A 288,358-nucleotide genomic window follows, 5' to 3' on the forward strand; every position below is an offset into this window, starting at 1 on the left:
TTACATTTGAGAGTAAGAACAACACAAGCATGAATTCAAACAAGATGGGACGTCGTCATTAAGTGTTAGTCAGACCACTTTTGAGTCCAGTTGGACCCAGGTACTGTCGTGTAGTGCTAGTGCAGTGCATATAATTTTTTTTTTTTTAGTCATTTTATTTAAATACAGGATCACGATTTCATCACACAATATCAACTTGGTCATAAGTGCATGATTTCATCAGGCCAAGTGTTATATTGCTATGCTAATGAAGACTGCTCGTCAAATTGCTGTCAGAGGTTTTATAAATATGTGTTTTATTGCATTAATTGAGATTACAAAACACAGCGGATGAGGTTACAAAGGTGTATTCAAAGAAATCCGTGACGAGGGCAATGTAGAATATTCAGGTCCAACTCCCCTTCACCTGTTCCCTCTTCATAATGGCTTGCCCTTTATCGGAGGATGTGCTGGACGAGGAAGCCCGCATCCTCAGAAGAGCATTCAGACGTGAACGAGTCTTCGGGGACAGCTCACATCCCCTGGCCTTTGGAGATGACTATGTCATTGAGAGATACAGATTTTCGGTTACTGGATTTCCAGGTCCAGTTTTCTGAGTGTCCGGCTTTTAATCTCAAGATCCAGCTCCATTCCTTGGAGTTTGCTCTTTTTGAGTCAGCTTTTAACATCTGCCAGCTCTCTCTCTCTCTCCAGGTGCCCTGAATAAAGCGTTCTGACAGTTTGTGAGGTCTGTAAAGGAAATGTCATGTGCAGTAGAATTGCAGTACGTGATGTACCTTGTATGAAGCGGACAGTTTCTGTGGCTGGGACAGAGGCAGTTACTGTCCCTCCCTGGATCCCCTCCATCACTGGCCTCCCTTTATTTAAATGGAGTGCCAGTTCCTCTGCTGGAGTCACATCCTGGCTTGGTGGGCCGCCCCCTGTGCCAGTTTATAGGCCTTTTTTTAACTGCTACAATCATACAGACATTGAACATGTCAGCAGACACCTCATCTATTCACCTCATTTGTTCACGGTTATCTACTTTGGAGTCACTTACCAGTCTGCAAAATATTCTTATATTTAATTTTTACTTGCTGCCAGGTCCTTTTATGGCCAGACAGGTTTGTTCTTTATGAAGGACAGAAAGATAAAATAGATAAAAACGTTACATGAGGAAAACAGATTAAATGACACATTGTGGATAATTGTTTGAACCTAATCATACTCTACATTTCCTGAGTAACATGCACCTGCTTGTCACTCTTAAAGTATACAACAGTTAGTGGATTTCAAAAGTAATCCTTTAATTGTAGCCTAATTATGACAGTTCCAGTGGAGCACTATTTATTAATTGTACAGTTTTTGACTACGCATTGAGCCGGTCGGCAATTGTCTGCCAGGCTCTCTCGCGTTCTTTACTTATGGCATTGGTATTGCCTTTTTTCCTTATAATATCCTTAACTTCGTCAGAGAACTCTGTCAGGAGCTGTTGTTCAGCGGCCGTGAAGTAGGACGCGCAACTTTTATCCATTTCCCCATCGGTGATTCTGTGAGCGATCGCGAGGTCTGCTTCAGTATGCCGTCCACACGGACTTATCCCAACTATCTTCACCTGGCTTAACCTAGCCGCACCTTCTCATCCTGGCTCAGCAAACGTGCAACCAATTAAGCCAGGATAGGCCGCGCAAGCTAGGTCAAGCTGGGCTTGCTTAATTATCCTGGATTTCTTTATTCTGGTTTCGTGCAATACCCCTCAGGAAGGATTTGAATACATGAAATTTTTGTTTTGTTGGAGAAACATGGAGCTTATATGAAGCATTTAATCACTTCTGGATCATTCTACAAGTCCGGCTTCAGTTAAGAATTATTTTCTCTCTGCTGGCTGATAATTGTGTGATGTTTAGAAAATTATAATAAAACAGCTGAATATTTACTTAATTTGATATTATTGGGAAAATTCTTTATTTATAATTGTAGGTATTTCCAAACTAAAGCCATAATTATTTCCTGTAAGAACGACTTTTATTCATCTTCTAAAATAATTGAGATTATAAAAAGTAAATGTGGTCAAGATGAGTTGTTTGAACAAACTTGCCCTTCTTTTTATTTCTTATTTTTATATGCAGAGCAAGTTACTAAATACTATTTGGAACAAATTTAACCATAAGAATGTAGATAAAAGGACTAATATTTATTCAGGATGTTTTCTTGTATTTTATCTTATTTCTGACACAGATGGTTTCTTACTTTGTTCAGTCTGACTTGTTTATAATAATTTGGCTGATGTGAATATGATATGATCGGTTTGGTCCTTGTAAAAGAAAAAAGTTTAACCTTTAATGTGTTTTTTTTTATAGTTAATACAAACTTTTTACAAATCCTTTATTTTATGATTTGATTATGCAATAATTATTATTTGTTAGTTTATTAATTATTTCTTTTTTCATAATTTTCTTTTTGTTTATAATTTCTCTGTTCAATTGAAATAAAACAATTCATTCCAAAAATATCTCCACAGAAAAGTATAAAGAAGATCTGAACAAGTGCAGAACTGTGTGCATGGCTGGAGAGACTGTGGTCAATCACCTTATGTATGCAGAACAAACAAAATGATGTAAAATACAACTCTGCTAAAAGTGTCATCATGATATGTCGCACAAAGGAGGACAGAGCTCTTGTGTTTCCTCATTTCAAATTGTCTGGAAATACTCTCACTGTTGTTAATACAGTAAAATATCTTGGACATATTCTGACTGATTCTTTATCAGACGCAGTGCAGAATGTTGTATGCACAGGTAAATATCTTGTCTCGTAGGTTTGGCTCTTGTTCTGTTGGAGTGAAAGTAACTTTGTTTAGAGCTTATTGTACCCCACTATACACAGCTCATCTGTGGGTGAACTTTAAAAGAATCTAGCCTACAAAGACTGAAAGTTGCCTGTAATGATGCCCTGAGGCTTCTGTTAAAAAAACCCAGATGGACTAGTGCTAGTGAACTGTTTGTGTCTCACAGAGTGAACACACTACAAGCCCTTCTAAGGAATCTAATGTTTAAATTTATGTGTCGTTTGAATGCATCAGAAAATATGATGATTCTGTTGTTAACAAATATTAAATACAGTGCCATCCGCTATTTCTTTGATCTGTGGAGACACTGGTATAATTGCCTTTTAAAAGATTGAGGAACCTTTTATTGGTATTTTTATGCCCATGTTGTACATTGTTATTTGTCTGTCTGTCGTTTCTTTTTACTCTGGACCATGAGTCCGCAATAAAGAAATACTACTACTACTACTACTACTACTACTACTATAAACTGTAAATTGTATTTTTTTTTTCTGGTTAAACAATCAAATGATACATTTGTTTGCCTTCTTGGTTATTTTACATAATTTTAAACTGAATTTAAAAAGTTTATCTTATTCTTATTAATTTAGTAAGAGAGTTACAGGTGGACAGATACCTGGCAGTTCCACAAACTGCAGTTCCACCATCACACAGTAGCATCTATTATAAGCATCTATTTCACACACAAATTTACTCTTTACATTTTTGTTACAATTCATCACCTGATATAAATATAATATCTAGAGTTGTTCACAAACACACACAACTACACTATTTACACACTTAAGAAAAGTCAAAAATACAATTTCCATCATTAATTGAAAGACTTTCATTCAGTGATTGTAAATATTGAACAAAAATGGGTTAACAGCTGGACATTAAAGCAAACTATAGTATTGTTCAGTCTTTTCTAAACTAAACATGTTCTCCCTGCTGTCCTTTAAAACTAAACACAAACAAGAAGACAATCTTCATGTTTTCTGTCATGTACAACTGGAATCCTCCGTTTCCATCTTTTGTCCCACATGCAGACCAAACTATTCCACCTGCTTGCTCTGGCCTCTTGGAGTTGGTGCACCTTCATCCCCAGACACTGCTCATGGTAGCATCTTCCACAGGTATCACACTGTATCTGCACAATAACAGCAGTAAAATAACATGGGATTAATCCTGCATCTACAATGCAAATAAAGAGGTAAATGTGCAGCAGAGAATCATTTCTTGTTACTGTCAGGGCGATGTTTGCTTCAACTTATTATTATTTATTTATTATTTACATGTCATTTCATTGACTTCATGCATGTACATTATATTGTAAATTGTAAAGGAATTGACATCTTAGGGAAATAAAACTGTTTTATTTCTAAATCAGTTAATATTGGTGATTAAATGTAAAACTGGAAACAAAGTGCAAACAGTGAGAAACACTTCCCCAGTCAGTGGTGGGAGGCCCAGATCCTGGAGGCTTTGACACTGAGCACATTGCACAATTGTTTTCCATGTCAAACACTCCAAGAAAAGGATGGAGGACAGAGGAGACGTGGATGCAGCAAAAGTAGAAATGAGAAGAAGATTGTGTTTACCTGCTCTCTACATTTATTCCTCTGCCTGTTTGGGCCACTATCTGCCCTGTGCTGTTTTATGTGTCTACCTACCACCCTGTCTAGAAGCTTCTTTCTTCAATAAAACACATTTAAACTGCTGCCTGTTCAGTCTCCATTCATTTCCTTCACAGCGCTTTCTAGAAATAAATGCTGTCTGTATTGCAGGAGGAAAAACCTGCTTTTTAGAATCTGGACCAGCTCTGGTGATCTGGTTTACCTGATGTAAACAATATTAACAACGACTGTAAACCTGATTCACTGAGGATGGAAAGTGCAAACGTTCTCCTCTCATCAGCATCTTCTTTCTAGATGTGTCAAAGGTCATAGCCGGTGATGCAGGAAAGGCTTCCATCATCGCCCTCGCCATCTACACCAACACACAGTCTGAAAAGTCATCAGTCACACACTTTTCCCAACAAACGTTTCCACTTTGACTTCATGTATTATTTACTTTAAATCTGTATACATAGTAATATTCTTCCTTCTATTTGTCCAGAGGTAATTAATACAACATGTTTAATGTACATTACACACTACATGGGCTTTTTCAGCCAGCAGACAGCCTTCAATACCGTTCACATAAATCCCCCCAAAACTGAAGTATAAATGTAGAATTAGGACCTCACTGCCTGATGTTCTTTTTTACCATCGCTGCCATGTGCTGTCACACCATTAATTCAGGTGTATCGTCTGTTCTGATGTTTGTTTTAGAAGCATGCGCTCAACATAATAAGAACACGGCGTTTTATTGGCTCTCTGGGGACGTATGTATCTAGTAATGTTTGATTCTTTCAGAAAAAGACACTGAAATCAAAGGTGGACAGTTAGTCCCACATGCACACAGTGAACTTTGTACACAGTCATGCAGACAGAAATATACCGTGGTGACTATGAGCCCACAGCTACTGTCATCTTGTTGAACTGGATGCTGGATGGTTGCTCCTCCCCCACTCCTCCTCGCCATAGCAGCTTCTCCTCATCTTCAACTTTTCCCTTTTAAAATATCTGCTGTATTAGTCTCCACTGCATCCTATCAGTATGCAGCTGGAATATCATCTAGGTTATCTTGTTTTCTGGGATATCTCATTTAGTATATGGTATATAGGTACTGATGGTGTGACTGGGAGGTGTAGGAACAAAGAGCTAAAACCAGCCAGCAAACAAAGTGCTTCACTGGTCTGGGTTTGGAAACTTGTGTCAACGATGCTGCATCCATTTTTACTCCAACACAAAACTTTAAATAGAAATCAAACATGTTTAAATGCTTTTATTTTTGGGATATTTACCTCTTTTTAGCCAAATCAATCATCATTTTTACTGAGACGTGATATCTAATGTGTCGACTCTTTTTGCTGCCTCCTCAGATGAATCAGATGCTGGATCCACCAAAAACACTCATCTTATGGCAGGAAATACAGACATGGACAAAATTGTTGGTATCCTTCGGTTAATGAAAGAAAAATTCACAATGGTCACAGAAATAACTTTTATCTAACAAAAGTAATAATAAATAAAAATTCTATGAAATTTAACCAATGAAAGTCAGACATTGCTTTTCAATCATGCTTCAACAGAATTATTTAAAAAAATAAATTCATGAATCAGGCCTGGACAAAAATGATGGTACCCCTAGAAAAGATTGAAAATAATGTGACTAAAGGAACATGTTAACCCAAGGTGTGTCCACTAATAAGCATCACAGGTGTGTACAATCTTGTAATCAGTCAGTGGGCCTATATATAGGACTACAGGTAGTCACTGTGCTGTTTGGTGACATGGTGTGTATCACACTCAACATGGACCAGAGGAAGCAAAGGAAAGAGTTGTCTCCGGAGATTAGAAAGAAAATTATAGACAAGCATGTTAAAGGTAAAGGCTATAAGAACATTTCCAAGCAGCTTAATGTTCCTGAGACTACAGTTGCACATATTATTCAGAAATTTAAGATCCATGGGACTGTAGCCAACCTCCCTGGACGTGGCCGCAGGAGGAAAATTGATGACAAATTAAAGAGACGGATAATAAGAATGGTAACAAAAGAGCCCAGAAAAACTTCTAAAGAGATTAAAGGTGAACTTCAAGCTAAAGGAACATCAGTGTCAGATCGCACCATCCGTCGTTGTTTGGGCCAAAGTGAACTTAATGGGAGACGACCAAGGAGGACACCATTGTTGAAAACAAATCATAAAAAAGCCAAACTACATGTTGACAAGCCACAAAGCTTCTGGGAGAATGTCCTATGGACAGATGAGACAAAAATGGAACTTTTTGCCAAGGCTCATCAGCTCTATGTTTACAGATGGAAAAATGAAGCATATCAAAAAAAGAACACCGTCCTTACTGTGAAACATGGAGGAGGCTCTGTTATGTTCTGGGGCTGCTTTGCTGCATCTGGCACAGGGTGTCTGGAGTCTGTGCCGGTACAATAAAATCTCAAGACTATCAAGGGATTCTAGAGAGAAATGTGCTGGCCAGTGTCAGAAAGCTTGGTCTCTGTTGCAGGTCATAGGTCTTGCAACAGGACAATGACCCAAAACACAGCTAAAACACCCAAGAATGGCTAAGAGGAAAACACTGGACTATTCTAAGGTGGTCTTCTTTAAGCTGTGACCTAAATCCTATTGAGCATCTTTGGAAGGAGCTGAAACATGCAGTTTGGAAAAGGCACCCTTCAAACCTGCGACAACTGGAGCAGTTTGCTTATGAGGAGTGGCCAAAATACCTGCTGAGATGTGTAGAAGTCTCACTGACAGTTACAGGCATCGTTTGATTGCAGTGATTGCCTCAAAAGGTTGTGCAACAAAATATTAAGTTAAAGGTACCATCATTTTTGTCCAGGCCTGTTTCATGAGTTTATTTTTTAAAATATTTCTGTTAAAGTGTGGTTAAAAAGCAATGTCTGACTTTCATTGGTTAAATTTAATAGAATTTTTATTTATTATTGCTTTTGTCAGACCGAAGTTATTTTTGTGAACATTGTGAATTTTTTTTTCATTTATTAAAGGTTACCAACAATTTTATCCACATCTGTATATACTAGAAAAAAGCTTTTATAAAGCACATAATAAGACTCAGAACAACTTTATAAATCATATAAACAGAGTTAATATAAAGTGATGTTTGCAGAAAGTATCAGTGAGCAGCAGCTTCCAGTGGCTCTGTCAGTGTTTACAAAGGACAGAATGGCCTGGTAGTCGTCACAGCTGATCTGGAACAGGAAGAAAAAGAGATTCAAAAGAAATGTAGAATTAAAATCATCTAAAATTACAAGTCAAACATAGAAAAGACAAAGTCCTCTAACAGAAAGTGTGTACATGGAAGTCAGCTGTTTCACTGTCTAAATATTTCCTCCTGTACAAGGTGTGTGGAGGTAAAATGCATGAAAAGCAACTTTACCTTGGAGAGGCCGTGTCCACTGAGCTCAGCGCGTTTCCCACAAAGTTTTCCACCTGCTGTGTAATGATGAAGGATGGAAATGTTCTTTCCAACGCTGGACTGGTTGGCAGAAAGCTGAAAGAGGCTCAATAACCTAAAGCAGAGGATTGAGATCAAGATAGAAAACAACACAGATTAAATGCTGTTTGAGAAACATTCCAGCAATAAGACGCTGGACTAAACTGAGGTATCTGCAGATGTTGAACCTCACTGTGTCTTTGTTTGGGCCTGTTAGCCACTGGTGAGGTCGCAGTGAGCGCAGCTCGCTATGGCGGATCACAGAAATGTTCCCTCTTACATGGAGGGAGTTCAGCAACAACAACGTCTGTGTCCTTCCTTCTCCACAGTGATGTCAGCTGCAAAAGCCAAGCAGCACCTTGTTCACTCATCAATCCATCAATAAATAATCATTAAAAATAAGCTGCACAAAGTTTAAGATAAATGAGAGTAAAATAGATGGAATGAATGTGAGGAAATGCTTTAGAATTACTGCTCTAACAATCACTGCTTTGTCATGGAAAAAAGAGTTTGATCACATTGTGAATATATCATGAAATTCACACCGTTCAGTCCCAACATTCAGAAAAGCTGCACAATTTAATGTCACACAGTATCTCTGCCATGAACAGCACTTTTACTAAGTTATTGTTTCCTCATTTTTCCTTCACACTTCAAAATGTTTCATTTCAGATTCTAGTTGTGATTGAAGCTGCAGTGCATGCTGGTTTGTACTAGAGGACATTTTACTGGAAACTATTCTGCTTTTCTAACATGTTATCACGGCTGAATAAAACACTTTTCAGTATCATCACTTTACATTGTCCACGTGGAACTCCTGCTGTGAGTGAGCAGTGTGGAACATAAAGACACTTCTGAGGATAATTCCTACCTGCTGGTCTTGATGATGACTCATTTTCTTTGTGGCTGTCGTGCTGTTAGTTGACGTAGGTGATAGAAGTTTCTCTCTACATGCTCTTTCTATTTGGTTGAGCGATGGCTTCACAAGGTGAACAGGAAGGTGCTGATTTTTCACTTCTGTCTTGTGGTGCTCGTCTTTCATTGTGGACGCTATTATGTCTGCACACAGTCGCAAGGGGAAGCTGAATCTCCCAGAGCTTCTGGCTGGAACAGCAACAGACTGCAGCTTGTGTTCCTTACTTTGCGTAGGATGCTCCAGATCAGGTTTTTAAATCTTTTCTTGCTTTGGACAACGCTGCTGGAGATGGATGGTGTGTGACACGTGGCCCAACTGCATGAATGACCTTTTTACAAGGTAGATTAGCAGCAGTGGTTACAGCTGCCTCTCCAGTTTTTAATGTCCCATACTTCCGGACATGGAGTTTGCTCTCTGCTTCCATCAGTGGCCTCCAGCTTTGGTCAGAGCTAGAGCAAGGCCGCCATGATGCTGCAGCTTTTCATTGGCAGCATTGACAACACCATCAACAACAAAGCTTGTTCAGTCTGCCTTCCATACACAGGTTTTCCTGCTTTGAGACAGTTCAGCTGACAACTTCTTCACGTTATCTGGCCTCCTTTTTGCTGCTGATGAATCAGGATGTAAACGTCCATCACTTTGTAGCATCAGGGATGGTGCATCGTCTCCTGAAGCCACACTGGACATTCTCACCATGTCAGCTGCATCTGCATCAAACTGTACACATGTTATATATTAGCTTAGACTGAATGTCATGTACTCTAGTAGACTCTCACTATATTACCATTTATGCATCGTCACAGTTGTATCTCCCCTGGATTAATATCGTAAAAATATCATGACTCATCAAACTTTATAAAGTGAACTCAGACTTTCTGTTAAGACACTGACAAATAGCTAAATATAGATTGTACTTTGGTAAACTGCACAGTACATCTTCATGTTTCTTAGACTATGTTTTATTTAGCTGTGATAACTAGTATTACTAAACTCACCGTGATGACACGTGTTCTGGAGAGGGTTTCTGTTCCTGTCCGTCAGTGACCACAGATGTTGGGTAGTTGGGGAAACAAGCTGTGAACATGAAGAATCCCATGAAATGCTGATATCACCCCGTTCTAACTGAAGTACACAGAAACATTGACTCATGTTATTAACACACATGTTGTCGCTGCCGTACCTTGTAGCAGTCATCGCAAACAATGTCTGATAACTGGTCATGTGACTGGTTATCAGCTTTGTAAATCAAACCAGGATTAATAAAGCCCAGTCTATCTACAAGCACGTTCACATAGAAGGGGGTGTTTGCAGCAGACGACCAACACAAACATGAACAAGTCTGATGTCAACAGAGCAGCACGTTTGCTAAAGAACAAGAAAACTAGAACATTTGATAATATGATGGATTGAAACACATAATCCATCTAAAAGCAACATACAGCAGCAGCAGCTGCACAAGCAGGAAGTACAGTTGGACTAAAACATGTGACTGTAGACATACAGTATGTATACATACGTCAATAGTTTTTTAATATCATCGTCCATCATCAGGGTCCAAGAACATCTTTAAATAATTGTATTCCAGCAAATATAAACTATATTGCAATGTGAGCATGGATCCTGTCTCTCGGACTCTGGACAAAAGACACAAGGAAGAAATGAGCTTAATCCACGATCTCTATCCTTGATATGAAACACTGGGAATGCCAAAGGGCTTAAACTATCTCTGAACCACAGCTGTAGTCAGCAACATAAAATAGTTAAAGTGGAAGTTACCACATGGAGCAGAAATCTTCATCTGGAATAACTTCTTTTTTCCATGTAAAGCTAAATACATGTAAGATCAGCTGTGATGTGTCAGACTGTGGGGAAGGCTTGCTGTGGTCATTTCTTGGTTTTCCATGTTCCTCAGACAGGACGTGTGTTGACTGAGATGTGAGGGAAGGCATGTCCTGAATAAACACAACAGCTGGAGACAGAAAAATATTCCAGCAGGAAAAGTTTTAAAAAGCATCAAAAGATCTTCACAATATAACGTTGCTTCTGTGCAGGAATTCTGTGTTTCTAAAAGCAGAATAAAAACTAGTCAGTAGAAAGAAAATGAGCTTTTATTGTCCAGGCTGACAGACTACAACCTTAAACAATAAAGTGAGATGTGGTGTGCTGTGGAAATCATTGTGAAGCTCTCAGTCGTCTTTATGTTCTTCTGTGTGGAGAAACGTGGACAGCGGTAGACTGAGAATCCCTTTTTGTCTGTGATTATATCAGCACATAGCACGTTAATCCCAACACATGCTGATTATTAACATCATGTCACCTTTACCTTCGGCCCTTTGGTCTCCTCAGAAAGAAAAGACTTTGTGATGGATGGAACATGTACACCTCTCCTCCTCTGTGTCTTCTGTTTCCAGCGTTCCACATCCACCCTGTGGGTCTGGATTACAACACACAGAGAGCAGCAGCTAGTTGCTATGAATGGAACATCGGGCATATCCAGCTTTTATCTTTGGATTAGATGATGATCGTTCAACAAAGAACAGTGATGACGCAACAAGGAAACAACACGACGTAAACACTCAGCTTGATATCAGACTCATATCCTGTCCACCAAATAATAAAGATCACATTAAAATATTTTCATCATATTTTTATTTTTATTTCCATCTTTTAGGATTTAATTTCATGATTAAACTTTCTGCTCCTTTATTTATTTCCATTAGTTGCTTCAGACAGTTTTTACTTCATTTATTAGAGAATTTCTTGATGTTTTCAGGCTTTGAGTCTTTAACTTGTGAAATGTGAGATTTAAAAGATCCAGATTTAATGAGATGAAGTCAAACTCAGACCTTCTGCAGCTGCTCCTCTTCATCATTCAGAGCAGGTGGATGGAGCTGGAGGTCTGGACCACAGGGATGGACGGTGACTCACCTCTCTGGGGAACAGGGAAGCATCTGGGCGGTCCTCTGCCTTCAGGTTCAGGTCAGAACTGGACAGAACCGAGGCGCTGCTGGTGCTTCTGGGCCAGTCGGCTACACATCTGTGAAACTGATCCAGAATCAATGACTGTGTCCTCATCAATGAATGTGCTGGACAACAGTTTTCTCCATGAAAGAAGAAGAAGTCCAGTATGACGGATGCTGGTCCTGGTTTTATTATTCTGACTTCAGTAACGGATCCAGACGGGAACAGAGAAGAACAAATTTTGGAGGCGCCTTCATTAAATACAATAAAAGCAGCTTTTTATTGGCCCAACCCACAAACTCATCAGCTGCTCTTTTCTGTCCCTCAAAGTCTCTGATGGATTTCTTCAGGTTCTCCTCTGTCCCCTCAGCCAGACTCTGAGCTGCCAGAACATCCATTCCCTGTGTCTGCAGGTCCTTGGAGAGCAGAGACGTGTCCTCAGAGATGTGAAGGAATGGTTGAGCAGTGGGGCTTTATTTCTATCACACATGTTACACACACTGTAAAATGTTACATTGGCTTTAATTAAATAGATTTAGTGGACAGAACTTCATTTTAATCTGGTTATTAATTCTAATCTGAAATGAGTCGTATGAACTTTGGATTGCAAAAGGTTCAATAAATAAACTTAAGTTGAATCAGTGGAAATAAAATGAGTTCATGAAAAATGGTGATGACTTCTGTTAACAAATTAATTCATTTCATGTAACTTTAGGAGCTTAGTTGAAACCAGCCTGAGTTTTTTAAAGACCTTTATTCTATTTTATTCAGTTTTATTATATTTATTTGGTTGATCAATAATTCAAACGACACAAACAGGTTTCTAATGATTTCAGAGGTAAAAGAAGAGAAATAAACTCTGACGTCATGTCCAGTTTCTCTTCTTTACTTTTCTTTTATCTTCTTGTTTCTGGCTGTTGTGATGAATAAAAAGTGATTTAGGAATAATAACATGTAAATAAATCAATAAATCATCTCATGTCACCCTTGAAGATCTCCTGCTTCAAACGTGAGGAATCCAGACAGGAAAACATGTTCTGGTCTCCATATTGAGCTCATATCAGCAATAATCCACCTTCCAGCTTAGTTTCAGTTTCTAGGAACATGTTGTAGACATAAAAAGACGGTTTAGCTGTTAGAATGATGACTGATGAGGAAAATGAAGGATTTCTAATGAATGCTGGGAGCTGGTGTGACTGCTCTCCAGGTGCTGCTGGGATTAAAACCAGACAGGTAGCTGCTGCAGAGCTCTGTGCTGGTGGAACATGAGTTTAACTCACAGCAAGTTCCTGCTGCAAAGCAACAACTACTTGGACTTCATCAGTTACTCAGATTAAGCTAACTTGGAGTCATCATCTGTGTTCAATAAAACCAGATTTTGTGAAGCTTCTCCTCTAATTTCTGTGGAATCGATCACATGAAGTTTCTTCCACACCCTCATGAACTTCCAGCAAACTCAGATTTATCAGCTTCATTTAACTTCTACAAGCTCACATCATCCCAGTTCATTAAAGTCATTCAAGGTAACAAAAAGTTCCATTTTTTGAGGCAACGAGTTTGTGAGTCACTGTTGATCTTCAGATCATTGATCACTTTGATCAGATCTGTGTCTGTGCTGTGATTGGATCTGATACCTGATGCTACAAATCCTGAACATTGTTCTTTAAAAGCTCTTCATCCAGCTGTTAGAGACAGTTCCTCGTGTTTCACTGGGAATAGAAACTGAATACTGGTCTCCAGTTACTGATTCCAGATGGATGGAGCTGTGATTCCAGCACACCTGAGACATTCATGGACATTAATATGAACACATGACTGTTAGCATCAGTGTGGTTAACATCACTCGTGACTTTCATTCTAATGATGATCCTGAAGTATCTGAACCACTGAAACACTTCATGTCATCTGGGTTCATCAAGCTGACATCATGCAGTTCATCTTCTGACCAGCAGAGGGAGACTGTTAACACAGACAGAGATTGTGCTATCAGGTGTGTCAGGATGAGTCTTTGATTCACTTCTGAACAATGAAAACAGCCAATCAGAGACTCTGAAGTCAACTTCTGTAGCTGGATGGGTCCAGTAGAATAAAGAGAAAGTTCCAGCTGCAGCTCAGCTGATGATCCGCAGAATCTTTCTTCTTCTCTTCTTCTGTGACCGAGTGTTGGCTTTACATGCAAGAATGCTGCACCTCATTTATCTGCTAACAGAGACAAACCCATCTATGAAGAGTCCACTTCAGGAGATCTGAGGTCCATTAGAGCTTCAGCAGCCTGAAAATCAAACATTTAAACAGCAGCAGAGTTTGTGTGTTTCCACTGAGTCATGAGATGATTCATGTCTGCAGACGTCAGCATGTCAGACCAGTCAAACCAGTCAGACCACATGTTATCACAGTGAGGAGATGAAGGTGTGGCTGCACACACTGATGAAAGTAAACAAAAAGTTCAATCAACTTGATGAAAATGACTTTTGAACCAAAAAACAACCATTTCTTTGTGCTCTAGCAGAAAGACACATGATTTCTTCTTCTTTTCTTTTTCTGGGGAAACTTTTTCATTTCTTCATAAATGTCTGAGTTCAATCTTTCATGCTTTGATCTTTTTATTTATTTATTTACATGTATTTCATTAATAATCAGGAGGCTGCATGGTGGTGTTGTGTCTAACTCTGTTGCCTCAGCAAGAAGGTTCCTGGTTGGAGTTTGCATGTTCTCCTCGTGTATGCGTGGCTTCTCTCCAGTTACTACAGCCCCTTCCCACAGTCCAAAGACATGCAGGTTATGTAAACTGCTCACTCTAAATTCTCCCTGGGAGTGAGTGTGAGCGGTTGTTTGTCTCTCTGTGTTGGTCCTGCAGGGGACTGGAGACCTGTCCAGGTGTACCTGCCTCTCACCTGGTAGAAATGCAGGGATTGATGATCTGAGCTTGTCAGACGAGTAAAGTTACATTTGAAATGTTGGACTTTTACCATCAGAGTCCCTCCTACCTGTCCTCCCTCCTACCTGTCCTGTTTCCATCTCAGGTAGAGTCTGGTTCATTCCAGTCAGCAGCTCACCTGTGTGGGTGGAGAGTCTTCGTCTTCATCTCTGAAGAAACTGTAAGTCTGAACTTTCCTCTTTGTTTCTGGAATGTTTGGAGAACATGTTCACTTCTGATTTCAGCTCCAGCTTTGATCACTCTGCTGTTTGAAGAAAAATCTACATGATGATCAGATTATTGATTAACTGGAATCAAACTACATGGTGATCAGTTGATGTTTATTGATAAGTTAAAGCTTCTTCATGATCAGCTGATCATTATTGATGTTTATGTTAATGATGATTTTTAACTGGATCAGCTGATGTTTTTGTTTCCTTCACAAACTGCTTCATGTTTTTATTTCCTGGAATCAAACTGTCGTCTCCACCTTAAAGTCAGACTCAGCAGCTTCCTGCTGCTTCCTGTTCCACCTTTCAAAATAAACTCTAAATATGATGAAAGTCAGTTAAACTGTCTGATTGTAGTCGGTGATGAAGCTGTGTGCAGGTTTGATGGAGCCGATAATCCACTGTACAGCTTGATGATGATGAAGATGAGCAGGGACTTCCTCATTTGTGCTGCAGGGAGCAGTTTAACGGATCAGAACCTACAGTGTGTGATTCTGCTGCTCCTTCAGTCAGACTTTCCATCCAGACTAGAATCACTTCATTTTTCCTTCTTTAACATCATCCTTTAGTTTCTGTTTGCTGACAGAAAATGTCCAACATTTCGTCCTGTTTCCTGATTTCAAACCTTCCATCTGATTTAGTTTCAGTCTCTTTTTCATGGTAATAAAAGGAAAAGAAAAATTTCCACTTTTCATCTGCTTTATTAAAGGCCTCCCAGCAGCTGAGATCTAACATGGTGCTGCTGGTATTTCCTGGTAAAAAGGAAGAAAGTTTTTAGTCTGAAAACTAAACAGGAAGAATTCTTCTGATCTTTTTAACACTGAAGATGATCTGCTGCATCATGAATCAGCTGAAATGATTCAAGTGTTCAGCTGACTGAAACTTCCAGTCAAAGTCAGGGAATAAAAATGTTGTTACTTCGTCATCATGGTTTGGAAACATCAAGGTGTTTCCAAACCAGAAACCATGGTGTGACAGCACAATGCGGTTTCTGCTCAAAGCAGCCGACAGGTCAGGTGACAGGCTGGCCTACAGCAGGACCCGGTCAGAACTGAAGAAGGGCATCCAGCAGGCCAAACATAGGTACAGACAGCGCATTGAGGAGCATTTCACTGACAACAACCCACGTGAAATGTGGAGAGGCATCAAAACCTTAACAGACTACAGGAATAGCAACCAGCAGATCAGCCATGACCCCACCCTACCTGACACCTTAAACAGTTCCTTTGCACGCTTCGACACACCTGGCAGCAGAGAGACTGTTTATCTTCCACAGCGTGAGGAGCAGCCTCTCGTCCTGCAGCAACACCAGGTTAGCTCCACCCTGAGGAGGGTCAGCACTAGCAAAGCAGCAGGACCAGACAAGGTATCAGGTCGGGTTCTGAAGCTGTGTGCACAACAGCTGGCTGGAGTTTTTCTGGACATTTTCAACCTGTCCTTGCAGCTTGCTTCAGTTCCTGTGTGCATCAAATCCTCTATCATTGTGCCTGTGCCGAAAAAATCTGCTGTCACCTGCCTCAATGACTACCGCCCGGTCGCTCTCACACCAGTAATCATGAAGTGCTTTGAGAGGATCGTCTTAAGTCACATCAAGGACGTCATTCCTGCTACTCTGGACAGATATCAGTTTGCCTACAGGGAGAAGCGATCGACAGAGGATGCAGTCTCACTGGCACTGCACACGGCTCTCACTCACCTGGAGCATCCTAACACCTACGTCAGGATGTTATTTGTGGACTTCAGTTCGGCTTTCAACACAGTGATCCCTGACAAGCTGACACTGAAACGCCACAACCTCGGACTGTCCAACCCCCTATGCTTCTGGATCAGGGACTTCCTCACAAATAGGCCTCAGGTGGTGAGGATTGGGGACTGCACATCATCCACACGGTTCCTGAGCACAGGCACACCACAGGGATGTGTGCTTAGCCCGGCCCTCTTCACCCTATTCACACATGACTGTTTTGCTATTCATCCCAGAAACATGGTTCTGAAGTTTGCAGATGACACCACCGTGGTGGGTCTCATATCGGACAACAATGAGACCCTCTACAGAGCGGAGATCCAGCACCTGACAGGATGGTGTTCAGACAACAACCTTGTTCTGAACACCAGCAAGACCAAGGAGGTCATTGTGGACTTTAGGAGATCCAGGAAGATGGAACACACCCCTGTCCTCATCCATGGGGAGGAGGTGGAGCGGGTGGACAACATCAAGTTCCTGGGCATCCACATTACATCTGACCTCACTTGGTCCGCACACACATCGCACCTGGTGAAGAGGGTCAAACAAAGGCTCTTCTTCCTCAGGAAGCTCAAAAGGACTGGACTCTCCTCTCAGCTTCTGACAAACTTCTACAGAGCCACCATAGAGAGCATTCTCTGTCTGAGTGCAACAGTGTGGTACGGGAGCTGCACTGCACACGACAGGAAGGTCTTGGCCCGGGTGGTGAAAACAGCACAGGGGATTGTAGGGAGTCCTCTCCCACTCCTGGACTCAATATACGACAGCCGGGTCCAGAGAAGGGCCAGTCGTATAGCTGCAGACCCCACCCACCCAGGACACGAACTGTTTGTACCTCTTCCCTCTGGAAAGAGATACAGAAACATCAAAGCCCACACCAACAGACTGAAACACAGCTTCTTCCCCAGAGCTGTGAAATCCATCACCCCATCTCCCCCCACCCCCCATCCATAGACTGAACACTAAACTCCTGCAGACAGGCAGACACTCAGACTGCACTGCACTTTGGGACAATATGCTGCAATATGTGGATCACTTCCATGCCAGTCACTTTAAACACTTTAAATACTTGTTTGATTTGCACTGTTATTCCATTTTATTCCTTTTACTCTTTTATATATATATATATATATATATATATTTATCTAAAGATATATTGCCTTTTGCCTTTCCATACTCTTATCTTCGTGTGTTACAGTGTGCCTTTTAAGCCGAGAACTTCTGAAACAAAATTTCGTTGTGCCTTGCACAATGACAATAAAGACTCTTGATTCTTGATTCTTGATCATCGTCATTGTTGTGTGTGCTGGTCTGCAGCTCCATCCCTCCATCTAGTGTCCTGATAGAAGTCCAGCAGCTGAAGGCAGCTTCCTCTTCCTCACTGCTGTCTGACTGCATCCATCTGACACTGATATGAAACACAAACTCAGAGCCAATCAGAGGAGGAGCAGCTGATCTTCCTACAGCAGATGATGGAAAGGAGGATTTCACTTGATGTTCAGATGAATGATGTGTGTTTCCTCTGCAGGTGAAGGTAGAAAGTGTGTGTGAGCTGATGTGAATCCAGCATCATGGATCAGTGTGAGGACAGAGAGGAGGGAGTCCCTCCCTCTAAAAGCACTCAGAGGTGAGATGTCCGTCTCTAACTGTCCATGACTCTTCTCCATGTCACAGCTCAGAACTCACACCAAACATCTGGATTCACAGGAACAAACCTGGACCTGAAACCAGCCCTGAATCAGGACCTGAGCCCAGCTGTGTGTCCATGAAGAGTGACCGGTCGATGGATCAGATTATTGAGTTCAAAGCTGGAGTTTCCTTAGACCAACAGTCAGTATCTGTCACTGTTCAGTGGAGGTTGGATCATATTTCAGATGAAAACCAGTTTCAGTTGAATCAGTTCTTGACGTCTCTGCTGAGACTAGTTTCTGCATCGTGGTTGGAATTTAGTTTCTGATTTGTCTTCCAGATTCTTATTTTAATAAAATGTTGTTGAACAATTTCAGAATTCAGCAGTGAAATAATTAAACCATCTTTATTCACAGGAATCAGCCTGAACCAGAACCAGAACCAGAACCCAGCTGTGTGTCCTTTAAGAGTGACCGGTCAATGAATCATCCTCCTGAGTTCAGCTCAGAGGAACAGAGGTGAGCTGGGTGTAAATGTTGTATCAGAGTCAGATTGAACAGTTTTTATTCCAACATGTGTTTCAGCTCTTTTTCACGTTTCTATGCTCAGACTTGAAACTGATTTAATGTTCAGTTCTTTACTAAATGAGCTGAAACATCCAGATAAAAGCTTCAATAATAAAACAGTGTGATAAACATGTGAGTTTTTCCCACAGAGGAAAGTTTTCAGGAGGATTTCTCAGCAGTTTCAGATTTACTGTGTCTGAGTTCAGGGAGCTGCAGAAAGTGGGAGCTCTCCTTTAAAAAAAATACTTTTCTGGTGAGCTGAAAATAATCAGCAGGACTCAGTCTCAGTGTCTGTGCTGATCAGCTGTCGGGGGCCTAACCAGGATTTTCAACACCTCCCTGAAACAGGCCCCCGTCCCAACCTGCCTGAAAGCAGCCACCATTGTCCCTGTTCCTAAGAAAAGCACCATAAGCAGCCTAAATGACAACAGACCGGTGGCCCTGACCTCAGTATTTATGCTCTCAGAGACTTGTCCTCCACCAGCTTAAAGGGGTAGTGCACCCAAAAATATGTTTGTTTGTTTTTTAGCTGTAAACAACACAGAATTACTTAATAGTGATGAAAATCATGTATACTGTTGATAAAATTAGCATTTTTTAAAATTTATTTTGAAAACAAAAAAATTTAAAATGTTGTGGGTAAAAAATGTCTCATAATGCCCCCTACAGGGTAAAACCAGGTTGTGTTTTTTGTGACATAAAAAGCTTATCTTCCTCCAGATGCAGGTTGGCAGGTCTTCGCCTTGCAGGCATAGAAAACCACACACACCAACGCATATGAAGGGATTTTAACTTATCTTGTTTAGATCTGCTAGTTTCAAACTTCTATTCTTTCACAGAGTTTCTGATGAGATATTCCTGCAATGGGACAGATTTTGCTTTTGAGGGATGGAAAAGTAACTCCGGACTTTATTCGTTATCTGCTAACCCTCAGCAGCTCAAATCGTAGGAGCAGCACTTCCTGCAGCTGCCACAACCTGCTGCGATTCTCCACAGCTTTCCAGAGCTGCTGGCGCTGCTGGCGGGCCAGCATAACAGCGCTAAGGGCTCAGACTGATACGGTTCAGGACCACCTGGTTCATGTATAGCTGAGGATACCTCCACTCCAAAGACCACACCTTGGCGTAGGTGCTTTGTGAATCTCGCTTTCCATTTCGCTAATGAGCTGAGCTGCTGTCTGTCAATAATTCTGCGTATGTATCCCGACCCACCCACTCTCCACTCCCTGATCACTCCAAACATCCCAACCCCAACTCTTGCAGCTTTAAGCAGTTTTCAAATTCGGCAGTAGGTGGAGTTACACAGAAAAATAGGTGGTGGAGTTACACTTTAAGTCCTGTCTCCCTCAGAACTTTTTTTGTTTTTTTTAACTTGTCCTGTCCAGCATCATAGAAAGCAAAATGATAATCTGGTTGCTGTATCGTGCTGAACAAATTTGCTCTGCCAAGGGGAGGCCTATGGATAAGGCTCCTCTTGATAATGTGATTAATTTATTTATTTATTTACTTTGAATCACGGAATCTATGTAATCTTGCTGGACCTGACCAGAGGGGAGAAAAAGATGGAAAATAGCAAAAAGAGCAAAAGGGAAAGAAGAAAGGAGACAAAAAGATCACACACAGAAGGCAACAACCCTTCAGTCCACACCATCACCAGACAAAAAACTGTTACACCTGTACATGAACACACCAGAAAATTTCCTACAACTTTTACAAAAGCAGAAACACACACACAGAAAAAACAGGGCTGCTAGTCATTAAGAGTTTTTAAATAATAACCAAATCAAAAAGACATAACAGCAACCAGATATTAACTCACAGAAAAATAAAAAAAATTAAAAAAATAATTATCGCTTAGTATAAGCAGCAGACCCGGAGCACCAACCCAAGCCACCCCACCACAAAGACGACTCCAGCCCCACCCGAAGGGCGGCAGAGGAGAGCCCCAGATAGAGCCCCCCCACGGTCCCGGGGCACAGGTCCCAGTGGGCCAAGATCAGCAGCCGCCGGCCCAGCCAGGGACCGGCCACCCAGGGCAGCCCAAGCGAAGGGTCCAGTACCCCAGGAGCCCAGAGGCGGCCGCCCCACCCCCCAAGGCAGAGAGCCCGCAACATGCCTAGGAGGACCAGGCCCCCCCAGACAGCCACCCGGCGTAGGCCAGCACACACCCCGATGTCCCAGCTACAAACCCCAGGAACTAGGGTGCTATCGGCCCCTCCCCCCACTCCCCACCTACTCCAATCTGCACCCCATATAACCCCACACTCACACCCTCCCCTGCGCCGCACCCACAAGTACTCACCACAACACAGTCACGCAACCCACCCACCATGCCCCGTGGGGGACACCCCAGGCGGACCAGAGGACAGCGAGCCCCAAGCAAGCGCAGCCACCCCAGGACCTGGCCACCTACGTGTGTGTGTGTGTGTGTGTGTGTGAGACAGAGAGAGCGGGAAGTAAGAGGGGTCCGGGAATGTAAGCAAACTTCCCTCTGGATGATGAGCCTCTAGTGGCATTAGGCACCCCCGCTCCCCAGGAGGCCCCCCAGGGCAAGACAGACCAGGAGAGGCCGCCCCCCACGACCGGGCCATTCAGGGACCACAGCCAGTGAGCCGTCACCAACCCCAGAAAAATAGGCCCGCCCTGGCCCCCCCACAAGTGCACTTAACTCATATATGCCCTCTTAGCTCCACCCACACAATATAAACACTCACACAGCATCCAACCCTCCCACGCTCACTCCCAAGACACACCCCCACTCATCCTAACACATACATACGCACACACACAAACATACCCCCACATCCACACAAACATCATCCAAAGTATAGACACACACACACAACATACAAGCATCCCTGTCTCACACCCCAGCACCTCCCCCTATAATCCCCCGAATTCCACTCAGCCCTACTTTAAACCCCTACACCCCCCCTGCCCCTGGGCCATATCCTGGGTCCCAGGGCGTCAACCAGACACCAGGGCATGTAAGGCAAGGCAAGGCAAGGCAGTTTATTTGTACAGCACATTCATGTACAGGACAATTCAAAGTGCTTTACATAAAACAAAGACAATACAGATATTTAGAACAGTAAAAGGCATCAACACATAATCAACACATAATCACAATAAAATAATAAATTACATTAAAATGATTAAAAGCAAGATAAATAAAAAAAAAAATGTACCAACCCACACCACGGCAGCACATTCGGGCAGGCCCAGACCCCCGGCACATACGGACCCCACCACCCCGGAGGGAGGAGGACCACCCCCGGGCACCAGAGCCCAGAACCCCCGCCCAGCCCGCCCCGGAATAGCCCGGCCACCCGGCCCAGGACCAACGCCCACCAACCCAGGCGCCACCAGTGGCCTCACCCCCCGCCACAAGGCGACTCCAACCGCTGGCCCCCACAGCCCCTGACGGGGCCAGACCCAGAGCCACCCCCATAGCAGAGCAGCCCGGTCCCGCACCATGGGCAACCACAAAGAACCCGCAACCACCAGTCACTCCCGGCCATTTCCCAAATCCCCATAGCAACGAGGTCACAGTCTTCCACCTACACTAAGTGATGGAACTAAGCACAGGGGACCAGAGGGAATGAGATTCAGCTAAATAGTTCTTTGAGGAGGCAGACTTTGTCTCACTACTGATGTGGTCAACTAAGAGATTCCTAAACTGCTGAATACACAGATTATTTTTGTTTTTCCTAGTTCACAAGGATAGTTTTCTTTGCAATGCATAATGCTGTGCGTATCATGTGTGAAGAGTTAATTGCCATATTAATGTTACCCAAGTCACCTAGTAGACATAGTGCGGGGATTGTAGGAATATTACATTAAACCATGTTGACATGTCCACACATACCTGAAGCCAGAACCTGCGGATGAAGCCAGAACCTGCGGATGAAACCAGAACCTGCGGATGAAGCCAGAACTTTGACCAACACCAGTACACTTATGAAGCAAACAGGTCACTAGCTGATGCCATCACCACTGCCCTCCTCACTGCTGCGAGCCTCTGAGAAGCAGGGAAATTATGTCAGGATGCTGTTCCTGGATCAGTGCACCATCATACTGAACATCCTCATCAGGGAGCTCACTGACCTGGACTTCCCACCCCTCATCTGTGACTGGATCCACCATTTTTTAATAGACTGTCCACAAACAGTGAAGATGGGCCTCACACGTTGTCCACTCTGGCACTAAGCACGGGCACCCCCCAGGGCTGCGTGCTAGGCCCCTTCCTGTATTCACTGTACACACACGACTGAATCCCATCCATCACTCATACTGCATCATGGAATTGTCAGATGACAGAACAGTGGTGAGTCTTATGTCTGGTGATGATGAGAGCATACAAGGAGGAGGTCCAGAGGCTTGTGGCCTGGTGTACAGCCAACAACCTCCTTCTGAACACTGGAAACCAAGGAGATGGTTGATGGACTAGAGGAGGAAGAGAGAAGACCCTTCTCCACTGTGGATTAACAGCAAGTGTGTGGAAAGTGTCTCCTTTAAATTCCTGGGGGTGCACCTGTCTGACTACCTCACATGGTCCACCAATACAACAGCGATGGTCAGCAAAACTCAGCAGAGGCTCCACTTCCTGAGGCTGCTGAGGAAATGCTGGCTGGAGACAAAGCTGCTACAAACCTTTTATTGTACCACAATAGAAAGTGTGATAGAATGCTGCATCATGGTGTGGTATGCTGGCTGCACAGCTAAGGATAAAAAGCCCTGAAAAGGGGTCATTAAGACTTCCTGCCTTCCCTGGAAGACATTGTAAAATGTAGAGGCCTGAATATGGCAAAGAAAATCCTGGCTGACCCATCACACCCCGGTCGGGGCTTCTTTGACCTCCTGTCCTCTGGAAGGAGGTTCAGAATCATCAGCAGGCAGGCAAACTGTCTCAGAAACTGTTTTTACCCCTGGACAACCAGGCTTCTTAATGCCTAACCCCCACATGCTCCGTCGCCATCACTGCTACATCAACCACACACTTATTGTATGTTCTTATGTTGTTTATAGTATTATTTATAACATACCATGTCCATTAGTGTGTGTGGAGGAGTTTTTATGTTTGTTTTATGTGCTCCCAGTAGCCCACACTGCCATGACTAAAAAACTAATAGTGTAAACATATGGGCAATACCTATAACTGTGCAATAATAGCTTTTATATAGACTTTATTAAATAGATTTTGTTCTGTACAGTTTGTTGTTTTACCTCTGTAATGCTGTGTTTTTACACTGGTTTTACACTATCACCTTTGCTGCGGTAGCACTGCAAGTTCCCCACTGTGGGACTATTAAAAGATTATCTTATCTTATCTTATCTTATTTGATCCTTTATTCTTAGTTCTAGATTTTCTACTGTTGGTATTTACAACAAACACACTAAAGTTAAAGAATGGCATTTTATTATTTCTCTTTATTTTACCAGGAAGTCACACTGAGGTCAAATAAGTATTTTGCCAGAGAGACTTTACCCGTGGACGTCTGGTGGGATGGTGGGAGCCTTAGACTGCAGTACTGAGCCAGTATACAGTAGGTGGCAGGAACGTACCTGCACAACCTGCCAGGAAATAGAAAAAAAGATGTGCTAACACAGCAACTCATTAAATGAGCTTTGACATGCTGGTACCAGAGGAACAGATGATCCAGTAAACCATCACCTTTAGTATAATGGTTACCAGTCACTCAGTGCAAACAGCCTTGCAGTGGGAGCAGAGGGAGGATCTGATCCAGAGGGTCACTAGCCGAGGCATGCTAGTTGTTAACCTGATCATAATCCACACTGGGAGCTGCCCAGTCCAACCAGTCTGATACAACCACAGACTGGCTGTGGCTGCCTTGCTCCAGGGCACTTCAGCAGGAAGTAAAGCTTCATGAAGGTGTTGGTGAGAGCTGTTGGGACTCATCCAAACTGAGCTGAAATCTCCAAGCAGCTGCAGACTGAGCTGCTGGTTGTCAGTAAAGCTTTCCCACTACAGGGAGTCTCTGATTCACTGTTCACATCCTCACATCCCTTCATGGACCTTTACCTTGTGTTTGTCTCTGTGTGGACAAACTGAATATCAGCTGATTCTTCCTGATTCCTCCACAGAGTGGACCAGCAGAGCTCAGAGCTTCCCACTGGTCAGTCTGCCCAGCAGCATCAAACACAGCTGGACTCCATATTTATGGTCTGTACATGTACAACAACTACTTTTCCATCTCTTTTGTCCACATCGTCTCCATGCTGACCTTTGTAGACCAGTGGATTGTCAGTGTGTCCAACATGGATCTGATGTTTGGCTCCATGATTTCAGTCTGATTGTGTCCTTCATATCGTTTCTCTTCCAGCTGCTGGAGGACAACATGATCACTTTTGTGAAGAAGGAGCTGAAGAAGATCCAGAAGCTTCTGAGCCCGGATTACCCAGAATGCTCAGTGTTGGAGGGTGAGGACGAGGAGCAGAGGAAGAGCAGCAGAGAGGCGTTAGTGAAGATCACAGTGGACTTCCTGAGGAGGATGAAGCAGGAGGAGCTGGCTGAGCATCTGCAGAGCAGTAAGAGGATTTCTCTAAAGATTGAAGCTGCTGGATAAATGACACATTTACTGATGTCTCTACACATGAACATCACATATTCACATCCTCATTCCTCAGAGGCTTCAAGTCTTTACTGACTCTTCTTATTTCTTCTTCTCTTTCAGAACTTCTGGCTTCAGTTTGTGGCCGTAAACTAAAATCTGGTCTGAAGAAGAGGTTCCAGTGTGTGTTTGAGGGGATTGTTAAAGCAGGAAACCCAACCCTTCTGAACCAGATCTACACAGAGCTCTACATCACAGAGGGAGGGACTGCAGAGGTCAATGATGAACATGAGGTCAGACAGATTGAAACAGCATCCAGGAAACCACACAGACCAGAAACAACCATCAGACATGAAGACATCTTTAAAGTCCCACCTGGAAGAGATGAACCAATCAGAACAGTGATGACGAAGGGAGTGGCTGGCATTGGGAAAACTGTCTTAACACAGAAGTTCACTCTTGACTGGGCTGAAGACAAAGCCAACCAGGACATCCAGTTTACATTTCCACTGACTTTCAGAGAGCTGAATGTGCTGAAAGAGAAAAAGTTCAGCTTGGTGGAACTTGTTCATCACTTCTTTACTGAAACCAAAGAAGCAGGAATCTGCAGCTTTGAAGAGTTCCAGGTTGTCTTCATCTTGGACGGTCTGGATGAGAATCGACTTCCTCTGGACTTCCACAACAATGAGACCATGACTGATGTTACAGAGTCCACCTCAGTGGATGTGCTGCTGACTAACCTCATCAGGGGAAAACTGCTTCCCTCTGCTCGCCTCTGGATAACCACACGACCTGCAGCAGCCAATCAGATCCCTCCTGACTATGTTGGCATGGTGACAGAGGTCAGAGGGTTCACTGGCCCACAGAAGGAGGAGTACTTCAGGAAGAGGTTCAGAGATAAGGAGCAGGCCAGCAGGATCATCTCCCATATAAAGACATCACGAAGCCTCCACATCATGTACCACATCCCAGTCTTCTGCTGGATCACTGCTACAGTTCTGGAGGATGTGCTGGAAACCAGTGAGGGAGGAGAGCTGCCCAAGACCCTGACTGACATGTACATCCACTTCCTGGTGGTCCAGACCAAAGTCAAGACGGTCAAGTATGATGGAGGAGCTGAGACAGATTCACACTGGACTCCAGAGAGCAGGAAGATGATTGAGTCTCTGGGAAAACTGGCTTTTGATCAGCTGCAGAAAGGAAACCTGATCTTCTATGAATCAGACCTGACAGAGTGTGGCATCGATATCACAGCAGCCTCAGTTTACTCAGGAGTGTTCACACAGATCTTTAAAGAGGAGAGAGGACTGTACCAGGAGAAGCTGTTCAGCTTCGTCCATCTGAGTGTTCAGGAGTTTCTGGCTGCTCTTCATGTCCGTCTGACCTTCATCAAGTCTGGAGTCAACCTGCTGAAACAAGAACAAACAGTTTCTTTTTGGTCTAAGTTATTAAATGAACCAGATCTACAACGTCTCCATCAGACAGCTGTGGATCAGGCCTTACAGAGTCCAAATGGACACCTGGACTTGTTCCTCCGCTTCCTCCTGGGTCTTTCACTGCAGACCAATCAGAGACTCCTACGAGGCCTGCTGACACAGACAGGAAGTAGCTCACTGACCAATCAGGAAACAGTTCAGTACATCAAGAAGAAGATCAGTGAGAATGTGTCTGCAGAGAGAAGCATCAATCTGTTCCACTGTCTGAATGAACTGAATGATGGTTCTCTAGTGGAGGAGGTCCAACAGTCCCTGAGATCAGGACGTCTCTCCACAGATAAACTGTCTCCTGCTCAGTGGTCGGCTCTGGCCTTCATCTTAGTGTCATCAGAAGAAGATCTGGAGGTGTTTGACCTGCAGAAATACTCTCCTTCAGAGGAGGTTCTTCTGAGGCTGCTGCCAGTGGTCAAAGCCTCCAACAAAGCTCTGTAAGTACATATAAAGCAGGATGTGGAGAAATATACTGCTGCTGTTTTATAGGACAGAATGTGACAGAGAACTACTTGTCTCATTATTTCCTCTTCAGACTGAGCAGCTGTTCCCTCTCAGATGAAGGATGTTCAGCTCTGTCCTCAGCTCTCAGCTCCCAGTCCTCCAGGCTGACAGAACTGGACCTGAGTATCTCCGACTCAGGAGTGAAGCAGTTGTCTGATGGACTGAAGAGTCCACACTGTAAACTGGAAACTCTCAGGTCAGTTTTGTCTGCTGATCTCACAGGTTTAAGAACATGAAACAGAGAACTAAACCATTCTGTACATTACTCAGTTTATTAGCTGTCCAACAGAAGAAAAGATGATATTTTGGTTTCACTGAGGAAATGTGAATAAATTTTTCAATGATTCTCTCTGACTTTAAGTTAAATTGTACATGTGACTAAATATGAAAACAAACATTCTTCATTTTCTTCAATATCTTCTCTTCAGACTGAGTGTCTGTGGCCTCTCAGAGGGAAACGTTGCAGCTGTGTCCTCATTTCTCAGCTCCCAGTCCTTCAGGCTGACAGAACTGGACCTGAGTATCTCCGACTCAGGAGTGGAGCAGCTGTCTGATGGACTGAAGAGTCGACACTGTAAACTAGAAACTCTCAGGTCAGATTTCTCTGCTGCTCTCACATATTTTTTCTACTTTTTATGCCTGTTTGCATGATAACAGTTCCACACAAAACACAAAACTATTTTCTTTGCATATTTAAAAAAGAAAAGGATTTCTACAGCAGCGGAATGAAAACTATCTCCGTTCAGGGAAAACACATATTGGGTAGAAACCATGTAGTGTTCATGCCAGGCTTCTAGTGGGCAGTGAAACTTGCCAACGACCCACCCAGGTGTGCACCACATCCTCATAAGACCCGAAAACACAACAACAGAATCACCTCGAACTCTGTTACCGTGGAAACCAGAGGCCAGAAGGCAACAAAACGTTTCTATTGTACTGTCTCAGCATTGTGGTGTAAACAGGAGCTCATTTTCCTACCGTCTCTGTGATGCAATAATCTCAAACATTTTCAGAAATATATTTAAATAAATGAAATGAAACATCCCCAGATCTCCATCACTTCATTCTGATCACTGCTGCTCAGATACTTTTGGCTCATTTCATTTGGTTCGGAAGATATGTGTGCAGATCAGTTCCAGTCCAGTACTGAGTTTTGTTCAGGTTTATCCAGTTGTACTGACTGTGATTGGTGTGGATAAATGGGAGGACAGTGGAGTAAGAGGATCTGTGACAGCAACATGTTTCAGTCTTCTGACTTTTTCTTTCCTTTAACCAACAATCTTGATGATGGAGTCATGTTTGATATGTGAACATACTAATATGATGTATAATTTAACTGGAACCCTGTGATCAGATGGTTTTAGATGAAGTATCTGAAGCTCTTTGTGGAGAATATGTATTGATCTTGTGTCGGCTCAGAACTGCAGACCAGCATCATAGCCAGGTCTCAGTGTGGTCCAGTTCTCATCAGAGACCGTCATCTTTCCCTTAGACCTGCTGAATGTCTCCCATTACCTTTTCTTAAACCTGGGACATTTTACAATGAGGTCCAGGAAAAGAGTTTATGAAAAGATGATTGGAGGTCTTTTTCTACTTTTACCAGACCCCTGCTGTCTCATACTTTATATCATAAATAAAAGAAGCACATTTGTGAAAGCAAGATTTTTATGACTGACAGGTGACTTTTAAAGATGTCTAATGTGGATTCCAAAGATCAAATAAGAATAAACATGAAACAGAGAACTAAACCATTCTGTACTTCACTCAGTTTATTAACTGTCCAACAGAAGAAAAGATGATATTTTGGTTTCACTGAGGAAATGTGAATAATTTTTCAATGATTCTCTGACTTTAAGTTAAATTGTACACGTGACTAAATCTGAAAACAAACCATCTTCATTTTCTTCAATATCTTCTCTTCAGACTGAGTGTCTGTGGCCTCTCACAGAGAAACGTTGCAGCTGTGTCCTCATTTCTCAGCTCCCAGTCCTCCAGGCTGACAGAACTGGACCTGAGTATCTCTGACTCAGGAGTGAAGCAGCTGTCTGATGGACTGAAGAGTCCACACTGTAAACTGGAAACTCTCAGGTCAGATTTCTCTGCTGCTCTAACCTGTAAGCCATAATGATCAAAATGATAACAAATAAATGCTTCAAATGTCTCACTTTGCATATAATGAATCTATATATCAGTTTCACCTTTTCAGCTGAATTACTGAAGTAAATCATGTTTTGCACAAAATTCACCGACATATCACTCAGTTTATTAACTGTCCAACAGAAGAAGAGATGATATTTTGGGTTCACTGAGGAAATGTGAATGAATTTTTTGATTCTGTCTGACTTTAAGTTAAATTGTACATGTGACTAAATCTGAAAACAAACATTCTTCATTTTCTTCAATATCTTCTCTTCAGACTGAGTGTCTGTGGCCTCTCAGAGGGAAACGTTGCAGCTGTGTCCTCATTTCTCAGCTCCCAGTCCTTCAGGCTGAAAAAGCTGCAGCTGAGTAGCAGCAACCTGCAGGATTCAGGAGTGAAGCTGCTGTCAAGTCTGCAGAGTCCACACAGTCAGCTGGAAACTCTCAGGTGAGCTTGTTTTCATACCGAGCAAAGTGGGATGAGATTGTCATCAGACATCAGACGTCCTCAGATAAAATAAAAGGGACGAAAAAGGACTCATGCTAAACACTAAGGGAGCATTCACACCTGAATATTCCAGGGGGCTCAGTTTCCATTGAAACATTTCACACCTTCCTTTGGTTCAGTTTGCTTTCACACTGCCCTTCACTTTAGCACAGTGTTGCCAACTTGGCGACTTTCTCGCTAAATCTGGCGACTTTTCAAACCCTCTTGGCGACTTTTTTTGTCGAAAGCGACTAGCGACAAATCTAGCAACTTTTACTGTAGTTATTGGAGACTTTCTGGTGTTTTAGAGACTCTTTGAAGGCACATATTGTTCTGCAGTTACTGTCGTGAACGAGCAGCGTGTGCTGCAGGAGCCCCTCCCCGTCCCAAAGCACTCACACAGTTGTTCAGTCTCACAGCAGCTCGGGCAGAGGCTGCAGTCAGAGCAGCAAAAAGGAGACCCACACCGCTCCGATTACACACTGAAAATGAATTGTGCATTGCCAAAGGCGCCGCTGATCCCTCCCTGGCTTACAGAGCAGGATGTAAATGTAAATGTTTTTTTCGCTGTCACACTAAAATAAATAATTGTAGTGAATAAGTCCAGTGAACACTGTTACATGGCTAAAGTTTTATACTCCATTTACAATGATCCTCAAAACATCTTGTATCTTACTTTTTGGAAGTCAGTGCTTGGTGAGGTACAGTTGGCCATGAAGACCTTTGAGGGTGAGCAGGTAGATCCTCTTTAACTTCTTGACAGCTTGGTTAACCTGATAAAGTCTGTGAGTAGCAGGGTGCTGAATCCAATGGCAAATACTGATGTGCTCAAAGAGCTAATTGATGGATACGTCAGTCCCAAGCCGTACCTTGGTTACCTTTTTGAGTCAAAGGCAGCTGAGCTCCACCTTGCACCTGAGGAGAACAATGTTCAAAAGCGGTGTGTAACCGCTCCCTCACTAACGAGTTGAGGGTGAGACTGCCGGACAACATCAAAGCATTGCAGTACATGTCAGTTTTCAATGTAGAAGAAACTCTAAAGCACAATAATAGCCTGGGACAAATAGAAAAAATAGCCAATCTCATTGGCTACTCTCCTGTAGAGATAGACAAGATTGTCCAGCAATGGCATGCCATCCATCTCAGTAAGAGGAATGAAACAAAAAACACACTGAGCTGCTTACTCATTCAAGACCTCCCTCAGAACCTGGCATAGAAAGCCTTGACCAAAATGAAGATAACCTACTCTTTCTGTGAGCCAGCACAGCAGGGGGGTCTGAAAACTGTCTATCCCAAAAATAGTTAAGAATGAAAAAATGATCATGTTTTACTGTGACTCGTTGTAGACTTCTAATTGGAGCATAAGGTTAGAAACTAAACTAAAAGTAAGATAAGTAAAGAAAAAAAGCTAAAAAAAAAAAAAAAAAAAAAAAAAACTTAGTAACTCTGCTAAAGTGTCTCTTTTGTATTACTTTACCGGCCCCAAGCCCGGATAATGGAGGAGGGTTAGACACAGAGCTAGCAATTCCACGCAACTTAACATTCCTTTGGTTAAATTTGATATTCTAACATTTAACAATAAAGGACAAAATTGATTTATGCAATGTGGATCTTGACAAACGTTATCAAAGCTTATTTTTAAAAGTGATGGCCAATTTCAATGACAAAAACAAAGAAACAAACCAAGAATCAACAGAAAAAACTATTTGTAGTTCTAAACACATGTAGGGTGTTTTTGACTGTACTTTTGTCTCTCCACGATGTCATTTCTTTCTCCTACAATGGCCATTACATTACATGCAAATGGACAATTATGCAAATTAGGCGATGACGTCGTCTAGCGACTTCTAGCAACTTTCAGGACAGCCAATAGCTACTTTTCTTACTGAGGAGTTGGGAACAGTGCTTTAGCCAGCAACCTGCCTGGAGAACATCATGCAGTTCAAGCAACTACTCGCTAGGGCTGAAATTCTCCAAAACGACCACTGAGCAAGAAAAAAAGCAGGAATACACTTCCTGTCTTTGGTTGACTGGATAGTCCATCTGCTTTCACACTGCAAACGAACTACACAAGAGTTCACGCCTGGTTTTCAGCGGACCAGAGTTCTCTTCTTTGCTCTGCAGCAGAATGTGAATGAGTGTTTACTTCAGATGAACCTTACTATCCATGGAAGTGGGCCAGGGTTCGTTTAAAGTGGACCAAATAGTGGCGGTGTGAATGTGTCCTCAGATTAAAGCGTCTGATGGCAGATGGGACAAAGGAGCCTCTAAACCTCTGTTATGTAGCTCAGAGTAATGAGACGTTCACTGCAGCTGCTCTTTAGACCAGCTAAGATGTCGTGGAGAGGGTGGTCTTTGTTGTCCAGCACTGCTTCCATCTTCTCCATTGATTTATTTTTTACCTTTATTTATACACATTTAACTCATTGAGACACGAGGTCTCATTTCCCAGAATGACCTGTCCACAAATACATCTAATACAAGTAGTTCCAAACATACATTTCTCCACCACAGTGCTCAGTGAGTCCAGCCTTAGTTCCATCACTGAAGAAGCCTTTTCCAGCAGTTTCTCCAGCCTCCTCTTGTCCTTCTCTTTAATGCTGCCTCCCCAGCAGACATCAGCATAAAACAATGTGCTCGCCACCACAGATTGATAGAACATGTGGAGCATCTTCTGCAGACATTGAAGGACCTTAACCTCCTGAGTAAATACAAACAGCTCTTTCCTTTCTCGTACAGAACATTGGTATTCCTGGACCAGTCTAGATGGTGGTCTATGTGGACCAGGAGGTCTACAAGGTGTTCAGGATCAGACAATTCTTATAAAATTATCAATCAGCTGACTGTGCTCATCTTTCTACCCATCCCTGGTACATGCCACTATTGCTGATCTTCCAAACGTGGAAAGTCTTGGAGTTTTACACAACAGCAATGCCTATGAAATAAAAAGCATCATGATGAAAACAGTAGAAGAAGATATTTTCATTTTTAGCTAAAAAACTTATTCAGGAACTTCACTGATGGAAATGAACAAATACTAAACCACTAAAGAAAAGAACTTATATGAATGGATCCATTCATTGGTTTTCTTCCACTTCCCTGAAGTCGGATCAAAGAGTTAACGGATCAGGAGGGATTCCTACACACCCCTCCTCAGAGACACTCTCCAGCTCCTCCTCACCTGAAATCCTCACCTGTCTTATTCACATGTTCAGACTGTCTCTGATAAACTACATTTCCAAGCTGAAAGTTCTCAGCCACCACGTTGAATCTTTGTTTCACTCATGATCTATGTGAGCATTAAAATCCACCACATGGACGTGATAACGAGGTTATAAAGCTGATTTTCCTCCACAGATGATCTTTCAGTCTACATCCAATATGAGGATTGATTTAGTTTGATCACATATATTTTTATTTTTGTATTTTTCTCTAACTGTCTCTTCAGGCTGTATATGTGTGGTCTCTCAGAGAGAAGCTGTGAAGCTCTGTCCTCAGTTCTCAGCTCCCAGTCCTCCAGTCTGACAGAACTGGACCTGAGTAACAACGACCTGCAGGACTCAGGAGTGAAGCAGCTGTCTGCTGGACTGAAGAGTCCAAACTGCAAACTGGAAACTCTCAGGTCAGGATTAATCACACTGAGTGTTTAAATGAATTTTTATTAATGAACAACAGGAAACACATGTAGAAGGTGTTTGTATGACTGTCAGTCTGTATGACTTACACCGTCTTACACCACAGAAACTGACCTGAACCTGTAACCTGTCCTGAATCCTGAAGGTGAAAGAATGTATAAAGTCATCTAATTCTGTTTTATATTCACTGTTTTACAAAACACAAACTTGTAGATTCCCTTAAAAACAACAGGAATTAATAAAACATAGGACAGATATTGGGGGGACGGGGTCTGGAGAAGGTCCAGACTATTTGGTCTGTTTTTCCCAAACTTGCTGATCAAGTCTCGTTCATCACATGCATGGAATCAAAGTTCCAGTAAAATTCATGTTTGATTTTCTGTAGGGCTGGGCGACATGGCCTAAAAATAAAAACTTCTAATTCTTTTAAATCAAATCCAATTTCTGATTGTAATTGCTTCTTTTTTCTCCCCTTCCGTTAAAGAAAAAAACATTCTTTTTCAAAAATGCTTGTATTGTAATCAACCCTTCTGGGAGTTGACCTGGATTTAAAGTGCAACTATACGAGCTGTGAAACAAGCTTGTAAAATGAGATGGAGGCGCTGCCACTGTAAACAATGAACATATAACACACAACATGTTTGTACTTCGTGGTATTCCACAATGAGCTAGTTTTTAAGGTTTGAGCATACATCTAAGAACAGGCCTCACTTCACTTGTGTAACTTTAATCCAAAAAAAAAAATGAATACATTAATAAATAAAAGTGCCTCCTCCTGGAAGAAAATAGTCACTCTTTTAGAGTATTTTGACAATAAACAAATAAACAATTTCCCATTTTGGGAATGAAATAATGCAAATCGAAATTTCATTACACTTAACATGTGTTTTAAGAAAACGTACCTCTTGTATACAAAACACTATTTTAAGAAATCACTGAACATGTTAACAAAATTAAAGTCATATTTCAAACATACATTCATTAGAACATTCTTGTTGTCTTTGTTTTTTTAAACTACACATTTTTGGGAAGGAAGACAAGCCTGTCTACTGCATCTGGCTTCAGGCATGCCCTGCAGCATGTAACAATGTTACAACACTTGTTGCAGGGACAGAGAGATATTTCTTGGCCAGTTTACTGTGTGGGTGGAGCCTGTTCTTCTCTGCACAGCTGGACCAGAAGCTGTCGGTGTAAACTTGTTTCAGCAGGCAGAGACATCAGTTCAGTGAGAGCTTTTTTTTATGTGTTCCACCCTGTCTGGATCAATGTATGTTGTCCAGAACCTGGAGTCCATCAGTGAAACCATGTCCAAGAGTTCATCCTTCACAAGGTCGCTGTATTTATCATTGAGGTACCGCTGTATGTTTTTTATTGTTTTAGTGAGCTCACTGTCTTCCTCCTCTGGCTGTAGGAGACTAGTTTTGATCAAATGGAGTACCGGTTTAATATAGGTAACACTGACGTAAGCCTCACCAGACAGGGCATCAGTAAAGTCTTGGAGTGGTCTAACAGCCTTACTTACAGACTCTAAAACGTCTATGTCTTGCCAAGTGGGCACAAGATGCCGGCTTTTCTTGTCTGAACCCAGAACACGAGCTGCAGCCTTTTCCTGTTCCAGAAATCTGTATAGTTTTTTGGCTTAAACCCCATCTAATCAGGGACTCTTACATTAGTTGATGAGACTGTAGCGATTTAGAGTCATTAAACATTAAAGATGTTTAATAAAATTATTACTTTTAATAATTTCATAAAATTACGAATTATTAGTCAAAATATTGAATATACCTCGGGTACCACCGCAGAGATAGCTTTATACTAATCTAACGGCTGTGCAGACACCATTGGAGTACTAGATTAATCAGTTTAATAAATTAATTCAAGCTTGTCAAATCAGTCAGTTATCAATCGATCAGTTTTACATTTTTCAATGTAATGTGTCAGAATGAATGAAATGTATGTAAGGAACAAAAGTTAATTAACCTGCTGTGTTAATTAAACTCAGGTTTAGGACTGAAACAGGATCTCTGAATCCTAAAAGAAAAAGAGGGAAAACTGAATCTCATCTGTTTAAAGCTGGAAGTTTAACTAAGATGTAGAACTGCTAAGGTCACTGTCAGACAACCAACCATTCCTTGAGCAGATGTTGCCCCTCTGGCATTACCGTCAGAAGGCAACAAAGGTTTTGTTGTCTTAACGTGTCTAGCTGTGGTGAAGAATAGAGGAGATACACACGTTGAGCTGGCGTTACTTTCATACCGGAAGGTTTATTCTTCACAGAAATCAGGTATTAACAATTTGACAGATGACCATCATTTTCAGTCCCATTTATAACCTGGCTATTTAGGACAATCTTACTTTTCTAACATTCCATCAACTGAACATATTTCCAGCAAGTTTACTTGAACACAATAGCATTTACAAATGAATTTTGCCACTTATTTTAACTTGTTCTTAATTGTTGTTTTTAACTGTCTATTTAAAACAATCAACACATTTTCTTTAGCTTTAAGATAATTACTCTTATTCAAGATTTTAAACACAAGCACTGAAAACCATTTTACTGCCTGCTTTGAGTGTATATAATAGTATATAAAAAATTTACACATTTAACTAACAGCAAACAAGAAAATGCACTTTCCCTTTAATGGTTCCTTTCTCTGTTTTTCTCATGCAACCATATACTCACTCAATCACCTACAATATAACATTTCTGGTTTGGTATCAACCAAGAAGACGCTTAACTTTGACATCAGCAAATATCATACTGCATGAACAACTTTCATAAGGTGCTAAGTGAATTAAGTTTAAAAGTGAGTCCACTAGTTTCTCAGTTGTTATGGGATAGCTAATCACACACACACTACTCCACATTGTTCAAATCCGCTAGCATTAGCATTAGCTAGCAGACGATCTTAATTGTTGTTTCCTTATACATGTCTTATCAAACCGCTTCGTCTGCAACAGGTACAAACTACTCAAAAACAACCATTTTAACTAGTAAAGTCTGCCATATACACTTGTTTAAATAAACATTAACCGACCTGTGGTGAAGAATAGAGGAGATACACACGTTGAGCTGGTGTTACTTTCATACCGGAAGGTTTATTCTTCCTCTGTGACCTAATCTACTCTTCACCACCAGCGCAATAGGCGCCCCCTAGTGGCTGGATGTAGAATAGCGCTGCAGTAACTGAGATTGCAGTAATATAATGCATAACAAATAAAAGAAAACTTAATGAAATTAGAATAGGGGTGTCCATTTTTATCCCCTTATCTATTTGACCCTTTACACAGACAAGCAGAGAATTGATCCAAGCAGGACTCGTCCAGTTCTGTTTGGATCGAGCCGACTTACAATCATTGTGGTGACTCTCCCGGGCAAATGAAGAAGTTGGCACAGGATGTTTGGATCCCAAACGACTCCCAAGAAGGCCAGAAGATGCGTCACATGGTGGTCTGAAGGTTTGGATCAGGCAGCTCTGCTGAACTCTGCGGCTCGGCTGGTGGTGTCAGTGAAGATAAAAAGTCCAGCTTTGGATCAGTCCAAAAAAAAAAAAAAAAACTCTGTAGAACTGGTTCTGAAGCTTCGGTCTGCCTGCGTTAACCAGTTATCCAAATAAAATAATCCAAGTCTAGGATCAATATTAAAAGTCCAAAAGATGCAAACATAACTAAAGAAAAGAGAAGTATCAGCTGAAAAAGAACAAACTAAACGGAGTTAATCAGTCCAGAAAAACTAAATCAATCTTGCATCTTGAATGCAGGCACAAACTTAGCATCTCTAGTGATGTTCTTCACATCATGGCAAACTTAATTTTCCGGCATCATCTCTCTCTCTCTCTCTCTCTCTCTCTCTCTCTCTCTCTCTCTTGTGTTCAGACTAAGTGTCCTTGGAAATCCATGTTTCTAGGACCTCTGAGAGAAATCTAAGTGACTCTGGAAAAGAGTCATGTCTGATGAGGATGTACAACTCCAGGGGAGGTTGAAGACAAACCGACTAAAACTCTTTCTTCTGAGTTCCAAAAGTGTTAGTTTGATGACACGCCCCACAAAAGCATGTGGGGCCATTATCTTGACTTGTGGGCTGGTTTTGGGTCAGATAACAGGGCTGCTCTGATCATTTTGTAAAGAGTATCAAATGAAACATTTTGTGAATATATCTGCATGTCCAAGTTATTAAAGCCTTAAATGAAACATCATTAAAATCATTAGAGAATCATTGAAAAGACAATAAAATAGTAAGAAGGTTATATCTCAAACAAACACATGTTGATAAAGTTTCAGATCACAAATTAATCAAGCTTGTTGATTAAACTTGTACAAAAATGATTGTATGCATTTGCATGGTATCAAGATAAAACAAATATATATATATATATATATAAGTGCTGGGCAACGATTAAAATTTTTAATCGTGAATAATTGCATGACATGCTGCGATTAATCGCAATTAATCGCATCTTTGGGCGCAAAATGTCTCTTTCCTTTAAAAGAAGGTTTACAGCTATGTAAAGAAAATGCAGTCAATTTTTGTTTACAAACATGACATCAGGGGTCTCCAACCTGCGACTCTGGAGCTGCAAGTGGCTTTCTGAACCTTCCACAATGCCTCTAAATACGTGACTAAAATACTTTTTTAAAATCTATCTTTCTTGTCATTAGGTTGGAAACCAGGGACTTTTTTTCTTTTACTTTACATCATTTTCCACAAATATCTACAGCCCTTAGAAGAAAGTCTGTCTATCCTCTTTTTATAAAGATTTTATATTTTTCCTTTATTTTAAAACCTTAAAAATTGAAATAAAAATGTGGTTCTTCAAAAATAACAAATATTCTATGGTGGCTCTTCATTAAAAATAAATATTAAGTTGCCTTTTGGAAAAGTCTCATAACATTTGCGTCTCTAAAGGAGTTTTATTTAGCTGGCTGAGGGAAAAATGGGTCTTTGGATTGGAAAGGCTGCAGACCCCTGAACTAAACACATAAACAGATTTAGCAGCAGTTTTCTCTAAACAGCAACAGTTAAAATATTTCTTCATATATATTTATAAAATCACATATTTATGAGAAAGAAGGATGAAATGTTCAGGATTTACTAACTAAAAGGTAAAAAGTCAGCAGGATGAATTTAAAGCTGTGAAGCTGCTTCCTTCTAAACACAGAAGGAACAATATGTGATGAATATCAGCATCAGGTGAACAGACAGAAAGCAGGATGAGAATCTCACAGCTTCTAGATGGTGAGGAGAGAGAAATATTCACAATATGCACAATAACTTCCATCCATGCACCTTCACTGCTTCATTATCCAGATTTCTGGCCTATAAATTCTCTAAACTTTATTTTTTTGAATGCACCTGCAGCCTCCGCTACTGGGAGTTAAGGGGTTAACATCTCGTTTCAGGGTGTAGCGTCAGTTCTGTAGATGTAAATGTAAACATGTGTGGTATCTGCAGAAAGTCCAGAATTTCAACAGCTCAGCAAAGTCATTTCTATCACCAACAAACACAGTTAAGACAACAAATAATTTAAAGAGCAGCTGCACAAAGTCCGAAAAATATGTAAACACAAATGATGTCTCCCCGTGTGCACCCGATAGCATGAACATGAACAAACGACTCCTCTACTGAAAACTCACATGTCACAGATTCCACAGCTGGAAGTTTTATCTTGCTACGACCAAGATTCGCTAAACCAGAGGTAGAAGAAGACCCGATTTATGCTTCACGTTTGTAAAAGTCAGAAAGCACGTCTTACCTTTGCTGTCTTGCATAAATTAAAACCGTATTTATTAAAAATAAATTTCTTCTTTCTTAAGTTCCAGACAGAAAATGTCTCATTTTAATAAACCCGCTCTCTCCTGATTACATCAGACACACCGCTGCAGCAGGGAAGGGAGACATGGACGCCATGTTTCTGTTATCAAAGCCAGCGGCCAGCAAAAAAACAAATAAAAAAAAAAAATTAAAGTGCGATTAAAAAAATTAACGGCGTTAATTAAGCATTGCGTTAACGCGTGATTAACACGTTAACGTGCTGAGCACTAACATATATATATATATATATATATATATATATATATATGTATCTCTTTAAATGAACATTTTAAAATAATAAAGTGTAATCTTTTACTCTTCATACAAATTCTTTGTCTTGTGCTGGGACACAGAGAAACATTTTACATGCTTTTATTACCCCGTTGGTATGTAAGATAAACATTTCTTGGCTGTTTCCAGATGTCCTGTTTCATTAGAGCTGAAAGCTGCAGGAAGGCCTTATCAGTTGAAGAAAAACACAAGTTTAGAGAGGAACAGCTTCAAAGCGGACGTTTTGAATGAGGAGTTGCATCTGGGATCCATACACATTTTTAGCTCGTTAATTAAAAAAGCAGATTTGTGTTGCAGAAGATTAAAGTTAAGAAATTTCCTAGATCTTTGATATAACTTAAACAAAGTACTCCTGAGTCCAGGTTTGGAGGGTTGACCTTCTTGACATGTGGAGCTGAAAACCAAGTAATAAATTTGAGTCAGACCACCACTTTGGGAGTGAGAGAGACTGTTTGTAAGTAGAAAAATCCTCAAAGATGTTTAATTCAGTCAGGATTAAACAAAAGTTCCACTCTTTATTTTCTGAGGCCGAATCTGCTACAAGACAAAGCTCAGCCTGTACTTCACTTATCTCTCTTCTTTTTTCCAACTATAGGAAAATGCAGCAACCGCCTTTTTACACACCCAATGGCACGTTCAGTCCGTGGCTCCTTCACACCATTCTGTGTATAATAATGACAACACAGATGCATCAGTTTTACTGTTATAACAAATTATGTTAAACATAAAGATCAATATGTCAAAACATTTTCTTCAAATTACAACATTTTACTGACATAGCCACGCGCACACACTCAGGCACACACACACTCACATGGCACATTTACCATTATAAGTCACACATGTATATCTTGCATAAATATGTATTAGGTGTATTAGAGTAAAATACAAGAATTGCTTCACGGATTAACTGTTCATGTCAATGTTCTTTGTGGGAAAATTGGCATAAACGCACATACGAAATAATTTGAAAGGTTACATATGAAACGTCCATCACATACAAAATAAGTATACTACATACAGATTAGACTCTTACTTATGGCATTTGTGTAGTTTATGTCCAAAGTACTGCAGATTTGGCCACCAGATGACTTTCAGAGCTTTGATAATGTTGGTGCTGCTGTCTGTTGTCATACAGATGAGTTGTTCTTCAGTAACGTTCCAGGAGCTCAGAGCATCTTTTAACCCCTCAGCAATTTCCTCACTTTTGTGATCATCGGGAAAGTAGGCTGTTTGCAGGCAGAAACTTCTTAGAGCCCAGTTATCATCGACAAAATAAACTCATATATGGCTCCATTGTTCGTCTAGACCACAGGTCTGTTGTGGCAGAATAAAAACGCACACCATTCAGCTCTCTTGCGATCCTTTCATGTGTCCAGTTGTACAGGTGAGGCAACGCAACTTCTGCAAAGTATTTCCCGCTAGGTAGCACATACCTGGGGTCTAATGTTTTTAGCAGGTTAATAAAGCCGCGTTTTTCCACCGTATAAATAGGCATCATGTCTTTGGCAATATACAACGCGACCACATCCGTGATCGCTTTCCATCAGGCCTCTGTCTAATCATAGGGGACACAGTGTGAAAATAACTCCCCTACCATCGATTGTCTCTTGGTGGGGTTTTGTAGGCTGTTGTTGCTTTGAGGATGTCGTAGACTGCAGGATTTCTCCCACTCCATGGAGTGCCTCTGTTTCAGGTGTTGAAGTAAATTCGTTGTGCTCCCGCCTTTGGTAGCAACAGCCTTTAAACAGATTTTGCAACGTGCCTTTGTTGCTCCAAATCTGAGGTTGCAAAAGGAAACCAGCTCCAAATAATTGAGGAGATGTTCCTGTAGTGTCTCTGCTGGAACCTGAAAATGGGACATTTGTCACAAACTGAGTCATGAAGCCATAAACTTGGAGAACATGAAGACACAAAGCCAGTAATGTCAGACAGGTCCAGTTTCTCTGAGCATCTGATGACATTCAGCTCTAGTTTCACAGCAGTTCTCTCAGAGTTTCTTCATGTGTGTTGTTTTCTGCAGCCTGTCAGGATGTCTGATCACAGAGGAAGGCTGTGCTTCTCTGGCCTCAGCTCTGACCTCCAACCCCTCCCATCTGAGAGAGCTGGACCTGAGCTACAACCATCCAGGAGAGTCAGGAGTGAAGCTGCTGATGGCTGCACTGAAGGATCCACACAGACTCAGGTATGGAGAAGCTGCTGCAGCCACACAATGTCTGATAGAGGAGGAAGATCTGCAGACATTTTCTCTGTCGTTCATTCAGCTCTGTCTCTTTGCTTCATGCTGGATATGATGTAATATGAGCAATCACACATGTAGGAGCCTTTTTCCTTTGCTCACAGCTGAAACAGCAGATATTGTGGAGGGAGTCTCCAAGGAGAACACCTGCAGGAACAACAGTGATAACTGTCTGTTGGACAAAGATTCTTTAGTTTGGACACATCTCTACAGGTTAAAGCCTCCTACAGAGTTTAGCTGTGTTTAGTCAGAGCCGAGCAAAGCAAAGTCCAGACAGAAGCAGAGGTGATCAGTTATTACTGACACACAGCAAAAACAAGCTAACTCTGCATCCAGCTGTCATCCTGGTTTTTATCTCCAATCTGGTTTTTGTTCTTATTTTCAGTCTGATCACACATTTTATCTCTGTTTCCTCATTTCCTCTGATAGTGTTGCCTTGTTGTTGTTGTTTATTCATACTGACAGCAGTGTGCTGTTATCTAGTTGCTGGTGTGTGACATGGTTCTGCAGAGCAAACCAGTGTGTCATGTCAGACTGGAAACCAAAGTTAGAAGCTGCAGAATCTTCCTGGTTCTTCAGCTCAGGAATCTGCAGATCAGATGTTGGTGTTCTTCAAAATGAGTCTGAATTTCAGAGTTTTCAGGGTCACAAACATCTGTAGTGTTGCTTTAAAGGAACATTCTGTCATTACTAGAAACATCCTTTCTGTCCTCTGACTCTGGATCAGAGCTGGTCCAGGACATGTTAGCCTAGCTTAGCATAAATGTTTCTAAACATGATGTAAAGATGGTCTTTTCTTGGCCTGTGGGACTCCAGAGGCAGCTGATGGGTATCGGCGGGCTAAGCGGAGCGCAGTTTCAGCGGTCGCTAATGCAAAATCTCGGGCATGGGAGGTGTTTGGAGAGGCCATGGAGAATGACTTCCGGACGGCTTCGAGGAGATTCTGGTCCACCATCCAGCGGCTCAGGAGGGGAAAGCGGTGCTCCGTCAACACTGTGTACAGTTGGGATGGGGGGCTGCTGACCTCAACTCGGGATGTTGTGAGGCGGTGGAGGGAATACTTTGAAGACCTTCTCAATCCCACCAACACGTCTTCCGATTAGGAAGCAGAGTCTGGGGTAGCTGGTGCTGGTTCTCCTATCTCTGGGGCTGAGGTCGCTGAGGTCGCTGAGGTGGTTAAAAAGCTCCTCGGTGGCAAGGCCCTGGGGGTGGATGAGGTCCGCCCAGAGTTCCTTAGGGCTCTAGATGCTGTAGGGCTGTCTTGGCTGACACGCCTCTGCAGCATCGCATAGACATCGGGGACAGTCCCCACTGGACTGGCAGACTGGGGTGGTGGTCCCCCTCTTCAAAAAGGGGAACCGGAGGGTGTGCTCCAACTACAGGGGGATCACACTCCTCAGCCTCCCTGGTAAGGTCTATTCAGGGGTGCTGGAGAGGAGGGTCCGTCGGATAGTCGAACCTCGGATTGAGGAGGAGCAGTGTGGTTTTCGTCCCGGTCGTGGAACAGTGGACCAGCTCTACACCCTCTTCAGGGTCTTTGAGGGGGCATGGGAGTTTACCCAACCAATCTACATGTGCTTTGTGGACTTGGAGAAGGCATTCGACCGTGTCCCCTGGGGACTCTTGTGGGGGGTACTCCGGGAGTGTGGAGTGCCGGACCCGCTTGTACGAGCTGTCCGATCCCTGTATGCCCAGTGTCAGAGCTTGGTCCGCATTGCCGGCAGTAAATCAGAATCGTTTCCAGTGCGGGTTGGACTCTGCCAAGGCTGTCCTCTGTCACCAATTCTGGACAGAATTTCTAGGCGCAGCCGAGGTGTTGAGGGGATCTGGTTCAGTGGCCTCTGGATTGGGTCTCTGCTCTTTGCGGATGATGTGGTTCTGTTGGCTTCGTCTGGCCGTGATCTTCTGGTGGGATGAGAATCAGCACCTCCAAGTCCGAGACCATGGTCCTCAGCCAGAAAAGGGTGGAGTGCTTTCTCCAGGTCTGTAATAGGATCCTGCCTCAAGTGGAGGAGTTCACGTATCTTGGGGTCTTGTTCACGAGTGAAGGAAGGATGGAGCGGAAGATCACCAGACAGATCGGTGCGGCGTCTGCAGTGATGTGGACTTTGCATTGGTCTGTTGTGGTGAAAAAGGAGCTGATCCAAAAGGCAAAGCTCTCGATTTACCAGTCGATCTACGTTCCTACCCTCACCTATGGTCACGAGCTGTGGGTAGTGACCAAAAGAACAAGATCGCGAATACAAGCGACCGAAATAAGTTTTCTCCACAGGGTGGCCGGGGTCTCCTTTAGAGTTAGAGTGAGAAGCTCGTGATCTGGGAGGGGCTCAGAGCAGAGCTGCTACTCCTCCACATCGAGAGGGCATCTGGTTAGGATGCCTCCTAGAGGCCTCCCTGCTGAAGTGTTCTGGGCCCTGGGAAAGACCCAGGACACTCTGGACGATTACATCTCTCGGCTGGCCTGGGAATGCCTCGGGATCCCTCCGGATAAGCTGGTGAACGTGGCCAGGGAGAGGGAAGTCTGGGTTTCCCTGCTTAGGCAGCTACCTCCGTGACCCGACTCTGGATAAGCGGCAGAAAAAGGATGGATGGATGGTTATAATCACATTGCTCACAGGAGAGCCGTGAAAGCCTCCGGTGGTGTCGGTATTTTTTTTAAGAACTCTGTTTTTGACTAGTATGATGTAACCATAGCAGAGAAACCATTTGATGGAATCCTTTGTGTATGTGGTGAGCATCAGTTGTCACATTATACTTTGTTATTATTTCACCGTGGTAACGTTAGTTTTCAGTTTGATATTCAACAGATATTTGGACACCCAGTCATGTTTTGCTGACCCCATGCTGTTTTATTGTGGGGTTGTGACCCCAGTTTCACCGCCACGTTTTCACTACTGGCGGATAGTTAGGGGCCGTCAGCAAATTACAGGTAGCAGTTTTCAAAGAACAATATCTCCTCAGCCACATGAGCTGTAAATGTCAAAATGATTCTAAACTATTCAACATGTGTCCATGAATGTTGCACCTCCTTTATTTTGCCCATTTTCATCTCATGCTATTTTATATAAATTTTTCAATGTTTCAAAGTTCAATAACTTTTTAGTCACATGACTTACACACCTCAAATCACTACCTGATTGCTCATCCTGCCACATGTTGCACAGCCTTTGTTTGAGAAAAAAAGTTTTCATTGAGAAATATGTGTATCCTTTTCTGAACATAGTGACAAAAGGCCTCCTGTATGAAAAACAAACAAACAAAAAAGAAAAAGAAAACACAAGCAGCAGATAGACACAACAACAAACAGTGGAACCAGCACATCACACATGCAGGGGTGATAGGAATCCGGTACCATACCGGAATTCCAGCGTGGAGAATTGGGTGATGGGATAAAAAAAAAAATGCAGGATACATGCTTGCAAAAGAACCAAATACAAAAAAAAAAAAAAAAAAAAAATGCTGACTGCTGACTGCTGAATGGAGACCTGTTGCTCTCAGCCATATCCATCATTTAACCATTAATGTTTCTCCAAACGTTTTCCCCCCCGTTGTTCTTAATGATACTTCTGTACTTTTCTGCAACCAGTTTACGCTTTGCAGCTGCAAGTGATTTTACTTTAAAGTCAGCTTCAGATTAGTCGGGAGCTGGTGCAGACATTAAGAGAACCGGATACCTGTTTCTGCACATTATGCTTTCAAAAATTGATATACGCCACAAGCTGAAAAAAGTTTTGTTACGGCATGAGTCAGACACCGTTAATAAAGCAGCTGTGCGAGGTGTTTTGACACCCACATTTTTCATGAGCAAACTCGACATTTTTTTTTACTTTAGCGCAAACATTGCTGCACCAGTTGCTCCTGCACGACCTCCTCTCCTCCTCCCTCTCCTGTTGCTCCTGACTATGACAGGACTGTCGGTGATTAGCTGATCGTGTTGCCTTGTTGTTTGTTTATCATTCAGCTCGTGCTGAGGAAGAGGAAACTAGCAGGATGTTGACGCAAAACGGTAGTCTGTTTTAATTAGCCAGGTTTACTGCCGACAAAGCTGTAAAATCTGTTGGTTATAATACAGCCAGATGGATCAGGATCAGATATCTAGCGAGTGTCAAGATTAAGTCTTCTCTAAATCGTTGGTACTGTACAGATGTTGGATAGGCAGGTTTGAATGTGGTGAAGGGAAATTATGAACAGGTTCTGAAATACAAGTCAGAGTAGAACCCTTCTCTAACCAGGTGGTTGACAGGTAAAATAAAGGATTTATATGCAGGGGCGGGTCTAGAAAGGTTTGATGAGGGGGCCAGGCAGGGGCACCAACTAGGGAAATGTGGGCACAAATGAGAATGTTTTTAAAAAAAATCTTTTTTAAGGCCTGGATTTTAGTAAATAATTAGCTGATTATTACAACTTAAGTTCTCATCCGATGTTAAATTTGGAAAAACAAACAGCATGATATTTTTCAGTGTTGATCAATCAATCAATCAATCAATCTTTATTTATATAGCACTTTTCATACAAGAATGCAGCACAAAGTGCTTTCCATGGTTAAAACAACCCCCCTCCCCCACCCCCACAGATAACCCCCTCCCTCCCCGCTTGTGTACAAGCAAGCATACACATACACATACACACACACATACTTGCACATATTAAAAGACTAATGTGAGGTTGAGCACAGATGAGCCTGGTAAGGAAACACTATCACAGGGAGCCGTCTGCACCGGGAGCCGCCCACCGACCACGACCGCCATGACACCGACCCAGGGGACACGGCCAATTGAGAGGCAGAGGAGCCACCCAACTAGACCGAAAGAACCCGCAGGACAGAGCCGCAGCAGCCACAGCCGATGAAAAGCCCCAGGTGCAGAGAGCCCCCTCCGAGGAAACACTGGGGAAATAACCTAAAAATAATATAAACAGAATAAAAGCATAAAATAAATAAAAATGTGTTAACATAGAAAAATAAATAGGCTAGGGGAATAAAATAAATAAAAATAAAATGAATAAATATTAAGTAAAAGCTAAATTAAAAAGGTGGGTCTTGAGCCTGCTCTTAAAAACATTAACATTCTCTGCAGCCCTGAGCTCCTCCGGCAGGCTGTTCCATAGACGAGGGCCATACCACTGGAAAGCTGCCTCTCCATGAGTATGTGTCCTGACTTTAGGTACAGTCAAGAGGCCAGTACCGGAAGACCTCAGGGGCCGCGAGGGTTCATAAGGTAAAAGCAAATCTAAAAGATAAGAAGGCCCAAGACCATTAAGACATTTAAAAACCAATAAGAGAACCTTAAAATTGATCCTGAAACACACGGGGAGCCAATGCAGTGATTCTAAAACCGGTGTAATGTGGGCCCGCCCTCTGGTCTTCGTCAGCACACGAGCAGCTGAGTTCTGTAGGAGTTGTAGAGGTGCAGTACTCTTTTTGGGAAGACCAGAGAGCAGGGCATTACAGTAGTCAATACGACTGGTGATAAAAGCATGCATCAGCATCTCCGTGTTGGCCCGAGAGAGAATGGGACGGACTCTGGCTATGTTTTTTAGGTGATAAAATCCTATTTTAGTAATATGTTTAATATGTGGAATAAAACCAAGCTCAGAGTCAAAGATAACGCCCAGGTTTTTTACTTGTGATGATGGGTTTAATGCGGATGCCTGTAATTTAGCTAAGAGTTTCTCTCTCTGAGCCTCAGGACCAATGATTAAAACTTCAGTTTTGTCCTGGTTAAGCTGTAAAAAGTTTTCTGCCATCCAGGATTTGATGTCTAAAATACAGTTGAAAAGGGCATCCATTGGTCTCGTGTCATCAGGAGACATGGAGATGTACAGCTGAGTATCATCAGCATAACTGTGGAAGTTTACTCCATGCCTCCTGATGACGCTGCCAAGAGGGAGCATATACAAATTAAAAAGAACAGGGCCTAAAACTGATGTAGAAGAACATGTAGAAGTGCATCACTGCTGCTACAGTCAGGGTGTAGATGTAGAATTCTGTAAATGAGTGATGGTTAAACTTAATTGTCAGACACGTCACAATTCCAGCCTTTGTCAGACTTGATAGAAATCAAATTGATGTATTGATCAGCGATGGATGTGACATCAGCTTGTATCTGTTGCTGGCTTGACTGTGCTGAGTCATCCCAGTACAGAACAGCTACTGTTTGCTGAATATTTAACCAAATTACTTTCATCTATATTTGTGAGTCTAGATTTAGACTGAACTGTTAAAGTGTTAAACCATGCAGCCATACCGTACCTGATGATGCTACCAAGAACAGCTTCATAGAAAATGAGCATGATCTCAGGTCAGACCCCAAACAGCCTGAATCTGTGTAAGAAATTAAGCCTTTTCTCTAGTCTGCAGCACAGATAATTAACATGGGCACTCCAGCACAGGGTATAGTAGTATATTCACTTTGTAAATGACTATTTATGAACTTTATTTTTGGATATTAAAAGCATTACATATGTGAGGACAACATTATAGTCACATGGAGTTATACTAGTACTATGATTTTTATATATTGCTTTACCATAACCACAAATCCGGTTCTGTCTAAGGACATTTTTGCTTGTAACCAATTTAGAAAAAGAAACTGAAATAGAAAAAGTCCTGAATTCAACAGGACGTTATTGTGGGAAAAGGTGTAATGTGTTCTGTGTGATAATATTGTGCTGAAATTTAGCAGTGTACATTGAGGAACGCCTAAAAAATGTTCAGGCTCAGGATTTTTTGAAAGATAGATTTATCACCATTTTACATTTTTACAGGGAATATTTTATGGTATGTGTCTCAGTTGTCTAAAGTAAAACATTGTACTGTGTTTTTTAAAAATAAAATATATTTTTGAGACTTACAAATGTACATCAGCAACAGAGAAAGCAGTTCCATCTTCCTTTCTTAAACCGTTTGAGGAGTGTTGTAGTCATGCCAAGGCACAGTTGGTGGAACCATCGTTTTCACGAGTCTGAATCTAAAATGTAATTAACAAACAATAAGAGCAACTAAATCTTACACATACACTTACTCACCTTAGTTCAGATAATCTCATGTGATATTATTAATTCTTTAGTCATTATCTGATAAAACAGGAATCACATTGTTCATTGCAGATGGGACGTGGTACATCTAGGTCAGTTTAAACTTCACATTCAAGACCATTTTACTCATCTGGCAACTTTTGACATATAAAATATGTACAAAATATACAAAAACTGATAATGTATAGATTTGTTTAGATCATGCTGATTGCATTGAGAGTCTTTTAGGAAGTGATGTTGTGGTAATCACCTTCTACACCAGTGTTGTATAAAACAAAATAACTGACCCACACTGTCTTTGGCGCCTCCAGGGGGTTTGTCTGTTGCACACATTGAACAGTTTCTGTCTTCATAAAAAACTGCAACAAAAGCCTGTACAGCATATTTCACTATAAAAGTTACAGTTTAATTAAACTGATTTTATTTTTTATTTAACTTTTTCTTGCATCTACACACCTGAGCTCTCCAGAATGTCAACTGCCATCTCCCATCGCTTGGATGACGTTGATTCTTTTCATGTGTCAATGTTCATGTCTTCGGGGACATAAGGGTGGTTTTCCACCACCTTCATGTCCATCTGGGCCATCATACAAAACATGTTGGGATTTTCATAAAACATGTTTTATGCACTGAAGTGAAAGATCATGTGTTGTCAGACTGTTGTAATACAAACAATAAACACCTTACAGTATGAACTCACCTGCATCACCAGTACACCACAGCTGAATGTGTCCTGTTGTATGATAGGGTTTATCACCCCACCTGTCCACTTTTTTTGTGGCATGTCCTTCACATCTTGAAGTATTCTCTCATTAACAAAAGATATGTTTGCCCCAGATTAGTTTATGTTTGTATCAGCAATTTGCTTTAACCTAATATGTTGTATAGAGGAAATAAACAGTTAGTGTTCTGCTGCATCATCATGGTCCGAATGAAAACATTTTAATTGGAAATCTGACCTCCTACATAACATAAACACCCAGGATAATAATATACACCTTGCATATGACTATGTAAATACCACACCATGAGCGAGTAAACCACACTAATGAAGGGACATTAACCTCTGACTCGGTACAGCCAAAAGGCAAGAACAGCTACAGACAACCACAACTTCATCATTATTGAGGTGACACATAAACACCACTGACTTATTTCCTGTCACATGCATAAGCTACACACTTAAATGGACATGTAACATTATTAAAGACATAAATCAACAAGTCTGTTTGCTGGTACCTTTGATTGTTTTGGATGTAATATATTTTCAGTAACGATAAATTGTGTGACACTTGTATTCCTGTCCCTCAATCTAACAAACCTTGGCACGTAATTTGTGGATTACAGTCAGCTGCAGCATGTGCAGAACTAAGAATGATCATATATGAATTTGGGATAAAAACATCTCTCCCTGTAGTTCTGTTGGGGTTATACTAACACAATGACAGCTAGAAACTTTATAGCATTAAAAGCCTGTTATTATTTTTAATCATATTTGACACATCAGGCATTTCTGGTCATTTATCAACAACAATATTTCTTTTAGAAACAAAAACAAATGGTGTCCACTGCATTTACCACATTTGTAACATTTCTTTTGGTTTGGTAACAGTAACAGTAAATTATATTATATTATATTATATTATATTATATTATATTATATTATATTATATTATATTATATTATATTATATTGTGGTAGGAATTGATGGGCCCTGTACCTGAATTTCCTCTCAGAACTGAAGTAGAAGAAACTTCCACATTATAACAGCCAATTAATGTTTTGTGTGAAAACTGATGAGTCATGTCAATAATTAGCAGGGAAGTCATTGTAACATCCAAGTGATCAGAGCAGGTTGTATAAACCTAAAACATAAACACACTAAATGTATATTAATGATGACATTTCAGTCTTTAATTGGCTTAGTAAAATAATCAAAACAGTTTATTTGGTGTTTTAGTGTCTAATTATTTATGTAGGTAGTATAATTAGATTTAGATATAAGAACAAATTTAGGCATAAGGAAATGTTTCTGTGAGTATCACATGGATCTAGCAAACACAACAACCTTCAGTAGTAGAAAGTATCACTTGAACTCAGCAAAGACAATTATCCATTAACCACAGGAAACACTCCGTAAGTTTAGGTTAGCCTCAGAGGAGGTGTCAGAGGTGAACTCAGGAATGTCTTTGTTTGTTAACACTAGAATTACCAGGATTTTCAGTTTCTCCTGCAGTCCCCCCTCCCTCTACCATAGTTAATCACCACACTTACTGACCCATTGTTTTTCAAATTATGTCGACTGCGTGTTGCCCCCCCCCACCCAGATTACAAGTGCAAGCTGCACCAAACTTCCCTTCAGTTCAGATCCATAGAGATGATAGAATCTTTTTTCTGTTTACATTAGATAAATGTTTTACTGCACTATACCATGCAGGTTTGTGCCATTATGACTTGTTTTTGTGAGGTTTTTATTCTAACATGCCTTTTAGTTTTTTATTTATGTAGCTGCAGCACACGAATTTCCCTCTGGATTAATAATGTATATATCTATCTACCTATCTGTTTAGTTTTAATGCCACTGTTACAATAACTGTAAAGATCCTGTGTAAAGAGAAGTTACTGTCATTTTCACTTTTTATATATTTTTTTATATTTTTCATCACAACTGAAACATATCTGAATAAAACATTGAGTAAATTAATTGTTATTTCTTTTATTTGACAGTGGTCGTGGATTACAGTTTGTAATTTTGAGTGAGTTTAGATTGTACACAAAGTCTCAAACAAGAGAGCATGAGTTCTCTGATGATAGTGGTAGAGTCCAGGTGTTCGGCTGTGTGGTTCCTAGATGAAGCGGTTGAGTCAGCAGCAGGGTGGATCAGTAGGTGAGCAGGCAGAATAAAAAAAACATTCCCTACAGCATTGCCACGTTCAACAGCTCAGTTAAAATTGTCCAGTTCAGCAGTCTACACAAACCCATAGTTTATCTTTCCTACATTTGTGGCATGTGTATGTATCACATTGTGAACACTTTTCAGTTCTGTGGTTCCTGTTGCTCTTCTTCAGCACCTGACTCTGCTTTTTTCTGAGGAAATGTCCTTGGGTTTGTTGAAGCTGCAACTTTTTTTCAACTTCAGGGCCTTCTCTTGCAGAAACCTCTTCCATAATTCCTCTGCAAGGTGAACCAAGAAAAGTTGCCTTTTTTCAGTGGACCCTGTACATGCTTTGTACAACACGTGTGTGTTCATCGCTGCCAGATCGAGCATGTTGTAAAACACAGCGATGGACCACCTCCATGTTCCTGCACGCACTGTGTAGGCATGTACTTTCTGGTCATAACACCACACTTCAGGTGGTTGTAGTCGGTAACAGTGTTGGGTTTTCTTTTGCGTGTTTCTTCAATCTCCTCTTTCTAGTGCATGGTGCTGAGAATACAGACAGATTTGTTCTTTTTGGGTGCAAACACCGTCAGCAAAGCACTGTCAGATGTGAACCCCTGTGTGGAGAATTCTTCGCATCGTGAAGCATCTTTGGCTGGGGGTGGAACTTCCCATCTTTTCTTGATCATGGTGCCAAGAAGAGTTGTGTTTCTTTGCAGGAGCCTGTTAGCCTGTTTTTCTAAGTATGGAACGGCACTGTACATGAATTTGGTCTCCAAATCTGCTGCGATCCAAAATTTGATTCCAAATTTGTCAGTCTTGGATGCAGTGTATTGGATAAAAGGACAGTGGACCTTTGTTGGGAAAAGCTGTTCGTCGTCGGTAATGTGTCGTCCTGGCTTGTAAGACAACATGTAGTTCCTGATGAAATGTTGCCAGATGTCAGAGATAGCAGCAAACTTATCCTTTTTCACACTCCCCTTGCAGGTGTCTTTGTCATCAAACCACAGGTGTTTCATGATCGCTTGAAATCTGTTTGGAGGCATTGTTTCTTTTATGGCTGGCACAAGGAAATGCTCCGACCAAGCATCACTCACCGCTCTCACTTTGGATGTTGCTGCTCTGGTAAACAAAACTGAAATGAAGGCCATCAGCTCATAAACAGCCAAGCTGCAACTTGGGTCAGCCCTGCGGTCTTGCTCGGTTGTGCACTGAGTGATGGAGAGCAACATGATGATGTCGATCAAACTCAAGAAACTCTGGAGACGGCTAGTGATTTTATGCTTGACGTACTCTGTAGGCTCTCCTCTGTCTTTCAATGCTGGTTCTTTTGATCCACATGTAGTAAGATGCTTAACTTCTTACTGGATCCAAAGCTTCACTTTACAAAAGATTGCACAACCATAAGGATGAAAAGTTGGTTTTGTGCCCATCCTAACAATGGATGACATGCAAATATATCTGTGACTTTGTCCTCTTTGTCTTGGTATATTCACACATTATCGTCTGTATAAAGCTTGATGACATTGCAAAGTGTTGCACATTATGCATTGAGATTGCGAATTGCTTCTCCACTCTAACTAGAAAGACTCATACCTCACCTCTATGAAGTTTCTACAGTTTCTGTGTGTAGGCCACTTTGAAGAAGTGAAACATACAAATCAGGGAATTTAGCATGTAATCATGTGTGTAAGATAAATCTAAAGGAATATCAGGTTTTCTACTTTTCACCGGAACTTGGGGTGAAGAAAATGCTCATAATATCATAAATGTGTATGTCCAGGGTGTAGTATTGCACTTCAGAAAATTCTCAGAAATAAAGCCACAGTTACCAAAGTAAAGATGTTGTTGCTCTTCGCGTTTTTTGAGCAATTGATTCCACAGTTAGCACTTTATCTGTGCGATGCATAACCCTAAGTAGATCAGAAAGTATTAGCTGTTGGGAAACGTTTGCAGTCTAAAACCATTCCTTTTAATTATGTAATTATTGATGAAAATAACCAAACAACAAGCTTACAGTGTGTTGCTATATGTTGAACTTATAGATTTGCTATTTTTTTGGGGCGTTTCTGTATGATGAAGTATCAGTTCATCATGAAATCATCAATTCATGAAAAAAGATCAAATATAGAAATAAAAGGTTTCTGCCCAACAGCAGTTAAGTAAAGCACGGCAGCATTGCATCCCTGTTGTTGGGAAAGTCTTGGCTAAAGTTATCAGTCTGGTAAAGGATCTGGTTATTATGTAAAAGCATTAAGGTTAACTTGTTTTATGAATTGCAATACTTATTGTAACCTGTCAACCTTGATTCCACTTTTTATGTATCACTGACATAAAATAATTTTTCTTAAAATACTAATATATATATATATGTATATATATATATATATATCCATCCATCCATCCATCCATTTTCTTCTGCTTATCTGGAGTCAGGTCGCGGGGGAAGCTGCCTAAGCAAGGAAACCCAGACTTCCCTCTCCCCAGCCACATTCACCAGCTCATCCGGAGGGATCCCGAGGCGTTCCCAGGCCAGCCGAGAGATGTAGTCCGTCCAGCGTGTCCTGGGTCGGCCCCAGGGCCTCTTTCCAACGGGACGTGCCCGGAACACCTCACCAGGGAGGCGTCCAGGAGGCATCCTAACCAGATGCCCGAGCCACCTCATCTGGTTCCTCTCGATGTGGAGGAGCAGCGGCTCTACTCTGAGCCCCTCCCGGATCACCGAGCTTCTCACCCTGTCTCTAAGGGAGAGCCCGGCCACCCTGAGGAGAAAACTAATTTCAGCCGCTTGTATTCGCAATCTCGTTCTTTTGGTTTTTACCCATAGCTCATGACCATAGGTGAGGGTAGGAACGTAGATCGACTGGTAAATCGAGAGCTTTGCCTTTTGGCTCAGCTCCCTCTTCACCACGACAGACTGATGCAGAATCTGCATCACTGTGGATGCCGCACCGATCCGCCTGTCGATCTCCCGCTCCATCCTTCTCTCACTCGTGAATCTATCGCAGACCCGGAGAGAGCACTCCAGCCTTTTCCGGCTGACGACCATGATCTCGGACTTGGAGGTGCTGATTCTCATCCCAGCTGCTTCACACTTGGCTGCGAATCGCTCCAGTGAGAGCTGAAGATCACGGCCCGATGAAGCCAACAGAACTACGTCATCCGCAAAGAGCAAAGACCCAATCCTGAGGCCACCGAACCGGATCCCCTCGACACCTCGGCTGCGCATACAAATTCTGTCCATAAAAGTTATGAACAGAATCGGTGACAGAGGACAGCCTTGGCGGAGTCCAACCCACACTGGAAACGATTCTGATTTACTGCCGGCAATGCGGACCAAGCTCTGACACCGGTCGTACAGGGATCGGACAGCTCGTACAAGCGAGTCCGGCACTCCATACTCTCAGAGTAACCCCCACAGGAGTCCCCGGGGAACACGGTTGAATGCCTTCTCCAAATCCACAAAACACATGTAGATTGGTTGGGCAAACTCCCATGCCCCCTCAAAGACCCCATAGAGGGTGTAGGGCTGGTCCACTGTTCCACGACCGGGACGAAAACCACACTGCTCCTCCTCAATTCGAGGTTCGACTATCTGACGGACCCTCCTCTGCAGCACCCCTGAATAGACCTTACCGGGGAGGCTGAGGAGTGTGATCCCCCTGTAGTTGGAGTACACCCTCCGGTTCCCCTTTTTGAAGAGGGGGACCACCACCCCAGTCTGCCAGTCCAGTGGGGACTGTCCCAGATGTCTATGCAATGCTGCAGAGGCGTGTCAGCCAAGACAGCCCTACAGCATCTAGAGCCCTAAGGAACTCTGGGCCTTTTTAACCACCTCAGCGACCTCAGCCCCAGAGATAGGAGAGCCAGCACCAGCTACCCCAGACTCTGCTTCCTCATCAGAAGACGTGTTGGTGGGATTGAGGAGGTCTTCGAAGTATTCCCTCCACCGCCTCACAACATCCCGAGTCGAGGTCAGCAGCCCCCCATCCCCACAGTACACAGTGTTGACGGAGCACCGCTTTCCCCTCCTGAGCCGCTGGATGGTGGACCAGAATCTCCTCGAAGCCGTCCGGAAGTCATTCTCCATGGCCTCTCCAAACTCCTCCAATGCCCAAGCTTTTGCCTTAGCGACCGCAGAAGCTGCGCTCCGCTTAGCTCGCCAATACCTATCAGCTGCCTCTGGAGCCCCACAGGCCAAAATCTGTCTGCCAGGCCTGACAAGGCATCCTCCCCCACCATCTGAGCCAACTCACCACCAGGTGGTGATCAGTTGACAGCTCCGCCCCTCTCTTCACCCGAGTGTCCAGAACATACGGCCGCAAGTCCGACGACACGACTACAAAGTCCATCATCGAACTGCGGTCTAGAGTGTCCTGGTGCCAAGTGCACATGTGGACACTCTTATGTCTGAACAAGGTGTTGGTTATGGACAGTCCATGACGAGCACAGAAGTCCAACAACAAAGCACCACTCGGATTTAGATTAGGGGGGCCGTTCCTCCCAATCAAACCCCTACAGGTCTCGCTGTCATTGCCCACGTGAGCATTGAAATCCCCCAGCAGAACGAGGGAGTCCCCGGAAGGAGTTAGAGATGTGGCGGTCATGAACAAATCGATTCCTTTGAACAACTCTTTTAAATGACCCAACCAACTTCATCAACCTTCGTCCCATATCTAATCTCCCCTTCATTTCCAAAATTTTAGAAAAATCTGTTGCCTCTCAACTTCATAATCATCTGCTGTCCAACAATATTTATGAGCAGTTTCAATCTGGCTTCCGTCCCCTCCACAGCACCGAGACTGCACTTATCAAAATTTCTGATGACCTACTCATGGCTTCCGACTCTGGACTGCTTTCCATCCTCATTCTCCTGGACCTCACAGCAGCCTTTGATACCATTTCTCACGCTACTCTTCTAAGTCGACTCTCATTTCTTGGCATCACTCACACCCCAATAGCCTGGTTTACTTCATATCTCTCTGATCGAACACAGTTCATACAACTCAAATCTCATAAATCTATTTCCTACCCCGTTTCCGCTGGAGTGCCCCAAGGTTCTGTACTGGGCCCCCTCCTTTTTATCATCTACATACTCCCACTCGGCCACATCCTTCGTAAATATAATATCAATTTCCACTGCTACGCGGACGACACCCAGCTCTACCTCTCAACTCAACCATCTGCCTCGCTCCCGCCCATCTTGCAACAACTCCACTGGCTCCCCATCAAACAAAGGATCATCTACAAAATACTGATCATCACTTTTAAGGCACTCCATAACTTGGCTCCATCTTACATCTCTGATCTCCTTCATCCACACACCCCTTCCCGCACACTGCGTTCCTCCCATACCCATCAGCTTTCCGTTCCCCCGGCACGTCTGGCAACAATGGGGAGCAGGGCGTTTAGTCGCTCGGCTCCTCATCTCTGGAATTCCCTCCCTCCTGATCTCCGTACAGTGGACTCCTTCCTTCTCTTCAAATCCAGACTCAAAACTCATCTGTTCAGACAGTCTTATCCCCCCTAAGTCCATATACATCTTTCCACAGTGTTTCCTTCCTCTATCACTTATTCTGTTTTGTGCTTTTAATGTTTTGCTTACTTTTAGTGTCTTATGTTTGTACAGTGTCCTTGGGTGCTTTGATAAGGCGCTTTTTTAAAATAAAATGTATTATTATTATTATTATTATTAAATGAACGATGGGAACCGATTCACAGCTGTGAGCCGTTCATTTGTGAGACTTTTTATATACAAATTTTTGACACTGCCTTCATCAAATCAAACTTTATTTATAAAGTTCTTTTCATGCCATAGGACACACAAAGCTCTTTACATGATTAAAAACGTAAGAATAAAAACACTCAATGAAATCTTTCACACAGTCACACGCACACACGTATACACACACACCAAGCCCCCCCCCCCCCACAGCTAAAAATGGCTGAATAAATAAATAAATGAATAAATAAGTAAATAAGAAGAAGTAGTACAGCTGTACAGTTGATTAAAATGAAAATAAAATAACGTGTGAAATCACAGAAGTCCAATTCATATGAAGCATCTATGGGCAGAGTGTATTGTTTGGAAACAAATACTGTGAGTTCTATCCAAAACATTTACTAGAATTTGCACTGACTTCTCAGGTTTATCCTTTTTTATCTATATTTTTCCTATAATTATTTAATCTTGTATAGCAGATTTTATATATTTATTTTGATTTTGTTTGTCATTCTTATATATTGTGAAATTTTGTAAGATATTGTGAGAAAGAGCCAGTCTTTTGAATGGCTCTTTGAAAGGAACGGCTCCTCAAGATCCGGCTCCCTTCAAAGAGCCATAAATCCCATCTCTAGAAGGAGTGCTCTCCAACACCCCCCTCAAGGACTCCAAAAAGGGTGGGTACTCTGAGCTGCTATTTGGTGCATAAGCACAAACAACAGTCAAGACCCGTCCCCCCACCCGAAGGGAGGCTACCCTTTCATCCACCGGGGTATACCCCAACGTACAGGTTGGGGGGCAATGAGCATGTCCATACCTGCTCGGCGCCTCTCACCGGGAGCAACTCCAGAATGGAAGAGGGTCCAGCCCCTCTCGAAGGCAGTGGTTCCAGAGCCCAAGCCGTGCGTCGAGGTGAGTCCAACTATATCTAGTCGGAGCCGCTCAACCTCGCGCACCAGCTCAGCTTCCTTCCCCGCCTTCCTTCCCTAGAGCTAGCTTTTGCAGCCGAGGATCAGACCACCAGGGTCCCCGCCTCTGGCAGCCGCCCAGCTCACACTGCACCCGACCCCTATGGCCCCTCCTGCAGGTGGTGAGCATATATATATATATATATATATATATATATATATATATATATATATATATATATATATATGTATGTATATAATAATTATCTTATATATATTAATCACACTAAAAGCTAAGAAAAACTCAGCAGAACCTCGCTGGCAGAACAACAACCCTCAAACAATAACTTGAACAACAAGCACGCTGTTCATTTTAAGTTTACAAGGTGAAATCCAGCACAATGAAGAAATTAAAGCTAGACACAACACAATAATTGTATCCCCTGATGCGGGAGCCGACACCTGATCCAGCCGGAAACATGTTCTGGGACCGTGTTAGGTTTTGAGGCTCCCACCATACGGATTCTCAATCCTTTAAAGAGATTGAACACCGACTTCCTCCGGAGTAATTCCAGCAAAGACGAACAGAACACACTTCAACTCCAGTCTTCACTGAGCTCAGGATTTTTACTTCACAGATCTCCAGTTACAATAAGCCGTATACACCTACGTTCTCTGACCGACCCTCACAAGGCCAACCACCTACATATTTACATAGTGCATAAAAACCTACAGTCAGCCCCATTACCATACAGAAACGGGTGTATATACAATTGTAACTCCCAAAACACTACCACAGATTAACATACACCATTTCCCACCAAATACACCATTACAACCCCCTTTAACCCAAATGCTTAACTTAACACAATTACATAAATCAATAAAGCAAATACAAAAAATAAACACTATCATCCCATCCTCCCCCCTTTCTCTGGCCACTTGGTGCGTGCCAAATCAGCCAATTCAGCACACCAGGCCCTGGTTAACACCCTCATGGGCGCGCCTCCATGAAGGTGCTGTTCCCCAAACCACCTCAGAGGGAGAGAGAGAGATTAGCAACAAAAACACATACTGAAAATAATCCAAACCCAATGTATTACCCAACCTAATAGGATCCAATGTTAGTGGATAAATACATTAACAAAAACTAAAGAAACACAAATAAAAGGATATCAAAGTGTATGCAGGGCATGTAGGTGTGTGGTCTCATACTGAGCACCTACTTAGTGAGGAAATGTATGCAGCTTCCTCACAGACCGCCATAGTTGGATCCGGAACGTATTTCATTGGCTCCCCCACCTGCTGTGTTACTACAAAAAATCACCTAAATAATAATGTAGATAAATAAATGTTTGTTTCGTGTTTAGAATAGTTTTCTGTTTTGTTACTGTATATTCTCCATTGAGATTACACAAAAAATCTTGTGTTTGCATAATTTAGAGGTATTCTAAGGCGAATTTTAGGTTGCGGAAACGGAGGGAGGGAGAGGATCACGTTACGCAGGCGTGCAATGATTTTGAGATTGCAGTTAGTTTTCACTCAGATGGAAAAAGTGTAAAAAATACAAGTAAGTCTGCTGAAGTTTTTCAAAGTAGCTGGCCAGTCGGATCCTAAACAAGCCAAAATCGTATCAGTGGATCAACAGTGCGGAGACCCCGGTGGACACAGCAGCATGGATGCTGTATGGGCCGTTTTGGATAAATAGACTAAAAGTGACGTAGGAAGACATCACAATTATTCTCTGCTGTTTCTGTTGCCGCTGATTATTAGATATTTGCAGTATACTAAGCAAGAAAAGAAACGCCAGTTAGTTAATGTAGGCTACTATCATGGTTCCTCAAAGTGACCGTAAAACAGATGGTTTGGTGTTTCTTGAAGGATTGAAAATGTTGTGTGCTGAATGGCAGATTAAATCTGGAAAATGAAAACTTTCCTTCTGTTTCTGTCAGGGGAAAGGCTGTAGTGGATTATATTGTGACACCCATGTTAATATTAACACGTGTACTGAACTGAAGGTTTACTCTGGATCTTGTAGAGAGGGTTGGACATGATGCTCTCAGGTTGATCTCAAACATCTCATCTCAAACGGGGAATTTTATAGGGTTCTAAACAGTAGATGAAATGATTTCCTAGAGTCTCCAGGTATGATGGTGGAAGAACAAAATGGCTTCAGGGAAAACAGGGCATGCATGGTTTGTCTTCCGTTGTGAGAGCAAGGTTACAGGAGGGTAAAGAGACTTTGTTTTGTAGACTTTAAAAAATCTTTTGATTGGATAAAGAGAGATCTTTTGGAATATAAATTGATCTCTTCTGGTATTGGAGGTGAATTCTATGGTACTATTAAATCCCTGTACAACGTTCCCGTTGCTTGTATTCAGGTAAATAATCTTAGAACTGATTGGTTTCCTGCTCTGTTTGGAGTTAAACAAGGAGATGTTCTTTCCCAACTTTATTTACTTTCTATGTAAATGACTTGGCCCACGAAATCAAACAGGCTAAGCTTGGTTTAGATATAGAAGACGCTACACTTAGGGAGAGGTCAGAGGTCATTGTGTGCACAATGAAGATCTGGTACGTTGCCCCTAGCGACTGAAGTGAGTGGGTATAAGGGTGTACCTGAAGAACAGTGTATATGTGTTTTGTGTGATCTTGAAGTTGTTGGAGATAAACTTAATTTCTTGTTCCAATGTCCGCTGTATGATGAACTGAGGAAATCTCTGTCTGAAAACGTACAAAGGAAGAAAGCAGATTTGTTTTGGATGTCTGAGTATGATATGTTGAGTTGGTTCTTCAAGGAGGAGATTCATGCTTTAGCTAGATTTATTGACACAGGATGGACATTAAGACAGAAAACATTGTTTCCTACATAAGAACACAATCCTTTCATTTGTATATTTTGATTTATCTTGTTGTTGTTGTATAAGTTGATGGATACACGAGACTTGTTCTTGGTTTTCTGGTTTTTCTTTTTCTGTTTGCCATCTTTGAATTGTCTAGATTTATATTGTATAGTGTCTTGTAAGCCCATGTGGACATGACACTGGAATTAACAAATCAATCAATCTAAAAGAGAAGAATGTTCACATGGCTTCATAAATCTGAACCTTTCTCAGTGTAGAACAAAGTGTGTATGAGAGCCATGTAATGTCCATGTTAGCATGACGGTGCTGCTCTGACCCCCCTCCTCCTTTCAGGGTGGAGCCTGCTGGAGAACCATGGTTGAAACCAGGAGGTGTGAGGAAGTGTAAGTGTGTTTTTTATTGATTTCATCACATTCAACCATCTTCACACTGTCCCATCACTCATTCATCAGTCAGCATCAAAGTGTCAATAGATCAATAACTGCAGCTGGATTGTGTTTGTTCTCTCCATCAGATTCCTGTCCACTCACTATCGACATGAACACAGTGGACAGAAAACTTAAACTGTCTGACAACAACAGGAAGGTGACACGTGTGAAGGAGATTCAGTCATATCCTGATCATCCAGACAGATTTTACAGGCCTCAGCTGCTGTGTGGAAATGTTCTGACTGGTCGCTGCTACTGGGAGGTCGAGTGGAGAGGAGATGTTGATATATCAGTGTGTTATAAAGAAATCAGGAGGAGAGGAGACATCAGAGACTGCTGGTTTGGATTCAATGATCAGTCCTGGAATCTAAAATGTTCTGATGATGAAGGTTACTCTGTCTGGCACAATAACAGAAAAGCACCCATCTCCTCCTCCTCCTCCTCCTCCTCCTCCTCCTCCTCTGTCTCTAACAGAGTAGCAGTGTATGTGGACTGTCCTGCTGGCTCTCTGTCCTTCTACAGAGTCTCCTCTGACTCACTGATCCACCTCCACACCTTCATCACCACATTCACTCATCCTCTCTATGCTGGTTTTGGGTTCTGGTCCTTGTCTGGTTCCTGGATGTCTCTGTGTTGAGTGTAAAGAGTTTGATCGTGTCAGAGAAACTCTGACTGGTGAACAGATAGTTCAGTCTGTACATGTCTGTCTCTTTCACTCAGAAACATCTTTTCAGATTCAACCAGTTTCTGTGTGAAACTCTTCTAAATGATTCCTTGGAAACTTCTTCCTCTTCCAGTCCTTTAAAGATGGAAGCTGTGCTTCTTCCAGGATCCACATTTTGTTTCCAGTCAAAGCTTCACACTGAATATCAGGATGTTGTGTTCACTTCATGTCAGCTGCAGTTAGTTTCACTTCATGATGCTGGAAATGAAAATCCTCCCAGTGTTTCACTCTTAGTTTGTTTGCTTCATTCTGTCTTTATTTGGACTTTCTGACATTTTCACATGTTGAATTATTGATTTTTCACTTTTTGCCTCTTTATTCACCACAATCTTCATTTTTCATTCTGTCTCCAAATGTCTGACTTTATATGTGAAATGTAGACTCTTCATGTACTTTTAAAACTGACACCTTGATGACCTGCGACTGTTGTACTAAGTACGGTACAACCCACACCATCCAGTAAGCGGACGACACACCAGTGGTGGGTCTCATCCAGGACGGTGAGGAGAGGCTCTGCAGGGAGGAGGTGAGACTTTTTGTGGACTGGTGCAGTAACAACAACGTGATCCTGAATGTGGAAAAAACCAAAGATCTGGTGATGGACGGCCTGTTCACGCTGCTGTGGAGATCCTCCCACACATTAAGTTCCTGGGAGGTGACGTAGCCGACAACCTCACCTGGTCCCTGCTCACCTCCTCCTCTGTAAAAAAGCCCACCAGCGCCTGCACTTCCTGCAGAGGTGAAAGGTCCATCCTCAGCAGTTTCTGCAGAGGCACCATGGAGAGAGAGCTGACCAGCAGCATCTCTCTGTAGCACGAGAGCAGCAGCAGCTCAAAGTCTCTGAGGAGGGTGGTGAGGGCTGCCCAGAGGATCCCTGGAGTCACATTGCCCCCATTGAGGAGCTAGCAACGCAGCGCTGCCTGTCCAGGGTGGTGGAAATCATCATGGACCCCACTCACCCCTGTTTTCTGTCCTGCTTCGGGCAGAAGGAACCGCAGTCTGACATCAGAACTGGACGGTTTTTATCCAACAACCATCAGGCTGCTACAGTTTAAACAGACGGTAACAGCCGTACAGCAATATGAGGCAGTAGCAGGTTCTGGTACTTCCATTCACTATCTGCAGAAATCCTCTTCTAGTTTCATGTTATTCATATTTTTACAGCTATTTTTTAGCTGGTTATGTTTTTCTGACTTTATTCAGGATGTTTTCTTGTATTTTATCTTATTTCTGACACAGATGGTTTCTTACTTTGCTCAATCTGACTTGTTTATAATAATTTGGCTGATGTGAATATAATATGATCGGTTTGGTCCTTGTAAAAGAAAAAGTTTAATCTTTAATGTGTTTTTTTTATAGTTAATACAAACTTTTTCTAACTTCTTTATTTTATTATTTGATCGTGCAATAATCATTATTTTTATTACATGAATTATTTCTTTTTTATATCATTTTCTTTTTGTATATAATTTCTATGTTTGTTCAATTAAAATAAAATAATTCATTCCAAAAATATCTACACGGAAAATAAAGAATAAACATTTCAATAAAACTTTAAGTTGTAAATTTATTTTCTTAAACATTCTAATAATACATTTGTTTGCCTTCCTTATTATTTTACATAATTTTAAACTGAATTTAAAACATTTCAATCATTTTCTTTCTTTCATTCTGTACCACTTAGTCCATTACGGGTCGCAGGTAAGCTGGAGCCTATCCCAGCATTTTGACAGTTGAGAGGCAGGACCAACACAGATAGAGACAAACAATCATTTACTCACACACACACACACACACACACACACACACACACACACACACACACACACACACACACACACACACACACACACACACACACACACACACACACTCACTTTATTTAGAGTCACCAATTAACCTAACATGCATGTGTTTGACAAAAAAAGATTATAATAATTTTATTGTTATTATTATTATTATTATTATTAGTAGTAGTAGTAGTAGTAGTAGTAGTAATAGAAGTAGTAGTAGTAGTAACAGAAGTAGTAGTAGTAGTAGTAGTTGCACCGATAAGAATCAAGAGCAACTTGAGCAAACAGAAAACACCATGGAGAAACAATACTGTGGTTACCAGCCTAAAAAGAGAATGCAGAAAAACTGAGCGGAAATGGCGGAAAAATAAACTTCAAATTTACTATGAGCTGTACAAACAAAGTCTACGTAACTATAACAATGAGCTGTGCAAGGCCAGAGAGCTGCATTTATCTGAAATGATTAACAGGAATGTCAACAATTCTCGCACTCTGTTTGCTATGATTGAAAAACTTACAAATCCTCCTAAACAGATAAGCCCAGAGCTCCTTTCCACTGAGAAATGCAACCAATTTGCAAACTTTTTTAGCCAAAAAATTAAAACAATTAGGCAAAATATTAATTCCACACAGTCAAACAAGAAAATTAGTCTGTGTCCAAAACCCGGAAATAATTCTGATGTCATGTCACAATTTAAAATGGTGAATTTAAAAGTCCTACAAGAAACAGTTTGGCATTTGAAATCAACAACATGCACTCTGGACATGATACCATCCGACTTTTTAAAAACAGTTTTTACCTCAGTAGAAAGTGATCTACTACTGATAGTTAACAGCTCGCTGGCATCAGGCATTTTTCCCAAGTCACTAAAGATAGCTGCTATTAAGCCACTCCTAAAGAAAAGGACTCTAGACGCCTCAATAATGAACAACTATAGACCTGTCTCTAACCTCTCTTTTATTTCCAAGATTATTGAAAAAGTTGTATTTCACCAGCTTCATGACTTTTTAAATGAAAGTGGAAATCTTGATAAATTTCAGTCCGGCTTCCGACCTCATCACAGCACTGAAACAGCTCTGGTCAAAGTGTTAAATGACATTAGGTTGAATACCGATTCTGGTCAAGTATCAGTCCTGGTTCTGTTGGATCTCAGTGCTGCGTTTGATACTGTAGATCACAGAATCCTGTTGCACAGGCTGGAAAACTGGGTTGGACTTTCTGGAGCGGTTCTTAACTGGTTCAGGTCCTATTTAGAAGGCCGGAGTTATTTTGTTACGATCGGCAGCTATGAATCCGAGCGAGTGGCCATGGCTTGTGGAGTCCCCCAGGGGTCAGTCCTTGGACCTCTTCTGTTCAACTTGTATATGCTCCCTTTGGGTAAAATATTACAAAACTATAGCATTAGTTATCAAAGTTATGCAGATGATACACAACTTTATGTGTCTCTGTCACCAGATGACTGCAGTCCAATAGACTTAATGTGTCAGTGTCTGGAGCAAATAAACACCTGGATGAGGGAGAATTTCCTACAATTAAATGAAGACAAAACTGAGATTATTCTGTTTGGTAGCAAAGAGAAGAGGGTCAGCATTGGCAAACACCTGGAGACTCGGGCTCTTAAAATTACCAACCAAGTTCGTAACCTGGGAGTGTTGATAGACTCAGATCTGACTTTCAGCAGCCATAACAAAGCTGTCACTAAGACAGCTTTTTACCAGCTCAGAAACATCAACAGAATTAAAAGTTTAGTCTCCCAGAAAGACCAGGAGAAACTCATCCATGCATTCATCTCCAGTAGGCTGGATTACTGTAATGGTCTTTTAACAGGACTTCCTAAAAAGAGCATTAAACATCTGCAGCTCATCCAGAACGCTGCTGCTAGAGTTTTAACCAGGACTAAGAGATCTGAACACATCACACCAGTTTTAAAATCTTTACACTGGCTTCCAGTCAGTCACAGAATAGATTTTAAAACCCTTCTGATCATTTACAAATCCCAGAATGGTTTAGGCCCAGAATACATCTGTGATATGTTCAGAGAATATAAACCTAGCAGAGCTCTTAGATCCAAAGACTCTGGTCAACTAGTCCAGACCAGAGTCCAGACTAAACATGGAGAAGCAGCATTTAGCTGTTATGCTGCAAACAAATGGAACAAACTGCCAGTGGAGATTAAACTTTCCCCAAATGTAGACATTTTTAAATCCAGGTTAAAAACTTTTCTTTTCTCATGCGCCTATGCATGAAATCTGCACGGTAACTTTTTTTTTAACTTATCTTGCTTTTAATCATTTTAATGTAATTTATTATTTTATTGTGATTATGTGTTGATTATGTGTTGATGCCTTTTACTATTCTAAATATCTGTAATGTCTTTGTTTTATGTAAAGCACTTTGAATTGTCCTGTACATGAAATGTGCTGTACAAATAAACTGCCTTGCCTTGCCTTGCCTTGCCTAGTAAGAGAATTTCAGGTGGACAGATACCTGGTAGTTCCACGAACTGCAGTTCCACCATCAGCCAGCAGAGGGCAGTAACTAACCAACTTCAGTCCCACCATCACACAGTAGCATCTATTATAAGCATCTATTTCACACACAAATTTACTCTTTACATTTGTGTTACAATTTCTAATATGATAATAGTACTAACATAATAATAACCTGATAAAAATATAATATCTATAGTTGTAAATATTTAAATATGAACACATTCAAAATTGTTAGACATGAAAACATGTAAATATATTCACACACACACAACTACACTATTTTCATTCTTAAGAAAAGTAAAAAATACAGTTTCCATCATTAAATGAAAGACTTTCATTCAGTGATTGTAAATATGGAACAAAAATGGGTTAACAGCTGGACATTAAAGCAAACTATAGAATTGTTCAGTCTTTTCTAAACTAAACATGTTCTCCCTGCTGTCCTTTAAAACTAAACACAAACAAGAAGACAATCTTCATGTTTTCTGTCATGTACAACTGGAATCCTCCGTTTCCATCTTTTGTCCCACATGCAGACCAAACTATTCCACCTGCTTGCTCTGGCCTCTTGGAGTTGGTGCAGCTTCATCCCCAAACACTGCTCATGGTAGCATCTTCCACAGGTATCACACTGTATCTGCACAATAACAGCAGTAAAATAACATGGGATTAATCCTGCATCTACAATGCAAATAAAGAGGTAAATGTGCAGCAGAGAATCATTTCTTGTTACTGTCAGGACGATGTTTGCTTCAACTTATTATTATTTATTTATTGTGTGAATGCTGGAAGCATTTATGGTTTTACGGTTTATGATTATGGCAGTTTAAAAAACCATAACTTTTACAATCTTCACCAAAGTCTCTCATGCTCTGGCACACTGTAACTTTTCAGCCTGTCCCGCTACTCCAAACAAATTCTCATAACTCCTACAATTTTCATCGTAGAGACATAAAGTATACATCAAAACGGAGGAATTTAAGTTGGCTTCGAGCAGAACCAAGAATGACAGAGCTGGGACTTATAGATTTGGAGCTAGGCCTCTCCAAGTGAGCAAAAGTCTACTTTTGCTCCCATTGACTTCCATTCAAATCAGAGGCAGTATTCTGGTTCAAAGCGCTTTTTTCATGTGTTTTAAACTCGCCACCATTTAAATTCTGTTCCACGTAGGGACAAATAAATTACATCCCTGTGTTCCTCAGACCCTCCTGCCGCTCACGGTGAAAGAATTATTTCCATATGTGTTATAGTTTCCGGACAGGAGCAAGGAGTTCGGGAGGTGCGCAGAGTGATTTGGCAGTTCAGCTCTCCCTCGTCTCAGTCTGCCTGCTAAGTCAGGGGCAGTTGTCATGACAACTCACTCACTGCTGCAGCTTTCAGCAGGCAGATGACCTTTTACCTAATTCATTCAGTCCTATTGATACAGATTATGGACTTTTCACCTGGATTGGTCCTCCTAATAAGTCCAGGTATGTCTCTCTGTCCCCCTCTCCTTTCTCCTCCTTGTCCTACTCATTACTACAGGCCACATGTCCTCCTCTGTCTCTCCTCCTCTGTCCTGTCATCATGTCCTTTGCTGCTCACTTACATGGACTGTGGTTATGCTGCCAATTCTACTCTGTTTCAGCTCTTTCTGCCTTTTACAATCATTTGTTCTACATTCAACCAGTTCAGCACCTTTAATTATGGGTGCCAATGCTGAAGGCATTGGCAACATATTACTATTGCTATTATCATTATGGGTGGTCTCAGCTGCTGTCTCAGCAAAGAGCCAATGTTTAACCCTTTCATACCTCTCATTCTGCAATCATGCTGAGATTAACCTTTTTTTTTCTCTGTCACTTTTCATCTAGATGTCCAGGTGTTGTCAACACCACAGCCCCCCCCCCCCCCCCCCCCCCCCTCCCCCCCCCCACCCACACACACACACACACACACACACACACACACACACACACACACACACACACACACACACACATACAAAAACAGCAAGTGACTCTAATTATGGACTGGGTTGAGCAAAGATCTTGAAACTTACCAGTTTTATTGAAAGTCCCCATGTAAACATTTTTGCACATTAAGCATGACTAGACCGCCATCTAGTGGCCATTCTGCACATTTTCCAATCATGTTGAGAATTGCTGAAACTCTGTTTCAGATCTTTCTGCCTTTTACAGTGATTTGGGCTACATTCATCCTGTTCAGCACCTTTAATATTCAGTTTCAGCTTTAAATACTTTAACTATTGACTTCAGCTTCATGATTACTGTTAGAGTAAGCAAAGTTGACAGTTTAAAGTTAACAGTTTAAACTTTCTCCCTTAAGGATGGGCAATGATTTGTGGTCTCACCCATCCTGCAGAGGACAGGATGTGGTGGTCACAGCTCTGTGTGATAAGGGTCATAAAGTGTTGTATGCTAATGTGCTTCCCTGTTTGAAGTTTGCGAGAACTTTGCTTGCTCTACTGAAGTGTGATAGCTGCTCAATAAAAAGGGTGTACTGGGGTTGAGACTTCGGAGTTGACACCAGACACTCTCTGAGTGCTGAACCACAGTCTCTCCCCATCGCGATGAAGCTGACTTCACTCTGAGTTCTTTGTGTCTTATTCTATGATGGAAAAATACCCATCATTTTTGGTGCCGTGACCCGGATCCCAACATACCCATTCGTTGACAGGAGGAGGCCTGAACACCGAAACCCGCGCGGGCAGCCATCATCAGGACGGCTGAGAGGAAAGACCTGACGACTGAATTGTCCAACAGGCCGGTGATTTACTTCATGCTCATCCTGCCAGCGGTGGATTGACGGGATCCGTGACTGAAGAGGACACCGAACTCGGAGTGAGTATAAGCAAGAGAGTGACGCTAGGGAAAGAAATAATAGACGCCAGGTTAAACCTGGGAGCAGTCTTTGTTATAACACGCCAGATTAAATCTGGGGCAGTGTTGGTAAAACACGCCAAGTGGTTCCTGGGAGCAGTGCTATAGACGCCAAGTTTTTTCTTGGGAGCAGTCACTTAGTGCGCCAGACCAAGTCTGGGAGCAGCACTATAGAACACGCCAGAAATTTTCTGGGAGCAGTGTAAAAACGCACGCCAGAGAACCCTTGGGAGCAGTGTTAAAGGTAAAGCGTCTGAAAGAAGTCACAGGGACCGAGCCTAGGCAGAAGTGTGTGTGAGTGAGTGACTGTGAGAGTGAGTGCTCGAAGTAGATTTGACTGAAGCATCGCACTGGTGGAAACCTGACGGTGATAACACAAGCCAGTGGTCTGGTGAAGTAGGTCAATTTACCTCTCGAGATTAAGGTCATAAGTTCATAACACAACGCAGACCCAATATGGGAAACAGTGAATCTTCAGTCGCCTTAGAGGGCGATGTGAAGTACATGAATCAGAGGAATCCGGATAACGTCAAGTTTCTGGAAAAATGGGTCCCCAAATATGGGGTGACAGGGAAGTTGAAGGTAGATGAGTGGCAGACAGTAGTAGATAAGCTGGAAGCAAGTGTAAGTGGTAAGACTGGTAAGAAGGCAGATAAGAAAAAGAAGGAGCTGGAGTGTGCGCACAGGTGGTTAGAGGAGTCTAAGATTCGCAGGGATAATATTAGAAAGTCTAAAGAAAGAAAGAAGGGCGAAGAGGCTGCTATGGCAGCTTTTGTAAGACCTGGTGATAACGAGACCGGTGCCGTCTACCCAAGGAGACGGGACCAACCTGTTCAGCCCGCACCAGGCCCCTCGGGTGGAGCTGCTTCGGCCACCCAGGGTACTCCCAGAAGAGGCAGCCTACCACCTACTCTGACCCCGACCTCGTCCCCGCTTGCATCTCTTACTGCTCCACCAGTAACAGATTCACTTAAACCAGGCCCGGAAGCCCCGTTATATCCGGTGCTGCCACCTGCATATGACTTAAGACCTTCAGATAGTGTGCGCCCACCAGCCAGATACACAGAGACTTTCCCCATGATTCAGGTTGCTAATCCTAATCCTGAGACAGCTGACAGACACATGTATGTGTTCAGACCATGGACTCTTGAAGAAGCTGCCAAAGCAGTAGCAGGTGTGACTCCTCCTCGTGAGAATCCTGATGACTGGGTCCAGGACATAACTGACATTATACATTCCTACAGACTGAATGCTCACGAGGCAGGAGAAGCTATGATGTCCTCTTTGGGGAAAGACTGGGGCAGAGTGAGAGGAGATTATACAGGCAGAGATGCGGTAGGAGCAGTTAGCCCCTACCCAGCAGATGGTGACATAACTGGAGCCTATAAAACTCAGTTAGATGCACTTTTTGACCGTGTGCGTGTTGCCTTTAAGAAAATGGCTTATTACAGCCACCTTGCAGCTGTAAAACAGAAGCCAAATGAAGAAGTGGATGATTTCCGCATACAGTTTGAGAAAGAATTTAAAATACACAGAGGCATTCTCTATCAAATCAAATCAAATCAAACTTTATTTATATAGCACCTTTCATACATAAAAATAGCAACTCAATGTGCTTTACAGATGGTAAAATCCCCCAGAACCCCAACCCAATAGCAGCAAGCCCCAACCCCCCTTCCCATCAAACACACACACACATCACAGAGGGTAAAAGCAAGTTAAAAGGACCAAGGAAAGCCTGTCGTAAATTCTGGGGTCTAGTGGTGTGGGGAAACACTGAGATAAAACACTGTAAAACCAAATCTAAAACAATCTAAAAACCAACCTGGGTATAAAAGTAATAGTAATATTGCTAAGACCCATAAAATAAGAGAACCCGTGAAATAAGAGAATTAATAATATAAATAGAAGCTGAATACAGCCTGTGTGTTAAGAATAAAGAAATGAATAAATACAATAGTAATAATAAAAGTAATGATTAAAATGCTTAACTAAAAAGGTGGGTCTTGAGTCTGTTTTTAAAAATATCCACACTAGGTGCTCCCCTCACGTCCTCAGGCAGACAATTCCACATACTAGGGCCGTAGAAATAAAAGGAGGACTCGCCATGGGTTTTTGTTTTTTGATATGATACTGACGAAAAAGGCCCGTATCAGCAACAGCTTAAAACAGCCCTGTTGGACAAGATGACGTGTCAACAGGAAACAGGTTTGCAGATGCAACTGCGAAGCAAGCAGCAGCAAGGCAATTTGGGGTCAATGATCTCTACTCTGCTAAGGAGCAGCAGGGGGTCTTTATTGACCACACGGTGCTGGGTGACATGCAGGAAGCAGAGTCTAAGACAGAGAAACAACTCTGGCTTACTAAAGGAGCAGCTACAAGTCAGAGAACACGACTTTATGAACTTAATGGTAAACCTGTTCTCCCAAAATCTTTATTTAAAGCAGCAGCATTGGTGACACATGGTGTATGTCATGTGTCAACAGGGGGGATGAGTGACATTATAGAGAAGCAGTTCACAGCCTTTGGATTAAAATCTTACTTAAAAAACTTCTGTAAATCCTGCGTGATCTGTATTAAACATAACCCACAAGGCAACATGAGACCACAGAGGGGCAGGTTCCCTGAACCAAAATATCCTTTTCAGACACTCCACATGGACTTTATTGAACTAAACCAGAGCGGACCACATAAATACTGTCTGGTAATGATTGATGCTTATTCTAAATGGGTTGAAATAGTCCCAGCTAAACATGCTGATGCACTGACTGTGGCAAAAGCAATTTGTAAACACATTATACCTAACCATGGTATTCCAGAAATAATCTATAGTGACAATGGACCACACTTTGTGAACAAACTAATCTCAGATATGGCAGAACACCTCAAAATGACTTTGAAAAATCACTGCGCATACCATCCTCAAAGTGCCGGATTAATAGAACGGACAAACGGGACAGTTAAATCCAGACTGAAAAAGTGTATGGAAGAAACTAAAAAGCCCTGGCCAGAATGTTTGGATTTAGTAAAGCTATACATGAGAATAACCCCTTCTGACAAAGGATTAACTCCTTTTGAGATCATTCATGGCAGACCTTACAGACTACCAGTGTTTTCTAAAGACTTACAGCATGCTAATGATGAAAACACTTTAGCAGACTACATGAGGAAAGTTCTGCAGCAAAAAGATGTAATCAATGCAAGTTTATTGCCCTCCGATTATATTTCCCTACAGGACGTTCCTGAGCTGGTGAAACCAGGAGACTGGGTCTTCATTAAAGTCATCAAGCGCAAAACCTGGTCCAGCCCACGGTGGGAGGGGCCCTACCAAGTGCTGCTGACAACGCCTACAGCAGTCAAGATAGCGGAAAGACCCAGCTGGATACATCTCAGTCACTGCAAACTTCTGAGTGCAAAGTAAGGCTGCTGTGAGTGGGGGAAGGAGGGCTGTGATTAAAACCCACAGCCTCTGGCTACAAATGGGGATTATCTTTTAGTGATAATTCGTATCAACGCCAGTGAAGAAACCAACGGATCCCATTTCACCTTAAGCAGCACCTTTAACTCAGAAACCAGCACAAATGGAGGATCTGGAGCAGAGACGTAGACCAAGGCGTCACTGCTGCTGGACCTACGCGTGCGCTGTGACTGTAGCATGTCTCACCACCTTGTCCTTTGCATTATTCTTGCTGTGGCCAACAATCTACAGATGGTTCTACCCTGCACCGCTACCAGAAACAATGATCAAGAGGTATGTGCACCATCCTGCACACCTGTGGAAAGACCATAACCCCTTGGAGCTACAGGACGTCAACCTCTGGTATGCGTGTGCCAAAATGTTGGCCGCCTTGAAGAACCAGACCGACTGCTATGTTTGCTCAGTCATACCAAAGTCATCCAGCCAACCTGACCTTTATGCACGAGCCATGACCTACTGTGGTGCCATATGTTTTGCTTATCTCACAAGCAGAGGGTACAACCCGTACCGTTTCGGGGGATGTGACTGCCGCAAAACACAGTTTAACATCTCTCACCTCAATATCTTTATGGCCCGCAGAGGCCGCCTTCCTCAGGGTGACCTACCACCTGTTGTACCTATATTCCTGATGAAGTTAATGGAGATGTGGCGCAGGCAATGGCTGGCCTGCAGAATCTCAGGGACAGTATGGCTGCAGATCGTGCGCCACCCCCTGAGTGGGGTTTCTGGTCATGGCTTACTAGTGGACCATGGTGGACTGTGATATTAAGAGTGTGTGCTCCATTCCTATCAGTATTGATTCTGTTTTGCATTCTGATTTCTTGTGTGATTCCATGTCTTAAATCCATGATTTCTCGAGCAATTTCACATGCTTATGCGCAACAACTTATGTTGTCACGGGAGTATGCTCCACTCCCAGTTGATGCTACAGACATAGGTCTGTAATGTTCACTGTTATGATGCCTCTGTCAGGGGGTGGTGTATGGAGCCAAGGAGTGAAGCGAATGGAGAATGATAAAGAACAGTTTATTGAATGTGCTGAAGAGATGCAGGGTTCGCTGGACGGACGGACTGGAGCGGGCAGACTGGACTTTCCGGGATGCAGGTGAAGTGCGGACAGGTTCTTGGGAGAGAGATGTCAACAGGTTAGTCTCAGTTTTACACAACAGAATCAGACAACGTACACGACTGGTTACCACGATGAGTAGTATAATCCAGCGATGACTGGATGTCTGTGTGGTGGTTATATGGAGGTGAGGTGATGATCTGATGTCTTCCAGCTGCGCCGTCCTAATCGCGGTGACAATAGGCAGTCCAAATATGGGCAACAGGAAGCACTGATTGCAGATTCGCACGGGCCGTGACAGTGCCCCCCCCTGTATTGAAAATGTGAAGACAAGTGATACAGTCTGATGCTTTGAAAAGTGGACTTCGTTTTATATTTGCATTTCTTCACATATTTTTGATTTATGTTTTGATTTATGTTTAGTTTATGCTTGGAATTGATAACTTTAAATGTCAAACAGGAGGGAAATGTTAGAGTAAGCAAAGTTGACAGTTTAAAGTTAACAGTTTAAACTTTCTCCCTTAAGGATGGGTAATGATTTGTGGTCTCACCCATCCTGCAGAGGACAGGATGTGGTGGTCACAGCTCTGTGTGATAAGGGTCATAAAGTGTTGTATGCTAATGTGTTTCCCTGTTTGAAGTTTGCGAGAACTTTGCTTGCTCTACTGAAGTGTGATAGCTGCTCAATAAAAAGGGTGTACTGGGGTTGAGACTTCGGAGTTGACACCAGACACTCTCTGAGTGCTGAACCACAGTCTCTCCCCATCGCGATGAAGCTGACTTCACTCTGAGTTCTTGGTGTCTTATTCTATGATGGAAAAATACCCATCAATTACTTCAGCTGACGCTTCTGCAAGCAGACTTCAGCCATTTTCAGCCATGTTGAACTATCTTAAGCACATTTCAGTTCAACTTTACACCATTTTAACTACATTTAAACACCAATTTGAGCTTTAAATCCTTCCAACTATTGACTTGGGCTTCATATATACTTCTTCAACAACCATATTTCAGCCCTTTTCAGCCATCTTCAGCAATCTTAAGCACATTTCAGTTCACCTTTTCCGCCTTTCAGCAGGTTTTCACTCCAGTTTGAGCTTTAAGTTCTTCGACTTTTCACTTCAGCTTAATAAATACTTCTTCAAAAAAGACATTTCAGCCTTTTTTGACCTTCTTTGACCATCTTTGAGCGTTTCGGTCCGATCATTCAGCGTGGCAGCATTCACACTTGCTGTTATGCTAATAACAGCCTTTTCTAGTTACATGTCATTTCATTGACTTCATGCATGTACATTATATTGTAAATTGTAAAGGAACTGACATCTTAGGGAAATAAAACTGTTTTATTTCTAAATCAGTTAATATTGGTGATTAAATGTAAAACTGGAAACAAAGTGCAAACAGTGAGAAACACTTCCCCAGTCAGTGGTGGGAGGCCCAGATCCTGGAGGCTTTGACGCTGAGCACATTGCACAATTGTTTTCCATGTCAAACACTCCAAGAAAAGGATGGAGGACAGAGGAGACGTGGATGCAGCAAAAGTAGAAATGAGAAGAAGATTGTATTTACCTGCTCTCTACATTTATTCCTCTGCCTGTTTGGGCCACTATCTGCCCTGTGCTGTTTTATGTGTCTACCTACCACCCTGTCTAGAAGCTTCTTTCTTCAATAAAACACATTTAAACTGCTGCCTGTTCAGTCTCCATTCATTTCCTTCACAGCGCTTTCTAGAAATAAATGCTGTCTGTATTGCAGGAGGAAAAACCTGCTTTTTAGAATCTGGACCAGCTCTGGTGATCTGGTTTACCTGATGTAAACAATATTAACAACGACTGTAAACCTGATTCACTGAGGATGGAAAGTGCAAACGTTCTCCTCTCATCAGCATCTTCTTTCTAGATGTGTCAAAGGTCATAGCCGGTGATGCAGGAAAGGCTTCCATCATCGCCCTCGCCATCTACACCAACACACAGTCTGAAAAGTCATCAGTCACACACTTTTCCCAACAAACGTTTCCACTTTGACTTCATGTATTATTTACTTTAAATCTGTATACATAGTATTATTCTTCCTTCTATTTGTCCAGAGGTAATTAATACAATATGTTTAATGTACATTACACACTACATGGGCTTTTTCAGCCAGCAGACAGCCTTCAGTACCGTTCACATAAATCCCCCCAAAACTGAAGTATAAATGTAGAATTAGGACCTCACTGCCTGATGTTCTTTTTTACCATCGCTGCCATGTGCTGTCACACCATTAATTCAGGTGTATCGTCTGTTCTGATGTTTGTTTTAGAAGCATGCGCTCAACATAATAAGAACACGGCGTTTTATTGGCTCTCTGGGGACGTATGTATCTAGTAATATTTGATTCTTTCAGAAAAAGACACTGAAATCAAAGGTGGACAGTTAGTCCCACATGCACACAGTGAACTTTGTACACAGTCATGCAGACAGAAATATACCGTGGTGACTATGAGCCCACAGCTACTGTCATCTTGTTGAACTGGATGCTGGATGGTTGCTCCTCCCCCACTCCTCCTCGCCATAGCAGCTTCTCCTCATCTTCAACTTTTCCCTTTTAAAATATCTGCTGTATTAGTCTCCACTGCATCCTATCAGTATGCAGCTGGAATATCATCTAAGTCAGGGTTATTCAATTAAAAGTCACTGAGGTCCAGTTATTAAAATTTCTGCCAACTAAAAGGTCCGAACTGATGTCCTGCTTGTGTCTAATAGCCCTCCCCTATGTCCACATTTTCATATGGTTTCAACAATTTTTATCATCAATTTACAATGCAGGAAATATTTAATTGAGTGCATAGCTCTTTTTACCATAAATAAAAGTAGTCCAAGGCAAATAAATTTAAGGCCTTTATTTCAGATGAAAGAAAAGAGAAACCTCAGAATAAAATAAAAATTAATAATAAAAAACAGAGCTGAGTAACCCTTTTTGCTCTTAAATTAAATAGGTTTTAACAACTGAAGCCCTACACTTCAATTAAAAAATCTTTAGAAAACAATAAATAAAAAGTGGCTCTTTTAGGGAAAAAACAAGTGCAACAGACCATTAACTATACATTTTCTCTTCTTTTTTCAAAGATTTCCCAGCCTAAAAACAAAAAAGTGAAGGCCTTCTTTTCAAGTAAAAGTCAACATCTTCAGCAAACAATAAATAAAAAGTGGAGAAAAAATGCAAACAGAGCTTTGAACACTACACAGCTCTTTTTTTTTTTATTTTTTTTTTTTTACTTTTCTTAATGAGAGAAATGGGCATGTGACTGCCCTGCCAGTAATTTAAATCTTGGCTGGAATGGAGTCAGTGCCATTCTCATGCAGACATGTAGGTGTTCATTGGTGAGTCTAGAACGGTACTTGTTTTTGATAATGTTCATAGTGGAAAAAGCTGACTCACAGCTGTAAGTCTATCCAAACATAGTCAAGGTGTGCAGTGCTACTTTGGTTAGACTGGGAAATGCACTCTCAGACAGTCTGCAGCCAGAAAGAGACAGGGTCAGTTGCCTCAAAATGCTCTCTTAATGCAACATTTCCTTGCAGATCAATGAGCTCAAGCTGTAGAGGTCCTGCATGTGCCCACTTGAATGTCTGTGTCACCTCCTTTGAAAATCCTCTGACTTCTCTGATGAGGAAAGGCTTCTGGATTAGCAGAAGGAGCTGTTGCCCAAGGCAGAGGCTGTTGAATCGTTTACTGAAGTTTTCAATCAACTTGTTTATGAAGTCAACATAGGGAGAAACATCTCTCTCATTCTGAATCTGTTCATGCAGTTTTGGGAAGTGTTCACACTCTCCTTCCAGATCTTCTTTGAAAATGTCCAACTTCCTCTGGAAAGAGCGAACTGCAGTCATCAAATCAGCAACTGAATTGTTCTGGCCCTGCAGCTTTAAATTGAGTTCATTAAGATGTGATGTAATGTCAACCAAAAAAGCAACCATATCCATCTTGTGCTCATCTTGCAGAAAAAGCAAAAACTGTGTTGCTCTCTGACTCTTGACCTGCTCTAAGAAAGCTGTAATTTCTTTTCGAACAGACCAGAAATGTCCCAGTGCATTGCCTTTACTCAGCCACCTCACATTGTTGTGCACTAGTAGGTCATTGGCATTTGCCTCAACATCTTCCAGGAATTCTCTCAGGAGGCGATGCTGAAGAGATGAGGATGCCCTAAGGAAGTTGATGAGTTTCATCACTCTATTCATTACTTCAGCAAAATGTTCTGAAAGAGTAGCACACAGAACAGTCTGATGGATGAGACAGTGGTAAGCAATAAGATCTGGATTGTCCTCTTTCATCCGGGACACAGCCCCCCTCTCTTTTCCCACCATGGCAGGGTGGGAATCTGTGGTTACAGAGACAACCCGCTTCAGATCTATGCCCCTCTTACTCAGCATCTCTTTTATTGCTGCATAGATGTCCTCTCCTCTTGTGTGTGTTAATAGTAGCATTACACCCAACAGGTCCTCACAGAGCTCCTTCCTATCTTTGTGAAAAAATCTTACATACACCAAAAGCTGGGCATTATCAGCAACATCTGTAGACTCATCAATAGCCAAAGACAAGGTGCACTCTGAATAGCCACATCGAGCTGTGCCAGTACATCATCTGCTAATATTTCTGATTTTCTGGTTACTGTTGAAGCTGACATCGGGATTTGTTTGATTTTTTCACATATTTCATCTTTTTGTTTTCCGTCAACTAATGTGTCAACAACCACGTTTAAGCACTCCTTGACAACTGTCCCATCACTAAACGTTTCTTTATGTTGTCCCAAAATCCACCTTACCTTTAGAGAGCAAACGTTTGCACGTTGCTGGGCTGTAATTGGATGGGTGATAAGTCTCGTGGATCGGTCATACTGGGCCTGCAGTTCAGTTATTTTGCGTGCTCTCGGACTTCAGGGGATAACTTTGCTCAAAGGAGCTGTGTTTTATGCCACGTTTTGGGAGCATATGAGGCGCACTGGGTTTGAACTGCTGGGTGGAAGAATGAACATATACTTCTCCGTCCATTCATCTTTAAAAGAACGGTTTTCTCCATCAACCTTCCATCTTTTGGAGCAAGCCATGCTGTCATCCCCTCTTCGTCTCTCTCTTTCTGATTCTCCCGACGCGCAGCGTAGACAAACGATTTGATTGGTTCAACTGAGTGAAGCTATTGTCGTAATAACAGCAGTACCAGCGCATGTTGTGTGTCTCTGCGACCGTCAGAAAAAAAGTGCACCATGAAAATGACCTATGGTTGTAAATTTATCAGAGATTGTTCACGGGTCCGGACAGATCCATGATCGGTCCGGATCTGGACCGAGGTCCACCATTTGGTGATGCCTGATCTAGTTTATCTTGTTTTCTGGGATATCTCATTTAGTATATGGTATATAGGTACTGATGGTGTGACTGGGAGGTGTAGGAACAAAGAGCTAAAACCAGCCAGCAAACAAAGTGCTTCACTGGTCTGGGTTTGGAAACTTGTCTGCATCCATTTTTCCTCCAACACAAAGCTTTAAATACAAATCAGACATGTTTAAATGCTTTTATTTTTGGGATATTTACCTCTTTTTAGCCAAATCAATCATCATTTTTACTGAGACGTGATATCTAATGTGTCGACTCTTTTTGCTGCCTCCTCAGATGAATCAGATGCTGGATCCACCAAAAACACTCATCTTATGGCAGGAAATATATACTAGAAAAAACCTTTTATAAAGCACATAATAAGATTCAGAACAACTTTATAAATCATATAAACAGAGTTAATATAAAGTGATGTTTGCAGAAAGTATCAGTGAGCAGCAGCTTCCAGTGGCTCTGTCAGTGTTTACAAAGGACAGAATGGCCTGGTAGTCGTCACAGCTGATCTGGAACAGGAAGAAAAAGAGATTCAAAAGAAATGTAGAATTAAAATCCTCTAAAATTACAAGTGAAACATAGAAAAGACAAAGTCCTCTAACAGAAAGTGTGTACATGGAAGTCAGCCGTTTCACTGTCTAAATATTTTCTCCTGTACAAGGTGTGTGGAGGTAAAATGCATGAAAAGCAACTTTACCTTGGAGAGGCCGTGTCCACTGAGCTCAGCGCGTTTCACCCAAAGTTTTCCACCTGCTGTGTAATGATGAAGGATGGAAATGTTCTTTCCAACGCTGGACTGGTTGGCAGAAAGCTGAAAGAGGCTCAATAACCTGAAGCAGAGGATTGAGATCAAGATAGAAAACAACACAGATTAAATGCTGTTTGAGAAACATTCCAGCAATAAGACGCTGGACTAAACTGAGGTATCTGCAGATGTTGAACCTCACTGTGTCTTTGTTTGGGCCTGTTAGCCACTGGTGAGGTCGCAGTGAGCGCAGCTCGCTATGGCGGATCACAGAAATGTTCCCTCTTACATGGAGGGAGCTCAGCAACAACAACGTCTGTGTCCTTCCTTCTCCACAGTGATGTCAGCTGCAAAAGCCAAGCAGCACCTTGTTCACTCATCAATCCATCAATAAATAATCATTAAAAATAAGCTGCACAAAGTTTAAGATAAATGAGAGTAAAATAGATGGAATGAATGTGTGGAAATGCTTTAGAATTACTGCTCTAACAATCACTGCTTTGTCATGGAAAAAAGAGTTTGATCACATTGTGAATATATCATGAAATTCACACCGTTCAGTCCCAACATTCAGAAAAGCTGCACAATTTAATGTCACACAGTATCTCTGCCATGAACAGCACTTTTACTAAGTTATTGTTTCCTCATTTTTCCTTCACACTTCAAAATGTTTCATTTCAGATTCTAGTTGTGATTGAAGCTGCAGTGCATGCTGGTTTGTACTAGAGGACATTTTACTGGAAACTATTCTGCTTTTCTAACATGTTATCACGGCTGAATAAAACACTTTTCAGTATCATCACTTTACATTGTCCAAGTGGAACTCCTGCTGTGAGTGAGCAGTGTGGAACATAAAGACACTTCTGAGGATAATTCCTACCTGCTGGTCTTGATGATGACTCATTTTCTTTGTGGCTGTCGTGCTGTTAGTTGACGTAGGTGATAGAAGTTTCTCTCTACATGCTCTTTCTATTTGGTTGAGCGATGGCTTCACAAGGTGAACAGGAAGGTGCTGATTTTTCACTTCTGTCTTGTGGTGCTCGTCTTTCACTGTGGACGCTATTATGTCTGCACACAGTCGCAAGGGGAAGCTGAATCTCCCAGAGCTTCTGGCTGGAACAGCAACAGACTGCAGCTTGTGTTCCTTACTTTGCGTAGGATGCTCCAGATCAGGTTTTTAAATCTTTTCTTGCTTTGGACAACGCTGCTGGAGATGGATGGTTTTGTGACACGTGGCCCAACTGCATGAATGATCTTTTTACAAGGTAGATTAGCAGCAGTGGTTACAGCTGCCTCTCCAGTTTTTAATGTCCCATACTTCCGGACATGGAGTTTGCTCTCTGCTTCCATCAGTGGCCTCCAGCTTTGGTCAGAGCTAGAGCAAGGCCGCCATGATGCTGCAGCTTTTCATTGGCAGCATTGACAACACCATCAACAACAAAGCTTGTTCAGTCTGCCTTCCATACACAGGTTTTCCTGCTTTGAGACAGTTCAGCTGACAACTTCTTCACGTTATCTGGCCTCCTTTTTGCTGCTGATGAATCAGGATGTAAACGTCCATCACTTTGTAGCATCAGGGATGGTGCAACGTCTCCTGAAGCCACACTGGACATTCTCACCATGTCAGCTGCATCTGCATCAAACTGTACACATGTTATATATTAGCTTAGACTGAATGTCATGTACTCTAGTAGACTCTCACTATATTACCATTTATGCATCGTCACAGTTGTGTCTCCCCTGGATTAATATCGTAAAAATATCATGACTCATCAAACTTTATAAAGTGAACTCAGGCTTTCTGTTAAGACACTGACAAATAGCTAAATATAGATTGTACTTTGGTAAACTGCACAGTACATCTTCATGTTCCTTAGACTATGTTTTATTTAGCTGTGATAACTAGTATTACTAAACTCACCGTGATGACACGTGTTCTGGAGAGGGTTTCTGTTCCTGTCCGTCAGTGACCACAGATGTTGGGTAGTTGGGGAAACAAGCTGTGAACATGAAGAATCCCATGAAATGCTGATATCACCCCGTTCTAACTGAAGTACACAGAAACATTGACTCATGTTATTAACACACATGTTGTCGCTGCCGTACCTTGTAGCAGTCATCGCAAACAACGTCTGATAACTGGTCATGTGACTGGTTATCAGCTTTGTAAATCAAACCAGGATTAATAAAGCCCAGTCTATCTACAAGCACGTTCACATAGAAGGGGGTGTTTGCAGCAGACGACCAACACAAACATGAACAAGTCTGATGTCAACAGAGCAGCACGTTTGCTAAAGAACAAGAAAACTAGAACATCTGATAATATGATGGATTGAAACACATAATCCATCTAAAAGCAACATACAGCAGCAGCAGCTGCACAAGCAGGAAGTACAGTTGGACTAAAACATGTGACTGTAGACATACAGTATGTATACATACGTCAATAGTTTTATAATATCATCGTCCATCATCAGGGTCCAAGAACATCTTTAAATAATTGTATTCCAGCAAATATAAACTATATTGCAACGTGAGCATGGATCCTGTCTCTGGGACTCTGGACAAAAGACACAAGGAAGAAATGAGCTTAATCCACGATCTCTATCCTTGATATGAAACACTGGGAAAGCCAAAGGGCTTAAACTATCTCTGAACCACAGCTGTAGTCAGCAACATAAAATAGTTAAAGCAGAAGTTACCACATGGAGCAGAAATCTTCATCTGGAATAACTTCTTTTTTCCATGTAAAGCAAAATACATGTAAGATCAGCTGTGATGTGTCAGACTGTGGGGAAGGCTTGCTGTGGCCATTTCTTGGTTTTCCATGTTCCTCAGACAGGACGTGTGTTGACTGAGATGTGAGGGAAGGCATGTCCTGAATAAACACAACAGCTGGAGACAGAAAAATATTCCAGCAGGAAAAGTTTTAAAAAGCATCAAAAGATCTTCACAATATAACGTTGCTTCTGTGCAGGAATTCTGTGTTTCTAAAAGCAGAATAAAAACTAGTCAGTAGAAAGAAAATGAGCTTTTATTGTCCAGGCTGACAGACTACAACCTTAAACAATAAAGTGAGATGTGGTGTGCTGTGGAAATCATTGTGAAGCTCTCAGTCGTCTTTATGTTCTTCTGTGTGGAGAAACGTGGACAGCGGTAGACTGAGAATCCCTTTTTGTCTGTGATTATATCAGCACATAGCACGTTAATCCCAACACATGCTGATTATTAACATCATGTCACCTTTACCTTCGGCCCTTTGGTCTCCTCAGAAAGAAAAGGCTTTGTGATGGATGGAACATGTACACCTCTCCTCCTCTGTGTCTTCTGTTTCCAGCGTTCCACATCCACCCTGTGGGTCTGGATTACAACACACAGAGAGCAGCAGCTAGTTGCTATGAATGGAACATCGGGCATATCCAGCTTTTATCTTTGGATTAGATGATGATCGTTCAACAAAGAACAGTGATGACACAACAAGGAAATAACACGACGTAAACACTCAGCTTGATATCAGACTCATATCCTGTCCACCAAATAATAAAGATCACATTAAAATATTTTCATCATATTTTTATTTTTATTTCCATCTTTGAGGATTTAATTTTATGATTAAACTTTCTGCTCCTTTATTTATTTCCATTAGTTGCTTCAGACAGTTTTTACTTCATTTATTAGAGAATTTCTTGATGTTTTCAGGCTTTGAGTCTTTAACTTGTGAAATGTGAGATTTAAAAGATCCAGATTTAATGAGATGAAGTCAAACTCAGACCTTCTGCAGCTGCTCCTCTTCATCATTCAGAGCAGGTGGATGGAGCTGGAGGTCTGGACCACAGGGATGGATGGGGACTCACCTCTCTGGGGAACAGGGAAGCATCTGGGCGGTCCTCTGCCTTCAGGTTCAGGTCAGAACTGGACAGAACCGAGGCGCTGCTGGTGCTTCTGGGCCAGCCGGCTACACATCTGTGAAACTGATCCAGAATCAATGACTGTGTCCTCATCAATGAATGTGCTGGACAACAGTTTTCTCCATGAAAGAAGAAGAAGTCCAGTATGACGGATGCTGGTCCTGGTTTCATTATTCTGACTTCAGTAACAAGTTTTGGAGGCGACTTCATTAAATACAATAAAACACATTGACAGTGAAAACTAACAGGATTAAAGAAGAAACCAGTTCAAACTGGTGTAAAAGTGGCATTAAAAGGTGAAATGATGAGCGGTGGTGGCTGCTGGACTTGTTCAGGATGGGTCCTGCAGAGCCAATGAAAGATTGTTTGTAGATGTTCTTACGGGCCAGAGGAGCTTTCTAGCGTGGGCCTGATGGCAGCAGCTGGAAGGAGGGATGAAGAGGGTGTGATGGTCCTCTGTGATCTGGGAGGTTTTCCTGATCACAGAGAGCTGCTGCAGCTCAGAAAGAGCTGTTTGTGCTGAGCATCATTTTGCTGGCCTGACTGAGGAAAGCAGAGAGTTTGCTTTTGTGTTTGATGGACAGGAAGCCGTAGCAGGATGAAATATTGAAGATTTCCTCAGCAGGTGGAGCCTTTTTCTGCTTTCTTCCAATCAGAGTCTGCGTGGTGACTAAAAGACCGGCAGGAGTCCGTCTCTGTTCCCACATATTTAAAAATGCCTCCCTGTTCAGTGGCTTGACTCTGGATACTAAGGAGGGTAAAAACCTCTCTCTGCCCCCACAGCACAACTCCTTGGTCTTTGTAGGATTTAGCTCCAGGAAATCTTGGCTGAAAGTCTGAAGCAAATCACTGCCTGCCTGCTGAGAGCTGGTCAGTGCAGTCTGGTCTGTCAGCTGAGCCACCAGGACCACGTCATCAGCTGATTTACAAAGAGTCCTTCCTCCTCCGTCAAAGCTGATGTTATCTGTGTCCACAGGGAGCAGGATGGGAGATGTTTCTCAGGAAGAGTGGTCTGCATCAGCAGCTTTCTATCCAGTCCTGCAGCTTTTTATTGGCCCAACACACAAACTCATCAGCTGCTGTTTTCTGTCCCTCAAAGTCTCTGATGGATTTCTTCAGGTTCTCCTCTGTTACCTCAGCCAGACTCTGTGCTGCCAGAACATCCATTCCCTGTGTCTGCAGGTCCTTGGAGAGCAGAGACGTGTCCTCAGAGATGTGAAGGAATGGTTGAGCAGTGGGGCTTTATTTCTATCACACATGTTACACACACTGTAAAATGTTACATTGGCTTTAATTAAATAGATTTAGTGGACAGAACTTCATTTTAATCTGGTTATTAATTCTAATCTGAAATGAGTCGTATGAACTTTGGATTGAAAAAGGTTCAATAAATGAACTTAAGTTGAATCAGTGGAAATAAGATGAGTTCATGAAAAATGGTGATGACTTCTGTTAACAAATGAATTCATTTCATGTAACTTTAGGAACTTAGTTGAAACCAGCCTGAGTTTTTTAAAGACCTTTATTCTATTTTATTCAGTTTTATTATATTTATTTGGTTGATCAATAATTCAAACGACACAAACAGGTTTCTAATGATTTCAGAGGTAAAAGAAGAGAAATAAACTCTGACGTCATGTCCAGTTTCTCTTCTTTACTTTTCTTTTATCTTCTTGTTTCTGGCTGTTGTGATGAATAAAAAGTGATTTAGGAATAATAACATGTAAATAAATCAATAAATCATCTCATGTCACCCTTGATGATCTCCTGCTTCAAACGTGAGGAATCCAGACAGGAAAACATGTTCTGGTCTCCATATTGAGCTCATTTCAGCAATAATCCACCTTCCAGCTTAGTTTCAGTTTCTAGAAACATGTTGTAGACATAAAAAGACGGTTTAGCTGTTAGAATGATGACTGATGAGGAAAATGAAGGATTTCTAATGAATGCTGGGAGCTGGTGTGACTGCTCTCCAGGTGCTGCTGGGATTAAAACCAGACAGGTAGCTGCTGCAGAGCTCTGTGCTGGTGGAACATGAGTTTAACTCACAGCAAGTTCCTGCTGCAAAGCAACAACTACTTGGACTTCATCAGTTACTCTGATTAAGCTAACTTGGAGTCATCATCTGTGTTCAATAAAACCAGATTTTGTGAAGCTTCTCTTCTAATTTCGGTGGAATTGATCACATGAAGTTTCTTCCACACCCTCATGAACTTCCAGCAAACTCAGATTTATCAGCTTCATTTAACTTCTACAAGCTCACATCATCCCAGTTCATTAAAGTCATTCAAGGTAACAAAAAGTTCCATTTTTTGAGGCAACGAGTTTGTGAGTCACTGTTGATCTTCAGATCATTGATCACTTTGATCAGATCTGTGTCTGTGCTGTGATTGGATCTGAAACCTGATGCTACAAATCCTGAACTCTGTTCTTTAAAAGATCTTCATCCAGCTGTTAGAGACAGTTCCTCGTGTTTCACTGGGAATAGAGACTGAATACTGGTCTCCAGTTACTGATTCCAGATGGATGGAGCTGTGATTCCAGCACACCTGAGACATTCATGGACATTAATATGAACACATGACTGTTAGCATCAGTGTGGTTAACATCACTCATGACTTTCATTCTAATGATGATCCTGAAGTATCTGAACCACTGAAACACTTCATGTCATCTGGGTTCATCAAGCTGACATCATGCAGTTCATCTTCTGACCAGCAGAGGGAGACTATTAACACAGAATTAATGAGTCACCTGAGATGTTGGACTTTTACCTTTTAGAGTTTGAACTTTTGTTAGAAAATGAATCTACTGCTGCTCTTCCTACCTGTCCTGTCTCCATCTCAGGAAGAGTCTGGTTCATTCCAGGTAGCAGCTCACCTGTGTGTGTGGAGAGTCTTCGTCTTCATCTCTGAACAAACTGTAAGTCTGAACTTTCCTCTTTGTTTCTGGAATGTTTGGAGAACATGTTCACTTCTGATTTCAGCTCCAGCTTTGATCACTCTGCTGTTTGAAGACAAATCTACATGATGATCAGATTATTGATTAACTGGAATCAAACTACATGGTGATCAGTTGATGTTTATTGATAAGTTAAAGCTTCTTCATGATCAGCTGATCATTATTGATGTTTATGTTAATGATGATTTTTAACTGGATCAGCTGATGTTTTTGTTTCCTTCACAAACTGCATCATGTTTTTATTTTCTGGAATCAAACTGTCGTCTCCACCTTAAAGTCAGACTCAGCAGCTTCCTGCTGCTTCCTGTTCCACCTTTCAAAATAAACTCTAAAATATGATGAAAGTCAGTTAAACTGTCTGATTGTAGTCGGTGATGAAGCTGTGTGCAGGTTTAATGGAGCCGATAATCCACTGCTTTGACTAAATTTTAGAGGAGATATTTGACCTTTTTCTGCTGCACTTTGACTTCTAGTTTATTAATATATATTGTTATTATATCACTTCACTTTATTAATTAGTCCCTGGAGAGGTTAATCTGGTTTGAAGCAGACATGAACAATCATCCGTCACATTTTTAAACATCAGACATAAAAAGATAAAACATGAGAATTTATAAATTATGAGCAGCAAATTCAAACAGATGCACTAAGTGCTCAATCCACTCATCTAAAAACAAGGTAGATAATAAAAATAAGCAATAAATAAAGATGCAGAGTATCGGCAGCACAGAGCAGCTACCTCTTCGTCTCCGTGGTGTTTAGAACCCGGATGGAGAGGCACAGAGGAAAACCTGGATCTGTTTTAGTAGCTGGAGGAGCAGACAGGTGGAGACCAGAAGGAAGTAGCTGGTATTCATGGTTCAGAGGATGAGTTCAGTCTTCACTTTCTTCATCACCCTGATGTTTAAAACGTCATCCAGGCTGATGAATTTCACCCCATACTGTAGATGCTGTGTGCACAATTCTCCCCAGGGAGTCCTTTTCCTTGATGGAAGGTTTCCATAGCAACAAATGACTGAAAAGGAAATGACAGATTCAATATAAGCTCTATAAAACATTTTCATCAGGCTCCGATCTATCTGGAATTCAGCAAGTTTCCTCCAACAAAAAGAGGCGTAGCTGGTCTTTCTAGCAAAGCTTCACAGTTCATATCAAACTTAACTTATTATCAGTAATAGTGCCGAGATGTTTGTAGCTGGTCACCAGCTCAACTAGCTGGTTATTAATAACACTACACTGGGGAACTGGAGATGCTCGTCTAAAATCAGAGCAAACCTCCTTTGTTTTTGAGACATTGATGAGGAGGAAGGCTTCTTCACACCAGCATATAAAATCCTCCAGAACCTGGCCGTGGCCGTCTTCATCATCAGCATTCAGCAGGCGAACTAGACCTGAAACGTCTGCGTATTTTATAATGAAGCCGTCTGTGTGCTGCTAACACAATCAAAGTCACACTCAGCAGCTTCCTGCTGCTTCCTGCTCCACCTTTGAACATCGTTTCTGTTTGCTGACAGAAAATGTCCAACATTTCGTCCTGTTTCCTGATTTCAAATCTTCCATCTGATTTAGTTTCAGTCTCTTTTTCATGGTAACAAAAGGAGAAGAAATATTTCCACTTTTCATCTGCTTTATTAAAGGCCTCCCAGCAGCTGAGATCTAACATGGTGCTGCTGGTATTTCCTGGTAAAAAGGAAGAAAGTTTTTAGTCTGAAAACTAAACAGGAAGAATTCTTCTGATCTTTTTAACACTGAAGATGATCTGCTGCATCATGAATCAGCTGAAATGATTCAAATGTTCAGCTGACTGAAACTTCCAGTCAAAGTCAGGGAATAAAAATGTTGTTACTTCATCATCATCGTCATCGTTGTGTGTGCTGGTCTGCAGCTCCATCCCTCCATCTAGTGTCCTGATAGAAGTCCAGCAGCTGAAGGCAGCTTCCTCTTCCTCACTGCTGTCTGACTGCATCCATCTGACACTGATATGAAACAGAAACTCAGAGCCAATCAGAGGAGGAGCAGCTGATCTTCCTACAGCAGATGATGGAAAGGAGGATTTCACTTGATGTTCAGATGAATGATGTGTGTTTCCTCTGCAGGTGAAGGTAGAAAGTGTGTGTGAGCTGATGTGAATCCAGCATCATGGATCAGTGTGAGGACAGAATAGAATAGAATAGAATAGAATGCCTTTTATTGTCATTATACATATGTACAACGAGATTAAGCCATCCCCAGTGTCAGTGCAAAGAGAGCAGTATAGAAATAAATAATAAATAAAAGATCTAAGGTATAAAATATTTACAGAAATAAAACAGATGTGCACACTCTAGTTATTTGCAGATATAAGTATGATGTCTATGTCTTAAAAAAAAAAAAAAAAAAAAAAAAAAAAGAGAGGAGGGAGTCCCTCCCTCTAAAAGCACTCAGAGGTGAGATGTCCATCTCTAACTGTCCATGACTCTTCTCCATGTCACAGCTCAGAACTCACACCAAACATCTGGATTCACAGGAACAAACCTGGACCTGAAACCAGCCCTGAATCAGGACCTGAGCCCAGCTGTGTGTCCATGAAGAGTGACCGGTCATTGGATCGGTTTATTATGTTCAAAGCTGGAGTTTCCTCAGACCAACAGTCAGTATCTGTCAGCGTTCAGTGGAGGTTGGATCATATTTCAGATGAAAACCAGTTTCAGTTGAATCAGTTCTTGACGTCTCTGCTGAGACTAGTTTCTGCATCATGGTTGGAATTTAGTTTCTGATTTGTCTTCCAGATTCTTATTTTAATAAAATGTTGTTGAACAATTTCAGAATTCAGCAGTGAAATCATTAAACCATCTTTATTCACAGGAATCAGCCTGAACCAGAACCAGAACCAGGACCAGGACCAAAACCCAGCTGTGTGTCTTTGAAGAGCGACTGGTCGAAGGATGAGCCTCCTTATTTCAGCTTAGAGGAACAGAGGTGAGCTGGGTGTAAATGTTGTATCAGAGTCAGATTGAACAGTTTTTATTCCAACATGTGTTTCAGCTCTTTTTCACGTTTCTATGCTCAGATGTGAAACTGATTTAATGTTCAGTTCTTTACTAAATGAGCTGAAACATCCAGATAAAAGCTCCAATAATAAAACAGTGTGATAAACATGTGAGTTTTTCCCACAGAGGAAAGTTTTCAGGAGGATTTCTCAGCAGTTTCAGATTTACTGTGTCTGAGTTCAGAGAGCTGCAGAAAGTGGGAGCTCTCCTTTAAAAAGTCACTTTTCTGGTGAGCTGAGAATAATCAGCAGGACTCAGTCTCAGTGCTGGACAGGAAACATAGCAGCTCCATAGTTCACCTTTTTAACACACTTAAACAGGTTCTGGTGCCATTAGAGGGAAAATAGGAATAAAGACCCAGTTTTACTGTGATGATCACAAGATCCAAACTTCATGTTTCAGTCACTCTGTGAGTGTATGAAGAGAAAATGAGAAACAGCTGTTCTACCCCTATACCATCCACATTACCAGATAATATTTCAATAAATCAGCCGTTCACACAACATTCATTCTTCATTAAGGGCTGATTATGTTAACAAAAAGGCAGAAGGACGACGTTCTACAAATGTTACATCAGATTAATCAAATGACATAAAAACTAAATCTTTATTGATCCCAGAAGGAAATCATAAAACCAGCTTATAAACTAATTCATGTATTTTAACTATTAATCTGGACATTTTCTCAGTTATCATGGATGAAATGTTGTGTAGCCTACAAATGAATAGAAATCAGTCAAATTCAATATCAAATGCTGACGCCTCCCTGGTGGAGGAGTTAAATTACTTTTTCACCCGCTTTGAGGTGGAGAGATCCCACCCTGCTCCACCACCCTCTCAGCCCCCCAGTACCCACCTGCTCCAGCTGCAAGAACACCAGGTGACAAAGGTTCTGAGCTGTAGATCCACACAAAGCAGCGGGACCGGATGGAGTACTGAGCAAAGTGCTAAAGGCCTGTGCTGATCAGCTGTTGGGGTCCTAACCAGGATTTTCAACACCTCCCTGAAACAGGCCCCCGTCCCAACCTGCCTGAAAGCAGCCACCATTGTCCCTGTTCCTAAGAAAAGCACCATAAGCAGCCTAAATGACTACAGACCGGTGGCCCTGACCTCAGTAGTTATGAAGAGCTTTGAGAGACTTGTCCTCCACCACCTTAAGTCCTGTCTCCCTCAGAACTTTGACCAACACCAGTACGCTTATAAAGCAAACAGGTCACCAGCTGATGCCATCACCACTGTCCTCCACACTGCTGCGAGCCTCTGAGAAGCAGGGAAATTATGTCAGGATGATCTTCCTGGATTTTTGTTCAGTGTTAAATACCATCGTACTGAACATCCTCATCAGGAAGTTCACTGACCTGGACTTCCCACCCCTCATCTGTGACTGGATCTAGAGTTTTTTAACAGAGCGTCCACAAACAGTGAGGATGGGGCTCCACACATCATCCACCCTGGCACTAAGCATGGGCACCCCCCAGGGCTGCATGCTAGGCCCCTTCCTGTATGCACTGTACACACACGACTGCATCCCATCCATCACTCAAACTGCATCATGAAACTTGCAGATGAAAGGACAGTGGTGGGTCTTGGGGGTGCATGTATCTGACGACCTCACATGGTCCACCAATACAACAGCGATGGTCAGCAAAGCTCAGCAGAGGCTCCACTTCCTGAGGCTGCTGAGGAAATGCTGGCTGGAGACAAAGCTGCTACAAACCTTTTATCGTACCACAATAGAAAGTGTGGTAGCATGCTGCATCATGGTGTGGTATGCTGGCTGCACAGCTAAGGATAAAAAGCCCTGCAAGGGGTCATTAAAACTGCACAGAAAATCATTGGCTGCCCCCCACCCTCCTTGGAGGACATTGCAAAATGTAGAAGCCTAAGTACGGCAAAGAAAATTCTAGCTGACCCATCACACCCCGGTCGGGGCCTCGTTGACCTCCTATCCTCTGGCAGGAGGTTCAGAATCATTAACAGCTGGACAAACTGTCTCAAAAACTGTTTTTACCCCTGGACAACCAGGCTTCTTAATGCCTAACCCCCACATGCACCATCACCATCACTGCTACATCAACCACACACTTATTGTATGTTCTTATGTTGTTTATAGTATTATTTATAACATACCTCATCCAGGATTTTACAATGTGAATTAGTGTGTGTGTTCGTGTGTGTGGAGGAGTTTTTATGTTTGTTATAGTTTCTCACTCATGTATGTTCGCAGGCAGGGGGACTCCTAGAGATTTTGGGTCCTGTGAAAAGAAACTGAAGTGACCATCAAAATAGCATTAAAAGAAATTAAATTAATAGAAATGAAAAGAAAAACATGACAGGTTACTTTGCAGGGGAAGCACTAAAAATACAATAAAGTTAATTTAGATTCAGTTATTTGCTGCAAGACGGATGCTTGTTTAAAAACATCTGTTTTTTTTTTAAATACTCAAACAATTAATTATCTCATGATAATTACAAAAAAATTACAAATACTAAACTTAAATAAAAAATAACCTCTTCCATGAAAATGAAATGCATTTATAACCTGTGGAAAAACAAATCAAATTTCAGCTAAAACACCATCAAAAACAAAATGGCCCTTCATTTTTTATGATTTATTGTATTGTGAGCATTATCATCATTAAATCAGATGCAAATGGTAAAATAAATTAGGTAGGCTCAGAAACAAAAAATAACAGGACCTCACATGGTTTATTGTATTATATGAACTGAATGTAAAACGGTCACAAGCAAACCACTGTGGAGATTTACAGTCAAACATTGTTTGGGAGTCAAAATAAATAATCACATTTTAAAAGGTAGAACTTTGTGTAATAAGATATCAAGGAGAGGTAAAGGTACACTATTGCTGAGTTAAGTTCTTGCAGTTTCATTCACAATCACTGTCCTTGCTCAGCGTTTTTCACCAAGAGCCCAACGTAGAGTTTTCTCCCAAGTCCTTGAAGTCCAGCTTTCTATTCTATCCAGCTGTTCTATTATTAGTATCTCCAACATGTAATGTCATGTGTAATAGCATCACAATCATTATGTCAGGCGGCCTCCCACTATTTTATTTTACTTAAAGGTGCTTTCTGTGATTTCACCAACAATGTCAAGGGAAATTGATTTGACTACCAATACTCCACATCATCGTCTCTCTCATGTAGGGGTCTGGCAGGCATCTGCTTCGGCTGCTCTCGTGTCTGTTTGGATCATGCATGATTGTTCTTTTAGCAGAGCAGCTTGCCGATCATTTGCCTGCGTTGATTATTTGACTAAAACAACAGTGAAATGAATCAAATCCAGAGTTCTGATATATGAGCTAATATGGGAGCAAAGTGAGCTAGCTTATATGGACAAAGTTTAGAAGAGACAAGAAGCTGATGTTCCACAACTTTCAATCAGACAAACTAACCGACCCACCTCGCCTCTGAAAGAACTGGATGACGTACTGTCGAACCCTCTGTTCTCTCTCCAGTCTCAGCTTTTGTCTTTTCTTTTTAAACTTCCCGATTTTTGAGGCATCCTGCCATCTTACTATCCACTCTCTGTCTGTCTGGAGCAGTTAGACTGAACCATTTAAGCCATTTTTTTGCGTGATTATAAGTTTATCTCTGAGTAGTACATAATTTTGTTAGTATTACAGTTGGATTGAGGGCCTTCTGGGCCCCTGTCAGTCATCGGCCCCAAGAATCCTTCCCATTTACCCCCCCTTTTCGGTGCCCCAGCTCGCACGATTGTTATTTGGTTTTATTTCTTCTTTCTTTAAAAAAAAAAAACTTGATAAATGTATTTATATGCTATGTTTTTTTTGCCAATGTGGAATAAATACCCACCCAGTTTCATTGCAACAACTGTCGGAATGACAATAAAGTGATTCTATTATTCTATTCTATTCTATTCTATTCTATTCTATTCTATTCTATTCTATTCTATTCTACTCTGTTCTGTTCTATTATATTCTATCAAGGCAATCATTGATAATCCAAAACGGAGAAGAAAATTAGTCGACTTCTTAGTTCTAGATTTTCTGCTGTTGCTATTTACAAGAAAAACATTAAAGTTAAAAAACAACATTTTATTATTTTCTTTATTTTACCAGGAAGTCACACTGAGGTCAAATATGTGTTTTTCCAGAGAGACTTTACCCGTGGACGTCTGGTGGGATGATGGGAGCCTTAGACTGCAGTAATGAGCCAGTATACAGTAGGTGGCAGAACGTATCTGCACAACCTGCCAGGAAATAGAAAAGAAGATGTGCTAACACAGCAACTCATTAAATGAGCTTTGACATGCTGGTACCAGAGGAACAGATGATCCAGTAAACCATCACCTTTAGTATAATGGTTACCAGTCACTCAGTGCAAACAGCCTTGCAGTGGGAGCAGAGGGAGGATCTGATCCAGAGGGTCACTAGCCGAGGCATGCTAGTTGTTAACCTGATGATGATCCACACTGGGAGCTGCCCAGTCCAACCAGTCTGATCCAACTACAGACTGGCTGTGGCTGCCTTGCTCCAGGGCACTTCAGCAGGAAGTAAAGCTTCATGAAGGTGTTGGTGAGAGCTGTTGGGACTCATCCAAACTGAGCTGAAATCTCCAAGCAGCTGCAGACTGAGCTGCTGGTTGTCAGTAAAGCTTTCCCACTACAGGGAGTCTCTGATTCACTGTTCACATCCTCACATCCCTTCATGGACCTTTACCTTGTGTTTGTCTCTGTGTGGACAGACAGAATATCAGCTGATTCTTCCTGATTCCTCCACAGAGTGGACCAGCAGAGCTCAGAGCTTCCCACTGGTCAGTCTGCCCAGCAGCATCAAACACAGCTGGACTCCATATTTATGGTCTGTACATGTACAACAACTACTTTTCCATCTCTTCTGTCCACATCGTCTCCATGCTGACCTTTGTAGACCAGTGGATTGTCAATGTGTCCAACATGGATCTGATGTTTGGCTCCATGATTTCAGTCTGATTGTGTCCTTCATATCGTTTCTCTTCCAGCTGCTGGAGGACAACATGATCACTTTTGTGAAGAAGGAGCTGAAGAAGATCCAGAAGCTTCTGAGTCCAGATTACCCAGAATGCTCAGTGTTGGAGGGTGAGGATGAGGAGCAGAGGAAGAGCAGCAGAGAGGCGTTAGTGAAGATCACAGTGGACTTCCTGAGGAGGATGAAGCAGGAGGAGCTGGCTGAGCGTCTGCAGAGCAGTAAGAGGATTTCTCTAAAGATTGAAGCTGCTGGATAAATGACACATTTACTGATGTCTCAACACATGAAACATCACATATTCACATCCTCATTCCTCAGAGGCTTCAAGTCTTTACTGACCCTTCTAATTTCTTCTTTTCATTCAGAACTTCTGGCTTCAGTTTGTGGCCGTAAACTAAAATCTGGTCTGAAGAAGAAGTTCCAGTGTGTGTTTGAGGGGATTGCTAAAGCAGGAAACCCAACCCTTCTGAACCAGATCTACACAGAGCTCTACATTACAGAGGGAGGGACTGCAGAGGTCAATGATGAACATGAGGTCAGACAGATTGAAACAGCATCCAGGAAACCACACAGACCAGAAACAACCATCAGACAAGAAGACATCTTTAAAGTCCCACCTGGAAGAGATGAACCAATCAGAACAGTGATGACGAAGGGAGTGGCTGGCATTGGGAAAACTGTCTTAACACAGAAGTTCACTCTGGACTGGGCTGAAAACAAAGCCAACCAGGACATCCAGTTTACATTTCCACTGACTTTCAGAGCGCTGAATGTGCTGAAAGAGAAAAAGTTCAGCTTGGTGGAACTTGTTCATCACTTCTTTACTGAAACTAAAGAAGCAGGAATCTGCAGCTTTGAAGAGATCCAGGTTGTCTTCATCTTGGACGGTCTGGATGAGAGTCGACTTCCTCTGGACTTCCACAACAATGAGACCCTGACTGATATTACAGAGTCCACCTCAGTGGATGTGCTGCTGACTAACCTCATCAGGGGGAAACTGCTTCCCTCTGCTCGTCTCTGGATAACCACACGACCTGCAGCAGCCAATCAGATCCCTCCTGACTGTGTTGGCATGGTGACAGAGGTCAGAGGGTTCACTGACCCACAGAAGGAGGAGTACTTCAGGAAGAGGTTCAGAGATGAGGAGCAGGCCAGCAGGATCATCTCCCACATGAAGACATCACGAAGCCTCCACATCATGTGCCACATCCCAGTCTTCTGCTGGATCACTGCTACAGTTCTGGAGGATGTGCTGAAAACCAGAGAGGGAGGAGAGCTGCCCAAGACCCTGACTGAGATGTACATCCACTTCCTGGTGGTCCAGACCAAAGTCAAGAAGGTCAAGTATGATGGAGGAGCTGAGACAGATCCACACTGGAGTCCAAACAACAGGAAGATGATTGAGTCTCTGGGAAAACTGGCTTTTGATCAGCTGCAGAAAGGAAACCTGATCTTCTATGAATCAGACCTGACAGAGTGTGGCATTGATATCACAGCAGCCTCAGTTTACTCAGGAGTGTTCACACAGATCTTTAAAGAGGAGAGAGGACTGTACCAGGAGAAGCTGTTCAGCTTCGTCCATCTGAGTGTTCAGGAGTTTCTGGCTGCTCTTCATGTCCGTCTGACCTTCATCAGGTCTGGAATCAACCTGCTGAAACAAGAACAAACTGTTTCTGTTTGGTCTAAGTTATTAAATAAACCAGATCGACAACGTCTCCATCAGACAGCTGTGGATCAGGCCTTACAGAGTCCAAATGGACACCTGGACTTGTTCCTCCGATTCCTCCTGGGTCTTTCACTGCAGACCAATCAGAGACTCCTACGAGGCCTGATGACACAGACAGGAAGTAGCTCGCTGACCAATCGGGAAACAGTTCAGTACATCAAGAAGAAGATCAGTGAGAATGTGTCTGCAGAGAGAAGCATCAATCTGTTCCACTGTCTGAATGAACTGAATGATGGTTCTCTAGTGGAGGAGGTCCAACAGTCCCTGAGATCAGGACGTCTCTCCACAGATAAACTGTCTCCTGCTCAGTGGTCGGCTCTGGCCTTCATCTTACTGTCATCAGAAGAAGATCTGGAGGTGTTTGACCTGCAGAAATACTCTCCTTCAGAGGAGGTTCTTCTGAGGCTGCTGCCAGTGGTCAAAGCCTCCAACAAAGCTCTGTAAGTACATATATAGCAGGATGTGGAGAAATATACTGCTGCTGTTTTATAGGACAGAATGTGACAGAGAACTACTTGTCTCATTATTTCCTCTTCAGACTGAGCAGCTGTTCCCTCTCAGATGAAGGATGTTCAGCTCTGTCCTCAGTTCTCAGCTCCCAGTCCTCCAGGCTGACAGAACTGGACCTGAGGATCTCTGACTCAGGAGTGAAGCAGCTGTCTGATGGACTGAAGAGTCCACACTGTAAACTAGAAACTCTCAGGTCAGATTTCTCTGCTGCTCTCACATATTTTTCTACTTTTTTATGCCTGTTTGCACGATAACATTTCCACACAAAATGTAAAACTTAATTCTTAGTGTATTTAAAAAGAAAAGGATTTCTACAGCAGTGGGATGAAAACTATCTCCGTGCAGGGAAAACACATATTGGGTAGAAACCATGTAGTGTTCATGTCAGGCTTCTAGTGGGCAGTGAAACTTGGCAACGATACATCCAGTTGTGCACCACATCCTCATAAGAACCGAAAACAGGCAACAAAATGTTTCCATTTTACGGTCTCAGCATTGTGGTGTAAACAGGAGCTCATTTTCCTACCGTCTCTGTGATGCAATAATCTCAAACATTTTCAGAAATATGTTTAAATAAATGAAATGAAACATCCCCAGATCTCCATCACTTCATTCTGATCACTGCTGCTCAGATACTTTTGGCTCATTTCATTTGGTTTGGAAGATATGTGTGCAGATCAGGTCCAGTCCAGTTCTGAGTTTTGTTCAGGTTTATCCAGTTGTACTGACTGTGATTGGTGTGGATAAATGGGAGGACAGTGGAGTAAGAGGATCTGTGACAGCAACATGTTTCAGTCTTCTGACTTTTTCTTTCCTTTAACCAACAATCTTGATGATGGAGTCATGTTTGATATGTGAACATACTAATATGATGTATAATTTAACTGGAACCCTGTGATCAGATGGCTTTAGATGAAGTATCTGAAGCTCTTTGTGGAGAATATGTATTGATCTTGTGTCGGCTCAGAACTGCAGACCAGCATCATAGCCAGGTCTCAGTGTGGTCCAGTTCTCATCAGAGACCGTCATCTTCCCCTTAGACCTGCTGAATGTCTCCCATTACCTTTTCTTAAACCTGGGACATTTTACAATGAGGTCCAGGAAAAGAGTTTATGAAAAGATGATTGGAGGTCTTTTTCTACTTTTACCAGACCCCTGCTGTCTCATACTTTATATCATAAATAAAAGAAGCACGTTTGTATGGGGGTATTTTTCTATCTTTCTTGTAAACTCAACTAATCCAGGATTAGAGTGCAAGTAATTTCACTTCTTTATTTTTTCATTTAATTAATTTAATCTGGTAGGCTAGATATTATTAGCAGCCTGCAGACTGCCAGTTGCCAAACAATGCTTTATCTGCTTTGACTTCGTGAAAATTAAAGCTTATTAGAAATTTTTGTGGAAACCCGTTGCCTTAAACCATACCAGTTTTTACAAATGCTGAAACATGTCAAGTTATATCAACATGACCAACCATTAGAATTAAACACCCATTAGTTAACTTATCTAAATTTCTTTAAAGCCTCCAGTAGTTGTAACTGAATTCTCTAACATTAGATTTACACATGCTGTTCAGTATTTTCACTGAACTTTGACACACATAAACAATAACTTGTAGATGCTTATTCTCACTTACTCATCCAAAACCACAACAAGTGGAACTTTGAATTTAACCATGTCATGTCTTACTAATTATACTTTATTTTTATCAGTACACTGTGTTTAAAAATGGATGCTAGCGGTGGTTTCTTTTCCTGAACCGTCCTTTGCATTCATGGTGCCACATTAAAAATTCAGAGGGCAGAACTTTATGACATTGTCTACTTGTTAACATGACACATGAATTGAAGCAGAAAACTCAAATTTATAGTACAACAATTAAGAAAAAGGTTAAATTTCAGCTGAATCTGTATCTCCCATGAGCCTTTGCGGTCGGGATATGTTGAGTTTTGAAAATAGCCCCGCCCCCTGTCACAGAAACGTAACATGTTGAGTTTTCTTTGCTAATCATTATTATTACACTGCACAATGTAGAAAACTATTAGAAACAACTTATTTGTTTTATTAATGAGACACTGTTATATAAAACATAAAATGATAATTAGTCACTACTAAATAGTTTATATTCAAACAAAATGTGGGCTAAGTATGGAAGCCCATTTCCGTCACTCTGATGAAAAAAAAAAAACATAGTATCTCATAATTATGACTTAAGTATCTCATAATAATGAGATACTATCTCATTATTATGAGATAGTATCTCAAAATAATGAGATACTTAAGTCATAATTATGAGATACTATCTCATTATTATGAGATAGTATCTCATAATTATGAGATACTAAGTCATAATTATGAGATAGTATCTCATAATAATGAAATACTATCTCATAATAATGAGATAGTATCTCATTATTATGAGATACTTAAGTCATAATTATGAGATACTATGTTTTTTTTTTTTTCATCAGAGTGACGGAAATGGGCTTCCATAGCTAAGAGTGTGGAGTCACTGTGTCAAGTAAAACATGCGCACCCTGTAGAAGGTGAGGACGATCTGCTCGAATTAGCTCGTATTCTATTGGCTGGAGGAGGTTTGACAGACAGCTCTTTCTGTAACCCAAGAGACAGGAAAAAATATCCAAGAGCAGAAGTTTTTAGTGCGCAGAGAAAGTGTCTGAGTGTGAGGGAAAGAGACCAAGTCTGAGCGCAGAGTTTTGAAAGGAAGAACGATTTATTTGAAAGCAAGAGGGACTTTCTGAGTGTGACAGCAGAGTTTTGAGAGAGAGCAGGATGATATTTGAGCGTGAAAACCAGAAATCTTGTTCTCAAAGCAAACAACTGCGCAAACAACTGCGCTCTTGATTAAAGATAGAAAAATACTCCCGTGCGTTTGTGAAAGCAAGATATTTATGACTGACAGGTGACTTTTAAAGATGTCTAATGTGGATTCCAAAGGTCAAATAAGAATAAACATGAAACAGAGAACTAAACCATTCTGTACATCACTCAGTTTATTAACTGTCCAACAGAAGAAAAGATGATATTTTGGTTTCACTGAAGAAATGTGAATAAATTTTTTCAATGATTCTCTGACTTTAAGTTAAATTGTACATGTGACTAAATCTGAAAACAAACCTTCTTCATTTTTTTTCAATATCTTCTCTTCAGACTGAGTGTCTGTGGCCTCTCAGAGAGAAACGTTGCAGTTGTGTCCTCAGTTCTCAGCTCCCAGTCCTTCAGGCTGACAGAACTGGACCTGAGAATCTCCAACTCAGGAGTGAAGCAGCTGTCTGATGGACTGAAGAGTCCACACTGTAAACTGGAAACTCTCAGGTCAGATTTCTCTGCTGCTCTAACCTGTAAGCCATAATGATCAAAATGATAACAAATAAATGCTTGAAATGTCTCACTTTGCATATAATGAATCTATATATCAGTTTCACCTTTTCAGCTGAATTACTGAAGTAAATTATGTTTTGCACAAAATTCAAATTTTTTGAGTTTCACCTGCATATTACTGAGTTTATTAACTGTCCAATAAAAAAAAGATGATTTTTTGGTTTCACTGAGGAAATGTGAATGAATTTTTCAATGATTTTCTCTGACTTTAAGTTAAATTGTACATGTGACTAAATCTGAAAACAAACCTTCTTCATTTTCTTCAATATCTTCTCTTCAGACTGAGTGTCTGTGGCCTCTCAGAGGGAAACGTTGCAGCTGTGTCCTCATTTCTCAGCTCCCAGTCCTTCAGGCTGAAAAAGCTGCAGCTGAGTAGCAGCAACCTGCAGGATTCAGGAGTGAAGCTGCTGTCGAGTCTGCAGAGTCCACACAGTCAGCTGGAAACTCTCAGGTGAGCTTGTTTTCATACCGAGCAAAGTGGGATGAGTTTTTATCATCAAACATCAGACGTCCTTCATTAATCTCCAGAGGGAAAGTCAGTTGTCCAGCATTTCACATTTAAAGGCACAACAACAGTCCGAAAGTTAAATTAGTAAATGGAGACTTTAATGCAGTGTGATCAGAAATAAAACATCAATAGAAGTACATCAACAAGTCAGATAAAGTAAAGGGATGAAAAAGGACTGATGCTAATCACTAAAGGAGCATTCGCACAAGAATTTTCTGGGGGGCTCGGTTTCCATTGAAACATTTCACACCTTCCTTTGGTTCGGTTTGTTTTCACACTGATCTTCACTTTAGTGAACAAACTGCCTGGAGAACATCATGCAGTTCCAACAGCTACTCGCTAGGGCTGATATTCCCCAAAAACACCACTAAGCAAGAAAGAAAGCAGGAATAAGAAGAAAACCAGCTCATGGATTGGCCAGGACCTTCTCTGCAAGTAAACCATGGAGCAATAACAAGTTTCTGCACAACTTGTTTACTTCCAAGTGAACTGAGACCACCAGTTTTCAGCGGACCAGAGTTTTCTTCTTTGGTCTGCAGCAGAATGTGAATGAGTGTTTACTTCAGATGAACCTTACTATCCATGGAAGTGGGCCAGGGTTCGTTTAAAGTGGGCCAAATAGTGGCGGTGTGAATGTGTCTTCAGATTAAAGCGTCTGATAGCAGACGGGACAAAGGAGCCTCTAAACCTCTGTTATGTAGCTCAGAGTAATGAGATGTTCACTGCAGCTGCTCTTTAGACCAGCTAAGATGTCGTGGAGAGGGTGGTCTTTGTTATTCAGAACTGCTTCCACCTTCTCCATTGTTTTATTTTTACCTTTATTTATACACGTGTAGCCCTAAGGCTATTCTTGTCATTCATTCCTTCTCAAATTAAAATGTTTGTGTAATAAACAGTAGTTCATGAAGTGTAAACATGTTGGAAATGTGGATTATACAATGTTAAAAACAGTCATGTTACATACAGTTAGAAGTCAGAGTTAAAAGAGGTTTAGTTGTAAAATGCATTCATATTGGGTTGTTGGCACAAATGACATAAGACCACGTTTATTGTGGGGTAGTGAAGCATCCCTTTATTCTCTCAGCTTTGTATGTGTATTCTTAACCAATCCTGTCCGCAGTTTATTTCGGTAGGAGTAGTGTGCCTCTAGAGAGAGAGTGGCGCCACCAGAAGCTCAAAACGCTTGCCGATCACGTGGTCCATGTAGCCTCCAAAAGTTCCAGGAAGTGCTTGGCGGCCAATACAAAATAATAGGAAAACTACGATAATCTGTAAATAATGATAAATGAAGGCTTTGCTTTGCAATATTTTTATAGTTGTGTTCATTGATATGAATCATCAAAGTTTTACTAAACCTGTTTGACATCAACAGCAATGTAAATCATAATATTTTCTGTTTTTTTAACTTTATCTTTCAGACTGAGGCATACAAACAGGTGACGACAATGGTTTACCAAGTGACTACACAATAAATCTAGGCTCACAGCATAATGATAATTGTTCTTACAGGAAATCTATATCCAATAAATAAAATTTAGATCCCCAATTCATTTCAAATAAATGGGTTATCTATTCTTACTTATTAGTATCTACTTGTGTGAATTGCTTTTAAGTCTTAAGACTTATTTTGACTGGGGCAGACTGACTCACAATATAATGTGTTCTTACAGAAAATCCATGGCAAATAAATAAAATTTTGATTTCAATTAATGATAAATACATGGCTTTCTATCACTATTTGTTAACTATCCCAAGACTTACTCCCTACATATACATAATAAATCAGACAAACACCCTTTGTTTTCCAAATGCATTTAATACCTAAAAGAATTCCTTTACAATAAAACTCGACTAGATCAGCATGTCTAGCCATTTCTTTTCTCTGCTATCCTTGAATACAGTCTTCACCATGGTATGCTGTGCTGCATGGGGATGCTCCAATTGCTCAGAGAACGGCGTGCGTATGTATGGCTTCCCCAAAGACAGGGACAGAAGGAAAATATGGATGGCCAAAGTCAGCAGGATACATCTGACCACCATCAGGGACTGTGAAAACAAAAAAATATGTGAGGCAATCATGTTAAAACAATGCATTTACACATTTTCAAAGACCATATCATTGGGAAGTTTATTTTTAAATTAAACACATCACAGGGAGATTTATATGGTTGAGGTTGCAGAATATAGAAAAAAAGACAGGAAACTGTCCAAAGAGACAGACAACACTTAAAAGTGGCCAAACCAGGAAGGTGAAGAAGAACAGTATCCCAGTTAACGTCAGGCAACCCCAGAACTGATAATACAACATAATTAATATATAATAGTATAATATATAGTGAATATATATGACTGAACTTTTCACCCTGCAATATCAAATGACAGCCCTAATATTGTATAATTGTATGGGCTGTACTATTCCACAAAACAGCTCACTTTCTAGTTATTATGTAAAATGAACGGTGTAATTATTGGCCTGGCCTATAGTGTTAAATGTGTGAAATGCGGTGGTCACACATTATAACCCACATACAGAATCATCTTCATATCTTTGTCCATAATTCCACAGCCTTATAAATACATTAAAATTAAATAAAAATGTAACTACAATCGCTCTCCCTACACATTAACCTCGCTATCAACGGTGTTGGATCAATTTATATTGACGAACAGAATTTACATTCATCAGCCTGTGGCATCTGTTGCTATCAGTGTGCTAGCATAAACTTTTATCGGTTTGTAATCTCTAAATATATTAATCTAGACGGTGACAATCCGCCAACATATTTAATTACTCATGTCAAGTTGATTTAGATGCACAACTGATATGGAAATATGACTATTAAAACATCTTACCTTGAAGAAGTGTAACTCCGACAATCTGCTCCATTGAAATACATTGACCGTCGCTTAGCTTTTGCTAACTTCCGGGAACTTTTGAGGGGCTCCATACGCCGCCATTGTTGTGAAAAAACTGAACCATTGCAGTGAACGGAGATGGCGCCACTCTCTCTCTAGAGGCACACTAGGTAGGAGGGACTTAGCGTCACCTACGTTGACAACACGTTGGTAATAGCAGAGGCTGTTTTATAGGTGTCCGAGAAGGACTGCTGTAAGCTGTAAACGCATTCTGAAAGAATTCCTAACTTCCCAGACTGACAAAGAGTCGTCCTGTGGTCTATGTGTGTGAACTCTGTGAAGCTGCCAGAGGACCGGACATTGGCCATACGAGGGAGAGAGTAAGGACCGGGAGAGCCCTGGACCGTGGGAAAGGCTATAGCTGCTGTACTTGACTGTGGTTCGTTGCCACGTGTGGCTGTGCACTTCACCCCCTTGCCGCTGAAACTACAACCTGCCATTTGCCCTTTCCCCCCTTCTCCATCTATGACTGTACCGATTTGTGAGTACTCTTAACGCTTTGCACGTGCCTTTTGTTTATGCTGATTCAAGACAGCGAACCGGCCATTTGTTTCTGGCCTCCACGCTCACAAGCATCGTCCGGGCCTACAACGTTTATTATTTTAGCCCAGAATGAATGAGTGTGTGAGTGTGGGCTGTGGGATTCTGAATTCACTGGTCATTTGATCTATCATTTTCATGCAAGTTATCAGGGATTATTTGTGAGCTGTACTTACCAGTTAGAGTTTGGAGTGATCTGTGTAACTTAAAGGTCAACAGTGAACACAGTTAATATTTTCCAGATCCAGTTCAAAATTGTAAAATAAATTAGTATTCTTGTCTTACTAAATCCTGTGTATCATTGCCAATGGTCTAACTTCAGGATAAAGTGAAAACAAGTTTCAGTGAACTTTTATTTTAATGGGAAGTACTAACTCTTGTGTACTTCTTAGAACATAATTGGAGGCACCGGCAAATTATTTTATATTATCATAGGTTGCGCCAGACGAACTCAGGCCCTGTCCCACTGTACTACAACACAACTACGTTTTGGCCGTCTAAATTCATTAGCTACATGGGACTGGGGTTACACACGTTTAACTCATTGAGACACAAGGTCTCATTTCCCAGAGTGACCTGTCCACAAATACATCTAATACAAGTAGATCCAAACATACATTTCTCCACCACAGTGCTCAGTGAGTCCAGCCTTAGTTCCATCACTGAAGAAGCCTTTTCCAGCAGTTTCTCCAGCCTCCTCTTGTCCTTCTCTTTAATGCTGCCTCCCCAGCAGACATCAGCATAAAACAATGTGCTCGCCACCACAGATTGATAGAACATGTGGAGCATCTTCTGCAGATATTGAAGGACTTTAACCTCCTGAGTAAATACAAACAGCTCTTTCCTTTCTCATACATAACATTGGTATTCCTGGACCAGTCTAGATGGTGGTCTATGTGGACCAGAAGGTCTACATGGTGTTCAGGATCAGATAGTTCTAGATGAAATTATCAATCAGCTGTCTGTACTCATCGTTCTGCCCATCCCTGGTACATGACACTATTGCTGGTCTTCCAAACGTGGAAAGTCTTGGAGTTTTACACAACAGCAATGCCTATGAAATAAAAAGCATCATGATAAAAACAGTACAAGAACATATTTCAATTTTTAGCTAAAAATATTATTCTGGAACATCACTGATGGAAATGAACAAATACTAAACCACTAAAGAAAAGAACTTATATAAATGGATCCATTCATTGGTTTTCTTCCACTTCCCTGAAGTCGGATCAAAGAGTTAACGGATCAGGAGGGAATCCTACACACCCCTCCTCAGAGACACTCTCCAGCTCCTCCTCACCTGAAATCCTCACCTGTCTTATTCAGATGTTCAGACTGTCTCTGATAAACTACATTTCCAAGCTGAAAGTTCTCAGCCACCACGTTGAATCTTTGTTTCACTCATGATCTATGTGAGCATTAAAATCCACCACATGGACGTGATAACGAGGTTATAAAGCTGATTTTCCTCCACAGATGATCTTTCAGTCTACATCCAATATGAGGATTGATTCATTTTGATCACATATATTTTTATTTTAGTATTTTCCTCTAACTGTCTCTTCAGGCTGTGTATGTGTGGTCTCTCAGAGAGAAGCTGTGAAGCTCTGTCCTCAGTTCTCAGCTCCCAGTCCTCCAGTCTGACAGAACTGGACCTGAGTAACAACGACCTGCAGGACTCAGGAGTGAAGCAGCTGTCTGCTGGACTGAAGAGTCCAAACTGCAAACTGGAAACTCTCAGGTCAGGATTCATCACACTGAGTGTTTAAATGAGTTTTTATTAATGAACAACAGAACACCTGTAGAAGGTGTTTGTATGACTGTCAGTCTGTATGACTTACACCGTCTTACACCACAGAAACTGACCTGAACCTGTAACCTGTCCTGCATCCTGAAGGTGAAACAATGTGTTAAGTTTTCTAAATCTGTTTTATTTTTACTGTTTTACAAAACACAAACTTGTAGATCCACTTAAAAACAACAGGAATTAATAAAACATTGGACAGATATTGGGGGGACGGGGTCTGGAGAAGGTCCAGAATATTTGGTCTGTTTTACCCAAAGTTGCTGATCAAGTCTCGTTCATCACATGCATGGAATCAAAGTTCCAGTAAAATTCATGTTTGATTTTCTGTAGGGCTGGGCGACATGGCCTAAAAATAAAAACTCCTAATTCTTTTAAACCAAATCCAATTTCTGATTGTAATTGCTTCTTTTTTCTCCCCTTCCATTAATAATAATAATAATAAAAATTACAACCAGTAAAACATTCTTTTTCAAAAATGATTGTATTGTAATCAACCCTTCTGGGAGTTGGCCTGGATTTAAAGTGCAACTATACGAGCTGTGAAACAAGCTTGTAAAATGAGATGGAGGCGCTGCCACTGTAAACAATGTACATATTACACACAACATGTTTGTACTTCGTGGTATTCCACAATGAGCTAGTTTTTAAAGTTTGAGCATACATTTAAGAACAGGCCTCATTTCATTTGTGTAACTTTAATCTAATAAAAAAAAGAATACATTAATAAATAAAAGTGCCTCCTCTTGGAAGAAAATAGTCACTGTTTTAGAGTATTTAGACAATAAACAAAGAAACAATTTCCTCTTTTGGGAATGAAATAATGCAAATCAAAGTTTCATTACACTTAACGTGTAAACATACCTCTTCTATACAAAACACTATTTTAAGAAATCCCTGAACATGTTAACAAAATTAAAGTCATATTTTAAACATACATTCATTAGAACATTCTTGATGTTTTTTTTTTAAACTACACATTTTTGGGAAGGAAGACAAGCCTGTCTACTGCATCTGGCTTCAGGCATGCCCTGCAGCATGTAACAATGCCCCCTCCCACACTGAAAACCCTCTCTGATGGGGCACTTGTTGCAGGGACAGAGAGATATTTCTTGGCCAGTTTACTGAGCCTTGGAAAGTTCGGTTTGTGGTGCTTCCACCATTGAAGTGGATCGGTGTCTGGGTCTGTCTCAGGTGTCAACAGGTAGGTTGCCAGCTCTGTCTCGATTTTCACAGCCTCCGATTGTTGAGGAGATGGCACTGGCACACTTTTTATGAAGAAGTGTGCCAATAAGTAATTTTCTTATTGGGTGGAGCCTGTTCTTCTCCGCACAGCTGGATCAGGAAGCTCTCGGGCTGAACTTGTTTCAGCAGGCAGAGACATCAGTTCAGTGAGAGCTTTTTTTATGTGTTCCACCCTGTTTGGATCAATGTATGTTGTCCAGAACCTGGGGTCCATCAGTGAGACCATGTCCAAGAGTTCATCCTTCACAAGGTCGCTGTATTTATCATTAAGGTACTGCTGTATGTTTTTTTTATTGTTTTAGTGAGTTCACTGTCTTCCTCCGCTGGCTGTAGGAGACTAGTTTTGATCAAATGGAGTACCGGTTTAATATAGGAAACACTGACGTAAGCCTCAACAGACAGGGCATCAGTAAAGTCTTGGAGTGGTCTAACAGCCTTATTTACAGACTCTAAAACATCTATGTCTTGCCAAGTGGGCATAAGATGCCGGCTTTTCTTGTCTGAACCCAGAACACGAGCTGCAGCCTTTTCCTGTTCCAGAAATCTGTATAGTTTTTTGGCTTGAACCCCATCTAATCGGGGACTCTTATAATATTTGATGAGGGGGTAGACTGTAGCGATTTAGAGTCATTAAACATTAGGGCTGCAACGATTAGTCAACGTTGTTGACAATAGTCGACAACGAATTTAGCCGTCGACTATTGTCTGCAAAAAGAAAAAAAAAAAACTACAGAGTGAGACATCGTCTTCTAATCCTATCTCTGCTGAGAGTTGCACAATGCACATGCACAAAGAGGGGAAAATAATACAGAGTGAGACATCGTCTTCTTTTTTAATCTCTGCTGAGAGTTGCACAAGCGCAGTAAAGTCCGCCAGGGGAAAAATATGGTGGTGGACTCGGGAAGAAAACGGCGGCGGGGAACGTTAAAAGTCTGTGGTAACTTCACGTTAAACTTACAAAATAAATTAAATACATATGAGATTTGTAAAGTGGACCTTGTGTACCACGGAAGTACGTCTGCAACGCTCGAACATCTAAAGAGGGGGCACGTCGAACTTAACAACCGTATGCAAAATTTCAAAGCTGAAAGTGAAATAAGATCCATTTAATAATTATGATACATAATCTGATTGGTCGACTAGTCGTTTTAATAGTCGGTGACTAATCAACCATCAGAATAGTCATTAGTTGCAGCCCTATTAAACATTAAAGATGTTTAATAAAATTATTACTTTTAATAATTTCATAGAATTATTAATTATTCGTCAAAATATTGAACATACCTCCGGCACCACAATAACCAGACCAGTTTAGGATAAATATGAAATATTTATTACTAGTCTAATCCTGCATAAATGAAAAGGAAATATTTACATAGGACTTCGCATGGAAAAATGAATCAAACATTGTAAAATGCAGAATATGGAGTTCAAACCAGAATCTTATTTCAATGTAATGTGTCAGAATGAAGGAAATGTATGTAAGGAATGAAACAAGTTAATTAACCTGCAGTGTTAATTAAACTAAGGTTTAGGACTGAAACAGGATCTCTGAATCCTAAAAGAAAACGAGGCAAAACTGAATCTCATCTGTTTAAAGCTGGAAGTTTAACTAAGATGTAGAACTACTAAGGTCACTTTCAGACAACCAACCATTCCTTGAGCAGACAAGCAGAGAATTGATCCGAGCAGGACTCGTCCGGTTCTGTTTGGATCGAGCCGACTTACAACCGTTGTGGTGACTCTCCCGGGCAAATGAGGAAGTTGGCACAGGTGGTTTGGAACCCGAACGACTACCAAGAAGGCCAGAAGATGCGTCACGTGGTGGTCCAAAGGTTTGGATCAGGCAGCTCTGCTGATGCGGACTCTCCCACGGCTCGGCTGGTGGTGTCAGTGAAGATAAAAAGTCCAGCTTTGGATCAGTCCAAAAAAAAAAAAAAAAAAACTCTGTAGAACTGGTTCTGAAGCTTCGGTCAGCCTGCTTTAACCAGTTATCCAAATAAAATAATCTAAGTCTAGGATCAATATTAAAAGTCCAAAAGATGCAAACATAACTAAAGAAAAGAGAAGTATCAGCTGAAAAAGAATAAACTAAAAGGAGTTAGTCAGTCCAGAAAAACTAAATCAATCTTGCATCTTGAATGCAGGCACAAACTTAGCATCTGTAGTGATGGTCTTCACATCATGGCAAACTTCATTTTTCGGCATCATCTCTCTCTCTCTCTCTTCTCTTCTCTTTCTAAGAGTCCTTAGAAATCCATGTCTCTAGGACCTCTGAGAGAAATCTAAGTGACTCTGGAAAAGAGCCATGTCTGACGAGGATGTACAACTCCAGGGGAGGTTGAAGATAGACCCACTGACCAACTAAAACTCTTTGTTCTGAGTTCCAAAAGTGTTAGTTGATGACACGCCCCACAAAAGGATGTGGGACCATTATCTTGACCAATAAACAGTCTTGTGGGCTGGTTTTGGGTCAGATAACAGGGCTGCTCTGATCATTTTGTAAAGAGTATCAAATTAAACATTTTGTAAATATATCTGCATGTCCAAGTTATTAAAGCCTTAAATGAAACATCATTAAAATCATCAGTGAATCATTGAAAAGACAATAAAATAATAAGAAGGTTATATCTTAAACAAACACATGTTGATAAAGTTTCAGATCACAATTTAATCAAGCTTGTTGATTAAACTTGTACAAAAATGATTGTATGCATTTGCATGGTATCAAGATGAAACAAACATACATATATATATACACACACATTATATATATATATACACATATATATATACACACACATTATATATATATACACATATATATATACACACACATTATATATATATACACATATATACACACACATTATATATATATACACATATATACACACACATTATATATATATACATATATATATACACACACATTATATATATATACATATATATATATATACACACACATTATATATATATATACATATATATATACACACACACATTATATATATATACATATATATACACACACACATTATATATATATACATATATATATACACACACACATTATATATATATATACATATATATATACACACATTATATATATATACATATATATATACACACACACATTAAATATATATACATATATATATACACACACACATTAAATATATATACATATATATATACACACACACATTATATATATATACATATATATATACACACACACATTATATATATATACATATATATACGCACACACATTATATATATATACACACACACACTATATATATATACATATATATACACACACACACATATACACACACACACACACACACACACACCTATACACACACACGCACACACACACACACACACACACACACACACACACACACACACACACACACACACACACACACACACACCAAGTAGCCTTCCCTCCCCATTCTATGAAAACATGATTCTTTTATTTCTGTCTCGAACTGAATGTTATTAAAAATACTAAAAGTGATAAGCATCTGGCCTGATGCTGCTGTGAGGAAACAATATTGGTGTCATGGGGATCCATCCACACCAGGGGCCAGTCCACCCATGTCAAACAGTGGCAACCACCCCCATCAGAACAGACAGGGGCCCACACCACAGCCAAAAGGCCACAGTGCAGGGCCCCAGCCACCCCGATAGGTGCAATCACCTGACAGCAGCCCCCAGACCAAGCAGGCAAAGCCCCCCGGCGTGGAGGATCCCAACGAGGAAAACACTGGAGTTAAAATTAAAATTAAACAACCTTAAGAAACAATAAGAACAGCTTAAGAATAAATAAATAAATAAGTAAATGAATGAATGAATAAATAAGTAAATAAATAAATAGTACAGTTGAATAAAATGAAAATAAAATAACATGAAAATAAAATAATCTAAAATAAATTAAGATCAAATAAATTTAGTTAAAAGCCAAGCTAAAAAGGTAGGTCTTAAGCCTCTTTTTAAAAACGTCAACGGTCTCTGCAGCCCTGAGGCCCTCTGGCAGACTGTTCCACAAACGAGGGCCGTAACAATGGAAAGAGGCCTCGCCGTATGTCTTGGTCCTCACCCTTGGAACAACTAAAAGGCCAGTACCAGAGGACCTCAGGGTCAGCGAGGGTTCATAATTTAAAAGCGAGTCGGATAAATAAGAGGGCAGAAGACCATTAAGACATTTATAAACTACTAAAAGGACCTTAAAATCAATCCTGAAGCGCACAGGGAGCCAATGCAGCAATTTTAAAACTGGTGTGATGTGTTCCCGCCCTCTGGTCCTCGTCAGAACACATGCCGCTGAGTTCTGAAGAAGTTGTAAGTTTAAGGTGGACTTTTTAGGAAGACCAGAGAGCAGGGCATTACAGTAATCTAATCTACTTGAAATAAAGGCATGCATCCTCACCTCCATGCTGGCAAGGGAGCAAAATGGGCAGACTCTGGCGATGTTTTTAAGATGATAAAATTCTGTCTTTGTGACATTTCTGATGTGTGGAATAAAATCAAGCTCAGAGTCGAAAAGAACACCTAGGTTTCTCACACACTGAGAGGGATTAAAATGATGTAATTTTGATAAAATGATCTCTCTCTTGCCCTCAGGACCGATAATTAAAACTTCAGTTTTGTCCTGATTGAGCTGTAAGAAGTTCTCTGCCATCCATGACTTAATATCTAAAATACAGTTTAAAAGGACGTTAACTGGCTCCAGGTCATCAGGAGACACGGCAATGTAAAGCTGTGTATCATCAGCATAGCTGTGAAAATCAATGTCGTGTCTCCTGATGACATCCCCAAGAGGTAACATGTACAAATTAAAAAGTATTGGGCCTAAAATTGATCCTTGGGGAACCCCACACTTGACTTTATGGATCCTTGAGGAGCATGTATCCATACTTACATAAAACTGGCGATCTGTGAGATAGGAGTAAAACCATTTAAGAACAGTACCTGAGAGGCCCACCAGACTTCTGAGTCTATCTAGTAAAATCTGGTGATCAACTGTATCGAAGGCGACACTAAGATCCAGTAAAACCAGGACAGAAAGTTTCTGTGAGTCTAAATTAAGTCTAAGGTCATTAACAATTTTTAAAAGGGCCGTCTCGGTACTGTGGTTTGTCCTAAAACCAGACTGATATTTTTCTAAAATCTTGTGTTCATTCAAAAACTCATGCAATTAAATAAAAACAGTTCTTTCTGTCAGTTTACTTAAAAACGGTAAGTTGGATACAGGTCGGTAGTTATTAGGAATGTTTGGATCTAAATGACTCTTCTTCAGAAGGGGCCTCACCACTGCTGTGTTAAAGGCTGCAGGGAAGACACCTGTCTGAAGAGAGCAATTTACTATGTTTAAAAGCTCAGGCTCAAAGAAACCATAAAATGTTTTTAAAAGTGATGTGGGAATTGGGTCTAAGAGGACCTAATTACCTGTTAGCATCAGTGTGGTTAACATCACTCGTGACTTTCATTCTAATGATGATCCTGAAGTATCTGAACCACTGAAACACTTCATGTCATCTGGGTTCATTAAGCTGACATCATGCAGTTCATCCTCTGACCAGCAGAGAGAGACTGTTAACACAGACAGAGATTGTACTGTCAGCTGTGTCAGGGTGAGTCTTTGATTCACTTCTGAACAATGAAAACAGCCAATCAGAGACTCTGAAGTCAACTTCTGTAGCTGGATGGGTCCAGTAGAATAAAGAGAAAGTTCCAGCTGCAGCTCAGCTGATGATCCGCAGAATCTTTCTTCTTCTCTTCTTCTGTGACTGAGCATGTCAGCCCCAGTCAGACCAGTCAGACCAGTCAGACCACATGTTATCACAGCGAGGAGATGAAGGTGTGGCTGCACACACTGATGAAGGACAACAAAAAGTGCATTAACTTGATGAAAATGACTTTTGAACCAAAGTGCAATAATTCCTTTGTGCTCCAGCAGAAAGACACATGATTTCTTCTTCTTTTCTTTTTCTGGGGAAACTTTTTCATTTCTTCATAAATGTCTGAGTTCAATCTTTCATACTTTGATCTTTTTATTTATTTATTTACATGTATTTCTTTAATAATCAGGATGGCTGCATGGTGGTGTAGTGTCTAACACTGTTGCCTCAGCAAGATGGTTCCTGGTTGGAGTTTGAATGTTCTCCTCGTGTATGCGTGGCTTCTCTCCAGGTACTACGGACTCTTCCCACAGTCCAAAGACATGCAGGTTATGTTAACTGCTCACTCTAAATTCTCCCTGGGAGTAAGTGTGAGCGGTTGTTTGTCTCTCTGTGTTGGTCCTGCAGGGGACTGGAGACATGTCCAGGTGTACCTGCCTCACCTGGTAGAAATGCAGGGAATGATAATCTGAGCTTGTCAGACGAGTAAAGTTACATTTGAAATGTTAAACTTTTACCATCAGAGTCCCTCCTACCTGTCCTGTCTCCCTCTCAGGTAGAGTCTGGCTCATTCCAGGTAGCAGCTCACCTGTGTGGGTGGAGAGTCTTCGTCTTCATCTCTGAACAAACTGTAAGTCTGAACTTTCCTCTTTGTTTCTGGAATGTTTGGAGAACATGTTCACTTCTGATTTCAGCTCCAGCTTTGATCATTCTGCTGTTTGAAGACAAATCTACATGATGATCAGATTATTGATTAACTGGAATCAAACTACATGGTGATCAGTTGATGTTTATTGATAAGTTAAAGCTTCTTCATGATCAGCTGATCATTATTGATGTTTATGTTAATGATGATTTTTAACTGGATCAGCTGATGTTTTTGTTTCCTTCACAAACTGCGTCATGTTTTTATTTCCTGGAATCAAACTGTCGTCTCCACCTTAAAGTCAGACTCAGCAGCTTCCTGCTGCTTCCTGTTCCACCTTTCAAAATAAACTCTAAAATATGATGAAAGTCAGTTAAACTGTCTGATTGTAGTCGGTGATGAAGCTGTGTGCAGGTTTGATGGAGCAGATAATCCACTGCTTTGACTTCATTTCAGAGGAGATATTTGACCTTTTTCTACTGTACTTTGACTTCTAGCTTATTAATATATCTTGTTATTATATTACTTCACTTCATTAATTTGTCCCTGGAAAGTTTAATCTGGTTTGCAGCAGACATGAACAATCATCCGTCACATTTTTAAACATCAGACATTCTATTCTATTCTATTCTATTATATTCTATTCTATTCTATTCTAGTCTATTCTAAATAAAACATAAAACATGAGAATATATAAATTATGAGCAGCAAATTCAAACAGATGCATCAAGTGCTCCATCCACTCATCTAAAAACAAGGTAAATAATAAAAATAAGCAATAAATGGAGGTGCAGAGTATCTGCAGCACAGAGCAGCTACCTCTTCGTCTCTGTGGTGTTTAGAGCCCGGATGGAGAGGCACAGAGGACAACCTGGATCTGTTTTAGTAGCTGGAGGAGCAGACAGGCGGAGACCAGAAGGAAGGAGCTGGTATTCATGGTTCAGAGGATGAGTTCTGTCTTCACTTTCTTCATCATCCTGATGTTAAATACGTCATCCAAGTCAGTTTTAACTGTCTGATTGTAGTCGGTGATGAAGCTGTGTGCAGGTTTGATGGAGCCGATAATCCACTGTACAGCTTGATGACGATGATGAAGATGAGCAGGGACTTCCTCCTTTGTGCTGCAGGGAGCAGTTTAACGGATCAGAACCTACAGTGTGATTCTGCTGCTCCTTCAGTCAGACTTTCCATCCAGACTAGAATCACTTCATTTTTCCTTCTTTAACATCATCCTTTAGTTTCTGTTTGCTGACAGAAAATGTCTAACATTTCGTCCTGTTTCCTGATTTCAAATCTTCCATCTGATTTAGTTTCAGTCTCTTTTTCATGGTAATAAAAGGAGAAGAAATATTTCCACTTTTCATCTGCTTTATTAAAGGCCTCCCAGCAGCTGAGATCTAACATGGTGCTGCTGGTATTTCCTGGTAAAAAGGAAGAAAGTTTTTAGTCTGAAAACTAAACAGGAAGAATTCTTCTGATCTTTTTAACACTGAAGATGATCTGCTGCATCATGAATCAGCTGAAATGATTCAAATGTTCAGCTGACTGAAACTTCCAGTGAAAGTGTGTGTGTGCTGGTCTGCAGCTCCATCCCTCCATCTAGTGTCCTGATAGAAGTCCAGCAGCTGAAGGCAGCTTCCTCTTCCTCACTGCTGTCTGACTGCATCCATCTGACACTGATATGAAACAGAAACTCAGAGCCAATCAGAGGAGGAGCAGCTGATCTTCCTACAGCAGATGATGGAAAGGAGGATTTCACTTGATGTTCAGATGAATGATGTGTGTTTCCTCTGCAGGTGAAGGTAGAAAGTGTGTGTGAGCTGATGTGAATCCAGCATCATGGATCAGTGTGAGGACAGAGAGGAGGGAGTCCCTCCCTCTAAAAGCACTCAGAGGTGAGATGTCCATCTCTAACTGTCCATGACTCTTCTCCATGTCACAGCTCAGAACTCACACCAAACATCTGGATTCACAGGAACAAACCTGGACCTGAAACCAGCCCTGAATCAGGACCTGAGCCCAGCTGTGCGTCCATGAAAAGTGACCGGTCGATGGGTCGAAGTATTAAGTTCAAAGCTGGAGTTTCCTCAGACCAACAGTCAGTATCTGTCAGTGTTCAGTGGAGGTTGGATCATATTTCAGATGAAAACCAGTTTCAGTTGAATCAGTTCTTGACGTCTCTGCTGAGACTAGTTTCTGTATCATGGTTGGAATTTAGATTCTGATTTGTCTTCCAGATTTTTATTTTAATAAAATGTTGTTGAACAATTTCAGAATTCAGCAGTGAAATCATTAAACCATCTTTATTCACAGTAATAAACCTGAACCAGAACCAGAACCAGGACCTGAACCAGATCCAGGACCAGAACCAGGACCAGGACCAGAACCAGGACCAGGACCCAGCTGTGTGTCCTTTAAGAGCGACTGGTCGAAGGATGAGCCTCCTTTCTTCAGTACAGAGGAACAGAGGTGAGCTGGGTGTAAATGTTGTATCAGAGTCAGATTGAACAGTTTTTATTCCAACATGTGTTTCAGCTCTTTTTCACGTTTCTATGCTCAGATGTGAAACTGATTTAATGTTCAGTTCTTTACTAAATGAGCTGAAACATCCAGATAAAAGCTCCAATAATAAAACAGTGTGATAAACATGTGAGTTTTTCCCACAGAGGAAAGTTTTCAGGAGGATTTCTCAGCAGTTTCAGATTTACTGTGTCTGAGTTCAGAGAGCTGCAGAAAGTGGGAGCTCTCCTTTAAAAAGCCACTTTTCTGGTGAGCTGAGAATAATCAGCAGGACTCAGTCTCAGTGCTGGACAGGAAACATAGCAGCTCCATAATTCACCTTTTTAACACACTTAAACAGGTTCTGGTGCCATTAGAGGGAAAATAGGAATAAAGGCCCAGTTTTACTGTGATGATCACAAGATCCAAACTTCATGTTTCAGTCACTCTGTGAGTGTATGAAGAGAAAATGAGAAACAGCTGTTCTACCCCTATACCATCCACATTACCAGATAATATTTCAATAAATCAGCCGTTCACACAACATTCATTCTTCATTAAGGGCTGATTATGTTAACAAAAAGGCAGAAGGACAACGTTCTACAAATGTTACATCAGATTAATCAAATGACATAAAAACTAAATCTTTATTGATCCCAGAAGGAAATCATAAAACCAGCTTATAAACTAATTCATGTATTTTAACTATTAATCTGGACATTTTCTCAGTTATCATGGATGAAATGTTGTGTAGCCTACAAATGAATAGAAATCAATAGAATTCAATATCAAATGCTGACACCTCCCTGGTGGAGGAGTTAAATTACTTTTTCACCCTCTTTGAGGTGAAGAGATCCCACCCTGCTCCACCACCCTCTCAGCCCCCCAGTACCCACCTGCTCCAGCTGCAAGAACACCAGGTGACAAAGGTTCTGAGCTGTAGACCCACACAAAGCAGCGGGACCGGATGGAGTACTGAGCAAAGTGCTAAAGGCCTGTGCTGATCAGCTGTCGGGGTCCTAACCAGGATTTTCAACACCTCCCTGAAACAGGCCCCCGTCCCAACCTGCCTGAAAGCAGCCACCATTGTCCCTGTTCCTAAGAAAAGCACCATAAGCAGCCTAAATGACTACAGACCGGTGGCCCTGACCTCAGTAGTTATGAAGAGCCTTGAGAGACTTGTCCTCCACCACCTTAAGTCCTGTCTCCCTCAGAACTTTGACCAACACCAGTACGCTTATAAAGCAAACAGGTCACCAGCTGATGCCATCACCACTGTCCTCCACACTGCCTCTGAGAAGCAGGGAAATTATGTCAGGATGCTCTTCCTGGATTTTAGTTCGGCATTTAATACCATCATGCTGAACATCCTCCAATACAACAGCGATGGTCAGCAAAGCCCAGCAGAGGCTCTGCTTCCTGAGGCTGCTGAGGAAATGCTGGCTGGAGACAAAGCTGCTACAGACCTTTGATCGTACCACAATAGAAAGTGTGGTAGCATGCTGCATCATGGCGTGGTATGCTGGCTGCACAGCTAAGGATAAAAAAGCCTGCAAGGGGTCATTAAAACTGCAAAGAAAATCATTGGCTGCCCCCCGCCCTCTCTGGAGGAAGTTGCAAAATGTGGTGGCCTAAATACGGCGTAGAAAATCCTGGCTGACCCATCACACCCCGGATGGGGGCTTCTTTGACCTCCTGTCCTCTGGCAGGAGGTTCAGAATCATTAACAGCTGGACAAACTGTCTCAGAAACTGTTTTTACCCCTGAACAACCAGGCTTCTTAATGCCTAACCCCCACATGCACCATCACCATCACTGCTACATCAACCACACACGTATATGTTCTTTATTGTATTATTTATAACATACCCGTCCAGTATTTTACAATGTACATTAATGTGTGTGTTCGTGTGTGTGGAGTTTTTATGTTTGTTATAGTTTCTCATTCATGTATGTTCGCACGGTTGTTATTTGGTTTTATTTGTTCTCTTTTTTAAAAAGAAAAACTTGGTGAATGTATTTATATTCCATGTTTTCTATGACACTGTGGAATAAATGCCCACCCAGTTTCATTGCAACAGTCACAATGACAATAAAGTCATTCTATTCTTTTGTATGAAGGACACTCACATTGAGGATCCAGAAACTAAGAAAAATAGTCGACTCCTTAGTTCTAGATTTTCTGCTGTTGGTATTTACGAGAAAAAGACTAAAGTTAAAGAATGACATTTTATTATTTTACCAGGAAGTCACACTGAGGTCAAATATGTGTTTTGCCAGAGAGACTTTACCCGTGGACGTCTGGTGGGATGGTGGGGGCCTTAGACTGCAGTAATGAGCCAGTATACAGTAGGTGGCAGAACGTACCTGCACAACCTGCCAGGAAATAGAAAAGAAGATGTGCTAACACAGCAACTCATTAAATGAGCTTTGACATGCTGGTACCAGAGGAACACATGATCCAGTAAACCATCACCTTTAGTATAATGGTTACCAGTCACTCAGTGCAAACGGCCTTGCAGTGGGAGCAGAGGGAGGAGCTGATCCAGAGGGTCACTAGCCGAGGCATGTTAGTTGTTAACCTGATGATGATCCACACTGGGAGCTGTCCAGTCCTGTCATATTGGAAGCTGTGAGTTCCCAAGAGCAGACGAGAAGCCTTGAAATCACAAAAGTGTTTTATTGGCAAAGAGTAATATGCTGGCGTCGGGGCAGGCTGGCAGGCAGAGACAGCGAACTGGCAGGAGAACTTCTGAATAGAGTGGAACAAAAATTATTTCACACAGGTCATGAACAAAAACCACCAGAAAGGTGCAAAAGTCAAATCTTTACCACGCAAATGCAAGCAACAATCCAGCAGAGGTGTGTGAACAGAGCAGAGCATAAATGTTGTTTGAGTAATGAAGTGATTATCCACAGCTGTGAGTGAAACCTGCTGCCAGAGACAGACACACCACCTGCAAAGAAGGCACGCCCACATCCATATGCACCCGCACACACATACACACAGAGTACTGCCAGGATAAGCAGAGTCATGACAAGTCCAGCCAGTCTGATCCAACCACAGACTGGCTGTGGCTGCCTTGCTCCAGGACACTTCAGCAGGAAGTAAAGCTTCTTGAAGGTGTTGGTGAGAGCTGTTGGGACTCATCCAAACTGAGCTGAAATCTCCAAGCAGCTGCAGACTGAGCTGCTGGTTGTCAGTAAAGCTTTCCCACTACAGGGAGTCTCTGATTCACTGTTCACATCCTCACATCACTTCATGGACCTTTACCTTGTGTTTGTCTCTGTGTGGACAGACAGAATATCAGCTGATTCTTCCTGATTCCTCCACAGAGTGGACCAGCAGAGCTCAGAGCTTCCCAGTGGTCAGTCTGCCCAGCAGCATCAAACACAGCTGGACTCCATATTTATGGTCTGTACATGTACAACAACTACTTTTCCATCTCTTCTGTCCACATCGTCTCCATGCTGACCTTTGTAGACCAGTGGATTGTCAGTGTGTCCAACATGGATCTGATGTTTGGCTCCATGATTTCAGTCTGATTGTGTCCTTCATATCGTTTCTCTTCCAGCTGCTGGAGGACAACATGATCACTTTTGTGAAGAAGGAGCTGAAGAAGATCCAGAAGCTTCTGAGTCCAGATTACCCAGAATGCTCAGTGTTGGAGGGTGAGGATGAGGAGCAGAGGAAGAGCAGCAGAGAGGCGTTAGTGAAGATCACAGTGGACTTCCTGAGGAGGATGAAGCAGGAGGAGCTGGCTGAGCGTCTGCAGAGCAGTAAGAGGATTTCTCTAAAGATTGAAGCTGCTGGATAAATGACACATTTACTGATGTCTCAACACATGAAACATCACATATTCACATCCTCGTTCCTCAGAGGCTTAAAATCTTTCTTTATATTTTCACATTTTATTATTAAAGTTTGACCAACTCATTCAATTCTTTATAATTAACATGGGGTCAAAGAACCCAGGGTATTTTGATGTTATAAATTCTCTCTCTTTCTCTCTCTCTCTCTCTCTCTCTCTCTCTCTAGCAACGCTTTATTAACGCCGTTAATTTTTTTAATCGTGCAATACTACACATGTTTAGAGCTACATCTACAGACGCTACACCCGGAAACAAGCTGTTAACCCCTTAACTCCCGGCAGCGGAGGCTGCAAGTGCAGTCAACCTAAAATTTAAAGTTTAGACAATTTATAGGTCAGAAATCTGGATAATGAAACACTGAAGGTGCATGGATGGAAGTTATTGTGCATATTGTGAATATTTATCTCTCCTCACCATCTAGAAACTGTGAGATTCTCATCCTGCTTTCTGTCTGTTCACCTGATGCTGATATTCATCACATATTGTTCCTTCTGTGTTTAGAAGGAAGCAGCTTCACAGCTTTAAATTCATCCTGCTGACTTTTTACCTTTTAGTTAGTTAGTCCTTAACATTTCATCCTTCTTTGTCATAAATATTTGATTTTATAAATAAATATATATATATATATATATATATATATATATATATTTATATATATATATGTATGTATGTTATATATATATATATATATATATATATATATATATATATATATATATATATATATATATATATATATATATATATATATATATATATATATATATATATATATGTAAAGGAGGTCTGTAGTTGCACACCATAACGCTGTCTGGTTGAGTGCTACAGGTTAGTCATCCAAAACCTGGTTAGAGTTGACATAAGAGAGAAAGGGACCCCAAGTTTTATGAAAGAGATCACAGTGCTCTCTCATAGTGTTTTATTTTTTTCTAACTATAGAAAAACATTAGGTCTTTCAACCAAGAATTAGAAGAGGTGGTTTTGAGTCTTTCCAATGAAGTAAAATGCAAAAGCAATGATATTATTTTCTCTTTTAGTGAAATGTCCAGAACACTGAAAATTGTCATAGACTGGGAGGGAATCAGAGGGCAGTTGAGAGCTTTTGACAATGTGTCATAAAAAGAGGACCAAAAAAACCCAGTTTTGCTCAAGAGAAAAACATGTGTGTATGATTAGCCAAGGAAACAGAGCACTTATCACACTTATCACTTGTGCTGAAGAATTTTTGAGTCTAACTTTAGAGAGATGTGTATGAACAACCTTAAATTGTATTAGTGTCAGACTGGCACAAGCGGAAGTGGTGTTGATCCTTTCTAAGACTTTTTCCCACCAGTCAGTTTTGAAGGTGATGCCCAATTTATGTTCCCAAACATCTTTAACTGTGAGGGGAGGTGAGAAGGATGACGCAGATCTCATAAGAACAGAAATTATTTTGCAATCTGTAGGAAAGGACAAGAACGTCTCGGTGAGCGAGTCAGGAGGCAAAAGGGGGAAGTTTGTGAAATTTTGGCACTCAAAGTTACAAACTTGAAAATATCTAAATAAATAAGATTTTGGAGATTAAATTTCATTTAAGAGTCGTGGAGCTACATTCATTTTTATTGTGTTAATTCTTCCTATAAGGGACAAGGGTTTTTTTTTTTTACAAATAGAAAAAAATTATCTAAGATATTAACACCTAAATAGTGGAAAGAGGAGGGTGTCAAGTGGAAAGGTAGCATTTGGGCTGAGATCTGTTTTGCGGTGTCGTTGAGAAGGAAACATTCTCTCTCACTGATATTAAACTTATATCCTGAGAAGGATCCAAATGTTTGTAAAATCTGTAAGACCTCGTTCATGACCTTGAGTTAGTCAAAATGGCTTTAAAAATGGGTGTAGTTGGTAATAATGCATGCTGTGGGGTTATTATATAACAGCCGAATCCATGAAATATATCTATGACCAAAGCCAAATTTGTTCAGGACAGAAAATAAATATTCCCACTCCACTCGGTCAAAGACCTTCTCTGCATCCATTAAAATAACCATTTCTGGTTCTGTTGTGTTAGGCCTGGAGAATATTATGTTGAATGTTTGAAAAAAGCCTCCTGCCTTTTATAAAAACAAGTGTGATCATCAGAAATAATTTTGGGAAGGCAAGGGTCAAAGCGGCTGGCAAGAATTTTAGCTAATTAATTGACATCAGAATTGAGCAAACTAATCGGCCTCCAGCTGCTACACTCTTTTAAATTTTTATTGGGTTTGGGAATCAGTGAAATTGAGGCCTGAGTTAAAAATGGAGGAAGGGTCCCTTTTTCTAAAGAATCGTTGAACATGTCTAGCATTAATAGGGCAAGTTGGTCAGAGAATTTCTTTAGAAATTCAACAGGAAAACTGTCAGGTCCGGGTGCCTTACTGCTCTGCTTTGATTTAAGGCAGTTTAAGAGTTCATTTAGAGAGAGTGGAACCTCAAGTTGACAAGTGGTGGTATCATCAATTACAGGGAAGTTTAATTTATCTAGAAGGTTTTGCATTACGGTTGTGTCAGATGGAGCCTCTGATCTGTATAGAGTTATGTAAAACTGAGAGAATACCTCATTAGTTTCTTTTTCTTCTGAGACATGGATAGAAGGGGTTTTGTGAATCTGGATAATGGATCGGGAAGTGGCTTGGTGTTTCAGTTGCATAGCGAATAGTTTACTGGACCAGTCTCCATGTTCATAGTGTGTGCTCCTGGTACATCTTAAGAGAAACTCTGCCTTATTTACAGAGATTATAAATTCTGTTTGGAGCTTGAGCCTTTCAGTTCTTAGATTATTATTAGAGGTTAGTGAGTGCTGATGGTGAATGCGCTGAATAGCCTCAAGCAACTCACATTGTTGTTGTTTTCTCTGCTTACTAATTCTAGCATTATAAGAAATAATCTCACTTCGCAATACTGCTTTCAAAGTCTCCCACAAGAGGGAGGCGAAGGTTGATTCAGATTTATTGGTTTGGATGAAAAAAGAGATTTTCTCTGATATAAATTTACAGAATTCATCTGAAGATAACAGCTCCGGGTTAAGTCGCCTTGAGGATGCTTCAGTTTAGGACACAGATCCATCAGAATAGGGACGTTATGCAAAATTACTATGGTTGAGTATTTGGATGATTTCACTGAAGGTACTAGAATGTTGTCTACAAAGTAATAATCAATATGAGAGTGTGTGTGGTGGACTGAGGAATAACATGAAAACTCCTTGGATAAAGGGTAATAAAAGCACCATGCATCTACACAGCTAATCTGATCCATGAGTGAAGTAAGATCCTTCACCATATTGAACTGAAACAAGAGTTTTGGATTAGATTTGTCAAGAGTAGGGTTTATAATCAAATTAAGGCCTCCTCCAAGAATTAAATCACTCAAATTTAGACACATATTTGAGAAAATAGGGCAGTCATAAGGTTTGGGCAGTCCCAGTTTGGAGTGTAAACAGAGGCCAGAATAACTGGAAATTTAAGCAACGTTCCCACTATTGTGTATAAGTATAGCTGTGCCTCTTGAATGACTATTAAAAATTGAGTGAAAAACTTGACCAATCTAGGGTTTCCACAGTCTAGTGTGGTCACTGATACATGAGTTTTTCTGGAGATAGAATACTTCCGATTTTAAGCTCTTTAAATAAGAAAACACTCTCGTCCTCTTAATAGGATTGTAAACCTAATGGAACCCAGCCCTGCTATATGGTTTGAGGTAACATCTATAATTAATTTGAATTGGGCCATTTAGGATGACAGGTAGACAGTGTGCAAGAAGGAAAAAAAAAAAAAAAAAAAAACATCGCCCTGCGAATCCGGACAAGAACAGAAGCCATAACTGGCTTCAACAAATTTGGAAAAATCTAATCATAACACAAATGTCCTAAACTCATCCCGCGACACAGGGGAGTAAGCAGGAGATATTACACCTCACTGGATTCCTGGGGTTGCATCCCTTAAACGTAACATGTGTGCACCAGAAAATTCAGATTCAGATTCCACATCAGTCACTTACACACAGCACATGCTCCTTATGAGTTTATTTGTGGAAACGGATGATAAAGGGTTGGGAACCTTCAGATGATTTCGGAGCCACGCTGTGGTGTGCACAATTCAAATCCAAATCTTGCAATGCTTCGCTGGTCATCTCCTTCAGCAGCTCAGTCATAAAGAGTCGGGCATCATTCCCCTCAGCCCCATCTGGAATGCTGATAATACGGACATTCTTACATTTGGAGTGAGAAATCAGATCCTTTACTGTCAGCTGTAGTGTTTTGTTCGCCTGCATTGTGGATTCAAGTAAGGACACCTCATTTTCCAGAATGGATATTCTGTCGGAGCAAGCAGAGAGAGTCCATTCCATTCCATCCATTCCATTTCGGAAATGGTGCTGGTGTAAGACGCCACTGTGTCGGTTCACTTTTAAATCCAGGTTAAAAACATTTCTTTTCTCATGTGCCAATGCATGAATTCTGCACAGTAACTTTTTAATTTATTTTGCTTTTTAATCAGTTTAATGTAATTTATGATTTTATTGTGATTCTTGCTATTTGTTGCTGCCGTTTATGTTTTCCTAATATCTGTAAAGCTTTTGTTTTATGTTTCTTGAGTTAGCATTTTGAGAGTTAGCGGTTCTGTGCTGGTTGATTTTGCTCTGAGAGTAGCTGCGCTAGCATCTTGGCTCTGTGAGCTAAAGTGTTGAGTAAGCTGAGGTTGGTTTTTACCGCGATCGTGGAGGGATTTACTCATTTTGTCAATCTGGAATGGTAGATAAGACTTTTAGTGGTTGGGAGGAGCAAAAAGCAGGCCAAGGACTTGGTGCTAATTAGACAAAAGTTTTAGTTATTGGGAGGCAAACTCACATGTCTGTTCACAATGCCTCCATCTTGGGATCTAAGGCTTCAAGTCTTTACTGACTCATCTAATTTCTCCTTTTCATTCAGAACTTTTGGCTGCAGCTTGTGGCCGTAAACTAAAATCTGGTCTGAAGAAGAAGTTCCAGTGTGTGTTTGAGGGAATTGCTAAAGCAGGAAACCCAACCCTTCTGAACCAGATCTACACAGAGCTCTACATCACAGAGGGAGGGAGTGCAGAGGTCAATGATGAACATGAGGTCAGACAGATTGAAACAGCATCCAGGAAACCACACAGACCAGAAACAACCATCAGACAAGAAGACATCTTTAAAGTCCCACCTGGAAGAGATGAACCAATCAGAACAGTGATGACGAAGGGAGTGGCTGGCATTGGGAAAACTGTCTTAACACAGAAGTTCACTCTGGACTGGGCTGAAGACAAAGCCAACCAGGACATCCAGTTTACATTTCCACTGACTTTCAGAGAGCTGAATGTGCTGAAAGAGGAAAAGTTCAGCTTGGTGGAACTTGTTCATCACTTCTTTACAGAAACCAAAGAAGCAGGAATCTGCAGCTTTGAAGAGTTCCAGGTTGTCTTCATCTTGGACGGTCTGGATGAGAGTCGACTTCCTCTGGACTTCCACAACAATGAGACCCTGACTGATGTTACAGAGTCCACCTCAGTGGATGTGCTGCTGACTAACCTCATCAGGGGGAAACTGCTTCCCTCTGCTCGCCTCTGGATAACCACACGACCTGCAGCAGCCAATCAGATCCCTCCTGACTGTGTTGGCATGGTGACAGAGGTCAGAGGGTTCACTGACCCACAGAAGGAGGAGTACTTCAGGAAGAGGTTCAGAGATGAGGAGCAGGCCAGCAGGATCATCTCCCACATGAAGACATCACGAAGCCTCCACATCATGTGCCACATCCCAGTCTTCTGCTGGATCACTGCTACAGTTCTGGAGGATGTGCTGAAAACCAGAGAGGGAGGAGAGCTGCCCAAGACCCTGACTGAGATGTACATCCACTTCCTGGTGGTCCAGACCAAAGTCAAGAAGGTCAAGTATGATGGAGGAGCTGAAACAGATCCACACTGGAGTCCAGAGAGCAGGAAGATGATTGAGTCTCTGGGAAAACTGGCTTTTGATCATCTGCAGAAAGGAAACCTGATCTTCTATGAATCAGACCTGACAGAGTGTGGCATTGATATCACAGCAGCCTCAGTTTACTCAGGAGTGTTCACACAGATCTTTAAAGAGGAGAGAGGACTGTACCAGGAGAAGCTGTTCAGCTTCGTCCATCTGAGTGTTCAGGAGTTTCTGGCTGCTCTTCATGTCCGTCTGACTTTCATAAAGTCTGGAGTCAACCTGCTGAAACACGAACAAACAGTTTCATTTTGGTCTAAGTTATTAAATGAACCAGATCTACAACATCTCCATCAGACAGCTGTGGATCAGGCCTTACAGAGTCCAAATGGACACCTAGATTTGTTCCTCCGCTTCCTCCTGGGTCTTTCAATGCAGACCAATCAGAGTCTCCTACGAGACCTGCTGACACAGGCAGGAAGTAGCTCACTGACCAATCAGGAAACAGTTCAGTACATCAAGACGAAGATCAGTGAGAATGTGTCTGAAGAGAGAAGCATCAATCTGTTCCACTGTCTGAATGAACTGAATGATGGTTCTCTAGTGGAGGAGGTCCAACAGTCCCTGAGATCAGGACGTCTCTCCACAGATAAACTGTCTCCTGCTCAGTGGTCGGCTCTGATCTTCATCTTACTGTCATCAGAAGAAGATCTGGAGGTGTTTGATCTGCGGAAATACTCTCCTTCAGAGAAGGTTCTTCTGAGGCTGCTGCCAGTGGTCAAAGCCTCCAACAAAGCTCTGTAAGTACATATAAAGCAGGATGTGGAGAAATATACTGCTGCTGTTTTATAGGACAGAATGTGACAGAGAACTACTTGTCTCATTATTTCCTCTTCAGACTGAGCAGCTGTTCCCTCTCAGATGAAGGATGTTCAGCTCTGTCCTCAGTTCTCAGCTCCCAGTCCTCCAGGCTGACAGAACTGGACCTGAGTATCTCCGACTCAGGAGTGAAGCAGCTGTCTGATGGACTGAAGAGTCCACACTGTAAACTGGAAACTCTCAGGTCAGATTCCTCTGCTGCTCTCACATGTTTTTCTACTTTTTTACGTCCTGTTTGCATGAAACGTTTCCACACAAAATGTAAAACTTTTTTCTTTGCATATTTAAATAGAAAAGGATTTCTATAGCAGCGGGATGAAAACTATCTTTTTCCCAAATCACTATAGATAGCTGCTATTAAGCCACTCCTAAAGAAAAGGACTCTAGACGCCTCTAGAATGAACAACTATAGACCTGTGTCTAACCTCTCTTTTATTTATTATTTTATTTAAGATTATTGAGAAAGTTGTATTTCACCAGCTTAATGACTTTTTAAATGAAAGTGGAAATCTTGATAAATTTCAGTCCGGCTTCCGACCTTAGCACAGCACTGAAACAGCTCTGGTCAAAGTGTTAAATGACATTAGGTTTAATACTGATTCTGGTCAAGTATCAGTCCTGGTTCTGTTGGATCTCAGTGCTGTGTTTGATACTGTAGATCACAGAATCCTGTTGCACAAGCTGGAAAACTGGGTTGGACTTTCTGGAGCGGTTCTGAACTGGTTCAGGTCCTATTTAGAAGGCCGGAGTTATTTTGTTCCAATTGGCAGCTATGAATCTGAGCGAGTGGCCATGACTTGTGGAGTCCCTCAGGGGTCAGTCCTTGGACCTCTTCTGTTCAACTTGTATATGCTCCCTTTGGGTCAAATATCACAGAACTATAGCATTAATTATCAAAGTTATGCAGATGATACACAACTTTATGTGTCTCCATCACCAGCATTGCTATTGCAGACCAATAGATTTATTGTGTCAGTGTCTGGAGCAAATGAACTCCTGGATGAGGGAGAATTTCCTACAATTAAATGAAGACAAAACTGAGATTATTCTGTTTGGTAGCAAAGAGAAGAGGGTCAGCATTGGTAAACACCTGGAGACTCGCTCTTAAAATCACCAGCCAAGTTCGTAACTTTGGAGTGTTGATAGATTCAGATCTGACTTTCAGCAGCCACATCAAAGCTTCACTAAGAAGCTTTTTACCAGCTCAGAAACATCAACAGAATTAAAAGTTTAGTCACTCTACTGAAACTGCTCTCCTGTCAGTTACTGATTCCCTACGGCTTGCCAGATCCACTGGTCAATCCTCAGTCCTTATACTGCTGGACCTGTCGGCTGCCTTTGACACTGTCAACCATCATATACTGTTCTCCAAACTCTTAGAGCTTGGCATCTCAGGATCTGTCCTCTCGTGGTTTACATCCTACCTCACAGGGAGATCATTCAAAGTATCTTGGCGAGGGGGCGTGTCCAGATCACATGGGCTGACAACAGGGGTGCCTCAGGGCTCGGTGCTCGGCCCCCTTCTCTTTTCCCTATACACCTCCTCACTCGGTGCAGTCATTAGCTCTCATGGTTTCTCCTACCACTGCTATGCAGATGACACTCAGCTTTTCCTTTCTTTCCCACCTGATGACACAACCGTCTCAATGCGAATATCAGCATGCCTTGCTGATATCTCTGCATGGATGAAGGATCGCCACCTTCAGCTAAATCTGTCCAAGACTGAGCTTATTGTCTTCCCAGCCAGTCCTTCTTTACCACCACAGATAAGTGTGCAGCTTGACTCAATCACACTAGTGCCTACATCTTCTACCAGGAATCTTGGTGTCATGGTAGACAACCAGCTGACCTTTAAGGACCATGTTGCCTCGGTTTCCCGGTCTTGCCGATTTGCTCTCTACAACATCAGGAGGATCAGACCCTACCTGACTGAACACACGACCCAGCTCCTGGTCCAGGCTCTGGTCATTTCACGCATTGACTACTGCAACTCCTTACTGGCTGGCCTGCCTGCATGCTCAGTTAAACCTTTGCAGATGATCCAGAACGCAGCAGCACGTCTGGTCTTCAACCAGCCCAAAAGAGCTCATGTCACTCCACTGCTAATTGCTCTTCACTGGCTTCCAGTTGCAGCACGCATCAAATTCAAAGCTCTGCTTCTGGCTTACAAAACAATAACCCAAACGGCTCCGGGCTACCTTCACTCCTTAATCCAGAGCTACACTCCCTCTCGAAACTTACGCTCTACCAGTGAAAGACGCCTAGTGCTCCCACCACAACGTGGCGCAAAATCAGTAGCTAGACTCTTCTCCTCTGTTGTTCCCCGGTGGTGGAACGATCTACCAAACTCCGTCCGATCCGCAGAGTCCGTATCCACTTTTAAGACCAAGCTAAAGACTCAGTTGTTTAAGGAGCATTTCCACATTTAGCTTAACTAAATGAGTCAGAAAGATTTGTCCAGCTTTTTGGCTCAACCAAGTACTGAAGAAGCTGTGTGCACTTATGCCCAAGATGATATTGTGTGATGATATCATGCACTTATGCCCAAGATGATATTGTGTGATGATATCATGCACTTATGCCCAAGTTGATATTATGTGATGAAATCATGCACTTATGACCTAGTTGATATTGTGTGATGAAATCGTGATCCTGTATTTAAATAAAATGACTAAAAAAAAAAAAAAAGAAAAAAAAAAGAAAAAAAATTATAGGCACTGCACTAGCACTACATGACAGCACCTGGGTCCAACTGGACTCAAAAGCGGTCTGACTATCACTTAATTATGACGTCCCATCTTGTTTGAATTCATGCTTGTGTTGTTCTTCCTCTCAAATGTAAGTCGCTTTGGATAAAAGCGTCTGCTAAATGACTGTAGAATAGAATAGAATAGAATAGTCTCCCGGAAAGACCAGGAGAAACTCATCCATGCATTCATCTCCAGTAGGCTGGATTACTGTAATGGTCTTTTAACAGGACTTCCTAAAAAGAGCATTAAACATCTGCAGCTCATCCAGAACGCTAGAGTTTTAACCAGGACTAAGAGATCTGAACACATCACACCAGTTTTAAAATCTTTACACTGGCTTCTAGTCAGTCACAGAATAGATTTTAAAACCCTTCTGCTTGTTTACAAATCCCAGAATGGTTTAGGCCCAGAATACATCTGTGATATGTTCAGAGAATAGAAACCTAGCAGAGCTCTTAGGTCCAAAGACTCTGGTCAACTAGTCCAGACAGGAGTCCAGACTAAATATGGAGAAGCAGCATTTAGCTGTTATGCTGCAAACAAATGGAACAAACTGCCAGTGGAGATTAAACTTTCCCCAAATGTAGACATTTTTAAATCCAGGTTAAAAACATTTCTTTTCTCATGCGCCTATGCATGAAATCTGCACGGAAACTTTTTAACTTATCTTGCTTTTAATCATTTTAATGTAAGTTATTATTTTATTGTGATTATGTGTTGATACCTTTTACTGTTTCTAAATGTCTGTAATGTCTTTGTTTGATGTAAAGCAATTTGAATTGTCCTGTACATGAAATGTGCTATACAAATAAACTGCCTTGTGCTTTAGAAAAATTACCAAGAGTCTGAAAGAGTAAAAGTAATTAGAAGATCACGAATTTTGGACATAGGAGGTTTTTTCTCGACAGCAACGATGTTTAAAAAAGAAAAGGATTTCTACAGCAGCAGGATGGAAACTATCTCCGTGCAGGGAAAACACATATTGGGTAGAAACCATGTAGTTTTCATGCCAGGGTTCTGGGCAATGAAACTTGACAAAGACACATCCAGGTGTGCACCACATCCTCATAAGACCCAAAAACACAACAACAGAACCACCCAAAACTCTGTTACCATGAAAACCAGAGGCCATACAAACGTTTCCATTTTACTGTCTCAGCATTGTGGTGTAAACAGGAGCTCATTTTCCTACCGTCTCTGTGATGCAATAATCTCAAACATTTTCAGAAATCTGTTTAAATAAATATAATGAAAAATCCCCAGACCTCCATCACTTCATTCTGATCACTGCTGCACAGATATTTAAGAAGATATGTGTGCAGATCAGGTCCAGTCCAGTACTGAGTTTTGTTCAGGTTTATCCAGTTGTCCTGACTGTGATTGGTGTGGATAAATTGTACCTGTGACTAAATCTGAAGACAAATCTTCTTCATTTTCTTCTGTATCTTCTCTTCAGACTGAGCAGCTGTTCCCTCTCAGATGAAGGATGCTCAGCTCTGTCCTCAGTTCTCAGCTCCCAGTCCTCCAGGCTGACAGAACTGGACCTGAGTATCTCCCACTCAGGAGTGAAGCAGCTGTCTGATGGACTGAAGAGTCCACACTGTAAACTGGAAACTCTCAGGTCAGATTTCTCTGCTGCTCTCACATATTTTTCTACTTTTTTATGCCTGTTTGCACAATGATATTTTTACACAAAACACAAAACCTTTTTCCTTTTTATATTTAAAAAAAGAAAAGGATTTCTACAGCAGCGGGATGAAAACTATCTCTGTTCAAGGAAAACACATATTGGGCAGAAGCCATGTGATGTTCATGCCAGGCTTCTAAACCTGGGACATTTTACAAAGAGGTCCAGGAAAAGAGTTTATAAAATGATGACTGGAGGTCTTTTTCTACTTTTACCAAAGGACAAATAAGAATAAACATGAAACAGAGAACTAACCCATACTGTTCAGGTGAAACTAAATAAATGAGAATATCACACAATACTTAATTTATTTCAGTAATTTAACCTAAATATGTAAATATATTATATAGAGTCAATATATGCAACGTGAGAGATTTCAAGCATTGTTATATGATGATTGTGGCTTACACATTATTAAAACCCACAAATCAACATCTTAGAAAATTAGAATAGTGTGAAAAGGTTCAGTGTTGTAGCCTCTAAGTGCCACATTTTAACCAGCTAATTCATCCAAAACACCTGCAAACGACTCCTGAGCTTTTAAATAGTCTCTCAGTCTATTTTAGTACAATCCTGCATCAAAGCACATCGATAAAATGTTGAGTGGAAGGAAAAGGTGGAACAACCAGCAGGGATGAAGCAGCCTGGAGAGGATCATCAGGAAAAGGCCGTTCAGAAATGTGGGGCAGCTTCACAAGGAGTGGACTGAGGCTGGAGTTAGTGCTTCCAGAGCCAACACACACAGACGGATCCTGGACTTCACATGTTGTAGAAGGCTGCACAGATTTCTGAATCCTATGTACCTAAATGGTATTGTCTGTTTAAGATGGAAACATAAATGGAAAAGCAAATTATTTCACTACGACCAATTCTGTAAGACGACCAACCATACTTCTTAACAGCCGAGCAGAGATGTTACTGGTAGGACTCGTCTGGTTTCGTATGGATCGAGTCGACCCACTTACAATTATTATCATATTTTCCTTTTTAGCTAAAAATGTTATTCAGGAACATCACTGATGGAAATGAACAAATACTAAACCACTAAAGAAAAGAACTTATATAAATGGATCCATTCATTGGTTTTCTTCCACTTCCCTGAAGTCGGGTCAAAGAGTTAACGGATCAGGAGGGAATCCTACACACCCCTCCTCAGAGACACTCTCCAGCTCCTCCTCACCTGAAATCCTCACCTGTCTTATTCAGATGTTCAGACTGTCTCTGATAAACTACATTTCCAAGCTGAAAGTTCTCAGCCACCACGTTGAATCTTTGTTTCACTCATGATCTATGTGAACATTAAAATCCACCACATGGACGTGATAACGAGGTTATAAAGCTGATTTTCCTCCACAGATGATCTTTCAGTCTACATCTAATATGAGGATTGATTCATTTTGATCACATATGTTTTTATTTTTGTATTTTTCTCTAACTATCTCTTCAGGCTGTGTATGTGTGGTCTCTCAGAGAGAAGCTGTGAAGCTCTGTCCTCAGTTCTCAGCTCCCAGTCCTCCAGTCTGACAGAACTGGACCTGAGTAACAACGACCTGCAGGACTCAGGAGTGAAGCAGCTGTCTGCTGGACTGAAGAGTCCAAACTGCAAACTGGAAACTCTCAGGTCAGGATTCATCACACTGAGTGTTTAAATGAGTTTTTATTAATGAGCAACAGAACACCTGTAGAAGGTGTTTGTATGACTGTCAGTCTGTATGACTTACACCGTCTTACACCACAGAAACTGACCTGAACCTGTAACCTGTCCTGCATCCTGAAGGTGAAACAATGTGTAAAGTCTTCTCGCTCTGTTTATTTTTCACTGTTTTACAAAACACAAACTTGTTGATCCACTTAAACCAACATCAATTAATAAAACACTGGACAGATATTGGGGGGACGAGGTCTGGAGAAGGTCCAGACTATTTGGTCTGTTTTTCCCCAAAGTTGCTCTTCAAGTCTCGTACATCACATGCATGGAATCAAAGTTCCAGTTAAATTCATCTTTCATTTTCTGTAATCTGAACCAATAAATGAACATCTGCAGCGTAACCATGGCAACTACTTGATGATTTCAGTCTAACTTGTTCCAAATCAGAAAAGATGGCTAATTATCCATGGGGAAATGATGGAAAAAGCAGTGTATACTTAGTTTGACTAAAGCACCATAAAAACACCATATAAGCGGAGATCAGGTTTATAAAGTTTCACCAGGACTGAGATCCATAAATGAGAAGCATAGAAACATTTCTGTCTTTGTTAAGTCCTGAATCTACACACAGTTTTCTGCATCTGACACCTGAAGTTACAGATGCTTCGGTTCCTGTAGTGTCTCTGCTGGAACCTGAAAATGGGACATTTGTCACAAACTGAGTCATGAAGTCATAAACTTGGAGAACATGAAGACACAAAGCCAGTAATGTCAGACAGGTCCAGTTTCTCTGAGCATCTGATGACATTCCGCTCTAGTTTCACAGCAGTTCTCTCAGAGTTTCTTCATGTGTGTTGTTTTCTGCAGCCTGTCAGGATGTCTGATCACAGAGGAAGGCTGTGCTTCTCTGGCCTCAGCTCTGACCTCCAACCCCTCCCATCTGAGAGAGCTGGACCTGAGATACAACCATCCAGGAGAGTCAGGAGTGAAGCTGCTGATGGCTGCACTGAAGGATCCACACAGACTCAGGTATGGAGAGGCTGCTGCAGCCACACAATGTCTGATAGAGGAGGAAGATCTGCAGACATTTCCTCTGTCCTTCATTCAGCTCTGTCTCTCTGCTTCATGCTGGATATGATGTAATATGAGCGATCACACATGTAGGAGCCTTTTTCCTTTGCTCACAGCTGAAACAGCAGATATTGTGGAGGGAGTCTCCAAGGAGAACACCTGCAGGAACAACAGTGATAACTGTCTGTTGGACAAAGATTCTTTAGTTTGGACACGTCTCTACAGGTTAAAGTCTCCTACAGAGTTTAGCTGTGTTTAGTCAGAGCCGAGCAAAGCAAAGTCCAGACAGAAGCAGAGCTGATCAGTTATTACTGACACACAGCAACAACAAGCTAACTCTGCATCCGGCCGTCATCCTGGTTTTTATCTCCAATCTGGTCTTTGTTCTGGTTTTCAGTCTGATCACATACTTTGGCTCTGTTTCCTCATTTCCTCCGATATTGTTGTCTTCTCCTTGTTGTTTATTCATACTGACAGCAGCGTGCTGTTATCTACTTGCTGGTGTGTGACGTGGTTCTGCAGAGCAAACCAGTGTGTCATGTCAGACTGGAAACCAAAGTTAGAAGCTACAGAATTATCGGCTCAGGAATCTGCAGATCAGATGTTGGTGTTCTTCAAAATGAGTCTGAATTTCAGAGTTTTAAGGGTCACAAACATCTGTAGTGTTCCTTTAAAGGAACATTCTGTCATTACTAGAAGCAGCAGCAACTCTGCTGTAATGAATGAACTGAAAGTACTCAATATGAAGATGGACCGTATGCAGCGCGTTAGAGAAGCAGGTGAACAGTAAAACTGACAGCCTGCTGGTGTGCTGGAAAACTTAAACTCAGAGAACCAAGATGCAATGAAAAGGGAATTGGAAAAAACTGTCTAAGAAATGAAACGTGATTTGGATCTGGAAGTGGGGATCCTGAGCTCAAGAATGGAAGCAACTGAGTTGAAAATTGAAGACAAAGTTCTACACAAAGGTCTTTTTGCTCCAGATGTCTCATTAATCATAGTGGGGTTACCACACGTGGAAAATGAAGATCTGATGGTGAAGGTGAAAGATCTTTTTTGTGAAGGACTTCAGTGTGACTCAGTACCCGACCAGGTCTCAGTGCAGCGTATCCGCACCGGAGGCCACCAGTCAGGGCTGGTAAAACTTGAGCTTAGTGCAAGAGAAAGTGGTGCTCAGGAGGAAATCAAAGTTGAAGAGCCACAATCATTACCAGAAAGTCTATGTTCCATCTGCCAAATCGCATACAGAACAATTGTTGGATTCTAACTCCAGGATCCTCCTCAGAGAGACACCAGCTGGGAAGGACTTTTATGTGGCAAGAAATGGTGGATTGGTGAAGCAGGTGCCTACGAAAAACTTAGCCAGAGCAGAGCCGCTATGAGGTGAATATACCCAACCTGTCAATGAACAGTTTGGTTTTGTTAACTGGAATGTAAATGGATGGACCGTAAATAATTGTGAACTCATAAAAGTTCTGCTTCACTTGAACCTGATTTCATCTGTTTGAATGAGACTCATTTATCGAGCTCTGTACCTGAACTGGATGGATTTGGTGGTTTGGTTATAATCGCACTGCTCACAGGAGGAGCCGTGAAAGCCTCCGGTGGTGTCAGTATTTTTGTTAAGAACTCTATTTTTGACCAGTATAATGTAACCATAGCAGATAAACCATTTGATGGAATCCTTTGTTTATGTGGTGAGCATCGGTTCTCACATTACTCTTTTGTTACTATTTCACCGTGGTAACGTTAGTTTTCAGTTTGATATTCAACAGATATTTGGACACCCAGTCATGTTTTGCTGACCCTATGCTGCTTTGTTGTGGAGTTGTGACCCCAGTTTCACCGCCGCGTTTTCACTAGTGGCGGATAGTTAGGGACAGTCAACAAATTACAGGTAGCAGTGTTCAAACAACAATATCTCCTCAGCCACATGAGCTATAAATGTCAAAACAATTCTAAACTATTCAGCATGTGTCCATGAATGTTGCACATCCTTTATTTTGACAATTTTCATCTCATTCTATTTTATATAAAATTTTCAATGTCTTAAAGTTCAGTAAATTTTTTGTCACGCAACCTACACACCTCAAATCACTACCTGATTGCTCCCCCTGCCACATGTTGCACAACCTTTGTGTGTTTGAGAAAAAAGTTTTTATTGAAAAGTATGTGTATCCTTTTCTGAACATAAAGACAAAAGGACTCCTGTATGAAAAAATAAAGAAAAGAAAAAGAAAACACAAGCAGCAGATAGACACAACAACAAACAAAGGTACCGGCACATCACACATCTAGGGGTGATGAGAATCCTGCACCATGCTGGAATTCCAGCGTGGAGCATTGGGTGATGGGATAAACAAATGCAGGATACATGCATGCAAAAACAATATAAAAAAAAAAACAACGCTGAATGGAGACCTGTTACTCTCAGCCATAGCCATCATTTAACTGTTAATGTTTCTCCCAACGTTTTCCCTCCATTGTTCTTAATGATATTTCTGTGCTTTTCTGCAACCAGTTTGCGCTTTGCAGCTAAAAGTGATGAAACTTTAACGTCAGCATCAGATTAGTCGGGAGCTGGTGCAGACATTAAGAGAACTGGATACCTGTTTCTGCACATTATGCTTTCAAAAATTGATATACGCCACAAGCTGAAAAAAGTTTTGTTACGGCATGAGTCGGACACCGTTCATAAAGCAGCTGTGCAAGGTGTTTTGACACCCACATTTTTCATGAGCAAACTCAAAATTTTTTTTTTTACTTTTCTGCAAACATTGCTGCACCAGTCCTCTCCTGTTGCTCCTGACTATGACAAGACTGTCGGTGATCCGATCGTGTTACCTTGTTCTTTGTTTATCATTCAGCTCGTGCTGAGGAAGAGGAAACTAGCAGGATGTTGACACAAAGCTGTAGCCTGTTTTAATTAGCCAGGTTTGCTGGCGACACAGCTGTAAAATCTGCTGGTTATAATACAGCCAGATGGATCAGGATCAGATATCTAGCGAGTGTCAAGATTAAGTCTTCTCTAAATCAATGGTTCTGTGCAGATGTTGGATTGGCAGGTTTACCATGAATGTGGTGAAGGGGAATTATGAACAGGTTCTGAAATACAAATCAGAGTAAAACCCTTCTCTAACCAGGTGGTTGACAGGTAAAATAAAGGGTTTATATGCAGGGGCGGGTCTAGAAAGGTTTTATGAGGGGGCCAGGCAGGGGCACCGACTAGGGAAATGTGGGCACAAATGAGAATTTAAAAAAAAAAAAAATCTTTTTAAGGCCTGGATTTTACTAAGCAATTAGCTGATTATTACAACTTAAGCTCTGATCAGATCATCAGTTAAATATGGAAAAAAAACAAACAAGTGATGATATTTTTCAGTGTTGATGTAGAAGAACATGTAGAAGTGCATCACTGCTGCTACAGTCAGGCTGTAGATGTAGAATTCTGTATATGAGTGATGGTTAAACTTAACTGTCAGACACGTCACAATTCCAGCCTTTGTCAGACTTCTATTATATTATATTATTAGTGCTGGGCAGCGATTCAAATTTTTAATTGCGATTAATCACATCGTCATGTGCAAAATGTCTCTTTCCTTTAAAAAAAGACCTAGAGCTATAAAAAGAAAATGCAGTATGTTTTGGTTTACTAACACTACATCAGGGGTCTCCAATCTGCAACTCTGGAGCTGCAAGTGTCTCTCTGGACCTTCCACAATGCCTCTAAATATGTGGCTAAAATATTTTTTTAAATCTATCTTTATTGTCATTAGGTTGGAAACCATGGACTTTTTTTTCCCTTTCTTTTATATCATTTTCCACAAATATATAAATTTTCTACATTCCTAAGCAGAAAGTCTGTCTATCCTCTTGTCTTCTTTTTATAAAGGTTTCATGTTTTTCTTTATTTTAAAACCTTAAAAATGGAAATAAAAATGTGGTTCTTCAAAAATAACAAACATCCTATGGTGGCTCTTCATTAAAAATATATATTAAGTTGCCTTTTTGAAAAGTCTCATAACATTTGCGTCTCTAAAGTAGTTTTATTTAGCTGGCTGAGGGAAAAATGGCTCTTTGGATTGGAAAGGCTGCAGACCCCTGAACTAAACACATAAACATGTTTAGCAGCAATTTTCAGATAAAATATTTCTTCATATATATTTATGAAATCAAATATTTATGACAAAGAAGGATGAAATGTTCAGGATTTACTAACTAAAAGGTAAAAAGTCAGCAGGATGAATTTAAAGCTGTGAAGCTGCTTCCTTCTAAACACAGAAGGAACAATATGTGATGAATATCAGCATCAGGTGAACAGACAGAAAGCAGGATTAGAATCTCACAGTTTCTAGGTGGTGAGGAGAGAGAAATATTCACAATATGCACAATAACTTCCATCCATGCAGCTTCACTGCTTCATTACCCAGGTTTCTGGATATAATTTCTCTAAACTTTTATTTTCAGCCTCCGCTAAAAAATTAAAAAAATTAAAAAAATTAACAACGTTAATTAAGCGTTGCGTTAACGCGCGATTAACGTGCCCAGGACTATATATTATATTATATTATATTATATTATATTATATTATATTATATTATATTATATTATATTATATTTATTATATTATATTATATTATATTATATTATATTATATTATATTATATTATATTATATTATGGTAGGAAGTGATGGGCCCTGTACCTGAATTTCCGCTCAGAACTGAAGATGATAACTTCCACATTATAACAGCCAATTAATATTTGTGTATAAACTGATGAGTCATGTCAATAATTAGCAGGGACGTCGTTGCAACATCCAAGTGATCAGAGCAGGTTGTATAAACCTAAAACCTAAACACACTAAATGTATATTAATGATGACATTTCAGTCTTTAATTGGTTTAATTAAATAATCAAAACAGTTTATTTGGTATTTTAGTGTCTAATTATTTATGTAGGTAGTATAATTAGATTTAAATATAAGATCAAATGTAGGCATAAGGATATGTTTCTATGAGTATCACATGGATCTAGCAAACACAACAACCTTCAGTAGTAGAAAGTATCACTTGAACTCAGCAAAGACAATTATCCATTAACCACAGGAAACACTCCGTAAGTTTAGGTTAGCCTCAGAGGAGGTGTCAGAGGTGAACTCAGGAATGTCTTTGTTTGTTAACACTAGAATTACCAGGATTTTCAGTTTCTCCTGCAGTCCCCCCTCCCTCTACCATAGTTAATCACACTTACTGACCCATTGTTTTTCAAATTATGTCGACTGCATGTTGCCCCCCCCACCCAGATTACAAGTGCAAGCTGCACCGAACTTTCCCTTCAGTTCAGATCCATAGAGATGATAGAATCTTTTTTCTGTTTACATTAGATAAATGTTTTACTGCACTATACCATGCAGGTTTGTGTCAATATGACTTGTTTTTGTGAGGTTTTTATTCTAACATGTCTTTTAGTTTTTTATTTATGTAGCTGCTGACTTTTCCTCTGGATTAATAATGTATATATCTATCTACCTATCTGTTTAGTTTTAATGCCACTGTTACAATAACTGTAAAGATCCTGTGTAAAGAGAAGTTACTGTCATTTTCACTTTTTATATATTTTTTATATCTTTCATCACAACTGAAACATATCTGAATAAAACATTGAGTAAATGAGTTGTTATTTTTTTTATTTGACAGTGGTCGTGGATTACAATTTGTAATTTTGAGTGAGTTTAGATTGTACACAAAGTCTCAAACAAGAGAGGATGAGTTCTCTGATGATAGTGGTAGAGTCCAGGTGTTCGGCTGTGTGGTTCCTAGATGAAGCGGTTGAGTCAGCAGCAGGGTGGATCAGTAGGTGAGCAGGCAGAATAAAAAAAACATTCCCTACAGCATTGCCACGTTCAACAGCTCAGTTAAAATTGTCCAGTTCAGCAGTCTACACAAACCCATGGTTTATCTTTCCTACATTTGTGGCATGTGTATTTATCACATTGTGAACACTTTTCAGTTCTGTGGTTCCTGTTGCTCTTCTTCAGCACCTGACTCTGCTTTTTTCTGAGGAAATGTTCTGGGGTTTGTTGAAGCTGCAACTTTTTTTAAACTTCAGGGCCTTCTCTTGCAGAAACCTCTTCCATAATTCCTCTGCAAGGTGAACCAAGAAACGTTGCCTTTTTTCAGTGGACCCTGTACATGCTTTGTACAACACATGCGTGTTCATCGCTGCCAGATCGAGCATGTTGTAAAACACAGCGATGGGCCACCTCCGTGTTCCTGCACTCACTGTGTAGGCATGTACTTTCTGGTCATAATGTCAACACCACACTTCGGGTGTTTGTAGTTGGTAACAGTGTTGGGTTTTCTTTTGCGTGTTTCTTCAATCTCCTCTTTCTAGTGCATGGTGCTGAGAATACAGACAGATTTGTTCTTTTTGGGTGCAAACACCATCAGCAAAGCACTGTCAGATGTGAACCCCTGTGTGGAGAATTCTTTGCATCGTGAAGCATCTTTGGCTGGGGGTGGAACTTCCCGTCTTATCTTGTTCATGGTGCCAAGAAGAGTTGTGTTTCTTTGCAGGAGCCTGTTAGCCAGAGACAGCGATGTAAAAAAATTGCCAGTTGTAAGAGTCCTGCCCACATCCATAAATGGCTCCATTAGTTTTATGACCACGTTCTCTGATAGTCGCTCTCCTGTGGGACGAATGGGGTCTTTTTCTAAGTATGGAATGGCACTGCACATGAATTTGGTTTCCAAATCTGCTGCGATCCAAAATTTGGTTCCAAATTTGTCGGCCTTGGATGCAGTGTATTGGATAAAAGGACAGCGGACCTTTGTTGGGAAAAGCTGTTCGTCGTCGGTAATGTGTCGTCCTGGCTTGTAAGACAACATGCAGTTCCTGATGAAACGTTGCCAGATGTCAGAGATAGCAGCAAACTTATCCTTTTTCACACTCTCCTCACGGGTTTCTTTGTCATCAGACCGCAGGTGTTTCATGATCACTTGAAATCTGTTTGGAGGCATTGTTTCTTTTATGGCTGGCACAAGGAAATGCTCCAACCAAGCATCACTCACCGCTCTGACTTTGGATGTTGCTGCTCTGCTAAACAAAACTGAAATGAAGACCATCAGTTCATAAACAGCCAAGCTGCAACTTGGGTCAGCCCTGCGGTCTTGCTCGGTTGTGCACTGAGTGATGGAGAGCAACATGATGATGTCGATCAAGCACAAGAAACTCTGGAGACGGCTTGTGATTTTATGCTTGACGTACTCTGTAGGCTCTCCTCTGTCATTAAACGCTGGTTCTTTTGATCCACATGTAGTAAGATGCTCAACTTCTTGCTGGATCCACAGCAATTACACACATTCATTCTTACACAAAGCGTTGATGTGCATAGCTTCACAACTTCACTTCACAAAAGATTGCACAACCATAAGGATGAAAAGTTGGTTTTGTGCCATATTAGTATATTTGCATATTTATGAGGTTGCACAGGTGACATGCAGCATCGGCATCTGGGTGGTGGGTGTGTTGCTGTGGGCGTGTGTGTGTCACGAAGTTTGAAATGTATCAACTCACAGGTGTTTTGGATGAATGGATGAGCAAGTGGGGTGAGCTCGGTGGTGGTCATATTTTCTGTTGACTGTGTAATCGCATAATTTATAGTATAAGTCTGTTTCAGTTAGAATATCATTTACTCGTCGTCTGGATTTGTTTTGGAACCATGCATGGAAAGAATAAACATATCGCTGCTGATACAGAAGTGCTTGGGAATACTTTGGAACTTGCATCTGGCAGATAACCCACAGCGGCCCTCATATAACTTATCGTTTTGCCGCAACAGTGTCCATCCTAACAATGGATGGTTTGTGACATGCAAATATATCTGTGACTTTGTCCTCTTTGTCTTGGTATATTCACACATAATCATCTGAATAAAGTTTGATGACATTTCAAAGTGTTGCACATTATGCGTTGACATTGTGAATTGCTTCTCCGCTCTAACTAGAAAGACTCATACCTCACCTCTATGAAGTTTCTACAGTTTCTGTGTGTAGGCTACTTTCAAGAAGTGAAACATACAAACCAGGGAATGTAGCATGTAATCATGTGTGTAAGATAAAGCTAAAGGAATATCTTGTTTTCTACTTTTCACCAGAACTTGGGGTGAAGAAAATGCTCATAATATCATAAATGTGTGTGTTCATGGTGTAGTATTGCACTTCAGAAAATTCTCAGAAATAAAGCCACAGTTACCAAAGTAAAGATGTTGTTGCTCTTTGGTTTTTTGGAGTAATTGATTCCACAGTTAGCACTTTATCTGTGTGATGCATAACCCTAAGTAGATCAGAAAGTATTTGCTGTTGGTTGGGAAACCTTCGAAGTCTAAAACCATTCCTTTTAATTTTGTAATTATTGATGAAAATAACCAAACAAGCTCACAATGTGTTGCTATATGTTGAACTTATAGATCTGCTATTTTCTTGTGTGACATGTTTGTATGATGAAGTAGGGCATCAATTCATGAAAAAAGATAAAATATAGAAATAAAAGGTTTCTGCCCAACAGCAGTTAAGTAGCACGGCAGCATTGAATCTCTGTTGATGGGAAAGTCTCGGCTAAAACTATCAGTCTGGTAAAGGATCTGGTTATTATGTAAAAGCATTAAGTTTAACTTGTTTTATGAATTACAATGCTTGTTATAACCTGTCAACCTTGATTCCACTTTTTAATACGTATTATTGACCTAAATTAATTTGTTCAACTACGAATCTTTTTTTATTTGACTATAACTATCAAACTTAGACATGAATAAAATGTGACTAAAACTAATAATTTTCATTCTGAAGACTAAAACTAAGATTAAAACTGGGATCAGGGCTTAAATTGAGCCGGTGTCATGGCAAGACAGTTATCCCTGCCAGAAATTGTATCCCCTGACGTGGGAGCGCGCACTCGTTGTGTCTAGCGTTAGTTTCTTCATTGTGCTGAATTTCACCTTCTAAACTTAAAATGAACAGCGTGCTTGTTGCTCAAGTTATTGTTTGAGGGTTTTTGTTCTGCCAGCGAAGTTCTGCTGAGTTTTTTTTTAGCTTTTCTCTTTTTTTTTTCACGCAACATTCATTTTAAAGACTTGACAACACCCACATAAACCACTAAAACAGTGGTCTTGTAACCTAAAGCCTTCCCAACATCACACTGTACAATGTTTGGCTAATATTGAAAAGCCCTTCCATTAATTGTACGTATAAGGTACCAGGAAGTGGCCTGCATCTTAATGAAAGGACAGTCTGTCTTTTCCTCTCTATTTAAAGATCAAACTTTGGGTGTTTTATTCTGCATGCAGGGTTGATAATGAAATCAGAACTTTTTTCCATCCATAACATTCAATAAATGTGTAGTTTCACATTTTTATTCAGCATAAATTAAGATAGAGTTTTTGTTCTTTTGTTATTAAAGTATCTTCTATGTTTTCTTTTTACAAAACATAAAACGGGCAATTTGTTTAATGTTTTTATTGCTTAAAAAATAAAATCCAGGTTCTATTAACACCACTTTGTATTTTGAAAACAGTTTGTTTGTATTTAATTTATTCACATGTATCACATGATTTTTCAACACTGTAAAATCTGCTGAACATTAATCCATCTTTTCCGCAGTCCACCAGGATCTGTGTCCCCAGCCAGTAACACCTATATCCTACGTGTATGTGTTTGCATCTATATATTCCTTTTATAAAGCCTGATTAATGCAGCATACATGAGGAATTTATGTTTGCAATTACAAAAGTTAGACAGAGGATATAAATTCTGGCAGCACCATTATTCAGCCTGCCAGAATCTGTATCCCCCACCTTAATAGGATATTGTATATTTATTCACCAGGTGATTTTAACTATTCACACTTTAGATCTTACCTAATATCTGCAGTAAACATGAGGAAGTTTGGCCTTTATTTACAAAAGGGGATACAAATGATGGCAGCCAGTCTTTCTCAGTCTCATCTTTTTTATTCAAAGTTGTGGAAGGTCTTAAATCTAGCAGACTTTATTCGTTGTCTGACAGAATTTGTTTACCTCATCTGCAGTTCACAGAGATGGTTTGTATCCTCTTATTTTGTTCATTTCACAGGACAGTGTTCAATCTTTTAACAAATCTTCAATCTACGTACTGTTTCTTCAAACATCTTCAAACTATATACACACATGTAAACATCTTTGGAAACAAATGCAAGAAATAAATAAAAAAATACTTTAGAGACATGTAACTTAACATGCTATGCTTGCTAAACACTCCAACACACATCTGGTGAAACCACCTCAGACAAATATCACACTGAATCTGGAAAAGATAGAATTGTTTTCAAATTACACACTGTTACAACCTTCAAAATCTTTTATCACAGATTAACATTAAAATAATATTCAAACAGGCACCTTTTCATCCATGTAAAATAGTTTATACCAACATGACTAATTATAAAACTATAAGAAAATCATATTTCATTTCCTATTTAAGATGAAAGATTACTTAATTTTCTTACCCAGTTTAAATCTTTCTCGTGCTCCTTTTCCCCACAATACAAGCACAAGTCTGTAAGGTCATCTGTTTAAAAAAAAGAAAAAACAAAGAAAGAAATCATGAATGTTTATTCTATAACAGTGTGGTAGTAGCTATACAGCCTAACCTTTGTTGATAGATGATATTTGACCTTTATCTTATTTAAGTCACTCAGCTGGGTGGGGGGAAAGAGATCTGTTTATAATGCGCTTCAAGAATCAACCCAAACACCACTGTCCATGTTGGGTGAAGTTCCCGTTTATTTTCAATTATCTCTTATTGTATGCGTTGATGACAGGTCACATTTACAATCAAAATAAAAGGTGTCAATAACAAAAATGTGATAGCAGTAAAAACTGTGTCATTCTCCCACACCCAATCTAATTAGAATGCCCACATCACCTGTGGCTGTGGGCAAATGCAAGTGACACAAAAAACAACAAATGGCTCCAACGTTTGTCACAAAAGTAACATGGCTGGTTACATAATATGTTCAGAGACAGACAGTGTGAGGTGTTTTCTATGCCTCTAAACTCCATTCTCAGGCCTGACAAGAAAAAAATGTGTTTGTTATCAAAAGGGACCTTGTTAGTATTTGGTGGGTGTTCATTATATTATGGGGGATCAGTGTATTTTGGTCGTGTACAATGGGATAGTTTTATGGTTTTGTACAGCACTTTAACCTGCAACAATAAATCTTTAATTAACACCTGGTGGGATTTAATATAAATGAGTTTAGTTGAGTCTTAATTTCAAGCAAAAAGTGTTAAATTTTTAGGTTTTGGAATGAAGATGGCTAAAATAATTAAAACATCAAACTGTGTGATTTCATATTTTTATCCAAGTGGTCAAACCAGACCTGTTCAGTTATATGTCGTATGCTTATAGCACATAATTTACCCGTCTGTAGGATGAGTGCGACTGAAATTTCCATCCTGTGTCTGTTGATGGCCAGTGGGGCAGCATTGAAATCTACCGTTTCCTTTTTCACAAGTTTTTCTGCAAACTGACATTCCAAGAGAAAATTTAAAAAGTTAAAATATGGACACAGAGTATAAATAAAAAAAGCAAATTTAACTGTGTGTGTAGGTGTGTGTGTGTGTGTGTAGGGTGGATAATGATGTAACGATTTGAGGGAGGAAGCACATACTTTCAATGCAAACACATCATTAATATAATGTGTGTGTCCTTACCTTGTTCTTTCCAGACATTGTTTTAAGTCTTGTCTTGATTCCCCCAGTGGATCCAGGAGCAGGTTTTTTTTTCATGTGTGTAGATTGCCTAAATATTATGTTCATAAAAATTAAAATACAGTAAAGAATGCTCATTCAGTTTTTTGTGTCTTACAGATTTTACCGCTAAGGTCCAGTGGTGATGTTCATTTATAATTCCCAACAGAACCTGATAGTCCATGGGTTTAATCTGTAAAGCATAAAATAAAGAAAGAAAATATTTTAGAAGATGGGCTGGTCATAATACAAAAATCCAAATATGAGAATAAATACAACAAATGAATTCTATATAAATATTTGCTTAAAATACTTTTTTCTAAAGTTTTTAATTACAAGATGTATTTGTATTTATTTAAAAACCCAAATAATCAAATATTCATTATTACATGATGATGTTTTAAAAGTACATTCTGTAATTATTCTGGATTTGACAGTACATTCAAGAGAGTGATGATACTGATACACACCTTAAGTCTTGGGGATTTTCCAGACCACATTGCAGTCATTGCATAGGAGTCTATGAAAGCAGCTTTTTCTGTGTTGTGGAAATTGTGATCAAGCACCAGGATCGACATATAGGCATTAATACTCTGTGAAGGAATTTATAAACAAAAGGTTAGTGTAAGGTTTAGCTCCAGCCAAAACCTTTAAAAATGCAGAATGGCGACGTCCACTGAGTTGCACATCCAAAAATAGACCACATGGGACTCCAGAGTTGACAGAGCTCTGTTTCTTTTTAATCCTTTCTTTGGTGCATTTACATAGTGCATACATTCATCCTCTCCTCGACTCACATTTCTCACAAGGTATATAAAGTCTATGGCCACCACCAAGACTCAACAAGCAGAGGTGTATTTACATGGGTGGCCCATTAAAACATTCAATACAAAACTAATGCTAAACACCATCCAAAAAAGGCTAAATTACATTACACCATAACCATTACTTAAATTAACCTAATAACTAAAGCTAGTAAAGTAAAGAAAAACTAACTACTCCTTCCCCAACTTCCCCCTCCTCTCCTCAGGCCACTTGGAGTGTGCCAATCAAGCACACCAGGTTCTTGTCAGCTACACTCATGGGCGCGCCTCCATGACTGTGCTGAACTCCAAAATCACCTCAGAGAGATAGAGAGAGGTTAGAAATAAATCAAAACATACTGAAAATAAGCCCAAATCAATGCATCAATACACCAAATAGGATCCATCTTTAGTGAACTGAGACATCAACAAAAACAACAAATAAATGGTATCAAGGTGTACGTATTACCATAAAGCACCTGCTTAGTGAGGGAGTGTCCGGACCTCCCTCACAGTTAGAAAAAATATGTAGATAGAATCGAGTAGATAAAATAATCACCCATTACGTATATGTACTGATTTCCAGTAATTGATGTCGTTAATTTGCCAGTAAGGCCCATTCCTACCAACTCAAATGGCTCCGAAACCTGGAAAAAGAGCAAAAGATTTTAAATTTAACGAACCTTTTTCAAACTCCAATTATCATATATATAAAATTAAGTTTCTCAAATGGTTTTCAAAGTTTAAAAGAAAAGATATTTTCTTTAGGTGATGAAGCGTTAATTAACTTTTATTGGGGTAAACTCTGGTTGCTTTTTAATTGACGGACCACTGGCCTGGCAGGTTAAGCACTGTGAGACCTGTAAATAAATAATAAAGTTTTTATTAAAAGTAATGTAAATACTAGACAAACGTTCTTACATATCCCTTTAAAAATTTTAAAATTTTTTAAAACATTTGTTAATGAAATACAAAGTATTATCATATTTATTCCGGAATAATTATGTTTTGTGTGCTTACACACCCAGTTGTTGATGTCTACTGACATGTCTGGCCAGTAGAATCGCTTTGATTTTGCGTCTCTTGTCTTTGTTTGGCCACAGTGAGCACCGGTAGCACTGGCATGAAAGTCCATAAAAATGTTGTTGGCCTCCTCAGCACCACAGACCACTTTTGTCTTAACTGTTTTTGAAGTTCCCTTGTGACGCCAATAATACAACTCTTCTCCTAAATAAAGGCAGATGGATAAATTAAAAATTGGACTTAAATACAGTTTGATACTACTATAGCAGTACTACAGTCATCCAGTGTTAATGGAACATGTTCATATAAATATGTCTCTCTATTTATGTATTAAACCGCAGTTATCCGTTGTGCAAGCCTTAAACTACACACACACACACACACACACACAAACATATATATACATACAAACATACATAATATCAAGTGGTTTTCCTCCATTACAAACACCAATGTGTTAAAATAAAAATAAACTGGATTTAAACACAACAGCTTAATAACAGAAGTCCTGTGGACTGCAACAGATGTTGTTAGGCCCTATTCATGACTTAATCTCAGTATAGGGACACGGTACGTCATATATCACTATCAATCTTAAATAATTTAATATGAAAATTCTTGACAGTAATCACACAAAAAAGAGAAGTTTTTTTCCAATTGGAAATACTGGTGTCAAACTAATTCTAACATTAAGAAAAGACGTTTGGTGGGTCTTACCTTCGATGTTGTAAAGAGCCGCTTTACGTCTTAGCAGAAATTTCTCTCTTGTGTTGTAACAAACTTTTAAATTCTTTCAGTATCAAACATGTTTTAAAAAAATCTTTTGAATATAATTTCACAAAGACAAGACAACAGCATAACTAATTACATAAATGGAATAACATAGTCTTATAAAGACTGGAATACATAACCTTTGATATTGTAAACAACACTCAACAACATAACAGTGCAACGACCTGTTAGAATTCAATTTCATTCCACTCAAAAAGAAATGAGAACCTCATATTAACAGAACATATTTACGCGAAGTTCAAAAACATAAACGTTGGGTTGACTGCTAACTGAAAATTAACAGCACCGGTAAGAATAAGTACACATGTAGTTCTTTGATTGTGTGTGTGATGGATGGGGAACCTGACCAGGGTGTAGCCCCCTTTTGTCTGACAGGAGCTGGGTTCAGCTGCAGCAGCACCAACTCTGTAAAGGGTAAGGAAAATGAATATATACTCTGTGTACAAGACTCTACACCAATTTAAAATTAAACGATTCATCAAATACTTCTTGTCAAGATCTGAACAAACCTAAAAATTGGCCATTAGTTGCCACCAACATGTTAATATAATAATAACAAGATCATCTTCTGAACTTGCTTTATTTAGATGTCCTCAATAATTCTGCATCCAATGTATATATTGAGTATAACCTAATGTGAAGTGTCTCACCTAATCCAAGTTCTTCCACTCAAAGTCTGTTAGCTGGTGGAGAAAGGACAGCACCCTGCTCTTCATTGTGGTTGTCTTCCTCTTGACTAACTCTCCGGTCTTCCCACTCACTCCAGTCCTTGCAGTGCATTTAGTTCCATGTTCTGGATTTATTCTCAAGAAAAATCTTCAAGCAAGAGAAAAAATAATGTAAATAAAAAAAAAAAAACTTTTTAAATGTATTATCAATGAAGAATCCATGTAGTTTGAAACAATTCTAAATCAAATTGTGGGATAATTACACATGATCTGTTCCACTGATAGAGAAATCATAACTTTACAGGCTATTGTTTAAAACAAGTAAGAGACAACAAAATTATTCAAATTTCAAACTACAAACACCATACAACTGTGTTGTAATTTGAAATCAAACCCCCAAAACAATATGGATATCACTTGCAGGGGGTAAGGCTAACCACATGGCAGCAACATGGTGTATAATATATTGTGTGGGCTTCACTGACCTGCTGCTGCATGTGTATACAATCACCACCAGTCTGTCTAAAGATTTAATAGGGTATGTATCAATAACTCCAGTGCAAGAGGGGTCACTATACTGAAGGTTTTAGATGTTTCCCTGCTGTAACACATCTGACTCAAATTAAATTATTCACCATTAACTTGTCAAGTTCTGCACAAGTGTGGCAATGGCCCAGGACTTTGTTTTGCAGCAGAGAAATCTCAAATCTTCAGGACAGTGGCCCTCAGCGACCAGAGTTGCTGATCCCGTTGATAAGACTTCCCAGAACCTTTTAAAAAAAAGATACTTACTGTTGAATGAATTCTAGCGTTGCACATGCTGGCTCCTGGTATTCAATGTTGAAAGCATAGAAACATCCAAAAAACATAGACAATGAGCCAAGGTGCTCATCCAAAGTGTAGGCCACCCTTCCCTCGATGCTCACCATCAATTTTGTGGCATCAAGGTGGTCCCTAAAAGACAAAAACACTAGACACTTTAAAAAGGCACACTTCAAATCGGACATACTTATTTTGGAACAATTTGTACATCTTCTCTTACCCAGCATTATCAGTCTTGGTGATGATGGCAATGTCATGTCTCTCTCAATGGATGCTTTTGTTGAAGTAGTCTTAAATACAAGAAAGCAAACATTTTTAAGCCCAATAATAACTCACAGTTAACAATACAGCACATTGCTGTTTGGACTATTTGCCAACTTACATCTGCCAAAATGAAGATAGACTCCTCCTTTTCCACAAAGTGTTTCATCAGGAGTAATACTGCTGCAATGCCCTTCCGGCATTTCTGCATTGTTGTTGTGTTACTGTCGAGATCCTGGAGAAGGCATTGAATGTCTTTTTTCTGATATTGCCTTTGGAAGAAGTCCAGAATTATCTTTTCCTTAGTCTGAAGAGCCTCTCCAAGTCGATCACAAATGTCAGTCTCAGTCAGGATTCTGAAGTGGTCACAGAGTCCTCGTTTTGTAAAGAGAAATGCCCACTGCTGTTCAATCTCATTGATACTAGGAGGAGGGCAGCAATTAATCATATGACGCTGATATATTTATATCAGATTCATTGAATTATCAATTACCAGCCGATTGAAAAGTGGCAACCATGTGTTTTCTTCTCTCCTCTACAGACTGAGCTGTTTCTCCCTCTGGGAGACATTTTGGCTGCCAGTTTACGCAGCCATAGCTGTCCACTTTATACAGTGATTTTTTGATTGTAGTACTAGAATTGCTAGTCTGTGTTATTGTCCTCCGTATCCTCTCACTTGTATTAGTTTGATTAACATGTTCCACTCTTGTCTTCAGCTGGTTAATGAGGGAATAGTACCCTATTCCCATCTGTTCACCTTCTTCAGTCATGTCTGAAAAGGTCAAAGGATATTCAGAAACAATCATCATTGCAATTTCAATGCATGCAGTCCTGTTGGGGTTTGGACAGTGCTCCTGCATAGCAGACACTACAGCTCGCACCATTGCTCTCCTGTCTGCTGGGCTTGCCCTCTGCCCTCTTAACATTGCCTGGGACAGTGAAGCAGACATCTGTTCCCATGGACTTTGGAACAAGCTGATCCAAGAGTTTTGTGTTTTTATGAGGGTGGATCCAGGAAAATATGATTGTGTCTGAGGAAGTGTGAGGTAGGACCGTCCATTTTATTTCTCTGTATCCAAAGATGAGAGGGGCACCGTCTCTCCACATGGCACAGAGCTGACTTCAGTGTTCACTTAGTCTTTCAGTTCTTTTAAGAGAGTAAACACATTAACAGATTTTTACAAGTTTAAGTCATTTACATTATAATCACTTTACATATAAAAGGGCATAACATTTATTTAATAGTAACTATCACAATTATGGCAATTCCACAGTGGTCATTTTTCAGACAGATCACCCATGAGTGGTTTTACAACTTCAGTGTATGCTCATACAATTTATAATAACTTTTTTTTGTCAGTTCAGAGAAAACCTAAAGGCAGTGGTTTAAAATATTGTATTAACTATCAATTCCAGCCATAAAAACAGCTTGAACTTTGTCTTAAGCTTTATTTTGATGCATCTTTGTGCGCTAATGAAAACTAGCTAAAATCCGTTTTACTGCGCCACACAGTGGTTACAATATTCACTTCTGACTACAGTTCCTCACCAAAGTCTGTTTATCTTTATGTTGACTAAAAGCTTTAATCTTTTTTAATATAGCTCCGTTATTGTTTAATCACTATAATTATTATTTTCAAGAAAGAAAGACCCCGATACGTCTCTGTGAAATAAAACCAAATCTCACCAAAGTTAACTGCTGGATGTTGACAAGAAAGAAAGTAAAAAAAGAAATTACCAGGGCATGTGAAAAGCTTAAATATTTACCTGAAAAGCTTGCTGGACGACCTTTCTCAAGGAGAAATAAATTTTCGGACACAGCTGTGTTTATTGGTTCATTACAGGTGAAATTCACTCCGGTATAATCCAGCGTCCTTCTTCAACACTCCTTCAGTGGTAAAATCTGCTGAGTTTATTCAGTGGAAGCGCGAAAATCTCCAAAGAAAAGGCGGATTTATACGTCTTAAATTATATTTTTGAAAAAGAATCGGAGCCAAGTGATCGTTAATCACAGTGATTTACAGTAATTTTAAAAACTACAGTAGTAAACAGTAAATGTATCACGCGACTTAAAACTCCCATGATGCAATGGAAGTTACAGTTACTGTAAAAATGCTTTTACAGCTTTGCACAGTCGGATGTGTGGTAAATTACTGTAAAAATTACAGCAATGTCTAACATTTTATTCACTATAGTGAATGAAACCTCTGATTATATGAAAAAACAGTATGATTTAAAGACTGTAAACAGTAAAACACCTGATGATTACATGTAATCTGTGTGTTTACAGGTGACACAGATTCCGGCAGACTGAGAAATGGTGTCTTCCAGAATTTGTATCCCTTGTCTAACTTTTGTAAATAAAGGCCAAACTTCCTCATGTTTACTGCAGATATTAGGTAAGTTCTAAAGTGTCAATAGTTAAAATCACCTGGTGAATAAATATACAATATCCTATTAAGGTGGGGGATACAGATTCTGGCAGGCTGAGTAATGGTGCTGCCAGAATTTGTATCCCCTGTCTAACTTTTGTAATTGAAAATGGGGCAGCGCGGTTTCCACAACTAGTCACACAGTCAGGAACCACGCCTCCCCCTCTCTGTTAAGTTCTTACTAAGAATACCACAGGCCAGAGACGTGTCAAATAAAACAATACGGCTTTATTAAACAATGCAATACTAACTAAAGTTTAAAACAATCCAATGAAGCGGTAGCACTGTGGAAAAGAAAAGGAATCCACTGTCAGGGCTAACCCAACCCGCGGCAGCTCCAACCCAGGTGGTTGTAGCCAGACTGGCAATGCCACATAGAGGCCAGGAGGAAAACACCCTCCTGCCACACAAACATAAATTCCTCATGTATGCTGCATTAATCAGGCTTTATAAAAGGAATATATAGATGCAAACACATACACGTAGGATATAGGTGCTACTGGCTGGGGACACAGATCCTGGTGGACTGCGGAACAGATGGATTAATCTTCAACAGATTTTACAGTGTAGAAAAATCTTAAATAAACTAAATTAAATTAAAAATTTTAATTAAAAAATTAAATAAATTAAACAAACTGTTATACAAATACAAAGTGGTGTTAACAGAACCTGGATTTTATTTCTTAAGCAATAAAAACAGAAAACAAATTTCCCTTTTTATGTTTTGTAAAAAGAAAACATAGAAGATACTTTAATAACAAAAGAACAAAGACTCTATCTTAATATATGCTGAATAAAAATGTGAAACTACACATTTATTGAATGTTATGGATGGAAAAAAGTTCTGATTTCATTATCAACCCTGCATGCAGAATAAAACACCCAAAGTTTGATCTTTAAATAGAGAGGAAAAGACAGACTGTCCTTTCATTAAGATGCAGGCCACTTCCTGGTACCTTATACGTACAATTAATGGAAGGGCTTTTCAATATTAGCCAAACATTGTACAGTGTGATGTTGGGAAGGCTTTAGGTTACAAGACTACTGTTTTAGTGTTTTATGTGGGTGTTGTCAAGTCTTTAAAATGAATGTTGCGACGCGAAACGCAAAAAATAAATAAATAAATAAATAAATAAAATAAACATATCGCACTAAAAGCTAAGAAAAACTCAGCAGAACTTTGCTGGCAGAACAAAAAGCCTCAAACAATAACTTGAGCAACAAGCACGCTGTTCATTTTAAGTTCACAAGGTGAAATCCAGCACAATGAAGAAATTAACGCTAGACACGAGTGCACGCTCCCGCGTCAGGGGATACAATTTCTGGTGGGGATAACTGTCTTGGCAAGACACCTGATCCAGCCGGAACGCGTTCCGGGACCTCCGACGTTGGATCCGGAACCTGCTGTGTTACTACAAAAACATCCCCTAAATAAAAATGTACATAAAGAAATGTTTGTTTCGTGTTTAGAATAGTTTCTGTTTTGTTACTGTATATTCCCCATTGAGGTTACACAAAAAAATCTTGTGTTTGCATAATTTAGAGGTTTTCTAAGGTGAATTTTAGGCTACAGAAACGGAGGGAGAGAGAGGATCACGTTACACAGGCGCGCAATGATTTTGAGATTGCAGTTAGTTTTCACTCAGATGGAAAAAATGTCAAAAATACAAGTAAGTTTGCTGAAGTTTTTCAAAGTATCTGGCCAGTTGGATCCTAAACAAGCCAAAATCGTATCGGAGGATCAACAGTGCGGAGACCCTGGTGGACACAGCAGCATGGATGCTGTATGGGCCGTTTAGGATAAATAGACTAAAATGACGGTAGGAAGACATCACAATTATTCTCTGCTGTTTCTGTTACTGTTGATTATTAGATCTTTGTAGTATACTAAGCAAGAAAAGAAACGCCAGTTAGTTAATGTAGGCTACTCTCATGGTTCCTCAAAGTGACAGTAAAACAGATGGTTTGATGTTTCTTGAAGGATTGAAAATGTTGGTGCTGAACGGCAGATTAAATGTGGAAAATCAAAACTTTACTTCTGTTTCTGTCAGGGGAAAGGCTGTAGTGGATTATATTGTGACACCCCATGTTAATATTAACACGTGTACTGAACTGAAGGTTTACTCTGGATCTTGTAGAGAGGGTTGGACATGATGCTCTCTGGTTGATTGATGAGTGTTGTAGATTTCCAGACCACTCAATATTGTGTTTGACATTTCAAACGGGGAATCTTATTAATCCTCAAAGGGTATAAACTGAACTTAAGGGTAAAAGAAAAAAGAAGAATTTCCCTGTTCATTTTTTATCTTCTGAAATTTGCCATAAAGCTTCTAGAGATTCTTCATGAGCTGGAAAATGGCCAGAATAAGCAAAGCAATGTTGACCAGTGTTAAGTGGGAAAATGAATCAAACATTGGTAAATGCAGAATATGGAGTTCAACCCAGAATCTTATTTCAATGTGTCAGAATGAATGAAATGTGTGCAAGAAATGAACAAAAGTTAATTAACCTGCAGTGTTAATTAAACTAAGGTTCAGGACTGAAAAAGCATCTCTGGATTCTAAAAGAAAAAGAGGGAAAACTGAATCTCGTCTGTTTAAACTGTAAGTTTAACTAAGATGTAGAACTACCAGGTCACTGTCAGACAACCAACCATTCTTGAGCAGATAGGCAGAGAATTGATCCGAGCAGGACTCGTCCGGTTCTGTTTGGATCGAGCCGACTTACGACCGTTGTGGTGACTCTGATGGCAAGTGAGGAAGTTGGCGCAGGTGGTTTGGATCCCGATCGACTTCCAGAAGGCCAGAAGATGTGTCACGTGGTGGTCCGAAGGTTTGGATCAGGCAGCTCTGCGGTTTGGACTCTCCCGCGGCTCGGCTGGGATAATGGACAGTGAATGACTTGCGGTGATATGGCAAGAGATGAAAAATGTCCAGCTTTAGGTCAGTCCTAAAAGAGAAACTCTGTAGCACTGGTTCTGAAGCTTTGGTCAGCCTGCGTTAACCAGTTATCCAAAGGAAAGATCAAAATTTAGGATCAATATTAAAAGTCCAAAAGATAAAAAAACACAACTAAAGAAAAGCGAAGTATTAGCCGGAAAAAGGAATGAACTACAGAGTTAATCAGTCCAAAAAGAAAACTAAATTGTCAATCTTGCATCTTGAATGCAGGCACAAACTTTAGTATCGGTAGTGATGTTCTTCACATCACTGCAAACTTAATTCTCTGGCAGCATCTCTCTCTCTTGCGTTCAGGCGAAGTCCTAACTCTGAAAAAGAGCCATGTCTGGAGAGGATGGGTTGAAGAGAACTTGAAGTCCACTTAAGGAAGAGAGCCAAAAGAGGAAGAGAGAACTAAACTCTTTGTTCTGAGTTCAAAAAGTGTTAGTTTGAAAACCCGCCCCATGGAAAGGATGGGACCATTATCTTGACCAATAACAGTCTTGTGGGCTGGTTTTGGGGTCAGATAGCAGATCCAGAGGGGCTGGTCTGATCATTTTGTAAAGAGTTATCAAATTAAACATTTTTGTGAATATATCTATATATATATAGATATATATATATCCAAGTTATTGAAGCCTTAAATGAAACATCATTAAACTCCAGTGAATCATTGAAAAGACAAGAAAATAATAAAGAAAAAAGTTATATCTCACACAAACACAGTAATAAAGTTTCAGGTCACCAATTAATCAAGCTTGTTGATTAAACCTTGTACACAATGATAATGATTATATGCATGGGCAGGGTCTCAAGATAAAACACATATGTATATATGTATCTATTTAAATGAACATTTTAGACTAGTAAAGTATAATCTTTTACTATTCATCAAAAGTCTTGGTCTTCTCTGTGCTGGGACACAGAGAAACATTAAGACACTTTAGTACCCTCTGGAATGTGAAGATAAACATTCCTCGGTGTGTCCAGATGTCCTAGAAAAGGGGGTTTTCTTTTATCAGTTGAAGAAAGACACCAGTTAAGAAAGAGACTGTTTCAAAAGTGGACATTTTGGATGAAGAGTTGCATCTGGGACCTTTTGGTTGTTAACTAAAAAGCAAATTTATGTTGCAGAAGATTAAAGTTCAGAAATTTCCCAGGTCCGTAAATAACCTAATGAAGTCCTTTCCAGTCCATGTTGGGGGAGAGTCGACCTTTGTTGACCTGTGGAGCTGGAAACCAAGTCATAAATTTGAGTCAGACCCCCACTTTGGGAGTGAGACCGTTAGTCTGTAAGGAGAGAAAATCCTCAAAGATGTTTAATTCAGTCACGATTAAACAAAAGTTCCAATCTTTATTTTGAAGACGCTGGAATCTGCTACACTCAGCAATTCTGGAAGGTTAGAAATAATCTTGGTCCTCAAAGGACTTTTTACTTCTTGAATAATGTTTGTAGATTAAAGTGTGAGTTGGAGAATATCATGAACAATGCTGGGCTTTACTTTGATCATATATTGGATATGGACATCTCTCTAGAGGAGCTGCAGAAGGTTGTTAATAAAGCCAAATTAAATAAAGTTGTAGGAGTTGATGATATCCCTAATGAGGCTTTAAAAGCGCCCAGCATGTTAAAGATCTTACATGGTTTGTTTCTAAAGTGTTTCCAGGATGGTTTTGTCCCTTCAGTGTGGAACAAATCAATAATTAAACCCATTCCTAAATCTGCCAAAGCAGACCCACGAGTTCCTTTAAACTACAGAGGTATCAGTCTTCTTAGTACCGCTTATAAATTCTACTCAGGGTTCTAAACAGTAGATGAAATGATTTCCTAGAGTCTCCAGGTGTGATGGTGGAAGAACAAAATGGCTTCAGGGAAAACAGGACATGCATGGTTTGTCTTCCGTTGTGAGAGCAAGGTTACAGGAGGGTAAAGAGACTTTCTTTTGTCGACTTTAAAAAAGCTTTTGATTGGATAAATAGAGACCTTTTGGAATATAAATTGATCTCTTCTGGTATTGGAGGTAAGTTCTATGGTGCTATTAAATCCCTGTACAACGTTCCTGTTGCTTGTATTCAGGTAAATAATCTTAGAACTGATTGGTTTCCTGCTCCGTTTGGAGTTAAACAAGGAGATGTTCTTTCCCAACTTTATTTACTTTCTATGTAAATGACTTGGCCCAAGAAATCAAACAGGCTACGCTTGGTTTAGATATAGAAGACGCTACACTTAGGGAGAGGTCAGAGGTCATTGTGTGCACAATGAAGAGCTGGTACGTTGCCCCTAGCGACTGAAGTGGGCGGGTATAAGGGTGTACCTGAAGAACAGTGTATATGTGTTTTATGTGATCTTGAAGTTGTTGGAGATGAACTTCATTTCTTGTTCCAATGTCCGCTGTATGATGAACTGAGGAAATCTCTGTCTGAAAACGTACAAAGGAAGAAAGCAGATTTGTTTTGGATGTCTGAGTATGATATGTTGAGTTGGTTCTTCAAGGAGGAGATTCATGCTTTAGCTAGATTTATTGAAACAGGATGGACATTAAGACAGAAAACATTGTTTCCTACATAAGAACACAATCCTTTCATTTGTATATTTTGATTTATCTTGTTGTTGTTGTATAAGTTGATGGATACACAAGACTTGTTCTTGGTTTTCTGGTTTTTCTTTTTCTGTTTGCCATCTTTGAATTGTCTAGATTTATATTGTATAGTGTCTTGTAAGCCCATGTGGACATGACACTGAAATTAACAAATCAATCAATCTAAAAGAGAAGAATGTTCACAAGGCTTCATAAATCTGAACCTTTCTCAGTGTAGAACAAAGTGTGTATGAGAGCCATGTAATGTCCATGTTAGCATGACGGTGCTGCTCTGACCCCCCTCCTCCTTTCAGGGTGGAGCCTGCTGGAGAACCATGGTTGAGACCAGGAGGTGTGAGGAAGTGTAAGTGTGTTTTTCATTGGATTCTTCACATTCAACCATCTTCACACTGTCCCATCACTCATTCATCAGTCAGCATCAAAGTGTCAATAGATCAATAACTGCAGCTGGATTGTGTTTGTTCTCTCCATCAGATTCCTGTCCACTCACTATCGACACAAACACAGTGAACATAAAACTCAAACTGTCTGACAACAACAGGAAGGTGACATGTGTGGAGGAGTTTCAGTCATATCCTGATCATCCAGACAGATTTAACTGTCTTCAGCTGCTTTGTGGAAATGTTCTGACTGGTCGCTGCTACTGGGAGGTCGAGTGGAGAGGAGACGTTGATATATCAGTGTGTTACAGAGAAATCAGGAGGAGTGGAAACTTCAGAGACTGTTGGTTTGGATTCAATGATCAGTCCTGGAGTCTGAGATGTTCTGATATTGAAGGTTACTCTGTCTGGCACAATGACAGAAGAACACCCTCCTCCTCCTCCTCCTCCTCCTCCTCCTCCTCTGTCTCTAACAGAGTAGCAGTGTATGTGGACTGTCCTGCTGGCTCTCTGTCCTTCTACAGAGTCTCCTCTGACTCACTGATCCACCTCCACACCTTCATCACCACATTCACTCATCCTCTCTATGCTGGATTTGGGTTCTGGTCCTGGTCACCTGGTTCCTGGGTATCTCATTGTTGAGTGTAAAGAGTTTGATCATGTCAGAGAAACTCTGACTGGTGAACAGATAGTTCAGTCTGTACATGTCTGTCTCTTTCACTCAGAAACATCTTTTCGGATTCATTCAGTTTCTGTGTGAAACTCTTCTAAATGATTCCTTGGAAACTTCTTCCTCTTCCAGTCCTTTAATGGAGGCTTGATGCAGCATAATTTCATTCTGCATCTGTGGTCTAATGATCTTCAATAACAATAAAATAATCATACTAGAGACGCCACGATTACGTCATTTCACTATTAATCACAGTTTTAAACCTCATGATTAATTAATCATAAAGATTCCTCAATATCACGACTTTCCATGAAAGATCATGTCTGAACCACGAACACGGAACAAAATCAGAGTTCTGTGATAAATCAGACGAGTCGTCCTGCAGCATCCTCTACATGTACGGCTGGAAAAGCGTCTGAATCTGCAGGAATAAGGAGGATAAAGTGGTTTCAGGTGGATTCTGTTCACCGCTGTAACAAGTCACCTACATGCCCAAAAGCAGCTTCTCTGGCTGAGATAAAGCCACGTTCTGGTCTTTAACACGGCAGGAGTAGAACTTTGTTGATGCGGACAACAAACAGAATAAAATCCAGGTGTTCATTCCACAGTTTCATCTCTTTGCATTAACATGTTCATTCTGACAGCATGTGAGTTCACACATTTATAGATGGAAATGAATTAACACAGAATAATCAGAGAAACAGGATTATTTGTTTGACAGTAATCGTAGCAAAGAAAATCTGTAAGGTGACGTCTCTATCCAGGACTGATGGAGATCCCAAACTGTCCTCAACGTTCAGCTGCAGAAAGGCAACGAGGAGCCACGACTTCCTCTCAGAGTCCTTTACAAGCCAAACAAAAACCTCCAACACTGAAACACCAGGAAGGATTTGAATACATGAAATTTTGTGTTTTGTTGGAGAAACATGGAGCTTATATGAAGCATTTAATCACTTCTGGATCATTCTACAAGGCCGGCTTCAGTTAAGAAGAATTATTTTCTCTCTGCTGGCTGATAATTGTGTGATGTTTAGAAAATTATAATAAAACAGCTGAATATTTACTTAATTTGATATTATTGGGAAAAATCTTTATTTATAATTGTAGGTATTTCCAAACTAAAGCCATAATTATTTCCTGTAAGAACGACTTTTATTCATCTTCTAAAATAATTGAGATTATAAAAAGTAAATGTGGTCAAGATGAGTTGTTTGAACAAACTTTACCTTCTTTTTATTTCTTATTTTTATATGCAGAGCAAGTTACTAAATACTATTTGGAACAAATTTACCCATAAGAATGTAGATAAAATGACTAATATTTATTCAGGATGTTTTCTTGTATTTTATCTTATTTCTGACACAAATGGTTTCTTACTTTGTTCAATCTGACTTGTTTATAATAATTAGGCTGATGTGAATATAATATGATCGGTTTGGTCCTTGTAAAAGAAAAAGTTTAACCTTTAAAGTGTTTTTTTATAGTTAATACAAACTTTTTATAACTTCTTTTTTATGATTTGATCATGCAATAATAATTACTTTTTATTACATTATTTTTTTTAATGATTTTCCTGTATATATTTTCTCTGTTCAAATGAAATAAAATAATTCATTACAAAAATATCTACATTGAAAAGTATAAACTTTGAGTTGTAATATTTATTTCCTTAAACCAGTGGTTCAAGTCCGGTCCTCGAGATCTACCATCCTGCAACTTTTACATGCCACCCTTCTCCAACACACTTGAATCAGATGTCATCTGCATGTCATTCCGCTCTGCAGAAGCCTGGTAATGAGCCAGTCATTTGATTCAGGTGTGTTGGAGAAGGGTTGCATCTAAAAGTTGCAGGATGGTAGATCTCTAGGACCGAACTTGGGCACCTCTGCCTTAAATATTCTAATGCATCTGTTTGCCTTCTTGGTAATTTTACATAATTTTAATCTGAATTTAAAAATGTTTTAATCATTCTTTCTTTCATTCTTTACCGCTTAGTCCATTACAGGTCGCAGGTAAGCTGGAGTCTATCCCAGCATTTTGGCAGGTGAGAGGCAGGTACACCTGGACAGGTAACCAGTCCATTGCAGGGCCAACACAGATAGAGAAAAACGATCATCTACACACACACACTGATGGGTATTTTTCCATCATAGAATAAGACACAAAGAACTCAGAGTGAAGTCAGCTTCATCGCGATGGGGAGAGACGGTGGTTCAGCACTCAGAGAGCGTCTGGTGTCAACTCCGAAGTCTCAACCCCAGTGCAGCCTCTTTATTGAGCAGCTATCACACTTCAGTAGAGCAAGCAAAGTTCTCGCAAACTTCAAACAGGGAAACACATCAGCATGCAACACTTTATGACCCTTATCACACAGAGTTAGATTAGATTAGATTAGATTAGATTAGACTTTATTATCTCACAGTGGAGAAATTCACTTGTTACAGCAGCTCTTGTTATAGAATAAAGTACAGAGAGGCAAAATAAGGTGAACATGCATCACAGCAAGAAAGTGCAATAGAAATTATTTACAAGTCTAAGAAAAGCAAAAATATGTACCGTTATAATATAAAGATATATATATATATATACATACATATATATACATACATACACACATACATACATACACACATACATTATATATATATATATATATATATATATATATATATACATATATATATATATATATATATATATATATATATATATATATATATATATTGTGACCATCACATCCTGTCCTCTGCAGGGTGAGTGAGACAACAAATCATTACCCATCCTTAAGGGAGAAACTTTAAACTGTTAACTTTAAACTGTCAACTGCTTTCTCTAAGACACACACTTAGAATTTAGAGTCAGCAATTAACCTAACATGCATGTCTTTGGACAAAAAAAGTTTCTAATAATTTTATTTTTGTTATTATTATTATTATTATTATTATTATTATTAGTAGTAGTAGTAGTAGTAATAGTAGTAGTAATAGTAGTTGTTACTGTCCCTCACACACACATAGCTCTAGCCCGTATATTTTGCTTTCATTCCCTCAAAGTGACAAAGAGGACGGAACGATTTTTTATTATGTAGGTTCTGCCCGACCCGTTTATTTTGTTTACACACCTATAGAAGACCGCATTGTGAAGGCAACTCATGCATGCTGTTGTGTACCTTAAGAAGAGAAAATTGTAACATAAATAAGATAAGACATAAGAAAAGGAAGAACGAAGACAAGTCGGAGTTCTAAGGATATTTAGCCCCTCATGGATATCAGCTCACGAGGTTTGTCTTGTTTATTTGACTTAATTTTATTAATCGCTAATTTCATATTGTAACGTATCCTCTGTATTTCTTTGTGACCAGTTCTCACGGGTTGTCAAGGCAATAAACCCTGTTTTTTAAACTTCCTCGTGCCTGTGATCGATCCTGAGGGCGCTACAGTAGTAGTAGTAGTAGTAATAGTAGTGGTAGTAGTAGTAGTAGTAAGAGAGTTACAGGTGGACAGATATCTGGCAGTTCCACAAACTGCAGTTCCACCATCAGCCAGCAGAGGGCAGTAACTAACCAACTTCAGTCCCACCATCACACAGTAGCATCTATTATAAGCATCTATTTCACACACAAATTTACTCTTTACATTTTTGTTACAATTACAATTTCTAATATGATAATAGAACTAAAATAATAATAACCTGATATAAATATAATATCTAGAGTTGTTCACAAACACACAACTACACTATTTACATACTTAAGAAAAGTCAAAAATACAATTTCCATCATTAAATGAAAGACTTTCATTCAGTGATTGTAAATATGGAACAAAAATGGGTTAACAGCTGGACATTAAAGCAAACTATAGTATTGTTCAGTCTTTTCTAAACTAAACATGTTCTCCCTGCTGTCCTTTAAAACTAAACACAAACAAGAAGACAATCTTCATGTTTTCTGTCATGTACAACTGGAATCCTCCGTTTCCATCTTTTGTCCCACATGCAGACCAAACTATTCCACCTGCTTGCTCTGGCCTCTTGGAGTTGGTGCAGCTTCATCCCCAGACACTGCTCATGGTAGCATCTTCCACAGGTATCACACTGTATCTGCACAATAACAGCAGTAAAATAACATGGGATTAATCCTGCATCTACAATGCAAATAAAGAGGTAAATGTGCAGCAGAGAATCATTTCTTGTTACTGTCAGGGCGATGTTTGCTTCAACTTATTATTATTTATTATTTACATGTCATTTCATTGACTTCATGCATGTACATTATATTGTAAATTGTAAAGGAATTGACATCTTAGGGAAATAAAACTTTTATTTCTAAATCAGTTAATATTGGTGATTAAATGTAAAACTGGAAACAAAGTGCAAACAGTGAGAAACACTTCCCCAGTCAGTGGTGGGAGGCCCAGATCCTGGAGGCTTTGACGCTGAGCACATTGCACAATTGTTTTCCATGTCAAACACTCCAAGAAAAGGATGGAGGACAGAGGAGACGTGGATGCAGCAAAAGTAGAAATGAGAAGAAGATTGTGTTTACCTGCTCTCTACATTTATTCCTCTGCCTGTTTGGGCCACTATCTGCCCTGTGCTGTTTTATGTGTCTACCTACCACCCTGTCTAGAAGCTTCTTTCTTCAATAAAACACATTTAAACTGCTGCCTGTTCAGTCTCCATTCATTTCCTTCACAGCGCTTTCTAGAAATAAATGCTGTCTGTATTGCAGGAGGAAAAACCTGCTTTTTAGAATCTGGACCAGCTCTGGTGATCTGGTTTACCTGATGTAAACAATATTAACAACGACTGTAAACCTGATTCACTGAGGATGGAAAGTGCAAACGTTCTCCTCTCATCAGCATCTTCTTTCTAGATGTGTCAAAGGTCATAGCCGGTGATGCAGGAAAGGCTTCCATCATCGCCCTCGCCATCTACACCAACACACAGTCTGAAAAGTCATCAGTCACACACTTTTCCCAACAAACGTTTCCACTTTGACTTCATGTATTATTTACTTTAAATCTGTACATAGTAATATTCTTCCTTCTATTTGTCCAGAGGTAATTAATACAACATGTTTAATGTACATTACACACTACATGGGCTTTTTCAGCCAGCAGACAGCCTTCAATACCGTTCACATAAATCCCCCCAAAACTGAAGTATAAATGTAGAATTAGGACCTCACTGCCTGATGTTGTTTTTTACCATCGCTGCCATGTGCTGTCACACCATTAATTCAGGTGTATCGTCTGTTCTGATGTTTGTTTTAGAAGCATGCGCTCAGCATAATAAGAACACGGCGTTTTATTGGCTCTCTGGGGACGTGTGTATCTAGTAATATTTGATTCTTTCAGAAAAAGACACTGAAATCAAAGGTGGACAGTTAGTCCCACATGCACACAGTGAACTTTGTACACAGTCATGCAGACAGAAATATACCGTGGTGACTATGAGCCCACAGCTACTGTCATCTTGTTGAACTGGATGCTGGATGGTTGCTCCTCCCCCACTCCTCCTCGCCATAGCAGCTTCTCCTCATCTTCAACTTTTCCCTTTTAAAATATCTGCTGTATTAGTCTCCACTGCATCCTATCAGTATGCAGCTGGAATATCATCTAGGTTATCTTGTTTTCTGGGACATCTCATTTAGTATATGGTATATAGGTACTGATGGTGTGACTGGGAGGTGTAGGAACAAAGAGCTAAAACCAGCCAGCAAACAAAGTGCTTCACTGGTCTGGGTTTGGAAACTTGTGTCAACGATGCTGCATCCATTTTTACTCCAACACAAAGCTTTAAATAGAAACCAAACACGTTTAAATGCTTTTATTTTTGGGATATTTACCTCTTTAGCCAAATCAATCATCATTTTTACTGAGACGTGATATCTAATGTGTCGACTCTTTTTGCTGCCTCCTCAGATGAATCAGATGCTGGATCCACCAAAAACACTCATCTTATGGCAGGAAATATATACTAGAAAAAAGCTTTTATAAAGCACATAATAAGACTCAGAACAACTTTATAAATCGTATAAACAGAGTTAATATAAAGTGATGTTTGCAGAAAGTATCAGTGAGCAGCAGCTTCCAGTGGCTCTGTCAGTGTTTACAAAGGACAGAATGGCCTGGTAGTCGTCACAGCTGATCTGGAACAGGAAGAAAAAGAGATTCAAAAGAAATGTAGAATTAAAATCATCTAAAATACAAGTGAAACATAGAAAAGACAAAGTCCTCTAACAGAAAGTGTGTACATGGAAGTCAGCCGTTTCACTGTCTAAATATTTTCTCCTGTACAAGGTGTGTGGAGGTAAAATGCATGAAAAGCAACTTTACCTTGGAGAGGCCGTGTCCACTGAGCTCAGCGCGTTTCCCACAAAGTTTTCCACCTGCTGTGTAATGATGAAGGATGGAAATGTTCTTTCCAACGCTGGACTGGTTGGCAGAAAGCTGAAAGAGGCTCAATAACCTAAAGCAGAGGATTGAGATCAAGATAGAAAACAACACAGATTAAATGCTGTTTGGGAAACATTCCAGCAATAAGACGCTGGACTAAACTGAGGTATCTGCAGATGTTGAACCTCACTGTGTCTTTGTTTGGGCCTGTTAGCCACTGGTGAGGTCGCAGTGAGCGCAGCTCGCTATGGCGGATCACAGAAATGTTCCCTCTTACATGGAGGGAGCTCAGCAACAACAACGTCTGTGTCCTTCCTTCTCCACAGTGATGTCAGCTGCAAAAGCCAAGCAGCACCTTGTTCACTCATCAATCCATCAATAAATAATCATTAAAAATAAGCTGCACAAAGTTTAAGATAAATGAGAGTAAAATAGATGGAATGAATGTGTGGAAATGCTTTAGAATTACTGCTCTAACAATCACTGCTTTGTCATGGAAAAAAGAGTTTGATCACATTGTGAATATATCATGAAATTCACACCGTTCAGTCCCAACATTCAGAAAAGCTGCACAATTTAATGTCACACAGTATCTCTGCCATGAACAGCACTTTTACTAAGTTATTGTTTCCTCATTTTTCCTTCACACTTCAAAATGTTTCATTTCAGATTCTAGTTGTGATTGAAGCTGCAGTGCATGCTGGTTTGTACTAGAGGACATTTTACTGGAAACTATTCTGCTTTTCTAACATGTTATCACGGCTGAATAAAACACTTTTCAGTATCATCACTTTACATTGTCCAAGTGGAACTCCTGCTGTGAGTGAGCAGTGTGGAACATAAAGACACTTCTGAGGATAATTCCTACCTGCTGGTCTTGATGACGACTCATTTTCTTTGTGGCTGTCGTGCTGTTAGTTGACGTAGGTGATAGAAGTTTCTCTCTACATGCTCTTTCTATTTGGTTGAGCGATGGCTTCACAAGGTGAACAGGAAGGTGCTGATTTTTCACTTCTGTCTTGTGGTGCTCGTCTTTCACTGTGGACGCTATTATGTCTGCACACAGTCGCAAGGGGAAGCTGAATCTCCCAGAGCTTCTGGCTGGAACAGCAACAGACTGCAGCTTGTGTTCCTTACTTTGTGTAGGATGCTCCAGATCAGGTTTTTAAATCTTTTCTTGCTTTGGACAACGCTGCTGGAGATGGATGGTGTGTGACACGTGGCCCAACTGCATGAATGACCTTTTTACAAGGTAGATTAGCAGCAGTGGTTACAGCTGCCTCTCCAGTTTTTAATGTCCCGTACTTCCGGACATGGAGTTTGCTCTCTGCTTCCATCAGTGGCCTCCAGCTTTGGTCAGAGCTAGAGCAAGGCCGCCATGATGCTGCAGCTTTTCATTGGCAGCATTGACAACACCATCAACAACAAAGCTTGTTCAGTCTGCCTTCCATACACAGGTTTTCCTGCTTTGAGACAGTTCAGCTGACAACTTCTTCACGTTATCTGGCCTCCTTTTTGCTGCTGATGAATCAGGATGTAAACGTCCATCACTTTGTAGCATCAGGGATGGTGCATCGTCTCCTGAAGCCACACTGGACATTCTCACCATGTCAGCTGCATCTGCATCAAACTGTACACATGTTATATATTAGCTTAGACTGAATGTCATGTACTCTAGTAGACTCTCACTATATTACCATTTATGCATCGTCACAGTTGTGTCTCCCCTGGATTAATATCGTAAAAATATCATGACTCATCAAACTTTATAAAGTGAACTCAGGCTTTCTGTTAAGACACTGACAAATAGCTAAATATAGATTGTACTTTGGTAAACTGCACAGTACATCTTCATGTTTCTTAGACTATGTTTTATTTAGCTGTGATAACTAGTATTACTAAACTCACCGTGATGACACGTGTTCTGGAGAGGGTTTCTGTTCCTGTCCGTCAGTGACCACAGATGTTGGGTAGTTGGGGAAACAAGCTGTGAACATGAAGAATCCCATGAAATGCTGATATCACCCCGTTCTAACTGAAGTACACAGAAACATTGACTCATGTTATTAACACACATGTTGTCGCTGCCGTACCTTGTAGCAGTCATCGCAAACAATGTCTGATAACTGGTCATGTGACTGGTTATCAGCTTTGTAAATCAAGCCAGGATTAATAAAGCCCAGTCTATCTACAAGCACGTTCACATAGAAGGGGGTGTTTGCAGCAGACGACCAACACAAACATGAACAAGTCTGATGTCAACAGAGCAGCACGTTTGCTAAAGAACAAGAAAACTAACATTTGATAATATGATGGATTGAAACACATAATCCATCTAAAAGCAACATACAGCAGCAGCAGCTGCACAAGCAGGAAGTACAGTTGAACTAAAACATGTGACTGTAGACATACAGTATGTATACATACGTCAATAGTTTTATAATATCATCGTCCATCATCAGGGTCCAAGAACATCTTTAAATAATTGTATTCCAGCAAATATAAACTATATTTCAACGTGAGCATGGATCCTGTCTCTGGGACTCTGGACAAAAGACACAAGGAAGAAATGAGCTTAATCCACGATCTCTATCCTTGATATGAAACACTGGGAATGTCAAAGGGCTTAAACTATCTCTGAACCACAGCTGTAGTCAGCAACATAAAATAGTTAAAGCAGAAGTTACCACGTGGAGCAGAAATCTTCATCTGGAATAACTTCTTTTTTCCATGTAAAGCTAAATACATGTAAGATCAGCTGTGATGTGTCAGACTGTGGGGAAGGCTTGCTGTGGCCATTTCTTGGTTTTCCATGTTCCTCAGACAGGACGTGTGTTGACTGAGATGTGAGGGAAGGCATGTCCTGAATAAACACAACAGCTGGAGACAGAAAAATATTCCAGCAGGAAAAGTTTTAAAAAGCATCAAAAGATCTTCACAATATAACGTTGCTTCTGTGCAGGAATTCTGTGTTTCTAAAAGCAGAATAAAAACTAGTCAGTAGAAAGAAAATGAGCTTTTATTGTCCAGGCTGACAGACTACAACCTTAAACAATAAAGTGAGATGTGGTGTGCTGTGGAAATCATTGTGAAGCTCTCAGTCGTCTTTATGTTCTTCTGTGTGGAGAAACGTGGACAGCGGTAGACTGAGAATCCCTTTTTGTCTGTGATTATATCAGCACATAGCACGTTAATCCCAACACATGCTGATTATTAACATCATGTCACCTTTACCTTCGGCCCTTTGGTCTCCTCAGAAAGAAAAGGCTTTGTGATGGATGGAACATGTACACCTCTCCTCCTCTGTGTCTTCTGTTTCCAGCGTTCCACATCCACCCTGTGGGTCTGGATTACAACACACAGAGAGCAGCAGCTAGTTGCTATGAATGGAACATCGGGCATATCCAGCTTTTATCTTTGGATTAGATGATGATCGTTCAACAAAGAACAGTGATGACACAACAAGGAAATAACACGACGTAAACACTCAGCTTGATATCAGACTCATATCCTGTCCACCAAATAATAAAGATCACATTAAAATATTTTCATCATATTTTTATTTTTATTTCCATCTTTGAGGATTTAATTTCATGATTAAACTTTCTGCTCCTTTATTTATTTCCATTAGTTGCTTCAGACAGTTTTTACTTCATTTATTAGAGAATTTCTTGATGTTTTCAGGCTTTGAGTCTTTAACTTGTGAAATGTGAGATTTAAAAGATCCAGATTTAATGAGATGAAGTCAAACTCAGACCTTCTGCAGCTGTTCCTCTTCATCATTCAGAGCAGGTGGATGGAGCTGGAGGTCTGGACCACAGGGATGGACGAGGACTCACCTCTCTGGGGAACAGGGAAGCATCTGGGCGGTCCTCTGCCTTCAGGTTCAGGTCAGAACTGGACAGAACCGAAGCGCTGCTGGTGCTTCTGGGCCAGCCGGCTACACGTCTATGAAACTGATCCAGAATCAATGACTGTGTCCTCATCAATGAATGTGCTGGACAACAGTTTTCTCCATGAAAGAAGAAGAAGTCCAGTATGACGGATGCTGGTCCTGGTTTTATTATTCTGACTTCAGTAACAAGTTTTGGAGGCGACTTCATTAAATACAATAAAACACACTGACAGTGAAAACTAACAGGATTAAAGAAGAAACCAGTTCAAACTGGTGTAAAAGTGGCATTAAAAGGTGAAATGATGAGCGGTGGTGGCTGCTGGACTTGTTCAGGATGGGTTCTGCAGAGCCAATGAAAGATTGTTTGTAGATGTTCTTACGGGCCAGAGGAGCTTTCTAGCGTGGGCCTGATGGCAGCAGCTGGAAGGAGGGATGAAGAGGGTGTGATGGTCCTCCGTGATCTGGGAGGTTTTCCTGATCACAGAGAGCTGCTGCAGCTCAGAAAGAGCTGTTTGTGCTGAGCATCATTTTGCTGGCCTGACTGAGGAAAGCAGAGAGTTTGCTTTTGTGTTTGATGGATAGGAAGCTGTAGCAGGATGAAATATTGAAGATTTCCTCAGCAGGTGGAGCCTTTTTCTGCTTTCTTCCAATCAGAGTCTGCGTGGTGACTAAAAGACCAGCAGGAGTCCGTCTCTGTTCCCACATATTTAAAAACGCCTCCCTGTTCAGTGGCTTGACTCTGGATACTAAGGGGGGTAAAAACCTCTCTCTGCCCCCACAGCACAACTCCTTGGTCTTTGTAGGATTTAGCTCCAGGAAATCTTGGCTGAAAGTCTGAAGCAAATCACTGCCTGCCTGCTGAGAGCTGGTCAGTGCAGTCTGGTCTGTCAGCTGAGCCACCAGGACCACGTCATCAGCTGATTTACAAAGAGTCCTTCCTCCTCCGTCACAGCTGATGTTATCTGTGTCCACAGGCAGCAGGATGGGAGATGTTTCTCAGGAAGAGTGGTCTGCATCAGCAGCTTTCTATCCAGTCCTGCAGCTTTTTATTGGCCCAACCCACAAACTCATCAGCTGACTTACAAAGAGTCCTTCCTCCTCCGTCAGGAATCCAGACAGGAAAACATGTTCTGGTCTCCATATTGAGCTCATATCAGCAATAATCCACCTTCCAGCTTAGTTTCAGTTTCTAGAAACATGTTGTAGACATAAAAAGACGGTTTAGCTGTTAGAATGATGACTGATGAGGAAAATGAAGGATTTCTAATGAATGCTGGGAGCTGGTGTGACTGCTCTCCGGGTGCTGCTGGGATTAAAACCAGACAGGTAGCTGCTGCAGAGCTCTGTGCTGGTGGAACATGAGTTTAACTCACAGCAAGTTCCTGCTGCAAAGCAACAACTACTTGGACTTCATCAGTTACTCAGATTAAGCTAACTTGGAGTCATCATCTGTGTTCAATAAAACCAGATTTTGTGAAGCTTCTCTTCTAACTTCTGTGGAATTGATCACATGACGTTTCTTCCACACCCTCATGAACTTCCAGCAAACTCAGATTTATCAGCTTTATTTAACTTCTACAAGCTCACATCATCCCAGTTCATTAAAGTCATTCAAGGTAACAAAAAGTTCCATTTTTTGAGGCAACGAGTTTGTGAGTCACTGTTGATCTTCAGATCATTGATCACTTTGATCAGATCTGTGTCTGTGCTGTGATTGGATCTGAAACCTGATGCTACAAATCCTGAACTCTGTTCTTTAAAAGATCTTCATCCAGCTGTTAGAGACAGTTCCTCCTGTTTCACTGGGAATAGAGAGACTGAATACTGGTCTCCAATTACTGATTCCAGATGGATGGAGCTGTGATTCCAGCACACCTGAGACAATCATGGACATTAATATGAACACATGACTGTTAGCATCAGTGTGGTTAACATCACTCATGACTTTCATTCTAATGATGATCCTGAAGTATCTGAACCACTGAAACACTTCATGTCATCTGGGTTCATCAAGCTGACATCATGCAGTTCATCTTCTGACCAGCAGAGGGAGACTGTTAACACAGAATTAATGAGTCACCTGAGATGTTGGACTTTTACCTTTTAGAGTTTGAACTTTTGTTGGAAAATGAATCTACTGCTGCTCTTCCTACCTGTCCTGTCTCTACCTGTCCTGTCTCCATCTCAGGTAGAGTCTGGTTCATTCCAGGTAGCAGCTCACCTGTGTGGGTGGAGAGTCTTCGTCTTCATCTCTGAACAAACTGTAAGTCTGAACTTTCCTCTTTGTTTCTGGAATGTTTGGAGAACATGTTCACTTCTGATTTCAGCTCCAGCTTTGATCACTCTGCTGTTTGAAGACAAATCTACATGATGATCAGATTATTGATTAACTGGAATCAGACTACATGGTGATCAGTTGATGTTTATTGATAAGTTAAAGCTTCTTCATGATCAGCTGATCATTATTGATGTTTATGTTAATGATGATTTTTAACTGGATCAGCTGATGTTTTTGTTTCCTTCACAAACTGCGTCATGTTTTTATTTCCTGGAATCAAACTGTCGTCTCCACCTTAAAGTCAGACTCAGCAGCTTCCTGCTGCTTCCTGTTCCACCTTTCAAAATAAACTCTAAATATGATGAAAGTCAGTTAAACTGTCTGATTGTAGTCGGTGATGAAGCTGTGTGCAGGTTTGATGGAGCCGATAATCCACTACTTTGACCTCATTTCAGAGGAGATATTTGACCTTTTTCTGCTGCACTTTGACTTCTAGCTTATTGTTATATCTTGTTATTATTTTACTTCACTTCATTAATTTGTCCCTGGAGAGGTTAATCTGGTTTGCAGCAGACATGAACAATCATCCATCACATTTTTAAACATCAGACATTCTATTCTATTCTATTCTAAATAAAACATAAAACATGAAATTATATAAATTATGAGCAGCAAATTCAAACAGTTGCACTAAGTGCTCAGTCCACTCATCTAAAAACAAGGTAGATAATAAAAATAAGTTATAAATAGAGTATCTGCAGCACAGAGCAGCTACCTCTTCGTCTCTGTGGCGTTTAGAGCCCGGATGGAGAGGCACAGAGGAAAACCTGGATCTGTTTTAGTAGCTGGAGGAGCAGACAGGCGGAGACCAGAAGGAAGTAGCTGGTATTCATGGTTCAGAGGATGAGTTCTGTCTTCACTTTCTTCATCACCCTGATGTTAAATACGTCATCCAGGCTGATGAATTTCACCCCAGCTACTGTAGATGCTGTGTGCACAATTCTCCCCAGGGAGTCCTTTTCCTTGATGGAAGGTTTCCATAGCAACAAATGATTGAAAAGGAAATGACAGATTCAATATAAGCTTTATAAAACAGTTTCATCAGGCTCCGATCTATCTGGAATTTAGCAAGTTTCCTCCAACAAAAAGAGGCGTAGCTGGTCTTTCTAGCAAAGCTTCACAGTTCATATCAAACTTAACTTATTATCAGTAATAGTGCCGAGATGTTTGTAGCTGGTCACCAGCTCAACTAGCTGGTTATTAATAACACTACACTGGGGAACTGGAGATGCTCGTCTAAAATCAGAGCAAACCTCCTTTGTTTTTGAGACATTGATGTGGAGGAAGACTTCTTCACACCAGCATATAAATCCTCCAGAACCTGGCCGTGGCCGTCTTCATCATCAGCCCTCTTATAATACATCCGGACCAGACAGGTTTTATAAAAGGTCGACATTCATCTACTAACACGCGTAGACTAATTAACCTCATAGATTACTCTACTTTACATAATCTAGAATCCACAATCATTTCTCTAGATGCAGAAAAAGCCTTCGACAGGGTAAACTGGAAGTTTCTATTTGCAACACTAGACAAATTTGGGTTTGGACCTGCTTTCATAGAGTGGATTAAAATATTATATAATAACCCAAATGCATGTGTGAAAACCAACGATCAAACTTCTCCAAGCTTTCGCTTACAGAGAGGCACCAGACAGGGCTGTCCACTCTCCCCCTCACTTTTTGCCATTTTCATAGAGCCGTTAGCAGCTGCTATTAGACAAAATATAGAAATTAAAGGAATCCAGGGCAAAAACATAGAACATAAAATAAGTCTTTATGCAGATGATATATTACTTTTCCTTCAGAACTCACAAACATCACTCTCTGAGACAATCACAGTTATTAATAAGTTCTCATCAATATCTGATTATTCTATTAACTGGTCTAAGACTACAGCCATGTCCATCAACTGTGACCTACAAAACATCCCTAATATCAAAATACAGACAGGAAACATTAGATATTTAGGTATAAATATTTCCCCCAGATTATCAGATTTAACAAAATTAAACTATGTTCAGCTACTAAAAACAATAGAAGATGATCTCTTACGGTGGAGGCACTTACCCATCTCACTAATGGGGAGAGTTGCCACCATTAAGATGATGATTCTACCTAAAGTTAATTATTTATTTTCAATGATACCCACTAAACCCTCCACCAGTTGGTTTAAATCTCTGGACTCTTTCATATCCAAGTTTCTTTGGAAAAACAAGCCGTCACGTATCAGTCTTAAAACCTTACAGCAGACTAAAGATAGAGGAGGACTGGATCTACCAAACTTTAATCACTACTTTATAGCTAACAGGCTGCAGTACATCTCAATGTGGCTCAAACCCAGTTATCTGGATGAGCCGTGGCTAGATGGGGAGCAGGCTTTGTGTGAGGACTTAGTCATCTCTGACCTGCCGTTCATCAGCTCAACCATTAAACCATATAAGTGCTTTAAAAGCCTTAACATCCGTTTTTCCTTAATGGCTTGGTGGGAATTCTGTAAGATAACCAGATCTTCCCTCTTTCCATGTAGACTTACACCCATCTGGAACAATCCTGACATCCTGCAGAACAAAAAGATGATAAACTTCACTCAATGGAAGACTAAAGGAATACAACAGTTAGGACAGATAATAGAAAATGGAAACTTTGTATCTTTCAACACAATTGTCTCACAGTATGGAATCAACAGCAATAAATTCTTAGAGTACCACCAACTAAAATCAATTATATGTAAGAAGTATACCCCTGTACAGTTAGACTTGCAGCTTCCTGTCAGAATAGCAGAATTCTTGAATCTTAATACTCCAAAATTATTATCAAAAATATATAGATTACTTGCAAAGCTAGAAGACAGGATATCTCTCCCAACTTCAAAATGGGAAGATGATTTATCCAATAACTTTGATCAGAAAAGATGGTCACAAATATGTTTAAACACGTTTAAAATGACTCAGAATTCAAATATACAACTAATACAATTCAAAATTCTCCATGGAACTCATTATACAGGACACAGGATGTTCAGGATGGGCCTTTCACCATCAGATATCTGCCCACACTGCTCTGAGAACACTTCTGATAGCTACATCCATGCGCTGTGGTCCTGCACACCTGTCCAAAGATTCTGGATTAAGGTGTGTGAAGATCTCTCAAAATGGTTTAAAACCAGTTTTTCTGCAAACCCCACACTTTGCCTACTGGGCGACCTGGGTGACACTAACATAGGAATACACTCCATAAACTTGGTCCTCGCAGTCTTATGCATCGCAAAGAAAACTATCCTTGTGAACTGGAAAGATAAGAATAATTTGTCTATCCAGCAGTTTAGAAATCTCCTGTTAGATCACATCAGCATTGAGACAATGTCTGCCTCCTCCAGGAACCAATCAGATGACTTTCATTCCCTCTGGTCCCCTGTGACTGGCTACATCACCTAATGTAGGTGGAGGATTGCGGCTTCGCTGGGATGGGGGTGGATATGGGTGGGGGGTCCCTGGTGGCTTCGGGTCTCCGGTTGTCTCCTGGGTGGGGATCTCGGCTGCTCCGCTGCTGGGTCGGCTGGGGGTTCCGGTCTGGGCGGGCGGCATTGGGTGGGCCCCGGGGTGGGACTGCCTCGTGGCGGTGGGGGGTGGCTGCCGGGGTGCCTGGGTCGGTGTCCGTCGGCCCCTGGCCGGGTGGCCGGTCGGGCCCGGGGTGGGCCGGGTGGGGGCCCCGGGCTCTGGGGTGTCGGGTCTCCCCCCTCTCCTGGGGGTGGGGGGTCTGCCGCTGCTGGGGGGGGCTGGGCCCGTCCGGATGTGCCGTGCCGGGGGTTGGTCCGTGCCCTGGTGCTTGGTCGCAGCCCCGGAGCCTGGGTGGGGGTATGTTTGTATATAGGTGGGTGTGTGTGTGTGTGTGTGTGTGTGTCTGTAGGTATGCGGGTGTGTGGGTGGGTGTAGAGGGATGTGTGTGCTGTATGTGTGTGTGGGTGTGTATGAAGGTCTAGGTGTGTGCGTGTATGTGTGTGTGAGTGGTGTGCGGGTGTGTGTGTGGAGGTCTATGTGGGATGTGTGTGTGGGTGTGTGTGAAGGTGTGTATATATGAGTGTGTGCACGTGGAGGTCGAGGTGTGTGTGGAGGAGTGAAGGAGTGGGTGGAGGCGTGAGTATGTATGGAGGTGCTTGTGTGTATTTGCAGGTATGTATGTGAGTGCGTGTGTAGTGGTGTATGTGTATGGAGGGGTATGAGAGTGTGTGTGTATGTGGGCACCGGTGTGTGTGTTTATAGGTATGTGCGTGAAGTGTGTGTGTGGAGGTATGTGCACGTATTGAGGTGTTGGTGTATAGAGGTGTGTGAGAGGGTGTGTGAGTGGCTGGGGTAAAAAAAAAAAAAAAAAAAAAAAGTGTGTGCGTTTGCAGGGGGTTAGGACGTGTCCTCTGGGGGGGCGCCCTGGCCGGGTGTTGGGGGCGTGGGCCTGGGGTTCCCTTCCTTTGCCTCGCCCCCCTCCCACTCAGAAAGAGGAAAGTGGCCCCTTGGGCTGGTGGCTGGCCCCTGGGGGGGTTCGTGGCGTGCCTGGGTTGGGGTGCCTGCTCCGGGCCTGTGACGCCCTTCGGGGCCGGCGGGGGACGGGGGCGCCCTAAGCCACTGGCGGGTCGTCTTCCAGGGGGGAGGCTTACTCCCCTCTGGACCTACATCTCCTGACCCCTCCCCTCCCCCACTCTTCACTACATACACAGGTAGGGCTGTGGGAGGTGTGCTTGTTGCGCTGGGCGGGGCAGGGGGGTCATCATAGTGGCCCTGTTGCTTCGCCGAGCGGCAGCATGCCTCCCAGCTTTTAATTCCACTTAGTCACTGAGCACAAATAACATTTGCAACATACAAACACGTTTTGGGGGGTGGAACATGCGAGGTCAGGTGGGTGGGACTGCTCAGGTGGCCCCACCCCCTCCTCAATGCAGTTACTGCCCCCCAATTTTAACCCTCTTTTTTTTAATTGCAAACAGCACATAATATATTCCATCACTAGTGGGGGAGGGAGGGGGGATGGGGTCTTCAAGCGCCCCTGTCTCCATGGATGGCCCGGGGGCGGGGCGGGCCGGGTGGCCTGTCGCGTTGGCCCGGGGCGTAGGCGGGCTGTCCCGGGGGGTTTTGGCTGCTGGCCCTGGGGGGAAGGTGCTGTTTTGGGGGTGGGGAGTGGGGGGCGGGGTGGGGGGTTGGGGGCCTGGCTCGTGTCTCCTCGCCTCCTGGCTGGGGCTGTCCCCCCGTGGCGTGGGGTGGCGGGAGGATGGTGGTGGGGGGATGGTGTTTGTGTGTGTGTGTTGGGGGGGGGGGGGGGGGGTGGTGTGTGGGTGGGAGAGTGGTGTGGGTGTGGGGGGATGGGTGGTGGAGGGATGGTGTGTGGGAGGGTGGGGTGTGTGGAGGTGGATGCGTGGTGTGTGGGAGGGGGGGTGGTGTGGGTGTGGGAGGATGAATGGTGGAGGGATGATGTATGTGTGGGAGGATGGGGTATGTGTGGGAGAATGTATGGTGCAGGGATGGGGGAGTGTGTGGGAGGATGGATGGTGGAAGGATGGTGTGTGTGCGGGAGGATGGATGGTGTATGGGAGGGAGGATGGTGTGTGTGTGGGGGAGTGGTGTATGTTTGGGAGAGTGGGTGATGGAGGGGTGGTGTGTGTGTGTGGGAGGATGGGGTACGTGAAGGTGGATGTTTGGTGTAGGAGAATGATGTATGTGTGGGAGGATGGGTAGTGGAAGGAAGGTGTGTGTGTGTGTGTGTGTATGGGAGGTGTGAAGGTGGATGAATGGTGTGTGAGAGGGAGGATGGTGTATGTGTGGGAGGATGAGTGGTGGAGGGATGATGTGTGTGTGGGAGGATGGGATAGGTGTGGGAGAGTGTATGGTGGAAGGATGGTGAGTGTGTGGGAGGAAGGATGGTGTGTGTGTGGAAGGATGGATGGTGGAAGGATGGTGTGTGTGTGTGGGAGGACAGAGTATGTGAGGGTTGAATGGTGTATGCGTGGGAGGATAAATGGAGGAGTGGAAGGAGAGTGTGTGTGTTTGTGTGTGTGTGTGTGTGTTGGTCTGGGGGGGGGCAGGACTGGTTCTCGGGGTGTGCGGCTGGGCGCTGGGGTGTGGGGCTGGCCTCTGGTGGTGGCCGTCTGGGCGGGCCGGGTCCCCCCAGGTGGCGTGCTGGCCCTCGGCCTGTGGGGGAGGGGGGTGTCCCTGCGCTCCTGGGCCCGGGCCCTCTGCCCCGTCTGTCCCGGGCGGCCGGTGCCCGGGGGGGTCGGGGACTGCTGGCCTCGGCCCGCCGGGGCCGGTGCCCTGGGTCCGCGGGGCGGCTCCTGCTGGGGTCTCCTGCTGCTGCCTTCCTGGGCGGGCGAGTGGTCGTCTCTGTGGACCGGTCGGGATCTGTTGCCTGCGGGGGGGCTGGTGGCCTGGGTCTCGGGACCGCTGGCCTGACTCTGGCCTCTGTTCAAGTGAGGTGGCATCTGCATGATCACTCTGCATGGTCACTCCTTCCTGAACGTCTCCACACAGTCTTTGCGTCGCCGTGTGGCCGAGTTCTCCAACACATCCACACAGGTTTCTCTGCGCGTGTTCTTGAATACAGCAGTTTCACTTATATCTATTATCATATTTTGTTTCTTTTTTTAATTATTTCTGTTCTTATTATTATTATTACTCTTACTCTTATTATTATTATTGTTACTATTATCAACTAGTTGTGTAATGACCTACTGGCTAGGATGATCGTAGCTATATATGTTGTAAGTAGTATGGATTACATGGTCTTCTGTATGATGTTTCAAGTCCCCACCCGCACTCCCCACACCCTTTCTGTCCCTCTCTCTCCCCTCCCTCTTCTCTCTACTTTCTTTTCTCTCTCTCTCTCTCTGTCCCCTCCGGTCGAGTCCAGCATTAAGAGTCTGATTTAATAAAGTTTTTCATCAAGAGGGACCTTATACATGTAGTATAAATCCCTGCTTGAGTAAAATTGCCCAGCACCAGACAGCAGCCAGACAATCATTCTGTTTGCAACGATGCTGGACAAGACAGGTTTAAAAAAAAAAAAAAAAAAAAAAAAAAAAAAAAAAAAAAGGAAAAGGAAATGACAGATTCAATATAAGCTTTATAAAACAGTTTCATCAGGCTCCGATCTACCTGGAATTTAGCAAGTTTCCTCCAACAAAAAGAGGCGTAGCTGGTCTTTCTAGCAAAGCTTCACAGTTCATATCAAACTTAACTTATTATCAGTAATAGTGCCGAGATGTTTGTAGCTGGTCACCAGCTCAACTAGCTGGTTATTAATAACCAGTGATGCCACAGATTACTTGAAAAAGTAATCTGACCACTGATTACTGATTACTTCTTTAAAAAGTAATCTAGTTACTTTACTGATTACTAAGGTTTAGAAGTAACTAAGTTAGATTACTAGTTACTTTATTAGTTAAAACCCCCCAAACAAAAAAATGACAATCGATTTTTTTTCGCATATACTTTACTGAAAGTGCATTAGTTACGAATGGTGACTTTACAATGTTTTGCAACTTGTAACTTTTAATTGTTTTTCACCTTCTATGAACATAGTCAGTCTCTTATTAACTTTGTAAATCATTCAGTGCTTCTTCCCTACCATCATATACATTAATTCAAATGAATAACAATAAAATAAAGCAACATCTCTCGTTAAGCATAAGACAAATCTGCATTATGTTTTACTTTTACACATGAGAAAATAATGAAATAGTAACGGACTTATTAAAAAAAAAAAAATCAATTCGGTTTGGAATAGGTTCTGATGAGGGAAGTGGAGAGGCGGACCTCCCATCATGCACCAGGGTAATAAGTTTCTATATCATATTTTTTTCTAAAGTCATGTGCAGTGAATGATTTGTGTTTGTCGATTTAAAAAAGGTCAAGTTTCAGCGAAGAAAGGTAGCTGCATGCTTACGAGTACATAAAATTTCTGTACCACCGTTAATGAGAAGGTGTGTTGAGTTAGATAAATACACTTTCGTCCACGGCGCTTGATTTCAAATCATATGTGAAAGGAGTGGGGAGTGCCGAAGTAACGCAGGACGAATATGAAGAGTAACGGTAATTTGATTACATTGTAGGACATCCTAACGCGTTAGATTATATTTTGTTAAAATATGTAGTCAGATTACAGTAACGCGTTACTTTGTAACGCGTTACTGGCATCTCTGTTAATAACACTACACTGGGGAACTGGAGATGCTCGTCTAAAATCAGAGCAAACCTCCTTTGTTTTTGAGACATTGATGTGGAGGAAGACTTCTTCACACCAACATATAAATCCTCCAGAACCTGGCCGTGGCCGTCTTCATCATCAGCCTTCAGCAGGAGAACTAGACCTGAATCGTCTTCGTATTTTATAATGAAGCCGTCTGTGTGCTGCTAACACAATCAAAGTCACACTCAGCAGCTTCCTGCTGCTTCCTGCTCCACCTTTGAACATCAGGTGTGATGAAAGTCAGTTAAACTGTCTGATTGTAGTCGGTGATGAAGCTGTGTGCAGGTTTGATGGAGCCGATAATCCACTGTACAGCTTGATGATGATGATGAAGATGAGCAGGGACTTCCTCCTTTGTGCTGCAGGGAGCAGTTTAACGGATCAGAACCTACAGTGTGTGATTCTGCTGCTCCTTCAGTCAGACTTTCCATCCAGACTAGAATCACTTCATTTTTCCTTCTTTAACATCATCCTTTAGTTTCTGTTTGCTGACAGAAAATGTCCAACATTTCGTCCTGTTTCCTGATTTCAAACCTTCCATCTGATTTAGTTTCAGTCTCTTTTTCATGGTAATAAAAGGAGAAGAAATATTTCCACTTTTCATCTGCTTTATTAAAGGCCTCCCAGCAGCTGAGATCTAACATGGTGCTGCTGGTATTTCCTGGTAAAAAGGAAGAAAGTTTTTAGTCTGAAAACTAAACAGGAAGAATTCTTCTGATCTTTTTAACACTGAAGATGATCTGCTGCATCATGAATCAGCTGAAATGATTCAAATGTTCATCTGACTGAAACTTCCAGTCAAAGTCAGGGAATAAAAATGTTGTTACTTCATCATCATCGTCATCGTTGTGTGTGCTGGTCTGCAGCTCCATCCCTCCATCTTGTGTCCTGATAGAAGTCCAGCAGCTGAAGGCAGCTTCCTCTTCCTCACTGCTGTCTGACTGCATCCATCTGACACTGATATGAAACAGAAACTCAGAGCCAATCAGAGGAGGAGCAGCTGATCTTCCTACAGCAGATGATGGAAAGGAGGATTTCACTTGATGTTCAGATGAATGATGTGTGTTTCCTCTGCAGGTGAAGGTAGAAAGTGTGTGTGAGCTGATGTGAATCCAGCATCATGGATCAGTGTGAGGACAGAGAGGAGGGAGTCCCTCCCTCTAAAAGCACTCAGAGGTGAGATGTCCATCTCTAACTGTCCATGACTCTTCTCCATGTCACAGCTCAGAACTCACACCAAACATCTGGATTCACAGGAACAAACCTGGACCTGAAACCAGACCTGAATCAGGACCTGAGCCCAGCTGTGTGTCCATGAAGAGTGACCGGTCGATGGATCGGTTTTTTAGGTTCAAAGCTGGAGTTTCCTCAGACCAACAGTCAGTATCTGTCAGTGTTCAGTGGAGGTTGGATCATATTTCAGATGAAAACCAGTTTCAGTTGAATCAGTTCTTGACGTCTCTGCTGAGACTAGTTTCTGCATCATGGTTGGAATTTAGTTTCTGATTTGTCTTCCAGATTCTAATTTTAATAAAATGTTGTTGAACAATTTCAGAATTCAGCAGTGAAATCATTAAACCATCTTTATTCACAGGAATCAGCCTGAACCAGAACCAGGACCAGGACCGGGACCAGGACCAGGACCAGGACCCAGCTGTGTGTCCTTTAAGAGCGACTGGTCGATGGATCGTCCTCCTCTCTTCAGTTCAGAGGAACAGAGGTGAGCTGGGTGTAAATGTTGTATCAGAGTCAGACTGAACAGCTTTTATTCCAACATGTGTTTCGGCTCTTTTTCACGTTTCTATGCTCAGATGTGAAACTGATTTAATGTTCAGTTCTTTACTAAATGAGCTGAAACATCCAGATAAAAGCTCCAATAATAAAACAGTGTGATAAACATGTGAGTTTTTCCCACAGAGGAAAGTTTTCAGGAGGATTTCTCAGCAGTTTCAGATTTACTGTGTCTGAGTTCAGAGAGATCAAAATATGACAGACTACTTCTCTCAGTTAACTAATTTATTAATTACAATTGATATGAGAAATGTGCAAATACAGAATTCTGGATTCGTATTGTCTGTCCTCTGGACTAATACAATACGGAGTCTGCTGCTGTTACAGTCAGAACTCCCTCTAACTGATCCTGGAATCCTTATATAGGGGTCTGACTATACACAGTTTTGCTGACTAATGCTGGAGTTGCAGAAGTTGGGCCACATGCAGTCACAGGTCATGCAGATGTCTACCCCCCTCCTTGTGACATCCATCCATTTGATGGCTTCTTGTGTTCTGGAAAACAAGGACAAAGAAACCATACACAGACAAACAAGGGATCTCCTCTGAACTCCGGGTTAACTTAGAAATTTCCATTAAGTGTAACATCTCACATGTTGTTTTACTGGCAACACAGCGTTAGTCAGCCTCTCACATGTTCTTCTTACTCACCCCATATGAAGAGTCTCATTGTTGCTTAAGCACACTGTTAGTAAGTATATGAGCTTAAAGATAAGAGATATTCAAAAGAATTATAAGAGTAAGAATATAAATGAAAATAAGTAGCACACTTAAGTAATTCCTTGATGAGTATCCCTATAAGTTTATTTACAGTCCTAACCAGGATTTTCAACACCTCCCTGAAACAGGCCCCCATGAAAGCAGCCACCATTGTCCCTGTTCCTAAGAAAAGCACCATAAGCAGCCTAAATGACTACAGACCGGTGGCCCTGACCTCAGTAGTTATGAAGAGCTTTGAGAGACCTGTCCTCCACACTTTACGTCCTATCTCCCTCAGAACTTTGACCAACACCAGTACGCTTATAAAGCAAACAGGTCACCAGCTGATGCCATCACCACTGTCCTCCACACTGCTGCGAGCCTCTGAGAAGCAGGGAAATTATGTCAGGATGAATTTCCTGGATTTTAGTTCAGCATTCAATACCATCGTGCTGAACATCCTCATTTGGAAGTTCCCTGACCTGGATTTCCCACCCCTCATCTGTGACTGGATCTACAGTTTTTAAACAGAGTGTCCACAAACAGTGAGGATGGGGCTCCACACATCACCCACCCTGGTACTAAACACGGGCACCCCCCAGGGCTGCGTGCTAGGCCCCTTCCTATATGCACTGTACACACACGACTGCATCCCATCCATCACTCAAACTGCATCATGAAATTGTCAGATGACAGGACAGTGGTGGGTCTTATCTCTGGTGATGATGAGAACATACAGGGAGGAGGTCCAGAGGCTCATGGCCTGGTGTTCAGCCAACAACCTCCTGCTGAACACTAGAAACCAAGGAGATGGTGATGGCGTAGAGGAGGAAGACAGAAGACCCTTCTCCATTGTGGATGAGTGTGTGGAAAGAGTCTCCTCCTTTAAAGTCCTGGGGGTGAACGTGTCTGACGACCTCACATGGTCCACCAGTACAACAGCGATGGTCAGCAAAGCTCAGCAGAGGCTCCACTTCCTGAGGCTGCTGAGGAAATGCTGGCTGGAGACAAAGCTGCTACAGACCTTTTATCGTACCACAATAAAAAAGTGTGGTAGCATGCTGCATCATGGTGTGGTATGCTGGCTGCACAGCTAAGGATAAAAAGCCCTGCAAGGGGTCATTAATGCTGCACAGAAAATCATTGGCTGCCCCCCGCCCTCCCTGGAGGACATTGCAAAATGTAGTGGCCTAAATATGGCAAAGAAAATCCTGGCTGACCCATCACACCCCGGTAGGGGTTTCTTTGACTTCCTGTCCTCTGGAAGGAGGTTCAGAGTCATCAGCAGCTGGACAAATAGTCTCAGAAACTGTTTTTACCCCTGAACAACCAGGCTTCTTAATACCTAACCCCCACATGCACTGTCACTATGGCAAGCCGTTTTGACATTTATTAGGTAAACGGGATATGTATTTCAGATATCTGTATTTCAATTCTTCCTAGTCAAAATGAACATTTCAGATATCTAAAATGACATTCTTACTAGGACAAATGACGTCACATTCTCTTATTCTTACTAGGAAAAACGTGAATTTCTGATATCCAGAATCCAATAGTTTCTAGTCATAATTTTCATTTCAGATATCAGAAATGAAAAACACATTTCAGATAGCTATAAAATCATTTCAAACATCTACAATATTTTTTAAATAGTAACAATGTCATTACAGATGTCAACTACTGCTAATATGACTTGTTAAAATTACATTTCAGCTATCTACAATTATAATCTGTCTAGAAATAATGCAGTTACAGATACCTACAAACATATTTTAGTTGTCTTGAGACAGAATGGTGGGGCACCATTTTGACATAAAAAAGACTAACTGACTCTCCACATTTCTATTTTAGGTAGCATTAAAGCATTCTTCCCAGTTAGAATAATTTTCTTGCTCGTCTGAACTGCTTGTTTCCTGTTCAGAATTACAGTGTTCCTAGTGACAATTGTGATTAAAGACATTCTATGGCAAGCAGTTTTGACATTTATAAGCTTACTGGGATATGTATTTCAGATATCTGTATTTCAATTCTTCCTAGTTAAAATGAACATTTCAGATATCTAAAACGACATTCTTACTAGGACAAATGAACATTTCAGATATCTAAAATGACATTCTTACTAGGACAAATGAACATTTCAGATATCTAAAATGACATTCTTACTAGGACAAATGAACATTTCAGATATAACATTCTTACTAGGACAAATGAACATTTCAGATATCTAAAATGGTATTCTTACTAGGACAAATGACGTCACATTCTCCATTCATGTGTATTGCGTTTTTACTTCCAGCTATCCTAAATGACATTCCTCCTATCTAAAATAAACATTCTGGATATCTGAAACAGAATTCTTACTAGGAAAAACATGAGTTTCTGATATCCAGAATCCAATAGTTTCTAGTCATAATTTTCATTTCAGGTATCAAAAATCATTACTAAAACAAACTAATGTAATCACCCGCGTGTTACCCATAATGCTTAGAGGCTCACATTCCGTATTTAACACATTCAGCTTCGTTAACTCCGTTTTCTCCATGAGTTGTAATGGCATTAGCGGTCATTGACAAGAACAACCTAATTTAAAATCTGCCCTGTTTTTGGATTTTGGTAATTCCTTTTTTTTATCTTTCCTTCTGGATGGGCTTTATGCGCAGTCTCTTCCTGGTCACGATAAGCCAGCCCAACTACTTCCGGTTGACAGCTGCCAAAGCGGTTAATATGGTGTTTTTTACCCGTTGTCTTCAAGACTTGCCTCGCTTCAACGTGGACGATGTCCACAGGATTTTCCAGAAGCATACGGCGACGTCCGCAAGCAAGCGGTTTAAAGGCTTTAAGTTGTATATCACCAACTTTATACACGATTATGAAGGTAAGTGTTTCGCTAACAGTGGTAGCTCGAAGGTAGCATCATAAGAAGACAGGCAGCTAGTCAACGTGTTAATGTGATTAGGACACCGTGTAGTAAGAACAGTAAATATTAAGCTCACATTTTACACAGAAATATATTTGGTCTGTTTTTGACATATAGTAATGCTTTGCTACTTATATTGTGTGTTCTTCGGTTAGCACCATTTGCTAATAAGTCACTACTGCTTCTCTTCCTCAGTTTCCGACAAGAGTGAGACAGAAGTGACAGTGAGGGCAAAGTGCTTCAGATCCATGAAAAAGAGCCAGAAGCCGCATTCATTGAGTGTAGGGAAATGGGAGCAGCGGAAAGAATTTACTTATTAAATATGACCTCAAACGGCAGTTAGTTGCAGTCCTGGGTTTTCATGCTGCTGTAATTTTTGCTATTAATGTCTGTCGTTCAGAGGCATTTTCTACTCTGGTTTATTAATGTGATGGGAACTATGTAGCGCTCTACATTTATTGTCAGGAGTTTTTTTTTTTTTTCTTTTTTTTTTTTAATAATAAGGGGAAACGATGCATATTAATGAACATTCAGTCAAATGTAAATATAGCTGAAGGCTAATTTCATCTGTAGACCCCCTGGCAGGTTAATGGTACTACAGAAATGCACACTAGACAAAAATAATTCAGTATTTTATATCTATTCAGTATTTTAATATATAAGAATATTTGGCTAAAACATATAACAAGTTTAACAACTTTAGTTGCTGTGTTTTTATAAGTCATACCAGTTTTAGGGCTATCATTCACTGCATGGATATAAAAACACTTCACATGGTACTGTTTCTATCAACTTCTTTTACAGGTGGTTCTCAAAGACACTAAACCTGTTGAGCTGCTGACGTACCAGTGTTCATGTGTTGCTGGGCTTGCCCTGTGCAATCATGTTGCAGCCTTGCTGTATCAGTCTGCTGATTACAGCCAGAAGGGACTTACAGCTGTACCCCCAACACAAAGCTGCACAGATTCTGAACAGCAGTGGCACAAACCTCGTACTCAGGTGAAAAATCCAAATCTTTTAACATAATGTTGTTAGATACACACATACAAAAACATCATCTTTAACTTTTACATTTCTTTACAGGGCTTCAAACCTGGTCCGACCAATCAGATGGTGATAGTATCAGCAAGACCCAAAGAAAGAAGACTGGCTGAAGGAATCCGGTAATACATTACACATAGAATAGTTAATTTATTTTCCTTTGTCTGTTTCATTGAATTTCCCTTTATAAGCATCCACACATGCACACTCTTCTTCTTAAAGCACACAGCTTGTTAACAGTGAGGCACAAGAGAAGGCATAGATGCAGTGAGTACATAGTACATGATAGATGTTACCAAACCAACAAGCAGCGTGAACAACTTATTAAGAATAAAGTCTACTCCAAAGTTTGGCAGGTCAGAAGGTTATACTGAATTGATCTCATAAAATATTTGATTAATAATAGTATAGTGTTTATATATATATATATATTATACTGTTTAATTATATACTGTTTATCCATGTGATGTGCTTCAGAGAAGTTTGTCATGTGAGAGGACAGTCATCGGCAGAAAGCTTGGCCGTTCGAATCTCCCGGTCAGGCTACAAAACTGCCTACATGAAGAGAGGCCTCGAGCTGGAGCCTAAGGCAATAGAGGAGTATTGTCTGGCGAGGGACGTCAACCACTACCCATGTGGCGTCATCATTCATCCCGATGCGCCGTGGCTTGGAGCTTCACCAGATGGTCTGATCTACGACCCAAAAGCTGAACCTGCATTTGGACTGGTAGAGGTGAAGTGTCCTAATGTCAGAAGCTATGTCGACTGCACTTACCTCAGGGTCTCTGATGACATACTTCAGTTAAAAAAATCACATGCCTACTACTGGCAGGTGCAGGGGCAACTTTTATTAAGTGGATTTGAATGGTGTGACTTTGTAGTCTACACTGAGGATGACCTGTTCATTCAGAGGATTTACAGGGATGATGAAGTTCTACAAGCTAAAAAAGAGAAAACTGATTACTTTTATCTGCCCATGCTTTTGGCATGAAAGTTATGATGCTTGCACTGCTTGTAAACAGAGGTGGGTAGTAATGTGGTACATTTACTCCATTACATTAACTTGGGTAAGTTTTTACAAAAAATGTACTTTTTATAGTAGTTTTAAAATGGTGTGCTTTTTACTTTCACTCAATTATACTTATAAATTAACACTACTTTTACTCCATTACAATTGCATGCATTCCACTTGTTGCTTCTATTTTTTGGCCATTTATTAATATGAATCAGTTTTGTTACGACTTCCACATGACCATCTCAGAAAACAAACATACTGTGCTGGTGGCTACGTCAGTTTTATGAAGACTGTTTTAATGTGATGGATGTTTTATTCATGTTCATTTTTCATCACTTTCAGTTATTGATTTTTAGTTAAAAAGAATATATCTGATGTTGTTCAGAGAGCACTCAGTATTTTAGTAGTTTTTTTCAATAAGTACTTTTTAGTCTAACTAGAGTAATTATTTGGATAACTAGCTTTGATTTTTACTTGAGTCATATTTTTCTCATGTAACAGTACTATTATTTCAGAATTTTTGGCTTCTCTACCCACCTCTGCTTGTAAATAACAAATACAAAACAATAAAAATTCCACCGTTTGTGTCCCAAAGGAAGGCTGTGAGATCGCCTTTTATTGCATCAAAATGTTTAAAACAGCAATAACAATATCACATTCAATGACTAACTATTCTACAATAATCACTTGCAATGTCAGATTTGATTGTTCTACTTTGCCCAAGCCTTAACCAAGGGGCCATTTTCGTAGTTCAGCAGGAGACATGCAACAACGTACAGTTGATTAATGTTACCAAACATATTCAAAGGAATGACTGAATCAAATAACTTGTCTTCTTTCAATCTTCGAATCACACGCTCCACATGCACTCTGAGGTGTGCGATTGCCTGCGTTTCCCTGACCTCACTCTCAGGCATTTGATGTCTTCCTGAAAGAAATGCAGGTCTGTACATCTTACAGGGCACACAGTTGTCCATCAGGAAGCCTCTGTCCACCATGATCGCTGAGTCTGGACGGAGAAGCTTGCAAAGACCTGATTCCACAAACAGCTGCTTGTCGCTGATCGAACCAGCATAGAGGGGAGAAACAAAGGTCACTGGACCATGTGGTGCAATACCAGTCATTCCTTTCAGGGTGCAGTGGGACTTGTAGTTTGAGTAGACCTCACTCTGTAGCAAGGGAGAAGAAGGGGTTTGGCACCTCAGCTCAGTGTGGTCCAGAATCACAGTGGTGTCAGCATAGTCTCTGAACTCTACAGGTAGATACTCCCGGATCCTCTCTTGTGTCATCCAGATTCTCTGTGCACCCAGGACAGAAAGCAAAAAATTGCTCCATGTGAGAATTATTCTGCTCACAGTAGATTGGTGGATTTGATAGCGGTCAGCCAGGTCCCTCTGCTTCAGTCCAAGGGCCAGGTAGTTCAGGAACAGGAACATCTCATCTATTGGGTGTAGAGCCTGTCCCTATGAAACACACAAGATAAGAAATAAATGGTTGGCTGTACTACTTTATTGTGCTCTAGTTGGAAAGTCACATAATTACAAATAAGGCCTACCGTGGGAGCACTCAGTCGTCCAGTATCATCAGCAGTTAAGCTGGTCGCTCGGACCATGTATTTCAGTGATGGTTGAATGACCTGCCAAAACCGCATCAGGTGGTCATAAGATGCAAACCTGGAAACAGATGGAGACCTAACTTCACCTGAGGGACATTCCATTTTGTTTTATTATTTTGAAAATTACGATAAGCAGGATAAATGTTAACCAAACTACATTAGTCAGATATTCAGTCATTTTTTCCCCACATGCTGTGTAAATTTTTTTTAGATAGACATTTATTTATGCCTCAGTGGGGTAATTCATAGTGCTGTAGACAGCTGTACAATTTCAAAGTAAACAAGTAAAGAAAATATGAATAGATAAACAAGTTGTGTATACAAATATATATATACACAACTACAATAAAAATACATCAACACTGTTGTGAACAGGCCTAATTGTGGAGTCTGACAGCAGAGGGGGGGAAGGACCTGCAGTATCTCTCCATTGCATGATGCTTTTGGTGTTCTTGACCTTCATCTGCGATCTGAAGTAAACCTTCCTGCTACAAGCAACCACCTGTTAGACCGGGGTCTTATTAATTTGTATTTCAGAATACATTTTTAATTTCCATGTTCATGGAGTCTAACAAGTAAACCAGTCTATCCAAATATAAGAAGACAACCCCTCATTTCCCCTTGATGTTTCACTCTCAGCAGATATCTGCATCTGATCCATCCACCTGGCTGCTTACTACCTGCAGATTTTACAGGTGAAGCTCCTGCAAACTTCAGTTATACTGAGGGGTTACCTTATGAAATAAATGCTTAACATTTTCACAGTACAGGGCAGCCCCTTTCACCCTGCTTCTGTCAGACCTTACAATCAGACCTGCTCACAGTCGACAACATGTAAGCTAGATGTTTACAGTAAGCAATAAGCAGAAAGCAATATACCATCTCCTGTGCTATAACTCAGCTCTTTCATTTTCGCCAATATAAAAAATAAAATAATGGAGCTCCTCTTGTGACATTGTATTTTTTTGTATTAATATAGTATATTAATTATATAATAATTAATTACATTAATTATAACAATTACAATTTAATAATATTAATAATAATAATTTGTTTTTGTATTGTGCGTTTTTACTGGCGTGTCGTGAACCGGAAGTTAAAAAAACAGCACCGTACATAAAGCCCATTCAGAAGGAAAAATAAAAAAAAAGGATTTACCAAAATCCAAATACAGGGCTGATTTTAAATTAGGTTGTTCTTGTCAATGACCGCTAATGCCATTACAACTCATGGAGAAAATGGAGTTAACGAAGCTGAATGTGTTAAATACGGAATGTGAGCCTCTAAGCATTATGGGTAACACGCGGGTGATTACATTAGTTTGTTTTAGTAATGATTTTTGATACCTGAAATGAAAATTATGACTAGAAACAATTGGATTCTGGATATCACAAACTCTCGATTTCCTAGTAAGAATTCTGTTTCAGATATCCAGAATGTTTATTTTAGATAGGAGGAATGTCATTTAGGATAGCTGGAAGTAAAAACGCAATACACAGGAATGGAGAATGTGACGTCATTTGTCCTAGTAAGAATGTCATTTTAGATATCTGAAATGTTCATTTGTCCTAGTAAGAATGTCATTTTAGATATCTGAAATGTTCATTTGTCCTAGTAAGAATGTTATATCTGAAATGTTCATTTGTCCTAGTAAGAATGTCGTTTTAGATATCTGAAATGTTCATTTGTCCTAGTGTAGCGTTAAGCGTCATTAAACATCGAAGATGTTTAATAAAATTATTAATTTGAATAATTTCTTGGAATTATTTATTTATTTACTCGTGGGGCACCACCACACAGATAGCTTTATCCTAATCTAATGGCTGTGTGGACACCATTAGAGAACTAAATTAATTAATTTTATAAATTAATTAATTCAAGCTAGAAATCAATCAGTTATCAATCAATCAGTCTCAGGACGCTACTAACGTGAATTCTTACGTCGAAGGGACCCATAACATGGTTCAAAGGAGAAGTTCACAATAACCAGACCAGTTTAGGATAAATATGGAATATTTATTACTAAACTAATAATGCATAAATGAAAAGGAAATATTTACAAAGGACTTCGCATGGAGAAATGAATCAAACATTGGTAAATGCAGAATATGGAGTTCAAACCAAAATCTTATTTCAATGTGTCAGAATGAATGAAATGTATGCCAGAAATGAACAAAAGTTAATTAACCTGCGGTGTTAATTAAACTAAGGTTCAGGACTGAAAAAGATCGCTAAATCCTAAAAGGAAAAAGGGAAACTTGACTCTCATCTGTTAAACTGGAGGTTTAACTAAGATGTAGAACTACTAGATCACTGTCAGACACCCAACCATTCTTGAGCAGATAAGCAGAGAATTGATCCGAGCAGGACTCGTCCGGTTCTGTTTGGATCGAGCCGACTTACAACCGTTGTGGTGACTCTGATGGCAAGTGAGGAAGTTGGCGCAGGTGGTTTGGATCCCGAGCGACTTCCAGAAGGCCAGAAGATGTGTCACGTGGTGGTCCGAAGGTTTGGATCAGGCAGCTCTGCGGATGCGGACTTTCCCGCAGCTCGGCTGGTGGTATCGATGATGGACAGTGGATGACTTGCGGTGATATGGCAAAGATGAAAATGTCCAGCTTTAGGTCAGTCCAAAAAAAGAAACTCTGTAGGATCTATTTAGGATCTATATTAAAAATCCAAAAGATAAAAACATAACTCAAGAAAAGCGAAGTATTAGCTGGAAAAAGGGAATGAACGTCGGAGTCCAAAAAGAGCCAAAAATTGATCAATCATGCATCTTGTATGCAGGCACCAACTTAGAATCGGGTGATGTTCTTCACATCACTGCAAACTTAATCCTCTGGCAGCATCTCTCTCTTTCTCTCTGGCGTTCAGACCAAGTGTCCTAACTCTGGAAGAAGGCCATGTCTGGAGAGGATGGGTTGAAGGGAACTGGAAGTCCACTTCAGGCAGAGAGCAACGGAGGGAGGCCAAGAAGGAAGGGCCGAAAGAAGAAGAAGAGCAAGAGACAACTAAACTCTTTGTTCTGGGTTTAAAAGTGTTAGTTTTGAAGACCCACCCCATGGAGGGATGTGTGACCATTATCTTGACCAATAACAGTCTTGTGGGCTGGTTTTGGGTCAGATAGCAGATCCAGAGGGGCTGGTCTGGTCATTTTGTAAAGACTTATCAAATTAAACATTTTGTGAATATATCCATATGTCCAAGTTATTAAAGCCTTAAATGAGACATCATTAAAATCCATCAGTGAATCATCGAAAAAACAAGAAAAATAGTAAAAAGGTTATATCTCACACAAACACAGTAATAAAGTTTCAGGTCACCAATTAATCAAGTTTGTTGATCAAACCTTGTACAAATTGATAATGATTATATGCATGCGCATGGTATCAAGATAAAACACACATATATATATATGTATCTATTTAAATGAACATTGTTGACTAGTAAAAGTATGATCTTTTACTCTTCACACAAAGTCTTTGTCTCCTCTTGTGCTGGGGCACAGAAAAACATTAAGACACTTTATTACCCTCTGGAATGTTAAGATAAACGTTTCTTGGTGTGTCCAGGTGTTCTGTTAAAGGGGGTTTCCGCTTATCAGTTGAAGAAAAACACAAGTTTAGTAAGAAACAGTTTCAAAGTGGACATTGGGATGAAGAGTTGCATCTGGGATCCTTTGGTCGTTAACTAAAAAGCAAATTTATGTTGCAGAGGATTAAAGTTCAGAAATTTCCCAGGTCTCGTAAATAACCTAATGAAGTCCTCCCAGTCCAGGTTGGGGAGAGTTGACCTTTGTTGACCTGTGGAGCTGGAAACCAAGTCATAAATTTGAGTCAGACCCCCACTTTGGGAGTGAGACTGTTAGTCTGTAAGGAGAGAAAATCCTCAGAGATTGTTTAATTCAGTCACAATTAAACAAAGGTTCCAATCTTTATTTTGAAGACGAGGGAATCCGCTACAAATCCCCCACTAATTCAGATTTTAATTGTAGATTATGATCTGAATTACTCGATGACGGATTCCAGGGCAGAGAAAAGTTGTTCCTTTCAGTCCATTCTGCTTTGGAGGGAATGGTTGGTGTCAAATAAACAAATAAACAAAAAAGCTATCTACTACTTAGATAAAACAGTGTCTATAACTCTGGGTTAAATGTATCAAGTACATTAGTAATAGTAGATCAATATGTGACTGTTTACTCTAGGCCTAAGGTCTGAGTTGGCAAACAGTAAAGGAAGGAAAAGGAGCAGAAAAAAAAATATGTGCTAGTCTCACAACAACTAAATAAAGAAATCTTAAAGTTAGTGTTGACTTACTTAGCTTTAAGTAAAGTTTAGGACACTAAACTAAAAGTTTAACAAAGAGGCAGAAAGTGTGAGATCTTAACTTCTAAAGATGTGGTAAAAGGAATGTGGGTCTTCTGGCAGGCCAGGTCATAAATCAGCACGTGTGTGTGGAGCTTGATTACCTACTGAATGTGAGCAGAGTTAAACTGTGGGATAACTTTTGCTTTTACTTACAGTGGATTTTAGCTCAAATTGTGTCCCCCACTTTGCAGCGATCAGGGGAGCGACTAAGAAGACAAAAGAAGCACATATTTATAAGATGAAATAAACAGAGTTGAGGTTGAATTTTAACTAGGGAGAAAATTGTTGCTTAATTTTCTTTGAGGCCAAGTTCACTCTGATTAGCTGAGATGGTTAGCTTTAAGAAGATCTGTAGCTGTCTCAGGCTGTGTGTTCATCTGGTGGATAAGGTTGTTTCTTACCAAACCGATGAAACTTTAAATCACCATGTTTCTGGTGAGGGAGGTGAGTCAGATCTGTAAGAGACAGCATAAGAGTTTTGATGGTTCAGCTTGTTAGATGACGGTTCATCAGCCAGGGCAAACACAGTGTCCGGTCCACGGTGTTTAGTCTGCAGATGTTTCTGAAAACCTAAGTTAGCCCATTCACGCAGTTGCTGGATGGTGCAAGTGTGTGGATTTGCCAGGATACCTAAATGTCGACTGACAACAGGGTGTAAGTTCTGGACAAAGAGCGTTTTGAAATTCACATCTTCTTCCATGTCGGGGTAGTTGTTTTGACCAAAGTAGGCTGTAAAGAGTCGATGGTAGTAAACCTGAGATGACTCCTTGCGTCCTTGCTTGGTTGTCAAAGCAATGGTTAAGCCAGACTGAGATGAGTCATGTAAGAATTCCTTCTCCAAAGTTTGACAGAGGAGAAAGTAATTATTTTGGACATCATCTGTTTGACGTTCAATAAACTTAATGACATCACGGCTTGCTGTTAGTCTAATCAGACAGATTTTGTCATCAACAGAAGCATATGGGTACCTTTCCAGGTAGAAGTTGATGTCATTCAGGTAGGCTCGGATGTCATGTGAGCTGCCAGGTGTAGGGTCAAATCTTGCTATGTTGCGAGCAAGTTTGAACAGGTCGTTATCAGTGGGCACTTGCTGAGAGTGGGTGCCTGAAGGGTCGCCAGTATGGTCTGTCCCACCAGGATCAGGGGTCTGGGGACACCTCTGGGGACCTGAGGAAAGACTTTGGGGAGCAGAAGACAAAGGTGAACATGGATAATTCTCATGAGATTTCCTGTCACTGAAAAGATCCTTTTTACATCCCCTGACAATGTCATGGATCTCTGTTTTCTGTCCAGTCTGAAGGAGCTGGAGCAGCTCCGTTCTGCCGCTCATCAGCGTCTCTGATAAGTCTTCCTTTTCTCTGGAAACTAAATCTAGTTTACCTGTGGTCTCAGTCAGTTGTTTCTGTAACAAACTGATTTGTTCCTGCTTTGAATTCAGATGTCTTTCACAAGCAGAAATATCACATTTCAGGTCCTGCAGTTTACACCGAGCTTCTGAAAGAGAGTGAACTGATTCGCTACGAATCTGTTCTTCCTTTTTCAGTTTAGCTTGTGTGGTTGAAAGTTCCAGGCTGCAGTCCTGAAGTGACTGTTCAAGGTTCTGGTTCTTCTGTGTGAGTTCAAGATTTTCTTTCTTGGTGTCATTAAGCTGATCTGTCAGTCCAGTGATGCGGGCATCGTTCTGACTGACAGCTTTGCTCAGGACCTCAAATTTGTGCTGGAGAGACTCGTTATCTCCCTGGAGCTGTGCGATTTTCTGCACCTTAGCTTTGAGACTAAGAGCTTTTTTCTCCAGTGTTTGGTGTGCGTGTTTGAAACGCGAGAAGAACACAACAGACAAGCATCCTAAAGTTTTGGTCAGAGCAGTGTCTTTGGGTCTTTTCTGATCAGCCTCAGTGATCAGGTCAGACATGACAGGCTCCAGATCTTTGGGTTTAGTCGCTAGGATTTTATCAGCATAACCAGGTAATATCTTTCCTGTTAAATCAGTAAGAGTGTTCTCTACTGATTCAAAACAATCTCCACAGCTGGATGTTTCAGATTTGGTAGGGGAAGCCATGTTGTTCTACACAACAGTGGTTTTAAAAGTAGTTTGGTTAATTAGCTTGAGAGTGACTGATGGTCTGTATCTATTTTTCCTAAATAGATAATAAAAGAAAGCTACAAAAGTTCACAAATTTATCTCTGAGGAGAGGTGGTAATGCGCGGCTTGCTGCAAACCACTTCCAAAAGATGGGTAAAATTTGGGAAAATGAGCAGAAGAATTTTGTTTGTCTGATTAAGTCTTAGCTTTGGTTTAGTTTAATTAATTCATGTATATCGTACCTGATGATCAGTTCCTGTTAAGGATGACTGACTGGTAGTTACAGAATTTCAAATTAAATCTAAACAACGTTTCTCAGATGTTAAGACTACAGTCTTACCAGTACAACTTAATGAAAATTGGTCACTCTAAAATCAGATCTGCTTCAAAACAATTATTCAGGGAAGAACAATGTCATAATGATCAGTGTCATTACTAGTAAACCTTTAACTGGTATACAGACTTCCAAAATAACATTTCACTTCTCAATGCAATCAACCAAACAGCGAGCAGATAACAGTTACACAGCGGGGGGAAAGCAGGCCCACAATCCCAAAGGTGGCTGAGTCTTTTTGTTAAGGGGGGAAGGTGAAGGACCCCCACTGAGGTGAGCCTGCAGCACGCGGAGAATCGCGCTCTTTGCTGCGGTTGTACCAGAGATTAACTTCTGTACAAGCAAAAGTAACTGAAATCACAGGACGTCGGGAGAAGCGCGGCGGCTTTCTCCGGAAATGTTAACAAAGCACACAATCCGTCTGATGCTCACAGACGCCAACAGAGCAACATGAAAACTTCTTTCGAAGTTTAAGCCAAAATCTCCTCTCCGTTGTGGAGGACAGAGAAACAACACAATGATCCTCCTGGATCAAACTCACGTTCTTGCAGTGAGAATAAATTGCAAACAACAAACAAGCAGGCGTTTCTTTCTGGCTACGTGAAACGCGGCAGAGATCAAAGCAGTTGTAATAGTTTGATCAGCTCGGCACTTCTGAAGTGCAGAAATCTGAGTTAGCTTCAACAGTTCTTACAGTCAACAATCTCAGATTTAAATTAATCCTCCTAAATGCTTCAGTATCTCAGGAATTAAACAAAGTAGCAGTTCGTTTAACTTTGTGAGAATCCGCTGCAGGGATACGCTGCAGAGATTATAATTACCTCTAACTCGTCCGGTCCTGAGTGTCGGCGAGTCTGTGGCCAGGGCTAGTTAGCTACTCTAGTCCTGCGCACAAGAGGGTCCGGTTTTAAAATTAACTCCCTGGAGTTCGCAGGTAAAGTTCCTTAAAACACGGCGCGGATCAACGGTGTTGGAGTACGCAACAGCGCTGTCCACGAAGGCCTTAATATAAAAGTAATCTCTATTTTTGCATGCAATAATCAAACAAACATTAAGCAGCAGAAGAAACTTAGTTTCATTCTATTGTCTATGAGAGAAGAGTGAGCGTCCGCTTAGAGCGAGAGGCCGCCCCCACTAGGCCGGAGGTAACCGTGCGTCCACAGTTTTCCTTCCGCCTTGGAAAGTGCAAAACTCCGTGTTCATTTATGAAAATTATGCAAAAGTGAATCTCCTTTGGCTCATGAAAAGGTTTTGCGAGGCCTCACACGGGCAGCGCCATAAAAATAATATGTAGCGTTAAGCGTCATTAAACATCGAAGATGTTTAATAAAATTATTAATTTTAATAATTTCTTGGAATTATTTATTTATTTACTCGTGGGGCACCACCACACAGATAGCTTTATCCTAATCTAATGGCTGTGTGGACACCATTAGAGAACTAAATTAATTAATTTTATAAATTAATTAATTCAAGCTAGAAATCAATCAGTTATCAATCAATCAGTCTCAGGACGCTACTAACGTGAATTCTTACGTCGAAGGGACCCATAACATGGTTCAAAGGAGAAGTTCACAATAACCAGACCAGTTTAGGATAAATATGGAATATTTATTACTAAACTAATAATGCATAAATGAAAAGGAAATATTTACATAGGACTTCGCATGGAGAAATGAATCAAACATTGGTAAATGCAGAATATGGAGTTCAAACCAAAATCTTATTTCAATGTGTCAGAATGAATGAAATGTATGCCAGAAATGAACAAAAGTTAATTAACCTGCGGTGTTAATTAAACTAAGGTTCAGGACTGAAAAAGATCGCTAAATCCTAAAAGGAAAAAGGGAAACTTGACTCTCATCTGTTAAACTGGAGGTTTAACTAAGATGTAGAACTACTAGATCACTGTCAGACACCCAACCATTCTTGAGCAGATAAGCAGAGAATTGATCCGAGCAGGACTCGTCCGGTTCTGTTTGGATCGAGCCGACTTACGACCGTTGTGGTGACTCTGATGGCAAGTGAGGAAGTTGGCGCAGGTGGTTTGGATCCCGAGCGACTTCCAGAAGGCCAGAAGATGTGTCACGTGGTGGTCCGAAGGTTTGGATCAGGCAGCTCTGCGGATGCGGACTTTCCCGCGGCTCGGCTGGTGGTATCGATGATGGACAGTGGATGACTTGCGGTGATATGGCAAAGATGAAAATGTCCAGCTTTAGGTCAGTCCAACAAAAGAAGAAACTCTGTAGGATCTATTTAGGATCTATATTAAAAGTCCAAAAGATAAAAACATAACTCAAGAAAAGCGAAGTATTAGCTGGAAAAAGGGAATGAACGTCGGAGTCCAAAAAGAGCCAAAAATTGATCAATCATGCATCTTGTATGCAGGCACCAACTTAGAATCGGGTGATGTTCTTCACATCACTGCAAACTTAATCCTCTGGCAGCATCTCTCTCTTTCTCTCTGGCGTTCAGACCAAGTGTCCTAACTCTGGAAGAAGGCCATGTCTGGAGAGGATGGGTTGAAGGGAACTGGAAGTCCACTTCAGGCAGAGAGCAACGGAGGGAGGCCAAGAAGGAAGGGCCGAAAGAAGAAGAAGAGGAAGAGACAACTAACTCTTTGTTCTGGGTTTAAAAGTGTTAGTTTTGAAGACCCACCCCATGGAGGGATGTGTGACCATTATCTTGACCAATAACAGTCTTGTGGGCTGGTTTTGGGTCAGATAGCAGATCCAGAGGGGCTGGTCTGGTCATTTTGTAAAGACTTATCAAATTAAACATTTTGTGAATATATCCATATGTCCAAGTTATTAAAGCCTTAAATGAGACATCATTAAAATCCATCAGTGAATCATCGAAAAGACAAGAAAAATAGTAAAAAGGTTATATCTCACACAAAAACAGTAATAAAGTTTCAGGTCACCAATTAATCAAGTTTGTTGATCAAACCTTGTACAAATTGATAATGATTATATGCATGCGCATGGTATCAAGATAAAACACACATATATATATATGTATCTATTTAAATGAACATTGTTGACTAGTAAAAGTATGATCTTTTACTCTTCACACAAAGTCTTTGTCTCCTCTTGTGCTGGGGCACAGAAAAACATTAAGACACTTTATTACCCTCTGGAATGTTAAGATAAACGTTTCTTGGTGTGTCCAGGTGTCCTGTTAAAGGGGGTTTCCGCTTATCAGTTGAAGAAAAACACAAGTTTAGTAAGAAACAGTTTCAAAGTGGACATTGGGATGAAGAGTTGCATCTGGGATCCTTTGGTTGTTAACTAAAAAGCAAATTTATGTTGCAGAGGATTAAAGTTCAGAAATTTCCCAGGTCTCGTAAATAACCTAATGAAGTCCTCCCAGTCCAGGTTGGGGAGAGTTGACCTTTTTTGACCTGTGGAGCTGGAAACCAAGTCATAAATTTGAGTCAGACCCCCACTTTGGGAGTGAGACTGTTAGTCTGTAAGGAGAGAAAATCCTCAGAGATTGTTTAATTCAGTCACAATTAAACAAAGGTTCCAATCTTTATTTTGAAGACGAGGGAATCCGCTACACTAGTAAGAATGTTATATCTGAAATGTTCATTTGTCCTAGTAAGAATGTCATTTTCGATATCTGAAATGTTCATTTGTCCTAGTAAGAATGTCGTTTTAGATATCTGAAATGTTCATTTGTCCTAGTAAGAATGTTATATCTGAAATGTTCATTTGTCCTAGTAAGAATGTTATATCTGAAATGTTCATTTGTCCTAGTAAGAATGTCATTTTAGATATCTGAAATGTTCATTTGTCCTAGTAAGAATGTTATATCTGAAATGTTCATTTGTCCTAGTAAGAATGCCATTTTAGATATCTGAAATGTTCATTTGTCCTAGTAAGAATGTCATTTTAGATATCTGAAATGTTCATTTGTCCTAGTTAGAATGGTATATCTGAAATGTTCATTTGTCCTAGTAAGAATGTCGTTTCAGATATCTGAAATGTTCATTTGTCCTAGTAAGAATGTCATTTCAGATATCTGAAATGTTCATTTGTCCTAGTAAGAATGTTGTTTTAGATATCTGAAATGTTCATTTGTCCTAGTAAGAATGTCATTTCAGATATCTGAAATGTTCATTTGTCCTAGTAAGAATGTCGTTTCAGATATCTGAAATGTTCATTTGTCCTAGTAAGAATGTCGTTTTAGATATCTGAAATGTTCATTTGTCCTAGTAAGAATGTTATATCTGAAATGTTCATTTGTCCTAGTAAGAATGTTATATCTGAAATGTTCATTTGTCCTAGTAAGAATGTTATATCTGAAATGTTCATTTGTCCTAGTAAGAATGTCGTTTCAGATATCTGAAATGTTCATTTGTCCTAGTAAGAATGTCATTTTAGATATCTGAAATGTTCATTTGTCCTAGTAAGAATGTTATATCTGAAATGTTCATTTGTCCTAGTAAGAATGCCATTTTAGATATCTGAAATGTTCGTTTGTCCTAGTAAGAATGTTATATCTGAAATGTGCATTTGTCCTAGTAAGAATGTCATTTTAGATATCTGAAATGTTCATTTGTCCTAGTTAGAATGTTATATCTGAAATGTTCATTTGTCCTAGTAAGAATGTCGTTTCAGATATCTGAAATGTTCATTTGTCCTAGTAAGAATGTCATTTCAGATATCTGAAATGTTCATTTGTCCTAGTAAGAATGTCGTTTTAGATATCTGAAATGTTCATTTGTCCTAGTAAGAATGTCATTTCAGATATCTGAAATGTTCATTTGTCCTAGTAAGAATGTCATTTCAGATATCTGAAATGTTCATTTGTCCTAGTAAGAATGTCGTTTTAGATATCTGAAATGTTCATTTGTCCTAGTAAGAATGTCATTTCAGATATCTGAAATGTTCATTTGTCCTAGTAAGAATGTCGTTTCAGATATCTGAAATGTTCATTTGTCCTAGTAAGAATGTCGTTTTAGATATCTGAAATGTTCATTTGTCCTAGTAAGAATGTTATATCTGAAATGTTCATTTGTCCTAGTAAGAATGTCATTTTAGATATCTGAAATGTTCATTTGTCCTAGTAAGAATGTTATATCTGAAATGTTCATTTGTCCTAGTAAGAATGTCGTTTCAGATATCTGAAATGTTCATTTGTCCTAGTAAGAATGTCATTTTAGATATCTGAAATGTTCATTTGTCCTAGTAAGAATGTTATATCTGAAATGTTCATTTGTCCTAGTAAGAATGCCATTTTAGATATCTGAAATGTTCATTTGTCCTAGTAAGAATGTTATATCTGAAATGTTCATTTGTCCTAGTAAGAATGTCATTTTAGATATCTGAAATGTTCATTTGTCCTAGTTAGAATGTTATATCTGAAATGTTCATTTGTCCTAGTAAGAATGTCATTTCAGATATCTGAAATGTTCATTTGTCCTAGTAAGAATGTCGTTTTAGATATCTGAAATGTTCATTTGTCCTAGTAAGAATGTCATTTCAGATATCTGAAATGTTCATTTGTCCTAGTAAGAATGTCGTTTCAGATATCTGAAATGTTCATTTGTCCTAGTAAGAATGTTATATCTGAAATGTTCATTTGTCCTAGTAAGAATGTTATATCTGAAATGTTCATTTGTCCTAGTAAGAATGTTATATCTGAAATGTTCATTTGTCCTAGTAAGAATGTCGTTTCAGATATCTGAAATGTTCATTTGTCCTAGTAAGAATGTCGTTTTAGATATCTGAAATGTTCATTTGTCCTAGTAAGAATGTTATATCTGAAATGTTCATTTGTCCTAGTAAGAATGTTATATCTGAAATGTTCATTTGTCCTAGTAAGAATGTCGTTTCAGATATCTGAAATGTTCATTTGTCCTAGTAAGAATGTCGTTTTAGATATCTGAAATGTTCATTTGTCCTAGTAAGAATGTTATATCTGAAATGTTCATTTGTCCTAGTAAGAATGTCGTTTTAGATATCTGAAATGTTCATTTGTCTTAGTAAGAATGTTATATCTGAAATGTTCATTTGTCCTAGTAAGAATGTTATATCTGAAATGTTCATTTGTCCTAGTAAGAATGTCATTTCAGATATCAGAAATGTTCATTTGTCCTAGTAAGAATGTCATTTCAGATATCTGAAATGTTCATTTTGACTAGGAGGAATAGAATTACAGATGTCTGCCTAGCTATTAAATGTTAAAAAAGGCTTGTCATAACTGATGGGAAAAAATGCAGTTATGGATATCCACAACTTCATTGTTACTAGTAGAAATCCCATTGTGGATATCTATAATGACATTGTTACTAGTCAAAATATATTTGTGATGATAGAAATGATTTTGTAGCTATCTGAAATGTTTTTTAATTTCTGATATCTGAAATGAAAATTATGACTAGAAACAATTGGATTCTGGATATCAGAAATTCACGTTTTTCCTAGTAAGAATACTGTTTCAGATATCCAGAATGTTTATTTTAGATAGGAGGAATGTCATGTAGGATAGCTGGAAGTAAAAACGCAATACACATGAATGGAGAATGTGACGTCATTTGTCCTAGTAAGAATGTCATTTTAGATATCTGAAATGTTCATTTGTCCTAGTAAGAATGTCATTTTAGATATCTGAAATGTTGATTTTGAATAGGAATAATTGAATATATTTCTGAAATACATATCCAGTCAAGCTAATATATGTGCTAACTAAAATTTGTGAAGATTTGTGCATATCTGAAATTTGGTTCTTACTAGTACATTTGTAATTAAAATTATCTTAAAATTCAGTTTCTGCAAGCAAAAATGTGATTGAAGATATTTTTAATTAGAATTCTGACTAGTAAGAATGTAATTTTGACTAGGAAGAATGTAATGTAGACATCTACCAAAGGAAACAAAGAGAGGAGTGCGCTTTGAATAAATGTTAAAACGGCTTGCCATACTGTCACCATCACTGCTACATCAACCACACACTTATTGTATGTTCTTATGTTGTCTAAAGTATTATTTATAACATAGCTCATCCAGTATTTTACAATGTGCATTTGTGTGTGTGTTCGTGTGTGTGGAGGAGTTTTTATGTTTGTTATAGTTTCTCATTCATGTATGCTCTCACGGTTATTATTTAGTTTTATTTGATCTTTCTTTTTGTTGTTGGTGAATGTACTTATATCCTATGTTTTTTTTGGTTTTTTTTGGCACTGTGGAAGAAATTTGCACCCACTTTCATTGCAATAACAGTCACAATGACAATAAAGTGATTCTATAATTCTATTCTATTCTATTCTATTTTATCAAGGACACTCATTGATAATTCAAAACTGAGAAGAAAAAAAGTTGACTCCTTAGTTCTAGATTTTCTGCTGTTGGTATTTACAAGAAAAACACTAAAGTTAAAAAATGATATTTTATTATTTTATTTATTTTACCAGGAAGTCACACTGAGGTCAAATATGTGTTTTTTCAGAGAGACTTTACCCGTGGACGTCTGGTGGGATGGTGGGAGCCTTAGACTGCAGTAATGAGCCAGTATACAGTAGGTTGCAGGAACGTACCTGCACAACCTGCCAGGAAATAGAAAAGAAGATGTGCTGACACAGCAACTCATTAAATGAGCTTTGACATGCTGGTACCAGAGGAACAGATGATCCAGTAAACCATCACCTTTAGTATAATGGTTACCAGTCACTCAGTGCAAACGGCCTTGCAGTGGGAGCAGAGGGAGGATCTGATCCAGAGGGTCACTAGCCGAGACATGCTAGTTGTTAACCTGATGATGATCCACACTGGGAGCTGCCCAGTCCAACCAGTCTGATCCAACCACAGATTGGCTGTGGCTGCCTTGCTCCAGGGCACTTCAGCAGGAAGTAAAGCTTCATGAAGGTGTTGGTTAGAGCTGTTGGGACTCATCCAAACTAAGCTGAAATCTCCAAGCAGCTGCAGACTAAGCTGCTGGTTGTCAGTAAAGCTTTCCCACTACAGGGAGTCTCTGATTCACTGTTCACATCCTCACATCCCTTCATGGACCTTTACCTTGTGTTTGTCTCTGTGTGGACAGACAGAATATCAGCTGATTCTTCCTGATTCCTCCACAGAGTGGACCAGCAGAGCTCAGAGCTTCCCAGTGGTCAGTCTGCCCAGCAGCATCAAACACAGCTGGACTCCATATTTATGGTCTGTACATGTACAACAACTACTTTTCCATCTCTTCTGTCCACATCGTCTCCATGCTGACCTTTGTAGACCAGTGGATTGTCAGTGTGTCCAACATGGATCTGATGTTTGGCTCCATGATTTCAGTCTGATTGTATCCTTCATATTGTTTCTCTTCCAGCTGCTGGAGTACAACATGATCACTTTTGTGAAGAAGGAGCTGAAGAAGATCCAGACGCTTCTGAGTCCAGATTACTCAGAATGCTCAGTGTTGGAGGGTGAGGATGAGGAGCAGAGGAAGAGCAGCAGAGAGGCGTTAGTGAAGATCACAGTGGACTTCCTGAGGAGGATGAAGCAGGAGAAGCTGGCTGAGCTTCTGCAGAGCAGTAAGAGGATTTCTCTAAAGACTGAAGCTGCTGGAAAAATGACACATTTACTGGTGTCTTAACACATGAAACATCACATATTCACATCCTCATTCCTCAGAGGTTTCAAGTCTTTACTGACTCTTCTTATTTCTTCTTCTCTTTCAGAACTTCTGGCTTCAGTTTGTGGCCGTAAACTAAAATGTGGTCTGAAGAAGAAGTTCCAGTGTGTGTTTGAGGGGATTGCTAAAGCAGGAAACCCAACCCTTCTGAACCAGATCTACACAGAGCTCTACATCACAGAGGGAGGGACTGCAGAGGTCAATGATGAACATGAGGTCAGACAGATTGAAACAGCATCCAGGAAACCACACAGACCAGAAACAACCATCAGACAAGAAGACATCTTTAAAGTCCCAACTGGAAGAGATGAACCAATTAGAACAGTGATGACGAAGGGAGTGGCTGGCATTGGGAAAACTGTCTTAACACAGAAGTTCACTCTGGACTGGGCTGAAGACAAAGCCAACCAGGACATCCAGTTGACATTTCCACTGACTTTCAGAGAGCTGAATGTGCTGAAAGAGAAAAAGTTCAGCTTGGTGGAACTTGTTCATCACTTCTTTACTGAAACCAAAGAAGCAGGAATCTGCAGCTTTGAAGAGATCCAGGTTGTCTTCATCTTGGACGGTCTGGATGAGAGTCGACTTCCTCTGGACTTCCACAACAATGAGACCCTGACTGATGTTACAGAGTCCACCTCAGTGGATGTGCTGCTGACTAACCTCATCAGGGGGAAACTGCTTCCCTCTGCTCGCCTCTGGATAACCACACGACCTGCAGCAGCCAATCAGATCCCTCCTGACTGTGTTGGCATGGTGACAGAGGTCAGAGGGTTTACTAACCCACAGAAGGAGGAGTACTTCAGGAAGAGGTTTAGAGATGAGGAGCAGGCCAGCAGGATCATCTCCCACATGAAGACATCACGAAGCCTCCACATCATGTGCCACATCCCAGTCTTCTGCTGGATCACTGCTACAGTTCTGGAGGATGTGCTGAAAACCAGAGAGGGAGGAGAGCTGCCCAAGACCCTGACTGAGATGTACATCCACTTCCTGGTGGTCCAGACCAAAGTCAAGAAGGTCAAGTATGATGGAGGAGCTGAGACAGATTCACACTGGAGTCCAGAGAACAGGAAGATGATTGAGTCTCTGGGAAAACTGGCTTTTGATCAGCTGCAGAAAGGAAACCTGATCTTCTATGAATCAGACCTGACAGAGTGTGGCATCGATATCACAGCAGCCTCAGTTTACTCAGGAGTGTTCACACAGATCTTTAAAGAGGAGAGAGGACTGTACCAGGAGAAGCTGTTCAGCTTCGTCCATCTGAGTGTTCAGGAGTTTCTGGCTGCTCTTCATGTCCGTCTGACCTTCATCAAGTCTGGAGTCAACCTGCTGAAACAAGAACAAACAGTTTCTTTTTGGTCTTTTTGGTTTTTAAACAAACCAGATCTACAACGTCTCCATCAGACAGCTGTGGATCAGGCCTTACAGAGTCCAAATGGACACCTGGACTTGTTCCTTCGCTTCCTCCTGGGTCTTTCACTGCAGACCAATCAGAGTCTCCTACGAGGCCTGCTGACACAGACAGGAAGTAGCTCACTGACCAATCAGGAAACAGTTCAGTACATCAAGGAGAAGATCAGTGAGAATGTGTCTGCAGAGAGAAGCATCAATCTGTTCCACTGTCTGAATGAACTGAATGATGGTTCTCTAGTGGAGGAGGTCCAACAGTCCCTGAGATCAGGACGTCTCTCCACAGATAAACTGTCTCCTGCTCAGTGGTCGGCTCTGATCTTCATCTTAGTGGCATCAGAAGAAGATCTGGAGGTGTTTGACCTGCAGAAATACTCTCCTTCAGAGGAGGTTCTTCTGAGGCTGCTGCCAGTGGTCAAAGCCTCCAACAAAGCTGTGTAAGTACATATATAGCAGGATGTGGAGAAATATACTGCTGCTGTTTTATAGGACAGAATGTGACAGAGAACTACTTTTCTCATTATTTCCTCTTCAGACTGAGCAGCTGTTCCCTCTCAGATGAAGGATGTTCAGCTCTGTCCTCAGTTCTCAGCTCCCAGTCCTCCAGGCTGATAGAACTGGACCTGACGATCTTCGACTCAGGAGTGAAGCAGCTGTCTGATGGACTGAAGAGTCCACACTGTAAACTGGAAACTCTCAGGTCAGATTTCTCTGCTGCTCTCACATGTTTTTCAACATTTTCACACCCTGTTTGCACAATGACATTTCCACACAAAATGTAAAACTTATTTCTTTACGCATTTAAAAAAGAAAAGGATTTCTACAGCAGTGGGATGAAAACTATCTCCATGCAGGGAAAACACATATTGGGTAGAAACCATGTAGTGTTCATGCCAGGCTTCTAGTGGGCAGTGAAACTTGACAACGACACACCCAGGTGTTCATCACATCCTCATAAAACCCAAAAACACAACAACAAAACAACCCCAAACTCTGTTACCATGGAAACCAGAGACCAGAAGGCAACAAAACGTTTCCATTTTACTGTCTCAGCATTTTGGTGTAAACAGGAGCTCATTTTCCTACCGTCTCTGTGATGCAATAATCTCAAACATTTTCAGAAATATGTTTAAATAAATGAAATGAAACATCCCCAGATCTCCATCACTTCATTCTGATCACTGCTGCTCAGATACTTTTGGCTCATTTCATTTGGTTCGGAAGATATGTGTGCAGATCAGGTCCAGTCCAGTACTGAGTTTTGTTCAGGTTTATCCAGTTGTACTGACTGTGATTGGTGTGGATAAATGGGAGGACAGTGGAGTAAGAGGATCTGTGACAGCAACATGTTTCAGTCTTCTGACTTTTTCTTTCCTTTAACCAACAATCTTGATGATGGAGTCATGTTTGATATGTGAACATACTAATATGATGTATAATTTAACTGGAACCCTGTGATCAGATGGCTTTAGATGAAGTATCTGAAGCTCTTTGTGGAGAATATGTATTGATCTTGTGTCGGCTCAGAACTGCAGACCAGCATCATAGCCAGGTCTCAGTGTGGTCCAGTTCTCATCAGAGACCGTCATCTTTCCCTTAGACCTGCTGAATGTCTCCCATTACCTTTTCTTAAACCTGGGACATTTTACAATGAGGTCCAGGAAAAGAGTTTATGAAAAGATGATTGGAGGTCTTTTTCTACTTTTACCAGACCCCTTCTGTCTCATACTTTATATCATAAATAAAAGAAGCACGTTTGTGAAAGCAAGATATTTATGACTGACAGGTGACTTTTAAAGATGTCTAATGTGGATTCCAAAGATCAAATAAGTATAAACATGAAACAGAGAACTAAACCATTCTGTACATCACTCAGTTTATTAACTGTCCAACAGAAGAAAAGATGATATGTTGGTTTCACTGAGGAAATGTAAATAAATTTTTCAATGATTCTCTCTGACTTTAAGTTAAATTGTACATGCGACTAAATCTGAAAACAAACCTTCATTTTCTTCAATATCTTCTCTTTAGACTGAGTGTCTGTGGCCTCTCAGAGGGAAACTTTGCAGTTGTGTCCTCATTTCTCAGCTCCCAGTCCTTCAGGCTGACAGAACTGGACCTGAGTATCTCCGACTCAGGAGTGAAGCAGCTGGCTGATGGACTGAAGAGTCCACACTGTAAACTGGAAACTCTCAGGTCAGATTTCTCTGCTGCTCTCACATGTTTTTCTACTTTTTATGCCAGTTTGCATGATAACATTTCCACACAAAAGGTAAAACTTATTTCTTTGCACATTTAAAAAAGAAAAGGATTTCTACAGCAGTGGGATGAAAACTATCTCCGTGCAGGGAAAACACATATTGGGTAGAAACCATGTAGTGTTCATGCCAGGCTTCTACTGGGCAGTGAAACTCGGCAACGACACACCCAGGTGTGCACCACATCCTCATAATACCCGAAAACACAACAACAGAACCATCCAAAACTCTGTTACCGTGGAAACCAGAGACCAGAAGGCAACAAAACGTTTCCATTTTACTGTGTCAGCATTGTGGTGTAAACAGGAGCTCATTTTCCTACCGTCTCTGTGATGCAATAATCTCAAACATTTTCAGAAATATGTTTAAATAAATGAAATGAAACATCCCCAGATCTCCATCACTTCATTCTGATCACTGCTGCTCAGATACTTTTGGCTCATTTCATTTGGTTCAGAAGATATTTGTGCAGATCAGGTCCAGTCCAGTACTGAGTTTTGTTCAGGTTTATCCAGTTGTACTGACTGATTGGTGTGGATAAATGGGAGGACAGTGGAGTAAGAGGATCTGTGACAGCAACATGTTTCAGTCTTCTGACTTTTTCTTTCCTTTAACCAACAATCTTGATGATGGAGTCATGTTTGATATGTAAACATACTAACATGATGTATAATTTAACTGGAACCCTGTGATCAGATGGCTTTAGATGAAGTATCTGAAGCTCTTTGTGGAGAATAAGTATTGATCTTGTGTCGGCTCAGAACTGCAGACCAGCATCATAGCCAGGTCTCAGTGTGGTCCAGTTCTTATCAGAGACCGTCATCTTTCCCTTAGACCTGCTGAATGTCTCCCATTACCTTTTCTTAAACCTGGGACATTTTACAATGAGGTCCAGGAAAAGAGTTTATGAAAAGATGATTGGAGGTCTTTTTCTACTTTTACCAGACCCCTGCTGTCTCATACTTTATATCATAAATAAAAGAAGCACATTTGTGAAAGTAAGATATTTATGACTGACAGGTGACTTTTAAAGATGTCTAATGTGGATTCCAAAGATCCAATAAGAATAAACATGAAACAGAGAACTAAACCATTCTGTACATCACTCAGTTTATTAACTGTCCAACAGAAGAAAAGATGATATTTTGGTTTCACTGAGGAAATGTGAATAAATTTTTCCATGATTCTCTGACTTTAAGTTAAATTGTACATGTGACTAAATCTGAAAACAAATCTTCATTTTCTTCAATATCTTCTCTTCAGACTGAGTGTCTGTGGCCTCTCAGAGGGAAACGTTGCAGTTGTGTCCTCATTTCTCAGCTCCCAGTCCTTCAGGCTGACAGAACTGGACCTGAGTATCTCCGACTCAGGAGTGAAGCAGCTGTCTGATGGACTGAAGAGTCCACACTGTAAACTGGAAACTCTCAGGTCAGATTTCTCTGCTGCTCTCAAATGTTTTTCTATATTTTTACACCCTGGTTGCACAATGACATTTCCACATAGAATGTAAAACTTATTTCTTTGCATATTTAATAAAAGAAAAAGATTTCTACAGCAGTGGGATGAAAACTATCTCCGTGCAGGGAAAACACATATTGGGTAGAAACCATGTAGTGTTCATGCCAGGCTTCTAGTGGGCAATGAAACTTGGCAAAAACACACCCAGGTGTGCACCACATCCTCATAAGATCCGAAAACAGAACAACAGAAGCACCCCGAACTCTGTTACCACAGAAACCAGAGACCAGCAGGCAACAAAACGTTTCCATTTTACTGTCTCAGCATTGTGGTGTAAACAGGAGCTCATTTTCCTACCGTCTCTGTGATGCAATAATCTCAAACATTTTCAGAAATATGTTTAAATAAATGAAATGACCATTCTGTACATCACTCACTTTATTAACTGTCCAACAGAAGAAAAGATGATATTTTGGTTTCATTGAGGAAATGTGAATAAATTTTTCAATGATTCTCTCTGACTTTAAGTTAAATTGTACATGTGACTAAATCTGAAAACAAACCTTCTTCATTTTCTTCAATATCTTCTCTTCAGACTGAGTGTCTGTGGCCTCTCAGAGGGAAACGTTGCAGCTGTGTCCTTATTTCTCAGCTCCCGGTCCTTCAAGCTGAAAAAGCTGCAGCTGATTAGCAGCAACCTGCAGGATTCAGGAGTGAAGCTGCTGTCGAGTCTGCAGAGTCCACACAGTCAGCTGGAAACTCTCAGGTGAGCTTGTTTTCATACCGAGCAAAGTGGGATGAGATTTTATCATCAGACATCAGACGTCCTTCATTATTCCCCATAGGGAAAGTCAGTTGTCCAGCATTTCAAATTTAAAGGCACAACAACAGTCAGAAAGTTAAATTAGTAAATTGAGACTTAAATTGATGCTTCAATAGAAGTACATCAACAAGTCAGATAAAATAAAGGGATGAAAAAGGACTGATGCTAAACACTAAGGGAGCATTCCCACAAGAATATTCCGGGGGGTTCAGTTTCCATTGAAACATTTCACACCTTCCTTTGGTTCAGTTTGCTTTCACACTGCTCTTCACTTTAGCCAGCAAACTGCCTGGAGAACATCATGCAGTTCCAACAGCTACTCGCTAGGGCTGATATTCCCCAAAACGACCACTAAGCAAGAAAAAAAGCAGGAATAAGAAGAAAACCCAGTTCATGGATTGGCCAGGAACTTCACTGCTAATAAACAATGGAGCAATAACAAGTTTCTGCAATCATGGGGTTTCTGTTTTTACTCTGGTATCAGACCAGATCCAGTTTTCATTAGAAGCTGCCCAGTATGAGCAGCTGGAGAGGCAGTGGACTATCTAACATGTTGTGCTGTGTTGTTCTCTACATCACTTCCTGTCTTTGGTTGACTGGATAATCCGTCTGCTTTCACTCTGCAAATGAACTACACAAGAGTTCACTTCCAAGCAAACTGAAACCCCCAGTTTTCAGCAGACCAGAGTTCTCTTCTTTGGTCTGCAGCAGGATGTGAATGAGTGTTTACTTCAGATGAACCTCACTATCCATGGAAGTGGGCCAAGATTCGTTTAAAGTGGACCAAATAGTGGCGGTGTGAATGTGTCCTCAGATTAAAGCGTCTGATGGCAGACGGGACAAAGGAGCCTCTAAACCTCTGTTGTGTAGCTCAGAGTAATGAGACGTTCACTGCAGCTGCTCTTTAGACCAGCTAAGATGTCGTGGAGAGGGTGGTCTTTGTTGTCCAGCACTGTTTCCATCTTCTCCATAGTTTTATTTTTACCTTTATTTATACAAATTTAACTCATTGAGACACAAGGTCTCATTTCCCAGAATGACCTGTCCACAAATACATCTAATACAAGTAGCTCCAAACATACATTTCTCCACCGCAGTGCTCAGTGAGTCCAGCCTTAGTTCCATCACTGAAGAAGCCTTTTCCAGCAGTTTCTCCAGCCTCCTCTTGTCCTTCTCTTTAATGCTGCCTCCCCAGCAGACATCAGCATAAAACAATGTGCTCGCCACCACAGATTGATAGAACATGTGGAGCATCTTCTGCAGACATTGAAGGACTTTAACCTCCTGAGTAAATACAAACAGCTCTTTCCTTTCTCATACAGAACATTGGTATTCCTGGACCAGTCTAGATGGTGGTCTATGTGGACCACGACGTCTACATGGTGTTCAGGATCAGACAGTTCTTATAAAACCATCAGTCAGCTGTTTGTACTCATCTTTCTGCCCATCCCTGGTACATGCCACTATTGCTGATCTTCCAAATGTGGCAAGTCTTGGAGTTTTACACAACAGCAATGCCTTTGAAATAAAAAGCATCATGATAAAAACAGTAGAAGAAGATATTTTAATTTTTAGCTAAATATGTTATTCAGGAACATCACTGATGGAAATGAACAAATTCTAAACGAATAAAGAAAAGAACTTATATAAATGGATCCATTCATTGGTTTTCTTCTACTTCCCTGAAGTCGGGTCAAAGAGTTAACGGATCAGGAGGGAATCCTACACACCCCTCCTCAGAGACTCTCTCCAGTTCCTCCTCACCAGAAATCCTCACCTGTCTTATTCAGATGTTCAGACTGTCTCTGATAAACTACATTTCCAAGCTGAAAGTTCTCAGCCACCACGTTGAATCTTTGTTTCACTCATGATCTATGTGAGCATTAAAATCCACCACATGGACGTGATAACGAGGTTATAAAGCTGACTTTCCTCCACAGGTGATCTTTCAGTCTACATTCAATATGAGGATTGATTCATTTTGATCACATATAGTTTTATTTTTGTATTTTTCTGTCTCTAACTGTCTCTTCAGGCTGTGTATGTGTGGTCTCTCAGAGAGAAGCTGTGAAGCTCTGTCCTCAGTTCTCAGCTCCCAGTCCTCCAGTCTGACAGAACTGGACCTGAGTAACAACGACCTGCAGGACTCAGGAGTGAAGCAGCTGTCTGCTGGACTGAAGAGTCCAAAATGCAAACTGGAAACTCTCAGGTCAGGATTCATCACACTGAGTGTTTAAATGAGTTTTTATTAATGAACAACAGAACATCTGTAGAAGGCGTTTGTGTGACTTTGTCATGGTTGCAGAGCTGCTCTGCAGCTCTGCAATCAGGATGATCTCCTACACCTGCCCTGATTGTGATTCCCCTCACCTGCTCCCTGTCCTACTTATACACTCTTCACTCTCTGCTTCCCTGCCAGATGGTCAACAGTACTAACCTTGTTGAGATCCAGCTAATATTTGTTTCAGACTTTCTTGTCATTGACCCTGTTACGTCCGTGGAGATTCTCTTGCCTGACCCCTGCTGGATCCCTTCAAGTGCCCACCTGGATATTGACCCTTGCCCGTATGACCACAGAGATTGCCTGTCCCTCTGGATAAGTACTGCACTGAGCCTCACTGTGAATGAACATTGCCTGCCCTGACTACGTCTTTTGGATTTGTGGACTTATATTCCTGTCTGAAGTTCATTTCAGGAGTCCTCACTCACAGACCTGGGATTGCCTGACTCCTCCAGCTAACCACAACTGGTTTCACTCCCTCCATCCCCTGGCCCTAAATAAACCTTATGCTGTTCAAACCATCTGTTTTACGTGTGGCTGAATTTCCGGGGCTTCAGGAGCAAACCTAACAGACTGTCAGTCTGTATTACCTACACCATCTTACACCACAGAAACCGACCTGAACATGTTACCTGTCCTGCGCCCTGAAGGTGGAAGAATGTGTAAACTCTTCTCACTCTGTTTGTGTTTTGTAAACCAGTAAAAATAACCTTGTCGATCCATTTAAAACCAATAGGAATTAATACAACATTGAACAGATATTGGGGGGGATGGGGTCTGCAGAAGGTCCAGACTATTTGTTTTTTTTTTTTTTTTTTTTTTGTTTTCTTTTGTTTTAACCCAAACCTGCTGCTCAAGTCTCATACATCACATGGATGGAATCAAAGATCCAGTGAAATTCATGTTCTATTCTCTGTAATCTGGACCAATGAATAGACATCTGCAGTGTAACCATGGCAACTACTTGATGATTTCAGTCTGACTCGCTCCAAATCAGAAAAGACGGCTAATTATCTATGGGAAAATGATGGAAAAAGCAGTGTATACTTAGCTTGACTAAAGCACCATAAAAACACCATATAAGCAGAGATCAGGTTTCACCAGGACTGAGATCCATAAAACAGAAGCATAGAAACATTTCTGTCTTTGTTTTAGTCCTGGATCTACACACAGGTTTCTGCATCTGACACCTGAAGTTACAGATGCTTCAGTTCCTGTAGTTTCTCTACTGCAACCTGAAAATGGGACATTTGTCACAAACTGAGTCATGAAGTCATAAACTTGGAGAACATGAAGACAGAAAGCCAGTAATGTCAGACAGGTCCAGTTTCTCTGAGAATCTGATGACATTCAGCTGTAGTTTCACAGCAGTTCTCTCAGAGTTTCTTCATGTGTGTTGTTTTCTGCAGCCTATCAGGATGTCTGATCACAGAGGAAGGCTGTGCTTCTCTGGCCTCAGCTCTGACCTCCAACCCCTCCCATCTGAGAGAGCTGGACCTGACATACAACCATCCAGGAGAGTCAGGAGTGAAGCTGCTGATGGCTGCACTGAAGGATCCACACAGACTCAGGTATGGAGAAGCTGCTGCAGCCACACAATGTCTGATAGAGGAGGAAGATCTGCAGACATTTTCTCTGTCCTTCATTCAGCTCTGTCTCTCTGCTTCATGCTGGATATGATGTAATATGAGCAATCACACATGTAGGAGCCTTTTTCCATTGCTCACAGCTGAAACAGCAGATATTGTGGAGGGAGTCTCCAAGGAGAACACCTGCAGGAACAACAGTGATAACTGTCTGTTGGACAAAGATTCTTTAGTTTGGACACATCTCTACAGGTTAAAGCCTCCTACAGAGTTTAGCTGTGTTTAGTCAGAGCCGAGCAAAGCAAAGTCCAGACAGAAGCAGAGCTGATCAGTTATTACTGACACACAGCAACAACAAGCTAACTCTGCATCCGGCTGTCATTCTGGTTTTTATCTCCAGTCTGGTCTTTGTTCTGGTTTTCAGTCTGACCACACACATTAGCTCTTTTTCCTCGTTTCCTCTGATAGTGTTGTCTTGTTGTTGTTGTTTATTGATACTGACAGCAGTGTGCTGTTATCTAGTTGCTGGTGTGTGACGTGGTTCTGCAGAGTAAACCAGTGTGTCATGTCAGACTGGAAACCAAAGTTAGAAACTGCAGCATCTTCACAGTTCTTAAGCTCAGGAATCTGCAGATCAGATGTTGGTGTTCTTCAAAATGAGTTTGAATTTCAGAGTTTTAAGGGTCACAAACATCTGTAGTGTTGCTTTAAAGAAAAAATCTGTCATTACTAGGCAGGGCAAGGCAGTTTATTTGTATAGCACATTTCACGTACAGGACAATTCAAAGTGCTTTACATAAAACAAAGACATTACAGATATTTAGAAATAGTAAAAGGCATCAACACATGATCACAATAAAATAATAAATTACACAAAAATTATTAAAAGCAAGATAAGATAAAAAGTTTCCATGCAAATTTCATGCATAGGCGCATGAGAAAAGAAATGTTTTTAACCTGGATTTAAAAATGTCTACATTTGGTGAAAGTTTAATCTCCCCCCGCAGATTGTCCCACTTGTTTGCAGCATAACAGCTAAATGCTGCTTCTCCTTGTTTAGTCTGGACTCTGGTCTGAACTAGTTGACCAGAGTCTTTGGATCTAAGAGCTCTGCTAGGTTTATATTCTCTGAACATTTCACAAATGTATTCTGGGCCTAAACCATTCTGGGATTTGTAAACAATCAGAAGGGGTTTAAAATCTATTCTGTGACTGACTGGAAGCCAGTGTAAAGATTTCAAAACTGGTGTGATGTGTTCAGATCTCTTAGTCCTGGTTAAAACTCTAGCAGCAGCGTTCTTTCTGGATGAGCTGCAGATGTTTAATGCTCTTTTTAGGAAGTCCTGTTAAAAGACCATTACAGTAATCCAGCCTACTGGAAATGAATGCATGGATGAGTTTCTCTTGGTCTTTCTGGGAGACTAAACTTTTAATTCTGTTGATGTTTCTGAGCTGGTAAAAAGCTTCTTAGTGAAGCCTTGATGTGGCTGCTGAAAGTCAGATCTGAATCTATCAACACTCCAAAGTTACGAACTTGGCTGGTGATTTTAAGAGCGAGTCTCCAGGTGTTTGCCAATGCTGACCCTCTTCTCTTTGCTACCAAACAGAATAATCTCAGTTTGTCTTCATTTAATTGTAGAAAATTCTCCTTCATCCAGGTGTTTATTTGCTCCAGACACTGACACATTAAGTCTATTAGACTGCAGTCATCTGGTGACAGAGACACATAAAGTTGTGTATCATCTGCATAACTTTGATAATTAATGCTAAAGTTCTGTAATATTTGACCCAAAGGGAGCATATACAAGTTGAACAGAAGAGGTCCAAGGACTGATCCCTGGTGGACTCCACAAGTCATGGCCACTCGCTCAGATTCATAGCTGCCGATCGTAACAAAATAACTCCGGCCTTCAAAATCGGACCGGAACCAGTTAAGAACCGCTCCAGAAAGTCCAACCCAGTTTTCCAGCCTGTGCAACAGGATTCTGTGATCTACAGTATCAAACGCAGCACTGAGATCCAATAGAACCAGGACTGATACTTGACCAGAATCAGTATTCAACCTAATGTCATTTAACACTTTGACCAGAGCTGTTTCAGTGCTGTGATGAGGTCGGAAGCCGGACTGAAATTTATCAAGATTTCCACTTTCATTTAAAAAGTGTAGAGGCAAAAAAAGTTACTCTGTCAAGGATGAGGAGTCTGGTTCTGAAGTGAAAAGTGATTGCATGTTTATTGAACACAGAATTAGAATACAGAGAATCGAATTCGCGACACTGTTCAGAGGTCTGACAGCACCGAGATCTGAAGAGAATCTGTTAAGAAACACACATGCAGCATCTTTTAAGCAGAATGATCACGTCACAGCACATCATATATCTTGTGAATTAAAAACAAAGAGATTGTCTGTTCCTCACACAGGATTAGACACTTCAGCAAACCTAATGAGCTTTTGCATTTTATTGACGCACATAAACAACCCCAGTGACATTAAGGCAGGATGCCCTGCTGGGTCATCCTGAGGCATCTGGCTAGTATCAGATAAGTCACACAGGTCAGAGTGAACTGCTCTAAAGAATGCATCCACTTTTACGATAGCAACAGGTTACTCAGTATTAAACTCAATTACCAAGAACTTAAACAATCTGTTTACCCTGAGAGGGATCAGTAGACACAATATAGTAAAGGGAATAATATGAAATTTCCACAACAATTCCCCTCTTTTGATCATAATGAAACCCATTTCATATTGATCACACCAGAAAAGAAAATTTCATGAGAGTAAAGCATTAAAGAAAACAAACAAAATGCATCAAACAAGGATAACCACTGAGGTAGAGATGTACAGTGGATAAAAATGAGAACACCACAATCAACTAGTGAACCCAAAACTCTTACGGTGTTATCAAACTGCTAATGAACTCATCAAAACAAAGAAAAAGGCAAATGAAACAAAAAATAAAAATAATGAAAAGACAAATGAAACAAAAAAAACAAAAACACAGAAAACCCATAAAAGATAAATGTAATAAATGTAATGTAATTGTAGTAAGAAACCCTTAATGATTACATTCAACAATCAAATCACCATTCCCAATATACATTCAGATAAAACATCAGAAGTTGCAATTCACGAGGATTCGAGGAACTCCATCATAACTCTGAATGGGGAAATAAACATCAAAATCAATCCAACACATGTGATTACCAGCAAAAAAAAAAGACATATCAGAATACATATGAATGAGAATAAGAGCAAACTAAGATGACTAAACAGAAAGCTACTCACACAACCTAAACTTAATCATCACTAGAAAAATCAAGCGGGAGACCAGTATCATCATAACAGATCCGTGGAGTGTAAGCGGGAGGAGAAGCCAGGAAATCTAACGGGGTGTTAGAAAAATCGCCTTGAGCACTAACAAACATCTGGAGGGAATGACCAGGAAAGGCAGATGTTATCAGAACCTTGAGGCACCGGGGGAGGAAAGTCACCACAAGCCAGCAGGCAATCAGAACAGCAAAAATAGGGCCTAAGACTGCGAGCAAGGTATCCCACCAGCCACCTGACTGAGACCAAGACCAAAACTCAGAAGAAAATCCAGAGCTATCCCAAGCCTCCATCCCAGATAACAGATCTCTAAGGTGATCCTGAACAGAAAACAGATTAGTAGACATATCAGGAATGAATGTACAACACTCATCCCCTATAACCTCGCATGTCCCCCCTCTTTCAGCTAAGAGAAAATCCAGAGCCATCCTATTCTGCAGGGTCATGACCCGGAGGGCCTTTAACTCAGGTGTTAATGTGTCAAACCCCTTAGTAACCGGAGAAGTGAGATTTTCTAAATCTACAGCTAATGCATCAATCTGCAAAGCATTGTTAACTGTACCATAGTGTGGAAAAATACCTCCAAGCACTGAGTTAGCACTGATTTCTGTGTTTCCAGAGTGCTGCAAAATCATGAGTCACCCCAAAAGCGTACCGCGAATCCATGAAGACTGTGAGTCTCCACCCTGCCCCAAAACGGCAGGCCTCTGTCAGCGCCACAAGCTCAGCTGTTTGTGGAGAGAAATGGCTTGGCAGAGAAGCAGAAACAACAGTAGAATGGTCAGTGCAGACAGCAAAACCCACCTTGTTCACCCCAGTCCTGGGGTCACGTCGTTCTGATCCATCGACGTACAAGACAAGATCAGGATTCTGAAGTGGGGTGTCCTTAAGATCTAGCCTGGGCGTGCACGTCTGTTCCAATGCAGCCACACAGCAGTGCAGTTCTCCGTCATCCTCAGTAGGGAGCAGGGTAGCAGGATTCAAGACAGTACACCGCTTAACCGTGATGTTGGGCATGTCCAACAGGATGGAAGTGTACCTGAGATGTCTCGCAGCAGAGAGATGAGAAGTTTTCTGCTCCAGCAGGATCATAGAAACAGCATGAGGGACCAAAAGGGTTAAATCAGAATAACCCACAATGTCACAAGAAGCCAGCACAGCTTTTCGGAGGCGGCCACGGCTTGCAAACAGGAAGGAAGACCCCGAGCCACAGGGTCCAGTTTAGCTGAGAGATAAGCAACAGGACGTAACTTACCTCCATGAGTCTGGAGCAGGACTGAAGTCATCAAGCCATTCCTCTCATCCACTGCCAGAACGAATGGTTTCTCAGGATCTGGCAGGCCCAGAGTGGGGGCAGTTTGTAGTGCAAGCTTCAGATCAACAAATGCACGTTCTGCATCCTCATTCCAGGAGATGGCATCAGCTGGTCTCAGTCCCTTACCATGACTGAGTGCTGACAATGGTGCTTCCAAGATAGATTAATTAGGAATGAAATTCCTGCAATAGAAAGTTGTCCCCAGAAAAGACATGAGCTGTTTTTTAGTGCGAGGTCGAGGAATGTTCTGGATAGCAGACACACTCTTTGAAGAGATGGCACGGCTACCAGCGGAGATCACATGACCCAAAAATGTCACTGTTTGCTGCACAAATTGCAGCTTTTTCAGACTAGCTTTGTGACCCTGTTCAGCTAGATCAGGGGTCACCAACCTTTTTGAAACCAAGAGCTACTTCATGGGTACCGAGTCATGTGAAGTGCTACCAGTTTGACACCCTCCTCTAAAATAAAGTGTGTATATATATATATATATATATATATATATATATATATATATATATATATATATGTATATATGATCAGCAGCTAATTATCAATAACTTAGAGTGGGAAACATATCAATATTCAACACTTTATTTTCATTAATCTCAGCAATTGTTAGATGATCACTTCTACATTTCATTGAAAAAAAACTCCAGTTTACCAGTCACTGACAAACCCTTTTAACAATTTATGAACTATGTTATGAAAAGTTATGTAATATTTAAGAACAATCAACTTTCATATTAAATATATCTTATCACACTTTTAACTGAACAAATCAACTTTTCTGTGACACTACCATGTTGCCACTGCATCTGGTATCTGTTCCTTTTTTAGTGAGAAGACTGGCATTGCATGCTGTTTACCAGGGTATTGTAATCAGGTGTGTAACTTGACACTGTAACTCTGAGTGAATCTAGCAGATGTGCATCAGTGAGGCGTGTTCTGTGTTTATTCTTGATGAAGTTCATGTCAGAAAATGCTGATTCACAGAGATAGGTTGAACCAAACAGGCTAGTAATCTTCATAGCTGCTGTGCATATGCCACTGTACTTTCCTGTGTCAACAAGGCACCAAAAGTTTGGTGCAGCCTGGTAGGCTTTGAGGTGGAGGTCATTTTGCAATGTTACAATTTCAATCTCCACCTGTTCAGCATCCAAGTTGAAAGTTGCACTTAGTTGCTCAGCAATGCATGTTGTATCCACGTTCATAAAAGGATTGTAAATGAATGACACACATGGCTCAAGCTGATCAAGGTCACAAAACCTGTTATCAAACTCTTGTAGAAGTCTGCTTATGACTTCACAGTACTTTTCTGCAACTCTGTGAAATGTCTCAGATGCAGAAGCATTGTCTTTTAGCACCAGCTGCAGAGATGGAAAGTGCTGCACCTTTTTTTTTCTGTAAATGCATACAGAAAATGTTCATCTTGGCTTTAAATGCATTTAAACTACTTAACATTTCAGCAACAGTCTTACCTTTGCCTTGCAGCTCACACTTGAAGTGGTTTAGTTTCCCAGTAATGTCTGTAAAAATGCAAGGTCAAGTATCCACTCCGTGTCCTCTAGCAGCGATACATCTTTTCCTTTGGGCTGCATGAACTCTTTGATTTCACCCAAAAGTGAGAAAAAAACTAAGTAAAACTTGTCCTCTGCTGATCCATCGGATTTCTGTGTGCAGCAGCAGGTCGCCATACTCAGCTGACATCTCCTCCAGTAGCACCTTGAATGACCTGTGCTTTGGAGCAGATGCTGTTTACAATTTTCACAACGGGTGTCATAACATGCTCGAAGCCAATCACTTTTGCACATAACTCCTGCTGGTGAATGATGCAGTGGTAATGTAGAAATGTTGGGAAGTCTGGGTCACCTTTACAGTGAGCGATGAAACCTGTATGTCGGCCGATCATAGCAGGAGCCCCGTCTGTAGTCACCGCTACCAGCTTTTCCAATGGTACCTTTTTCTGCACGAAAAACTCTTTCAGAGCGTTGTAAATGTCAACTCCCCTTGTAGTCGTCTTGAGGGGCAATAGTGTCAGGAGTTCTTCTTTTGAGAAATCTTCAAACGCCATCCGGATGAAGACCAACAGCTGCGCTGTACTACTGTTGTCCACAGACTCGTCACACTGGATGCTAAACCACCTGCACTTATCCAGATCCCGGTCCAGCTGATCGGCCAAGTTACTGGACATAGCTGAAAGTCGTCTAGCCATCGTAGACGCTCCCAGTTGGACATCAGAGAGAGTGGAGATTAGATCGGTTCCTTTTTTCTCATCTTTGAGTACAGTGTTAGCAACTATCATCATTGCTTCTTTGAAAACTTCTCCATCTGAAAATACCTTCTTTTTCTTTACCAGAAAATGTGTAGCTCTAAATGAGGCTTCGGTTGCCTTTTGGGATTTTTTCGCCGGTGTCATAAAAAAAGACTGCTGCTTATTCAAAGCTGCCTTTAGCTCACGGACCTTTGCTGCCCGTAGAGCGCTTCCCGTTGGGTAGTTAGCATGGTAGCTTTCATGACGTGTAGTGAAGTGTCGCTCCACATTGTGCTGTTTTGCTGTCACCACAGTCGCCCCGCAAATGAAACATACGCAGCTTCCTTTCACAGTAGTAAAAAAAAACTCTTCCTCCCATTCACTGTGAAAATGATATGTTTTCTTTCTTTTTCCTGCCATGTTTTTGGGGTAAGAAGCTGCATTCCGCTCACCATCTTCACTGCCCGCCAGCTTACACTCCACAAGGGCGAAGGTTTTGTCAGGTGCACAATACTGACCTTTGAAGTAGGTCAGAGTTCACCTAAACTTCACGTATAATAAATATTTTTAATTCTGTTATTTTTAATACATTATCATTTTCAAATCTCTAAAAACACTAGTGTGGTTAAAAAAAATAGCGATAAAAATTTTTTTTATTTTAGAGCAGCCAGTTATGCTGTTTTTAGAAGTGGCCTGCGGGGGACTAATGTGGTCCTTGCGGGCGACTTCATGCTCGCGGGCATCGTGTTGGTGACCCCTGAGCTAGATGTTTCAACAGTGCAATAGTGGCTTCCTCACACTCCTCACGTGTTTTAGAAGCAATCAAAAGATCATCCATGTACTGACATAGAGTGGTATCAGGAAGAAGGACCAAACCAGACAAACTTTCCCTCATGGCGGCGTTGAAAATGGTGGGGCTCTCGCAGAACCCCTGGCACAAACAACTGAAAGTCCAGGTTTGACCTAGGAACTCAAAAGCAAACCGGAACTGGCTGTCTTCATGTATCCTGATTGAGAAGAAAGCATTACTCAAATCACAGACACTATACCAAGAAGAATCCTGTGGAATCTGAGACAGTACCGTACGAGGGTTTGGAAACGATGGTGCACGTGGTTGAACCGCAGAGTTGACTCTTTGAAGGTCCTGACAAAATCTCCACTCCTCTGGCTGACCCGCATCCCTGACCCTTTTCACCGGAAACATGGGGGAGCGGCAAGGAGAATAAGCACAGGGTTTGATTATTCCTGCCTGTCGAAGAGCAGAAAACACAGGCATGATACCACGCACAGCTTCAGGTTTCAAAGGATATTGCTTCTGATGAGGGCGATAATCAGAACGTGGAGTGATAACAACAGGAGGACAGTTCTTAATTAGCCCTACATCGTAGTTAGAGGTAGCCCACAGAGATTCAGGACCAGCCTTCAGGGCTGGAATGTTTTCCAGTTCAGATTCTGACAAGCATGTGTGGTTAAGATCTTCCTCAGAAAACATGTTGGCTGAAATCAGTTGGACTGTTCTCTGACAGCTGACCTCCAACTGGACATCCATTCTGTAAGCTTTCGCTGTGGGAGAATACATGACTGCAGGTTCCAGAGTGAAAGAACTCCAGTCTTCGGCCTTCTCACACACACTCAACAACACACTGACATCATCAGTCACACAACCATCACCCTGCAGACACACAGACTCAGAGTCACACACATTTGCACCAGCTGGCTCACATTCATGCATTACCCCTGTTTCACTGAGCTCACAGCTCTTCTGTCTGTCTGCTCCACTCACGTAGCTGGAGAGAGGAGCATCCGGGATGGAATGCGGAAGCAGGAAGCATTCCTTCTGTTCTTCTGTCAGACAGAGCACGGCTGCAGCCACATGCTCATTCCACATTACAGATGACACCTTTAAAGTTTCTGGAGAATGATTAAACCAATGTGTTTCAAATCTCTCATCGGGCTCCCGTGAGATGTTAGCAATGCACACACAGTTCTGAGCAGGGCTGGAGACAGAGGGGGAAAGATTTTACCTCAGTCAGCTGCTGCAGAAAAAATTTGGCTCGGGAACTCCCAACAATAGCACACAGGATTTCCCAGGGGGTGTGTCCATGCTGTGATGACGGAGTCAGGGTTGACCATAACTTTCACTCCATCAGGAGAAGATGTGAGACAAATGTTTAACCGACACATCAAATCTCGACCCAAAAGGTTAACTGGACAAACTTCAGACAGCAGAAATGAATGTTTAAATTTACACCCCGAAAGTAAATTACACCCAAGGGGTGCGGTCAACCATTCTTTCACGGTGGTCCCAGACGCAGAGATTGAATGCACAAAATTACCAGACATCTTAAGCAGCACAGGAAACTCAGATGCCCTCAAAACTGATCTAGTTGCACCAGAGTCTACCATGAATTCAATGGTCTTACCCGACACCTCGACTTGTAGGGTAGGAAAAATCTTGTAGGCGTCAGACGTCAGATGCGTATACAGTACGTCCCAGTCTTTGTCGGTGTGCATCTGCTTTCGAGCACAGAGATGGCATGGTTAATTTTGTCAAAATCAGAGGAAACAGCAAGCGTTTCTTCATTGCAACAGAGAGAGGGAAGCTGCAGGTGTTCATCAGTGTTGTGACCTTCAGCTGGTGTGTGTGGTGTGTGTGTGGGAGCTGGGTGTGTGTGCTGTGTTATCTGTAGATTGTTCACATTGGGTGTCTGTGTGCCAGCAGCAGAGCAGGAGGAAAAGGAGAGAGAGCTTTCATTTACTGGGTCAAAACTTTGCGTGTGTGTATAAGTTACGTCACCCAGAGATGTGGAGCGTCTCCCTGATCCATCCTTGGCTGCATTCCCACACAGTCAATCTGAAGGGGCAAGTTGCCGGCCCCCGTTTTGCTGGCGACGAGGACACTCAGCCTTCCAGTGTCCCAGCTGTCCGCAGAAATGACATGCGTCGTGATGGCGGCCCCGTTCTCGAGAACCACGCCCACGTCCACGTGGAAAGTCTGGCCCCTGGACAAAAGTCATTAAGCTGGTGAAATACAACTTTCTCAATAATCTTGGAAATAAAAGAGAGGTTAGAGACAGGTCTATAGTTGTTCATTATAGAGGCATCTAGAGTCCTTTTCTTTAGGAGTGGCTTAATAGCAGCTATGTTTAATGACTTGGGAAAAATGCCTGATGCCAGTGAGCTGTTAACTATCAGTAGGAGATCACTTTCTACTGAGGTAAAAACAGTTTTTAAAAAGTTGGATGGTATCATGTCCAGAGTGCATGTTGTTGATTTCAAATGCCAAACTGTTTCTTGTAGGATTTTTAAATCAACCATTTTAAATTGTGACATAACATCAGAATTATTTCTGGGTTTTAGACACAGACTAATTTCCTTGTTTGACTGTGTGGAATTAATATTTTGCCTAATTGTTTTAATTTTTTGGCTTAAAAAAGTTGGCAAATTGGTTGCATTTCTCAGTGGAAATGAGCTCTGGGCTTATCTGTATAGGAGGATTAGTAAGTTTTTCAATCATAGCAAACAGAGAATTGTTGACATTCCTGTTAATCATTTAAGATAAATGCAGCTCTCTGGCCTTGCACAGCTTATTGTTATAGTTATGCAGGCTTTGTTTGTACAGCTCATAGTGAATTTGAAGTTTATTTTCCGCCATTTCCGCTCAGTTTTTCTGCATTCTCTTTTTAGGCTGTTAACCACAGTGGTGTTTCTCCATGTGTTTTCTGTTTGATCAAAGTGCTCTTGATTCTTATCGGTGCAACAGCATCCATTACATTCAAGACTTTCAGATTGAAATGATCGAGGAGTCCATCAACTGACTCTGCACTGGTTGTTGGTAACATAGCTATGGCCTCAACAAACTTAGCACTTGTTCTTTCATTAATGTACCTCTTCCTAAGTGAGGAGCAGGTTGGTTGGACATTCTGAGTGATCAGTAAATCAAACAAAATACAAAAATGGTCAGACAAGGCCAAGTCAGTGACCGCAACAGAAGAAATACCAACACACTTTGAAATAACCAGGTCCAGAATGTGACCTCGAATGTGGGTCGGTTCTTTTACATGTTGCCACAAACCAAACATGTCCAATATGGAAGAAAAGTCTTTGACATTACCATCCGTCATGTTATCTATGTAAATGTTAAAATCCCCAGTTAAGATGAAATGGTTAAAATCAGTAGAGATAACCGACAGAAAATTCATCAATAAAATTTACACAGTGTCCTGGACGTCTGTAGATGATTAGAAATAGGATTTTAGGAATGCCCCTTAAAATAAAACTAAGATATTCAAAAGAAGTAAAATCAGCTAATGAAATCTCTTTACACTGGAATGAATCTTTAAATAAGGCAGCTTCTCCTCCCCCTTTCCTCCCGTTTTGACATTTATTCATAAAACTAAAATGAGTGGGTGCTGTTTCATTAAGAATTGTAGCACTTGTGTCTTCTGTTAACCATGTTTCTGTCAGAAAAGAAAATCTAAACTGTGAGAAATGATGAAGTCATTAACTAACAGTGACTTGTTGGACAGAGATCTAACATTTAGTACAGCAGCTTTATGAAGTTTACACTGGTCTCTGTTGTATTCTGAGTTATACAAGGTACAGTTAACAGATTAGATCGATTCACCCCACAAACTGACCGTGTTTGATTCCTTATTTCACTAACTAACACAGGAATCCTACTGGGTCCAGGCTTGATCTCAGAACAACTGTCAGTAGTAGCAAAACTACAGCAAGGACCCTGAACGCATCATGGCATGTTATCTTTGTTGTGAATTCTGCTGCTCTGTGAACCTCCTGCACATCCTCCCGTGCCCTGCTCTGCCAGGACTGATGATCTAAGAGGAGGATGAGGAGGGGGAGCCCTGTATTTCTTGGTAGATGGTGGTCGCTGGGGTTCAGACCAGGATAGAGACATCCTTTGAAGACCATGAGTGATGTGAAGAAGAGGGTCTGGTGAGGGGGGGAGAGCTGAGAGTTGATCGCCTCTCTGCTGTGTCCTTCGCTGTTATCTGTACACAAATGTTTGGGTTTGCCGTCCCAACCGCATGACGCAAGTGTGCACCAAGTAATCTGCATCCAGTTAGATTTGGATGCACACCATCAGGTCTGAATCGCTCCTTACAGTTCCAAAAGATATTGAAGTTATCAATGAACTTTATCCCATGGGTGATACATGCGTTTGATAACCATGTGTTCAGGCCAAGAAGTCTACTGAAAAGTTCAATTCCTTTACCCGCTGTAGGAATGGGTCCTGAAATGTAAACACGGTGTGCTCCCAATTGACAAAGTCTCTCCAACAGCAGAGAAAAGTCTTTCTTCAGGATCTCGGAGCCAATTTTCCTCCTCAGAATATCAAAAGACCCTGTGTGGACAATAATCTTCATACCATCTGGATGTGAAGACAGAATGGTCGGCAAGATCTCTGTCAGTTCCCCAATCAGTCCCCAATAGAGTCCCCAATCAGAATTGTGTCTATTTGTTTTTGTGTGGAGGCACCGAGAGCTTCTCTAGTCCTCCTGTTTGTGGAATTTTGGCCTCTCCTCCTGCCCTGGGCTGAGTTTTAGGGCTATTCCTTGAGTTTTTATAGATCCTTGCATTACATTCATTACAACACATCATATTTATATTGCAGTGAGACTTCAGGTGGTGGAGTGAGTGCTGGAGCTTTAAATTTCCTGCTGGATTTACCTCTGCGACGAACAACATCAGACCAGGTTCTGGCCGGGGTTGATGACTTTGGTCTTGCACCAACACTGTTCCAGTAGGAGAGATCAGTCTAATGGTCCAGTTTGGGATTTTCCCCAGCTATTCCAGTGTCATTTGAACACATCCAAGGAAGTATATCAGCCAGGTCTGTAGCGGCAGGCTCCACATACAACTTGCCTTCGCGTATGAAGATTTGACTCAATCCATTTGACAACTCAGTAGCTTGTACAGAAGCTACAACAGAGTCAATAAATTCTTAACTAAATTTATCAAAAAGTATATTTGATGGGTATTTTTCCATCATAGAATAAGACACAAAGAACTCAGAGTGAAGTCAGCTTCATCGCGATGGGGAGAGACGGTGGTTCAGCACTCAGAGAGTGTCTGGTGTCAACTCCGAAGTCTCAACCCCAGTGCAGCCTCTTTATTGAGCAGCTATCACACTTCAGTAGAGCAAGCAAAGTTCTCGCAAACTTCAAACAGGGAAACACATCAGCATACAACACTTTATGACCCTTATCACAGAGTTGTGACCACCACATCCTGTCCTCTGCAGGGTGGGTGAGACCGCAAATAATTACCCATCCTTAAGGGAGAAACTTTAAACTGTCAACTTCTGTTTCCTCTAACATTTCCCTCCTGTTTGACATTTAAAGTTATCAATTCCAAGCATAAACCAAACATAAATCAAAAACATAAAACAAAAATATGTGAAGAAATGCAAATATAAAACGAAGTCCACTTTTCAAAGCATCAGACTGTATCACTTGTCTTCACATTTTCAATACAGGCATCATAACAGTGAACATTACAGACCTATGTCTGTAGCATCAACTGGGAGTGGAGCATACTCCCGTGACAACATAAGTTGTTGCGCATAAGCATGTGAAATTGCTCGAGAAATCATGGATTTAAGACATGGAATCACACAAGAAATCAGAATGCAAAACAGAATCAATACTGATAGGAATGGAGCACACACCCTTAATATCACAGTCCGCCATGGTCCACTAGTAAGTCATGACCAGAAACCCTACTCAGGGGGTGGCGCACGATCTGCAGCCATACTGTCCCTGAGATTCTGCAGGCCAGCCATTGCCTGCGCCACATCTCCATTAACTTCATCAGGAATGTAGATACAGCAGATGGTATTTCACCCTGAGGAAGGCAGCCTCTGCCGGCCACAAAAATATTGAGGTGAGAGATGTTAAACTGTGTCTTGCTGCAGTCACATCCCCCGAAACGGTACGGGTTGTACCCTCTGCTTGTGAGATAAGCAAAACATATGGCATCACAGTAGGTCATGGCTCGTGCATAAAGGTCAGGTTGGCTGGATGACTTTGGTATGACTGAGCAAACATAGCAGTCGGTCTGGTTCTTCAAGGCGGCCAACATTTTGGCATACGCATACCAGAGGTTGACGTCCTGTAGCTCCAAGGGGTTATGGTCTTTCCACAGGTGTGCATGATGGTGCACATACCTCTTGATCATTGTTTCCGGTAGCGGTGCAGGGTAGAACCATCTGTAAATTGTTGGCCACAGCAAGAATAATGCAAAGGACAAGGTGGTGAGACATGCTACAGTCACAGCGCACGCGTAGGTCCAGCAGCAGTGACGCCTTGGTCTACGTTTCTGCTCCAGATCCTCCATTTGTGCTGGTTTCTGAGTTAAAGGTGCTGCTTAAGGTGAAATGGGATCCGTTGGTTTCTTCACTGGCGTTGATACGAATTATCACTAAAAGATAATCCCCATTTGTAGCCAGAGGCTGTGGGTTTTAATCACAGCCCTCCTTCCCCCACTCACAGCAGCCTTACTTTGCACTCAGAAGTTTGCAGTGACTGAGATGTATCCAGCTGGGTCTTTCCGCTATCTTGACTGCCGTAGGCGTTGTCAGCAGCACTTGGTAAGGCCCCTCCCACCGTGGGCTGGACCAGGTTTTGCGCTTGATGACTTTAATGAAGACCCAGTCTCCTGGTTTCACCAGCTCAGGAAGGTCCTGTAAGGGAATAAAATCGGAGGGCAATAAACTTGCACTGATTACATGTTTTTGCTGCAGAACTTTCCTCATGTAGTCTGCTAAAGTGTTTTCATCATTAGCATGCTGTAAGTCTTTAGAAACCACTGGTAGTCTGTAAGGTCTGCCATGAATGAGATTAGTTTGTTCACAAAGTGTGGTCCATTGTCACTATAGATTATTTCTGGAATACCATGGTTAGGTATAATGTGTTTACAAATAGCTTTTGCCACAGTCAGTGCATCAGCATGTTTAGCTGGGACTATTTCAACCCATTTAGAATAAGCATCAATCATTACCAGACAGTATTTATGTGGACCACTCTGGTTTAGTTCTTTTCTGTACATGCCTGTCTGTTTGCTGTAAGACCAACCGTCTTCATCAGGAGGGCTATAATCAGTAGCCTCTGTGGTCTCATGTTGCCTTGTGGGTTATGTTTAATACAGATCACGCAGGATTTACAAAAGTTTTTTAAGTAAGATTTTAATCCAAAGGCTGTGAACTGCTTCTCTATAATATCACTCATCCCCCCTGTTGACACATGACATACACCATGTGTCACCAATGCAGCTGCTTTAAATAAAGATTTTGGGAGAACAGGTTTACCATTCAGTTCATAAAGTCCTGTTATCTGACTTGTAGCTGCTCCTTTAGTAAGCCAGAGTTGTTTCTCTGTCTTAGACGCTGCTTCCTGCATGTCACCCAGCACCGTGTGGTCAATAAAGACCCCCTGCTGCTGCTTAGCAGAGTAGAGATCATTGACCCCAAAATGCCCTGCTGCTGCTTGCTTCGCGGTTGCATCTGCAAACCTGTTTCCTGTTGATACGTCATCTTGTCCAACAGGGCTGTTTTAAGCTGTTGCTGATACGGGTCTTTTTCTTCAGTATCATATCAAAAAACAAAAACCCACGGCGAGTCCTCCTTTTATTTCTACGGCCCTAGTATGTGGAACAGTCTGCCTGAGGACGTGAGGGGAGCACCTAGTGTGGATATTTTTAAAAACAGACTCAAGACCCACCTTTTTAGTTTAGCATTTTAATCATTACTTTTATTATTACTATTGTATTTATTCATTTCTTTATTCTTAACACACAGGCTGTATTCAGCTTCTATTTATATTATTAATTTTCTTATTTCACGGGTTCTCTTATTTTATGGGTCTTAGCAATATTACTATTACTTTTATACCCAGGTTAGTTTTTAGATTGTTTTAGATTTGGTTTTACAGTGTTTTATCTCAGTGTTTCCCCACACCACTAGACCCCAGAATTTACGACAGCGTTTCCTTGGTCCTTTTAACTTGCTTTTATCCTCTGTGATGTGTGTGTGTGTTTGATGGGAAGGGGGGGGCTTGCTGCTATTGGGTTGGGGTTCTGGGGGATTTTACTATCTGTAAAGCACCTTGAGTTGCTATTTTTATGTATGAAAGGTGCTATATAAATAAAGTTTGATTTGATTTGATTTGATAGAGAATGCCTCTGTGTATTTTAAATTCTTTCTCAAACCGTATGCAGAAATCATCCACTTCTTCATTTGGCTTCTGTTTTACAGCTGCAAGGTGGCTGTAATTAGCCATTTTCTTAAAGACAACACGCACACGGTCAAAAAGTGCATCTAGCTGAGTTTTATAGGTTCCAGTTATGTCACCATCTGCTGGGTAGGGGCTAACTGCTCCTACCGCATCTCTGCCTGTATAATCTCCTCTCACTCTGCCCCAGTCTTTCCCCAAAGAGGACATCATAACTTCTCCTGCCTCGTGAGCATTCAGTCTGTAGGAATGTATAATGTCAGTTATGTCCTGGACCCAGTCATCAGGATTCTCAGGAGAAGGAGTCACACCTGCTACTGCTTTGGCAGCTTCCTCAAGAGTCCATGGTCTGAACACATACATGTATCTGTCAGCTGCCTCAGGGTTAGAATTAGCAACCTGAATCATGGGGAAAGTCTCTGTGTATCTGGCTGGTGGGTGCACACTATCTGACGGTCTTAAGTCATATGCAGGTGGCAGCAGCGGACATAACGGGGCTGTCGGGCCTGGTTTAGGTGAATCTGTTACTGGTGGAGCAGTAAGAGATGCAAGCGGGGACGAGGTCGGGGTCAGAGTAGGTGGTAGTCTGCCTCTTCTGGGAGTACCCTGGGTGGCCGAAGCTCCACCCGAGGGGCCTGGTGCGGGCTGAACAGGTTGGTCCCGTCTCCTTGGGTAGACGGGACCGGTCTCGTTATCACCAGGTCTTACAAAAGCTGCCATAGCAGCCTCTTCGCCCTTCTTTCTTTCTTTAGACTTTCTAATATTATCCCTGCGAATCTTAGACTCCTCTAACCACCTGTGCTCACACTCCAGCTCCTTCTTTTTTTTATCTGCCTTCTTACCAGTCTTACCACTTACACTTGCTTCCAGCTTATCTACTACTGTCTGCCACTCATCTACCTTCAACTTCCCTGTCACCCCATATTTGGGGACCCATTTTTCCAGAAACTTGACGTTATCCGGATTCCTCTGATTCATGTACTTCACATCGCCCTCTAAGGCGACTGAAGATTCACTGTTTCCCATATTGGGTCTGCGTTGTGTTATGAAATTATGACCTTAATCTCGAGAGGTAAATTGACCTACTTCACCAGACCACTGGCTTGTGTTATCACCGTCAGGTTTCCACCAGTGCGATGCTTCAGTCAAATCTACTTCGAGCACTCACTCTCACAGTCACTCACTCACACACACTTCTGCCTAGGCTCTGTCCCTGCGCCTTCTTTCAGACGCTTTACCTTTAACACTGCTCCCAAGGGTTCTCTAGCGTGCGTTTTTACACTGCTCCCAGAAAATTTCTGGCTTGTTCTATAGTGCTGCTCCCAGACTTAGTCTGGCGCACTAAGTGACTGCTCCCAAGAAGAAACTTGGCGTCTATAACACTGCTCCCAGGAACCACTTGGCGTGTTTTACCAACACTGCCCCAGATTTAATCTGGCGTGTTATAACAAAGACTGCTCCCAGGTTTAACCTGGCGTCTGTTATTTCTTTCCCTAGCGTCACTCTCTTGCTTATACTCACTCCGGGTTCGGTGTCCTCCTCAGTCACGGATCCCGTCAATCCACCGCTGGCAGGATGAGCATGAAGTAAATCACCGGCCTGTTGGATAATTCAGTCGTCAGGTCTTTCCTCTCAGCCATCCTGATGATGGCTGCCCGCGCGGGTTTCGGTGTTCAGGCCTCCTCCTGTCAGCGAATAGGTATGTTGGGATCCGGGTCACGGCACCAAAAATGATGGGTATTTTTCCGTCATAGAATAAGACACAAAGAACTCAGAGTGAAGTCAGCTTCATCGCGATGGGGAGAGACGGTGGTTCAGCACTCAGAGAGTGTCTGGTGTCAACTCCGAAGTCTCAACCCCAGTGCAGCCTCTTTATTGAGCAGCTATCACACTTCAGTAGAGCAAGCAAAGTTCTCGCAAACTTCAAACAGGGAAACACATCAGCATACAACACTTTATGACCCTTATCACACAGAGTTGTGACCACCACATCCTGTCCTCTGCAGGGTGGGTGAGACCGCAAATCATTACCCATCCTTAAGGGAGAAACTTTAAACTGTTAACTTTAAACTGTCAACTTCTGTTTCCTCTAACAATATTCGTTCCAGTGATTTATAAGTGACCAGGAGTCCTTGTTCCTAAATTTCTTGCCAGTAAAGATAAGAAAAAAGAAGAAAAAAAAGAAGACAATGCAAGCAGAAAGGAGAGCAAAGCAGGAAGTGTCTGCACACCAGCAAAACATCCTTTCTGTCCTCTGACCCTGGATCAGAGCTGGTCCAGAACAATTTAGCCTAGCTTAGCATAAACATTTCTAAAAGATGTAAAGATAGTCGCGAGTGTCTTTGTCTTCCTGCTGCTTCAAAACAATTTATAAATTATACAAGAATTATTCATCTAATCTAACTTAAACTCCTTGAATGGGTTTATAAAGTGTTGGAGCCGGTTTCTTTGTGCGCTCTGCAGGGGTCATGGCTGATGAATTGAGAACAAGGACATCGAAAACCTTGGACGCTGAGTGCAGCAGCAACTCTGCTGTAATGAATCAACTGAAACTACTCAATATAAAGATGAACCGTATGCAGCGCATTAGAGAAGCAGGTGAACAGTAAAACTGACAGCCTGCTGGTGTGTTGGAAAGCTTAAACTCAGAGAACAAAGATGCAATGAAAAGGGAATTGGAAAAAACTGTCAAAGAAATGAAGCGTAATTTTCATCTGGAAGTGGGGATCCTGAGTTCAAGAATGGAAGTGTTGTGGAGTACTTTCTGACTCTTGATGTCATGGTGGGGTTTATTTTGTGGAAGCAGGTGTTGTAGAGAAATAGTCTGTGGTGGCATTTTGTAGTTTACTGTCCTTGATAACATTCTATAATTTTCTGAAGCCATCATCTGGTGGATAACTTTTCTTCTCTCTGTGCCGTACAGTTGTTTCCCCTTTAGTGTCCTTGGTGTCTTCATAGCCATTTCTGTGATATGATGACTTCATCATATGAAGATCTTCTCTGGATCATACTATTTTGTAGTAAATTACTTTAAGCTTATGATGTGACAAAAATACTTTCAGGTAAAAGAAGAGCTCCGGACATCAGCTTTATGTAAAAATGATGATGGTTTATTATAAAAAGTGACATCGTAAACAGATATGCATCTCTGTGAGGTCTCTGAAGCCAATTGTAGAAAAAACCCCAGACCAGATGTGTCTCTAGGCCGCAGTTCAATGATGGACTTTGTAGTCGTGTCGTCGGACTTGTGGCCGCATGTTCTGGACACTTAGGTGAAGAGAGGGGCGGAGCTGTCAACTGATCACCACCTGGTGGTGAGTTGGCTCAGATGGTGGGGGAGGATGCCGGTCAGGCCTGGCAGACCCGAGCGTGTTGTGAGGGTCTGCTGGGAACGTCTGGCAGACTGGGGTGGTGGTCCCCCTCTTCAAAAAGGGGGATCGGAGGGTGTGCTCCAACTACAGGGGGATCACACTCCTTAGCCTCCCCGGTAAGGTCTATTCAGCGATGCTGGAGAGGAGGGTCCGTCAAATAGTCGAACCTCGAATTGAGGAGGAGCAGTGTGGTTTTCGTCCCAGTCGTGGAACAGTGGACCAGCTCTACACCCTCTTCAGGGTCTTTGAAGGGGCATGGGAGTTTGCCCAACCAATCTGCATGTGCTTTGTGGACTTGGAGAAGGCATTTGACCGTGTCCCCCGGGGACTCTTGTGGGGGGTACTCTGGGAGTATGGAGTCCCGGACCGGCTTGTACGAGCTGTCCGGTCCCTGTACAACCGGTGTCAGAGCTTGGTCCGCATTACCGGCAGTAAATCAGAATCGTTTCCAGTGCGGGTTGGACTCTGCCAAGGCTGCCCTCTGTCACCGATTCTGTTCATAACTTTTATGGACAGAATTTCTAGGCACAGCCGAGGTGTTGAGGGGATCTGGTTCGGTGGCCTCAGGATTGGGTCTTTGCGGATGATTTGGTTCTGTTGACTTCGTCAGACTGTGATCTTCTGCTGGGATGAGAATCAGCACCTCCAAGTCCGAGACCATGGTCCTCAGCCAGAAAAGGGTGGAGTGCTCTCTCGGGGTCTGTAATAGGATCCTGCCCCAAGTGGAGGAGTTCAGGTATCTTGGGGTCTTGTTCATGAGTGAGGGAAGGATGGAGCGGGAGATCAACAGACAGATCGGTGTGGCGTCTGCAGGGATGCGGGCTCTGCATCAGTCTGTCGTAGTGAAGAAGGAGCTAAGCCAAGAGGCAAAGCTCTCGATTTACCAGTCGATCTACGTTACTATGGTCATGAGCTGTGGGTAGTGACCAAAAGAACAAGATCAAGAAAACAAGCGGCCGAAATGAGTTTTCTCCGCAGGGTGGCCGGGGTCTCCCTTGGAGTTAGGGTGAGAAACACGGTGATCCGGGAGGGGCTCAGAGTAGAGCTGCTGCTCCTCCACATTGAGAGGAGCCAGATGAGGTGGCTTGGGCATCTGGTTAGGATGCCTCCTGGACACCTCCCTGGTGAAGTGTTCTGGGCACATCCCACCTGAAAGAGGCCCCAGGGAAGACCCAGGACACGCTGGACAGACTACATCTCTCAGCTGGCCTGGGAACGCCTCGGGATCTTTCCGGATAAGCTGGTGAATGTGGCCGGGGAGAGGGAAGCCTGGGTTTCCCTGCTTAGGCAGCTACCCCCACGACTTGACTCCGGATAAGCTGCAGAAAATGGATGGATGGATGGTTAGAATTACACTGCTCACAGGAGAGCCGTGAAAGCCTCTGGTGGTGTCGGTATTTTTGTTAAGAACTCTGTTTTCGATCAGTATTATGTAACTATAGCAGATAAACCATTTGATGGAATCTTTTGTTTATGTGGTGAGCATCGTTTGTCACATTACGCATTCTTATTATTTCATCGTGGTAACGTTAGTTTTCAGTTTGATATTCAACAGATATTTGGACACCCAGTCATGTTTTGCTGCTGCTTTGTTGTGGGGTTGTAACCCCAGTTTCACCGCCATGTTTTCACTACTGACGGATAGTTAGGGACAGTCAGCAAATTACAGGTTTTCAAAGAACAATATCTCCTCAGCCACATGAGCTATAAATGTCAAAACGATTCTAAACTATTCAACATGTGTCAATGAATGTTGCACCTCCTTTATTTTGCCCATTTTCATCTCATGTTATTTTATATAAATTTTTCAATGTTTCAAAGTTCAATAACTTTTTAGTCATGTGACCTACACGCCTTTGTTTGAGAAAAAAAGTTTTCATTGAAAAATATGTGTATCCTTTTCTGAACATTTTTTGACTCCTGTATGAAAAACAAACAAACAAAAAAGAAAAAGAAGACACAAGCAGTAGATAGACACAACACCAAACAGAGGAACCAGCACATCACACATGCAGGAGTGATAGGAATCTGGTATCATACCGGAATTCCTGTGTGGAACATTATGTGATGGGATAAAAAATGCAGGATACATGCTTGCAAAAAAAAAAAAAAAACAAAAAAAAAACGCTAACTGCTGAATGGAGACCTGTTGCTCTCAGCCATATCCATCATTTAACCATTAATGTTTCTCCAAACGTTTTCCCTCCGTTGTTCTTAATGATACTTCTGTACTTTTCTGCAACCACTTTGCGCTTTGCAGCTGCAAGTGATGAAACTTTAAAGTCAGCATCAGATTAGTCGGGAGCTGGTGCAGACATTAAGAGAACCAGATACCTGTTTCTGTACATTTTGCTTTAAAAAATTGATATACGCCACAAGCTGAAAAAAGTTTTGTCACGGCATGAGTAGGACACCGTTCATAAAGCAGCTGTGTGAGGTGTTTTGACACCCACATTTTTCATGAGTGAACTTGACATTTTTTTTTTACTTTTTGCGCAAACATTGCTGCACCAATCGCTCCTGCACGACCTCCTCTCCTCCTCCTCTCTCTCCTGTTGCTCCTGACTATGACAGGATTGTCAGTGATCAGCTGATCGTGTTGCCTTGTTGTTTGTTCATCATTCAGCTCGTGCTGAGGAAGAGAAAACTAGCAGGATATTGACGCAAAACGGTAGCTTGTTTTAATTGACCTGGTTTGCTGGCGACACGATTGTAAAATCTGCTGGTTATAATTGATGGGTATTTTACTATCATAGAATAAGACACAAAGAACTCTGAGTGAGGTCAGCTTCATCGCGATGGGGAGAGACAGTGCTTCAGCACTCAGAGAGTGTCCGGTGTCAGCTCCAATGTCTCAACCCCAGCGCAGCCTCTTTATTGGGCAGATTACGTAATTCACGTAACTCAGTGGCGCAAGCAAGTTCAAAAAAGGAAAAAACATCAGCATTCATCACATCGTGGCCCTTATCGCAAAGAGCAGTGACAGCCACATCCTGTTTTCTGCAGAGCAGGCAAGACTGCAAGTCATTACTCAAGTTTAAGGAAGGAACTTTAAGATGTCAACACCTCTGCTTACTTAACATTTCCCTTCTGTTTGACATTTAAAGTCATCAATAATTTCAAACATAAACCAAAACCATGAATCAAAAACTTATGAATAGGACTTCCGGTTGGAACACCACCGAGATGGCTGTGCTGTAGGAGAGCTCCTGAAAGAACCAGAGAAATTATGGATATAACCCTCTCAAGTCGACGCAAATAACTTTTTTAAATGACAAAGAACTAAGAGGGGTAGAGAAGTACACCAAAGTCAATGTTTGCTGGTCAACTGAAAGTAAGTGAAGTGACTCAGACGTTTGTGGAAAATATCGCTAGCCTCAGCGGCTAACACTAATTAACATTTGACGCAAGGCTACAACGAAGTGCTAAGGCATAACGCGAAGCGATCTGAGCGGCCGAGAAATGGCAGAAACGGAGATAATTTTACAAGAATTACGAGGCTTTCGCAAAGAAAATGAAGAACAACTTGCAAGAAATTTTAAAAATTAACACTCGATTGGACGAAGCGGAGGGGAGAATTGAAAAAACAGAGGAGAGAATTCAAAACACGGAGGATGCCATGACCGAACTTGTAAGGAGGAAGCCACTGAAGATATGTCCAGGAGAGGCTACACTGTGAGAGTTATCAAATCACCAGAAACAATCCTGGAACAACTGAAACAGCTGACCTGGAGTAAAGTGGCTAAAGGGACTGTCAGTGGTGCCAGGAATCTAGGACGTGGCCCAGGCTACAAAGAAAAACTCTGGGCTTTCAAGAGGGCTTCATCTGTGCCTTCGGGAAACTAAGGTTTATTGTCAATTAGCTGTAGATGTTGAGACATGTCTCTTTTACAGCCTCAAAAATAAGTGAAGACTTAATACAATATGCATGATAGACAAATATCTGTTTACTGGTGTAGAACGCAAAATGCCATACGGTTCTCAGGGGTGCACCTTTTACAGAAATGCCAAAGCCTAGAAAGGTCCCCCTTCACTGGATTGATGAGTAAGCTGCCCTTTGTGGCACAACAGGGTCTATTCCAAAGACGCCTACCTTGGAAGTTCTTACCATTCAAGTTTGAATCCTGTTTTTTTCAAATGTTTGATTTTATAGATGTTCTGTGTTCATCATTCATTGGGCATGGGGAACGCATTAATAATATAGCTAAAGGTACCATAAATTAGATGTATAACAGATCAGTGAAATTGGTAACAATTAATATTAATGGCTTGCATAGTCCAGTCAAAAGGTGGAAAGCCCTATCAAAACTCAAATGAGATAAGGCCCAAATTGCTTTGTTGCAAGAAACACATCTATCAGATGTTGAACATTCAAAATTGAACAAACTGGGTTTTAAACATGTATTTTACTCTTCCCACAGTTCTGGAAGGCGCAGAGGAGTGGCAATTCTGATATCCGGGGCACTAAATTATGAACACATATCCGACCATAAAGATAAAGAGGGCAGATATATAATGATAACGGGCAAGATAGAGGGTATTCTTATTAGTCTTCTGAATGTGTATACTCCCCCTGGGAGTGACTGGTCTGTGTACAGACAAATACTAGAAATAATGACAACAAAAAGTCAGGGGAATTTAATATGTGGAGGAGATTTCAATATTATCTTAAATGCTACTTTGGACTCTTCAAATGGGAAAGGTGACAGTAGGAAGATTGGAAAAAAGATAGTACATCTTATGGAGGAATTAGGAATAGTGGATGTGTGGAGGGACAACAATCCATCTAGAAAAGAATACACACACTATTCACATGCACATAATGTCTACTCTCGGCTGGACTATATTTTTATGTTTAAAAATGACCTATGTAGGGTAAAAAGTTGTGAAATTAGGCCCAGTACTATCTCTGACCACAATCCTGTCCATATGAATATTTTTTCCCTGTAATGGTTTGGGATGCCCTAAAGGCAGTGATGAGAGGACAAATAATTAGTATTTCTTCCTACCAGAAAAGGGCCCACAGACCAAAACTCACAAGCTTAGAAAATAGACTGTTAAGACTTCAACAAGAACATTCTGTGACATTAAAACATGAGATCAATCTTGAAATGGTAAAATTGAGGAAAGAAATTGATGACTTAAATACAATTGCTGCACAGGAAAAAATCATTTTTACCAAACAACAATATTACGAGGTAGGGGGAAGAGCACTAAAACTTCTCTCTTATAAACTGAGGAAACAACAGGCAGAGAGAACCATACACAGAATAAAAACCCCTTTAAATAACAAATTAGAAACAGAGCAGAGAAGAATTCAGCAATCTTTTCTAAATTATTACAAAAAGCTATACTCCCAACCTCTTATAGAAAATCAACAGGATATAGATTCCTTCCTATCTCAGTTACATTTACCATCAGTGACAGAGGAACAAAATAAAAGGTTACTCTCGGCAATAACCAAAGAGGAAATTCACCTGGCAATTAAGAGACTGAAGAGAGGGAAGATGGCTGGGGCTGACGGATATGGTCCTGAGTGGTACAAAATAATGGAGATTTATTTACTCCCAACATTGTTAAAAACTTTTAACTGAGTGATGGAAAAGAAAGTAATCCGTCCTTCATGGAGTGAAGCAATTATTTCCATCATCCCAAAGGAAGGAAAGGACAGACTAGAATGCAGCAACTACCATCCAATTAGTGTCTTAAATATAGATTATAACACTCTAAAAAAAGTTGGGTTATTTTTAACCCAATTTGTGTCATTTCAGCAACCCAAGGATGGGTTCAATATAGACAAACCCAAGCGGGGGTTGTTTTGACCCAGGGCTGGGCTGATATTTTAACTCATCATCTGGGTAATTAGAACATTTTGATGGGTTATCACAACCCAGTGTGTGGGTAATACTTTTCAGTGTTTTTATGGGCTTTTTTAAAGGTTAAAAATAATCAATCTAAATACACTCTATTTAAATATAGACAATCACACACACAGAGCGATAATTCAATTACATTTATTTAACAGAACAAGGCTGCAAAATTTGAAAACTACATACCATTAAATATATTAATATATATATAATTCCATGAGCACAGCAACAACGATGGCTCGTTAGCCAGTTCCAGCACAGCGCCCCCTTCAGTCTCATAGTCGTTAGACACCTGGCACTGACAGCCACACACACACACAGGTAAAGTATCAAAGGACTCTTAGATCTTTTCTGTAAGTATTCACAGTCCCTCCCACAGGGGGACTGTACCACATAAATATCTGTTTCCTCACCAAACTGTATAAGAACTGGTGAAGCTGCTTGGATAAGCAGCAAAACGTCTTCAAGAAAACTCTACAAGTCCAGATGCCTTGCTTCAACTCTTGAATGAAAATGATCTGGATCGACATGAGGAAGCTAACAAATACAGAATAAAATACAGACCATAAAACTGATTAAGACAAATAACCACGCAGCAGTCTGATAGAGGAGTATTCTGTTCCTGGCAGTTTGTACACCACTATCTGCAGAAACTCCCACACTGCTGCACACTGTTTAGGAAAATTAATGTCAAAAATATAGAAAAGCTTGAAACACGTGTCAACGGCAGTGAGAAGGGTGCTGTGTTGCAGTGCTTGCTTGCCAACAACAACAAATGTTTATGAGCACTGGTTGTTGTCTCCAAGGGCAAGGATGAAGGGGAAGGGTTTAGTGCTCTCAGCCACTCCCAAGTACTCAACAATGTTGGTCCCAACCTAAGTGAAGAGAACATACCCTTGCATTAATGAGAACATTACATGCATTGAAATATAGGGAAAAACATAATTCTGCCATATATTAGAATGCTCTGTATAAATTACTTTTTCATCAAATTAATTTGCAGCTGCAGAAACACTAACAGAGAATTTTGAACTGGTAATATGTCATTAAGATAAACTAGGTTTATTGCTAACCTCTGACTGTTTTTAGTACCAGTGAGCTATAATATAATAAGTCCAGTGCACTCTGGGTATTTATTGCCTCTTTGTAATAGATCATAAATTGGATCAGATGACAGAAAGTTGTCACTTCCTAACCCAGTGGTAGGAGACAGTCTATGGGCAATCATTCCTCAAAGGGCCGGTGTGGCTGCAGGTTTTTGTTCCAACCAGCAAAGAGCACAGTTTGACCAATCAGCTGTCTGAAGACTGCGATTAGTTGATTGAATTAGTCCAGTCTGGCATGCTGCTGCGTTGTCGGTACAAAAACTGCAGCCACACTGGCCCTTTGTGGAATAGTTCACCCATGCTTGGTCTAGATAACTGTCAAATCTGGCTGACCTTGAGAAATTCACCAAAGAAGTTGAAAGGTACACCAAACAACTGCAGGTAGTTATCCAACAAAAGATGCATTTAGTATGAGGAGGTTCATAATTTTGACAAATTGCACTTAAGTAAAAGTTCAAAAATGTGGTTATTTAATAAAAATGTCTTTTCTCAAAGGGAAGGCTAAAAATTGTCTGACTGTATATAAACGTGCAACATCTGACCTTTGTTGGCTCTACTATTGATCTCAAGAACTTTGCTGGAGCTTGCCCACCCAATACTGATTACTGCTTTTCAGACCCTTTCAGAAGTGCTCATTTCACAATGCAGTTTTAGATTAAAATACATTTTTGTTCATAATAGGCTGTCACACTCATGTTTGTAATACTACACTACTTACATGCTTGTAATCGATGAACGACTTCATATTCTCATCCAGGCTAGGCTTGACCATCTTTTTTCCATCTTTATAGACCGGTGTGGGCAGAATCAAGGGCAGCACTCGCAATGCAACATCACCACGGGCTTCTGTTGAAATGTTATGTTTGTATCTTTAATCTAAGTTTTAGATAGATAGAAATACTTTATTCATACCAAGTTGGGAAATTTAGTTGTTGCAGCAGTCAAGTACAGACACAAGTCTGCCTCTCCCCCCACATCCTGTGATCACCTTCATTCCAGACCACACCTCTTTCATGTTGTTTTGCTGGAGTTTGGCCTCCAGCTTCCTCTTGTAGGAGTCTTTGCACTCCCTCAACTTGTCCCTCAGTTGGTGCGGCACCCTCCTTAGCTCCTCCCTGTCTCCAGACCTGAAGGCTCTCTTCTTCTTGATGAGTAGAGTCTTCAGGTCGCTGGCTATCCACGGCTTGTTGTTGGGGAAACATCTAACAGTCCTGGAGGGCATGACCGTGTCCTCACAGAATTTGATGTATTCTGTGATGCTGTCAGTCATACCATTGATGTCCTCCCCATGACATGTGGCTGGCAGAGTGCATCCCAGTCTGTGCAGTCAAGTAGAACTCTATTCTCTTGAGGTACTTTTCCTTAATTTTTTTTACACTGTTTTCTGATATATTTATAACTTGCCGAGTGCCTGTACATGGATGCTGCAACAGCTAAATTTCCCAACTTAGGATGAATAAAGTACTTCTATCTATCTATGTATAGCTTGCCTGTACAATGCTGCTGCAACAGTGAACTTTCCCGCCTTGGGATGAATAAAGTACATGTATCTATGTACCTGGAGGCAGATTATCTGTGCTGAGCAGATCTTGAGCACCCTTTTCCTGTCTGGCAAGCTGCAATATTTTCTCTCTGAAATTTATGGTTCAAGTTTCAAAGAGCTTATCTGCATATTGTGGGAACAGCATTGAGAAATCTTGAGAAATCTAACAGGAACAATTCAGTTGTCCATTAACTTGCACAGAAAAAAAAACATAATAAATAAAAATCAGTGATTTTGTGTGCGAAATTTACAATAACTGCATAGTTAAGAAGTTTCATAATTAACACAGACAAAAGACAGAAACCAAAAGATTTTTAGTCTCAGGCAATATAAGCACATCTGAATCAGTGGATTTAGTGCCGTTGCGCCTTATCCAATGAGCCCGGTGAATGGCTGTCTCCCTCATATAATCGGTGACTTGTTTGGCTGGCCACATGTTGTTCTTCAGCCATTCTGCTAGTTGCAGTGCCCTCTCAGATGAAATGGTTGGGTCTGTGAGTAAAATAAGCATTTAAAAACAAAGTTACTAAAGGAACATTTGAACTGTAGCACAAACATTATTTGTTTTGTGTATTGTTTAATATCATTCAAACCTGGTATAACCAAGGTGCTGCTTATATGTTGTTCGTTGTTTGTTGTTGAAGCAGTCTGGACTGAAAAGCGTTTCTTTCTGATGTTTCTATCTGTCTATCTGTCTGTCTATCTATCTATATATCTAAATCTATCTATCTATCTATCTATCTATCTATCTATCTATCTATCTATCTATCTATCTATCTATCTATCTATCTATCTATCTATCTATCTGCCAGTCAATCAAAAAGGGAATGTGTTCTGAGGAAGTGTCTTTAAGCTTTAAGCTTATGGTTGGTCAAAAATGTCAAAAAGCCTCACTACATGGAGAGGATGAAAATCATCAATGGAGTCTATGTCAACACAGTCGATCACTGTGCTGGGACAGACAGAGTAAGAAAAATAGTGTCTTTCAAATCCAATCGTGTCCCAGTTCTTTACAATGAACTTAATGACAGACTCAGAAACCACAATCTTCTGGATTGTTCCCACGTGAGGCTCACCATCTGGAGAGTGAGACACAATAAGTGTCATCCCTGGTCAATAATGTGTTCCTTGCCACTTCACCCAAGAGGGAATGTACACGTCTGCCAAGACTGGAGTGTGCTGAAATCTGTGGCTGATCTGACCAAATTCCTCGATAGAAGATAGTGGAACACTGAAACCAGGACCAACTTCTCTTTGGTGCTGAAACATCTGATCAGATAAAACATTATAGCACAGCAACATCTGATGCCGAAAGGCCATGGTTTTACAAATGTTACGAAAGTTGCATGTACCATGCCCAAGCCGCTTGAAAAACCCATGCTTGGCCTCAAAGCGCATGCACCAGTAGTGCACTAGAGGACCCAGTTTCTTTATGGCGCCAGGATAGTGCAACATGAAATGATGTTTTTCAGGGAACAGCTCGAGGAAAAGGCTCAGATGCTCTTTGATGATATACTTGAGGTAAATCACTGCTTCCTCTGTTAAGGATGGAGAAAAGATGTATTCCATACAGGTTAAGAGGCACAGCAGTAGCTCCCAGTGCATGTTTCCTTCAGGAATAAGATCTCCAATCATCAAAGGAAGCAGCCTTAACAAATACCACATTTGTGCTGCCGTCTACTTCATGGCACTGTCAGGCATTTTTAATTCATGGGGTCGGATGGTGGAAGGCTTGTTGGCACTGTCACAAAAGCCGTAGTCATAACTTGTGATTCTGTAATTGACCTGGTCTAGTGTTATTACTTTCTGTGAGATGAGAGACCCTAGCACCAGTTTGGCTTCATAGACACCAACTCCTTCCAATATGTCGTGCATTAATCTGGTGCAATGCTACATGAAAGTACTTTAGGTTGTTCAAAACACTCTGCCTTTTTAGGCCAGTTTCTGATGGATTATTTTGAGCCAGATCTGAAAGGTGGCTCTCTTTACTCCTCTGCAGAGAAGGATCCTCCATGGTTTGTCTTCGCATGTCCAGTTTTTTCACATGGCACCAGCGACACACACTGTTCCCAGAGAAACTCTCTGTGTACCCAAGGATGGAATTTAGGCCCAAATTGTCCCCACAAATTTGAACAACACGAACCTTTAATGTTCCTTTGAAATCATGTGTGTTTACTTCCACACCGTTAGTTTCCAAGTCCTTGATATCAGCGACAACGGACTCCAGGACAGCATCTATGCCATAGGTTTTGGCATCATCTGCCTTATGCACTGCCAATAGAAAGTGTGAATCAAGTCTTGAAAGACACTTGAGTGTAAAGTAGATAAATCCAAGCTTGTGCTTGTGCAGTGATGTCTTAGAGCCAAGTGGATTAACAACTTCACAGTCATGACTGACTGAAGAGGAACAAAAAGCTCAGTTAGGAAATCAGCACTGGTTTTCATCACAGTGGTTTCATCCAGACTGTTTGCATCACAGGACTTCCTTTTCCACTCTACTATTTTCTCCATTGTCCCTGGGCTCTCAAGAATGAGTTTCAGTAGTGGACGCAAAGGAATCCTTTGGAACGTGTCACACACAGCTATCTGTTTCACAATTCCTGTCTTTGAGTCCCTTTGCTGTGTGTATGAGACACCTGGCAGAGGTTGCTCAACTGGCTGAACAAAATACCCTGTTTGAGCAAAATATTTCATTTGCTTATGTTCGGTCTCCAGGTTCTGAAAGGGCATAGCTGCATTTACAAAACACTGATTCAGCCGTTGACCTTCTGGAGTTTCACTCTGGCCAATTCTTTGCAGGAAAGACATGGTCTTTCTCTCACTCACGAGATCAAACACTAGACTCGACGTCTCATTCATGACAAAGCTGACAGTGGAAAGAGTCATGGATGATTTTGCCCTGAGCTTTGCTAAAAACAGGGCCACCCTGTCTGTGATAGCATCCTGTTCCAGCTCATCCCATTCCATTTCATTACTGATATTAGTATGATCATCTTCCTCTTCATGTAGTTGACTGAACATAACTTGAATGTTTCTCTCCTGCATCACCTCAGACATGTCCACTGCCTGGATAGATTCTCCTGCTTTAGCCTCTATATGGTGCTAGGCCAGGTGTCGTTTAAATGAGCGAATGTAATTGAATGTCCTGTGACACTTGGTTTGGCAACATTCAAAATAACGAGATGAACTATTTACATTGTGTATTCTCCTCAGATGAGAAAAAAAGACACAAATGTAAACCCCAACAGTCTTTTTTTTTTAAAGCAAATGTATCCCATCTCAAAAACTTTTTCAGCATTCACTCACTAAATATAGCAGCTGCAGATGCTTCTTAAATTTGACCTGTAGGCCGATCTTTGGAATTAGTGCTGCAATGGCTGCATCATCCAACAAGAGGAAGCTTTTTTTGTCAATTTGTTCATCTGTAATGAGAGTGAGAGAAAAACAGGACATAAGAAAACATTTTTATGTAAAAAAACATTTTGCCATAGTTTTATTACAGTATTTGTATATGCAATACTGCTATCCTTTAAATTTCCACACCCACTGTGGCTAGATTCTGATAGCAAATTTTGATGGCCTATCCAATACAACCACAGGTCATTTTTTTGCTAGAATATTTGTTGTAGAATAATTGCCTGAGCAGCTGTAACTGAAGCATAGTACGGCATGTTAAAAAATGGAAAATGTTTGGGAACTCCTGTCACCCTCTATGTATCTATGGGATTGGATTTTTATTTTTCATAAGTGCATATCACAGAGTTTCAACCTCACATTTTTATTTTTTATTTATTTATTTATTTGACCGGGACAGTGCATGTTAATGAACAGACAGGCTTATATAGCATGAATGTAAACATACCGGATTATAGCAAATGCTAATTTCCATCCGTTGTCCCGGGGATCTGGGGGGAATGGGAGAACAATATAATATAGAAACAATTTGTATTTACAAACTAATATAAAAATACACATTATTATATCTAAAACAGTACATTCACATGCACAATTACCAACACTCATACTTAACCAAATTCAATATCACTACATACTTACACCTGCACAATACTTACACATACACATTTACAAACACTCATACTTATCAAAGCTCAATATCACTACATACTTACAGAGCCCTTCAGAGTTTTGCTTATTGTACGTTACAGTGTATGTTACATGTGGGTACACTCCTGATTCGACCAAGCCAGGTTTTTAACTGGGCTTCAAATGAGTTATATGTAGGACATTCTCTTAATGTTTGTGGTAGATTATTCCATAGCTTTCCACCTTGGACAGATAACACACCCTGACCAAAAGAGGTGCGTCTGTGTGGGATAATCACATCTCCTCTAGTGGTGGCCCTGGTTGTCATAGGCTCAAATATGGCATTGTTGTCCCATCACATTAGTTTGCAAAAAACTTTTGAAACCTTGTAATATGAGATCTGAAAACTGCATTTTGCAACCTTTTTGAAACCTTGAAACATGAGTTTTGAAATGTTAAAATCTTCTGCACACATCATTTTGTATGTGAGCTCTGGGTGTAACACTTGTTTTTGTTTTTGCAGAGTTTCAAACCCCCCATTAACAACAACGCATGCTGTTTTCATCATCATGTTTACAGAGTTTCAAATGTGTCACTGTTCTCCCACTTCATTCATCCCACTAAAAAAACTTACTCTTAAAGATCTCCAGAAGGACTTCCATATTCCAGTCTTTTAACTTTTCCTGGCCAAAGGTATCCATCCTCGGCTCACGTTCTGTGAAATGATGGAAGAGTAGAGAGTTTAGATTGAGCACCAGATTCCTCACCAAGATATACAAAAGCTGGGGACACACCACACGACTTTCACTGTCTCAATAAATTTTGAAAAGACTTGGAGTTCACGCTAACAGACTGGCGAATGAGTGAAGGAGTGGATCATTATTTGGATATTCCCACTATTTCCTGTCTCCTATCCTCTCTTTTCATTGGCTGTTGCCTATGCTTTTAGATGATCGCAAAACAGATGCCTTATAACAGGGGTCTCCAACTTTTTATCTTCAGTGATCTACTTTCACAAAATGAAAATGCCAGGGAGCTACACAAGTTTAGTAACATTTTTCACACAGCAAAGTTATATATAACTGTCTATAACTGTAAGCGATTATGCTACTCACCTGAAAATCTTTATATTTTTGTCTGTCAGAACCGTTTTACCTGGCACCCGTTATACTGACAGAAACCGCTCTGCTTACACATTAGGACGAGGCCACATTTACCTTATATTATAACTCAACTAGCTGACAGCCATTGAAGTATTCCCAGTTTACTTCGAAGCTGACAATGTCGCCTACGACACCGCGGTACATGTTTTACTAATTTGCGCTGGAATTGGAACGGTAATAGACACAGACTTACTTTCTTTCTTCGAAAAGAACACACTTTCGACCGAATATCCGCCATGTTTGAGAGTTGTACACACGCTCTGTAATCCTATTGGAAAACCAGTTTCCAATCAGACCATCGAGTGTTATCACATGACGTGCAAATATCCAATTGTAGAGCCTTGTGCTCTCACGTGGTTTGCCAATGTAGTATCAGTGGACGAGATAGTCACTCTTCTTGTTGACACGGTTGAATAGCGGTTCTGAATGCAATAATTGACGCGTAGAGGACACTCCTGATGCATCACACACTGACGCTTGGTCATGGCCCTTTTTCGCGTTGTGTGCTGATGCTCTCAGCGTCTTATTCTGACGCGGGTTAGGGTCACTTTGGGCTTCAGTGCACTACGCGAAAGGGCCATGACCAAGCGTCAGTATGTGACGCGTTGGGAGTGAGACTGCGTTGGTAGAGAACTGTTATCTCTTCTAGAAAGTCCGTCATTCTGAAAACTGCTTTTATTACTTATTGGAAACGTACTTGGCTTATAATACTACATTAAATTATACATCGATGAGCGGGAAATAAATTCGAAGACTTTACTTTATTGATTACTTTATTGATCCCGAGGGAAATTCAAGAATGGATTATTCTAGCATTCAAGCTAGCTCTCCAGTTTACAATAAACTCCCTTCTTTCAAATTTAGACAGACTGGAAATAGCTTACATTCGACATATATATAAAATACATGTTTAAACCCCATTGTCTGTGTAATAAATAGTAAACAATAAGGGTAAAAATACTTACATATTTCAGGACTGAATGTTTCCTCTGCCGTCCGTTTTTCTTTCGAAAGATGACAAAAAGAGCGGGAAACACACCAACCCAACAGCTGGGGTTGTTACAAATTACCGAACATGACTTAAAGGTCCCATATTATACACTTTATTCCCAATCTGAGACCATTCATTAATATCTAAATGAAATATTTCCGCCATGGTATGGACAAATCGACCCTCAGTTTGAGTGCAGCGGCTTCTCTTCACCTCCCTCTTTTTAGCAGCTTCAGAAATGTGCCGTTTATGGTGGGCGGAACCCTGGTGGAGCAGCTCAGCTGTTGGCTCCGCCCATCGCATCGCCCGTCATGAGGTGATTGACAGGTTAATATATTTTCAAGCTATCAGACTAAAAAGGCCGAAACGATAAAATAACTGCCAGCTCTTACCTCTCCAGCTGTGTCACGGACAGTTGGTATTGAACCTGGCTTCAGCTTCAAACGGTTGGCGAAGCCTGCTTTCCATGCCCCCATGTTGTGGAAACAGTCCTCTTTGAAATGCTGGCCACAGACATGCAAAACCTTTGGAAGTTTTCCGGGTACATTTCCTCCAAAAATAAAATTAATCCACTCAGTCCTCGTGGGTTCAGTGGATGGAAGTAAAAAAAACGTTTTCGTGTTCATTTATGCAGCCACAAACAGAACAGTGCTTCTGTCGCTTAGCCATGTCCGCTAACGAGGGTTGCCGAAGAGGGAAAAACACTGGGCGCTAGGTGATTTTTAGAGGGCGGGCTTTGAGAGCCGGTAGACGGGTCCATCGCTCTGTGGGGAGTGGTTATTGTCCCTTATGACGTCATAACGTACACGCTTTCAAACAAGCTCATTTCAGCGCTTACTTCCCTAGAGGTGGAGCAGGGGGGAGAGAGAGCGCCTGAAAGAGTTTCACACTTACGGGTCTCCTACACATGCGGGGGGACCAGTATGACTGTTCCAAAACCATTAAAAAGTGAATTTTGCATAATATGGGACCTTTAAAACAACCCAATAAATTCACCCAACGCCATCAACCCAGCAGATGGATTAATCATTTAACCCAACATTTCTTAGAGTGAAACTGTTTACCTCCATTATATCGAAGAGACTGGAAACAATTTTACCAAATTTGATACACAAAGACCAGACAGGGTTCATCAAAGAAAGACAGACGCAAGATAACATTAGGAGAGTATTACATATCATGCGGCAGGTGGAACAACAAAAACTGGAGAGTTTAGTGATAAGTCTGAACACGGAAAAGGCATTTGACTCGGTGAGGTGGTCATTTCTATACAAAGTGCTTGATAAATTTGGCTTTCACAAATCTATAATTGATATAATCTTGTTGTACAATAGACCAGTGGCTAGAATCAAAATTAATGGGGACCTTGCCGAGTCATTTGTTTTAGAAAGGGGAACAAGACAGGGATGTTGTATGTCGCCACTCCTCTTCGCCTTGTTTATTGAACCTCTCAGCCAATGGATCAGACAAAGCCAAGACATTACAGGGGTTACAATTGCAGGAGTGGAGCAAAAATTGGCCCTATTTGTTGATGATCTATTGTTAACTATATCCCTTCCTACGCAGACTCTCCCTAGAATTGTAAATATATTGGAGGATTACGGCATCTTCTCAAGGTACAAGATTAATGTAAACAAAACTCAAATACTAACACTGAACTATGACCCGCCTAAGGAAATTAGAGATTGCTATGAATGGAAGTGGGAAGCAGACAACATCAAATATCTGGCTATCACATTGAGACGCCACAAAGATGTTTGAGGCCAACTATAGGCCCCTGAATACAAAATTAAAATCTGACTTGCAAAGGTGGAATACTATACCCTTTCTAGACTTGCATTCTAGGATAGAGTCTATTAAAATGAATATCCTTCCCCGGATGCTTTATTTATTTCAGTGCTTGCCCATTCCTATACCTCCTAAACAATTTACAGAGTGGGATAGACTACTGTCAAATTTTATATGGAAGGGTAAGAAACCTAGGATCAAAATATAAAACTCTCCAATTAAAGAAAGATAGAGGTGGTATGAGCCTTCCATGTTTCCGAGAATATTATTATGCTGCCCAGTTGAGACCACTGGTATGCCTGTGCTCTCCGGTTTACACGGCGGAATGGAAAGACGTAGAGGGGAAAACAATTAAAGGGATACCACTTACAGCTTTAATAGCTGATACCAAATTGCAGAACAAAATTGATATATCAAATGAACAGATATCGAATGTGATGATATCAACATAGAACGAGACAATTAAAATATGTTGCTTGGAGGAGGACTCTAAAATTCTGTGATGGTGAGCTTATGACTCAGAGTTTACCCCAAACAAATTAGATGGCAGGTTTAAGAACTGGATTTTGAAAGGCTTGACTAATTACAACTCCTTTGTCCACAAAGGGGCGCTCCAAGCCTTCGACACCCTGAAACAAAAACACGGTCTGGGCCCTGAGGACTTTTTCAGGTACCTGCGGGTCAGGCACTATTTTAACGAAAACATTAAAGTGCCCACAGCTGATCAGGGGTTCCTCCAAACATTTATATCACTAACCAAATCAACGTCACCCACGAAAATTATATCTTAATTATACAACGGCACCCTGCGGAGTGAGGGGCAGGGCATAGGTTATGTCAAAGAGAAGTGGGAAAGAGAAGGGAAGTTAAAAATTACAGAGGAAAGTTGGGAAACACATATGTCAGGTGCAATGGGTCTCCACTGGGTCGAATATATGGTGCGAATTCTGCTGGAAAAATATTATGAGATTTTTCATTACACCAGCTCAGAAAAGATATCAGGGCTTGGGCGACGCCTGTTGGAGGTGTGGGAGCGAGAGGGCCAATCATTTTCAGGTCTTTTGGGATTGTCAAGTTATTCAACATTTCTGGTCTGAGGTCCACAAACACTTACAAAATGTGTTTTTGATTGTTTTTCCCTTGACATTTGAAAACATGTATCTGGGTGATATAGCATTGGATGGCTTTAAAGACAAGAGATTGCTTTACATTCTGTTGGCAGCTAGTAAAAAAGCCATTACGAGAAAATGGTTCAGACCTGAACCACCAACGATTGAGGACTGGATTAATATTATACAAGAGATTTATATAATGGAAAAACTGTCTTTTTCCCTCAGAGTGCAGAGAGATACATTCTATAGAATATGGTCAAAATGGACCGAATATGTCAAGCCTGTTAGATCTGACTTTTTTGAAAGCTGCTTTGATTATTTGGTACTAATGATACTTTAATTATTTCTTTTTCCTTTTTCATGTGTAATACCGATCAAGTAAGTGGTTCCCCAACCATTAGTTCTCACTTTTTCCTTGTTATTGTCCTGTTTAAAGTTAAAAATGGAAAGGCAAAAGTAATGTAAAACATTGTATTATTGAATGTAACATGTAAAATGCTTTCTCAATAAAAAAGTAAATTACAAAAAAAAAACTTGTGAATAAATGTATGCACAGAATGACGTTCACTTTCTGAAAACTTATCACTGTATCACTTGTTTTCACATTTTTACCACAGGCATCACAACAGTGAACATTACAGAACAGTGTCTGTAGCTTCAGCAGGAAGTGTAGCATACTCCCATGACAACATGAGTTGTTGAACATAACCATGTGAAATTGCTCGAGAAATCATGGATTTAATACATGGAATCACACAGGAAATCAAAATGCAAAACAATATCAATACCGTCAGGAGTGGAGTGCATCAATCTCTATATTTTGTCCTTCGTTGATGGCAATGGAAAAGTTAAAAAATGTTTTGAACCTGTAGTCAATCTTCTCCAGGCGGAGAATGGTTTTTCCTACACCAGTCTGGGGAAACAAAGTTAGGGTCACTTTCCCCCCCAACAGTCCAGTGCTTGTCTTCTTCAGGTACATCAGTTCCCAATCTGTCATCATGCGGAGCAAAGGTGGGTGGAATGATGTGGCTCAAAACTCTTTTCTTCCTGGAATGTGTGGTTCTGACGTGTTGCAGACTCACCAGAATAGTGTGGTCGGACAGATGCACAGGTGCGCAGAGGCCTGTCCAGTTAAACAGCAGAGCTGCATAGACTTTCTTTCCACACAGCCACCAGCCCCCTTCAAGGAACCACATGGATTGGTTGAAACACCATGGGAGCTTCACGTGTGCAGGTAGATATGCCAGTTGGGCAGGTAGTGGGTCATCCTGGAAGATGCAGTCTTCGGCTGGATGACTTTGGTATGACTGAGCAGACATAACAATCGGTCTAGTTCTTCAAGGTGGCCAACATATGGGCATACGCATACCAGAGGTTGATGTCCTGTATCTCCAAGGGGTTGTGGTCTTTCCATAGGTGTGCATGTTGGTGCACATACCTCTTAATTATTGTTTCTGGTGGCGATGCAGGGTGAATCCAGCTGTAGATTATTGGCCACAGCAGGAATAATTCGAAGGACAAAGTGGTGAGACATGCTACAGTCACAGCGCACGCGTAGGTCCAGCAGCGACGCCTTGGTCTACGTCCATGCTCCGGAGCCTCCATTTGTGCTGGCATACTGCGTCACAGGGATTGTCTAAGGTGAGCTGGAATCTGCTGATTTGTTCACTGGCATTGATACAAGTTATCACTAAAAGATAACCTCTATTTGAAGCCCGGCTTCCTCCAGTCGTGACAAACTGCCTACGCACGCAGCAGCTTACAGTGACTGAGATGTATCCAGCTGGGTCTTTCTGCTATCTTCACAGCAGTGGGCATTGTCAACAGCACTTGGTATGGCCCCTCCCACTGTGGGCTGGACCAGTTTTTGCACTTGATGATTTTAATGAAGACCCAGTCTCCTGGTTTCACCAGCTCAGGGCTGTCCTGTGAAGAAACAAAATCGGAGGGCAGTAAATTTGCATTTAACACATCTTTTGTTGCTGACCTTTTCTCATGTAGTCTGCTAAAGTGTTTTCTTCATTGGCATGCTGCAAGTCTTCTGAAAACACTGATTGCCTGTAAGCTCTGCCACGAATGATCTCAAAAAGGAGCCAGTCCTTTGTCAGTAGATATGCACAATGATTTTTTTAAAGTCATTTTAAGATGTTCTGCCATATCCGAGATTACTTTATTCACAATGTGTGGCCCATTGTCACTGTAGATTATTTCTGGAATGCCATGGTTGGGTATAATGTGTTTACATATACAGTAGCTTTTGCCACAGTCAGTGCATCAGCATGTTTAGCTGGGACTATTTCAACCCATTTGGAATAAGCATCAATCATTACCAGACAGTATTTGTGTGGACCACTCTGGTTTAGTTCTTTTCTGTACATGCCTGTCTGTTTGCTGTAAGACCAACCGTCTTCATCAGGAGGGCTATAATCAGTAGCTTCACTTCCTCTTTTTAGAACTGTGCCTGACCCCTTCCACTCACGGTCTTGTGGTTTGCACAACATGTGTGGGACAGTCCCTGTTTCTCTGAACAAGCTCAGTAGTGTGAGGAGAAGGGAAACTGTTGCTGCTGCAAATGACCTTTTGTCTAAATACAAATGAAGAAGCTGCACGCTAACCGCAGGCTGAGTCAACAACTCTTCTTTGTAATCTATATCTGGCTGATGAGTATACCACATTGTGACATGAAGCTGGTCTGCAGGCATCTGATCCTGTGGACATGACAGTGGTTCTGCTGCTCTTTCTATCAGAGTTTGGGTTTTATCATGGCTTAACTGATTAGTTGCATCAACTAAGTACAAAATGGCTGGATTATTTAAGTTTAATAAAGTCCATGTGGAGAGTCTGAAAAGGATGGTTTGGTTCAGGGAACTTACCTCTTCGTGGCCTCATGTTTCCCTGTGGGTTATGTCTAATGCAGATCACACAAGACTTACAAAAGGTTTCTTTAAATAAGATTTTAATCCAAAGGCTGTGAACTGTTTCTCTATAATGTCACTCATCCCTCCTGTTGACACATGGCAACTGCCGTGTGTCACAATTGCTGCGGCTTTAAATAGGGAACGAGGGAGAACTGGTTTATCACTAAGTTCATAAAGTCCTGTTGTCTGATTTTTAACTACTCCTTTAGCAAGCCAGAGCTTCTTTTCTGTCTTGGGCGCTGCTTCCTGCATGTCGCTCAGCACTGTGTGATCTATAAATACTTCCTTCTGTTGCTGAGCAGAGTAGAGATCATTGACCCCAAAATGCCCTGCTGCTGCTTGTTTCACGGTTGCATCCACAAACCTGTTTCCTGTAGAGGTGACCATGCCTCTTTCTTTCCCATTGTTTGGCAAAATAAAACAAGGTAGAGAAAGCATACTGAATGTCAGTATAAATAGTCACATCTTTGTTTTTAGCTTTTATGCATGCTCTAGCGTACTGTAGCACGTGGTCAACTGAGGCTGTATCCCATTCAACAAAATGTTTTTTTACCCATGAGAACACAGCAGGGGTCATTCTGTCTAACAGAGCTGTTTTAAGCTGTTGCTGATATGGGCCTTTCTTTTCAGTATCATATGGGATACCACTGTGTATTTTAAATTCTTTCTCAAAGCAGAAATCATCCACATCCTCATTTGGCTTCTTTTTTATTGCTGCAAGATGGCTGTATTTGGCCATTTTCTTAACGGCAATATGCATTCGGCCAAAAAGAGCTTCTAGCTGAGTTTTGTAGGCTCCTGTTAAGGTTCCATCTCCAGGATAGAGGCAAACTGCTCCTACTACATCTCTGCCTGTATAATCTCCTCTCACTCTGCCCCAGTCTTTCCCCAGGGAGGACATCATAGCTTCCCTGGCCTCGTGAGCATTCAGTAAATTTATCAGTTATGTCCTGGACCCAGTCAACAGGATTCTCATGAGGTGGGGTCACACCTGCTACTGCTTTAGCAGCTTCTTATCAGTAAGAGATACAAGTGGGGATGAGGTCGGGGTCAGAGTAGGTGGTGGACCCCCTCTTCTAGGAGTGCCCCGGGTGGCTGAGGCAGCACCACCCATGGGACCTGGTGTGGGCTGAACAGCTTGGTTCCGTGTCTGCAGCATACACCATCACCAGGCTTTACAAAGGCTGCCATAGCAGCTTCTTCGTCCTTCTTTCTTTCTTTAGACTGTCTAATATTATCCCTGCGAATCTTTGACTCCTCTAATCACCTGTGCGCACATTCCAGCTTCTCCTGTTTCTTGTCTGCCTTCTTACCAGTCTTACCACTTACACTTGCTTCCAGCCTATCTACTACTATCTGCCACTCATCTACCTTCAACTTCCCTGTCACCCCATATTTGGGGACCCATTTTTCCAGAAACTTAACGTTTTCTGGATTCCTTTGGTTCATGTACTTCACATCGCCCTCTAAGGCGACTGAAGATTCACTGTTTCCCATATTGGGTCTGCGTTGTGTTATGAAACTATGACCTTAATCTCGAGAGGTAAATTGACCTACTTCACCAGACCACTGGCTTGTGTTATCACCGTCAGGTTTCCACCAGTGCGATGCTTCAGTCAAATCTACTTCGAGCACTCACTCTCACAGTCACTCACTCACACACACTTCTGCCTAGGCTCTGTCCCTGTGCCTTCTTTCAGACGCTTTACCTTTAACACTGCTCCCAAGGGTTCTCTGGCGTGCGTATTTACACTGCTCCCAGAAAATTTCTGGCGTGTTCTATAGTGCTGCTCCCAGACTTAGCCTGGTGCACTAAGTGACTGCTCCCAAGAAAAAACTTGGCATCTATAGCACTGCTCCCAGGAACTGCTTGGCGTGTATTACCAACACTGCCACAGACCCAGTCTGGCGTGTTATAACAAAGACTGCTCCAAGGTTTAACCTGGCGTCTGTAATTTCTTTCCCTTTGACTGCTCCCAGGTGAAACCTGGCGTCACTCTTTTGCTTATACTCACTCCAGGTTCGGTGTCTCCCTCAGTCACGGATCCCGTCAATCCACTGCTGGCAGGATGAGCATGAAGTAAATCACCTGCCTGTTGGACAATTCAGTCGTCAGGTCTTTCCTGTCAACCGTCCTGATGTTGGTTGCCCGATCGGGATTTCGGTGTTCAGAACTCCTCCTGTCAACGAATGGGTATGGGATCCTGGTCACGGCACCAAGATGATGGGTATTTTACTATCATAAAATAAGACACAAAGAACTCAGAGTGAGGTCAGCTTCATTGCAGTGGGGAGATACAGTGGTTCAGCACTGTCAACTCCAACATCTCAACCCCCGCGCAGCCTCTTTATTGAGCAGATTACGTAATTCACATAACTCAGTAGCGCAAGCAAGTTCAAAAAATGAAATTTAACATCAGCATTCATCACATCATGGCCCTTATCGCAAAGAGCAGTGACAGCCACATCCTGTTTTCTGCAGAGCAGGCAAGGCTGCAAGTTATTACTCATGTTTAAGGAAGGGACTTTAAGATGTCAACACCTCTGCTTACTTTAACAATAATACAGCCAGATGGATCAGGATCAGATATCTAGCGAGGGTCAAGATTAAGTCTTCTCTAAATCGTTGGTGCTGTGCAGATGTTGGATAGGCAGGTTTACCAGGAATGTGGTGAAGGGGAATTATGAACAGGTTCTGAAATACAAATCAGAGTAGAACCCTTCTCTAACCAGGTGGTTGACAGGTAAAATAAAGGATTTATATGCAGGGGTGGGTCTAGAAAGTTTATATCAGGGGGGCAGGCAGGGGCATTGACTAGGGAAATGTGGGCACAAATGAGAATTTAAAAAAAAAAATCTTTCTTTAAGGCCTGAATTTAGTAAATAATTAGCTGATTATTACAGCTTCAGCTCCCATCATATGTTAAATTTGGAAAAACAAACAGCTGATGATATTTTTCAGTAGAAGAACATGTAGAAATAATCACTGCTGCTACAGTCAGGGTGTAGATGTAGAATTCTGTAAATGAGTGATGGTTAAACTTAACTGTCAGACACGTCACAATTCCAGCCTTTGTCAGACTTGATAGAAATCAAATTGGATGTATTGATCAGCGATGGATGTTATTCCATCTGACATCAGCTTGTATCCATTGCTGGCTTGACTGTGCTGAGGCATCCCAGTACAGAACAGCTACTGGTTGCTGATTATTTAACCCAATTACTTTCATCTATATTTGTGAGTTTAGATTTAGACTGAACTGTTAATGTGTTAAACCACGCAGCCATACCGTACCTGATGATGCTACCAAGAACAGCTTTATAGAAAATGAGCATGATCTCAGGTCAGACCCCAAACAGCCTGAATCTGTGTAAGAAATGAAGCCTTTTCTCTAGTCTGCAGCACAGATAATTAACATGGGCACTCCAGCGCAGGGTATAGTAGTATATTCAATTTGTCAATGACTATTTAGGAACTTTATTTTTGGATATTAAAAGCATTACATATGTGAGGACCACATTGTAGTCACATGGAGTTATACTAGTACTATGATTTTTATATATTGCTGCACCATAACCACAAATCTGGCTCTGCCTAAGGACATTTTTGCTTGTAACCAACTTAGAAAAAGAAACTGAAATAGAAAAAGTCCTGAGTTCAACAGGACATTATTGTGGAAAAAGGTGTAATGTGTTCTGTGTGATAATATTGTGCTGAAACTTAGCAGTGTCCATTGAGGAACCCCTAAAAAATGTTCAGGCTCAGGATTTTTTGAAAAATAGATTTATCACCATTTTACATTTTCACAGGGAATATTTTATGGTATGTGTCTCAGCTGTCTAAAGTAAAACATTGTACTGTGTTTTTTAAAAATAAAATATATTATTGAGACTTACAAATGTACATCAGCAACAGAGAAAGCACTTCCATCTTCCTTTCTTAAACCGTTTGAGGAGTGTTGTAGTCATGCCAAGGCACAGTTGGTGGAACCATCATTTGCACGAGTCTGAATCTAAAAGGTAATTAACAAACAATAAGAACAACTAAATCTTACACATACACTTACTCACCTGAGTTCAGATAATCTCATGAGATATTAATAATTCTTTAGTCATTATCTGATAAAACAGGAATCACATTGTTCATTGCAGATGGGACGTGGTACATCTAGGTCAGTTTAAACCTCACATTCAAGACCATTTTTCTCATCTGGCAACTTGACATATTTCAAAATATACAAATACTGATAATGTAAAGATTTGTTTAGATCATGCTGATTGCATTGCAAGTCTTTGTTGTCTGTTGCACACATTGAGCAGTTTCTGTCTTTATCAAAAACCTGTACAGCATATTTCACTATAAAAGTTACAGTTTAATTAAACTGATTTTATTTTTTATTTAACTTTTTGTTGCATCTACACACCTGAGCTCTCCAGAATGTCAGCTGCCATCCCCTGTATCCCCCTTGGATGACGTTGATTCTTTTTATGTGTCAATGTTCATGTCTTCGGGGACATAAAGGTGGTTTTCCACCACCTTCATGTCCATCTGGACCATCATACAAAACATGTTGGGATTTTCATAAAACATGTTTTATGCATTGAAGTGAAAGATCATGTGTTGTCAGACTAATACAAACAATAAACATCTTACAGTATGAACTCATCTGCATCACCAGTACACCACAGCTGATTGTGTACTGTTGTATAGTATGGTTTTCACCCCACCTGTCCACTTTTTTACACCCAGTCTCTTTTGCTGTGGCATGTCCTTCACATCTTGAAGTATTTTCTCATTAACAAAAGATACTTTTACTTTTACTTTAACCTAATATGTTGTATAGAGGAAATAAACAGTTAGTGTTCTGCTGCATCATCATGGTCCGAATGAAAACATTTAAATTGGAAATCTGACCTCCTACATAACATAACCACCCAGGATAATAATATACACCTTGCATATGACTATATAAATACCACATCATGAGCGAGTAAACCACACTAATGAAGGGACATTAACCTCTGACTCGGTACAGCCAAAAGGCAAAAACTATTCTACCCAGCTACAGACAACCACAACTTCATCATTATTGAGGTGACACATAAACTCTACTGACTTATTTCCTGCCACATGCATAAGCTACACACTTAAATGGACATGTAACATTATTAAATACATAAGTCAACAAGTCTGTTCGTTGGTACCTTTGATTGCTTTGGATGTAATATATGTTCACTAATGATAAATTGTGTGACACTTGTATTCCTGTCCCTCAATCTAACGAACCTTGACATGTGATTTGTGGATTACAGTCAGCTGCAGCATGTGCAGAAATAAGAATGATCATATATGAATTTGGGATAAAAACATCTCTCCCTGTAGTTCTGTTGGGGTTATACTAACACGATAACAGCTAGAAACTTTATAGCATTAAAAGCCTGTTATTATCATAAATCATATTTGATACGTCAGGTATTTCTGGTAATTTATAAACAACAATAATTCTTTTAGAAACAAAAACAAATGGTGTCCACTTCATTTACCACATTTAGAACATTTCTTTTGGTTTGGTTCTTTATTTTTTTTAAACAGTTACTTTTTACAAACATATTGCATATTATATTATATTATATTATATTATATTATATTATATTATATTATATTATATTATATTATATTATATTATATTATATTATATTGTGGTAGGAAGTGATGGGCCCTGTACCTGAATTTCCTCTCAGAACTGAAGATGATAACTTCCACATTATAACAGTGAATTAATATTTGTGTATAAACTGATGAGTCATGTCAATAATTAGCAGGGAAGTCGTTGCAACATCCAAGTAATCAGAGCAGGTTGTATAAACCTAAAACCTAAACACACTAAATGTATATTAATGATGAAATTTCAGTCTTCATTGGCTTAATTAAATAATCAAAACAGTTTATTTGGTATTGTAGTGTCTAATTATTTATGTAGGTAGTATAATTAGATTTAGATATAAGAGCAAATTTAGGCATAAGGATAATGCTTCTGTGAGTATCACATGGATCTAGCAAACACAACAACCTTCAGTAGTAGAAAGTATCACTTGAACTCAGCAAAGACAATTATCCATTAACCACAGGAAACACTCCATAAGTTTAGGTTAGCCTCAGAGGAGGTGTCAGAGGTGAACTCAGGAATGTCTTTGTTTGTTAACACTAGAATTACCAGGATTTTCAGTTTCTCCTGCAGTCCCCCCTCCCTCTACCATAGTTAATCACCCCACTTACTGACCCATTGTTTTTCTAATTATGTCGACTGCATGTTGCCCCCCCCCACCCAGATTACAAGTGCAAGCTGCACCGAACTTTCCCTTCAGTTCAGATCCATAGAGATGATAGAATCTTTTTTCTGTTTACATTAGATAAATGTTTTACTGCACTATACCATGCAGGTTTGTGCCATTATGACTTGTTTTTGTGAGGTTTTTATTCTAACATGCCTTTTAGTTTTTTATTTATGTAGCTGCTGACTTTTCTTCTGGATTAATAATGTATATATCTATCTACCTATCTGTTTAGTTTTAATGCCACTGTTACAATAACTGTAAAGATCCTGTGTAAAGAGAAGTTACTGTGTCATTTTCACTTTTTATATATATTTTTTTTATATTTTTTATCACAATGCACTGAAACATATCTGAATAAAACATTAAATAAAGGAGTTGTTTTTTTTTTTGTTTTTTTTTTTTGACAGTGGTTGTGGATTACAATTTGTAATTTTTAGATTGTACACAAAGTCTCAAACAAGAGAGGATGAGTTCTCTGATGATAGTGGTAGAGTCCAGGTGTTCGGATGTGTGGTTCCTAGATGAAGTGGTTGAGTCAGCAGCAGGATGGATCAGTAGGTGAGCAGGCAGAATAAAAAAAACATTCCCTACAGCATTGCCATGTTCAACAGCTCAGTTAAAATTGTCCAGTTCAGCAGTCTACACAAACCCATGGTTTATCTTTCCTACATTTGTGGCATGTGTATTTATCACATTGTGAACACTTTTCAGTTCTGTGGTTCCTGTTGCTCTTCTTCAGCACCTGACTCTACTTTTTTCTGAGGAAATGTCCTGGGGTTTGTTGAAGCTGCAACTTTTTTTCAACTTCAGGGCCTTCTCTTGCAGAAACCTCTTCCATAATTCCTCTGCAAGATGAACCAAGAAAAGTTGCATTTTTCAGTGGACCCTGTACATGCTTTGTACAACACATGCGTGTTCATCGCTGCCAGATCAAGCATGTTGTAAAACACAGCGATGGTCCACCTCCGTGTTCCTGCACGCACTGTGTAGGCATGTCCTTTCTGGTCCATAATGTCAACACCACACTTCAGGTGGTTGTGGTCGGTAACAGTGTTGGGTTTTCTTTTGCGTGTTTCTTCAATCTCCTCTTTCTGGTGCATGGTGCTGAGAATACAGACAGATTTGTTCTTTTTGGATACAAACACCATCAGCAAAGCACTGTCAGATGTGAACCCCTGCGTGGAGAATTCTTTGCATTGTGAAGCATCTTTGGCTGGGGGTGGAACTTCCCGTCTTATCTTGTTCATGGTGCCAAGAAGAGTTGTGTTTCTTTGCAGGAGCCTGTTTGCCAGAGACAGCGATGTAAAAAAATTACCAGTTGTAAGAGTCCTGCCCACATCCATAAATGGCTCCATTAGTTTTATGACCACGTTCTCTGATAGTTGCTCTCCTGTGGGACGAGTGGGGTCTTTTTCTAAGTATGGAACAGAACTGCACATGAATTTGGTCTCCAAATCTGCTGCGATCCAAAATTTGATTCCAAACTTGTCAACCTTGGATGCAGTGTATTGGATTAAAGGACAACGGATCTTTGTTGGGAAAAGCTGCTCGTCATCGGTAATGTGTCGTCCTGGCTTGTAAGACAACATGCAGTTCCTGATGAAACGTTGCCAGATGTCAGAGATAGCAGCAAACTTCTCCTTTTTCACACGCTCCTCGCGGGTGTCTTTGTCATCAAATGAAATCTATTTCGAGGCATTGTTTCTTTTGTGGCTGGCACAAGGAAATGCTCCGACCAAGCATCACTCACAGCTCTGACTTTGGATGTTGCTGCTCTGGTAAACAAAACTGAAATGAAGGCCATCAGCTCATAAACAGCCAAGCTGCAACTTGGGTCAGCCCTGCGGTCTTGCTCGGTTGTGCACTGAGTGATGGAGAGCAACATGTTGATGTCAATCAAGCACAAGAAACTCTGGAGACAGCTAGTAATTTTATGCTTGACGTACTCTGTAGGCTCTTCTCTGTCACTGAACACTGTATCTTATGATCAACACGTAGTAAGATGCTCAACTTCTTGCTGGATCCACAGCAATTAAATGGTATATGGACTTGTAATTATATAGCGCTTTTCCAGCCAGTTTGACAACTCAAAGTACTTTACACTACTTATCACATTCATCCACTCACACACACATTCACACCCCGATAGGGACATCAGGAGGCAACGTGGGCTTAAGTGTCTTGCCCAAGGACACTTCGGCATGTAGTCAGTGGAAGCCTGGAATCAATCCGCCTACCTTCCGGTCGAAAGACAACTGCTCTTCCTCCTGAGCTACAGCCACAATTATACACATTAATTCTTACAAAAAGCGTTGACGTGCATAGCTTCGCAGCTTCACTTTACAAAATATTGCACAACGTGAAAAGTTGGTTTTGTGTCCATCCTAACAAGGATGATTTGTGACATGTAAATATATCTGTGACTTTGCTCTCTTTGTCTTGGTATATTCACACATAATCATCTGAATAAAGCTTGATGACATTGCAAAGTGTTGCACATTATGCGTTGACATTGTGAATTGCTTCTCCACTCTAACTAGAAAGACTCATACCTCACCTCTATGAAGTTTCTACAGTTTCTGTGTGTAGGCCACTTTCAAGAAGAGAAACATACAAACCAGGCAATTTAGCATGTAATCATGTGTGTAAGATAAATCTAAAGGAATATCAGGTTTTCTGCTTTTCACTGGAACTTGGGGTGAAGAAAATGCTCATAATATCATAAATGTGTGTGTTCATGGTGGAGTATTGTACTTCAGAAAATTCTCAGAAATAAAGCCACAGTTACCAAAGTAAAGATGTTGTTGCTCTTTGCTTTTTTGGAGTAATTGATTCCACAGTTAGCACTTTATCTGTGTGATGCATAACCCTAAGTAGATCAGAAAGTATTTGCTGTTGGTTGAGAAACCTTCGAAGTCTAAAACCATTCCTTTTAATTTTGTAATTATTGATGAAAATAACCAAACAACAAGCTCACAATGTGTTGCTATATGTTGAACTTATAGATCTGCTATTTTCTTGTGACATTTTTGTATGATGAAGTAAGGCATCAATTCATGAAAAAAGATAAAATATAGAAATAAAAGCACGGCAGCATTGAATCTCTGTTGATGGGAAAGTCTCGGCTAAAGCTATCAGTCTGGTAAAGGATCTGGTTATTATGCAAAAGCATTAAGGTTAACTTGTTTTATGAATTGCAAAACTTGTTATAACCTGTCAACCTTGATTCCACTTTTTATGTATCATTGACCAAAATTAAATTTTCTTAAAATACTAATATTTTTTATTTGACTTATATATATATCACACTAAAAGCTAAGACAAACTCAGCAGAACCTCGCTGGCAGAACAAAAAACCCTCAAACAATAACTTGAGCAACAAGCACGCTGTTCATTTTAAGTTTACAAGGTGAAATCCATCACAATGAAGAAACTAACGCTAGACACAATGAGTGCGCGCTCCCGCGTCAGGGGATACAATTTCTGCTGGAGATAACTGCCTTGGCACGACACCTGATCCAGCCGGAACGCGGAACCGGGACCTCCGACGTTGGATCCGCCGCCTGCTGTGTTACTACAAAAAATCGCCTAAAAATAAATGTAGATAAATAAATGTTTGTTTCGTGTTTAGAATAGTTTTTTGTTTTGTTACTGTATATTCCCCATTGAGATTACACAAAAAATCTTGTGTTTGCATAATTTAGAGGTTTTCTAAGGTGAATTTTAAGCTACAGAAACGGAGGGAGGGAGAGGATCACGTTACGCAGGTGCGTAATGATTTTGAGATTGCAGTTAGTTTTCACTCAGATGGAAAAAATGTCAAAAATACAAGTAAGTTTGCTGAAGTTTTTCAAAGTAGTTGGCCAGTTGGATCCTAAACAAACCAAAATCGTATCGGCGGATCAACAGTGTGGAGACCCCGGTGGACACAGCAGCATGGATGCTGTATGGACCTTTTGGGATAAATAGACTAAAAATGACGGTAGGAAGACATCACAATTATTCTCTGCTGTTTCTGTTACTGTTGATTATTAGATCTTTGCAGTATACTAAGCAAGAAAAGAAACGCCAGTTAGTTAATGTAGGCGACTCTCATGGTTCCTCAAAGTGACCGTAAAACAGATGGTTTGGTGTTTCTTGAAGGATTGAAAATGTTGGTGCTGAATGGCAGATTAAATCTGGAAAATAAAAACTTTCCTTCTGTTTCTGTCAGGGGAAAGACTGTAGTGGATTTTATTGTGACACCCATGTTAATATTAACACGTGTACTGAACTGAAGGTTTACTCTGGATCTTGTAGAGAGGGTTGGACATGATGCTCTCAGGTTGATTGATGAGTGTTGTAGATTGCAGACCACTCAATATTGTGTTTAACATTTCAAACGGGGAATCTTATTAATCCTCAAAGGGTATAAACTGAACTTAAGGGTAAAAGAAAAAAGAGGAATTTCCCTGTTCATTTTTTATCTTCTGAAATATGCCATAAAGCTTCTAGAGATTCTTCATGAGCTGGAAAATGGCCAGAATAAGCAAAGCAGTGTTGACCAGTGTTATGATCGTCTCTGTGACCTGCTGTATAAGGAGATGGACAAATATGGAACAATTAAAAACATGAAGCGTCCATATTGGAACACTGAGCTAAGTGAATTATGGACTCAGTTGCGTTCTGCAGAAAAAATGTTTCTTAAATGTGAGGAAAAATATAAGAAAAGGGATTTGAAAGACAAATTTCAGCAGAGTCAATGTAATGTTGACAGAAGGCTTCGGTACTTTAAGAGACGCTTCACAAGAGGACAAGCACTTCATCTAGAACATCTAGAAAGTAGAAACCCTCAGCAATTCTGGAAGGTTAGAAATAATCTTGCTCCTCAAAGGACTTTTTACTTCTTGAATAATGTTTGTAGATTAAAGTGTGAGTTGGAGAATATTATGAACAATGCTGGGCTTTACTTTGATCATATATTGGATATGGACATCTCTCTAGAGGAGCTGCAGAAGGTTGTTAATAAAGCCAATTTAAATAAAGCTGTAGGAGTTGATGATATCCCTAATGAGGCTTTAAAAGCACCCAGCATGTTAAAGATCTTACATGGTTTGTTTCTAAAGTGTTTCCAGGATGGTTTTGTTCCTTCAGTGTGGAACAAATCAATAATTAAACACATTCCTAAATGAATGATGAAATGAAATGAAAAATACTTTATTAATCCCAAAGGGAAATTCAATATTGTAGTAGTAGTAATTTTTTTTTTTTTTTTTTTTTAACAATCACATTAATTAATTAAGGGCTTTGTTCTTCAGCCTGATAGCTGCTGGAAGGAAGGATCTTCTGTATCTCTCTGTCTTGCATCGGACTTGAACAAGCCTCCCACTGAACACACTCTGTTGTTTCGTCACGGCGTTGTGTAGAGGGTGTGAAGGATCTTCCATTATCTTCGTCAGCTTGTACAGAATTCTTTTTTTGATGATCAACTCCAGCGGCTCCAGAGTTACTCCAAGCACAGAACCGGCTTTCTTGATCAGTTTGTTAATTCTTTTCAAGTCTCTGGTTCTGATGCCGCTGCCCCAGCAGATTGCTGCAAAGCTGATTGCACTTTCAACAACAGACCTGTAGAACATCTGCAACATTTTGGTGCAGACGTTAAAAGATCTCAGCTTCCTTAAGAAGTAGAGTCTGCTCTGACCTTTCTTGTAAATGTACTCTGATGGGTATTTTTCCATCATAGAATAAGACACAAAGAACTCAGAGTGAAGTCAGCTTCATCGCGATGGGGAGAGACTCTGGTTCAGCACTCAGAGAGTGTCTGGTGTCAACTCCGAAGTCTCAACCCCAGTACAGCCTTTTTATTGAGCAGCTATCACACTTCAGTAAAGCAAGCAAAGTTCTCGCAAACTTCAAACAGGGAAACACATCAGCATACAACACTTTATGACCCTTTTCACACAGAGCTGTGACCACCACATCCTGTCCTCTGCAGGGTGGGTGAGACAACAAATCATTACCCATCCTTAAGGGAGAAAGTTTAAACTGTTAACTTTAAACTGTCAACTTTGCTTACTCTAACATTTCCCTCCTGTTTGACATTTAAAGTTATCAGTTCCAAGCATAAACCAAACATAAATCAAAAACATAAATCAAAAATATGTGAAGAAATGCAAATATAAAACGAAGTCCACTTTTCAAAGCATCAGACTGTATCACTTGTCTTCACATTTTGTCTGTAGCATCAACTGGGAGTGGAGCATACTCCCGTGACAACATAAGTTGTTGCGCATAAGCATGTGAAATTGCTCGAGAAATCAAGGATTTAAGACATGGAATCACACAAGAAATCAGAATGCAAAACAGAATCAATACTGATAGGAATGGAGCACACACTCTTAATATCACAGTCCACCATGGTCCACTAGTAAGCCATGACCAGAAACCCCACTCAGGGGGTGGCACACGATCTGCAGTCATACTGTCCCTGAGATTCCGCAGGCCAGCCATTGCCTGCGCCACATCTCCATTAACTTCATCAGGAATATAGGTACAACAGGTGGTAGGTCACCCTGAGGAAGGCGGCCTCTGCGGGCCATAAAGATATTGAGGTGAGAGATGTTAAACTGTGTCTTGCGGCAGTCACATCCCCCAAACGGTACGGGTTGTACCCTCTGCTTGTGAGATAAGCAAAACATATGGCATCACAGTAGGTCATGGCTCGTGCATAAAGGTCAGGTTGGCTGGATGACTTTGGAATGACTGAGCAAACATAGCAGTCGGTCTGGTTCTTCAAGGCGGCCAACATTTTGGCATACGCATACCAGAGGTTGACGTCCTGTAGCTCCAAGGGGTTATGGTCTTTCCACAGGTGTGCATGATGGTGCACATACCTCTTGATCATTGTTTCCGGTAGCGGTGCAGGGTAGAACCATCTGTAGATTGTTGGCCACAGCAAGAATAATGCAAAGGACAAGGTGGTGAGACATGCTACAGTCACAGCGCACGCGTAGGTCCAGCAGCAGTGACGCCTTGGTCTACGTCTCTGCTCCAGATCCTCCATTTGTGCTGGTTTCTGAGTTAAAGGTGCTGCTTAAGGTGAAATGGGATCCGTTGGTTTCTTCACTGGCGTTGATACGAATTATCACTAAAAGATAATCCCTATTTGTAGCCAGAGGCTGTGGGTTTTAATCACAGCCCTCCTTCCCCCACTCACAGCAGCCTTACTTTGCACTCAGAAGTTTGCAGTGACTGAGATGTATCCAGCTGGGTCTTTCCGCTATCTTTACTGCCGTAGGCGTTGTCAGCAGCACTTGGTAGGGCCCCTCCTACCGTGGGCTGGACCAGGTTTTGCGCTTGATGACTTTAATGAAGACCCAGTCCCCTGGTTTCACCAGCTCAGGAAGTTCCTGTAGGGAAATATAATCGGAGGGCAATAAACTTGCATTGATTACATCTTTTTGCTGCAGAACTTTCCTCATGTAGTCTGCTAAAGTGTTTTCATCATTAGCATGCTGTAAGTCTTTAGAAAACACTGGTAGTCTGTAAGGTCTGCCATGAATGATCTCAAAAGGAGTTAATCCTTTGTCAGAAGGGGTTATTCTCATGTATAGCTTTACTAAATCCAAACATTCTGGCCAAGGCTTTTTAGTTTCTTCCATACACTTTTTCAGTCTGGATTTAACTGTACCGTTTGTCCGTTCTATTAATCCGGCACTTTGAGGATGGTATGCACAGTGGTTTTTCAAAGTCATTTTGAGGAGTTCTGCCATGTCTGAGATTAGTTTGTTCACAAAGTGTGGTCCATTGTCACTATAGATTATTTCTGGAATACCATGGTTAGGTATAATGTGTTTACAAATTGCTTTTGCCACAGTCAGTGCATCATCATGTTTAGCTAGGACTATTTCAACCCATTTAGAATAAGCATCAATCATAACCAGACAGTATTTATGTGGTCCGCTCTGGTTTAGTTCAATAAAGTCCATGTGGAGTGTCTGAAAAGGATATTTTGGTTCAGGGAACCTGCCCCTCTGTGGTCTCATGTTGCCTTGTGGGTTATGTTTAATACAGATCATGCAGGATTTACAAAAGTTTTTTAAGTAAGATTTTAATCCAAAGGCTGTGAACTGCTTCTCTATAATGTCACTCATCCCCCCTGTTGACACATGACATACACCACGTGTCACCAATGCTGCTGCTTTAAATAAAGATTTTGGGAGAACAGGTTTACCATTAAGTTCATAAAGTCCTGTTCTCTGACTTGTAGCTGCTCCTTTAGTAAGCCAGAGTTGTTTCTCTGTCTTAGACGCTGCTTCCTGCATGTCACCCAGCACCGTGTGGTCAATAAAGACCCCCTGCTGCTGCTCAGCAGAGTAGAGATCATTGACCCCAAATTGCCCTGCTGCTGCTTGCTTCGCAGTTGCATCTGCAAACCTGTTTCCTGTTGATACGTCATCTTGTCCAACAGGGCTGTTTTAAGCTGTTGCTGATACGGGTCTTTTTCGTCAGTATCATATCAAAAAACAAAAACCCACGGCGAGTCCTCCTTTTATTTCTACGGCCCTAGTATGTGGAACAGTCTGCCTGAGGACGTGAGGGGAGCACCTAGTGTGGATATTTTTAAAAACAGACTCAAGACCCACCTTTTTAGTTTAGCATTTTAATCATTACTTTTATTATTACTATTGTATTTATTCATTTCTTCATTCTTAACACACAGGCTGTATTCAGCTTCTATTTATATTATTAATTCTCTTATGTCACGGGTTCTCTTATTTTATGGGTCTTAGCAATATTAATATTACTTTTATACCCAGGTTGGTTTTTCAGATTGTTTTAGATTTGGTTTTACAGTGTTTTATCTCAGTGTTTCCCCACACCACTAGACCCCAGAATTTACGACAGCGTTTCCTTGGTCCTTTTAACTTGCTTTTATCCTCTGTGATGTGTGTGTGTGTTTGATGGGAAGGGGGGTTGGGGCTTGCTGCTATTGGGTTGGGGTTCTGGGGGATTTTACTATCTGTAAAGCACCTTGAGTTGCTATTTTTATGTATGAAAGGTGCTATATAAATAAAGTTTGATTTGATTTGATTTGATAGAGAATGCCACTGTGTATTTTAAATTCTTTCTCAAACCGTATGCGGAAATCATCCACTTCTTCATTTGGCTTCTGTTTTACAGCTGCAAGGTGGCTGTAATAAGCCATTTTCTTAAAGGCAACACGCACACGGTCAAAAAGTGCATCTAGCTGAGTTTTATAGGCTCCAGTTATGTCACCATCTGCTGGGTAGGGGCTAACTGCTCCTACCGCATCTCTGCCTGTATAATCTCCTCTCACTCTGCCCCAGTCTTTCCCCAAAGAGGACATCATAGCTTCTCCTGCCTCGTGAGCATTCAGTCTGTAGGAATGTATAATGTCAGTTATGTCCTGGACCCAGTCATCAGGATTCTCACGAGGAGGAGTCACACCTGCTACTGCTTTGGCAGCTTCTTCAAGAGTCCATGGTCTGAACACATACATGTGTCTGTCAGCTGTCTCAGGATTAGGATTAGCAACCTGAATCATGGGGAAAGTCTCTGTGTATCTGGCTGGTGGGCGCACACTATCTGAAGGTCTTAAGTCATATGCAGGTGGCAGCACCGGACATAACGGGGCTGTCGGGCCTGGTTTAAGTGAATCTGTTACTGGTGGAGCAGTAAGAGATGCAAGCGGGGACGAGGTTGGGGTCAGAGTAGGTGGTGAGCTGCCTCTTCTGGGAGTACCCTGGGTGGCCGAAGCAGCTCCACCCGAGGGGCCTGGTGCGGGCTGAACAGGTTGGTCCCGTCTCCTTGGGTAGACGGCACCGGTCTCGTTATCACCAGGTCTTACAAAGGCTGCCATAGCAGCCTCTTCGCCCTTCTTTCTTTCTTTAGACTTTCTAATATTATCCCTGCGAATCTTAGACTCCTCTAACCACCTGTGCGCACACTCCAGCTCCTTCTTTTTCTTATCTGCCTTCTTACCAGTCTTACCACTTACACTTGCTTCCAGCTCATCTACTACTGTCTGCCACTCATCTACCTTCAACTTCCCTGTCACCCCATATTTGGGGACCCATTTTTCCAGAAACTTGACGTTATCCGGATTCCTCTGATTCATGTACTTCACATCTCCTTCTAAGGCGACTGAAGATTCACTGTTTCCCATATTGGGTCTGCGTTGTGTTATGAAATTAAGACCTTAATCTCGAGAGGTAAATTGACCTACGTCACCAGACCACTGGCTTGTGTTATCACCGTCAGGTTTCCACCAGTGCGATGCTTCAGTCAAATCTACTTCGAGCACTCACTCTCACAGTCACTCACTCACACACACTTCTGCCTAGGCTCTGTCCCTGCGACTTCTTTCAGACGCTTTACCTTTAACACTGCTCCCAAGGGTTCTCTGGCGTGCGTTTTTACACTGCTCCCAGAAAATTTCTGGCGTGTTCTATAGTGCTGCTCCCAGACTTAGTCTGGCGCACTAAGTGACTGCTCCCAAGAAAAAACTTGGCGTCTATAGCACTGCTCCCAGGAACCACTTGGCGTGTTTTACCAACACTGCCCCAGATTTAATCTGGCGTGTTATAACAAAGACTGCTCCCAGGTTTAACCTGGCGTCTATTATTTCTTTCCCTAGCGTCACTCTCTTGCTTATACTCACTCCGGGTTCGGTGTCCTCCTCAGTCACGGATCCCGTCAATCCACCGCTGGCAGGATGAGCATGAAGTAAATCACCGGCCTGTTGGATAATTCAGTCGTCAGGTCTTTCCTCTCAGCCATCCTGATGATGGCTGCCCGCGCGGGTTTCGGTGTTCAGGCCTCCTCCTGTCAACGAATGGGTATGTTGGGATCCGGGTCACGGCACCAAAAATGATGGGTATTTTTCCATCATAGAATAAGACACAAAGAACTCAGAGTGAAGTCAGCTTCATCGCGATGGGGAGAGACTCTGGTTCAGCACTCAGAGAGTGTCTGGTGTCAACTCCGAAGTCTCAACCCCAGTACAGCCTTTTTATTGAGCAGCTATCACACTTCAGTAAAGCAAGCAAAGTTCTCGCAAACTTCAAACAGGGAAACACATCAGCATACAACACTTTATGACCTTTTTCACACAGAGCTGTGACCACCACATCCTGTCCTCTGCAGGGTGGGTGAGACAACAAATCATTACCCATCCTTAAGGGAGAAAGTTTAAACTGTTAACTTTAAACTGTCAACTTTGCTTACTCTAACATATTCAGTGTTGCTTTTCCACTCAAGTCTGTTGTCCAGCTGAACTCCAAGGTACTTGTTCCTCCTGAAGTCAACAATCATCTCCTTTGTTTTCTTGGTATTCAAGATGAGATGATTGTCACCGCACCATTTCACAAACTGATCGACCAGTTCTCTGTACTCTGCTTCTTGTCCATCACTGATACACCCAACAACTGAAGAACAGGAAAGCTGCAGGACCCGACGGCATCAGCCCCAGGCTGCTCAGGACCTGTGCAGACCAGCTCTGTGAGGTGCTCAGGTACATCTTTAACCTGAGCCTCAGCCTGGAGAAGGTCCCTGTCCTGTGGAAGACCTCCTGTGTGGTTCCGGTTCCTAAGATATCACACGCGAAGGAACCGAACCATTACAGACCCGTCGCCTTGACCTCCCACCTGATGAAGACCATGGAGAGGCTCATCCTCGGTCACCTCCGCTCCGTGGTGTGCACCGCGATGGACCCGCTGCAGTTTGCCTACAGGCCAAACATCGGGGTGGATGATGCTGTCATCTACCTACTGCACAGGGCGCTGGCTCACCTGGAGACCGCTGGGAGCGTCGTGAGAGTCATGTTTTTTGACTTCTCCAGTGCGTTTAACACCATCCAGCCGGTGCTGCTGCGGGGGAAGCTGGAAGGAGCTGGTGTGGATGGAAAGCTAGCCGCGTGGACCATCGACTACCTCACCAACCGGCCACAGTACGTGCGTCTGCAGAACTGTGTGTCTGAGGTGGTAGTCTGCAGCACGGGGGCCCCTCAGGGAACAGTGCTCTCACCGTTCCTCTTCACCCTCTACACCTCGGACTTCACCTACAACACCAGCAGCTGTCATCTCCAGAAGTTCTCTGACGACTCAGCCATTGTGGGCTGTGTGTCTGAGGGGAACGAGCTGGAGTACCGGTCAGTCATCATGGACTTTGTGGACTGGTGTGAGCGCAACCACCTGTGCTTAAACACCAGTAAGACCATGGAGATGGTGATTGACTTCCGGAGAAGGACACTACCCCACACACAGGTGAACATCCAGGGGAAGGAGATTGACCGGGTGGACAGTTTCAAGTACCTGGGTGTTCACCTCAACAGTAAACTGGACTGGTCACACCACACAGACGCCCTGTACAAGAAGGGCCAGAGTCGCCTCCACCTCCTGGGGAGACTGAGGTCCTTTGGAGTATGCAGGCCTCTGCTAAGGACATTTTATGACTCTGTGGTAGCCTCTGCTGTCCTCTACGCCGTTGTCTGCTGGGGAGAGAGCAGCACCGACCGGGACAGGAAGAGACTGAACAAGCTGGTCAGGAGGGCCAGCTCTGTCCTGGGCTGCCCGCTGGACTCTGTGGAGGAGGTGGGTGAGAGGAGGATGTTGGCCAAGCTCACATCCATCATGGACAACACCTCTCACCCACTGCACCAGACTGTGGGGGGGCTGAGCAGCTCCTTCAGCAGCAGACTGAGACACCCTCAGTGTAGGAGGGAGCGCTACCGCAGGTCCTTCATCCCCACTGCTGTCAGACTGTACAACTTGTCTGTATAGTCATAATACTGTGCAATATTTATTTATATTTTACTGTGCAATACCCCCCATTATCAATGTCATCATATTCTTCATATCCCACCATCACCATATAAATATGTATATAGTCTGTGAGGTTGTTGTTATATTTTATTTTATTTTATGTATGGATGTAGTGTGTGTGTGTGTATGTATATATATATATATGTATATATATATATATATATATATATATATATATATATATATAATGTATGTGTGTATGTATGTATATATGTATGTATGTGTGTATATATATGTATATATATATATATATATATCTTTATATTATAACGGTACATATTTTTGCTTTTCTTAGACTTGTAAATAATTTCTATTGCACTTTCTTGCTGTGATGCATGTTCACCTTATTTTGCCTCTCTGTACTTTATTCTATAACAAGAGCTGCTGTAACAAGTGAATTTCTCCACTGTGAGATAATAAAGTCTAATCTAATCTAATCTAATCTAACAACTGCTGAGTCATCAGAGTATTTCTGCAGATGACAGAACTCAGAGTTGTACTGGAAGTCTGAGGTGTACAGCGTGAATAGAAATGGTGAAAGTACAGTCCCTTGTGGTGTTCCAGTGCAGCTGACCACCATCTCAGACACACAACCTTTCAGTCTCACAAACTGTGGTCTGTTTGTGAGGTAGTCGTAAATCCAGGTGGTTGTGGAGGGATCCACCTGGAATTTCTGCAGCTTCTCACACAGCAGAGCAGGCTGAATCGTATTAAAAGCACTTGAGAAATCAAAGAACATGACCCTCAAAGTGCTGCCTGACTTGTCCAGATGAGAGTGGGCTCTCTGAAGCAGGTATATGATGGCATCTTCAACCCCAAGCCCATTACGGTATGCAAACTGTAGTGGGTCCTGAAAGGTGTTCACCTGCTTGCTGAGGTGAGCCAGTAAGAGTCTCTCCAGGACTTTCATGACGTGAGATGTCAGGGTGACTGGTCTGTAGTCTTTTGGTTCAGCTGGTTGTGGTTTTTTAGGCACTGGAACAAGGCAGGATGTTTTCCACAGCACCGGGATTCTTCTCTGGCTCAGGCTGGTGTTGAACAGGTGCTGGAGAATCGGACATAGCTGTTTTGAGCAGGTCTTGAGAACTCTGGGACTGACACCATCTGGACCTGCAGCCTTGTTCTGGTTCAGTTTCACCAGTTGTTGCATGACTTGGTTACAGGAGACAGACAGAGTGGAGGTGGAGGCAGAGGAGGTTTCAGGAAGTCCTGATGTGGAGGGAGATGAGGTTGTGTCCAGGTCCTTGACTGAGCTGCAGGGTGACAGAGTGGAGGTGTGACAGGAAAGCTGTGGGCTCATGGAGGGTGTGTGGCTAGTTGGGGTTGAAGCAGGAGGTGAGCTAAACCTATTGAAGAACATGTTCAGTTCATTCGCTCTGTCCAGACCTCCATCAGTCTGATCCTCCTTTATCCCGAAGCCAGTGATCTTCTTCATTCCTGACCACACATCCCTCACATTGTTTTTCTGAAGCTTACTTTCCAACTTCTTCCTGTAGTCCTCCTTGCACTTCTTCATTTGTGTTTTAAGTTGTTTTTGTGTGGACTTCAATAACTCCCTGTCTCCATCCCTAAAAGCTTTCTTTTTGATGTTCAGCAGCTTTTTCAGGTCACTGGTGATCCAGGGTTTGTTATTGGGGAAGCACCTCACTGTTCTTGTTGGAACGGTGCTGTCCACACAGAAGTTAATATAATCTGTCACACACTCAGTCAAGGCATTGATGTCATCTCCATGAGGTTCACATAGGACGTTCCAGTCTGTAGCCTCGAAGCATCCTCTCAGAGCATCTTCAGCTTCATTAGACCAGGTTCTAATAGCCTTTCTAATGACTGGTTGTTGCTGAACGATGGGCTTGTAGGAGGAGGAGAGAAGAACTAGGTTATGGTCTGATCTTCCTAAAGGTGGCAGGGCAAAGGAGCTGTATGCATTTTTAATATTTGCATAAAATAAGTCCAACGTTTTGTTTTCTCTGGTGGAGCAGCTGACAAACTGTTGGAAAGTTGGTAGAGTTGCAGAGAGGGAGATGTTGTTAAAATCTCCAGAGATCGCCACAAATGCGTTTGGATGTTGTGTTTGAAGCCTGGCCACTACAGAGTTAATGACATCACAGGCTGCGTCTGGAGCGGTACCAGGTAATATATATACCGCTACCAGAATAACGCATGTGAACTCTCTGGGTAAATAATACGGGCGGAGACTCACAGCTAGCAGTTCAATGTCTCTTTTGCAGATCTTCTCTTTAACAGTGACATGTTCAGGATGACACCAGCGCTGGTTTACCAGCACCGCAATTCCACCTCCCTTCAGCTTCCCGCTGAGTTGTTTATTGCGGTCTGCACGGACCGTCCTGAAGCCGTGTACAGACGCATTACAGTCTGGGATGTGTTCATGCAGCCATGTCTCGGTGAAGCACATAATACTGCACTCTCTGTATTCTTTAAGAGACCTGGTTAGCACCTGAAGTTCATCAATTTTGTTAACTAGCAATCTCACGTTTCCCATAACAACCGTTGGAAGAAACGGTTTGAATCGCCACCGTTTTTCTCTCTGCCTCGCTCCTGCCCTGCATCCTCTTCTCTTTCTTTTCAACTCCGTTGGGATTTGAAGTGTTGTTTCACTGATAATCTTGAGTTTGGAGAGTTTTATCAGTTGATCCCGATGGTAAACAAGTCTCGTTGCCATGGAGACTCACAATAACAAGTCTTGCAAAAAAGAAAAAAATATTCAGAAAAATCTCCCGTATAGCACAGCCTCTGACCAGCGCGAAAAATCTACCCGAACAGACACAGATTGACAGCTGATGTCTTAAAAAAGACGGCTATATTGCACAAAATCACAAGTTAAAAACAGAGCTACTACAATTGCTGCTGCCACCTAGCGGCGCATTCTAGAAAATCTGCCAAAGCAAACCCACGAGTTCCTTTAAACTACAGAGGTATCAGTCTTCTTAGTACCGCTTATAAGTTCTACTCAGGGGTTCTAAACAATAGATGAAATGATTTCCTAGAGTCTCCAGGTGTGATGGTGGAAGAACAAAATGGCTTCAGGGGAAGCAGGGCATGCATGGTTTGTCTTCCGTTGTGAGAGCAAGGTTACAGGAGGGTAAAGAGACTTTGTTTTGTTGACTTTAAAAAAGCTTTTGATTGGATAAATAGAGACCTTTTGGAATATAAATTGATCTCTTCTGGTATTGGAGGTAAATTCTATGGTGCTATTAAATCCCTGTACAACATTCCCGTTGCTTGTATTCAGGTAAATAATCTTAGAACTGATTGGTTTCCTGCTCCGTTTGGAGTTAAACAAGGAGATGTTCTTTCCCAACTTTATTTACTTTCTATGTAAATAACTTGGCCCAAGAAATCAAACAGGCTAAGCTTGGTTTAGATATAGAAGACGCTACACTTAGGGAGAGGTCAGAGGTCATTGTGTGCACAATGAAGATCTGGTACGTTGCCCCTAGCGACTGAAGTGGGCGGGTATAAGGGTGTACCTGAAGAACAGTGTATATGTGTTTTGTGTGATCTTGAAGTTGTTGGAGATGAACTTCATTTCTTGTTCCAATGTCCGCTGTATGATGAACTGAGGAAATCTCTGTCTGAAAACGTACAAAGAAGAAAGCAGATTTGTTTTGGATGTCTGAGTATGATATGTTGAGTTGGTTCTTCATGGAGGAGATTCATGCTTTAGCTAGATTTATTGAAACAGGATGGACATTAAGACAGAAAACATTGTTTCCTACATAAGAACACAATCCTTTCATTTGTATATTTTGATTAATCTTGTTGTTGTTGTATAAGTTGATGGATACACGAGACTTGTTCTTGGTTTTCTGGTTTTTCTTTTTCTGTTTGCCATCTTTGAATTATCTAGATTTATATTGTATAGTGTCTTGTAAGCCCATGTGGACATGACACTGAAATTAACAAATCAATCAATCTAAAAGAGAAGAATGTTCACATGGCTTCATAAATCTGAACCTTTCTCAGTGTAGAACAAAGTGTGTATGAGAGCCATGTAATGTCCATGTTAGCATGACGGTGCTGCTCTGACCCCCCTCCTCCTTTCAGGGTGGAGCCTGCTGGAGAACCATGGTTGAGACCAGGAGGTGTGAGGAAGTGTAAGTGTGTTTTTCACTGGATTCATCACATTCAACCATCTTCACACTGTCCCATCACTCATTCATCAGTCAGCATCAAAGTGTCAATAGATCAATAACTGCAGCTGGATTGTGTTTGTTCTCTCCATCAGATTCCTGTCCACTCACTATCGACACAAACACAGTGGACATAAACCTCAAACTGTCTGGCAACAACAGGAAGGTGACACATGTGGAGGAGCTTCAGTCATATCCTGATCATCCAGACAGATTTAATTGTCTTCAGCTGCTGTGTGGAAATGTTCTGACTGGTCGCTGCTACTGGGAGGTCGAGTGGAGAGGACGAGTTTATATATCAGTGAGTTACAGAAGAATCAGGAGGACAGGAAAAATCAGAGACTGTTGGTTTGGATTAAATGATCAGTCCTGGAGTTTGAGATGTTCTGATGATGAAGGTTACTCTGTCTGGCACAATAACAGAGAAACATCCATCTCCTCCTCCTCCTCCTCCTCCTCCTCCTCTGTCTCTAACAGAGTAGCAGTGTATGTGGACTGTCCTGCTGGCTCTCTGTCCTTCTACAGAGTCTCCTCTGACTCACTGATCCACCTCCACACCTTCATCACCACATTCACTCATCCTCTCTATGCTGGATTTGGGTTATGGTCCTGGTCTGGTTCCTGGTCTGGTTCCTGGGTGTCTCTGTGTTGAGTGTAAAGAGTTTGATCGTGTCAGAGAAACTCTGACTGGTGAACAGATAGTTCAGTCTGTACATGTCTGTCTCTTTCACACCATCCAGTAAGCGGACCACACACCAGTGGTGGGTCTCATCCAGGACGGTGAGGAGAGGCTCTGCAGGGAGGAGGTGAGACTTTTTGTGGACTGGTGCAGTAACAACAACGTGATCCTGAATGTGGAAAAAACCAAAGATCTGGTGATGGACGGCCCGTTCACGCTGCTGTGGAGATCCTCCCACACATTTAAGTTCCTGGGAGGTGACGTAGCCGACAAACTCACCTGGTCCCTGCTCACCTCCTCCTCTGTAAAAAAGCCCACCAGCGCCTGCACTTCCTGCAGAGGTGAAAGGTCCATCCTCAGCAGTTTCTGCAGAGGCACCATGGAGAGAGAGCTGACCAGCAGCATTTCTCTGTAGCATGAGAGCAGCAGCAGCTCAAAGTCTCTGAGGAGGGTGGTGAGGGCGGCCCAGAGGATCCCTGGAGTCACACTGCCCCCATTGAGGAGCTAGCAACGCAGCGCTGCCTGTCCAGGGCGGTGGAAATCATCATGGACCCCACTCACCCCTGTTTTTTTTTTTGTCCTCTCTTTGCATTAACATGTTCATTCTGACAGCATGTGAGTTCACACATTTATAGATGGAAATGAATTAACACAGAATAATCAGAGAAACAGGATTATTTGTTTGACAGTAATCGTAGCAAAGAAAATCTGTAAGGTGACGTCTCTATCCAGGACTGATGGAGATCCCAAACTGTCCTCAACGTTCAGCTGCAGAAAGGCAACGAGGAGCCACGACTTCCTCTCAGAGTCCTTTACAAGCCAAACCAAAACCTCCAACACTGAAACACCAGGAAGGATTTTACAATAAAACCTGATCCACAGGGAGAAAATCCTCTGAAACTGAACTGCAAACATGGCGGTAGAAATCTGAACGGAGCTGCAGGATGGAGAGCAGGTTGTAGGCCACGGTGCACCGGATCACTTCTGCAGTACCGTACACGTCTCCTTCATACACCTGGCTGGATCAGGTGGGTTCTAGAAGACGCCATCGGGACGCTCCACTCGGGGAGGAAGGCGTCTCCTCGCTGCTCACAGACGTCGTGCAGGACGCAGCAGGCAGCCATCACTCGCGTCATCATGGAGACGTCCATGTCGCACTTCTTCAGCAGACATCTCCAGCGTCCCTTCAGCCGCATGAAGGCGGCGTCCATGTTTTTTTTATTTGTTTGGTTTTTTTAATGATTAGAGAATTTCTTGATGTTTCCAGCTTTCTGTTTCCTGAGTGACTGGTTTGATGTGACTGCTGCAGCTGGAAACTGCAGCAGATCAGCTCTGATTCTGGGAGCTGGATCATCTGCACGCCGACCTGCGGAGGAACATTCAGGCTGAGCACGGAGGAGAGGAAGGCTTCTCCTCCGCCTCCATTGTTTATTCAAACAGCGGCGCACGCTGATGACGTAGAAGTAGCGTCATGAGTTTAACTTTTAGCCAAACTCAGCGTTTCATTTGCAAGTTTTATTCCATTAGAAATGAATAAAGGCTACAAACACAGTTTTCCTCCACACAACATTCCCATATGGAACAACAGATCCGTCCTGGTCAACAGAAAATCAGGTTTTTAGACATCTGGTCAGTTTTTATGGATAAGAAAGGAGATTTATTGGATCTCTGAAAATCATCCCAAACCCGTTCCGATCTTTAGTGGTGAGTTTTTGGTGAGTTAAGTTGTTTTATTTAAACATGAGATCTGTGCTGAGATTTTTTAAGATGGAAGAAATGGAGTCTTATGATGAATTATGGAACAAAAAGTTGAGGATTTTCCTTTTTATAAGAACATTTTCAAAACAATATAAAGCTGGAAAAATGATTATAAATAATAAAAATGAAGAACTCTTATTTGTAAACTCATTTTTTAAAATGTCCCACAAAACGTCTGAGGTCAGAAATAATTTAATACATGAAATTTTGTGTTTTGTTGGAGAAACATGGAGCTTATATGAAGCATTTAATCACTTCTGGATCATTCTACAAGGCCGGCTTCAGTTAAGAAGAATTATTTTCTCTCTGCTGGCTGATAATTGTGTGATGTTTAGAAAATTATAATAAAACAGCTGAATATTTTCTTAACAATTTGATATTATTGGGAAAATTCTTTATTCATAATTGTAGGTATTTCCAAACTAAAGCCATAATTATTTCCTGTAAGAACGACTTTTATTCATCTTCTAAAATAATTGAGATTATAAAAAGTAAATGTGGTCAAGATGAGTTGTTTGAACAAACTTTACCTTCTTTTTATTTCTTATTTTTATATGCAGAGCAAGTTACTAAATACTATTTGGAACAAATTTAACCATAAGAATGTAGATAAAATGACTAATATTTATTCAGGATGTTTTCTTGTATTTTATCTTATTTCTGACACAGATGGTTTCTTACTTTGTTCAATCTGACGTGTTTATAATAATTTGGCTGATGTGAATATGATATGATCGGTTTGGTCCTTGTAAAGGAAAAAGTTTAACCTTTAATGTGTTTTTTTTATAGTTTATACAAACTTTTTACAAATCCTTTATTTTATGATTTGATCATGCAATAATAATTATTTGTAATTTTATTAATTATTTCTTTTTTCATAATTTTCTTTTTGTATATAATTTCTCTGTTTGTTCAACTGAAATAAAATAATTAATTCCAAAAATATCTACACGGAGAAGCATAAACTTTAAATTGTCATTTTTTTCCCTTAAACATTTAAATGATACATTTGTTTGCCTTCTTGGTTATTTTACATAATTTTAAACTTAATTTAAAAAGTTTTTCTTATTCTTATTATTAATTTAGTAAGAGAGTTACAGGTGGACAGACACCTTGCAGTTCCACAAACTGCAGTTCCAGCATCAGCCAGCAGAGGGCAGTAACTAACCAACTTCAGTCCCACCATCACACAGTAGCATCTATTATAAGCATCTATTTCACACACAAATTTACTCTTTACATGTTTTTTTACGATTACCATTTCTAATATGATAATAGTACTAAAATAATAATAACCTGATATAAATATAATATCTATAGTTGTAAATACTTAAATATGAACATGTTCAAAATTGTTAGCCATAAAAACATGTAAACATGTTCACAAACACACAACTACACTATTTACATACTTAAGAAAAGTCAAAAATACAATTTCCATCATTAAATGAAAGACTTTCATTCAGTGATTGTAAATATGGAACAAAAATGGGTTAACAGCTGGACATTAAAGCAAACTATAGTATTGTTCAGTCTTTTCTAAACTAAACATGTTCTCCCTGCTGTCCTTTAAAACTAAACACAAACAAGAAGACAATCTTCATGTTTTCTGTCATGTACAACTGGAATCCTCCGTTTCCATCTTTTGTCCCACATGCAGACCAAACTATTCCACCTTCTTGCTCTGGCCTCTTGGAGTTGGTGCACCTTCATCCCCAGACACTGTTCATGGTAGCATCTTCCACAGGTATCACACTGTATCTGCACAATAACAGCAGTAAAATAACATGGGATTAATCCTGCATCTACAATGCAAATAAAGAGGTAAATGTGCAGCAGAGAATCATTTCTTGTTACTGTCAGGGCGATGTTTGCTTCAACTTATTATTTATTTATTATTTACATGTCATTTCATTGACTTCATGCATGTACATTATATTGTAAATTGTAAAGGAATTGACATCTTAGGGAAATAAAACTGTTTTATTTCTAAATCAGTTAATATTGGTGGTTAAATGTAAAACTGGAAACAAAGTGCAAACAGTGAGAAACACTTCCCCAGTCAGTGGTGGGAGGCCCAGATCCTGGAGGCTTTGACGCTGAGCACATTGCACAATTGTTTTCCATGTCAAACACTCCAAGAAAAGGATGGAGGACAAAGGAGACGTGGATGCAGCAAAAGTAGAAATGAGAAGAAGATTGTGTTTACCTGCTCTCTACATTTATTCCTCTGCCTGTTTGGGCCACTATCTGCCCTGTGCTGTTTTATGTGTCTACCTACCACCCTGTCTAGAAGCTTCTTTCTTCAATAAAACACATTTAAACTGCTGCCTGTTCAGTCTCCATTCATTTCCTTCACAGCGCTTTCTAGAAATAAATGCTGTCTGTATTGCAGGAGGAAAAACCTGCTTTTTAGAATCTGGACCAGCTCTGGTGATCTGGTTTACCTGATGTAAACAATATTAACAACGACTGTAAACCTGATTCACTGAGGATGGAAAGTGCAAACGTTCTCCTCTCATCAGCATCTTCTTTCTAGATGTGTCAAAGGTCATAGCCGGTGATGCAGGAAAGGCTTCCATCATCGCCCTCGCCATCTACACCAACACACAGTCTGAAAAGTCATCAGTCACACACTTTTCCCAACAAACGTTTTCACTTTGACTTCATGTATTATTTACTTTAAATCTGTATACATAGTAATATTCTTCCTTCTATTTGTCCAGAGGTAATTAATACAACATGTTTAATGTACATTACACACTACATGGGCTTTTTCAGCCAGCAGACAGCCTTCAATACCGTTCACATAAATCCCCCCAAAACTGAAGTATAAATGTAGAATTAGGACCTCACTGCCTGATGTTCTTTTTTACCATCGCTGCCATGTGCTGTCACACCATTAATTCAGGTGTATCGTCTGTTCTGATGTTTGTTTTAGAAGCATGCGCTCAACATAATAAGAACACGGCGTTTTATTGGCTCTCTGGGGACGTATGTATCTAGTAATATTTGATTCTTTCAGAAAAAGACACTGAAATCAAAGGTGGACAGTTAGTCCCACATGCACACAGTGAACTTTGTACACAGTCATGCAGACAGAAATATACCGTGGTGACTATGAGCCCACAGCTACTGTCATCTTGTTGAACTGGATGCTGGATGGTTGCTCCTCCCCCACTCCTCCTCACCATAGCAGCTTCTCCTCATCTTCAACTTTTCCCTTTTAAAATATCTGCTGTATTAGTCTCCACTGCATCCTATCAGTATGCAGCTGGAATATCATCTAGGTTATCTTGTTTTCTGGGATATCTCCTTTAGTATATGGTATATAGGTACTGATGGTGTGACTGGGAGGTGTAGGAACAAAGAGCTAAAACCAGCCAGCAAACAAAGTGCTTCACTGGTCTGGGTTTGGAAACTTGTGTCAACGATGCTGCATCCATTTTTACTCCAACACAAAGCTTTAAATAGAAATCAAACATGTTTAAATGCTTTTATTTTGGGGATATTTACCTCTTTTTAGCCAAATCAATCATCATTTTTACTGAGACGTGATATCTAATGTGTCGACTCTTTTTGCTGCCTCCTCAGATGAATCAGATGCTGGATCCACCAAAAACACTCATCTTATGGCAGGAAATATATACTAGAAAAAAGCTTTTATAAAGCACATAATAAGACTCAGAACAACTTTATGAATCATATAAACAGAGTTAATATAAAGTGATGTTTGCAGAAAGTATCAGTGAGCAGCAGCTTCCAGTGGCTCTGTCAGTGTTTACAAAGGACAGAATGGCCTGGTAGTCGTCACAGCTGATCTGGAACAGGAAGAAAAAGAGATTGAAAAGAAATGTAGAATTAAAATCATCTAAAATTACAAGTGGAACATAGAAAAGACAAAGTCCTCTAACAGAAAGTGTGTACATGGAAGTCAGCCGTTTCACTGTCTAAATATTTTCTCCTGTACAAGGTGTGTGGAGGTAAAATGCATGAAAAGCAACTTTACCTTGGAGAGGCCGTGTCCACTGAGCTCAGCGCGTTTCCCACAAAGTTTTCCACCTGCTGTGTAATGATGAAGGATGGAAATGTTCTTTCCAACGCTGGACTGGTTGGCAGAAAGCTGAAAGAGGCTCAATAACCTAAACCAGAGGATTGAGATCAAGATAGAAAACAACACAGATTAAATGCTGTTTGGGAAACATTCCAGCAATAAGACGCTGGACTAAACTGAGGTATCTGCAGATGTTGAACCTCACTGTGTCTTTGTTTGGGCCTGTTAGCGACTGGTGAGGTCGCAGTGAGCGCAGCTCGCTATGGCGGATCACAGAAATGTTCCCTCTTACATGGAGGGAGCTCAGCAACAACAACGTCTGTGTCCTTCCTTCTCCACAGTGATGTCAGCTGCAAAAGCCAAGCAGCACCTTGTTCACTCATCAATCCATCAATAAATAATCATTAAAAATAAGCTGCACAGAGTTTAAGATAAATGAGAGTAAAATAGATGGAATGAATGTGTGGAAATGCTTTAGAATTACTGCTCTAACAATCACTGCTTTGTCATGGAAAAAAGAGTTTGATCACATTGTGAATATATCATGAAATTCACACCGTTCAGTCCCAACATTCAGAAAAGCTGCACAATTTAATGTCACACAGTATCTCTGCCATGAACAGCACTTTTACTAAGTTATTGTTTCCTCATTTTCCTTCACACTTCAAAATGTTTCATTTCAGATTCTAGTTGTGATTGAAGCTGCAGTGCATGCTGGTTTGTACTAGAGGACATTTTACTGGAAACTATTCTGCTTTTCTAACATGTTATCATGGCTGAATAAAACACTTTTCAGTATCATCACTTTACATCGTCCAAGTGGAACTCCTGCTGTGAGTGAGCAGTGTGGAACATAAAGACACTTCTGAGGATAATTCCTACCTGCTGGTCTTGATGATGACTCATTTTCTTTGTGGCTGTCGTGCTGTTAGCTGACGTAGGTGATAGAAGTTTCTCTCTACATGCTCTTTCTATTTGGTTGAGCGATGGCTTCACAAGGTGAACAGGAAGGTGCTGATTTTTCACTTCTGTCTTGTGGTGCTCGTCTTTCACTGTGGACGCTATTATGTCTGCACACAGTCGCAAGGGGAAGCTGAATCTCCCAGAGCTTCTGGCTGGAACAGCAACAGACTGCAGCTTGTGTTCCTTACTTTGTGTAGGATGCTCCAGATCAGGTTTTTAAATCTTTTCTTGCTTTGGACAACGCTGCTGGAGATGGATGGTGTGTGACACGTGGCCCAACTGCATGAATGACCTTTTTACAAGGTAGATTGGCAGCAGTGGTTACAGCTGCCTCTCCAGTTTTTAATGTCCCATACTTCCGGACATGGAGTTTGCTCTCTGCTTCCATCAGTGGCCTCCAGCTTTGGTCAGAGCTAGAGCAAGGCCGCCATGATGCTGCAGCTTTTCATTGGCAGCATTGACAACACCATCAACAACAAAGCTTGTTCAGTCTGCTTCCATACACAGGTTTTCCTGCTTTGAGACAGTTCAGCTGACAACTTCTTCACGTTATCTGACCTCCTTTTCGCTGCTGATGAATCAGGATGTAAACGTCCATCACTTTGTAGCATCAGGGATGGTGCATCATCTCCTGAAGCCACACTGGACATTCTCACCATGTCAGCTGCATCTGCATCAAACTGTACACGTTATATATTAGCTTAGACTGAATGTCATGTACTCTAGTAGACTCTCACTATATTACCATTTATGCATCGTCACAGTTGTATCTCCCCTGGATTAATATTGTAAAAATATCATGACTCATCAAACTTTATAAAGTGAACTCAGGCTTTCTGTTAAGACACTGACAAATAGCTAAATATAGATTGTACTTTGGTAAACTGCACAGTACATCTTCATGTTTCTTAGACTATGTTTTATTTAGCTGTGATAACTAGTATTACTAAACTCACCGTGATGACACGTGTTCTGGAGAGGGTTTCTGTTCCTGTCCGTCAGTGACCACAGATGTTGGGTAGTTGGGGAAACAAGCTGTGAACATGAAGAATCCCATGAAATGCTGATATCACCCCGTTCTAACTGAAGTACACAGAAACATTGACTCATGTTATTAACACACATGTTGTTGCTGCCGTACCTTGTAGCAGTCATCGCAAACAATGTCTGATAACTGGTCATGTGACTGGTTATCAGCTTTGTAAATCAAGCCAGGATTAATAAAGCCCAGTCTATCTACAAGCACCTTCACATAGAAGGGGGTGTTTGCAGCAGACGACCAACACAAACATGAACAAGTCTGATGTCAACAGAGCAGCACGTTTGCTAAAGAACACGAAAACTAGAACATTTGATAATATGATGGATTGAAACACATAATCCATCTAAAAGCAACATACAGCAGCAGCAGCTGCACAAGCAGGAAGTACAGTTGGACTAAAACATGTGACTGTAGACATACAGTATGTATACATACGTCAATAGTTTTATAACATCATCGTCCATCATCAGGGTCCAAGAACATCTTTAAATAATTGTATTCCAGCAAATATAAACTATATTTCAACGTGAGCATGGATCCTGTCTCTGGGACTCTGGACAAAAGACACAAGGAAGAAATGAGCTTAATCCACGATCTCTATCCTTGATATAAAACACTGGGAATGCCAAAGGGCTTAAACTATCTCTGAACCACAGCTGTAGTCAGCAACATAAAATAGTTAAAGCAGAAGTTACCACATGGAGCAGAAATCTTCATCTGGAATAACTTCTTTTTTCCATGTAAAGCAAAATACATGTAAGATCAGCTGTGATGTGTCAGACTGTGGGGAAGGCTTGCTGTGGCCATTTCTTGGTTTTCCATGTTCCTCAGACAGGACGTGTGTTGACTGAGATGTGAGGGAAGGCATGTCCTGAATAAACACAACAGCTGGAGACAGAAAAATATTCCAGCAGGAAAAGTTTTAAAAAGCATCAAAAGATCTTCACAATATAACGTTGCTTCTGTGCAGGAATTCTGTGTTTCTAAAAGCAGAATAAAAACTAGTCAGTAGAAAGAAAATGAGCTTTTATTGTCCAGGCTGACAGACTACAACCTTAAACAATAAAGTGAGATGTGGTGTGCTGTGGAAATCATTGTGAAGCTCTCAGTCGTCTTTATGTTCTTCTGTGTGGAGAAACGTGGACAGCGGTAGACTGAGAATCCCTTTTTGTCTGTGATTATATCAGCACATAGCACGTTAATCCCAACACATGCTGATTATTAACATCATGTCACCTTTACCTTCGGCCCTTTGGTCTCCTCAGAAAGAAAAGGCTTTGTGATGGATGGAACATGT

At 41.1% G+C, this 288,358-nt stretch overlaps 1 protein-coding gene, 7 long non-coding RNA genes and 1 pseudogene across 9 annotated transcripts; 3 read left to right on the forward strand and 6 right to left on the reverse strand.

Annotated features, from left to right (window-relative positions):
- Window positions 1-7,468: 7,468 nt before the first annotated feature.
- LOC121646999 lies at window positions 7,469-8,163 on the reverse strand. The gene is made up of 3 exons (XR_006011742.1): window positions 8,078-8,163; window positions 7,828-7,960; window positions 7,469-7,639 (listed from the first exon to the last, which is right to left on the reverse strand). It is a non-coding gene; the product is annotated as an uncharacterized LOC121646999 (long non-coding RNA).
- A 10,060-nt stretch (window positions 8,164-18,223) lies between these two features.
- LOC121646913 lies at window positions 18,224-161,557 on the forward strand (annotated as a pseudogene).
- LOC121647159 (stonustoxin subunit alpha-like) lies at window positions 61,125-62,602 on the forward strand. The gene is made up of 3 exons (XM_041996347.1): window positions 61,125-61,135; window positions 61,759-61,808; window positions 61,940-62,602. Exons 1-3 carry the CDS (start codon window positions 61,125-61,127, stop codon window positions 62,488-62,490), a joined length of 612 nt encoding a protein of 203 aa, XP_041852281.1. The 3' UTR covers window positions 62,491-62,602.
- Window positions 80,396-114,492, reverse strand: LOC121647012. The gene is made up of 3 exons (XR_006011754.1): window positions 114,446-114,492; window positions 80,603-80,747; window positions 80,396-80,485 (listed from the first exon to the last, which is right to left on the reverse strand). It is a non-coding gene; the product is annotated as an uncharacterized LOC121647012 (long non-coding RNA).
- LOC121647026 lies at window positions 81,995-82,938 on the reverse strand. Its single transcript, XR_006011767.1, has 3 exons — window positions 82,843-82,938; window positions 82,322-82,400; window positions 81,995-82,043 (listed from the first exon to the last, which is right to left on the reverse strand). It is a non-coding gene; the product is annotated as an uncharacterized LOC121647026 (long non-coding RNA).
- On the forward strand, window positions 102,311-105,175 carry LOC121646997. The gene is made up of 2 exons (XR_006011739.1): window positions 102,311-102,559; window positions 104,457-105,175. It is a non-coding gene; the product is annotated as an uncharacterized LOC121646997 (long non-coding RNA).
- A 4,330-nt stretch (window positions 161,558-165,887) lies between the features above and the next one.
- LOC121646998 lies at window positions 165,888-172,587 on the reverse strand. 2 transcript variants are annotated; one of them, XR_006011741.1, is made up of 4 exons: window positions 172,541-172,587; window positions 166,615-166,759; window positions 166,365-166,497; window positions 165,888-166,177 (listed from the first exon to the last, which is right to left on the reverse strand). It is a non-coding gene; the product is annotated as an uncharacterized LOC121646998 (long non-coding RNA). The 2 variants fall into 2 exon arrangements; XR_006011740.1 differs by lacking the exon at window positions 172,541-172,587 and adding an exon at window positions 167,293-167,522.
- On the reverse strand, window positions 167,789-168,924 carry LOC121647018. Its single transcript, XR_006011760.1, has 3 exons — window positions 168,852-168,924; window positions 168,333-168,411; window positions 167,789-168,054 (listed from the first exon to the last, which is right to left on the reverse strand). It is a non-coding gene; the product is annotated as an uncharacterized LOC121647018 (long non-coding RNA).
- A 111,932-nt stretch (window positions 172,588-284,519) lies between the features above and the next one.
- LOC121647000 lies at window positions 284,520-285,284 on the reverse strand. The gene is made up of 3 exons (XR_006011743.1): window positions 285,262-285,284; window positions 285,012-285,144; window positions 284,520-284,823 (listed from the first exon to the last, which is right to left on the reverse strand). It is a non-coding gene; the product is annotated as an uncharacterized LOC121647000 (long non-coding RNA).
- Between the last annotated feature and the right edge of the window lie 3,074 nt (window positions 285,285-288,358).

The sequence above is a fragment of the Melanotaenia boesemani genome, chromosome 10 (assembly GCF_017639745.1).
Source record: "Melanotaenia boesemani isolate fMelBoe1 chromosome 10, fMelBoe1.pri, whole genome shotgun sequence".
Taxonomy (NCBI): Eukaryota; Metazoa; Chordata; class Actinopteri; order Atheriniformes; family Melanotaeniidae; genus Melanotaenia; species Melanotaenia boesemani.

Bases quoted from the DNA above. Each gene is read 5' to 3' on its own strand.
- LOC121647159 (XM_041996347.1), top strand. The intron at 61,809-61,939 runs GTAAGTGTGTTT...TCTCTCCATCAG, and splicing joins ACCAGGAGGTGTGAGGAAGT to ATTCCTGTCCACTCACTATC.